Here is a 288,358-nt window from a genome sequence, read left to right on the forward strand (position 1 = left end):
TTTTATTTTACTTGTTTGGACAGAAAAGAAAATTCATCGGCTTTCATTAGAGTCTCCTTAAGTGTTGGAAACACATTAAACTCAGAAATAGTGGACCTTGTAGAAAAGCATCACAAATTAAAAATATATTTCTCCATGTGGTAAAAGTGCTTTCAATCCAATTAAAGGGCACGGCAAGGGTGTTTGGAAACACAATCTAAAATTTGGCCTGCAATCCGTGGCATCGAATTCCAACCACAGGGTGGGGGAGTCACCGTGATCTAGAGCACAGGAACCACGTGGGGCCCGGAGCATGCGGACAGCAACACTCGCAGTAACTGAGTGAGGACGAGGAACAGAGTCCCAAAGCCTGAGTAGAATAGATTCTGCATTTGTAAAAAATGAGGTGGTTACATAAACTGGGTTGAAAGGGGACCAGGTAATCCCAGAAATTCCTTGTTTCTGGTCTGTGGGGACGGTCAGATCCGCCCACCACTCTGGCACCGAGGCTTCCCCGGAGATGCATAAACCTGGGTTGGGAAAGAGCCCAGATCCGCCTGGGGACACACGAGCCTCGCTGCCAGCGTTGGGCATGCAGCCTCTCCAGGCCTGCGGTCAGCAACCGCCTCCGGCCCTCGTGTCAGATAACACCTGACCAGGGTTGTCACCACAGTCCCGTTTTGGGGATTTTCAAAGGCCAGCCCTGTTGTTCTGAGGGGCCACTCTGAGAAGGCAAACAGGGTCACTCACTACACACGGAGGAAAGACAATGAGCAAATGGCCATCGCAGAGAATTCGGTTGTGTGTTTCAGCAATGCTACATATTTTTCAAGACAAGTAATTCTGCCAATGATGACATCTGCGACAAAGCTTAGGGCCCGCAGGCTCCCCATGGGCCTCGTGGAGAGCAACCACGTCTGTTCGGAAGCCAGCGGCCCTTCCTGGCCCTGCCACAGGCCAGAACACAGAACTGTGATCATGCAAGGAGCCGTGACTGAGGCCGGGGTTGGCGAGGGGGGTGGAGAGGAGGGGACATCTGCCTTTTACATTAGATCTGAAGCAACAGTAAGAAAATAACCTGAAGATATATTTAAAAATAAAAAATAGCATCACCCTTCACTCCAATTTTTTGGCATTTCCCTTTCTCCCCTGCCCACCAGCTAAGCAGAGGGAATGAGCAGGAATGCCTCATTTTTCAGAATGGGCACCCACTCCCCATTTCACTACTGCACACCCAGGATGTGTGTCTTCTTCTAAGAGACCGGCTCAAAGGTGTTCACATGAGGCCAGTGCTGGAAAACTCCCCAGCCTCCCCCGACACCCAAGCCACTGTAACCAAGCAGGGCGTCTTTGCTTCCTTCAAGTCATGAACTTGAACCACGTCCCAGACTACTGTAGATCTTCAGGAAGCAGACACCTCTCTTAGAGCATGCTCCAGCTCATTCTACCACAGGGCCTTCCTTCGCAGTCACAGTCCACATTGCCTCCCAAGCTCCACGGATATCAGGAGAGAATCTGCCCTTGAGAACTTGGGTGTAGGTGCTCACCATGCTGGCGGCACTGTTTCCCGAGGGAGGACGTGCTCTTCTTGGAATGCAAATAAGGACAGCAACCGTCCTCTGACCAGGTCCGTCCTGTCCCTCCAGAGGCCCTGTGCATCCTTCCCAGGCAGCAAACCACACACCAGGCCATCTCCGGGTCTCTGATGGGCAAGTTGGAACGGCAGGCTCTCCTCCCCCTCTCACCCCTCCCCTGACCGAGTCCTGCGACCCCAGCATCAGTGGGTCGGAGAGGCGTCCTCCAAGCCCAGCAGCTCCCTGACGAGTCTCTCCCCAAACTGCGCCCGGCTGTACCTCTTCACGTGGTAGGCGTCTGACATTTTGTACAGGATGTAGGCATTGTTGATGGCGATGCTGATGGCGAACCAGAACACCTGCTGCCAGGTCTTGTTTGGTTTATGAGAAATGAAATACCTGAAGACAGAGGGGATAAGAACAGCTGACCTGATGGTTCATGGCCCCCGGAGATGCATCCCAAATGCCCCCCTCAGCATGGCCCGTGCGACACTGCAGGCTCACCCCCGACAGAAGCAGGAGGGCTGTGGGGGCAGGAGTCAGGCTTGGGATGTTAGGTGAGCTCTAGCTGGGGGCTTTGTCACAATAAACTTCATTTAAGACCAAGGAAGTGAAAACAACAAGGTTGCTGGAGGAGAACCCGAAAGCCGGGTACCAGGTGTGCTGGGGTGGTGCACAGCCCCGGAGTGGACAGGCACCTGGCAGCCCCTCCAGATTCCCTGCTTGCTGAATGCTCCTTGCAAGGCTGTGTTCTGTGTGTCCTGTGCAGCTGCCACTCCCTCGAGGCCAAGCTCTTCCTCAGCTCCAGGCCCCTGCAGGGTGTACCCTGTTCCCGAGTGTACCTTTGCCATCCCTGCAGATGAAAGTACAGAGGTCGCCCCTCCGGGAAGCCCACCTGGACCCTGAGGACACTGGCCTTCTTGGGAGCACCAGCCTCAGGCCTCACTCACTGCACTGTCTTCTCCATTTGTGAGTTTGCCTCAGCACCGTGCATAAAGTATGGGAGGATCAGTATCCTCAATATCTCACTATAACTGAAATGCCCAGCACACAGCAGGCACCACAGACATCTACTCCACAAATGCCAGCTGTTTTAGAACAACCTCATAGAACACAGGAAGCTGCTGGTACATAGTAGGTGCTCAGTGAACTAAATGCCAATGTCTTTGTAACAACCTCACGGAATTTAGCAAGGTGCCGAGCACATAGTAGGCATTCAACAAAGGTTTGTTTGATGAATCACTAAGGAGTGGGGCTACCTTTCACACACAGGCTGAGTTTTCCAGAGAGAACCAGGTCCTTGTTTTTCCCTCTTTATCATGAAAAAGGCCAGGAAGTATAGGTTACCCTCAAAGAGGGTTCAGTCAATATCCGATTTTGAGTTAGTCCAACCCTGTTCTAAGTGGTAAGGCTCAATCCCAGTGATTTAATACTTTTAATGTTCAACAGCTTTTTGAGTTCCCATCATGGTGGCTATAGCGGCACCAAGTCGGGGGTGACATCATGGGTGTCTGGACGTCTGCACATTGTAGATCTTGTCTATGCTGTGTGTACACTATACATACTATGTGTATACTGAACATGAGACCACATCTGGTGATCTAAACAGGCATTCATATTTGAGAAAATTAAGGCACCCATGCTAAAAGATATGTGACTTGGGGTAGAAGTGCCCGAGCTGATGCCCAGTGTGTTAGGGGTGTGGGGGAGGACAGCAATTCAGGACAGAGGACTGGGGCAAGCAATGCCAATGGCTGGGGTCTAAGCTCACTGCTGAGGGACAGCTCGGTTCAGGTAAGCAAAGGGAAGAGTGCCTCTGGGCACAGGGAATGTGAACCTGGCATTGGGAGAGCGGAGGACACACAGTACCTGGGCAGAGGACTTCCATGTAAGCCAAGGTGTGCACAGGTGAGGTCAGATGCCCAGACTGAGGGCAGGATCTTACCTCCCAGGGTCTTCGTCCTGCAGTTCTTACACTGCAGAAACTAGTGATCATCTGCCAAGACATCTATGCCGAGATGGCACAACTATGAGAGTCCTTCTGTGATGGAGGCACCTGGCCACTTACTTGCTGTATTTGTCATCGTATCTGCAGATGTAGCTCAGGTGAGCGGCAAACGCCTCCACGGCCAAGGGGCATGGGATCTCCCCACTCTTCCTTTTGATGATGACTCCTGAAGGCGAGAGACAAGATAAGCCCCTTCCTCAGCACCTCCTCCTAATGCCAATTTATAAATGTGCCTATCTTCATTCAGCTTAGCTGCCCCCGACTTAATAATGAGCAGAGGAGGAGGATGGCGAGGAGGAGAAGGGGAGGGAGAGTTGAAGAAGAACAATCAGCACCAACCATCAGGTGCTTCAGAGGGGTTGAGGAAAGCATCAGTCAGGTGAGTGCCATGGTATATGCCAGCCCAGACACAGCAGCCCAAGTCATGGGGGTTCACAGGCCTGCAGGACCCTGGCAGGCCTGAAGGGGCTCTAAGCAGCACGGGGAAGGGTGCTGCACCAGACTGGGCCTTGAAAGAGTGAAAGCGGCGACAGGACTCACTCTTCCCTCCCTCCCCCTTCTGTCAGGCCGGGTGAGGGGTGCTGGGAAGAAGAAGTGGTGGATGAGGTCAGAGAGCACCACGGAGCCCTTTCCACCTGCCTTCATCAAAGCCAAAGGGTGTCGGCAACTCATCGCTCCACATAGGTGACTGCAGAGTCACCCCACACAGAGCACTAGACCTCACTCCTCCTAAGTTGTGGTTCTGCATCCTTTGACAAATCTCCCAATAAGTGTGTGAGATGATGGATATGCCAATTACCCTGATCTGATCACCATACATTATATGTATCAAAACATCACTATGTGCCCCATGAAAATGTACAATTATTGTCAATTTAAAAAAGAAAAGGAGGCTGGGCACAGTGGCTCACGCCTGTAATCCCAGCACTTTGGGAGGCTGAAGCGGGCAGATCACCTGAGGCCAGAAGATTAGCCTGGCCAACATGGCAGAACCCCATCTCTACTAAAAATACAAAAATTAGCTGGGCATGGTGGCGGATGCCTGTAATTCCAGCTACTCAGGAGGCTGAGGCAGGAGAATCGCTTGAACCTGGGAGGCGGAAGTTGCCGTTTGCTGAGATTGCTGCCACTGTACTCCAGCCTGGGTGACAAGAGCGAAACTCTGTCTCAAAATGAAATAAAAAATAAAAAAGCAAAAGGGTGTAATTATTATCATTATTTTTTGAGATATGAGGTCTTGCTCTATCACTTAGGCTGAAGTGCAGTGTCATGATCACAGCTCACTGCAGCCTCAAATTCCTGGACTCAAGGGATACTCCCACCTCAGCCACCCGAAGAGCTGGGACCACAGGTATGTGCCACCAAGCCCAGCTAATTAAAACAATTTTTTAAATAGAGACTCACCATGTTGCCTAGGCTGGTCTCAAACTCCTGGCCTTACGTGATCCTCTGCCTGGGCCTCCCAAAATTCTGGGATTACATGTGCGAGCCTCCATGCCCAGCCAAAAGGAATTAGAGCCTCAGAAGCAGGAGGCGGCTGCCCTTTCCAACCCTCCCATCCCCCAGCTCCATCCTTTCATGCCTCTTCGAACTTTGGGGGCCCTACACCCTCAAACACCTTTTCCTCTACTAAGTACAGCTGGGAATGTATCCCAGGGGCACCGGGAAGGTCACGGCAAGATGAACAAATCCCATTGGCAGGGCCTGAGAAGCACACAGAGACCCAGGAGCCCTCCCTGCCCCGCTGCCAAGCCCACTACAGGCCATTCTGGCTTCCAAGGCCTGCCATATGCGCCACCCACCGCAGACAACATGGAAGATGGGAAGGACGCATTCTTCCACACAGCCACGGCCATGCAAAGGTGGCTGGAGTTGACCTACCGTTTCCTTGAGCTGGCCTTCCCTCACAGCAGCAAGGGACTATGGGCATAGTGCCATTTTTCTGTATTTCTTTTTTAAGGGATTAGCTCACAGGATTGTGAAATTTCAGCAATACTTAAATGGACACGGTCAAAGGAAAACAGGCATGTCCTTTGCAGGTCCACTGGAGCTTCGTCTGGGTCCAGCCTCCTCCCGCCCCCACAACTCTCACTGAGGGACTGTGGTTGAGGAGACCAGGGTCGCGCAGATCCGCTTATATACACTGAGCTGGGCTCTCTCCTTCTTTCCTCAGAAACAGCAGCATTTCACACGGAAGAAACACTGGCCAGCTTGTGGGAACCTGAGCTGTCCAAGCCTGCCCTGGAGATGCAGGACCGGGGAAGCGGCCCCGGCAACGCATTTCCTAAAGCTCTCCAAGGGCCAGAAAACCACGGCGGCCCCCACACTGGAGCTTTCTCCTGGCAGGAAGACGATGGCCTCCTTCGCTTGCTTATGGAGCCCCTCCTCCTGAGAGATGTTCTGCTGTCGGGGGCCCGCAGTGGGGGGTTCTCCAGGGCTCAGCGTGCCAGGCTTGAGGGAGGGCGTGTGAGCCTGCAGTGCCCGAGGACTGCCGTCTCTCTCTCCAATGCCCCTCCTGAGGGTTCCTGTCCCGGCCCCTTATTTCAGCTGCATCTACCTCCAAGACCAAGTGGGAGGAACCCCTTTTCACACACGAGGCCCCAGCACGTGGCCCGTGCAGGTCTCCCATCTCCAGCTACGTTTTGATTTGCCTGACCTCCAGTGACAACCTTCTCTGGGTCTCAGGAGCTCTGGCCCCTTTAGGGTTCCACGTGGATGTGAGCAGGTGACCATCCCTATAAAGAAACGGAAATCCCCTCAGTTCCTTTCCTGGGACTTCTGGATGCCCCGCTCTGAGTCATTAGTGTCTCTGGTGAGTCAGTCAGGGCTGCGCTCTGAAGATTCTCAGGGTTTCCCACAGACCCGTCCGCATAGCCACCGACCCTGCAGCTTTTCACCTCCTGATTTCAGCCCAATAAGAGCTGAGGCTCCTGGACTGCCACTGTCCCAATCTGCCTCACCACGGAACATGGGAGACCATCTTTAACTCTTCATTTCTTTCCCATCCTTTTTCATCATTTTAAATTTAACATGGGGGTTTCAGCTTGAAACTGAGCTATTTCCACACCAGATCTGCATCCTCTCCTTGAGCATTTCCCCAGTTTATAAACCAGATCACCCTCCTCTCCCCATGATATTTTGGATTCTCAGATAGTACCCCAGCTGAAAAAGGCAAGGCAGCTGTCCTGTGACACCTTCTGATTGCTAACATTGGCAACATTAGCAAGAGGGAATCTGATAGTGACTGTCTTGACTGAGTGAATCACTGAGAATGGCGTGTGCATCAGGCACGACTTCGTGGTGGACGCTGTTTTCAATGCTATATGGGTCTGCACACATGTCTGTCTTCTCCATGTCTGTCTCTGTGATGCTCAAGATCCACATGGCCCTGTCTTCCCATCTAACAGCTGTTCTGTCTTAACACCTTCCTCGGCTGTTAGTGGTTTGACTGACATTCCTGCTACCCTTCTGCAAATTTAAGTGAATGAATCAAGACCTGACTCATTCATATACAGACATTCTGCATTCTCATTAGTCTTAGTGAATCTGAATCCTAAATGGGCAGACTCCAGGAGGAAGATGACAGACCCAAGGTGGATTTCGGAAGAAAAGCAAAAGGGTTTGGCTCACAATGGGAATACCCCTTGACATGTGACAGCATTTAACATTTTTTATTTTATTGATATAGTCTCACTCCGTTGCTCAGACTGAAGTGCAGTGTCATGATCTCGGCTCACTGCAACCTCTACCTCCTGGGCTCAAGTGATCCTCCTGCCTCAGTGCCCCACCAACACGCTCCCCCGCTCACCGAGTAGCTAAGACTACTACAGCTATGCCATGCCCAGCTAATTTTTTTGGGGGGGGGGGTATTTTTTGTAGAGATGGGGTTCTGCCATGTTGTCCAGACTGGTCTCAAACTCCTGGACTCAAGTGATCCTCCCAACTTGGCCTCCAAAAATGCTGGGATTACAGGTGTGAGCCATTGTGCCCAGCCTGCATTTAACTTTTTAAAAAGCCTGTGCAGGCCGGGCATGGTGGCTCACGCGTGTAATCCCAGCACTTTGGGAAGCTGAGGCCGGCGGCTCATGAGGTCAGGAGATCGAGACCATCCTGGCTAACATCATGAAACCCCGTCTCTACTAAAAATAAAAAAAATTAGCCGCGCATGGTGGCGGGCGCCTGTAGTCCCAGCTACTTGGGAGGTTGAGGCAGGAGAATGGCTCGAACCTGGGGGGTGGAGCTTGCAGTGAGCCGAGATCACACCACTGCACTCCAGCTTGGGCAACAGAGGGAGACTCCATCTCAAAAACTAAAATAAAATAAAATAAAGGGATAAAAAGCCTGTGTATATGCTCACACTCTGTGATAAAAAGGTTCATGTTTCCTTAGAATCTGGAGTAAAAAATAATAAACCAATTCCTAAAATGTTCATACCTAGTTACATATTTCCTAAAATTGGAAATTCTGCTCAACTTCAACCAGAATATATATGGTCATAACAGAACAGAATATAACATAGAGCTGAGAAGCAGTCTTTAGAATATATGATGTTTCAGTTTATCATCTGAGATACATATATACATATTTGAGACAGAGTCTTGCTCTGTCGGCCAGGCTGGAGCGCAGTGGTGTAATCTTGGATCATTGCAACCCCCGTCTCCTGGGTTCAAGCGATTCTCCTGCCTCAGCCTCCCGAGTAGCTGGGATTATAAGCATGAGTCACTGCACCTGGCCCTGAGTGAGATTTAAAATAAATAGGAAAAGGATGAATTACTCAATAAACGGTTTAGGCACAGAGGTGCAGCTGCCGGGTCAATGCACCCTGGCCACTTAACAACAACAACGAAATAGTAGAGGCCCACTTGAGGTCATGCGTCAAAATCAATTTGAAGTGGATTATGGTAAAGAGCACAAAATTATACCATAAAACAGCCAGGTGAACTTATACTTATCTGGCCTTGGGACAGAGGAGAGACCTAAAGCATGAGAGCAGAGAAGAAATCAACAGATCCGCCTATGGAGAAATGAAAACTATTTTTATGTTAAATAATACTAATCATAAATAAAAACAACAGGAAATGAAATACAGAAAACAATGTCCAATAGGCAGAAAACTTCCTTTCAAGTGAATGAGAACATGACAAATATCTCAAAAGGAAAACTGTAAGGAACAAAGAAACCACTCGAAATTAGCCAATCAACACATGGAGAAATGTGTAACCTCTCCAGCAATAAGAGTGATTGATATTTAAAATCTGGGGGCATCTTCACCCATCAGAATGACAAATACAGAATAAAAAAGTAGTGCTGGTAAAGCTGGAGGTGCAACCTGTGCCCACTGCGATGGTACAGAAGTACAGCCTGTACTTCACCAAAAACCTTGAACACATCACCAGAAACCTTGACATCGGTCCCACCCTTCGACCCAGCACTTCCGCTTTTGGATTTACCCTGAGGAAGTGATCAAAGATGTGCCCAAATGTTTATGTATGAAGACATCACTGTATCATTATTAATACTGCGAAAAAGTGGATCACTGATAGGGACACTGGCTGAAGAAATTATGGCACACCCAAAGGGAAGGAATACTAGGTACAGAAGATGATCTCTCTTCATGAGAAAAAGAACTCTAAGATGTGAACCCCAAAACAGATTTCCTGGGGAGGAGCAGCTACGAACTTTACCTTCCCCCGGGCAATTTCCTGCTCATTTCAGCTACACCCAGGTCTGTGCCCACCTGAAGCACCTACCTGAAGTGCTCACTGAGCAAGTGTGAACTTCCCCGGAGTGCTTTCCAGAGGTACCAGGGGAGGGCACAAGGGTCCCCAGAGGTGGGGAGGCTACAGTGATGCTGTGGTCATACTCTTTGGGATTTTTAAGGGACGCTAGGATTCTGAACTTTATGATGTAAAATAGAATACTTTGGATCCAGAAATTGTAAGTACACTAAACACAACACTAAATTACAACAGATTTAAAAATCAATTCCCCCATCAATATCCTCCTTACATGTTCCTTTGGTGTCTGCTTTAAGAGCTCCAACCCTTAAAAATAGGCTTTTAACATTTGTCATCTTAAATCCTGGATAGGATTTTGAACGTCTCCAGCTACATTCTTTTCTCTTCATTATCTCCTTTCACTGAGCCCACATGAATGTGATGTCCTGCCCTGAGACACCTTTTCAGAGGCCATCACTTAAAATAATTTGGTGGGGCTGGACACGGTAGCTCATGCCTGTAAACCCAGCACTTTGGGAGGCTGAGGCTAGAGGATCGCTTGAGGCCAGGAGTTTGCAACCAGCCTGGGCAACATAGTGAGACCCCGTCTCTACAAAAAAATAAAAAAAATTAGCCGGGCACAGTGGTATGCACCTCTAGTCCAAGATACTCGGGAGGCTGAGGTGGGAGATTTGTTTGTGCTCAGGAATTCGAGGCAGAAATGCGCTATGATAGCATCACTGCACTCCAGCCTGGGTGACAGAGCAACACCCTGTCCCCAAAATAAATAAATAAACAAAATAATTTGGTGGGAAGCAGTTCCTGCCCCTGACTCTCAAACTTGTTCCCTGGAAACTCCCTTGCCCAGAACCAACACCCTAATGACTGGGGTCTGGAAGTTCAACCCAAACTCTAGCCTTCAGCTTGCAAGGCCAATTCCAAGCCTTTCTTTTTCTTCCTTATCTCTGTTCTTCTTCCTCTACTTCCTCTTCCTCTTTCTTCTTCTTTCTTCCTCCTCCTTTATTTGTTTTTTCTTGGTAGATGGGGGTCTTTCTATGTTGCCCAGGCAGGCTTTGAACTCCTTGGCTCAAGTAATGTCCTGCCACAGCCCCTTGAGTAGCTGGGACTCCAGGTGGGTGCCACCATGCCTGGCTCAAACCTTTCTTCAACTGATCCTATACACAGCACTCAAGAGCACAGCTCCCTGCAGCCCTCTACACCCAAATCGAGTACTGACACCCATCTGCTGGGGTTCCTCGATTGCAATCTCCACTGAGGCATGATGCAACTTAAGTTGGCGGGAGGTGAAGGATGGAAATAAACTAGCAACATATATTAAACATAGATGCACAAACTGCACTGCAGAAACATACACACCCCACACACACACACACACCATACCCATAACATAGACATGCACGTGTATATACACACCAAACATACAGACTACACATACCATGCCATGCAAACATATACACACCACACCACACATACAGACCACACACATACACCATACCCATAACACAGACATGCACATGTATACACACACCACACATATAGACTACACACACACCATGCAAACATATACACACCACACCATACAGACCACACACACCACATCATGCCCATAACATAGACAAACACGTGTATACACACACCAACATACAGACCACACACACCATGCAAACTTACACAGCGCACACCACACAAACAATACACACACTACACCCACCATACCACACATACCATACCACATACACACTCCACACCACAGTACACCACACCAATACATACACACACACCACACCCACCATACTACAAATACATATCACATACACACTCCACACCACACACACAAATATAAACACACAGGTCACAGAAACACACATATCACATACTCCACACTGCATACAACACACCAATATATACACACACCACACCCACCATACCACACATACCATACCACATACACACTCCACACCACAGTACACACCAATATATACACACACACCACACCCACATCACAAATGTGTATCACATACACACTCCACACCACAGTACACACCAATACATACACACACCACACCCACATCACAAATGTGTATCACATACACACTCCACACCACAGTACACACCAATATATACACACATATCACACCCACATCACAAATGTGTATCACATACACACTCCACACCACAGTACACACCAATATATACACACATATCACACCCACATCACAAACGTGTATCACATACACACTCCACACACAACATGCCAAGCAAGCTTACACTCCACACACACATACATGTGAGAGCACGAATCCGCACACAAACACCGGGCTCCTTGGCAGCGTCCCTTTAGTAGTGAAGGGGAAAGAGGCCTTTCTTTTCTACCTCATTTGCTGTCATTTGTCTTGAGGAAAGCCTCCGGGAAAGGCAGGGGAGGCTGCCCCCAAGCACTGCGCAGCCGAGAACATTTCTGTCAGGGCCCCTTTGTCCTTTCAGTCCTTTCAGTGTTCTTTGCAATGGTTTAGTGATGATTTCACTGTACGTTACTTTAAGCATAGGCTCCTCGCTAAGTAAGTCCCTTTGTTATGAATGGATTTTAAATCCCGAGTAAAAGCAATGAAGAAATCAGGGAACAGCAGACGGACCAGACAGCGCACATGCTTAACTTCTAAGGAAGACCTTGAAAGATAAGAATGGATTTTTTTCCTCCCATTAGAACAGATTTTTCACAGAATCCCCGATGATAAAGTGAATGCCATTCAAATGCAGCCCATTATCACACCCCGCGTACAACCTGCGGGCTTCCAGGGGCTGCTTGAGCCACCTGCAAACCCCGTCAGCCTGGCACCGCTCAACAGCTTACAACGAACGGGGAGCTCTTCCCTCGCTGCTTACCCGCTGCTTCCACGCAGCCGCCACGCTTAGGAGCGTGGCCCCAGACGCTGGTGAATAACCGAGGGTAGTCTGGTCCCAGAGCAGCACAGCCCACAGCGGACGCCACATCCACCGCAGCGCTGGGCTCGGCCAAGCTCAACCAAACCCAGCGCGCCCTGCGGTGCCAATGGCGGGCCGGCACTCACCCTGCTGCACCGGGGAGTAGGCGTTGGTCAGGAAGCGGAAATGTCCTTTGTTGTACCAGCAGATCAAGGACATGTTCCCCTTCATCTTGATTTGGTACTGGCCCCGGGCCGGGGGCGTGGCTGGGTTGGTCAGCATGGACAGTGGGAGGCCGGTGCAGTCACTCTTCCGCACGCTGAGCAAGCCGCAGCAGTAAATCCCTGGGGGGAGAGGGATGAAGAATCACACACTCACCATGGTTGGAGATGCCAGTGGCTCCTCTGCCCTGTGCACCCTCAAGGAAAGGACGGGACTGCCTGGTTCTGAGGCTGATGCTTGGGAGTCAGACCCTCTAGAGACCCCTCTAGAAGAGACTGCTGGAGTTTTGAGGTCTCGTATCCCTCTGTTGTCTCTCCCTGTGGCGATCTCCCCAGGTCCCTCCCTAAGAACATACAGTATGCTAAGACTGCGTGTAGGATCACAGCACAAGCAATACTGGCAGCAGCAGCAGGAGCTGTCACCTGGACCCTTATTCAGTGTCCAGCACAGCACTACGCATGTGCACTCATCATCCCATCTACTTCAAGAAACTTCTGCACTCCATAGGTTATGGCACACACATTAGAGAAGAACTGAGGCTCGACAAGGGCGAGGCCCCCAGACTCACAGCTGGGAGGGTAAAGACAGGCATGAAGCCCAGGACTGTCCAGCATCCTGGCCATGGTTACATCATCCTAATGGCGTCACCAAGACATGGCTGGCTGCAAGCCCAGTGCTGAGCCAGTCCACACCGCACCCCAGGAAGCTGTCAGATGGAGCCCTCATCTCCTTGGGGAGGTATATTCAATGTGAAGGAAAGAACGATCAAAGAATGTGAACTAAACCAAGTGACCTTCCATGAGTGGGTGGAGAGCTTCCTGAGAGAGCAGGAGCTTGTGCTTGGTCTCTAAGGCCTGGAAGATTGGCATGCGGTGGCTGGTGGGCAGTAGACACCGGTATGAACAAACGTCCACCGTGGACTTGCTCACTTCCATCCTGGACTCGAGGCCTTTCAGGTCCTTCCACATCATGGGCCAGAAGGCCACAGGGGCCACAGGCACTCAGTTGCTCCCCAGCAGCCTGAAGGTGACACAGAGACCCTAGGAGCCATCTCAGCCTTTACTCTCTGCTCAGCTCCTGGAGGACCGACAGTGCCATCAGTCATCTGAACACATCCCATATCCCATGCATCTGCTTTCCTCATCCCCGCATCCCACACTGCACCAGAAGAAGGACAGCTGAATGAATCTTTCCCTCTTCCGAACTCCTTTCCTGGTAGCAGGTGGGAAGGAAGATGCAACTGGAGGTGCTTTCGAGTCTCACTGCTGAAAAGAGGAGGGGTCTGCTGCTCGCAGCTCCATTCCTAGCAACCGCACATGACCACTCAAGCTACTCTCATCTTGAGATGTAAAAATGAGTATCTGTTCTTAGAAACAGGGAGGAGGATGACATGAACAAGGGCAAGGGTGTCCGAAACCACCCATCTGGGGCTCAGTCTACACCACCAGCCAAAGAGAAGCTGCATGTTCTTAAGAAGGAAAGAAGAATATCCCAGCAGCACCCAAGTTTCCATGACTCTATCCCTTTATAAACACAGGAATTATTCTAGGAATGTCCTTTCTGGCTTTTGTTTTACAACGGTCTGTGTGACCCTAGGAGGGACAACCAGACTCTCAGCTCCGATTCTTCTCCTCAACCTTGGCTGCCTGTGAGAGTCTCCCAGGGTGGGGGGATGCTGGCCCCAACCAATGCGATTTGTGTCCTGAGGAGGCAGGGTGCAGCCACTAGTGACCCTCCCTGCGGATACGCTGGAGGACACTGCCCTCAGTCATGGCGGAGGAGGTACATGATGATGCCCTGGTGAAGAGCTCAGTCAGTTTAGACGCTTCTAAAAATAGGCAAGGAGATCTTTTTTATCTCTTACCTAACCTTCTCTTGAAAAAAATCCAAATTCCATATCTAAATATTTTCTTCCAGCTAGAAGATTCTTTTCCCATCCTCCTCCTAATTCTCTGAGCCAAGACGCATCCCCTTCTCAGAACCACAGGAGCAGCACACCCAGCTCTTTGGGAATCATATTGATGGCCCGGGATAGTCCTCCAGCATCCCCACTCCACCTTGTCTGCAAGGCATCCACCCCACTCGACACAGACACACACACACAGGTACACACACACACACACACACAGGTACACACACAGACACACACGCAGACACAAAGATGCACACACATACACAGACACACACACACAGATACAGACACACACACATACGCACAGATACATATACACACACCCAGACACAAACACAGACACACAGACACAAACACAGACTCACACACACAGACACACAGATACAGACACACAGACACAGACACAGGTACACAGGCACACACAGACAAAAACACAGATGCACACACATACAGACTCAGACACACACAGACACAGGTACACAGACACACACATACACAGACACACACATACACACACAGATACAGACACACAGACACATACACACAAGTACACAGACACACACTGAGACACAAACACAGACACACACACAGATACAGACACAGGGACACAGACACAGGTACACACACACACACACAGATACACACAAATACACAGATGCACACAGACACACATACACACACAGACACAAACACAGATGCACACACGGACACACACAGACACACATAGGTACACACACAGATACAAATGCACACACAGACACAGCCACACAGACACAAACACACAGATGCACACATGGACACACACAGATGCACACACAGACACGCAGATGCACACAAAGACATAGACACACACATACACACCAACAGACATACACATACAGACACACACAGACACACACACAGATACACAGATGCATACACAGACACACACAGACATACACAAAGACAGACACAGACACACACACACAGACATACATACACACAAACACACATATATCCCCTCTACTTTCAGTCCAGGTTGATGGTGTGAGGCAGGGAACAGGCCCTGGAACACACATAAACATCACACTCGCAGTACCTGCACTCAGCCTTGCACAAGTCGGCAGGAGAGATGGCAGTCCCGGTTCTCACTCTGAGCTCGAACAGAGAACCCACCATTCTTCCAAAGCAGCTGGGTACTGTGCTTCAGGGCCAATTTTCTCTCGCTTTACTTTCAGAGCCCCACTTCACATCGTCTGATCTCTCTACCCTTGATTCTTCCAACAAATAACTATTGAGCCCTGGGCTTTGCAGATGAGTAAGATGCAGCTGAGGCCAGCAAAAAGTGAAGTCCAGCCTCACTGCAGTTGTCAGGGATCCAGGATGTCAGCTGTCTACATCTCATTATTTAAGAGGGTCTAGTTTTAAGGCCAGATGTCTGACTGCTGCTGAGCAAAAGGTCTGTAATTCTAGTCTAGTGGCTGCTGCAGGAGAGCTGGCACTTTTTGTGTTTCTCCTGAGTGGACCAGATCTAAATCCCCAAAGGCAGGACAAAGTGAAGGCCAAGGCAGCTTGCCACGGGGCTCCCTGAACTGGTCCAGATCTTCTTTTTCTATAGCCCCTATTTCCTCCAGAGTCATGGAAGGGTTGCCTAGTCTTTGCCACACATGCACCAAGCACCTGAGCACCCAGAGTACCTAAGACTTTTCTGAGGCTCACTATACTGTTCCCTGTCTTCACACAATTCTTGTCTGTCTCCTGGGAAGGGGTCACATTATAGAGATGGGTGAGTTCCAGAGACTTCCTAGAACCTTACTAGGAGCTGTGCCCAGGGGACACAGGCTTTTGATGGCTGCAGATTTCCAACAGGGGACATACAAAGAAATGCCCCAAAGACCGGGCAGAGCTTGGCACAAGGTCTAGACACGTCCTCTAGACCTTGAGCCCGTGGCTCACACACCTTGCAATCTCTAGTGCCCAGCGGGGTCCAGCACACAGGGTGGTTGAGATGCATCTGTTCCCTCAAGGAAGGGCCTCATCACCTAGGCATCCTGTGGTCTGTGCTGGCCACCACGCATCTGTACCCCCACCTGAACGTCTTCCACCACTTTCCTGGCGGAGGCAGGGCCACGTGCCCACTAGCTCCCCACTTGACTTACCTTGCTTCTCAAACTCCTCAAACAGCGTCAGGCTGGTGATGCTGGGCCCGGTGAAGATGATGTAGTTCTTGCCTGCCGCGTTCCGGCACAGGCTCCTGGCCACCATGCTGTGGAGCTGGGGCTTATTCTTCAGTGCGTCCAGGCCATCTGGGCCCCCGCCTTCCTTCAGGTGGACGTAAATCTTTAATAGAAACAGACAGAAGTTAGCGTGCTCACAGCAGTGTCAGGCTGGGAGCCTGAGTATTCAGCAAGCATGGGTCTCACGGGTCTCAGTCATCAGGCTGGGAGCCCGTGGAAAAGCCCCCATCATCTTTTCAGCTCACAGGGGCTCTAGGTCACCCCCAAGCACACCCCGTGGCCTTGGCGACTGGTGACTCAGCGCCAGATGCTTCAGTTTGGAAAGGTCAAGGCGGAGGAGGAAAAGAACAAGCAGCTGCGGGTAATGGGACTGTGCAAACACATTCCCCAGCTTTCAAACACAGGAATGATTTAAATTCACTATAAATAAAGTTAAAGGCAATCTCACCTGTTAGGAATACACGTATCTGTGTACTTTCCATTTGAATACAGCTTTTTAATTCACAAGGTATGTTCATAATGACTGTTTAATTTGTTCTTTACAGTGACCCCCATCAGGCAGGCAGAAGAGGTTGATTCCCCTCATGGTGCAAAGGAGACAGGACTGAGGGCTAAACATTTGCCCATGAGTCCAGGGCCAACAAAGAGGATGTGTGTGAGCAATTTTTAATCATTGTTTCATGCTGTTCCATGAACATCATCAAAGGGGTAGAGGCAGGAAAGTTAATGGACTGAAGAAGAGCATGTTCAAAAAATCCTCCAGTACTGGTGCATGAAACGTGACTTAGCGAGAATATCTTAAACAAACAAAGAAACAAACACAACACAACATAAAATGTGGTGTTGGATGACAGTAAGTCACTGCAAACCAGAACTGCTTGAGAAGTTTGATGGATCTGAGCCTGCCACGGATTATTTATACATTAACACACACAGCTACATGTTGCCTGTGGTTTCTATACAGATATCTACACTCAAAGTTTTAAATGCTGTGTATTGTTTTTTAATTGCTGCATCACAAATGACCACAAACTCAGTGGCTTCAACAGCGTCCATTTATGAGCTCATAGTTCTGTAGGCTGGAGGTCTGAGCAGGGCATGGCTGGCTTTTCTGCTCAGGCCAGCACAAGGCTGCAATCAAAATGTTGACTGGTGGGTTCTCATCTGGTGCTTGGGATCTGCATTCAGGTTGTTTCCTTATGGCTGCAGGACTCAGGTCCTGTGTCCCTGCTGGCTGTCAGCCAGGGACTGCTCTCAGCTCCTGGGGGCAACTGGTAGTCCTTGCCACATGACCTTTTCCATCGTCAAAGCCAGCAATGATTGGCCAGGCATGGTGGCTCTCACCTGTAATCCTAGCACTTTGGGAGGCTGAGGCGGGTGATCACCTGAGGTCAGGAGTTCAAAATCAGCCTGACCAACATGGTGAAACCCTGTCTCTATTAAAAATGCAAAAAATTAGCCAGGTGTGGTGGCAGGCACCTGTAATCCCAGTTACACGGAAGGCTGAGGCAGCAGAATCACTTGAACCCAGGAGGCGGAGGTTGCAGTGAGCCAAGATCATGCCATTGCACTCCAGCCTAGGCGACAAGAGTGAAACTCCGTCTCACAAAAAAAAAAAAAAAAAAAAAAAAAAAGCAAGCCAGCAATGGGGACTCTTCCTGAAGCTGCATCCCTCTTGTGCTTTCTGTTAGGAAGAGCCTGGTTCCTTTTCAGGGCTTACTTGGTTAGGTTGGGCCCATGCAGGATAATTTCTTGTTAACAGATTTAGGACCATAATACATTTGCAAAATCCAAATTCCTTCTCATCAACACCCACGTTAGTGTTTGAGCGAATAATGGGGAAGTGTGTGCACACCAGGGGCAGGAAGCCTGTATCTTAGAGTTCTAACACACACTGGGGCACACTGCTTCCACACCAGGCACTTCTGTGCATCTGAAGAACTACAACGTGATAGCTGAGAAATGGACTGCTTCCCCACCTTATTGAAACCAGCAGAGTGGAGATGACGTCAGTTTTACTTCCTGGGAAACAGACTGATTCAATGTACTTTCATGAAGACCAACAGCGAACGACATCTTCCCCGTCCAAACACTCAGCGTCAGTGAGGATGTGGGGGAAATGAGCACTGTGGTGACTTGGTATAAATACATGTAAACTTTCTGGAGGGAAATTTTGCCCATGAATCAAAGACCTTGAAGCATGGCTGTTATGGAAAACAGTATGGAAGTTCCTCAAAAAATTAAAAATAGAAAAACCATAGGATCCAGTAATCTTACTTCTGGGTACACACCCAAAGGAACTGAAATCAGGATCCTCTAAGAGATACCTGCACTCCCACGTTCACTGCTGTGTTATTCACAATTGCCAAGATATGGAAACACAAGTGTCCATCAGTGGATAAGTGGATAAAGGAAATGTGGCATATACACAAGATGAAATACTCTTTAGCCTTTAAAAAGGAGGAAATCTTGCCATTTGCAACGACATGGACCTGGAGGACATTAAGCTAAGTGAAATAAGCCAAGCACAGGAAGAGAAATACTGTATGATCCCACTTACATGTGAACTTCAAGTTGAACTAATAGGAGAGAGTAGAATGGTGGTTACCAGGGGCTGGGGGATGGAAGTGGGAGTGGGGAGGTATTGGTCAAAGAATTCAAAATCGGTTAGATAGAAGGAATAAGTTCAAGAGATCTATGGTATCACATAGTGACTACAGTTAATAACAATATATTCTTGGAAATTGCCAAGATGGTTGATTTTAAGTGTTCTCACCACAAAAAATGTTAACTATCTGATGTGACATATATGTTAATTGGCTCGATTTGGCCATTTCAGTGTCTACATATTTCAAAGTCTATTGTACACAATAAAGATATACCATTTTTATTTGTTAATTTAAAAATAAATCTTGTAAAAACCTTAAAAATATTCATGCTATTTTACTCATGAGTTTCACTTTCAGGAATTCAATCCAAGGTAACAATCAGAAATGTGTTAAAAGGATTTATATATAAAATACCGTGTCCATTTCAGGGTTTTTTATAATGGTAAAAAAATTAACAATGACCTAATTATCTTACATGAAGAGGAGACTGGTTAAAATTATATATGTAGGTATAATGGAATGTGGTACACTTTAAAAAAATGTCATGTACAAAAAATATTTAACATAGAAAATGTTCACAGTATCATTGCAAGTAAAGTAGCCAGATTATAAAACAGTGCAAGTGTGTGTGTATGTGTGTGTTTATACAGATATGTTGACTATACACTCAAACAGCTATTTCTGTATAAAAAGTATTTATTAGAATGACAGCTATGCTGGACTTTTAACATTTTTGATGTTAAATATGTAATACAAACCTAATCAGAAAAAGACCCACTAAAAAGAATTATAAAATAACTTCCTTATCAGGATTACTCAAGCATAGGAGTATTTGGAATTTGCAGTGTCTGTAGGGTCTCAGTGAATGGTTATTCATCATTTCCACACCTGGAGATGATGATGACTCTGAGAATCAGGGCAGCCTCTTGCTGTCTTGGAATTAACATATTTTCCCAAATGCCAGTGATGTGCAGCTGAGATTTTACAACTCCTGGGTAGGATACGGAAGGCAGCTCTGTTGTCAGGACTGTCTTGAAATTACTCAGCCTCGTGTCTACACATGCACCTCTGAAAACTGCCATTTTTCCAGACTCCAGCCAGTCTCTTCTGAACAAGTAGACACTCAACTGGGATGTCACAGGAGAAGGGGACAGGCACTGAGCCAAAGGCACTGAGGCAAAGGAGACAGGCGCTGAGCCAAAGGTCAAAGATTTCTTATTAGGAAATCTGGAAGAAGGATACAGCCAAAAAGTGGCACCAAGGAGAGTCCGAAGAGAGTCCCAAATGTGTGGCACTCATTGCTATAAAATAATGAGTTTCTAAAAGTGAACATAAAGTAGGACCTTCATTTAAATAAATACAAAAGATGGTAACCTTGAAAGTCTCAGCTGAGGGCATGATTTAGAAAAAAACTGTTGGCAAGGTAGTCAAAATCTGGCCAGGAAAAGGCTCAGTCCAAGAGGTCCTGCTGGGTCTGACAGTCAGGCAGGTCCGGTACCTGACTGGTCCTGGTTTGCTTTGACACAATAACGTCAGTGGTCAAAGGCAGTAACTTGTTTCCCTTAGTTGGATGAGCAACCTCCAACGAAGTCTTATCCCATCCATGCCCTGTTGCTACAAATGCTTAAGCTATACAAGCTATGCTAATGATTGCGTCCAGGTTTAAGAGACTATCCTAAGGAATCCTGCCAGTAATCTGAGACACAGCAGAATCACTGGAAACCCACACATGTATTCAGACACTGGGTTGGGTACTTTTTTACAAGAGTTCCCCAGACATGACACGGAAGGAAATACCATTCACTTAGATGTGTGACTACTTCCTGGTCTGCTTTTCAAAAAGTCAGATATCTCCCTAGACATTTCTAGAGAAAGCATTACCATACTAATATGGTTCCACCAAATGTGTAGACATAGGTGACTTCCTATCACTGGGCAAAATGCAGCCAGCCATAGACACTTCTGAGCTACAAGACTGTTTGACAAGTATCTCTAGGGCAGGAAAATGTACCATTTGGTGGTTGCCAAGCTTTTCACTTTTCCTAAAAAGCTTTGTTTTGCTCCTACGATTTATTAATTTTTAAATGCATATATTTAGGAAAGTAGGCATGAAAGTTTATTACTATATGGCATTATACTTTGCCCCAGACTAGTATTCCCAATGTTGCATACTTTATACTGACATTACAACAAAAAGGATCTTAGGAAATATGGATTATAGCAGTTAATACCCTGGGGGACACATACAGCACATGGCATTTATCTTAGCTCTCCTGAAATGCCCCCAGACCTCCAGAGGCAGGATCCAGTTCATCTTTTCCCTCAACTTCTCAAACGAACAGTAAGGCTAGTGGCAGTAGCTGCTGACTCCCCAGCTGATAGTTCCACTAAGCTGTTGCTGGGATCGGGGCACCCTCCTGCCTCTCCAACACAAAGAACTGGAGAAAGCCTAGTTCAGCTATACTAGTCTTGACCAATGAATGACCCTACTTCTCTTTCAGCACAGAAGCAAATCAGTGTCCTCAGTGAAGAGCATATCTGGGGGAAGGGTATCACATTGTAGGGACTGGTGATCCCTTCCTTGAGTCTTTTATCGCTAGTGTGCAAGGAGCCATGAAGGTGTAAGTAATTCAGCTGTGGGGAAACAGCACAGCAGTGCATGATCTGCACTCACTGAAGATGCAGAATGAGATCGGGGGTGTGTGCGGCTGTCACCTGGGACATCTGTACGGGACAGCCACTTGAGAGAGCTGTGAATTGTAAATGACAGTCACTTGTCATGAGAGGAACTGAGGCAGGGAGGGTGAGTGCTAGGATACATGGGCACAGGCTGTCATTCACTGGCTTGTGGTTTTGGGGCAAGTTACTTAATTGCTCTGAGCCTTGCTTTCCTTATCTGTAAGGACAACACCACCATATGCACCTTGCAAGGCCGTTGTCTTTAAGTGAAAACTGTGTACATAGAAGTGATTTTTTAATATAGCAAAGCTCTGTAACTGTGCTCCCAGTGTGGTTGCCTTCAGCCACATATGGCTGTTTTCATTTACATTTAAATTAACTAAAATGAAAAATTCAGTCCTGTGGCCACACTGGTCACAATGCAAATAGTCAACAGTCACATGAGGCTAGGAACTGCCGTCATGGAGAGCACAGATATGAAACATTTCCATCACTGCAGAGAGTCCTGCTGGACAATGCTGCCTGTGCCATCTTCGTGTATTAGCTGGGGCTTCCAGCAAAGTCTCTAAGTCATCACCATACTGATGACTTTCATCTCTCATTGTCCAGTTTCTCTCTCATGCCTCTCACCATGACCATGCCCAGGAAGAGCTCATATGCTGAGTCTGTTCATGGTTGTTCTCCTCTCTGGCTGTACCTTCAGCACCGCTGACCCCTGTGGGAGCCTTGCCTTCATCTCATCCCAAAGCTCAAAGCCTGAGGTGGTTCTTTCAAAATGACAGGTTGGAGGAGGGACATGTATCAGCATGTGGGCTCTCTGTACACACTCATGTCCGTGCAGTTGAAGATTCTAAGTTCTTTAAGGAGAGGGCTGAATCTGATCCACTCAGTACCTGGTGCACTTACGTGGGCACTTAATAAATACTTCATTGTCATCTTTGAAGTCCTATACAGTAAAGAGGTATAGGTGGATCAACTTCATTCAAAAGATGGAGAAAGAAGGTAGTTCTCAGCTACTTGCTCAAGGACACAAAGAGGTCCACAGTGATGTCTTCTACCTCAGCCAATCCCATCCTCAACTTACTGCATCCAACCTGGACAGGATCTCATGCCAGCATCCTCCTCACTGCACAATTAAACAAATGGACACAAGTCCTGCCCTGCCCAGCTTCTGAATCCACAAGCAAAATTCACTCTAACCAATTAATTCCACGGTGGCCCTCACTTTTAGAGCCAATTCAATTAGTTATCAGTCAAGAGCAAAATATTTCACTTAGTATGTACAAAGATTGAGTCAGATAAGCAAAAAAACACTTTAGTGCACCTTCCTTAAATTCTTTCAACATAAATAGTATGTCTCAAAACAAGGGAAATCAATGACATGGATGCTAGACCACTGTCCTACCAACAATCAAGCTGGACAAAAGATACTTTGCTTTTAGTCTAAATCAGGAAAAGTTCTCTCCTTGGGGGAGTCCACATAGCCTGTTGGTTAAGAAGGTGGGATCTAAGATCAGAATGGCTGGGTTTAATCCCAGGTCTACTGCTTTACAGATGTAATTTTAGGCAAGGTAGCAAATTTCTCTGTGCCTCAGTTTCCTTACCGAGAAACAGTGGCAGTGACATTACTTGCCTCATGAGGCCCTTGTGGAGAAAAAATGAATACTGCATGTGAAGTGTTTAAGCACAGGGCCTGGCCCACAACACACACTCTGTAGATGTTCGTTATTCTTTCCTGAATGCCAGAAGCAGCTGCCAGAATCCACAGATGAGACTGAGGAAGGAAAGGGGCTTCCAGGTCAGCTAGCTTAGCAGCACGGGGCGCACGGACCTCATTCAGAGTGTCCCTCACAGATGTCATGAAGGCTCTGCCTGGACAGATTCCATGATGTGTGCAGGGGGTAGGAAGCAGGGGTCCTTTCGCTTGGGGGTTCCATCTTGAATTCTGGCTTCTAAAGCCCATCTACTTCTGGAGTATGTCAATGCCCAGCGTGAACCTGAAGCCCTGCCTCCACTGAGCAGGGCTGTCATCCAGAATTGCCTCCTTGACATGACAGCCACCGAGCCCTCTGAAGACAGTCTGTCCTGTCTTCTTCAGATGACACCTCCCTATGTCCCTCCAAGCCCCACTCAGGACACCACTCAGGACACCTCCCAGGCATCTGCTCTTCAGCCCCTCCTCGGTGTTTGTCCATCTGTCAACATCCCAATAGGAACACTGGTCTCATGCTGCAGAGGCAGGTGCCTGGCCCAACATGTGCAAACAGGAGAAATCTGCTCTTTTAGATTATACCATTAAAAGAAAATAATGGACCATTTTTTTTCCCTGCTCCAAAGAATCTTGGGGCTGCATTAATCACTAAAGGTCGACAGAACATTAACCTGTTGGCCAATTTTTCCTGCTGGATCCTCGATCTTTTTGACATTGTGAAGCCTGAACAGCAGTCTCTGCAGAGAACTGCTGGAGGGTTTTCTTTCCATCCACAGACAGGGCACAGCCTTCCAGGATGAGCAGCCACAACATCTTGGATCGAGGAACTCCAATTGCCCAATTAGGTGGCTTTTCCCTACACTGGAAGATTCATCATCGTATAAACCTCTCCTTTTTCATCTCCTTGGCTCACAGGGGAGCCTGCAGATGAGGGGAGAGGAAGGGAACCTTGGCTAGCTCCCATGCTTGCACCCCCTCTGCAAACAGGGTAGGGCTGGAGGGTGTTTTGACGTCTAGGTCAGTCCTTAGGAGGCCTGTGACACAGAATAAATACAGACAGTCTCTAATTTACACCGGTTTGACTTAAGATTTTTTGACCTCATGATCATGTGAAAGCAATAGGCATTCAGTAGAAATTCCTTCAAATGTTGACCTTTTCCTCGGCTAGTGATATGCTGCGTGGCGGTGCTGGGTGGTGGCAGTAGCTGCAGCTCCCCGTCAGCCAGGTGATCATGAGGGTAAACTACCATGAAATATTCAACACTTTATTATAAAAGAGGCTTTTGTGTTAATTTTGTCCAGCTGCAGGATAATGTAAGTGTTCTGGACATGTTTAAGGTAGACGAGGCTAAACTACACAGTTTGGTAGGTTAGTTATATTAAATGCATTTTTTTTTTTTTTTTCAGAAGTGGAGTCTCATTATGTTGTCCAGGCTGGTCTCAAACTCCTGGCCTCCAGCAGTCTCCTCCCTCAGCCTCCCACATTACTGGTACTACAGGAACTCGCCACTGCACCCAGCTTTAAATGCATTTTTGACTTAAGACATTTTCTTTTTTTTTGAGATAGGGTTTTGCTGTGACACCCAGGCTGGAGTGCAGTGGTGCAATCATGGCTTATTGCAGCCTTCATCTCCCAGGCTCAAGGGATCCTTCCTCCTCAGCCACCCAAGTAGCTGGGTCTACGGGTGTGTGCCACCACACTCAGCTAATTTTTATATTTTTTGTGGAGACAAGGTTTTGCCATGTTGCCCAGGCTGGTCTTGAACTCCTGGGCTCAAGTGATCTGCCTACCTTGGCCTCCCAAAGTGCTGGGATTACAGGTGTGAGCCACTGTGCTTAACCTCACAAGATATTTTCAACTTACTAGGGGTTTATCACAGGGACGTAACCCCATTACAAGTCAAGGAGCTTCCGTATGCTGTCTTAAGCGCACCATGGTATCTAGCAGTGGGTAACTAGCAGTGGGAAAGCCAGCCTGGGTAAATAGCAGTGGGAAAGGCAAAAAAGAAGGCATTGGCTGTGGCCTCATATATACCCAGCATTCTGCACCCAAGGAGCAAGCATATCTCAAGATTTCCTGAGCTCTACGTTATAAATAATTCCCTGCCTGCTTATTCTTGTCTTAAGTGCTGCTATTAAACTGTTGGGTTCTTGGTGCTTGGCCTGTGGCAAGAGCTCATGGCTACTCTCTACTTCACACCACACACCCTGCCATATACGCCTCTGGGGGTGATTCTTACCCCTGCACGTGCCTTCCTGTAGCCCTGCGATGTACAGACATACCTCCAGTACTGCACTTGTCACTCTATGTCGATGAGTATTTTTAACGTGTCCATCTCTCCTACTGGAGAGGCAGTGAGGGCTCCCTCTATCTCTAGTTCTGAGGGGCCAAGCACGAAGCTCAGTCTATGGTGGTGTGGTTAACCAAACAGTCCAGGCCTAGATTTGCATTGGTACAAGTCTTATCTTCCCATCTCTTTATTGTAAAACTTCTTGAAAACAGGGACCTGTCCAACTCTTACCAATAAATAAATAATAAAAATAAATAGAGATTATTAGCTAAAGAAAGCAAGACTGAAGAAAGTATTGCCCTGGCCCTCTAGTTCAGACTCCCAGGTGGTCAACAGCAGTGAGAATCAGAGAAGCAAACAGGCCTGAATAAACCAGGTTGGCCAGAGGAAGCCCCCTGTAGTAGCCAGGATTCTCCCGAGACACAGAAGCAGTAGTGTGTATATAAACACAATTATGTATGGAAGTTGGGAGGGTGGGAGAGTGGGAGGAAGAGGCAGAGGTATTTATTTTAAGGAACTGGCTCATGCAAATCCAAAAATCAGGGAAGCCCAGCAGGCTGGGTACTCAGGGACAAGGTGCTGTGAAGCCCAAAGGCCCTCTGCTGGCAGAATTCCCTTTTTCTAGGGGTACAGCAATCATTTTCATTTTCTTTTCTTTTTTCTTTCTTTCTCTCTCTCTCTTTTTTTTTCTGAGATGGATTTTTCACTCTTGTTGCCCAGGCTGGAGTGCAGTGGTGTGAGCTCGGCTCACTGCAACCGCTGCCTCCCAGGTTCAAGCGATTCTACTGTCTCAGCCTCCCAAGTAGCTAGGATTGCAGGCATGCACCACCAAACACAGCTAATTTTTTTGTATTTTTAGTAGAGACTGAGTTTCACCATGTTGGTCAGGCTGGTCTTGAACTCTGACCTCAGGTGATCCACCCACCTTGGCCTCCCAAAGTACTGGGATTACAGGCGTGAGCCACCGCACCCGGCCAGCAATCACTTTCTTAAGGGCTTCAGCTGATTGGCTGAGGCCCACCCACATTATGGAGGCTAATGTGTTTTCCTCAAAAGCCACCCATTTAAATTTTAATCTCATCTAAACAGCATACCTTCCCAGCAACATCTAGACTACTATTTGACCAAATAGCTGGGTACCATGGTCCAGCCAAGTTGAGACATCAAAGTGACCATCACATCCCCAAGCCTGGCTGATATCAAGGGGTAAAGCTAGAAAGCCGGCTCAGGCAGGAAGTAAAGAACAGGCACTCCCAGGCATCCCTGCACCCCACAGAGACGCTGGACGACGGACTGGCTCAACAACGCTACAAGTCAGTGACCGCAAGTACTGACCCTGCATGGAATGCAGACAGACGGTGACAGGGCTGAGGGCCAGGAAGCACATGCGCTGTCCCAGCCATTCATCTGTCCCTCCCTGGGAGCCCCACGTGTAGCCCTGGGAGAGCTGGAGATCGTGGCCAGTCTGACCCAGGGAAGTGAGACGAGCTTCATGGGAGATAGAGTAGAGCTTGCAACTAGACCACGGCCCCTCCTCCAAGCTCCCAAAGCACTGACAGGGAATCTGGAAGGCACCTGGGCTCATGGGAGATCCACCACTTCTAGGTATCAGTGTGCTATGCAGCTAAGAGATGTGCCCTCATCTGCTGCAATGATGGAAAAGTTCTAGAGAGGATGATGGTGACAGCTGCACAACACTGAATGTACTTAGTGCCACTGAGTCACACACTTAACAACGGTGAAAATGGAAAATTTTATGTTATCTGCATTTTACCACCACAAAAAGCTATGCTTGTTGATAACAGAACCATGCCTCTCTTTTTATCCCTCACAACATATATTTCATTTCTTACCCTTCCTCATATTAAAGTTGACCAAATTACCAAAGACCCGAAGATCCACGTGCGGTAATCTACTTCTCACAGCAACGTGAATGGCCTCATTTGACAGTTTCCATTGGCCTGGAGCACTGCAGGTTAGCATCTTCGCCTGCTGACTCTTTTCCAAGTGCTGGGTGCTTGGTGAAACACCAAAACGCACATTTTGGATTCAAAGACTTTTGAGATAAGCAGTTCTGCAGGACAGCCCTACAAATGTCAAGTGGGAGATGAAGCCTGACCATCTGAACCAGTGCCTCTTTTCAGAGATTGCTGGAAGAAGACTAGGAAGAGGAATGTGAGGACAGATAAGCAAGACCAGGTTTCAGAGCGGGATGGCATTTGTGGGTGGGGTCACTCACACGCTGCAGTAAAGCTGTGTCTGTTTCTCATCTGATTACTTATTTCTCTTCAAAACTTCTTACTGTTTGCTTCCTGCATTCTCAGCAATGCAGGTTATTAGCACCTTAATTTTCAGAACTATAGTTAACTTAATCTCTTCCTCTCACTTCTATCCTACCACATGCCTCCCTATATTCTCTTAGTTAAATTATTTAAGATCTTTAACCACTTTCATCAAAGACTTCCCTTCAAATGAATTCAAGAGCATTACACCTATAAAAATATACTAATCTATTAGAGCTCTTCTAAACACCATCACCATTATTATTATTTTTGCCCAACTGTTAGTTTCTTCCTTCTCATCCAAATGCCCTTGTGGGGATCAACTGACCATGCCTGAGGCCCTGATGATCTGAGCTGGCTGTACTGAGTTCCCATTCAGCTTTCCCACAGACCTTTTCTGGGACCACTGGCCAATCTGGAACTCCTTTTTCTCACTCACCCCTTCATCTAGAATCTTTGAAGTGGAGCTCATCCCGCAGTCGCCCCGCCTGTCAGAAGAATGCAGTCGAGCCAGTCAAAGGCTCAGGGTCTTGGCAGGATGAAACTACAAAGCTGGGGCAACAATGTCTATGCATCATTTGGGCTCTCCTGGAACACACCTGGACACCCACCGCCCCTTCAACACTTCATCTCGGTCCACATTAGAGAGTGGCTGGAAGAAAGTTATCTGGTCAGCTGTGCAGACCTAACTGATAAGGCTCCTGGGTCAATTACAGTGGGCCTCAAACAACCACAAAATTGATATGCCATGTAATAAACATTTACTAAGCTCCCAGGTTTTCAGGACCCAGGTGATCCATCCTGGTCATTTTCTCATGGCCAGGGCAGAGAAGCCAAAAAAGGAGAGGTATGCACTTGCCCCTTCCAATCTTTTCACGTACCACAGCTGCCTGCATCCTACGGGCCAAAGCCAACCTCAGAAACAGGAGGGCGTGGGGCAGGTGCTGCACTAGCAGCACAGCACAGCACAGCACAGCACAGCACAGCACAGTGGGAGATGACCCTTAACACGGCCAGCTGCAACTGAGCTTCTCTGCCAAGTCATTCAGGAGAGCTCAATGCATCTGAGGAACTACAATGAAGAAAATGGCCTGTGTACAGAACCTCACATATGACATTTACAAAGAAGAGAATCATAGAATGGCAATAGAAGGGATCTCACTGGTTACCTAATTCCATCCCTTGAGTTTCTAGATGACAACTCCATATTCCAGAGCAATGACTGAGCAGCTAGTTCACGTGGGAGGTAAATGCAAGAGCAGGGGCTATGGATGCCTTGGGGATGGATGAGGGAAGAGGCAGGTCGAGGCCCAGGGGAGAAGCCAGCTCTGCGCTGACCAGCTGCCTGGCAGGTAAGGCCTGTGAGCCAAAGTCACCTCCTGTAAGAAATGGGATCAATACTGCCTGCTCTCTATGTCTTACAAGGCTGTGGGGAGGATCAGGGAACTGCGGGTGTGAAAGCTCTGACGTGTAAGGTATTATTCTGCCCCAGGGCTGTGCTTGCCCAGGCTGCTGACCTTCAAAAGCTGTCAAACCAAGATTAGCACCTGGAGAACCACGAAAAGGGGCAGGACACTATGAAAACAACTGTCCCCAGGCCATGTGGCTCCTCCTCTGCATCTCCTGGCTCCTCACGGGCAGAGATGTCCTTTCCCTGCTCTGTGCCCACCACAGGCACCTTCAGCTGGACCTAGGACCAAAGAGAGGGACTGCGGGGGCTGAGAAAGTTCTCATGCCAGTCCTGTCACAGCACAGCCTGAAACTGCCAGGTAATTAATTGCCTCCTTGGCTCTGCACTTCTGAGCACGTTCTGAGGGCTGCCGCTGGCAGTGGTGGAAGCGACACTGCTTTTGACTGGGAGTTGTCAGCTTCAATTCTGGCTTCTAAAAACAAACCTTCACATTGCTGCAAAACCTCCTAGAATCAAGAGTTTTAGAAATGAAAGGAAACTTCAAGGTACCAACCCAAACTTCTTACATTTTAGATGTGGGTTTGATAGATTTTATAAAATTGGGAACGAATCTGAACTGAGAGAGAGAGATCTGTGGCCTTTTCTGGTGACAGATGTGATTTCTAGCTCCTCACTAACTGTAGAGGGAGAAAGAAGTGGTGCCAAATGCACACAGGATCCGCATGTAAACATCTGTTCCAAAGCCACACAGGACCGATATGGGAGCTCTTGCCTGTAATCCCAGCATTGTGGGAGGCTGAGGCAGGATGACCACTTGAGCCCAGGAGTTTAAGATCAGCCTGGGCAACACAGTGAGACTCCATCTCTACCAAAATGAAAATAAAAATAAACCAGTCAGGAATGGTGTCACACGTCCATGGTCCCAGCTACCTGAGAGGCTGAGGTGACCGGATCACTTGAACCTGAGAGGTTGAGGGCGAAGTAAACTATGATCATGCTGCTTTACTTCAGTCTGGGTGACAGAGTGAGACCTGGTCTCAAACAAACAAACAAACAAACAAACAAAAACACCAAACAAAAAAGCTACCTAGGCAGACCTCAAGGATGGCAGGACCAGGTCTGCATATCCCAATGCCTGGCACAACGTGTGCAGGTAGCAGGTGCCCAATAAATATTTACTGAAAGAATGAATGAATGTCCCTTTGGAAAGTTCATATAAAATGAATCCGATGCACCTGTACCCTATGGGCGTATCATCACAAAAGGCGCTACAGAGATGGCAGAGGACTCTGGAGAATGTCAGGGGACAAGGAGCTGAGGCTGCACCTCCAGGAGTGAGGGAATTCTGCTCTGGGATAGGTCCAGTCTGGCGAGACCCCAAACAATGCCTATGCGCAAGCAGAGCCCCAGAGTCTGGCTTGAGATCCTGGCCCCAACTCAGACTGAAGGTCCCTCAGACCTGCAGACGGAGCCGAGATGGTGCTTTGGAGGGAAGACATTTTCCTGGAGCAAGTACACTTTCCCCACTGTGGTTCTGGAGTGGATGTGGCAGGGAGATGTTCGCTGGAATCTTCCTACGATCCTGCTCTAGTTCAGGGAAAGATGGAAGTGCAAAAACCCTGTGCCTTGGGGCCTGGAGATGCGGTCAAGCGAGGGCAGCGAGTGAGCGTGCGGTCAGCTGTCACCACAGGGCTGGTCTGCCTGTCTGATGAGAGAAAGTGTCACTGCGGCAGCAGGGATGAAAAACTAGGCACGGAGACGTCACCTAGGCACCACATTCTGGTGTTTATCTGTCCCCACCATCTCCCTTTGTGTACCCTACTGCTCCTGGCAGCTCAACCTCGGATGCTTTTCCTGGGAGTATCATCACAAAAAGCAGAGCTCAGGCACTTCTTATAAAACATGCACCCATGTTGGCCATGCTGGTTCCCAGAGCCGATGGCTCGGGCACATGCTCCTGGGGAAGGTTATTCACAGTTTCACCAGCAGGCTGTTGGTGGTGGTCTGTGAAGAAGGCATCCTGGCAAGAGGAAGGTTGGGTAGATACCTGGTGGGAGTGGGGAGGCCTCCTGGCACAGCCTTAAGTTTCAAAGCCACGAGTCCATAAGTCTTGAGGGACAGCCTCCAGGGAGATGGTAGTCACCTCATATGACCCACTGTTTGGGTGACACTTCTAGCCAACATTGCTAGGGACTGAGCCTTGATGAGTCATTTACCCAGATGGGCTTGAGTCTGCAGGAAGAATGTGCAGGGAACGGGGCCAGGTGTGGCAGCAGCCTCTCCAGGGCTGGCTACCCGCTGCCTCGGGGAGGAGGGAGCAGCCCAGCCCTGGCCTCTGCAGGAGCATCTGGATGGACTTGGACACACAGTGAAAAGGGTATGTGAGCAAGTTCTTGGGTACCAGATGAGCCCAAGTTCCCCCGATTTGCTTCCCCCACCCTCTTCGCCGACCCTCCTCGGACTCAGCCCAGGGCTCACCTGGATGATGAAGCCAGTGGAAGAACACTGTCTGACCCAGAGGCTGAATTTCCGCTTTTTCCTCTTCCGCAGCTCCCGCTCTGTGCACGTGGCAATGAATACAGGATCCTCATCGATCAGGGGTTCATGTAGCACCTGCCAGGAGGGAAAAAGCGGAGGCTCTCACAGAAGGCAGCATGAGCTTGAGGGCTCATCAGATTGGAGCTCAAAATCAGCCTCTGCCTTTGAGCAGCTCTGTGACCTTAACTAAGTTACTTTACCTCTCTGATCCTGACCCTTCTTATCTATAGGAGGGTAGTATTATTATCTACACTACTGTTTCCAGAAAGGATGTAGTAAGAAAGGATTCAGATTCATGCAAAATAGCACCAGCCCTGATACACAGAAAATATTTCATCAATGCAATTTATTATTATTGTTATTATTATTGGCCTAAGGTCCCTTGTCCCAACTCTCATTTGGTTGAGGGATCTCTGGCACAGGTCCTGTGTCCTCTGGCTGGACATGCCTGGTGATGGGCACCCACTTCTTTTCATGGAAGCGCCTTTCACTCATGGAAAGTTCCAACTGCTAAAAAAGTCTTTCACTGATCCACAATTTATCGATATTTAACTTAAACCTAAGGATGTGACTTCTGCCCAGTGAGAAACAAAGAAAAAAAAGTTTGTTTGTTTGGTTTTTTTTTTTAGATTTTCAAGACAGCCCTCGTGTCAGCCCACAACCTCCTTCTTCCAGGCGGAACCTCCTCTTTTAATAAATCATTCATCAAATGACCCAGTTACCTGTTGGCCTGTTGCAATGCACAGCCTCTGGCTCTCCTCTGGGTTGTCATGTCCTTTCTGACAAAATTCCCAAGGCAATTTTAAAACTTATTTCCTCTATTTCAACTTTTTGATAACATGATTATATGACTTTTCCCAATGATAAGACAATAAAGAAAAAAGAAATGGCATAATAAAAATAGGCTCTAAGGAGTGGCCATTTATCTTCAAAGTAAAGTTCTTTTGGGAGGCTTTAGGGTAAATTTCAGGGATGTGCTACACTTCCCTCCCTGATCCCAACTCAAGCTTAATTAAGAATTAGAGTGTGCATCTGTAGGGAACAGAAATGAAGAGTGCAGGCAATGATTCCCAGAACTCTACACGATGCCCTAGATCAGGGGTCAGCAAATTACTGCCTAGTCTGGCCCATGTCTGTTTTTGTAAATAAAGTTTTATTGGAACACTGCCATGCTCCTTTGTTTACATATTGTCTGTGGCTGCTTTGGGGCTATAATAGCACAACTGACAACACGCAACATCAGTCACACAACCCACACAAAGTCTAAAATACTTACTGTCTGGCTATTTACAGAAAAAGTTTCAACAAACTAGTCACCTGAGCATCCTGCTAAAATGTGGATTGTGATTCAGTGAGGCTGGGCCTGAGACTGTGTGTTCCCAACAAGTTCCCAGGTGATGGCAGAAAAAGGTCTTCCAAGGACGAAACGGAGGATATTTACCATGTGTGATGTGGACAATATCCTTCCATTCTTCTAGGAATGGAAGATGGGTGGAGGTTGAATGCAAATTGAAAGCACAGGTACCTTGCATTCAATTTTTGAAGTGACAGCCCTGCGTTGTTCAGTCTTAGCAGTGCATACCTGCCTCCTCAGTTTTTCTACTAATGGACATGTGGGGACATCACATGTGGTCTCCCCTGTGTTGTGAAGGGGAAGGCTGGGAGGCTGGCCTGGCTGCAACATCTCCCCTGGCCCTCACGCCTGGTTTCTTGCACTCGTTGGCTCTTTGTAGCTCATTAAACATTCAAAGCCCCATTTGGAACTATTCAAGTGCAATGGACAAGTCCTCCACACAGTGGGAGAATGGGAGCAGATGGAGAAGGGAGAAGATGGCATAAAAAAGCCCTCTGCCTGTCCTTTCCCTGCCCAATGATCCTTGCCGAAGACGTGCCTCCTACTCTGTCCTCTGAGGCCACAGAAAATGAAAATTGCCCTCTCTCATTCTCTTCAGAAAGAAAGTGCACCTCTGTTCCACTTGCATTGAACATATGATCAGTTGCAAATTTATATTTAATCACATGCCTCATCAAAGCAAAAGGGCCAGCAAGAACTGCTGACCCTCAATGATCTTTTTCCTTTTCTACCACCATTAAATGAATTCTGAACGTGTCATGACTAAATGCAGCACAGAACGGCATGCTCCCCAAAGCTCCAAAAACTTTGCCGGCCAGAAAAACCACTTGCTTCTCTTCCAGGCTACAGATTGGTCAGCATTTCTCTGTTACACAACCGTATCTCCTGAGCCTCCTCCTGTGCTTGACAAGCGTGGTTTGAGGTATGGAGGGTGGTTATGTACGGTAGGGGAAAGACAAAACATCCATTTATTGATTTGCATAATCCCTCCCCGAAAATACTTCTCTAATTAATCTGGCTCCAGTTTTGAGGAGATGCAGTGTCTCCCCATTTTTATTTGTGTAGAAACACACACACACACACACACACACACCAGCTGCTTTGGTTACTGCTAGATTCTGGGAATCCTCTGAAGACTCTAAGACCAAACTCATACCAAAGGGTCACAGCTGCTGGAATAAAAAGGCTCCCAAGACTGCAGGCTGGAGGGTGTGAGTGAGCTGAGTGTGTGAGGTGAGTGTGCTGTGTGTTTGGAGTGCAGCCCCAAGGGATGGTTTAAGGGACGGGTGCAGAATGATTCCTGGGATTCTGATCCATACACACCTGATGAGGGCAATGGGAAGAGAACTGCTCCGACTTGTGTCTGCGGGCAGAGAGGAAGACCCTCCCAGAAAGCCCTGAGGCTTACAAGCAAATCATTGCCTCTCTGTGAGCTGAATGTTCCAGGGTCCAACAGGGATTTTCACAGAGCAGGAAAGCTAGGAATCCAAGGCTCCCTTAGAGCCTCCAGCTTCTCCAATCAAGGATCAGGACAAGAACCCTCTTCCATCTTTAAGTGGCAGATGTGTCTCTGAGAAGAGCATAAATGCAGGAGCCGAGCAGGGCGGGCCAATGCTGGCAGCCTGGGGAATGACAAGGCCTGCAAGTCCCTGGGAGAGCCAGGCCCACCCAAACTGGAAAGCCCAGGGCATCCTCAGCAGATGGGGCAGGCTGCTGCTCCAGGGAACGGAGGGCACAGGTGATGTACAGGAAGCCCCAGGAAGCATGAGGTTCTGGTCATAGTAAATACCCAACCGTACTCTCGTTATGACTTCATCTCCTTTGACTTACCCTGCTCCACGCCTACTGACACGGAGCTGGTGCAACAGGCTGCGTGGCACCAGTCAACCCTTTGACTCTCCCAGAGCCTCGTGCCCCAGGCTGTACTGGGGTGTGCTGGGTGTTCTGTGTTTGCCCCCCAGGGTCACTTTCCATCCTGCGGACCCTGCGCTGAGGCCTGGAGGTCAGCCTCTTACAAACTATCCCACCCAGCTTCTTTGCCCCTAGTTTCTGGCTTGCTCAGCCAAGTGGGAGTCATCAGAAAGAGGCCGGAGAGCAAGGGAGTAAGGAGAGGGGCCTATGATCAGCCCCTTCAACTTATTTCAAACTTATTTCCTCTATTTCAACTTTTTGATAACATGATTATATAACTTTTCCCAATAAGACAATAAAGAAAAAAGAAATGGCATAATAAAAATAGGCTCCAAGGAGTGGCCATAGATCTGCTTCTTCAAGGTAAAGCTCTGCCCACCTGCCCTGAGGCCTCTCCCTGGGCTACAGCCTTCTCTACTCCCTTCGGGTCTCCCCTAATGCCGATTGCGCCCCTAGCAATAGTTCCTGTATCAGCATCTCTTCGGCTGGACTTCTAGATAGAGCTCAGAGTCCTGCTGGGATCGTCACTGCCACGGAGGAGTACCAAGTAGAAAACGTAGCAGGAAGAAAATGTAATTTCCCATATACAGTAAAATAAAAACAAAATACAAAGTAATAGAAGGAGAGCAGAATGAGCCTGAGGAGAGGCAGGAGGAAGAGGTGGAAATGTGAAAGCAAAAGTAAAGGGGAAAAAGCCCTAAACATGACCCGAGAGCCCTTCCCCAGATTAAGCCTCATCTCAGGCCCTGCTTCTGCAAGCCTCATCACCTGGAACCAAATACAAGCGGTGAGCAGCAGAATAACACGATCATCCTTCTAGGCTCTCCCTGTTCCTGTTAATCCAGCACTGCCCATCTGAGCCATGTGCTAAGGAGGGCAGAGTTGCTCACTTGGACACCTGCCTACCTGCCCACCTGCAGTCCAGCCACTGCCCACCCAGCCGGGCTCAGCAACGCTGCTGGGCCTCCCCTCAGGGTACCTATGCCTGGGAGCTGCAGAGAGGCGGGCCCACAAATCTCAGAATTCCTAGTGGCCACTGCAGTGTGTCACAGAGGCCGGGCACTCACCCTGGACTTCCATTACAGATACCTCTTGACAGATACTTAGGCACAGTGTGCACAGGGCCTTCTGCAGCACCTCTCCAAATGTTTGACCCCAGCATGGTCTGAATGTGTTATTTTTCTCTTACATCCAGGCAACTGTCTCTCATTTGCTTCATTTTCAACCAAGCAAGTATTTAGTGAAAGAAAAGATAATGTGCTCAGGCCCGTCCTTGGGCCTATCACAGGGCCTGTTATAGGGCAGGGCTCATGTCCTCGAAAGTTTCCACTTCTTGTTAGGAAGGTAAATGACACACTGGAGGATGAGGCACAGTGGCATCTGGCTGCTCCATCAATTACTGAGGGGAATTCAGATAGCAGGGAATCCACATGGGACTGTGGGCCTTACACTGGCCCTGGAGAGTGGCTGCATTTGCAAAGCAGAGAGAAGGCGGCAAGGCGTTCCAGGGGCCAGAAGGCATGCTGCAAACACTCGGAAATCGTAACGAGCCTAACACGTTCACCAGACAGTGGGGAGAAAGATCCAGAGAGAATGGAAGGCTCCAGCAGACATGAAATAGGGCACTACCTTCCCCACAAAACCCTGTGATTTTTAGCTGTGTGTGGGGAAGGCACACTACAGAGAGAGAGAGGACCTACAGGAGAATGTCAACAAGAATTGGAGGTTTATTTAGAAGAGCCTTAGAAGCAGCACAGGAGAGAGAGATGTGCGATGGGTCTTTAAACACATACATAAAATTGAACTGAACTTCTGCTGCCACACAGACCAAGTCAAAGGGAATGGGGCCCACATGGGCCAAGAACTTCCTGGTTCGGGTTACAGACATCTCTGGAAATTAGCCATCTCATTGGTTTGCTAGACCAGCAGGGCAATTTTTGAGGAAGATTCTGGAGTTCTGTCTCCCCAGGGCCAGGTGCTATTGTCCCAGGTGCAAGTGGATACCAGCGGAAGGCAGGGAGGGGCTCGGGAGCTGAGAGTAGGCAGAACCTTTTCTTCTGGAATTGGTTGGGGAAAGTATTAGGGAATCAGACCAGTGATGCCCGGAACTCTGCCAAACCCTCATCCAAAGACTCTGGCTCTGCTGTGTGTGGCCATAAGTAACCCCCGATAGTCTGAAGAATGGTTCTAATTCTAGGCTCACTCCCTCTGCCACCCAGGACGCTTCTAGCCTCCTTTCATCGCCAACAGGTGAAGTCATTCTCAGAGAATATGACAATAAAATTAATATTCACCTGAGCAAAACATCATTTGGAAAGTATAATTAAATGAAGGATAGGGAGAAAAGAGGAGGAAGATTGCCTCTCAGAGCAAAACACTGAATTCTGACTTCTCTGAGGGCTGGAGCTATTATTACTACTCCCCTTCGATCTCGTTTGGATTATGTGTATTAATGGAATGGAAGAATAGCAGAGGTGACCTTGAAGTGAACTCAGAGGGCAGGCAGGGCAGGAAGAACACCCCAAAGCCCTGCCGACAGACAAGGCTAGGCCGAGAGAGCGAGGACACCTGGCCGAGCCCTTACCTCCGCACGGGCCTCACCTGGGTTTGGGAAGGCCTGAAGGCAGCGTCGAAGCTGTTCTGCAGTGAGTCGAGGAAGGGCTGGACCTTGTAGAGCCCGTGCGTGGTCTGGCTGGAGCGGAAGGCCACGACGTGGAAGTACTTGAGGATCTTCTCGAAGCGGGCCTGGCTCATGACGAGGGCGAGGCTGCGGTTGCTGTAGAAGCCGCCGCTCCAGATGCTGAGGACGGACTCGCAGTGGGAGATGCTGGTGGAGATCATGTAGCCCAGGAACGCCTTCATCTCCGTCAGCGTCACCTCCACCCAGGCTCCGTCGCTCCCAAACCGCTCCTGGAACTTCTTGGCGTACATGTTTGTCTGCACCACCATGTTCTTGAGGACGTTGTCTGGGACAAAGAGCTGGAAGAAGTCCACGGCACTGGCGCTGGGGGGCATCTTTCGGGTGGGACCTGAAACTCAAAGCCAGGCGGAGCGTTCCTTAGGACGGCCGCCACACCCTGACTCAACACCAGAATGGCTGCATTTCCAATCCCTGTGTCCCTGCCCGAGTGCCCCCGCTGCCTCCAGTGCTACCGTCTTCCCCTCCAACCTTCCAGAAGCTGCTGCAACCACCCGACAGTGCTGGCTCCCGCAGCTTTTATATCCCCCTTTGCTCCAAAACAGCCGGCTCTCCTGCTCTCTGTGTGGGAGCGCAGCTCCTCCCAGACACCACGGAACGAACGGCCCCGACATCCGGTGTGCAAGGTGCAGCCTGCATCTCCACACCAGACCAGAGAACAGCCCTCGGGGGGCGCAGTCGCGTCCCTGCTCGCCAGAACCCGCGTAGCACAGAACCCGTGTCGGTCTGGGGAGTTTCACACACCCGGGGCACAAGCCGAGTCTTAACTAGATATGTACACACACACATAAATGTGTATGTTTAGAGATATATATCGTATAAATGTATATATCAACGTTTTAAAATTAAAATATGCATATTTATACATACAAATTAAAAGCACTGTCTGCCAGTCTGGGGTACTTCTCTGTACAAGGAAGCATGCATATACATACATATATGTACACATACATATACACATACATACATGTACACATATATACACATATACACACATACATATATACACAGGTGCACACACACACACATGCATTTAAAAATACAGATATTACAAATACATCGATGTATAAGTATGTTTATATATATAACAACTAAAAACAAAAGGCACTCCAGCACTCCCCCTAGACAGCAGAGAACAGCCCCTCCTGTTCCCGTCAGGCCATCACACGGGGCTCCTCCCTCCCCTGCAGACGCCATGCTTTCCCTGGGAATGGGGGGCAGAACGCAAGTTCTTACAAATCTGGCACATTCGGTAAATACTGATCTGAAGAGAAAGGGACACATAAGGGCAGGGAGGAGATGCAAAGACACGTGGAGTTTCTAACACAGGGGCGTGGCTATAGCTTTCTGGCTTTCATTTTCTGGTAAGTTGAAGCGGTTTTGTAAGTAAAACACTTTCACCACTTGGGGCCTGAAAAATTCCACCTAGGAAAAAGCAATTTTCATTAAGCATTCCCTATGCAGTAACTCTGTGGTGACTACAGACTAAATCTGAAGGGGCTTATTTAGATAATTTCACATATAGGATAAAACTTCACAATTTTTGACGAATGAAGCCCTTTGAATACATACACACACACACATACCAGGATGTTTCAGTCAACAATGAACTGCACATAGGATGGTGGTTCCATATAACGATAATACTGTATTTTTCCCATACCTTTTCTATGTTTAGATATGTTTGGATGCACAAATACTTACCATTATGTTACACTTGCCTATTGTACTGTATTCACTAGTCACATGCTGCACAGGTTTGTAGTCTAGGAGCCACAGGCTATGCCATATAGTGTAGGTATGTAGGAGGCTGTGCCATGTAGGTTTGTAAAATAAATTCCATGATGTCTGCACAACAAAATTACCTAATGATGCATTTCTCAGAATGTATCCGTGTCATTAAGCATGACTCTGTGTGTGTGTGTGTACACACATACATTTTTAAAGAGCTATGGCTTACAATTCTATGTAGTAACCTAAGGTACACTAACTATATGTAGAGATTTGTAGGAAACAAAATTTGCTTCTATTGCATCTGTATATCGATTTTTCTTTTCTTTTCTTTTTTTTTTTTTTTTTTTTGAGATGGAGTCTCTGTTGCCCAGGCTGGAGGGCAGTGGCACAATCTCAGCTCACTGAAACCTCCACCTCCCGGGTTCAAGCGATTCTCCTGCGTCAGCCTCCTGAGTAGTGGGATTACAGATGCCCACCACCACGCCCGGCTAACTGTTGTATTTTTAGTAGAGACAGGGTTTCGCCTATCTCTGGCCAGGCTGGTCTCAAACTTCTGACCTCAAGAGACTGGCCTGCCTCGGCCTCCCAAAGTGCTGGAATTACAGGTGAGAGCCATTGCACCTCACCTATATATCGATTTCTAACAAAAGTTGTTCTCATTCTTCAGATTTTAATCATCACTCTCTCCAACCTTCCTTTATTACTGATTTAGTTTCTGAAAAACAAGTTTCTGCAGAAAAATAAAGGAGACAATGTGCATGAGACAGCGTTTTAGAATCAGATTGATGGATTTGGCGCTCTGACACCCTAAATTTACTTCTAGCTAACTGCACAGTCTTAGAGGAATTGCTTAATCCCTCCTAGCTCTAGTTTTCTTGTAGAAATGCACACAGAAATACCTACTTCGAAAGGCTGTCATGAAACGTGAAATAAATGAGATCATGTGAATAATGCACCTCGCCTGGTGCCTGGCCGTAAGGGAGGTTCCCGAGGCTTGGTAACTTTTATCGAGATATCATCAACAGAAATTCACTGACAGCCAGGCCGAGGGCTTTCCAGGGAAGACTCCAACCGTCTGCATTTTACAGAAGCAACAGAGGCCTGGAGGATAAAATGGCACCACATACATCACTTTCACCAACTGTTTTTTGGGCACCAAACAGGTCTTGGAGGAAGAGGTCTTGGCTGGCATGATGAGGCCAGTAAGAATGAGGGCCGATTCCGCAGGTGTAGCCTGAAGCTCCACACCTACTCCTAATGAAAATCATTTTATTTCAGCAGAGCCTTGCAGCCTCTGGTGGGTGTAGCCGTCAATTATTCAAGGATAGTGCTCAAAGAGGAGGAAACCCGGCATTTTAATTGCTACATCATGCTGATGAAGCAGAATGGAACTTTCTCTGCTTAAAGTTATGTTGAAAGTAATTTTGCCTCCCAGGTCATTTCAAAATGAATTCACATGCAACCCCTGGCCTGGGCCAGCTGCTTCATGAAGATACTGGGAAGCGGCCGGCTCCCTCTTAACTGTTTGTTTTTGATTTACGAGCATTCTGTCCAGCCTCTTTGAGTTGCTATGATTACTGGGATTTGAAAAGTCCTGGCACAGGTGAATCATTGTGACCTGTGGAGGGAAGGAGGGAGGGAAGGCAGGAAAGAAATGCTAGTCAGGAGTCAGTGATATGGTCTGGTTCTGTGTCCCCACCCAAATCTCATCTTGAATTGTAATCCCCACGTGTTGGGAAGGAACCTCATGGGAGGTGACGGGATCATGGGGGCGGGTCCTGCATGCTGTTCTTGTGACAGTCTCACCAGATCTGATGGTTTTATAAACGTCTGGCATTTCTCCTGCTTGCACTTCTCCTTCCTGCTGCTCTGTGAAGAAGGTGCCTTTCTTCCCCTTCCGCCATGATTGTGAGTTTCCTGAGGTCTTCCCAGCCATGCGGAACTGTGAGTTAATTAAACCTCTTTTCTTTACAAATCATTCAGTCTCAGGTATTTCTTCATAGCAGCATGAGAATGGACTAATACAGCCACTCCTTATCAACAAGTTAATAACAAGCACCATTTAACAATATGGCCCTGGCATGGGCAGCACCCCCAGCCAAGATAAGACTTGGATCTGTTTATGGAGAGCTTTCCCAGATACTACCCATGTAATCCTCGTAACATCTACATGAGGCAGCATCCCATTTGGCAACTGAGGGAATGGGACCTCAGAATTGGAAGGATGCAGCCCAAGGGCATCCACTCTAAGTGACTCATGGTTGGGGAGGCCTTCCTCCCAGGCCAGCCTGAGCGCACCTGCTGCGGTTATTAGCAGCAGCCCTTCTGTCCCATCTACATGGCTCTCCTATACATGGTACCCACATACAACTGAAGTCATGGGATGGTCTTCCCATCCTCCTCCCTCTCCCAAACACAAAACTTCCCTCCACCTCCACAGTGCTCATGTGTTGCTGGGAATAACTCAGGATGAAAATGCACAGCTATAGTAACTCTGAAGCGGAATGGAGAACCCATGTGAGTTAAAAAAAAAATCAAAGGCAGAGTGGAATTGGGAAGGAGGAGGTTGGGGAGAACTAGAGGAGGAAGAGGAGGTGTTGCTTCAGTATACCTCGGTGTCTGGGCTAGGGTGAAGGGTTCTGCATGCTGATGGTGCATTGCCAGACAAAACTCATTCTGCCATGTCCTTTCCTTCCCCTGCCCCACCAGGCAATTCATGTCAAGGCACCCATCACACCACCTACCTGGGTTCCCCACTCCCTCAGATCCAGGGCAGCATGTATAGTGGCTTGGTAATGCCCAATCCCCCAAAGGGATCCCCTCTCTCCCTGTCCCCAAGAGAGGAAACAGATTCCCTCTCCTCAGCAGTGACTAGAAAAGGAGATGTTCCATTTATAAAGGGGATTGTAATGCAAGGGCAATTAGGGAAACCACTCATTCAATGGGCATTTGAGCACCATATGGATCCTGAAAGTAGAAAGGAGTTAAGACTCGCTATTCCCTTGCCAGGAGCTGACCAGGTAGTAAGAGGAGCAGGCAGCAGACAAGGATCCAGGCTTGGAGGAGAGCTGTGCCCACAAGAGGGGCCCCAAACCCAGGCCTCAGGGGAGGCAGGATCCTAAAGGCTTCCTGGAGGCACTCCCTGAGATGGGCTTAAAAGGGTGACTGGTGAAAAGCCATCAGCCCCAGTGGGGAGTTTCGGGGTATTTCCAGCAGTGAGAACATCTCATGCAGAGGTCCTGTGGCCAGTGAGAATGCCTTGAATTTAGTGCAACTGAGCAGGAAGGGGAGTGGGTGGGGCTGGAGGCATCAGTGGGGCGTGAGGGCCTGGTCGCTATCACAGGGCTCAGACTTGCCCAAGGGTGCGGGAAGCCAGTGAAGGGCTGTGAGCACCACGTGACCATGCTCTTGCAACTTCAGCAGGCTCGCGCTGTTGCACAAGGGGTCGGGGAGGATCTGGCGGCTGTTCCCGCAGTCAGGTGAGACCTGGCTGGGATTTAACTTCCTCTACCGGCTCCTTCACCTCCATGCTCTGAACTGAGTTTCCCTACAGGTGTGCAGGGCACGGGGAATGGATTACAGGGCGGCCAAGGCAGGCCTGTTGCCTCTATCCACAGCAGTCGCTGCCTCTGGCCTGGATGACAGACCTTTGTGGAGGCTTACCAGGGAAGTCTGTGTCAGACCTGGACGTGGCAAGCTCTTTCCCACCCCAGGGCCTGATCCTCCTGGAAGGAAGCCCTCTTGGGGCTCCAGCTTCAAGAAGCATCACCCTCTGGGAGACCCTCCTGACCCCCAGGCCGGCTTCTTCATCTCAGCCCTGACTCGGTGCCTCTCCTTGGGTTTAGCACAGTTCACAGCTGTTCCATCGGCCACTCATGCTCGTTTTTGGTCTGCTTGTGTGGCCCGTCCCCCGACCCCAGGTAAAGTGTGAAGGCAGAGGTCAAGGCTGGTGTGTTCTGTGTCCTTGGAGCCTCGTATACAGCATGTCTACCTCTTACACCTGTTGACCACTGGATGACAAAGGGGAGGGGAGAGGCCTTGGCCCACCCAAGGGGAGGAGCATCTTTTCTAAGTTCAGTGGGAAGCATCGGGTCTCTATGGCAACAGTCCCCGCGCTAATGCCTGGTGACAAGGTTACGTCAGCCAGGGACACCTTTGCGTCTGGGGAGGCCTGAGTGGGTGGGTGGGACGAGGAGTGAAAGATAACACGGTGGGCACACCTCTCGGTCACGTCCCTGAGGATGCCCACACCATCTAGGAAATCAAGTGGGGGTGGGCCTGCAGAGTCCCAGGTAAGAGATGGCCTGAGAATTCGGGACACACAACCTCTCTGCATTTCAGTTTCTTTATGATCAACTGGGAACCGCCCCACAGTGGGTAAGAGGGTCACGTGACGTCACACACACAGCCAAGATGGCAGCTCTGGGCCTTGGCAGTGCAGTTCCTGGGAGCCGCTCCTGCTGTCTCCCTTCATTCAGATCTGGAGGCCAGCTGAGCACCCCACAGGTGGGACTAATCCCCACCCCCACCCCATCGGGAAGAAAAGGGTAGCTCTGGCCAGGCATGGTGGCTTATGCCTGTAATACCAGCACTTTAGGAGGCCGAGGCAGGCGGATCACCTGAGGTCAGGAGTTCGCAACCAGCCTGGCCAACATGGTGAAACCCTGTCTTTACTAAAAATACAAAAACTAGCCTGGTGTGGTGGTGCATGCCTGTAGTCCCAGCTACTCGGGAGGCCCAGGGAGAACTGCTTGAACCTGGGAGGTGGAGGTTGCAGTGAGCCAAGATGGCACCACTGCACTCCAGCCTGGGCAACAGAGCAAGACTCCATCTCAAAAAAAAAAAAAAGGTGGCTTTATGTGCCTTCTAAACTGCAGCCCTTTAGAGCCTCAAGCACTGGTTTTGCGGGGGTTGGTGAAAAGGGCATTTTGCATACGCTGGTATTTTTTGGTTCAAACTGTCAGCCGTTTTGCGATACAGATAGAATCAATATTTTAAATGAAGGGCTTGAGGATGGAATCATTTATCTCCAGGCGAAATCAAACAGGTACAAAAATATAAGAGGAATGTTCTACAACACCACAAAAATATTCCTATCATTTCAGACACAAAGTTACACTCTATAAAAGGGCAATGTAGGAAACAGCCAATCTCATTGTTTGCTCAATGCCAGCTGCAGCTGGTCCTTATCTTCAGCTAAAGTAGTCACCATTTCTCTCACATCCCTTTTTCCTTCCCCCATGTGGCTGAGATGAAGGACAAGCCTATTGTCTACTTAGTAAACACCTGGGGTTCAAGTCGCAACTGTAGAATTCAGCCACTCAGTCACTGAGTGCTTCAAAGACTTTTTCCCTTGTTCAACCTCTTTGTTCACGACTAAGTGACCAAAATAAACAAACTTGATTCTCAGCTCTATCGGGGTATTCCCACAGTGGTAGGTGCCTTCGGGGTTGAGTCCTGGCTCACTTCCGGACACCACTGGGTTTGGCACCTTTCAATCTGGGTAGAAAGGTGAAATAACTTACATCTAATTCACTGGATGACTGTGAGGAGTGTGAAGGCTTCCCCTTTCTGCACAGGTCTGACCTACATGCCTATGGATATTCCAAAATTACGTTCAGATTAGTGTTAACCTCCTAAATGGTATCTTCCAACCAAGGACATTTGAAGTGGCTAACCATTCCATAGAGCCCTTAGAAAACATGCAGAAACTGCCAGAAAACTCAGGTACAGCTTCAGTTGCATAAATGTATCAAGCAGCAGGGCTTGCTTGTTACGAACAGAGAAGATAAACTGCATGCATGTGCACGCGTGTGTCTGTGCACTTGGAAGGCATTCCTCATGCTAACACAACACAGTGGTTGGCAAAGAAGTTAGCAATACAAAGAAAATAGCTTTAGAATCAGCATCTGAGCTGAAGTTGTTCACAGGACATATGAACCACAGAATAGTTGTATGGAGTCCCTAAAAGTTTAAATAAAAGCTGGTCAGGCATGGTGGCTCACACCTGTAATCTCAGCACTTTGGGAGGCCAAGGTGGGTGGATCACCTGAGGTCAGGAGTTCAAGACCAGTCTGGCCAACATGGTGAAACCCTGTAATAAAAATACAAAAATTAGCTGGACGTGGTGGTATGTACCTGTAGTCCCAGCTACTCAGGAGGCTGAGGCTGAAGAATTGCTTGCACCCAGGAGGCAGAAGTTGCAGTGAGCTGAGATCATGCCACTGTACTCCAGCCCGGGCGACAGAAAGAGACTCCATCTCAAAAAAAAAAAAAAAAAAGGGCCGGGTGCAGTGACTCATGCCTGTAATCCCAGCACTTTGGGAGGCCGAGGCGGGTAGATCACGAGGTCAGGAGATTGAGACCATCCTGGCTAACATGGTGAAACCCCATCTCTACTAAAAATACAAAAAATTAGCCGGGCATGGTGGCGGGCACCTGTAGTCCCAGCTACTCGGGAGGCTGAGGCAGGAGAATGGCGTGAACCCGGGAGGCGGAGCTTGCAGTGAGCCGAGATCAAGCCACTGCACTCCAGCCTGGGCGACAGAGTGAGACTCTGTCTCAAAAAAAAAAAAAAAAAAAAAAAGAGAATCAGTTGACTAATACAGATATTAAATCCATAACCTTGACTAGAGGTCATGTGACAAAGGGCTGGTGAACAGAAAATGGGTGACAATGCCCCCAAAACCCAATGTACCAACCATTTGAAGGCAGCTAACCTTCAAAACCAGTTATCATACAAGGCACCCGTACACATAAAAAAGCCATTCTCACACGACATGTAAGATTTCATTTCTGTGTGATTGGCCAACTCAAGTGCCTTCCACCTGCAGACGACCTACTTAAAGACATCTCTCGGGAGTGCTCTGCTAGGCAGAGGTGGGCTCGACCATCTCTGAGGGCACGAAGTTAACGATGGGGCAGCGGAAAATAAAGGCTGGCAGAGTCTTCTCCAAGGTGAGCACTATACTGCCACATGCTTGGCCTGAGGGCCCTCCAATCAAAATCCCCGTCACATGTATTTCTCCCATGGGGGCCCCACCTCTATGTGGAGTAGCAGCATTTGACATTCTATGTCATGTGGATGAATGACTGTTTGGATGTTGTCAGTGGGCAGAGATCAGGTCATGCATGTTTACACAGATGGAAAGGAGGATTTTTACCCCTTCAGCCAGATCTGGGGCTCAATGTAAACAGCAAGATTACACAGGAAGGGTTGCAAACATTGTACCTAGCACAGGGATGATGGCAGGGCAAATCCTCTAATGTCAAACGTCAGTCAAATGAATGAACACCTGCGAACAGAAAGCCCCACTGTGATCTGACTCCCTTAGCAGCAATAAACTAAAAGGCCAGGAGGGGACAGGGCTAATCCGTGGCAATTTGTGAGTCCTGCCATGCCTATGTGTGCTATGGTTCTCTTCAGTCCAGGCTGCTCATCACAAAGCTCATCTGCTCTCCTCTTGACCAAGCTCATCCAGTAAGATATTAATACTCTGCTACCCAAACCATAGATTTCACTCATCCTTAGTACAAAGCTAAAACGTAGTGCTGTCTGTAGGGATGAGAGATGGATTACCTGCAGATGGGCATGGTGGGTGGTGGGGCTGGATCCTGTTCTTGTTTTTTTCCACTATCTATCTGAACTTCTGAGAAGCTGCAGTGTCTCTAGGTTTCAGTTTTTTCACTGGTAACTTGCCTAGCTACCTAGCCTTATTTACAAACTTCTGAGACTAATTATAAGACAATCATAAGTACTTTGAGGAATGTAAATTATTATGCAAAAGCCTCCCATTATGATTCTGAACTAGTTGCTGTCCAGCAAAGCTGAGCTCCTGGACTAGGCTCCAGCTCCTGGATTCATGAGATGTGTGACCTCGGCCACGTTACCGCACCTCTTTCAGCCTTGGTCTCCTTGTTGGTAAAGTGAAGACAGCCACGGTGTGGAATTCACAGAGCTGGTGTGAGGATTAAGTGGGATGAGATGGCTTGCATGGTGCCTGATTTCTAGTAATGCCCCATAAATGGTATCTGATCACACCCACGACAGCATTGCTAATCCCTCATCTCAGGCTTCTGTCCCCTTCCCGGGAGCCGACGTACAGATGGCTGTTACGAAACAGCAGCCGTAGCCACCACAGTTTATATTTCATTTAGGCACTGTGTCTATTTCTCACGAGTTTGTATTTTTAAAGCCTCTGCTTGGGTACCAAAAGGATGGCAGAAGTGTTTTTCCCACTTCCGTGGAACCTGATGAGGAGGAAGGTGGGGGTGAGGAGAGGCCCCATTTCACGCATAGTGACCTGCTGCGATGGGAGGGACAACCCAGGTAACTTACTAACTTCTTCCACGACTTCACAGCTTTCTCCCTCCCCGCTTATTGCCCCAGTGACACCCTCTGCAGCTCTTCAATCGCAATCAAATCGGGTCCATTTCAGTTTTCCTTCACTTGGGCTGCTGTTTTTTCAGGCTCCTTCCCCAGGTCTGCCTCCTCTTGTTCACTGGGCCCCGGCTGAGGCCACCGATGCCCTCAACTTGCCAAACCATGTACCATGGCACACATTCTCCCGCCCTCCAAGGACCACCCTAGTCCTTCCTCCATGAAAGGCAATGGAGAAAGGGACCATGTCACCAGCCACGTAGGGAGCAATCTGAGCGATAAAAAGGATGCTGGCCGGGTACAGTGGTTCACACCTGTAATCCCAGCACTTTGAGAGTCCAAGGCAGGAGGGCTGCCTAAGCCCAGGAGTTTGAGACCAGCCTGGGCAAGATAGTGAGACCCCATCTCTACAAAAAATTAAAAAAAAATAGTGTGGTGTGGTGGCACGTGCCTATAGTCCCAGCTACTCGAGAGGCTGAGGTGGGAGGACTGCTCAAGCCCAGGAGGTTGAGGCTACAGTGAACCATGACTGCGTCACTGCACTCCAGCCTGCTCGACAGAGACCCTGTCTCTTAAAAAATAACAATAAAATTTAAAAAGGGTGCTCCATCGTCTAGGTTTCAAGAATTATACTCCAAGAATGTCCTTGACAGAAAAGCAGCACTCCGGCATACCCCATGGAGGCTCTTCATCATATCAACCACTACAGAGAGCATTCTCGGGTCCAGTTTCATTCTCACAACAGCCAAGCACAGGGCTACTGGACTCCTGCTCTGCAGGGGAATGCAGAGGCTCAGGGAAGAGAACTTCCTCAAGGTCAGGCAAGCTGGCACACCAAGGAGCTCAAGGTCCTGCAAACTGGACACCAAGGAGCTGGGGGTTCTCTTCCCCGTGCCACACCACACCCCACATAGGCAGGAATGAATACTCCCCAGAAGGCTGGGTCTTTTTAGCTCTGTGGTTGCTTCTGATTTTCCACGGATGTGCTCAAGTTCTGACCACGCAGATGGTGGTGGTGAGGAGGCGGCTGTGGAGGAGGAATAAGGTGGAGGACAGAGAAGGCTTGGGGAGATGGAAAAAGGCTGAAGCTGACCACTGAAATATATATGGACTTGGGACTTCTTCCATGCCTAAAATAAATTCTTAGAAATGTGTGTTGCTGAGGCCAAGTGGCCCCTCCCCAAAAAGCAACCAAGAAGAGTGTGGGGCCTGGCAGGGCAGGACCAAGGAGTCTGACTGCTAAAGTGCAAACATGAAAATCTGAGTATTTTTAGAGGAAGTCTGCAGGGATTCTGTCATTTGTGGTGAATCCCTAGGGAGGAGTTAAAAGAAAAAGTGTGTCTAAGGTCCACACTGTCTGCCCTGTTCCTTGCTGTATCTTCAGGGCTTAGCACAGTGTCTGGCCCCAGGGGCACTTCTTGCAGAGTGAGTGAGCAAGTGAATGAGTGGGGAAATGAAATGACACAGGGGCATGATGACTCTTCAGGGCTTGAAGATAGTCAACAGCATCCCGGCAGCACACAGAGAAAGTCAAAGTCTTGAAGGTGCTTGCTAGAAAATGATGAGGGAGAAAAAGAAAAGACAGAGGGACAGCGTCCGTAATGCCTGGGCCAGGTCTAGGGTGAGGAGCCCCTTCTGGCAGCCTGAGGTACAGGCAGGTCCTACACTGGTGAGGCTGGGGGAACGTGTGTGTATATGAGTGAGTGTATATGTGCCGAGGTAGGGTGTGCGCTTGGCCCAGACCTCTTGATCCCCAAGATCTTGGAATGTAGGCCTTTGTTCTTATAAAGTGACCCCAACTTGTATATAAACTCACTTATATACAAGTGAGCTTCAACACATGGTCTCAGGGATACACAGAATTGGTTGGACATAAAAATGTGCTACCATTTTTGTAACCCTATCTTAGTACTGTAAAAATTATTGGGAGCCCAAAGAAGCAAATGAACAAAAAGGAAGTGGCACAACCCCTGTCTTGACCTCTAGAAGGCCTTGACCACAGGCCAGAGAGAATGAGAATCTCAGGTGAAGCCAGAAGACTGCAAGGCCCCAAAGGGTCTGGCTGTTTCCAACCCAAATGAAAAGGTAAATGTCACATCACAAGGTGAACCCAGACCGTGGATGTGGGGGAGAGACCTGAAGACTTCCACCCCAGGACAGGAATCCCGCTTAAGCAGCAGCTCCTTGGCAGCAATGTCAAGGTTGTATGTTAGGAGGATGAAGACATCAACGAAATCCACGTGGAGCCATGCCTATAAGACAGGCTTAGGGGTCGGGGGACTGCTTGTCTTCTGCTCACCCCTCCACAACCAGGGGCATGGGCCGGGTCACAGGCTCCCCTCCCCATCCCAAGCAGCTTGCTCTGCCAGGCGGGTGCATCATCCTGAGAAACACACTGCACAGGGCTGGAATCACTGGTGCAATCCATTACCTGCTTTAACAGGCAGGCCAGTCACTTGCCAAAGTTGTGCAGCCCTGCTCTGCTTGACCCCACACCTGGCTCCTTCTCTTCCCCCATCAGGCCCTCTGTGCTTACTCCGAGTTTGTGTGTGCTGGGGACAGGGAGAGAGTGTGTCACAGTATATCTGGGGTCAGAGGCAGTAGGGAGGGTCCACCGGCGGGGTCCTGATCCCTTCCCACAACCCTGGGGTACTCACTGCATCCCATGGACAGACAGTGCTGGTCCTATCTCGCCACAACTGGTCCAAGAAAAAACCAAGGCAGGCTGGAGTTGCTTTCTCCCTGGCTACTAATTATATCCCTAGAATTCCCTGCATCCCCGCCCACACCGGGATGAGAGAGAGAAAGAATGAGAGAAAACGAAGAGATAAGGAAAAGGGTAGCTAGGATGGAGACACAGATACCAGGATGATGGGAAGGAGAGAAATAATGCAGCCCAGCCACTGTCTGCCCAGGGGCAAATAAGTGACAAGGGCACAGGGCTCAGCTTCCTCATCTCACAAGGAGAGTTGGGCTGATGACAGAGACAGGAACCTCTGCAGATGCAGAACGTAACACGGAAAAGGAGACCAGAGGGAAAGGACGGGGGTGGAGCTGCAGGGGAGCAGGAAAGATGCTCTGCATTCCCCTTCAGCTGCTGCAGTCAAGACAGGGCAGGGCGCTACCTGCCTTGCCCTGACACGGCTGGTCCCATCGTGGCCTCCAGGCAGTTGGTACCATTCTCTTCATTTTCCCCGTGGAAACAAGGAAAAGCTCAGCGCTGTAGTTCCTGAGCTGTGGGGACTCTGCCCTCCAGGTCCCACTGCCCCTCCCCTTTCTCAAGGTCACACTTCCAGAGCCCAGCTCCAGAAGTGTTACCAAGGTAAACATCCTATTTATTTATCAATAAACAGAAGCAAATCATGTATATTTATTTTGTAGAACCAACATGCATATGGCTCTACGTGTTTATGTCCAGGCTTGTGTTCTGTCTGCTTTACATAACTTGATTCACTTATTCTTTGATGACAAACCTATGAGATCTGCACTATTCTTAACCCCCATTTATCTGAAGAGGAAACTGAGTCACAGAGAGCTTAAGGGATGTGCCTTAACTCTTAGCCTCTAACGAGGTCACAGAACTTGTAACTGGTAGAACTAGAAATAGCCTAGATGGTCCACCTCTGGAGCCTCTGCCGCTGACCACCACACTGTGGTCTTACTGGGAGACTGTGCTGTTCAGTGCACTCATGGCCCCAACGCACGTGGCTAAGAACTGAAGGAGAACTCTATGGAAATGACACAGAAAGCCAAGAGCCCCGTTGGTGTTCACATATGCCTCTCGAAGCTGCCTATCCGGGATCCGGTCCCATGTATTAGATAGAACGAAAGCCCTCAGGCACAGACAGAGTAGGCAAGCAAAACATGGTTGGCCGAATCACATTTCCTGGCATGACCTCGGGGCCTCCTTTTTCTCTTCTGAGTCTGGACAGGACTGGGGTACTCATAGACCCTCTTCAGAGGCACAGTCCGGTCCCTGCTCACTTCAAAAGGGAGACTGATTGTTATTTGTCTAAACTCACCTCAGCTTGCCAAGACTTCTGTTTGCAAGAGAACAAGCTCCGACAATTGTCTGTGCATACTTAAAGAGTTTTAGCTTTCAAATACAAAAGCTATTCTAATTTTGCCCCATCTTACGGCAATTCTATTTTTTTTCCTAAGCTTGAAATTATGCAGTTTCAGGATGGGGTTTTCACAAAAAGGAACACAGCAATGGGACAAGGTGCCCTCAGATGAGACGCAGCTGCTGGGCAGGAGGACAGGCAGCTTTCTTGAGATAGTCTGGCCAGGCCATCGAGCCAGTTCCAGGAGCCAGCTTCTGGCCAGTGGAAGGCAACCAGCTGGGACTTGAGTTCTAATTCAATCAGGGATATTAAGAAACACCTATTCTTGGAAGAACTGAAGACACAAAGGTTACTGCCACTTGGCTCCTGGACACAAGCATTTCACTGCTTAAAAGAACAGATGAACAGAAACCCAGAGGCAGTTGTTTTGTTCCCAATAAAGTTGTTCAACTTGGACAAGAGTCAGATTATTGCTTCATGAAGGGAGCCTCCAAGGTGTATTCTTTAATTCTGCAAGGTACTAATTTTGAGATGTCCGGTATGTGAAGGGAACACTGACCTTAATTTGGAACTGCCACATCACTGGGGAGTTATGTAGGATAACATCATATTTCCAAGAGAAATTCTACATGCGAGGAAACAGGCACAGAGCTTGCAGAAATCATTCAACATCATCCACCGAGTGATAGAGCCTGGGTTTGAATCATGATTCCTTCCCGCATGATGCTGCCCTACCGTGGAAGCTCGCCACCTCAGTACAGTACCTTAAGTGCTAATAAAACCTGTGGGGAAGCTACCTGAGCCCAGAGGATGAAGAGGCTGGTTGGGAATGGAAGAGGAGGGGTTGGGAATATAAAAGGTTCCCGTGGACAGGAAGCTCTACCCAACCAACACTCAGTGGCCTGTATCATCTAAGCATTCCAATACAGCACAAGTGATAGCAAGCAGGTCTTCTAGGCAATGCCCAAGAGAACTGTCCGTGACACACAAAGCAAACGCATTTCTAATGTCATCAGCCTAGAAAAGAACAAGCTGAAGGCGTTTATGATTGAAAAAGCAGGGTACTCTGCAGCTCAGCTTTCACCTTCCAACAAATCAAATTACCCAAGTTAGATTGCACTGTGAGCCTGTTTACAGAGCAGTTTCGCTGCTGCTGAATTTTTCTGTATTCTCTTCCTGTTAAAGGGGATCCCACCTTAGACAGGTCAGTTGCAAAGCATAACACAACCGTTCTTGATCTTCATGCAAAAAGACAAACAATCTAGAGTGAAAAATCAAAAGTGAAAGCTGTTAGATGCAGAACACTATAAACCTTACCTAGCAACATGCAAGAAGAACGCCCCCCCCCCCCACCATCATCCCAGAGTGCTCTCCGATCTGATAAAGAGCTGCTCCTGGAGAGCACCCCTATGTAAATGTCAAGAACACAGAATACTCCTCTCCAGCGGAAACTCTCCAACTGATGTGGATACAGTGGGAAAGGCTGCCCCACTTCTATATAAATCCTAATTATTTCACAGCTTCCTTAGAGATGTTCTCTGCTAACAGACTCCATGATGGAAACAGTGATGGAAATGGAAGTTATTTACTCTACTCACCCTCGTCGTGCCATGGACTCATTTCCTGGACAGAAGATGATCAGAATAAGTGATGTGTGAGACCCTTCAGAGATCCTTGCCGTGGTCACCTGAGGCACTGGGCAATGACGTTTCAGGGCCCTGCAGGAGCCTTCTTCCTCCCACCTCTTCCCTGACCCAGCCTTCCTCTGTAGTGGGTCCCCCTCTCTACACATCGCCTCCTCCCAGTCTAACTATGCGGCTCTGCCGAGACCTTGATGGAGAACGAAACACCAGTGGATAAAGCCTTCAGGTCCCTTCCCAAAGGAGTTTTCGCTTTAATAAAGGCTTCATGAATATCAAAGGCTTTGACTTCCTAAATCACTCCGGTGGTGGGGTGAGAACAGAGTGGCTGCTAGGTATGGGCAATGCCAGTGAGTAGGGTTCCAATTCTGCATTTCAGCGTTTGCTCAGGTGCTCACAGGAGTATCACTCGTGGTGTTTCCAAAACCACTCTGTGCAGGTGCAACCCGTGTCACCTGCACCTCACACACTCACCTCTGCAGGAACGAGCGCAGCAGGACTTCGCACATCACTACAGAATAGGTGTCAATCCCCGATCCAGAGATGGCAAATAGGTTTTGGGTCCTGTGTTGGCCCCAGTAGTCAGTAGCTGCCCGGGGCCTGTGACTGCTGAGCAATGACTGCCATGGTGAGGGGGACCAGGGTGCCAAGGGCCACGGAGCAGCCATGCTCAGTGCGGGAGGACAAACCAGGAAGACAGTTTCTCCCCAAACATTTGAGCGTGCTTAAAAGACCAGCTCCCAGTGTTATTTAGAGCTTAAGAAACGTATTTTGTGTTTGTGGAAATATAAACAGGTACTAAATTTTTAAGGTGAAATATGACTTTGTAAAATGTTCCTATTTTTTGAAGTTATTCTGATGGAAATGATCAGTAATACATGTGAGGTTTTTTCTTTTTTGATTCAGTGTCTTGCTCTGTCACTCAGGCTGGAATACGGTGGCTCAATCACAGCTCGCTACAGCCTTAAACTCCTGGGCTCAAGCAATCCTCCCACCTCAGTCTCCTCAGTAGCCTGGACTACAGATGCACATCACCACACCCGGCTAATTTTTAGTTTAATTTTTCGTAGAGTTGGTGTCTCACTATGTTGCCCAGGCTGGTCTCTAATCCCAGACTCAAGCAATCTTTCTGCCTCAGCCTCACAGGTGTGAGCCATCACGCCTGGCCAGATGTGAGTTTTATAATACCAAAACCATGCAGATAAATGAAATGCCCACAAATCGAGAATGAATCAAAAAAAGCCTGGAACATCCATGATATGGAACTCTCTCTACATTAAAAGGAATGTTCTTGAGGAATATTTAAGAACATAAAAAAAACTCTCGGCCAGGCAGGGTGGCTCAGGCCTGTAATCCCAGCACTTTGGGAGGCCAAGATGGGCGGATCACGAGGTCAGGAGTTCGAGACCAGCCTGACCAACACGGTGAAACCCTGTCTCTACTAAAAATACAAAAATTAGCCGTGCGTGGTGGTGCGCACCTGTAATCCCAGCTACTCAGGAGGCTGAGGCAGGAGAACTGCTTGAACCCAGGCGGTGGAGGCTGCAGAGAGCAGAGTCGGCACCACAGCACTACAACCTGGGCAACACAGTAAGACTCTGTATCAAAAAAGAAAAAAAAATTTCATGAGAACACCTTTTATAGAGATTACAGAGCAATACGAATAGTATGATCCAAACTTACTTAAAACTTTTAAGAAGTGGGTATGCAATCAAAATGAAAGAATCTAAAGCTAAGCATCAGCCATGATCCCCTTGCTGTGGTAGGATTACAGGTGATCTCCAGTTTGTTCTTTATGCTTTTCTCAATACAATTTCTGGAAATAATTGATATCATGAAATATATGGCTTTTATGAGTAGAAAAAGAACAACAGCTGCTATTTTAAAGAAATGGGCATTAGGGGTCCCGACAGTCTTCTCACCTTTTTCCAGGTAAAGGGCCAGTTTCATTTGCGAAACCAGAGAGCAGGATCAGGAAGTTTCTCTCCCTGCCACGGCTGATATTCTGTGTATTCCACCTTGTCTGCCTCAGCGTCAACTTATACTCCTTAGACAACATTTAGTCCTTAAATAAGCTTTTTATTCCTTAAATAGGAGGCCACAGGAGCCCATGAGGAGACAGCAGGCCTGGGGTCCAGGCCTTGGCCCTCCTTGAGCCCACTGCCTGCTCAGGGAGTGAAATCTCCTCATACATTTCCAGAGGATGCCCGGCCCTTTCTTCTTTGGAACTTCCCACTTCCCTGATCTAAGTTTCCAAGGAGGAATAAGACAGCAGACAAGCAAAAGCATCCGCACTTGTGGAGACTGAAAGCAGTAGAGATCTCTAATTTCTAAAGATGAATTTCTAATCAGGCTGAAAAAACTAAAAGAATCCCTCAAATGTTAATATGACAGTCAAATACTTGTTTGTCCTTTCCATTGGTTGTAAATGCGTCTCTTCGTAACACATGGTATTGCCTGTCAAGTCTCCAGGAAGGAAAAGCAGTTGTTGGCAAAACACAAGCAAGGTCCCTGATTAGAGGGGAGTGTATACAGATGAGTTGCTGGTGGAGGGCGGTGGGGGGACAGCAGCTAAATGCCAGGAAGTCACCCCCTCCTGCACTACACTCTCGTCTTCCAATTAGTCGTGACTTGGTCCTAAACCCAGAAAGCAAGCTGAAATTTCTGCATTGTATGCTTCAGACGTACAAAGGAAAATAACTCAGCATCTTCCTAATCCCTTATATGCAAAATAAATAGATGGTCAGGTTAGATTTTGACTTTTTAAAGACACCAGATCATCTGAGCTTTCTATTTGACTTTTTTTTTTTTTTTTTTTTTAAATATATGGAAGAAGCTCACAAGGAAAGCAGAAAATATCCAGGAGGTCGTTGGCAGACAGAAGAAGAGAGCTTTTTTCTTCCCTCCCCCAGACACGTACCAGTGTCGGCAGCTGTTGGGAGCACTTCTACTGTTTTTTGTTTTGTTTTTTATTTTTAAATCCTTCCACCCTCCCACACCAGCTAGAGCGGCTGAGAGTGGATGCTGGCACCAACAGCCAGGGTGTCAATCTGCCCTTTGTTGGTTGTGTGCCCTGTGTGAGATGCCTCAGTCCGCCTACCTTGCAGAGCTGTAAGGATTAAGTGAGTGAGCGCACATCAGCACGGGCTCGGGAAATAGCAGCTATTCCTACTGTCGCGGCTGTTGTTATTTTCATGGTCATCCCACAGCCTCTTTGTTTGACAGGGAGCAAAAGAGAGAGCCGAGCGTGGGCAGAGTGTCACAGGGTGTCCAAGCTGGGATGCGTGGAGTCCTTCCTTTCCATGCAGGCACAGCTCCAAGAATACCTGAGAGAGCTGATGTGTTGTGTAATTTATTAGCACACTTCACTAAGGAGAGGACTCCAAGCTGGCAGGAGGCTGCTCCCCGCCTCCCATCAAACCTGGAGCTTCTCTCACCTGTCTCAGAGGAGTCCTGTCTTCCTGGACTGAGCTCACCTGACCTGCTCTATCCAAGCTCCAGATTTCCACACTTGGAAGCCCAGAATTCTGCAGAAAGTAGAATTATCATCCAACACCACCTCAGAATGATCCTCCCACACCAGCTAGAGTGGCTGAGCGGATTCTGGCACCAATAGCCTGGGTGTCAATCTGCCCTTTGCTGGCTGTGTATCCTGCATGAGATGCCTGAGGTCCTGGCCTCTGGCTTCTTGTTGGCTGGTTCCTGCCCTCTGCAGAGCTGCCCCCAGGGCAGTCACTGTCACTGAATGGTCAGCTCCTATCACCATTGTTCAGAATGTTCATTCTACCCCAAGGATCACTGCAAACACACAACTCCAGGGTCAGAGGCTGTATGCTGTGCCCGAGGCCTGGGGCTGAGCTGGGCAGCGGCGTTGTGTGCTCAGACAGCAGGTGGGCAGAGCAGAGCGGAGGCAAGCACCAGATGGAGACAGGAGGGCTCAGGTCCAGATTCACCTCCCATGAGCAGTGAGACACCAGGCAGCTGACTCAGTTTTCTCCTCTACAGAATAAAGGGGTTGGACTGAGGATGTCTAAGGTTCTTTCTGGCTCTTCAAAAAAACGAATTGCTTTATCCAGGCAATAAGCAGGCCCTAACTTCACTGCTACTCTTCCTATTCTAAGAAGGGGATAATCCTCCTTTGCTCATAAGACTGTCAGGAGGAGGCACGGGATGGCATTTATAAAGTGCTTAACACAGTGCCAGGCACTGGCTAAGTGCTTAATAAACAGCAGCTACAATTATGGTCAGCTAGCAAGTTAAGGGCCCACTCAGGAAAGAGCACTTCTCTGGGCATAGAGCTGCCTGCCTTTGGTGCAGAGCAGAGGCCAGTCTGACTGGGTGCAGAAAAAGGCCCTTCCTAACTGCAAGTGCATACGGCCCCTAGATCCATCAATGAGCGCCTAAGTGCACAGGTGTAAGGTGCTGAGTTCGACTCATTGAAGCAAATGCCTTGAGATAAGAGGGAATGGTGGTTTACCTCCAACAGCAGAAAGGGACAGATGTCCTGCAGACAACTTAATCCTGATTCCAACATTGTGTGCCACTGTGGTTTGCAGAATCAGAGAGGTGAGCAGTGACTGTCATAGGCACAAAGCAGCAATGGCCATCCAGGTGAAATGCTGACATCAACACATGATAAATCCTTCATAAAGGCAGAAGCTGTAATGATGATGATGATGATGCCAATAACACATGGATGAAAAACATCTGTTGCCCAGAGCTGGAAGGGCCTTACTAAGACAGCTGTACTGTGAATGAATTGCTCGGCTGCACATCCCGGCCGAGCGCTATGCTGAGCAACGGCACTCAGGTCCTGCAGAATCCCCAAGAGCACTTTGCACGGAGAGCTCGAGTTCTATAGTCAGGCATATCTGACCTACCGAACAGGTGCCCTAGTCAAGGTACATAACCCCACACAGCCTTCAGTTCCCCATCTGTAAAATGGCGAAGATTAGAGTATCCGTCTCAAAGAATCATTGTGAGAATAAAATGAAATACTGTGCATAAAGCACAGTGCAGCATCCGGCTCATAAGCGCTGGCCATCATTACAAATGCCGTCTGATGCAATGCTAACATTTTGGGCATGTGTCTCCCAATGCAGACATGGTAATCAGGCTCTTTCTTAAAGACCAGTAAGGCCAAATAAGAATGCACCTCTGGCTTGAGTTTGAGTCTGAGGAGGAGGAATGTGATATTTATACAGACTAAAAATAGAAAACATGCACTCCTCATTGAGAGCGCTTTCTGGCTACCCCCTTGAGTCCAAGTACAGAAAGCTCAGCAGGTGAGCATGTCACAGGTTAGCAGACAAATACCAAACACACTTTTACTTCTGGAATCAAGAGCAGCAGAAGTTATCTGGGGATGTTCATGTACCTCCTGGACTCTGATGAGGATTTTAAACTACCACATGAGAGCTAGTATTGGACTGCTTCTATGCCCACCTTCCCTGACCTCTCTGGTAGACAAAGGATCTAACATAGCACAAAGAAATCACATCACTGCCATTGCAGGGATTATAATGAAATGGTCATCAGGTGGTTCCTTCATAAACAGGATTTGCTGCCAAGTTGATGCTGAGTACAAAGATAAAATAACCTCCTCCCATCATCCATCCCCTAAGGTCATAACTCAATCCCTTTTCTCTCTGTATTCAGAAATCTCCCAGTTACCTGGAGCCACATAGCTAGTTCATATATGTTCACCTACAAGCACCTGAGCATGCCTTAGGGTCTGGGAAGAAATGACATCAGTGGGACAGCTTGGAGATGTGAGCTGGGATTTCTCCTGATTGTGTGTAGTTCTCTGAAGGAAGGTGCCACCTCTCTCTCCCCCTCTGTTTGAACCACTGCCTCCTTCTTGTCTGTTCTCTGCAAACCCTGCAAGGACAAATGCCCCCATAAAAGCTCTTCTCTGAGCTGCCGTACAGCCCTGAGCATGGAGGCTTCCCTTGCAGCCTGCAGTTCTCAGCATGGCCAACATTTCCTAAAATGGGCAAAGACCATAATGTCTGGATGAGATAAGAAACCCTTTCACAGGCCTTCAGTCCTTCTGTCTTCTCAATAACCCTGTGAATAGGTTCAATATTACTCTTTCATAGACACTGATGAGTCAACCCAAAGAAAGCAGCCATTGCCTGGGGTCCCAAGGTGATGTATGTACAAGGTGAAAGGAGCTGATGGCCAAGTCACGAGCCTGCAGGGCTGCAGTCACCTTGAGGGAACCTTTTTCTGCTCAACGAAGCCACCCCAAGGACTTGGGGGGAGCTAAGGGAACCCATCTGAGGCCTCACAACCAACCATGGCCTCACTCACATGACTTCCAATTCTTACTCCCAGTCTAGCTACTGTCCTGAGCCAACCCTTAGATGTCCAACTTTGGGGGAGGAAAGACTGCACCCAGCATGCCAAACCTCACCCACCTGCTGCCTGCCCAACCTGCTCTCCCACTGTGTGACCAGCACCCCATTCACTTAGTAATTCACGCCACAGCCCTGGAGACCTCCTTTCAACCCCTGCTCCTCACTTCCACTTTCACATCCCATCCATAAGCTCCACGTTCAAATTACTCTCTCCAAGTCCCATCTGCCCATTCCAGGATGCCAGCTCCCCACCAGGTCCCCTCAGCATCTCCTCAGGCTGACTGTAGTAGCCTGCTAATCAGACTCTGTTTCCATCATCATTATTAGAATTAACATTCAAAAACACAATTCTCATCATACCACACCCCTCACTGAAATGCCCCATTGGCTCTTCAATGCCTACCTCCACTTTCTGTACCTTTTCAGTTTCAGCTGTACTAAAATACTCATGTTTGCCAGCATGCAGTGCCCTTCAGGCCTCCTTGCTCTTGCATCGTTAACTGGTCATCGTCCACACACACATTCCTACTTCAATACCCAGCCCAACTAGCCTGTCAACACTCCAGAGGTAGTTCCTACCTCCTCTCCACCCTCATAGTGATTGATCCGCCTCTCTGATTTGATAAACAGAGCCAACAGTTACCAAGCATGTCCTCTACAGTGCCAGGTGCTTTTCTAGGCACTGACACGTTGGCTCATTTAATCTGCATCCTCCCCTCCGAAATCTTATCATCATCCCCATTTTACAGATGAAGAAAACTGAAGCCAGAGATTCAGGAACTTGTCCAAGTGGTGGGATTTGAACCCAGGAAGTCTGGCTCCTGCACCTTCATTATTACCCTCAGCACACTAGATTGTCATTACTGATTTCATGTTTACCTGTTGTGCAGAGCTGGACAGGGCTAGGCAATTCCACAGAGCAGGGGCCATGTGCTATTTACATGTGCAGACCCAGAGCTCAGCAAATGTCACACACCTGGTAGGAGTTTGTGAAGCATCTGTCCAAAGGCAGATAGGAGGCCAGCCCCAGATGAATGGGTCTGCTAGATACTTCCTAAGTTAATGAAGTCAAATGGACTTCCCTTATAATCACAGGATAGAAAACAAAACCCTGTGTGGAAGAAACAGGCAGTACTTTCCTGCTATTTTTCTTTACTTAATTACACACAGAAATTAATCCTATTGTGAGTTACTAATTCAGATGCCAGACCAGTGTCATTGGCAGCCACAGGGTGCTCTGCCTCCCTGTGCTGGGCCCTCTGGGCAGGGCATACCTAGGTGGGGCCCTGCAGGGTCCCTTCCAGGAGCCCACCCTAAAGGCTGGTCACTTGTGGAAGAAACTCGACACCCACCACTACCGTCTTGGGCAGAAACAGCACCTCCTTCTCCTCCCGGCTCTCCAAGTCAACATAAGCAACAGCCCCTCACTCTTGCTGCCAAGAATCTGTGCATCTGCAGGAAGGAGAAAGGAGATGCAAGGTACTATCCATGCCAAGCCCAGGTTATGGCTTTAGGGTTTCCAAGAAAACCCTGTAAGCAAATGCACGCCCGGTTTTGAAGAGGGAAGCTGTGCAGGTCAGCACCCACACCTCTACTCAAGAACCAGGTGCATCAATCTCTGCTTTCAAGACCCTGTGTCTTGGGTTCCATCACAGCTTGTGCCCAGCTCTGTCTGCCAAAGGGCTCGACAGTCAAGAGGAAGAGAAAGTTTAAGTGGAATAAAGACAGGAGCAGCTGAAGTGGCCCAGGAGACAGCAATGGGTGGAATCAACCCAGAAACGGGAAAGGGAAGAGTCAGAGTGCTAGATCCTGTGGACACAGATGGCTCTGGGAGGCCAGCTCAGGAGTGGGTGGCCGTCTGTGGCCGTGTTCTCCCTACAGAGGAGTGACAATGAGGCAAACACCATCCATGTGCACAGTGCTTACAGTTTATAAACCCACTGTCACACACACTCCTGCCTTTCTCCCAGTGAACCCTGAAATACCTATCATTTTGCCCACGTTATAGATAAGGAAACTGAAAGCCAAACAAGGTTGCGAAATTTACCTGGACTATAAAGTTAGAGCCAGCACTGAACCTGAGTTCTCTGTCTCCAAGCCCAGAGCACTTCCTTTCTCAGGATGTCCCGCTGCCAGGTTGTGAGCACACTCAGGTATAGCCTGGCACCAACAGACTGGCATCCCAGCCAGATGCCACCAGCCGACTCTCTGGGTGTCCCTGGGGAACATGCACAAGCTGCTGCTGCCTGCACTCTGGAGCAGCTCCAACTTCTGCAGCCTCCTTCCCTGGATGGCCTGCCGTGATGGAGTTGCTCTCAGTCTCAGCATCTTGGCCAGGGGCCGGCACTGGACGTCTCACGCTGCAGTGGACCAGCTGTACACCCCAACCCTGATCAGAGGCTGGACCCTCTGCCAGCCTAGGCTTCCCCCATCCCTGCCTGAGCAGACTCCCTGGCTGGCCCAGGCACTTAGCAGTGGGATGAGAAAACCACCCACTACTTTCTTCTGTCCTATCAGTGTCCTTACTGCTAACTTGGCTGAACTCCTTGTTCTGAGAGCAGGGGAGCCCTTCTGTGCCTAGTCCAAGTCCCAGCCACCCTCCACGCCCAGGGTTCCCAGAGCCGCCATCTACGTTCTCCTCCCTTGCAACTCTGCAGCTGGGCATCCGGGACAAAGTGTGAGCCGCCCCTCCCCTCTCATTTCCTTTCTTCCCTTCACCCAGCATGCTGAGGTCACGGCGTGCTGCGCCCTCGGGCTAGAGTACCCAATCCTGTCCCTCTCCCATCCCACATCCACTCTCACAGAGCTTGCAAAACCTAGCTCAGCTGCTGCCCTTGTCATGAAACTTTTGCCATCCACCGCTTTAAAAAAAAAAAAAAAATTGCTTCCTTCCTCTGGATTCTCAAAGATTTCACATCTTTCTCATGCAAAGTTTAACTTTCTACTGTGGACGACTGTTGGGCGTTAGTACTGTAAGCTTTGGTCCTGCCAGATTCTTCCCTGTCAGCCTGCGTGGTTACTTCCTACCGCAGTTCCCAGGCCAGCAGGAGCCCAGCATGTAACCACGGAGCCCGGACAAGCTCAGAGATAGCCGTGAGTGTCTTGCTGCAGAATCGCCTGTGGTTCTTGATGAACGTACTCACTAATGATTTGTTCCTCTACCTGGGCATTTTGAAGTATTTCAATTTTTAACAGGAAACAAAGGTCTTGTAAAGGAATGATATCCTAATGATGGAATTTCAGGAAAGTCCACTCATGTGCTTTTCCATGGTCATGTAAGGAGAAGAGTCACTGAGTGCCAGGCCTGTAGCTGGCCAACCGTGAGCACATGAACTGCACTGAGCAGGCCACACTGATGATGGGCAAGGAAACTCTGGCTTTTGTATTCTGGCCACCCCTGATCTCAGAGAACTGGCTCACTGATCCACTGGATACAGGGTGACCAGCTATTCACGTTTACACAGAACAAAGGGGTTTCCTTAGGCCCTGGATTTTCGGCTCTGAAACCAGGGCAATCCTAGGTAAACTTGGGTGGTTGGTCACCTGAGAGGAGGTGAGTCTGTTACGAAAACATGCGCAAGGTGTTCAGTCATCTTTAGATTTTATAGGAGAAAAAGAATACACATTTACTGAATGTATATACATGGGAGTCTTCAGAATGAAGACCCAACATTTCAATGAGTAACAGAAGCTTATATACTCTCTTCAGGTTACAGAAAGAATGGGGGCATGGGTCCTAGGAAAGGGGTTACGGGAGGGGGGAGAAGAGGAATGTTCAGGAAGGGATCTTTAAATGTCAGATGTTACTGCTTCACTGTAAGGATGCAGGCTCTGTATTTAAAACTTTCCCTGACTAGAGTTTGGTGGGGCAGCTGTCCGGGCAATGGTTCTCTGCCATCTCGCTGTTTCTATTTTATGTATGTATGTATGTATGTATGTATGTATGTATGTATGTATGTATTTGAGACAAGGTCTTGCTCTGTCACCCAGGCCGGAGTGCAGTGGAGCAACCATGGCTCACTGCAACCTCACAGGCTCGAGCAATCCTCCCACCTCAGCCTCCAGAGGAGCTGGGACCACAAGCATGCACCACCATGCCCAGCTAATTAAAAAAAATTTTTTTTGTAGAGACAGGGTCTCGCTATGGTGCCAAGGCTGGTCTCGAACTACTGAGCTCAAGCAATCCACCCACCTCAGCTGCCCAAAGTGCTGGGATTACAGGCCACCATGCCCAGCAATTTAAAAAAAAAAATTTGAGACAGTCTTACTCCGTCCCCCAGGCCGGAGTGCAGTGGTGCAAACATGCATCACTGCAACCTCAAACTCCTGGGCTCAGGCAATCCTTTTACCTCAGCCTCCTAAATAGCTGGGATTATAAGTGCACCACCAAGCCCGGCTTACGTAAAATTTTTTTGTATTTTTCGTAGAGACAGGGTCTCACTATGTTGCCCAGGCTGGTCTTGAACTCCTGGCTCAAGCGATCCTCCCACCCCACCCCACCCCATCCCCTCAGCTTTCCAATGTGCTCAGATTACAGGGGTGAGCCACCATGCTGACCCCACAGTCCCCTGAGAGACTCCCAATGCCTCAAAGTTGAAGAGCAGCAGAGACAGCATCGGGAACCAGTGGCTTCTGAAGGGGTCTGAGCCCCAAGAGCTTTGCCTGGCTTCTGCCTCTATTTCTGGCTTCCCAAACAAAACCTTTCCAGCGAAAGACACACTGTGCTGATGCCTTTGGACAAAGCTGTGTGGGCGGCAGGGTGAGGAGAGGAGGAGATGAAGCCAGTGGTGAGAGAAGCCCAGGTGAAGACAGCAGATCCGGCTCGGTCCTCCCGTGTGACTTCGGGGATAAGCAACAGTGGTGATGGAACCCGGAGAAACAGCATGCTTGTCCTGTCCGTCCAAGCACAGTTGAAAAGCCTTCCAATTTAAAACAAGCTGGTTTTCTGCACAGACAGAAAGATTCCCGATTTCTTTGGCGGAATATTTTTTGCAAAGAGGGTTGGAGCAACTGGGGAAGTATTGGATGCTATGTATTTCAACCATTTAGGTTAAATTTAAAAGTACTACTGACTGTCATGCTAACAAATCAACAAACCAGAGTAGTAAAAAGAGGGAACATTTGCCAATACTTTCAACGTTCTGACTCTGGATCACTGGGTGAACTGCACCACGTGGGAGATAGGGGAGGGAGAAGAGATCTGAGGGATATATGTGTGGAAACTTGGCCAGCAGGCACAGCAAAGTGCAGTGAGACTGTGTACAGGGACTCTGGGGAGAGACCAACCCAGGTTCAAATTCTGCCCCTGGCATGTGAGGCTGAACGAGGTATCCTTGGGCAAGATACGATCCCTCCTAACAGAGTTTCCTACCTGCTGAGCACCCATTGAGCACTGGGCACACGCTGGACAGCAGCGATAGGTGCCCTCAGTTCCCTGCGGGAGCAGGGGGTAGTTTTATTATCCACATTTTACAAATAAACAAAACTTAAAGGATAGAAGGAACTCATTCAAGGCCACACATGCAATAAGGAGCAGAACAAGAGTGCTTGGTGTGTTTGATGCTCACAACACCACGCTGCCTCTTCACCTCAGTCTTCTCGTCTATAAAATGGGTATTGTGTGTGTTAAATTCTCTGCACTCAGGTGCTTAATTAAATATTAGTTCCCTTCTCTACCTCCCTTCCTCCTTTTAGTAGTGCTTAACCCATTGCTCTAAAAAGCTGTTTCCAGAAATACTGGTGTTGGTGAAGGGCCTGCTGACTTCTTAGTCGCTGTTGTTTGTTCACTTTTCTTGAAGCTGTAGCAAGGACCCTGGTTATAGGAGTATTTCAGTAAATATGTTTTTAATCATCGAACTCAACTTTGCTTTCAGTGAAGGTGACAGTTAAAATTGCTGCCTTTCATTTTGCCAGTCAGCCCAGCATGCCACATGAAGAGGCGTTTTTTTTTTTTTTTTCCTCCTTCATATGATATATTTACACCCAACGTTGGGGCTGCAATTTCAGTCTCGCGCACGTGTTATTTTAGGATTTCAGTGTAGATCCCCCCGCAGAACTCACTTTGTCCTCTTGTTTGCTGAATCACAGTGTCTTCTGGCTGTGGGGCCTTGACTTTGAATTGAGAGACAGATGCTTGGTAATTACAAGGTTTCCTTCCTACAGCGGGGGATTGGCAAGTAATTGCCTTGCTTTTTAAGGGAGAATTTTAAGCAGTATTTTAAAGAGCCAGACCCACAGCTTTTACGTGACAGGAAAAATGAAATAAGTCCTTAAAGTATTTCCACCTCCCTTCCTAATGCAGAAAGGTTTTCAGAAAAGGACTCATGACTGAGATTCCACTGAAATGAAGGCAAGACAAGAACGGCCCGTGTGGATGGGCACCAGGCGTCGCAGCAGTGCTGAGCCAAGGCTGATTCCTGCCCCAACTCCTTTTAGAGCACACAAAGGTGATTCATTTATTATAGGGGAAATTAGAAAATACAAATAAGCAAAAGGAAAATACCATAAATCCCTACCACTCTGAGCTATATACTGTTTGCATGTTGGTAAATATCTGTCCAGATAAAATGAGGGAGAGTGTGTGTGTATATTTTACATTTAAAATATACAAAAGAGCAGGCCCTCTTCTTTATAACCTGATTTTGCCCCCATTTAACATCACATAGTACACAAGTGTTTTGTCAGTAAATGCACACCTCCTCTCCATCCTGACTACCCTAAGTGTGGTCCCTAAAGCAGCAGCATCACCTGGGAGCTTGTTGGACATGTAGATTCCCAGGCCCCACCCTAGCCCTGCTGAATCTGAATCAGCATTTTAACAGGTTCCCCAGCAACTTGTACACCCTTCAGAGTTTAAGGAGTATTGTACTACCTCATTTTAAGTGGCTCCCTCATATTCCATGTTACGAACGTGCTATGGCTATGCACGGTAGCTCATACCTACAGTCCCAGCACTTTGGGAGGCCAAGGCTGGAGGATCACTTGAGCTCAGGAGTTTCAGACTAGTCTGGGCAACACAGCGAGACCCCATCTCTACAAAAAATTTGGCAGGTGTGGTAGTGCATGCCTGTAGTCACAGCTACTCAGAAGGCTGAGGTGGGAAGACTGCTTGAGTCTAGGAGGTTGAGGCAGTAATGAGCTGTGATTGTGCCACCGCACTCCAGCCTGGGTGACAGAGCAAAACCCTATCTCAAAAAAAAAAAAAAAAGCGGTATAATTTAGGCAACCAACCTCTTATGATGTGAATATATGAGTTTCACTTTTCTAATTAGTACTGTGATGTGTATTCTTATACCAAATGTCTCTGTCTCCGTGTGGTAATCTGCCCAGGGCACAGTAGTAGAGGAAGATGCTTTTCTTAAGAGCATTGATGGAAGTTGCCAACTTTCACTCTTGTCAGCAGTGGGAGTGCCCGTTTTCCATGCAAATCCTAACAGTTGTCCTTATCAACCTTTGACAGTTTGATAGAAATAAATGGTACTTCATCACCATTGGCTAACTTCTCTGAATATTAGTGTGGTTAAACAGAAATTCATTTACTTATTGGCCTTTTGTTTGGATTAAACAAATTGTTTAGGTCCTTTGTTGGTTTTGCCTTGGAGGTGACTGTCATTTTTCTTCTCGATTTGGTAAGACCTCTCTATATATTTAGACATTATCTCTTTGAAATGTGTTATAAATATAGCCCCGATTTCAAACATGGTGTTCTGCCTAGCACTGGGCTACATTTCAATGGCAGGAAAGGATTTTGGAAAAGGAAGGCTGAATTAGGGGAATATGTATGGCATCACTATCTTCCTCCTTCTACCCACATAAATAGCACTGCTTGTAGAAGTGAGTTCAAGTTCCTAACCAAACATTTCCAAACTGAGACGGTGTGTCCCTGCTACCTTAGGGGCCCAGAAGAGCCTCACTGAGCTCTGAAAAGGAGCATTCCCCATTTCCTTCTATTTTTAGATGCTGGATTGTTTTAGAGCATGGAGCTGGAAGCACTTCTTTTCAATAAACCTTATAGTCTAGCAGATAGGAAGTGGTATACAGAGTGTCACTTACATAAAATTTTAACTTTCTAAATGGCAAGCAGGCAGAAACATAACAAGAGATGTACTTTAAAGCTTTTCATGTTTCTAAATGGTCTTCCTCATAACCTCATTTCCAGGATTCATTATTTCTGAGCCAACAATAAATTAGGCTTACTGATAGTACCTTTCTCTCTTGACCCTGATTCAATTACTTATTAAGGAGTCAGCATGATTTAGATTTAGAAGCAGAATAAAGAATAAAGGGGGCAGAATACAAGGTGGCCCCACCCTCACTGAGCTGTCTGTGCACACCCAGCATCTAGGAGGCCAGGCTGGGGGGAGGCTCGGCAGGCCGTTAGGTCAAGTGACTAATCCAGGCCTGGTGGGAAAAAAGAGACTCACCTTGTTTCTTGGCAGGTACCTGGCTGGGCTCTGCCCTATGCAATACTTTCCAGCTATTCAGAGACACAGAGAGGCCACAGCTTGCAGAAGGCAGATGATTCAGGTTAGGGAGATCCACAGCCCCCAGGGAAGAAGTGGAATAGCCATGGTCTCAGCAGCACCTTCATCATTACTTTCAAGCCTGAAGTGTCCAACAACCTCATTCTGAATGTTCCGACAAGCTCCTAGGCTTGGGCCTGCAACTGCGTTCCAAAAGGTAACGAGGTATCAGCCAAGCAGATCACATGGGGAAGAATATTTTCAGGAATTAGCCATAAGGTTACATAACTGGAGGGGAAGTTATGTGGAGGGATGTGGCAGCAAAGGAGGGGCTGTGTATTTTGACAGGCCAGTGAGAGCAAATGGGTGCCATCAAGGGGCTGCTCCCCGTGTCCCCCAGTGATGGATGTAACTCAGTGTGCAGCTCTCTCTGCTGCTCCCAGCAGCCCCTCCCCAACCAATTCATGTTGGCCCGAAAGCTGAAATGTGCATCTCTGCTCTACTGCAACGGAGAGCCACTGAAGGGCTGTGCATGAGGATGGCCAAGATGGCAACTGCAGTTTTAGAAGATCACAGACTTAGGGAGGCTCGACACAGAGGGTAGCTTGGAAAGGACAAGAGCGGACATGCTTTGCAGCTGGGGTGCATGGATTTCCCACAAGGCTGAGAGCAGGACCCTGGCCTCCTGCAAGCCAAGCATCGATGGGGTTGAGTGAGACAGGCACTGCCCCCCGACTCAGACGCGCACCAAATCGTCCACTGGATGCACAGGACAACTGCGGCCACTTCCCCTTGTTGGCCACTTTTTTTCTGTTTTGTTTTGTTTGTTTTGAGATGGAGTCTCGCTCTGTCGCCCAGGCTGGAGTGCAGTGGCACGATCTCGGCTCACTGCAACCTCCACCTCCCGAGTTCACGCCATTCTCCTGCCTCAGCCTCCCGAGTAGTTGGGACTACAGATGCCGCTACCACGCCCGGCTAATTTTTTGTATTTTTAGTAGAGAAGGGGTTTCACTATGTTAGCCAGGATGGTCTCTATCTCCTGACCTTGTGATCCACACGCCTCGGCCTCCCAAAGTGCTGGGATTACAGGTGTGAGCCACTGTGCCTGGCCTGTTGGCCACATTTTTAAATGCCTAAGAATGAACTGCACAGAAGGTGAGGCTGGGAGGCTGCTTTCTTTGCACGCCATGTGTTTTACCTCTCAGGGTGGCCGTGACGCCCTTGGATGGAAAAGCAGCAGAGGAGCTGCCAGCACCTTGGGCTCTGGTTGACTCAGGTCACAGAAATGGGGAAAGAAGGAGGGGCCTCCTGGGCTAGAGACAGGAAAGGGCAGGATCCGGGGGACCCTCAGACACGAGGTCTTGTCGAGTGGGCTTTCTCCTATGCCCATCTCTTGCCCCAATGCCCTGGAAAGACTGGGAGGAAGCTGCCCTGGGCTCAGACCGCTGCTGCAAGGAGACCAGGCGTGTGGGCCTAGCCCTCCAACTGACCATCTTCCCTCAAGTTCCACATTTCACAAGGCTTCGATGCAAATCTCTGCTATGATGCAAAACCCTTGGAGGTTCTATGCAGGTGATGACACTTTTCTTTTTCTTTCTTTTTTTTTTTTTTGAGATGGAGTTTCACTCTTGTCACCCAGGCTGGAGTGCAGTGGTGTGATCTCAGCTCAATGCAGCCTCTGCCTCTGGGTTCAAGCGATTCTCCTGCCTCAGCCTCCTGAGTAGCTGGGATTACAGGCGCGTGCCACCATGCCCAGCTAATTTCTGTATTTTTGGTAGAGACGGGGTTTCACCGGGTTGGCCAGTCGGGTCTCGGACTCCTGACCTCAGGTGATCTGCCCGCCTCGGCCTCCCAAAGTGCTGGGATTACAGGCGTGAACCACTGCACCCGGCCAACATTTTTCTTATAAACGTCAATGCGCATGTATATGTAAAACTTTCCATAAAATATGAAGGGCTCTGACGACACTCAAACCTTGTCGCTGGACTTGCAGGATCTCACAGCCTTCAGGATGTCTGCAGAAGAGAAGCAGGGCTTTTTCATTCCTTAGACACTGTGGGAACAGTACCCAGAAAATAAAGTTTAGAAGAGCTGTGGAAATGTTCAAGCCCGGAATAAGGTGGTATTAACTCCATAATATAAAAAGTAGGTTGAAAAATCCAATTAGTAAATGTTCATTAAAATAATAAAGTTTAGCCTTATGCCAACTGGTCAACAGCAGCTCAACTTATACACTATTGAGAATGTATAGGTGGTGTAGGATGTGGAAGAATGGAATCTGTTTGTAACGATTTGGGATGGGACCTGAGGACATTACCCTGTCCCAAAGTGACACTGCCTAGGGTAGAAAAGGTATCATCCTCATTCCTCTCCCTTTTATAAAGGAGGAAATGGAGGCCAAGAAGATGAGTGACTTGCCTGAATCACACAGTCAGAAGGTGGGAGGGTGAGAACATAGAACACAGCTCTGCAGTTAGAGGTTGACAGTCAGATTGCGATAGGTCCCACAACGTACCAATCATCAGGCGAGGCTGCTCTGTGACACGGTGGGACACAGCAGAGGGGGGGAGCCCTGCGACCAGAAGAACAACTCAATACCCTTCGCTCTGCCCACCATAAGTGGGTGACCACTGCTTCTTTACTGCTGCCAGTAAAGTTCTACGGTGAGCCTCTGTCTTCCAGGTGAAAGGGACTCAGATGCTCTCTCACCCACCCATGCCTTTGGGTCCACACAGCCTTCCGTCAGAGCTGGTTTCAGCTTCCTCACACCCTCCTTAGAATCACCAGCAGAAGCCCAAACCCCATTCGTGGCTCCTCCCAACCCCTCTCACCTCACCTGAACATCTCACCCCTCTCCTGGGGTGCATCCTCTCTGGCTGCAGCAAACTACATCAGCCTACGTTTGTTTGACAATAGGTGTATTACTGGTGGTCTTTCCCAGTGGGCTTTCAAAGGGTGAAGGCAAACTCAAGTCTAAGGTCAGGTATCTCACCCAGAGGGTGAGGCGGTATCAGAATCACCTGCAGCATCTCTAAGCCCTGCCCATCCCTACCTGCCCACTCCAGGGAGCCTGGGTTGCTCCTGCAGCTCAGAATCATGGGGCTGGGGAAGGCTGGCTGGGACATCTCGAGAAGCCCACTGGTTGGGTGTGTGTTTTAGAAGAGGCTCATTGCCAGTTTCGTTTTGTTTTGTTTTTGAGATGGAGTCTCAAAAAAAGGCTGGAGTGCAGTGGTCTGATCTTGGCTCACTGCAACCTCCGCCTTCCAGGTTCAAGTGATGCTCCTGTCTCAGCCTCCCGAGTAGCTGGGATTACAGGCGCCTGCCACCACAGCCAGCTAATTTTTATATTTTTAGTAGAGATGGGGTTTCGTCATGTCAGTCAGGTTGGTCTCAAACTCCTCACCTCAAGGGATCCGCCTGCCTTGGCCTCCCAATGTGCTGGGATTACAGGCATGAGCTACCCACGCCCAGCCTCAGTGCCAGATTTTATCCACCTCCATTTCATACCGACTGGTCATAGTGACTGAGTTCGGTTCATCAGGAAAGCACCAGGGCACGTTGCCAAGGTAGGACAGTTTGCCTGAGTGTTGGGGGTGGGGTGGGAGGGAGCTGCTACCAGCCTGTCACCGTCGCTGACATCTGCAACAACACAGATGGGAACTTAATGGTAACATCTCCGAGGGCCTGAGACATGGTCCCGACTCACCCTCCTTTTAGTCATCAAAACATTTAGGAAAGATTCAGAAATTGCACATGGGATGATAGTTTAGCAATTTTCCAATTTTGCCCCCTCATTTTCTCCCCTAGGAAAAAAGATGAGTTTGCTGTCTCCTTCCCTGCAGGGATGTAACAGAAGTTTTACAGATCGAGAATTTCTCAAATTGCATCATTACAAAATGGTATATGCTAAGGTGCACCTTACGTGTGAATTTCCTGGACTCAAGGAAAAGTATGACACAGAAAGCAAACGTCAAATCAGACCCTTTCTCCTCACCCCTCTCCCTCCTCCTCCTCTCCCTCCTCCTCACACCTTAAGACCTCAGTGAGGAGCTTTTGCTTCCTGTAGTAAAACAATTGCCAAGACCAAACTGTGAGGTACCAAGGAGAGAGCGCTGCATTTGGCCATCCATAAAACACAGCTCCTACTGTATTTTGGTGCACTTAGGCGGAAGTGCTATTTCCAGAAAAATAAACCTCTTCCTCACCATTTCTAGTAGCCAAAAAATGGCAGAAGCTTTATAATTATCAAGCAGCCCCAAACGCCTGGCACTGATCTTCGTGAAATTCAATAAGAAACGAGCCCCACGCTGCATGTCTTTCTTCCACGCTCAGCAGTGGCCCGAGCCTGCCCCAGAGAAGGGGGCCAAGCTGCCCTTCTCCCCTAAAGGGAGCCCGACACAGGAGTCCTGCTGGGCGTTTGCTCATTTTAATGATGCGGTTAGAAAGGAACAGAAGATGAAATGAACTTTTTATAGGAAAAGGCTGAACTGAGGCTTACGAGGACTGTGAAGCTTCACTACCAGATCTCCAAACGAAAATCCTACTTGCTTTGATTTTTTTTCTCTTAAGAGTGCCTTGGTCATGTGTCATGGGGCTGATCCCCAGTTGCCACCAGCTTCGGATAACCTCAGTGCTTCCTGGCCACATCCCCCCACACAGGGGCTGCCCTGAGAGGCGTGGGGAAAGTCGGGTCCATTGGGGATCAGCATTGACCCGCGGCCCTGGAGGGGCTTCCCTCCAGGATAAGAGGATGCCTGTGCCCCGCGTACCCCTGCATCTTCCCTCCTTCTTTCCCACTGGGTGACAGTCAAGCTGGGGAAGGCCAGAGCCCGAGGCCAGCTGATGAGCCCCAGGCTTTGATGATAGGCCTGCTTGACAGGAAGCCTTCAGATGTCAGTTAATTCTAGGCAGATCTTCTCCCCCGCCAAAGCTGAGTTACAAAGCACCCGAGCTTTGTTATCTCCGGCTCACAGGAGCCCTGGGAGGGCAGCTGCTTTGGAACTTTGAGGCTGTCAGCCCTTGCCTCCTCCTGCCTGTCCTTCCGGGGCTCCTTGCAAGCGTGTCCCTCACCAGAGGACTGTCTGGACTTCCCATTACCAAAACCTGTGCTCCACGCCCACTCCTCAGCAGCGGCCTGCTCTCACCGAAGGAGATGCTCCGTGAGGCCCTGAGGGTCCACCTCACCATGGAGACACACGCCCCACGGCGCTTGGCTCTCTGGCCCGGGAAGCAGGGGCCGAGCTAGAGAAGTTCAGCCCAGCGGCAGGAATGCAGGCCTGGCTGACAGCACACCAGACCCCATGGGGCTCAGCCCGAGCCTGGAGCAGCAGGCGGAGACAGCTCTCCAACTGCAGTTGCAAGAGAGGAGGAACTGGAGGGAGAGGTAGAGGAAGGGGAGGAGGAGGAAGAGGGAGGAAAGGGAGAGCGGGCAGGTGGGGGGGAATCAGGGAAAAGGAAAGGGGGAGAGGGAGAAAGGAAGGAAAAGAGGAGGGGGATAGGAAGGGGAAGGTGGAGGAAGAGGAGGAAGGAGGAAAGGGGAAAAAGAAGGGGAAGGGGAAGAAAAGAAGAGAGGTTAGGGGATGAGGAAGGGGAGGAAGGAAAAAGGGAAGAGAAGGGGAAGGGATGGGGGAGGAGGGAGGAGACACGGAAGCCAAGGGAAAGGAGGAGAGGAGGAGGAAGGAAGGGGGAAGAGCAGGGAAAAGGGGAATGGGGAGGAGGAGAAGGAGGGAGGAAAAAGGGAAGAGAAGGGAAAGGGGAGGGGGAGGGTAGTGCTGTGCTCAGGGGCCAGTGCAACCACTCAACACAGGAGACCACTGGCGGGGATGGGAGGATGAGGCAAGGAGGCAGACTCTAGGAGGCTCACCCTAGGACACTTCACCATCCCACTTTTAAGGAAGTGGCTCACAGATTCTCACAGGACACAGGAGGGTCTCTGCTGCCAGAGGCTTCCACCCAATCGTAGTGTCCACTTTAGGAGACTCACAAGGAGCTCAGAAAAGGAAATAATAGGCCCGGGGCCCGCCAGTCCACAGCCTGCTTAGAAACAGAGGTGGCTTCACAAGGCTCTCTCCCTCACTGGCTCCCCGCCGGAGAGTCTGCCACACCCGCCCCAGGCTGGTGTTCTCTGCAGGCTTCCAGCTCTCCTGCTCTTCTGGCTCATTCCGCCTCTGATTGGGCTACAGATCTTATAGAAACATGGACTTCTTTTATACAAATTCTACCTATGGCTCCTCAGAGAACGTCGCCCCACATCCCATACCCATATTCAACAAAAAAATGCCTATTTTATCTCCCTGGAGATCAGCCACTCCTGGATGGGGATCATCCCACAGGGCCAGTGAGGGTGCTCCCTCCTGTCTCAGGCCTGAGGACTAGGGCGAAGCATGCTAGGTAAACGTGCCCAGTACCCTCAAGAACCTGTGTTTCGTTTCCCCTAAAAGCCTCCACAGGGACCAACTCTGACTCTGCCCTTCTATTGTGCTACAGGAGTGGCGGTTTTCGAATGTGAGGTGGGGGAGCCTACTCCTAGGATTTGCTCATTGTGGAGCACTGCTAATGGTGCTTCTCTCCCGCTGCCCACACCCCACCTCTGCTCCCCAAGCCCCTCCCTGTGCTGCTCCTCCCCCAGCTGGCCAGGGTCCTCCAAGTTCTTCCCGCTGTGCTTCTCACACTCCTTCCCATCCCTGAGCTCCTTTCACTCCCTGCCCTCCTCTCCTAACCCCAAGTTCCTTTCATTGCCCACTCCCCTCCCCTCGTCTCATGCTCCTCCCCATCCCTGAGCTCCTCTCTCACTCCCTCCCTCCTTCCCTCCACTCACACTCCTCCCTATCCCCAAGCTCCTCTCCCTCCCTCCTCCCCTCCTCTCCTCACACTCCTCCCCATCCCCAAGCCGTCTCACTCCCTCCCTCCTCGCCTCCTCTCCTCACACTCCTCCCCATCCCCAAGCTCCTCTCTCACTCCCACCCTCCTCTCCTCATGCTTCTCCCCATCCCTGAGCTCCTCCCTTTTTACTTCCCACCGTCCTCCCCAACCTCAAGCTCCTCTTTCACTCTCCATCCTCCCTTTGCTTCCCTCTTTCTGCTCTTCCTACTGCTCTACCCCCCTCTCCTCCCTTTTACCCCCACACTCCTCCCTTTTACCCACCACATTCCTTTTTACCCCCACACTCTTCCCTTTTACTCCCGCACTCCTCCCTTTTACCCCCACACTCCTTCTCCTCTACGCCCTATTTTTAAGTTACTCTCTTCATCTTCCTCCCCTTTTGCTCCCCAAGCTCCTCCCTTTCACTCTCCACCCTCCTCCACCATCCCCACCATCATCCCTTTCACTCTATCCTCCTCCCCCTCAACATCCCCATACTTCTGCAGCCAGGGTCCTCCTCCACTCACCCATACTCCTGTCAAGTTCTCCTTCCGGCCCCCTTGGCAGCTAAAGTACATTTTGGTGCCCCCCATTCATCTTGCATGGACCACAAGCTACTGAAGATGAGACCACACTTAACCCAGAGACACACCTATGCTGAGGCACCTGAGGACGGCACACATGGGGGCATCACAGGAAGGGCCTGGGCCTTGGAGTTACAAAACCGTGGTGTCCACCTGAAACACTGTGTACTGACATGAGACCCCGGAAGGCCACTCTGCTCTCAGAGCCTCCATTTCCTTGCATTTAAAACCAGGAGCATACACTGGTAGGGAGGCACCCTCCCCATGGGATTCTGCGTGGATCAGACTGCAGAGCCTGTAAGCAAGGTGCTATGTACAGTGGCCACTCACATTTAAAATCATGCTGGAAATCAGGAAATCAGAGCACTCCTGGAAATGTCCCACATCTATGGCCCTTTCTAGGGTTTTGGAGTCACACCCCGTGGGTCCTTTCTAAGGACAGCTGGGAGGCATACTGTTGCCACTGGAGAGGGAGGGAGATCATCTTGGTTTATGCCAAATCCTCTGCTCTCTGTGACCCGATTCCAAGAGCTGGGAATCAAGACGCCACTGAGGCCTCCCATCACCCACCCGCACACACGCCTGTATGCTCACACCATGCCTTCACCCCCACCACGTGGAGGAATTCCTTCCCACTGTTCCCGATCAGAAATCTGGAGCCCACCTTGCAAGCCGTACCGATTTACCATGTGGAACTACTACCCTGGCTTTGCTAACCTCACAGGTTACATTTTCTAATTGTCTCCCTAACGATGGAATTCAAAGCAAAAATACCACCACAGCATTCAAGTAGCAAAGGTAAAACTTTCATCATTTGAAGTTCTAAAGCACAACAAAACCAATACAGAATCAAGCTTTGCTCATTTCCTTAAATCTACCCAGTCTTCTAATTCCTAGTTTTTGACATATAAAGTGACATTTTTATAAAGATGAATCTTTAAATGGCAAATTAATCCAAGCAACAGAGAAGATTTAAGAATATTTATCAAGTTCATGCCTAAGAACAATGACATAAAAATAATTTTAATTACCCAAAGATGTCACTGCCATAAAAATAGCTCTGGGATATTTTCCCCCAAATCTCCTCAAGGAATATCTGGGCATACACAGATGCAAAAACCGTGGGCCTGTGATTTAAGATGGTGGTCTCTTCCATAGGCATGTTACAGCTCAAACCCACAGCGAAGCCAGACCTCCTCAAGGAAGATCAGCAGGCTCAGAGCTTCTGAGCCGGATGACATTTTCCTTATGTGCTTTGCCTTCTCTAAAGCTTAACCTCAGGATGCCGCCAGGAAGAATCCAGCTCTAGGCCGGGCGCGGTGGCTCATGCCTGTAATCCCAGCACTTTGGGAGGCCGAGGCGGGTGGATCACGAGGTCAGGAGATGGAGACTATCCTGGCTAACATGGTCAAACCCCGTCTCTACCAAAAATACAAAAAATTAGCCTGGCGTGGTGGCGGGCGCCTGTAGCCCCAGCTACCTGGGAGGCTGAGGCAGGAGAATGGCGTGAACCCGGGAGGCGGAGCTTGCAGTGAGCTGAGATCCTGCCACTGCACTCCAGCCTGGGCGACAGAGTGAGACTTCGTCTCAAAAACAAAAAAAAAAAAACAGAAAAAGATTCCAGCTCTATGTGAGAGCACAGAGCTGGCTTTGGGGGAAGCGTCCCCTACATGGGCACACAGACTCCTCTTGCTCAGAAGCCATCGCCACGTCTGCCCTGGAGGAGTCATTCCCCTCTCACAGGTCTGCAAGGCCAGCTTTAATGGGTTCCCTTCCAGTCTGAAATGGCACATCTGGCACCCAGGCACACCCACAGGACCCTGAAACAGTCCCAGTTGGCAAAACACTGAGTGGCACAGAGCTGAGACCGCTCCATCTGAATCCCCAGAATTCAGCATCCCTGCCTTGCTTTCCTCTCTAGCCTTGCACATCTCATCTTATAGGATGGTACATTCATTTGCTAAGCAGCCATAACAAAGTACCACAGAACGGTGACTTACACAACAGAACTTTATTATCTCGCAGTGCTGGAGGCGGGAAGTGCGAGACCAAGGTGTTGGCAGGTTTGTTTTCTGCTGAGGCCTCTCTCCTGGCTCACAGAGGGCGGTCTCTGCGTCTCCGCATGGGCTCCCCCATGTGTGTCTGTGTCCTCATCTCTTCTTATTGACACACCAATCAGATTGGATTAGGGCCCACCCATATGATTTCATTTTACCTTAATTACCTCTTTAAAGACCTTATATCCAAAGAAGGTCACATTTTGAAGTACTAGGGCTTAGGACTTCAACATACGAATTTGGGGTGGACACAACTCAGCCTGTGACAGATGGGAGGCGCTGTTCAGCAGAACTAGACAGAACTAGGCAGTGTGAGGACAGAACTAGAGACAGGGGTCTTGGGCAAGGTCCTCTCCCCAGCAGGCCAGACCATAAGCCCTCAGTAGGCAGAGCCCATCCAAGACCTATGCGCTCCTGGCAGTGACCCCACCCCACAGCTCCCAGAACTGCGTTTTCAGCGGGTGAAGATCTCGAGCGTCTGCGCATTGCTCGCAGTCCTCAGCACAACCTCCCTCAGGGCCCGCACTGTCACATTCGATAAGATTCAAAACCCAGCCATGGGCCGGCATGGAGTCCCCCAGAGCAGCTGGTCTGAAAGAGAAGCGGAAGAGCTGGATGCAGAGTGCTCCGATGAGCTCAGGGCCAGGCTCCGAAAACTGGGAAAGACAGACCCAGGAGCCCAGCAGAACCTTTTCCCCACAAAATTCAATGGCTCTTTCAAAGTCTTGTTTCTTGGCAACTCTCACAGGTTACTAAGGGAGCCGGCTAAGTCTCAGGTGCAGCTCATCAGCAAGCAAGAACACACCAAGACAGTAGCCTGAGTTGGCAAATTAAAATACAGGATATCTAGCGCTATTTGGAGTTCAAATAAACAACAAGTAATTTTTTTTCACATGTAAATACAGCCCATCTGATACGACCGGCAAGTTTAAGCTGAACGATTATTCTCCATCTGAAATCTAAATTTTACTGTGTCCTGTATTCTGTCTGGCAACCCTGCTCCATGAGAACAGCCCCCAACTTTGCTGATACACACTTGGCGTTTTCTCAGGGAGTCTGTTCTGCCACAGAGCTGACTGCTCTGAGCAGGAGGTCCAGCCCAGGGATGCCCTGGGGAGCTGATTCCCGCGGGAGGTGGCTACCTGCAGACCTAACCCCTCACTATGGCCCCACCCTCTTCCAAAGCCCTCCCATGGGTCTGGTTACCTATATGTTTACAGGAGAAGGCAGGTACATGCCATCTCCTCGACACCCCTGAACTCAGCCATCACAGACCATGTAGAGCCTGCCTTCTGGTCTGGTCCTCTCTCAGACATCTGCTACCAGTGCTACTCCCACCGTCACCAGTCACGACCACAGGAATGTGCAGTGGGGGTAGGGTCAAGTGACTGAAGGATCCCCGCAGACCGCAGGACGCTGCTGAGGGCACATGATACTCAGTCCAAACTCACAAAATGACGCCTATTTCTCCTGCCCACATTGCCGGAGATCCTTCCAACACTCAGTTCCCACGGTCGAAACATGCAATCCATCGGGGCAGCCAGCTGGTCCTAACTTCAAAACATGTCGGGAATCTGAAGGCGTCTCATCGTCTCCACCATCTCTTGCCAGGTTATCGTGGGAGCCAGATCCCACGCTTGTCCTCTTAGGGTCTGTTCTCAACCTGGCACTCACAGCATCTCTTTAAAACTTACACAGGGCTATGTTATCCCTTTGCTAAAAATCCACCAAAGGCTCCCCATCTCATTCAAAGTGCAAGCCAAGTTCTTCCCATAGCCTGCAAGGCCCTCTATGCCCTGCCTCCACCCTGCAGCTCTCTGACCACCTTCCTCCTTCCTCTGCGCCTCGCCCACCAGGTATACTCCCGCCTCAGGCCTCACACTGCCAGGTGCCTCACCTGGATGGCGAGGATCTCACCTTCCCAGAAATGCACTGGGCCAACTCCTTCACTGCCTGGGAGGTTTGCTCAAATCTTACCTTCTGAATCAGGTCTGCCCACCCTATTTAATTCTGCAACTGATGCCTTACACCCCTCCCCCACCACTCTCAAGCCCCCTAAACCCGCCTACTGTTTCCTTCTCCTGCAACATTTCCTTTCTAACATGCCATCTGCTTATTGGTTTACTGCTCATCGTCTGTTACCCACTCTAGATCATGCAGGCCAGAATCTATTTGGTTCACTGATGTATTCTAAAAGCCCAAAACGGTGCTTGAGACATAATGGGTGCTCAGTAAAGACTTAAAACCTGGGTGCTTCACTATCCACTGTGTGGTCCCAAAAGAACAGTAGCAGGAGAAGTGCCAATACTTACTGAGTACTTGTCATGTGTCAGACACTAAGAAAGAGGTTTTATAAATGTTGCACAATTTAAGCTGGACACGGTGGCACGTGCCAGCAGTCCCAGCTACTTGAGAGGCTGAGGTGGGTGGATCACTCACCAGAAGTTCTAGGCTGTAGTGTGCTGACTGCACTTGTGAATAGCCACTGCACTTTAGCCTGGGCAACATAGCAAGATCCCATCTCCAACAAAAAGGCTGCACAATTCAATGTTCACGACCACCTTGTAGTAAATCAGGTTGAAGTTTCTCTACTTTATAAACGAGAAACCGAACTCAGAGAACACATAACTACAAACTAACAAGTCAGAATTCTGACCTAGATACTAAAGCCCACGAGATTCTATCAACACCCTGAGAAGCACGCACATTATCTACAGTTACCTGGAGAGTGTCCTTGTCCCCTTCCTCATTCACTGTCCCTCCCACCTGATACCTAACATTTACCAGAAGGAATGGCCCTATGCAGATGGTCAGGACAGGGGACTGGGCTGCATTCACCGTTAGGGGAGCTGCGTGGTGGGAGTTAAGGACGCTGGCCTTGGCACCTGGGTCACGGGCTCCCTTGGGTCACAGGAACACATCCTGGCTCCACCCCTCACCTGCTATGGGGCACAGACAATGCACACTGGACACAGGAGGCGCTCATGGCAGGTCAGCATATGCGCACATGTATAACACGGCCTCCAGCCGGCACTACGTGCTCAGGGACAGCTCATCCCCGTTGAGGTGGCTCTTCTCATGGGGAACTCCCGACCTGTCCCATGAAGGCCTCATCTGGCCTGTTGCTTGGGGCCAGGGAGGAGCATGAACAGCAAACAGCACTAAGGAAAGATTCAAGAAAGAACCCTCGAGCAGACCCTTGTCCTATGCCAAGATCAAAAGGCAGCAAGACCCAGAAGGAATAAAGAATTCTTTTACGAAATTTTCACTCACCTCTGACTTCCTGTGGGTTAAAGAAACACTGAAAACACACTGGCCTCAGCAAGTAATCAGGTTTTACCCTTCATAACCTTCTAGGGTTTCTGCTGCCCGGGCTTTCCCCACATCAGAGCCCTCAGGCCTCCGGCCACATCTGCTGACTTCTAATCACGGGGCTTTCTTTCCTGGGGTCGGTTTTCTCCTGCACATGGGTTTGGAGGCGCCCTGGCAACACAGGCAGTTGTGCTACTCACTTCCCCACACGACACACCTCCTGGCACACCGAGAGCCAACAGGGCTGACATCCACTGCTCCCAGGCCAGGAGAGGCAGGGCTGCTGGCCTTTGAGAGCTGGATGGACTCTGATGAGCTGTGGAGAGGGAGAGGGCAAGGGCTCCTGAAGTGCCTCCCACTGTAAGACAGAAGCAGCCCCAGATGCCAAAGCTACTGCCAGGAAGTGGTGGGTGACGGGGAGGGGGAGAGAAGGGAGTTTTGATTTGAGTCCAGATGAAGCCTTTCAGGCTCAGATTTTTCCAGTCTTTCCTTAAAAACAAGAAATGATCATGCCAAGCATTACTAAGCAAATTCTGTAACCACATTTCTTGTGAGCTACAGAGTCCGTGTGAGTTGATTCTAAATGAAACTGACATGCATGTCCACACACAAGTCATCACCCTAGAGGGAGTGGGCCTGGGAGTTGACTGCCTAAGCAGGCCTACAGAAGTCCACATGGCCTAACGCCTCTCCTCACTACCCTTGGGGAAGGTCCAGGAACAGTTCTTCAGGTAGAGAGTGAGAAGTTATCTCTAAAGACCAAAGCAAAAAGCTTTTAATGATAGCAACAGCAACATTTTAACTTTTTTCTTTTATAGCAGGGTCTTGATCTGTCACCAAAGTTGGAGCGCAGTGGTGTGAAGAGAGTTCACTGTTGCAGGAAGGGGCTTTGCCTTTGAGTTTAGCCTCAAACTCCTGGGCTCAAGCAATCCTGCTGCCTTAGCCTCCCAAGTAGGTAGGACTACAGGTACATGCCACCACTCCTGGCTAATTTTTAAAAGTTTTTGTAGAGATGGGGTCTCGCTATGTTGCCCAGGCTGGTCTCAAACTCCTTGGCTCAAGCCGTCCTTCTGCCTTGGCCTTCCAAAGCACTGGGATTATAGGCATGAGCCCCAGTGCCCAGCCAGCAACATTTTAATATGTCTCAATGATTATATAGTCTGCTAGAACATATGTGACTCTCTGCCAATGATATGGCAGGTTTGAGCAACTGCTTATATGGCCATTGAACTTGATGTTCCAGAATGAGGTTTGTTAGGGAGACTTCTGCTTTTAATGGATCCTTGTCTTCATCCAAGCAACTACAAGATCAAGTCTTTGTAAACCACACATCACTCTATCATTTTCTTCCCAGCTGCCCATCGGTATGTCATTGTGAGGTCGTTAGAGTCCTACCAGACAAGAACAGCGAACACCAAGTGCTTACTGTATGACAGGCATGCCTCCAGGCCTCTTCTCTAACAGAAACATGGGTGGCTGCAAAAGCACCTGAGAGTTTGACCAAAGCACACCCAGTTCGATTCCTGACTCCACCACTACTACTTCCTGTCAAAGTTTCTTAATCTCCCAACATCTGTTTCATTTGTGTAATGGGGATAACAATACTTACACCTAAGTGTGAAATAAAATAATTTAAGTAGAGTGCTGCCCTATCAATGCTTACTCTTTTCCTTGAGATCAAGCCTTTCAGGTATCTGAGTGAAGACGGTTGAGCCCAGTATCACCCCCCACCCTCCACTTGTCCCCCTTCTGTCTCTACAGCACTGAGAAGAAGTGGCTGGGTGCACACAGTGTGCTTCCTGCTGGAGAGGTCGAGTGTAGGGCTTCCTCCCTCTCAAGCTGGAGGGGCCAGCCCAAGAGCCTCAGGATGAGGATCTTAGAGTCAAAGGCCTCAGGTGAGGCTGGCCTGGGGAGACCTGTGGGCCCTGGAGGAAAACCAGCCCCATCCCGAGTGCTCTGTCTGGATTCCCAGGCTCCAGGGGCAAAGCAGCAGCTGCGCAGGAGGTGGAGCTGCCAGTCCCAGAGCCCACAAGCAAAGGGAAGGTCATGCAGGGTCCGCTCTGGACACAGGAAGAGCCGCCTTCTCTCCCACCATGGCAGGCCCGCCAACCCTACCAGTGCTCCACCAGACCCAGGCCCCCTGAGCCTACAAAGAGTGATAACCCCTTCCAAGAGTCTCAGCAACATACAAGGAGGACAGCCCAGAAGAAACACACACCCCCAGAAAGAGGGAACTACTGGAGGATACAGACAACTTGAATTTCAATTAAAATAATTATAGTGCTCAAGAGGATTCTACCGCAACATACACAGGAGGGGAAAAAAGGATTTCCTGTAACTAGAAAACATGATTTCCCAACTAAACAACTATTCAAGAAGAAGAAGGTGGGCACATAGGATTCTTGAATTACTCACTCAAAAGATCAAGACCAGGAAATAACAGAGTGGAAGATGCAGGGTGGAAGGCGTCAAGCTATGAGACTGTGAGGGTGCATCCTGAGACCTGGGAGGAAAAGGGATGGATGAACAGGGGCAGTGAAGACACCAAGCTCTAGATACATGCCATGAGAAAACATGCATACCAGCTACTCAGGGGCTGAGACAGGAGAACTGCTGGAGCCTAGGAGCTCAAGACCAGCTTGGGCAACATAGGGAGACCGCATCTCTACAAATAATTTAAAAAATTAGCCAGGTGTGGTGGCAGATGCCTGTGGTCTGAGATACTTGGGAGGCTGAGGTGGGAGGGGAGGATCGCTTGAGTATAGGAGGCTGAGGCTGCAGTGAGCTGCAACTGTGCTGCCGTACTCTAGCCTGTGTGAGACAGAGCAAGACCGTATCTCAAAAAAAAAAAAAAAAAAAAAAAAAAAAAAAAAAAAAAAAATGCCAGGCACGGTGGCTCATGCCTGTAATCCCAGCATTTTAGGAGGCCGAGGCGGGCAGATCACCTGAGGTCGGGAGTTCGATACCAGCCTGACTAACATGCAGAAACCCCATCTCTACCAAAAAATACAAAAAATACAAAATTGGGCATGGTGGTGCATGTCTGTAATCCCAGCTACTCAGGAGGCTGAGGCGGGAGAATCGCTTGAACCAGGGAGGTGGAGGTTGTGGCGAGCCAAGATCGCACCATTGTACTCCAGCCTGGGCAACAAAAGTGAAACTCTGTCTCAAAAAAAAAAAAAAAAGATTGGCTTCCCGAGGCAAGGTATCACTCAGCTATCATGATTTTTTTAAAAAAAGATATATGAAGAGGTGAAACCCTGTCTCTGCTAAAAATATCAAAAAAATTAGCCAGGTGTGGTGGCGGGCGCCTGTAGTCCCAGCTATTTGGGTGGCTGAGGCAGGAGAATGGCATGAACCTGGGAGGTGGAGCTTGCAGTGAGCTGAGATTGCATCACTGCACTCCAGCCTAGGCAACAGAGAAAGAGACTCCGTCTCAAAAAAAAAAAAAAAAAAAAAAAGATATATGAAGAAAAAAATTCAGACTGCAGGTGACCCTTGAACAACAGGGGTTTGACTTGTGTGGTCCACTTATACCCAGATTTCCTTCCTCCTCTGCCACCCCTGAGACAGCAAGACCAACCCCTCCTCATCCTTCTCTCCTCAGCCTTCTCAACCTGAAGAAGGCATAGATGATCCACTTCCACTAAAAGAACAGAAAATATATTTTCTCTTTCTGATTTTTCTTCATAACATTTTTTCTCTAGCTTACTTTAAGAATACAGTATATAATACATATAACATACAAAATATTTGTTAATTAACCATTTATATTATTGGTAAAGCTTCCAGTCAACAGTAGTCTGTTATTAGTTAAGATTTTAGGGAGATAAAATTATACACAGATTTTTGACTGTGTGGGAGGTCAGTTCCCCTAAGCCTTGTGTTGTTCAAGCACCAGCTGTATATACTAACAGCCCCCATGGCTGAGGATAACAGTAAAAAATGGTCTCTAAAAATATATGGACCAGAACCAAGACCTTATGGTGAGAAAAGAGAAGGAAGAACTGATGACCAACGAGCCAAACGGTCTTGGGCCTTCTCAGGGGTGAATGGTTGATGCCTATTTCAATGTTGTTTCTGACACCCTTGATTTGATGGGTGATTAGTGTCATTTAATCGTGTAGATTCTCATCATGCCTAAGCAGAACGCATTTCAGTGACATGCACAAGACATGCAATTCAGTTTTTAAATTAATGCCACAGTATTTATTTTTACAGATAATTCTAAGATGCAACTCCGACTAAAAATATGCTAAGGTGCTTTACAGTTTGAAATTCTGTTAGTTAAAGTTGAAATGTTTAGTTATTATTGTAAGAGTGAAGTGTTGCAATAATTAAAGACTGTAAAGCTGCTAATTTTATAGGCAAAAATATTAAGAAATTAAGACTTCAAGTATATAAATTGAGAAACAGAATGACAGTTAACAGAAATATTATGAGTATATTGCCCAGATAACTTTAGAAAGAATATTTATCCTTTTAGAAATGATAGTGATAAAATTTAAGTAATAATACAAGACAGAACAATAGAGTTTAGATTGTATCATAATTATAATCTTTGGAGAATTATTTCATATATTAGCTTTCATAATACTAAATAGCCCTTAAGTACTTAGGGTAATTTTATAGTCATTTAATTTTATTCAGGCTATAACTATTTCAAGAAACATTCCTATTTGGGAATTATTCATCTGGTGATGATGAGTTAAAAGCAAAAACTCAACTACACTACTTTAAAAATTCAGAGATAAAAATTTCACAATCAAGTTTGAAAATATCACTTTTTTTGAGACAGAGTTTCACTCTTGTTGCCCAGGCTGGAGTGCAATGGTGCAATCTTGGCTCACTGCAACCTCCACCTCCCACATTCAAAAACAATTTTCCTGCCTCAGCCTCCCGAGTAGCTGGAATTAGAGGCGTGCACCACCACACCTAGCTAGTTTTTGTATTTTTAGTAGAGACGGGGTTTCACCACGTTGGTCAAGCTGGTCTTGAAACCCTGACCTCAGGTGATCCGCCTGCCCTGGCCTCCCAAAGTGCTGGGATTACAGGCATGAACCACCATGCCCCAGCCCAAAATACATCATTTTCAATCTGGGACTAAAAAATAATATTCAGGGTTTGAAGAAAAGAGTTACAGAAAAATGTTTGTTTTCAATAATAGACCTCTTAATGTCTTAAGACAATTCCTTATAGTTTTAAGTTTATGGAGACTAAAGCGACACTCAAAATGGCTGTTAAAATGATTATCGTGAACAAATTATCATTTTCAGTAGTTAAAGATGAAGAATTGCTGAGATTTGCCCAAGCTATGAATCCTGATTATTAAGTTCCTCCTGGAAACCATGTTACAGAAAAAAAAAAAAAATACTCTTCCTTGAATTAATGTGCTCCTTCTGTGTCTGTACAGCAGACATTTGGCTGTGCAAACACATCCAGGCCTTTAAGTCTCACAGCCTGCTTGCTGGATTAATGAGGAAATCAGCCATGTTTCTCCCTCCCTTTCTGGTTGGCTGGCCCAGGGAATTCTGGGTAACCAAACTGATATGTGATGAGAGCATAAGTGTTTCTTACATGATATCTATTGTCTCTTTACGGAAGACACCAAAACTAATGTTCACAGAAAAAAAAAATCTGAGATGCAGACAGAAGTTCAAAAATGATTTTATCTTGAAAGACAGACATATTGTTCCATTGCCACATTCCTAGTTTTTCCTCAAGCGACTGTGAGAGGAAACAATTGCATGCAGAAATATCACAAGTAAAAATTATAGTGGGGGCAACACCTGAAATTTACTCCTAAAAATATTCAAAGAATACCTTAAAGCAGTGAATCAAGGATTTGTTCATGGGTTTGTGTCCATGAAACTGCATCATCCTGTGGATTGGTCAAATCCTCAAGTCTAGGAGATGAAAAGAAGGTAAATCTTTACCTCAGAGAGCTACTGCTGGAGAGGATGGTGGAGACGTCACTGGCAGAAGTACCCTGTGTTCACAGTTGTAGCCCAAATTGCCTTGCCCAGTCCCCAGTCCCAACTGAATTTCCCTTAATTTTCACAAATACGTGGCAGAGTGACTAAAGGTACAATCAAGCCACTGACAGCATGAGAGGTTACTATACCTATACTACCTTGTCAACCTTTATAATTTTGGATCTAATACAGTGTAAATTTTTTAAACAAAAGTTCAGGCAGTACTCCTGTATCCTAGAAATTCCTTCCATAATTGGCTTCGTCTTGACTTAAGCAAACATTTACTCACTTGGACAAAATGTATATTTGATGTATCTTGTGTGTATGTATGCATGTAATGTAAAAGAACAGCAGTCAATCTCTGGGACTGAGTATGATAAAAGTTAAATAAGAATTCATGACATAGAAGGTCTTGTTCAGGGGAAAGTAGTCTTACCTGGGGAAATAGCATACTGTTTTCAAATGACTCTAGAGCAATACACATTTTATTGTGAAGTAGTCAAGAAGAAAGGGACAGTTATTAAAATGGAAAATAAATTACAATCGATTGATTTTTGACACAGGTGTCAAAATAATTCAATGGGGGAAAAGCAGTTTTTTCAATTAATGGTGCTGAAGCAACTGAACATCCACATGCAAAAGAAAAAGTGGAAACCTTACATCATATACCAAAAAAACTCAAAATATACCAAAGATGTACATGTAAGTGTAAAATGATAAAGCTCTTAGAAGAAAACACAGGGTTACATCTTAGTGATCTGAAACTCGTCAATGGTTTCTTAGCTAGGACACCAAAAACACACACAAAGAAAAAGAGATACATGGGATGTCACAAAATGTACAACTTTTGTACTTCCAAGGACATCATCAAGAAAGTGAAAAGACAACCCACTAAACGGAAGAAAATATTTGGAAGTCATATATATGAAAAGACTATATAAGGAATATTCAGAACATATAAAGAACTCAATTTAAAAATGGGATAAATGACTCAATTTAAAAATGGGCAAAAGACTTTGATAGACAGTTCTCCAAATGGGATACGCAAATAGGCAGTTAGCATATGAGAAGATGCTCAACATCACGAGTCATTCAGGAAACACAAGTCAAAACCTCAATGAGCTTCCACTTCACACCCACGAGGAAGGCCGGAATCAAAACAACAGGCACTAACAAGTGCCGGCAAGAATATGAAGAAGCTGGAACCTTCATACACTGCCACTGGGATTGTAAAATGGTGCAGTCACTTTGGACAACAGTCTGGTAGTTTCTCAAAATGTTGAACACAGAGTTATCATATGACCCAGCAATTCCACTCCTGGGTATATGCCCAAGAAAAATGAAAACTATGTCCACACAAAAACTTGTACATAAAGGTTTTGCCATTATTCATAATAGCCAATATATGAAAACAACCCAAATGTTCAAGTGATGAATAAATACAATGTGGTATATATATTCAATGGAATATTATTCAACAAGAAAAAGAAATGAAATACTGAGACATGTGACAACATGGATGAAGCTTGAAAACATTACACTAACTGAAAGAAGCCAGTCACAAAAGTCCATGTATGATATGATTCCACTGATATGAATTGTCTAGAATAGGCAAAGCTAAAGACACAGAAAGGAGACTGATGGTAATTTAGATGGCTAAAGTTTCTTTATTGGGTGATGAAAATGTTCTAAAACTGATTGTGGTGATAGTTTCACAAACTGTGAATATACTAAAAGCTACTGAATTGTACACACTAAAAGGCTGAATTATTTTATAATAAAGCTGTTACTAAAAAAATGGAAAGTGAAGAACTTCCATATTATCAAGTAAAAAAAAGGATAACTTGATCAAAACATCAAAAATGGGGAAATGAGAATAAAAGCTGAATCAATAAAAATAAGATGCAAGAAATAAAATCAAGCCTATTTCTTATTACTTTAAATGTGTACAGATTGATTTATTCAACTAAAGAGCCTATAAGGTTATGTTAAAAATATATATATAAATCTATGCTGTTCAAGAGACATACCTATAAGGACAAATAGGGTTGAAAATAATACACAAAACAAGAAGATACCAGGCAAATGCAAAGAAGAAGACAGGGATGGCAAAATTAACAGTAGACAAGTTGGACTTGAGCTTAAAGGCACTGATGGATAGAGTGATATTACTAAACTTATGGTTTGGGAAGAAACGTAAAAGGTAGACGTATGTATGCACCAAATAATACAGCAACTAAAAATTCTTAAAATTCAAGAACATGACAAAAAGTTATTTCTCAAATGAGAATATTTCCCAGAGAGAAAACAATAAAGACCTGAAGAAGAGAAACAGATCAACAGATACCCTTACTTCCCTCAAATAAGAATATACATTTTTTCTTATGCCTATGCCACATTTTTAAAGATTAACTGCATATTTGGCAACAAAGAAAACCTTTGCAAACCTTTAAAATTAAAAATTTAAAGGATACTTCGTTGATCACAGTCCAATACAATTAGGATTAAATAATCAGGTAACCAAAAAATCTTAACTACTTAGAAATTAAGAAACATACTCTTAGTCAAAGAAGAAATCAAAAGGGGAACTGGAGGATATCTTGAAAGCAATGGAAAAAAGAACACTTCATATCAAAATTTATAGAACGCTCCAGAAGATTTTCTCTGAGGAGACTTTAGTGTCAAATGCCTTCAATATTAATGAAGGTATTTTACAAATAAAAAGGAACTTTGCACTAATCTTAAGCAATTAGAAAAGGACAGCTTCTACTTCAAAAGGAAGATTTTATAAAAAAGATAAAAGTTCAAACTAATAAAAAATAAAAAAGGACACATAAGCCCAAAGCTGGCTCTCTGAAGCGACCAATAAAACAGAAAAACCCCTCAAATGCCCAATTAAGGATAAGATAAAGAAAAGGTGAGTGTGGTGGGGGTGGTGAGGGGAAAGGCAGGGGAAAGAGTAAAGGAAAAGGGGGAGAGGCCAGATACAGTGGCTCACACTACCTGTAATCCCAGCACTTTGGGAGGCTGAAGTGGGAAGACTATTTGCACCCAGGAGCTCAAGACCAGCCTAGGCAATATAGCAAGACTGTCTCTACAAAAAAATAAGGAAAAAAAGCTAGTCAGGTATGGTGGCACATGCCTGTAGTCCCAGCTACTCAGGAGGCTGAGGTGGGAGGATTGCTTGGGCCTGGGAAGTAGAGGCTGCAGTGAGCCGTGATCACGCCATTGCACTCCAGCCTGGGCAACAGAGAACAGACCCCCATCTCAAAAAAGGGCGGGGAGGGGAAGAGAGGGAGGATGTGCAAAAACAGACAAGATTACGACTGGGAGCAGGTATAAAAAAGCAAATACAGTAGATATTTTTTAAACCATTAAAAATATATACTGCATGGAACTTCATGTCAACAAATTTGAAAGCCTTAGAAGAAACAGATGATTTCCTAAGAAAACATAAATCATCAAACGGATTCAATAAGTGGAAAAAATCAGAAAAAGGCACTACGACCAGACAGGTTCACAGCTGAGTTTTATCTAACCCGTAATTCTATTATTAAATGGCAAAAGGCAATTAAGAAATAATAAACCAATTTATGAAACCAAGCATAATTTTAATTCCCAAACTTGAGAGATGAGAAACTATTAACAAACCTGGCTTATGATTGATTTGTTACAGAAACTCCGAACTAATATTACCAAATAACAGAATTCAGCTGTATATCAAAGAGATCTACATACTGAGACCAACCTGGGTTTATCCAAGGAACATAAGGGTACCTCAGTACCAGAAAATCAGTAAAATTCACTTCCTCAACAAATTAAATATGCAAAAAACTATAGAATCATAGCAATAACAGCAATAAATGCTAAAAAGGCATTTAATGAGTTTTTAAAAATGAAGTAAAATAGAAATAGAAGATAGTTATTCATGAGAAGAGCTTGACAAAAGGTATACAAAACGAACCTGTATTTGTTAAACAATGAACTCCCCCCCAAAAGGAAAACCCTACACACGTACATGTATGCAAAAATGTGTCATGTATGAGTACCAAGTTTTCTACATGGGTTATGTAGACAGAGATAGAGAAGGAGAAGGGAGGGAAATTCCAAACAAAAAAGGGAAAAGGGTCAGAAAAAGGACTCCAGTCAAGAACCATGTATAATATTATATTAATGCTTATCAATAAAATTACAGTTGGCCCTTGAACAATGCAGGGGTTGAGGGGTTGACCCCCAGCACAGTTGAAAATCTATGTATAATTTCTAACTTCCCCCAAACTCAACTACTAATAGCCTACTGTTGAATGCTATCAAGAAAATCATAAGGCAGAAAAAAATGTATTTACTATTCATTAAGGGGAAATGGGTCATCCTAAAGTCTTTATCCTCCTCATCTTCATTGAGTGGGCCGAGGAAAAGGAGGAGGACACAAGAGGAGGAGGACACAAGAGGAGGAGGACACAAGAGGAGGCTGAAGTAGGAGGATTGCTTGGGCCTGGGAAGTAAAAGCTGCAGTGAGCCGTGATCACACCATTGTATTCCAGCCTGGGCAACAGAGCACAGACCCCCATCTCAAAAAAGGGTGGGGAGGGGAAGAGAGGGAGGATGTGCAAAAACAGACAAGATTATGACTGAGAGCAGATCTTGCTGTCTCAGGGTTGGCCGAGGTGGAAGAAAATCTGTGTATAAGTAGACCCACACAGTGCAAACCTGTGTTGCTCAAGAATCAACTGTATATATTTTCTCATGCATAATTTTTAACAGATCGCATGCAATATTACAACTACTAATAAAAAGCCCTCCTTTTGTTTTGAACTGCACAACCACCACCTGCCTTCCCAGTCCAAGTTTCAGGGTAACATACAGTAAGGCATTAACAGGTTCTTGGAAATTGTGACTTCAAGCAAAATAATGTAAGAAAACCAGTATTTTTTCTCATCAACATTATAACAAAAAGACATTATTCAAGGGCCTGCTGTACATTGTTTTGCTTAAAGTTGCAGAACCACCTACTGATGATGTTAAGTGAGGACTTACTGTACTTTGTGGTACATATTACCTTTAGTTGCACTCCCTAATGGAACTATGAATCAGACTACTGGTGGCAGATCAGAACTCAGGCACAGCCATCCACACTCCCATCCGGAGCCAGACTCCTGGCTTGCCAACCTCCCTATTCTGTCTCAGAGGGAGATATTCTCGAGCTGTTAAGGAGCAGAATTTCGATCAAAAAATTAGGTATGGTGGTACATGCCTATAGTCCCAGCTACTCAGGAGGCTGAGGTAGGAGGATTGCTTGGGCCTGGGAAGTAGAGGCTGCAGTGAGCTGTGATCACGCCATTGTATTCCAGCCTGGGCAACAGAGCAGAGACCCCCATCTCAGAAAAGGGCGGGGAGGGGAAGAGAGGGAGGATGTGCAAAAACAGGCAAGATTATGATTGAGAGCAGGTATGAAAAAGCAAATGCAGTAGAAATTTTTTAAATCTTTAAAAAAACATATACTGCATGAAACTTCATGTCATCTTTTGGTTTCCCTTGGTACCATCTGCATCCATCATGTATTCTGTGGCTCTAAAGATGCCTTCACGCTGTCTCCTCCTGGGTATTCCCTTAGGACCTAGGACAACCTGCTCATGTCAGCAACTCTTACACTGCATCACAATTACTTGTGGATCAGGTGTTTGTCTTCACCACCAGGAGTTATGCTGTTTGAGGGCTAGAACCTCTTCCTCTTATCAATCCCCAGTTTTTAACATAGTGCCTTGGTGCAGAGTAGGCACTCTATAAATATCTGCCAAATGTATGAAATGTATTTGAAAGAAGATATGAAGCCTACACTGAAAAACTTTTCTTTTCAGGGCTGTTCTACTTTAGTTTCATGTTAAAATTTCTACCTCTGCAGCTGATCAACTGATGGGGTGAAGGAACGTTGGCACACCCCAAGGTGCATGTGACTTAGGTTAGTCCTTTGGGATCACAAACATTGGATCACTCTTAGGAGCCCAAAAGAGATGTGCAAAGGATACTTGGCTGAGTGTCTCCTGTGTAGGACCCTATATAATCCCATCCGGTGCCTGGAGTCACCCCTCTGGGAGATGACAATCTAGAGGCAGAGCTGGGGCCAGTGTCTGTGTGTCTCCAAAGCTCTGTGCACATCACAATGCCTTCTGAGAGGCAGAACCAAAGACAGCTGCAGATCTTCCCTCCTTCCCACCAAAGCATCCCACACACCACCTTCAGAAATGGGGGCTGCACTCTTTCAACTATTCCAATTTCCCCAATGTAATTTGCCTTCTTCCTAAATTTACATAATCTGTTTCAAAATGTTTGTATTTCTTCTCTGCTACACTTCTAGAAGAGACTGAGTCTATACATTTACAATACAGGGTGTGAGTTTACCCTTGCTATTATCTACCTATAATTTACCTCTTTCGATCTTAAAGAAAAACAACTGTTGTCTCAATTTCCAGTGAGGTTCTGTTCCAGGTCTCCACTGGCATTCTGAATGCACATCCCCTTAAGATGCCACAGACTGTGCTCCAACACCCCAGCTCGCCTAAGAAAATGCAGCCAAGGAAAACACACAGGCAATTCAGCTGAAATACCAGCACTACAGAGCAAACCAAATAGGACATTTGTATTTACCTTCGATGCTGGGACCTGAAGAAAGCAAGGGTCATTACATCAGATAAGGAAAGAGATGGAGACTGCTTTCCACGTGTGTTCTGAAATGAATGTCTACTCACAGAACCTAACGTCTTCACGTGATCCACCCCCACAAACTCAGCAGTGGAATTCCTGGGAACACTTATTTAAGATGGCACTGGTGGAAGATGTCACCTTCCCCAAATGCATAAAGTGCTCAAATAAGCCAGGTGCAGTGGCTCATGCAAGCAATCCTAGCACTCTGGGAGGCAGAGGTGGAAGGATGGCTTGAGCCAGGAGTTTTAGACCAGCTTAGGCAACACAGTGAGACCCTGTCCTTACAAAAAATAAAAAAAATTAGGTGGGCATGGTGGCACCTATCTGTAGACTCCGCTGAGACTGCAGTCTTAGACTGAGGTGGGAGGACGGCTTGAGCTCTGGAGTTCAAGGCTGCAGTGAGCTATGATCACACCAGTACACTCCAGCCTGGGTGACAGAACGAGACCCTGTCTCCAGAAAAAAAAAAAAAAAAAAAAAGGGCTCAAATAAGAAAGATGCCCACTAACCACTCTCTGGGTGATTCCACTTGTTGACAGTCTTTCCTCCCAGAAAATCTCCCTGTATCCTGTTCCTTTATATTCTCTTTGTAACCCTGTTTCTCAAACTTGAGAAAATAGGTCTCTCCTTCTTCCCCCTCTGGTTACTTGCAGTTGCTTTTGCCAGGGAAGCTTGCTGGAGACTTTGAATCATGAAAATTGAATTTATCTACTGGCTTCCTGTCTGCTGCCTGGCAGAGATGAGTGCAGTGACCACTTCCCACTGAGGCCTGTTATCTGCCCGTGGGGGTCTCTCTTCTCCCATGGGCAGGCAGATGACAGACCTCGGTGAGAACTTCTGCTTACACTGCACTGTTCAGAAAGCAGGCAGCAGTCCCATCTCACCATAAGAGGTGCAGCCACTGCCCAGGATACGAGGCAATGGGGGAAGACAGGTGTGCTATGCAGTGATCATCTTTGGTTCAGAGCCCTTTGCAAGGGACTTGTTATAAATTAGTTGATCTGACCCACATATACCATGTTCCACACTCATTGCTCTGATATGATTCTTCCTAGCCCCTAATCAAAGGGACCAGTTTACTCTTGAGCACTCTGTAGCTTCACTTCCTCATTTTCAAAATAGGGATAACGACAGTATTCACTTGACAGGATGGTTGTGAGGATTACATAAGTTAGAAAGTGCTTAGAAAAGCATCTGGCATATAATAAGTGACATACAAGCATTTGCTAAATGAATAAAGGGGTGCAAGCAGCTGGCTTCCCTGTAAATTCCTAATAGATTCCTGCCTATCTTGGGTGTCTCTGGGCCACTAGGAAGTGAGCAGGTTGTAGAAGCCCAAGATTGTATTAAATTCCTCAGTAGCCATCAAGTTTGGTTTTCCATCCAGGATAGAAATCCTTGTATTTGGTGGCATTGGTGCCTCCAGGGTAAGAAACTCACTCCTTCATGGAGCTGCCTGATCAACTGTTCCACTATTTTGGATGTTGGAAATGCTCAGCTTGTGAACATTTTTTACTGGCACCGAATCCCGTACCCATTTAAAAATCTACTTCTGCGTCCATCTATTCCTTTGTTCATTCAATCATTCAAAAATAACTGAGCACCTGCCACATTTTTACCAAATACTGTGACCAGAATGTCCAAGGTCTCCACCCACATGATAAATAAATTAGTTTATGCAGGTGACAATGAGTGCTAGGAGAGACCAGAGGGAAGGTGGTGATTTTAGACGGGTAGAGACAGTGACATTGGAACCAAGACCAAGTCAGCAGGCAAGGGCTGCCGTTCGAGAGTCAGGAAGAACATTCCACGTAAGGGCCCGGCAGACAGAAGATCATGTGGCCAGAGATAATGGTAGACACGTGCCACAAGGTGACAATGGTAGGACGCGTGCCACAAGGTGACAATGGAGAGGAAGACGAGGGCGGACCTACAGACCCGGAGGTCACGCTAAGGAATCTGGATTTCCCTTCGGTTTGGATGGGAAATTACTGGAGGAGTTTAAGCAGAGGAGTATATTAACTCATGTTTGTAAAACATCACTTTTCCAGCACAGCCTGGGGAAAGTGAAACTGGGGCAGGGACAATCAACACAGGTGGAGGCTAAGATTCCAAGTGGATGAAAGCCTCACCAGCCTGGCCAAGGGGTGATACTGTCTTGGCTAAAGTTGGCAGCAATGGCAATGATATAAGAAGTGGAAGGATCTGTAGTTCTAAACTTTTTCATGAAAGTAACTTCTTAAATATATACCTAAATGTGGCCAGTTTTTCATTCTTTTGTAATAATTCTTCCTGCAACTCACAAATGAGGGGAAGGAAAGCTCTTTCTACCCTGTGGGAGGATAGGCAAGCATTCCTTCTCCACAGTCTGATATTTTAGGTATTCCAGTATTCTCCCACCCCCAAGATCATGTTGTAGTTCCTGTCACCAATAAAGGTTTTATCCCATTCCCTTCTGCTGTCATTTTCCCTCCTCCTTCCTTAAAGGAAGGACCCCAGCACTTCTCCATGGACTCTGCCCTAAGTACTCATTTCTCAATATGCTTGGCAAATCCCCCTCCTTGTGGGATCCAGGTTTGCTAAGTAAATCTACATCCATGCCTGAACCTGGAGTTTGGATTCTAGCTACAGTTACTTGCAATAGTAACAATCACAGGTGTTAAATGTTAAGATATTTTCACTACGAAAGTCTCAAGTAAGGAAGCTCAGTTTAGGGGCCAGTGCAACTGCCCATGAGCAAAATGCATGCCTTCTCTCCCCTTTGCTCAAATGGCTCTCTTGTTTGAGATACTTTTCCTCCCTCTTCACCTGACTAGTTATTTGTTCTTCAAGGTGCAGCTCAGGGGCCACCTCCTCCAGAAACGCCGCCTCTTCTCCAGCCCAGCTGGAGGAAGTAAGGCACCTCTGGAATCCGGCAGAAATCCATGTTTACCCTGATCACAGCATTCACCAGAGACGCTTATCTCTTTTCCTTCACTCTGTCTCTCCTATTGGACCCCAGGGGACATGTCTAACTTATCGTTTTATCCCAGCAGGGCTCAATGTGCTGGCTGAATTAATATGAGGCACATCTCATCCATTGCTGGTGGGAGTGTAAATTGGAAAACTGCTTGGCAGCACTTCCTAAAGCAGTGGTTCTCAATACCTGGTGCTTTCGCCCCCCAGGTGACATTTGGCAATGTCTGGAGACATGTCTGTTTGCTACAACTGGCGAGGAGGGGTGCTAATAACATTCAGTGGGTAGAGGTCTGGGATGCTGCTAAACATCCTGCAATGGTCAGGACAGCCCCCCACCAACAAAGAATTATCTGGCCCAAGTTGAAAGACCTTGTACTAAGGGTAAATATACACTGAATCTATGGCCTAGCAATCCCACTCCTAGGTATATATGTCCAAGGAAGTGATGTATACAAACATCAAGAAAACACGTACAAGAACATTTGTAGCAGCTTTCAGGTTTGGAAACAAACCAAAAGTCTACTGATAGGACACCAGGTAAATAAACTCTAGTATATTTGTACAGTGGCATACTACACAGCAATATAAAGATAGTACTGCTCTATGTGATATGGATGAATCTTACAGATAGAACAACGTAATGGGCAAAATTAAGTAATGGTGATGAACTCAGAATCATGGCTACCTCTGGGGACAGGGAGGTACTGAAGGGGAAGGGGTAGGTAGGAATCTTCAGGATGCTAAGAATGTTTCTTTTCTTTTTCTTTTTTCTTTTTTCTTTTTTTTTTTTTTTTTGAGATGGGGTCTCTCTCTGTCAGCTTGTACCACAGTCTGGAGTGCAGTGGTACAAACACAGCTCACTGCAGCCTCACACACCTCAGCCTTTAGAGTAGCTGGGACTACAGGCATGCACCACCATGCTTGGCTAATGTTTCAGAATATTTTTTAGGGAAGGCGGGCTCTCTCTGTGTTTCCCAAGCTGGTCTCAAACTCTTAGTCTCAAACAATTCTCCCACATCAGCTCCCAACTGGTTGAGATTACAGGCTAGGCATGAGCTACTGCATCTGGAACTAGGAACACTCTTTACCTTGATCTGGGTGGTAGTGACATAGGTATACCCATTAAAAATGCACTGTGCTGTGCACGAATGTCTCATGCAATCTATGTGTGCTATGACACACACAAGCTTCATTATATAAAGTAATTCCCTAGAACACTTAATCATTCCACTGTTGGTGGGAATGCAAATTAGTGCAACTCTGGAGATTTCTCAAAGAACTGATAGTTGAACAATTTGACCCAGCCATCCCATTACTGGGTATATACTCAAAGGAAAATAAATTGTTCTACCAAAGAGACACATGCACCCGTATGTTCATTACAGTTCATTACAGTATGTTCATTGCTATTGACAATAGCAAAGACGTAGAATCAACCCAGGTGACCACTGATGGTGGCCTGGATAAATATGGTGCACATACACCATGGAATACCACGCAGTTATAAAAAGGAAGGAAATTATGTCCTCTGCAGTGACATGGGTGCAGCTGGAGGCCATTATCCTCAGTGAACTAATGCAGGAATAGAAAACCAAACACTGCATGTTGTCACTTAGAAATGGGAGTTAAACATTGGGTACACATGGACATAAAGATGGCAAACATAGATACTGGGGACTCCTAAAGGAGAGAGGGAGGGGAGCAAGGTGTGAAAAACTACCCATTAGGTACTCTGCTCACCACAGGGGTGACAGGCTCAATCAGTCTCCAAACCTCAGCATCACACAATATACCTTTATAACAAACCTGGACATGTATCCCCTGAGTCTAAAATAAAAGGTGAAAAGTAAATACAAATTAAAATAAAACAAAATACTCCTCTAAGAGCCATCTTACTGGTGGGCATCACATATTGGTTTGCTGCCTTATAAACAGGATGTTCTAATGGACTCTCTGGGGTACTGCTGGCAGGGGCATAAAAAGGTACATTTCTGGAAGACTCGTTCACAAAAGATATCAAAAGCCTTTAAAATGTGCAAAATCCTTACCTCAATATTGCTTTATCATTTGATGCTAAGGAGTAAATTGAGGATGGGTATATAAGCTTAAGCATCAGGCCAGGCATGGTTGATCACACCAGTAATCCCAGCACTTTGGGAGGCCAAGGTAGGTGGATCACCTGAGGTCAGGAGTTCGAGACCAGCCTGGCCAACATGGTGAGACCCCATCTCTACTAAAAATACAAAAATTAGCCAGGCATGGTGGTGTGTGCCTGTAATCCCAGCTATTTGGGAGGCTGAGGCAGGAGAATCACTTGAATCCAGGAGGCAAAGGTTGCAGTGCACCAAGATTGTGCCATTGCATTCCAGCCTGGGCAAAACAAGCAAAACTCCATCTCAAAAACAAACAAACAAAAAAACAAACTTAAGTCTTAACAATGTTCACCACAGCACTAATTTAACAGCAAAAAAAGAGGAATGAGAAGTAGGGTAATAAGCTCAATCCTAACAAAAGCAAACCCTAGAGTATTACAGAGTCAATGAAAATATTGTTCTAAAATTTAAATGGGAAATGTTCACAATATATTAATTACAATGAAAAATTCGGTCCCTCAACAACATGTAAGATATATGAAGCACATATTCAGTATGTCAACTACGATTATCTCCGGGAAAAGGAAGATAATTTGATTTTCACAATTTTTGATATGGTTTGGCTCTCTGTCCCCACCCAAATCTCACCTTGAATTGTAATAAAACCCACATGTCAAGGGCGGGACCAGGTGGAGATAATTGAATCATGGGGGCAGTTCCCCCCATACTGTTCTCATGATAGTGAGTGAATGCTCACGAGATCTGATGGTTTTATAAGCATCTGGCATTTCTCCTGCTGGTAAATTCTCTCTTTGCCTGCCGCCATCCATGTAAGATGTGACTTGCTCCTTCTTACCTTCCACCATGATTGTGAGGCCTCCCCAGCCATGTGGAATAAGTCCCATAAACCTCTTTCTTTTGTAAATTACCCAATCTTGGGTATGTCTTCATCAGCAGCATGAAAATGGAGTAATACAATTTTTATCCTTTTTCTTATTCATTTTCTAAAATGAATATATGTAACTTGTTAATAAGAAAATAATGTACAATCACAGTCCTTAAAAACAAAGGTGTAACAAGGTATGCAACTTCAGTCCCAGCTAATCAGGAAGCTGAAGCGGGAGGATCACTTGGACCCAGGAGTCTGAGTCCAGCCTGGGCAACATAGTGAGACCGTGCCTCTAAAAAGAAGTCTAAAAAGTGAGTTTTAGAGTCTAAAACTGGGTTAGACCTCACCACCTGTTCCAGAGTATTCAAAGGGGTTTGTGACCTCAGAGACCTGGAACCCTTTCTATGGGGTTAAGTATAAGAAGCTGCTCCTACCTTTAGCTCTGCACAGGATTCTGTGGCTCCAGGAGGAACTTTGAATCTTGGTGAGCTGCAAGATAATCTTGGGCAAAGCTACATAGTAATCAAGTGCAAGACTGTGTGTCATCTTGCAGTAGCTGCACAGAATTCAGAGAAGGGAGCTTCCTGGGAGAGCTGTTTTGCTCTTTTCCCAGGAGTCTGTTCATGTAGGGGGTGAAACTGGAGCTGCTACTGCAGTCTTCAAAGCCCCACCTCCTGAAAAACAGCTCTGAGTACTCACTAGGACAACTCAGGGCAGCAAGGATTAAACAAGGAGCTAGAGAAGAATCCAGATTCTCCTCTTCTGGAAGGTAGCTATGCCAACCACTATACCAGCAACACCCTGGCAAGGTTCTGGTCTTCTGTATCCTGGTTGTGGTATGGATTACACAAATCATGAGTTAAAACTCATAGAACTGTATCCCCTTCCCCCCAAAACTAAAAGCAATTCATGTATAACTATAAAAATATTTTTTACTGAAAAAAGTTCTAGTAAAAGAAAAAAAAAGGCACTACATTTCCTGAATTATTGAGTCTGACTAGTTAGATGGTGATCACTTAACCCAGTAATCTCATCAACCCCAGGAAAGTGGAGGCAGCAACTTCCTTTCCCAGTCACATGGCAGTGGCAACTTCTCGGCCACAGAGTCCTTGTGAAGATAGTCTGATGATAATGCATGAAAACACAAGTGACAAATGAGAACTGAGGGTTAGCAGTAGCAGCTCCAGTTTCACCCCCTACATGAACAGACTCCTGGGAAAAGAGCAAAACAGCTCTCCCAGGAAGCTCCCTTCTCTGAATTCTGTGCAGCTACTGCAAGATGACACACAGTCTTGCACTTGATTACTATGTAGCTTTGCCCAAGATTATCTTGCAGCTCACCAAGACTCAAAGTTCCTCCTGGAGCCACAGAATCCTGTGCAGAGCTAAAGGTAGGAGCAGCTTCTTATACTTAACCCCATAGAAAGGGTTCCAGGTCTCTGAGTTCACAAACCCCTTTGGAGCCAAGGGTCTCAGTTTAATTCTGGTTTTGAGAAAAAGATTTTTCTTTTCTTGTTTGTTAAAAAGGCTCTAAACCAACAACGAACTGTAAAGATAAAACATTCAACAATGTTAATTTCCAATGCCTTATGTTTCTCTCCAGCTGCTCAAGGTCATACCTCCCCACTGAATGATTAGAGGGTTGCTGATATGGTAAATGGGGGGAGAACACACACACACACTCTCTCTCTCTCTCTCTCTCTCTCTCTCTCTCTCTCTCTCTCTCTCCCCCCCCCCCACCCCACTCCCTCTCTCTCTCCCTCTCTCCCCCACCCCCCTTCTATGAAGTCCAACCTCTAATAGAAAGAGCGAGCAGCTCAGATCCCGGCCAGCCTGGACAAAGGACTGACAAACCAGACGGAAGCCCTGGAGCATCTGTGAAATCTTGTCTGTTCCTCTGCCTCCTCCGAGAAACGAATCACAAGACTGCTCAGAATAAGAAACCAAAAGGGCAGAGGCTCAAAAAGCAGCCGGGCCTGAATTTCATTCTGTTTCCAAAGAGTGAGCTCACATGCTGTGTTGGTTATTTGCACAGTGGGCAAGCAGGCTGACGGCTTGAGGGGGCTATTTTGGGGGGATATATGCTGCAAGTCTGGTTAAGAGAAGGTCCTAGGCTCTGCACTCCCAGTAGGCATTTCAGCTCCCAGGCAGATCATGCATCTCCACAGGGGTTAAGAGCCCAACAGCTAGCCTGGCAAGCACAGCGTGTGCATTTAAGTCATCCCGAGAGGATCCACACCTCAATGCACAACCAGAACCTAAGTGAGGTGAGAGAGGAGACAAGAGGAGTGAGCAAGGGCCCTCTCCACCCATAACTCCTGGCTGCACTTCTGGAGAGGCTGATCCAGGAAGCTAAATACACTGAAAAATAGAAGGAAAGGGCTGGGAAGACAAGAACAGCCTGAAGAATGGCTAGGATTTCCGACCTGAACTACAGAAATGGTGCTCTATGGGCTGGCACAGGAACTAGCACGGCTCCCTTCCTTCCCCTCCTCCTCTCAGCTGGCCACCAAGCATCTCCTACCCTGTGCACTCCCCTTATGGTGGGTGTGGGGAGATGTGGCGGCTCCCACTACAACTCATAATGGTCCCCAGTGTCTACCTCCCTCATGCACAGCGACTCTGCAAAGGTTTCTAGGTCATCCTTCTGATTAAAAAAAAACCCAAAAACCTAGCACAAGCAATACACATTTGCATACAATACCCAGTTACATGCACACATTTACATACCTGCACATTTCCATAAAATACACATTTATGTACATACACATATACCTGTTTTTACAGTAGGAGCAAGGCAAGAAGCCTCTATCAGATCTCGAATTTTGTTTTTTCCTCATCTGATTCCAGCAGCAAGAGCAATTTGGATTAAAAATTTTCCATTATAAAGCCTGATTAGAGATAGAAATGCCACCTGCTTGCTTTCCTCCCCACCCCACTCTACCCATCCAGTGAGATTTGTTAATAAACGGGGGAACAAAGACGGAAGAGAGATCCAGGCTGCATTCTTTGCAAGTGAGGAGCGCACGCTTGTCCGAGCGTTTTAGATACTGTGCTCTGGCAAACCCCAGCAGGCTGATCCTCTTTGCTCTCAGAGTGGCTGGGGTGCAGCTCTCAGCCTCTTAATAAACACATCCATCTTCCTCCACACTGGTAGGCGCAAGGATTTTCTCTGACCAAACCCACGCTTCTGCATCTATTTTCAGCCCCCATAAATCATATTCCATTGTTTTGGGGAAATCCAAATTCAAGTTTTAACAGGCCATCGACCTCATCCCTCCATTCCTCACCACTCCAAATTTCCCTCAGGATGAAATCTGCAAAGAGGAAATTCTAAATCAGATGTGGACTTAAAAGGCAAGCTCCCACACAGGGCAGGAAAACAAAACTGGGTAAAAATACCGGCAATAACCACTAATGTCTTTGGTTAAAGGGCCTCACTGATTCTTCGGTACAGGTGTGAACTCAGTGGGCATCTGCAGGAAGCAGAATTTGAACCTAATGCTAAATGACACACGATCCTGCTCTTCATGACCATAAGTGCTGCGGTGGCTGGATTAAATGGCTCTGCTGCAGAATTTCTCCCATTTCAAGGTTACTAAGAAATATAAGATGGATTTACAATTTATTTCAGTGTGCCCACCCTTCTCAAATCAGCACATTCAGGATTCTTATTCATAACTAGGCTTGACCTAGTACAAGTTCTCTATTTTGCCCTGAGACACGGAGAGACTTGCTGTGCAGTCCCAGGTGGACCTGTATCTCAAATGTTTCCAGGATCGAAATTAGATCACAGATGCTCACGGAATAAAGTCTGCCAAACCAGGTCTGTGGACTGGTACAATTCTTAAAGAGCCAATACAGAAAACAGCTGTCTAGGGCCGGGAGGCCTTAATGACATCCTGGAAAATATAGGACAGTATAAAAGGACTATACAGAGTCAATGATTTTGAAAATTCCCAAGCTCTTAACTACAGCCCAAATGCATATGCTTTAAAATGTACCCACCCTCAAAGCAATGCACAGCTAACTGTGACTTTGCAAGCCCAGCTTTAGCTCCACACATCCACACCGCAGCCTGCCAGAGGTCTGCAGACCACTCCCTACTGAGAGAGTCCAGCTAACCCTACCGGCCTCCCAGCAGGCTGCAGCATGATGTCCAGATCCAAGTCCAGGCACCAGCTGGAGGTCCCTTGGGCCTGCCTTCCCATGTGCCGTATTCCTGACCGGTTGGACAATCATCAGAGAAGGCCACAGGAAAAGCCGCATCATGCCCACCGCGGCCACTCCCTGGCCCTCATCAACACCGGTTGCGCGCACTTCTACGGAAGAACACAGCATGCAGGAGCACGGGCCTGCTACAGAAGGCCGTGGAACAAGAAACACCAGCATGAGAGGGCGGCTGGTCTGCAGCTTTCAAAGAAGGCAGAGGCTGCGGAGCTTCTGCAGAGGAAGTGGTGATATTTCAACAGCCAACTCCCACAAAAACAGGCAGTGAAGAGGAGTGGGGCAGCCGCAGCAGCTTCCAGCACCCCAGCCACCTTCTCCAGGTATTCGGAGCTTGTCTGTGACCACAGTGGTAAGCAGGACACACCTGAAAGTACCTTCTGGCGGAAAAGCAAACACCTTAACGCTGCCCAATCGGTCCCTTCACTCCTCCCCATTCTTAACAAGAGATCTGGAATAGCGCGGACAGGGAAAGTTTCTCCGATTAAGGAGAAAACTACACTGCGGGTGGCCTCTCCCTCAACTCTCACTGGGCCATCTGCAACCTGTCTCGCCCCCGTCACCTGCCATAAGGCTCGCTCTTCGGCTGTTAGTGAAAAAATGACTCCACCTGCCTCCACCAGCCACGCTGGGCTTTCAGTAAAGCCCCCTCAACTAGGAAAGCCTAACTTCAATCCACCCCTAAAGTCCGACCCACAGGTGTGACAGGCTTCCCGTGCAGGGGCTGGGGTGCTCCCAGGAAGTGAAGGAAAAGGTACCCGACGACCCTGTCACTGGAAAAGAGCTGACCACTGCCTCCGCCTCACCCTCTCCACCCAAGGGTTCGGAGCCCCCAGGCGCAGTCAGACCGATCCCCACTCCTGCAGACTCATTTGTTTCCGGAGAGACACCCACAACCCAGCCCACGGAGCGTCTGGACTCGCCCGCCCCAGCACCCACGCCTCCCCCGCGCCGGGTTCCAGCACCGCCCCCGACACCCACCCGCGGACCGCCCCTTACCGCCGGTGTCCTCGAAGCGCGGGGGCGGACAGTCCCGCAGCGCGGCGCTCCAGCCCGCGCCGGCCTCGTCCTCCTCCGGCTCCTGCGCGTCCGGGGCGCGGGGAGGCGGCGGGGCGGCCCCTGCGGGTCCAGGGGGCTCCCGCTCCTCGTCCGAGGAGGCGGCCGAGGAGGAGCGCGAGGCGGCCGAGGTGCTGTAGAAGGGGTTCCCGCCGCTGTCCGGACCGGACTCGCCGAACACGTCGTCCGAGATGTGCAGGCTCTCGTAGCGCGCGCGGGCAGCCTCGAGCAGCGCCGGCGCCCTCCTCCGCGCGCCCCCGCCGCCCTCGGCCATGGCCCCGGCCGCCGCCCGCGCGCCCGACCCCCACAGTGCCTCCCAGCCGCACGCGCCGGGCCCCGGGCCCGCGCCGCGGCCCGCCGCCCCCCACCAGCGCAGCCCGCAGCAGAGCGCCCGCCGCCCCGTGCCCGGCCGGCCCGCCGTCTTGGCCGCCTCGGGCCCAGCGCCCGGGAAAGCGCCCTCGGAGCTCGGGCGCCGCAGGCTGCGGGCCGCGGCGGGAGGCGAGCCGCGCGAGGGGGGTGGCAGGGGCGACCCAGCGAGGGCGGGACGCAAAGGCTGCGGCCGAGACCAGGCGCCGCCGCTACAGCCACCGCCGCGGCTGCGTCTCCTCGGCGCCTGCCGCGTCCCTGCGCGCCCTCCCCACGGCCTCCGGCGCTGGGCTGCCGACCTTCCCGGGCGCGAGCCGCCGGAGGCGGGCCCCGCCCCCTCGCACCTCCCGCCCGCCGGCCAATGGGGAGCCGAGCCCGAACGGCCGCGGGGGAGCTGGGCGGGCCCGGCGCGGGGAACGCCCCCACCCTCCTCGGCGGGGCGGGGCGGGGCGGGGCGCGCAGCTGGGGCTCGCGGGAAGGGGGAGGGCCGCCGGCTGCAGGGCCGGTCTCCTCCTGCAAGGACGCGCAGCCCGGGACCGCCACGCGCAGCGCGGGGTGGGAAGGGCGGGACCGGGGGACAGGAGGGGAGGGCGCCCCGGGTGCTTCCAGCGGTCCGGGTCCGCTGACAGAGCGCTGACCCACCCCGCTCACGGTCGGCTTCAGCAGTCCGCGTGCGGCTCCAGGGAGCTGTCCGCCCCGGTGGTTCTGAACCAGGCGCCGCCGAAACGCTCCAGGTAGGCGGCGGGCCCGAGGTCACTACTCCCGCGGCGGCTGCTCGAGGCTTCCTGGGGGTCACCGCCAGCTGCACCGCATGCTCCCATAAATACAGGGGCTGTCCAGCTTCTGGGAATCTAGCTTTAATTAGGAGCCCGCCTCGCCGGTCCACTGCTGGTCGCCGGTCAGATGCTAACTCCGTCTCGCTTCAGTATCCCTGTAATTTAAGGGTGCCAGCACTGGAGTTAAGTAGCTAGTCATTCCTCATCATCGTTGACGTGTGGCATCTTTTGAACTCAAAATATCCATTACTTCCAAATATTGATTACTCTCACACCTCTATTTTAACATCTCCTTCACACACACACTTGAAACACTCATCTGGTAAAATATTGCATGATCACCCAGGCTTCAGTGCTCTCATAAACAATAGCACAGAAAGGTTGCATCCGCCCCTCTTCCTTGGGCAGGCATGTGTGGTGGTCATCCTGTTGATGGCGATACACGTAAGGGAGACTGCCTTGTCTTCTTGCTCCCCTCCACCCTCTTCAAATAATGCAATAAGTCACACTAAAGGTAAATGGGCCATAAAGTCACTTTCACTCTGAAATAAAATAAATCCTCAGAGATGTGAAGGGCTTACAAATCCTACTGGGCATTAACTAAATTGTAGTTACATGAAACCGGAAGTCATGTTGCAATTTCTAAGAATGCATAAAGGGTGAAGGACCATTTTGCCAAGTGGGGTCAGTTCTAGGGTCGAGCAGGAACCTTCACTCATGCGCTCCCCTCCCCAGCCCCCGTGGTTCCTCCTTCCAAATCAGGGGCTCTGCACAGCCGTGGATTCATGATCATGACTAATAGACAATATATAAAAAGGAGAAGATTCATGGAACATTCCTTACTATGTGGATTGGCTGAAAAATGAGGAAGTGCTTGCAAAGCATTTCTACTCCCTTGGAAGAATTAAGCCACAGAAAATATCTGGTTTCCAACATACCTATATACTGTGCTAACCAGCTGAAAGATGTTGAAGAGGGTACAGGTAATCTGACTTATCAAAAAGGGTGATAGTAAAGCATAGATTGGAGATGCAAGGAGAAGAATAAGACTCCATAGCTCAAGTTCAAATTCTACAATTAGGGATCGTGTGAGGCTCCTGCAAGATTTCATGTTATCTATTTAAAATAGTTGAATGGAAAAAATAATTGAATGGGATTCAGAGAGTTAAAATCTGTAGGAAAGAGTTCCTTCTTTTCTTCTCCAATTAGCCAATGAAAAAGTCAACAGCTAAGGTATGTGTTTTAAAAACAATGAATTGCTTTGCTACCCATAAGGAACCAGGGAACAAAACAACAGCAGTGACAAGGATGGACAGAGTCTTCCAGTGTCCCTAATTTGCATTTGTATAGTACTAATCCCCAGGAAACCTTGAGACCTTGTGCTTCCTAGGCTCACAAATGCTTGTAGCTCACACTGCATGCAACACTGAGGAGAGGATTATATGGTCACAAAAGAAACACTGAGAAATCAAATTGTTACTTCAAAACTTGTCTAATAAAAATTAGATGAATATTTCAACTTATAGTGAAGTATTTTATAGGACGTACATGTGTTTAAGCCAGTGTTTCCAAACAAGAAAAGTAAATACATTCCAACCTTTGAAAACAGATGACTGCTTCTCACTGTGGTAAGAGAAGGAGTGAGGGGACAAAACAATTGGAAAACAAAAAACTTTCTCCTCTGGCTGGCATCCTCCTATTTGATAATTACCATTTTGATTCTACATCATTAACTTTTATTAGTAGCATCATTTCTGAGAGTAATTATAGAATCGATATCACACTGAGATCTTTTAACTTTGAGTCATTTGAAAACGTCTTCCAAATAATTTAATTATAAAATATAATTAAATAATTTTAGATTAATATTGAGCTTTTGGTTTTATGGTTTTCCCAAACAGCTCAAGGTAGTAAAAAGCCATTCATTTGTGTAGTAGATTCCTTAGGTTTTGTTAAACCAATGGTTCATGCTTTTATGTAACTAGGGCTAATCACCATATTTCATTAAGTCTAAACCTCCTTTCATGGTACAGTGAACCACTGCTTTATGTATCACCAAAAAGGAAAAAGTGCTGCCATAGGAAACTATGATACAATGGTTTCTTTTCTGTTCTAATTATAATTTAAACTTATTGAAAAAAGCTATTTGATAATAATTTTTGGACAGATTTTTATTATGTATCACTTTATTGCATGCATACAGATAAAATATAAGTTAATTGGTTAAAGTTTTCTGAATTTCACATTCAGAATCTCACTACCCTTGTTTACTTTCTAACTCAGAGCTGTCAATGCCCAGGTTTTCTCCACAATGTGCTCCTCCAAGTCACTCAGAGCATTTGGTATGCTGCATTTCTTATGCAAGTGCTCCTAACTTATTCAAGCTACTGGCCTCCCATTCTGTGTGTCCCCCAAGCAAGAGCATGCTAGCTGTGGTCAGTCAGCACTGAGGAGGCAGATGACAGAGCTGAGAGAGAAGTGGTAGCAAATGAAATCAAAGAGGAAGTTGGGTGGGTGTTAAATCTTGCAAGACTTTGGATTTTATTTGGAGTGATATGGGGAGCCACTGGAGAGTATAGAGCAGAGAAATAAGATCTTGATGCTGGTGTTTTGTTTGTTTTGTTTTGTTTTACCTAATCCAAGGTTTACATACAATAACTAGATTCAATTTCCTTCCTCCAGTGGTTCTCAGAAGGCCTGTGGCCTGGCACACCAAGGGGTATATGAGGTCAGGCATGCCCTAGGAATAGAAGTGAAGTTGGCATAGACTCAGACTCTGTTAACTGCACAGGGATTTTCACTTGCCCAGCACCAATTATAAGACATTCCTGATGTTAGAGATGTGAAATGTGAAAAAAAGGAAGAGGGCATCTTAGAAGCCATAGAATACAGTATATATTTTTCCTTGGTAGTTTTACAAGTCTTAATTTTGCAAATAGTCAAGCTGTGGCAAGACACAGAAAAGAACATGAATGCTAATGTGGCAGAGAGTGCCCTGGCCAGCTCCAGACTGCACAGGCCAGATGAGGCTTGGGAAGTCTACATGTTGCCGGTCACTATGGATGGAGAAGGCAGAGATGGAGTCAGTGGAACTGCTGCTTCTCCCCCACGTTGCCTTCATCACCCAAAAGGAGGGGGCTACAGCTAAGGAGAAGCTCCTGGGAGAGGGTAGGGGGAGAAAGAGTGCAGCTGCTGGACGGTGGCCCACATGTTGGGGAGGAGGTCAGAGGAGAATATGCATGGCACAGTGTGACATTTGGGGTCATATCTTACTCAGGGACCTAAGGGTCCAACCTCTCTCACAATGCTTTTATGTAGTAAATTTATCTAGGAGCCAACACAGAGAGGCAGAAAGAAGGAAACAGGACAATTCTCTGGGAAACTCTAGAGAAAATTCCCTTGTGTTCAGATTGAGATGATCTGACTTTTTCATTGATTGATTGATTGATTCATTCATTCACTCACTAATTCAACAAATATGTATTGAGTTCTATTATGTGCCAGGCTCCCTTCTAGGCACTGGAAATAAATCAGAGAAAGAGAACAAAGACCCTGTTTTTATAGCACTTACATTCAAATTGTCGGTGGGGAGAGAAGAGACAAAAAATAAACAACCCAGGAAGTATGTATATACCTGTTGTTGACAAGAGATAAAAAGCAGAGGGACAGAGACTGATGGTGGTTGTGATTGTAGTGGAGTGTGTGTATGTGTGCACAAGCTTGTATAAATTGGTTGGGAGAAGTTGCTCTGATAAGGTGACATTTGAGCAGAACCTTGAATGGATTAAAGAAGCAAGCCATGTTCATTCAAGGATGAGAAACAAGTGCAAAGCACCCAAAGCAGGAGCGCACTAGCTGTGGTCAGTCAGCAATGAGAAGACAGATGTGGTTGAGACAGAGATGAGAGGAAGTGGTAGCAGATGAAATCGAAGAGTTGGATGTTAAATCTTGCAATATTTTGTACTTTATTTTGCGTAAAATGGGAAGCCACTGGAGAGCATCGAACAGAGAAATAAGATCTGACTTGTATTTTAAGGGCCTCACTTTAACTGCTTAGAGGCAAATACACTGGAGCAGATGAAAAGTGGAATCAGGAAGACCAGTTCAGATACTATTGCGATAGTCCAGGCCATAAAAGAGGGTATTTGGGACCAGACTGGTAGTGATGGAAGTGATGAGAATTAGTCAGATCAGAATATGTCTTGAAGGTAGAACCCACAACTTTTATGAAAGAATTAAATGTGGACGGTGAGAGAAAGAGATGAGTTGAGAAGGACTCCATGGTTTTGGCTTTGCTGTTGTTGTTTGCATGGGCTACTGCAAGAGCAGCAGGATTAAAGAGGAGGAACAATAGCTTGGTTTTCAACATGTAGAGTTTAACACATCTGAGTGGGTCTGGAAAGCAGGTAGTTGAAAACAGGAATCTGGAGTTCATCCAGGTCTAGGCTGGACATAAAATTGTGAGTGCCATCAGCAGATAGACGGTAGATACATCTTGTTTGCTTTGTTGTTGTTGTTGTTGTTGTTTTGAGACAGTCTCATTCTGTAACCCAGGCTGGAGTGCAGTGGCTTGATCTGGGCTCACTGCAACTTCTGCCTCCTGGGTTCAAGCAGTTCTCCTGCCTCAGCCTCCCAAGTAGCTGGGATTACAGGCCCCTGCCACCACACCGGACTAAGTTTTGTGTTTTTAGTAAGACAGTGTTTCACCATATTGGCCAGGCTGATCTCAAACTCCTGACCTCAAATGATCCACCCACCTTGGCCTCCCAAAGTGCTGGGATTACAGGCATGAGCCACCGGACCCAGATACATCTTGGATGAAACCACCAGGGACGGAGCATAAATACGGAGGAAATGGGTCTGAGGGGGATTCCCAGAGCACATGGTGTCTAAACATGAGGCAGATGAATCCCTCAAGGAGACTGAGAAGGCTGGAGAATTGAGACAAAGTAAAGTCCTGGTGGCTAAGAAAGTACTTCAAGGAGGAATACTTTCAAATAACTGTCAAATGTTGCTAGGAGATATAGGAAGAGGACTGAGAATTAACTGCCGGGTTTGTCAGTGAGCAGACAAAACTATGATTGGAGTGGATCTGAGAATGGGAGAAGAAATGGGGGTATTGAGTCAATATAAAGTTTGAGGAGTTTTGCTGAAAAGGAAGGAAGAAAGGGGAGGTGCCAAACAGGGCTAATGAGTAGAGGGAGGGATTTAAAAAAAAAAATCAAATGTTTGAACGATTGTGGGAACGATTCAATAGAAAGGATATAGGAGAGATGCTGGAGAGAAAGGGAACAGTTGCCAAAGCAAAATCCTTGATTGCTTGAATGGTGGCGAGTTGGAATGCACAAGTAGAAGGTTTGTCTTCTTGTAGAAGGCAGTGGAGTAAAGACTCCATGCAGGCACATTCCTTGATTTAGTGGAAGTCTGCTGTGGTGTTCTTTACTTACCGATTTGATTTTCTAGTGAAGTGGGAAGCCAGGTCATGAGATCTACCTGATGAAGGGAGGGCGAGGAGTTTAGCTTCCATTCTTGGCTGTATGTTAGGATCACCTGGGGAGTTTCAAAAACACACTTATATCCAGGGTCTGGTCCATGCCAAGTAAATTATTATTATTACTATTATTTTTGAGACAGAGTTTCACTCTGTCACCCAGGCTGGAATACAAAGGCACAATCTCAGTTCACTGCAAACACCACCTCCTGGGTTCAAGCGATTCTCCTGCCTCAGCCTCCCAAGTAGCTGGGATTACAGGAGCCCACCACCACACCTGGTTCATTTTTGTATTTGTAGTAGAGACAGGGTTTCACCATGTTGGCCAGGCTGGTCTCAAACTCCTGACCTCAGGTGATCTACCTGCCTCAGCCTTCCAGAGTGATGGGATTATAGACATGAGCCACTGCACCTGGACACACCAAGGAAATTAGATTCTCTGGTGGTGGGACCTGGGCACTGGTGTGTTATAAGGTTTCTGGGTGACTTAACAGTGCAGTCAGAACTGAGGATCCCTGGGCTAGGAGTTTGAGGAAAGGTGTGGAATAGTCAAAATAGTTATCTAGGAGAGTTCAAGGATCAATGGACTGGAGAGAAACATATCTTGGTTTGTGGTTGAGAATTTAACGTTAAATGGGCCACCATTGTTATGTTTCTCTCCAACTACATTCAGTTGTCAGGCTCAGAAATAGGGTTGACAATGGATTGGGTTTTGCCAAAGTGGGGTTTTGACACATATGTATGACGGAGCAGGAGTGTTTGAGAGATTGATCCTAATGATGGGCATGGAATCTGTGCCAGCAAAGGAAGGAAGTGAGGACTTGGGGAAGAATTAAAGTACATTAAAATGGAGGTAGGTACAGTGGTTCATGCCTGAAGTCCTAGCACTTTGGGAGGCTGAGATGGGCAGATTGCTTGAGCCCAGGAGTTCGAGACCAGCCTGGGCAACATGGTGAAACCTCATCTCTACCAAAAAACAAACAAACAGACAAACAAAAAACAAAAATAAGCCAGGCGTGGTGATGCATACCTGTAGTCCCATCTACTCAACAGTCTGAGGTGGGAGGATGGCTCGAACCCAAGAAACAAAGATTGCAGTGAGCCATGATTTCACCACTGCACTCCAGCCTTCTAGCATGGGTGACAGACCCAGTCCTTGTCTCAATAAAAAAAAAAAAAAAAAAAAAAGAAACTGTTGGGAGGTGGATAAATGGCTTTTTATCATGGGATTTTTTTTTTTTCTATTTTAAGTTGTTTAGATAATTAACATTTTCACAAAGTAATTTAAGGCAACTAGACACCTGCAAAGCAGCACAAATAACTCTGATTAATGTTTCAACCTACCTTTTTTTCCCCAGGGTTTGAAATTAATTTTTTTTTCAACAAGCAAACATCATGAGACATTTAGAGTGAAGAAAAAAAAAACATTTCGGAAGTTATTATAGATCTTCCTATTCTTAGAAAATGGGATAATTTAGTGAGCCAGTGATGATTCCAAAGCCCCTTTCCCAGTTTTGTAAGTTTGTCTTGTGTCTATTCCCTGTCCCCAAGGCTATATCTTCCTACTTTAAACTCACCAACCCCACTCTACTTGTTCTCCAACGAAATAAAGGGATCTGATACAGGTACCATCCCTAAAGTGCATTTGCCTGTAAAGGAGAAATTGCAGGTTGGTGCTTAACACGAATGAACAAAGTGCTTAGCAGTAGGATCCCAGGTATTCTAAGAAGCAGAGAGGGATCTTCTAGCTGGGAGCCTTTCATAGCACTCGTGAATTCACAACCCCATGGATGACACAAATGCAACTTAAGGTCAACACTGGGTTGTTTTTGTTTGTTTGTTTGGTTGGTTGGTTGGTTGTTTTTTGTTTTGTTTCGTTTCTGAGACAGATTCTAGCTCTGTTACCCAGGCTGGAGTGCAGTGGCGTGATCTCTGCTCACTGCAAACTCCGCCTCCCAGGTTCAAGCTATTCTGCTGCCTCAGCCTCCCGAGTAGCTGGGATTACAGGCGTGAGCCACCACGCCCAGCTAATGTGTATGTGTGTGTGTGTGTGCGTGTGTGTGTGTTTAATAGAGACAGGGTTTCACCAAGTTTGCCAGGCTGGTCTCAAACTCCTGACCTCAAGTGATCTGCTCACCTCAGCTTCCCAAAGTGCTGTGATGACAGGTGTGAGCGACCGCGCCTGACCAGCACTAGGGTTTGAACTGACATATTGTTGTGGACTTAGTATAAAGTCACATCTATCCCTCAGGTTTCTTACTGTGAGAATACTGAAGAATGGCTCCTACAAAATCATCATCAAAAGGCTAGACATCTACAAAATGCATGTAGCAAACCTGAGCCATCACTTAGGTGGAACACAACTGCACTCATGGTGGGAGAAAGAGAATAGAACCACAAGAAGAAACACTCGTATTAGGGATTTCATCAAATTTAGTGTAACCTCCAATCATTTCTCTATTACTGATAAACCATTCGGTAATTGTTTTTATAGGCATTAATGTTGGGATTAATAATGCCCCTGATTACAATGAGCAACACAATTATCAGAAAAACATTGCTCTCTAATGTTTGTTCTAATTACTAAAGCAGCACACTAATTAACAGAGGTTAGGACATTTTCATCAAGGTTTAAACAAAAAGGATGTCTCACTTTATTCTAAAAAGGTCAACACAGATACCTCTTTCTCATAACATTCTAAGTAGTGTGGTTTTTTTCTTTCTTTCTTTCTTTTTTTTTTTTTTTTTTGACAGAGTCTTACTCTGTTGCCCAGGCTGGAGTGCAGTGGCTTGATCTGGGCTCGCTGCAACTTCCGCCTCTTGGATTCAACCAATTCGCCTGCCTCAGCCTCCCGAGTAGCTGGGATTTCAGGCACCCACCAACATGCTCGGCTAATTTTTGTATTTTTGTAGAGATGGGGTTTCCACCACGTTGGCCAGGCTAGTCTTGAACTCCTGACCTCAGGGGATCCACCTGCCTCTGCCCCACCAAAGTGCTGGGATTACAGGCATGAGCCACCGCGCCCGGCCAGTAGTGGGTATTTTTTAGAAACAACATTTGGTTCTTTACTGAAGGCTAAAAAATGGAGGTCCATAAACATAATAATCATCTTTAGTCAGAGGCAGTGGCTTGTGCCTGTAATCCCAGGGCTTTGGGAGACCAATGCAGGAAGATCCCTAAGGCCAGGAGTTCAAAACCAGCCCAGACAACATAGTGGGATGTTGCTTTAAAAAAAAAAAAAGTAAAGTTTTATGTATGCTTTATGTGTACCAGAAACTGTGCTCAATGATTTACATGGAGTATCTGGTTTAACCCTCACAACAAACCCTATAAGATCAATATGCTCATGACCCTCATTTTGTAGATGACAACACTTACACTTAAGAGAGGTGAAGTCAATTTTCCAATGTTGTTCAACTAGTAGACAATGGAGTCAGAATTAGAACTCAGATCAGGCAAAGTGGCTCAAGCCTGTAATCCCAGTGCTTTGGAAGACCAAGGTAGGAGGATCGCTTGAGTCCAGGAGGTCGGGGCTGCAGTGAGCAATGATTGCGCCATTGCTCTCCAGAATGGGCAACCGAAGAGACCCTGTCACAAAAAAGGAAGAGAAAAGAAAAGAGCATAGGCAGTCCAGTTCCAAACTGAGCTCTTAATGGAGGCTACCTATGGTTTTTTGACTGTCACCTGCTCCCTATCCCACTCCTACTTAGGGACTATCAGTGATCTCTAAATCACAGTGGCTGCACATGAGGGGTAACTGCTGGCTTTAATAATTTATACCCAGGGTAGAAGGGCTGATTCATATGTTCCATTTCAGCTTTTTCCTCTGCCCAAGAAAATATCCATCCTTCAAACCATTAGTATTAATTGTTGTTCAGGATGAATTAAGCGCAGGGGCCACCCACGGTTTACTGTCAACCATGTTTCCTTCAGGAAACCTAAACATCATAGCATTCACTTGCAGATGAGAAGGAAGAATGAAGGGGGGATGTTAAGAGCAACTCCCAGAAGTATTTCTGGTCCAATAATGATAGCCAGCCCTTACATTACTCTTGGAGTCATTTTGCTGGTGCTCAAAATGTATTAATTTCTCTTAAGGTTACTTGTGCCCTCATAATAATCAAAAGCTCTGGGCATAGGTCAATGCGGCATGCCATTTGCAGAATTTCTGCTGTTTGGATGCACGTGTCAGGCCTTTTCCTGAGAACCCTGTTTAAGGGGAAGAATGACAAGTGGGCAGAAAGCTATCAGGTGGGAGGGAGCCTACAACATTTGCAGAATGGAGAAGGCAGTGCTCCCTACTGGCCAAGCATTTCCCAGGAGGCCCACCCCCAATCCACAATTTGGAGAGTTCTGCTCTTAGATTCCTGCCCACTCTGGACCAGTGGGATGCCTCCTCCTCTGGGTGATAGGACTCTTTCTAAGGAACCTTCGTTTAGCCCAAGAAGACCAATTCAGACTCCCCCCAGCAACTCCACTCCAGTGTGTCTGCCTCTGCCTTCATCCTCCGGCTTTGTCTTCCTGGTCAAAGAGAACCAGCCAAATCCCCCAGTGCCACTGGGGCTGCTTAACCAAAGCTGGAGGCCACATACTGGGTGTATGACCTTAGGCAAGTGACTGGACCTCACTGAACCTTAATTGTAACATCTAAAGGGTAGGGGTGTTGTGAGGGTTAATTAAGAGAATGTGGCTGGATGTAGTGGCTCGCACCAGCACTTTGGAAGGCCAAGACAGGAGAAATGCTTGGACCTGGGAGTTTGAGACCCTTCCTCTACAAAAAGAAGAGAAAACAAAGCCAGGTAGGGTGGCACCTGCAGTCCCAGGTACTTGGAAAATTGAGGCAGGAGGATCACTTGAGCCCGGAGGGTCAAGGTTGCACTAAGCTACGATGGCACCACTCCAGCCTGAATAACAGAACAACACTCTGTCTCAGAAAAGAAAAAAAAAACGAGAATGTTACATTGACGTCATGAAGTTGGGAACAATGTTATCTTGACAAAATAGAGGGCGAATCAGTATTCCAAATAATATTCATTTTTATATTTATATATGTAGATATAGATATAAAGATACATACATACATAAAGAAATCTAATATACTTATTTACGTTTATCTCAAGATGCAGCACTGCCCTCTGGAGCTGTTGAAGAGGAGCAGGTGTTTGCAGAGACTCACAAAATGGCCCAGCCCCTGTTGAAAGACCAACCTTACACTACTGTATAAGATTCTGCCAATGCAGAATTGTTCATGAAGCATACAGAGCTTTTCTACCTCAGCACAAATAGCATTCACCTTTCAGGTCACTCATCCAGGCCTGCAAGAGATGGTGAAGCAGGTTTATTCTCCAGGCCACTTAAGTCATCTAAAGTATCCCCTTTTTGGGCAGAGACAGGTGACATTAAGAGAAACTTGAAAAAATGTAGACTGTGGGATCTTCGAAAGATTGGATAGCTCTGGCCTCCTCCTTTTCCAGCCACCCCCTACTCCTAGGCCCAAGTCTCTGCTCCACCAACATAAATCAGTGTTGAAATATAAAGATTGAGCCAGGCGCGGTGGCTCATGCCTATAATCCCAGCACTCTGGGAGGCTGAGGTGGGTGGATCACTTGAGGTCAGGAGTTTGAGACCAGCCTAGCCAATATGGGGAAACCCCATCTCTACTAAACATACAAAAAAGTAGCTGGGCGTGGTGGCATGTACGTATAATCCCAGCTTCTCGGGAGGCTGAGGCAGGAGAATCAGTGGAACCTGGGAGGCAGAGGTTGCAGGGAGCTGAGATTGTGCCACTGCACTCCAGTCCAGTTGACAGAGTGAGACTCTGTCTCAAAAAAAAAAAAAAAAAAAAGGAAGAAAGAAATATAAAGATATATGCACTCCTAAATCTGTTTGTTCCAGAGACTTCCCAAGGATCAAAGCAAGAGTGAACTAAAGGTAAACCTGAGAATGGAGAACAAAGCTACTCTGTTTCATCATTGTCACCTCGCTTACAGTTCTGGAGGTCAGCAGTCCCAGATCAGGTTCCCTACACTAACATCAAGGTGTCTGCAGGGCTGGTTCCATCTGGAGACTCTAGGGGAGAATCCATTTCCTTGCTGTTTCCAGCTCCTGGTGGCCACCTGCATTCCTTGGCTTGTGGCCCCTTCCTCCATCTTTAAAGAGCATCACTCAATATCTGCTCCCTCACCACATCATTGACTCCCCTTCTGTAGTCAAATGTTCCTCTGTCTCCTTTTTACAAGGATTCTATTATCATATTTATCGCCCATGAGGATAATCCAGGATAATCCCCCATCTCAAGATTCTTAATCATGTCCACAAAGTTCCTTTTGCCATGTAAGGTCATATTCACAGGTTCCAGGGATTAGGATGTAGACACTCTAGAGGGTAATTATTAACTGACCATACAAGTATTCAAGAATTTTCTCTCTATTCTGGCTTTATCATTTGTTATGATTAAATATATCATTTGATATATTTAAAATATGCTTTTATCTTAAATATAATTTCTATCTTTCACAGTTATAACTGTTCTCATACAACTGTGGTTTTGTGGTATATATAAAATGATCTTTGACTAATCTCATTAATTCCCAAGGCTCAGCACTGGGATTTAGGGATTTGATTAAGGCCTACTTCCAGGGAAACCTCTGATGGCTGCCTTCTCTGGATTTCCCGCCAAATCTCCATGCTCCCTCTGCCTGGGAATTGTTTTCCAATCTTGACTGATTATATTTTTTTTTATATAGAGAAGGGGGATCTTGCTCTGTGTCCAGACTGGACTTGAACTCCTGGCTCAAGCAATTATCCTAACTCAACCTCCAGAGTAGCAGGGACTAAAGTCATGACTTACCGCACCCAGCAAGACAATTTCTTTTTATCACCATGCTTTCTTCCAAATCTCTTGTCTATGCCACAACCCTTTCCGTTTACTGAAGAGTCTTTGGAAACTTAAAAATTGAGAATAGACTAAGGTTTCTCTGGTCTCTCCCCTAACCTCTATTCCCTCATTCCTTGAGCACAAAATGTTATATCTTGTGCAGTTAAATAAAGTAAAAAAAGGTAAAACCTGGGGATTGGGAGGGGGTTGAAACATGCTGAGAACAACCAGTCAATTGGTATTGAAAACATGCCATCCACTGTAGTTGTAGAACAACTGGACACATTCCTTTAGTTTTGACTCTAGTCTCCAAGCCTGAAGGTGGCTGAGGAGAGGAAGTAGAGGGACAGGCGGGGCTGACTTCAGACTGGAAATCCATAGACACAGAGACCTGCCTTCAGGAGGGCCTAGAGCTGGGTCTTGTGCTCTGTGGTGGATGGGTTGAGATTTTCAGTGATTTTATCTTTGAACTTGTGTTTTGTGAGTAAAGTTAGTGGGACAGAGGAGCATGTTTCTGAGCATAGGAGGTAGAATGACGGCTGTGTCCTGAACTTCTAGCCTCCTCATCTGCACGGAGCATTCAGGGTGCCCATGAGCCCAGCGTTACCCAGGACAATGTGAGGGAGGCAGTGAATACAAGCAAAGTGAGTGACATCTGCCACTCAGTAAAGAAGGGCATGGGCCACCCTCAGAGGCCACATGCTCCCCACACACCAGAACTTGCACCAAATGCAGAAAGAAGGCAATGGTGTTCTCAGAAATATGAACAACCAGGAACCTCAGAATATCCTTCCACGCTCCTGTTACTTCCCAGGCTCAGCCAATCACTTACGCTGAGAATGGTGACATAGAAGGAAAGGAACAGATAGGGCAACCCATAGTTCCTTGTCTTTGCAGCCCTTCCTTATTCATCAGTTAGCCAGGGGTAGGAGTGTTGGTAGAATGTGTGTGCATCAAGAAGCGAAATAAAAGCAGTTGAGTTCATTTTGTGCAGGATTTCCACCCTTCTGTGAAGAACAAAATCCATATGCCTATACTAGTTGTGAGATTGAGTTGTGTCATTCTGGTGGGTCCACATATGAGTGATTCAAAGCTAGCACTGCAGTCTCTAAAGATAAATGGTAAAATTCATGCTGATGATTAAAGTTTCAAATTTTTCTTTACTTAGGGCAGCATTAAATAGGAAATAAAAACACCATGGCAAGCCAAGAGAGAGACCCCAGAAGAAAGAAAAATGCTTTCTATTTTAGTGTCTTTAACAGTGCTTTCTTCATGCTTTTTGATCAAAGGGTCCTATATTTTCCTTTTGCACTGAGGTTGCAAATTCTATAGCCAGACCTAGGAACAACTGTGCCATAACTGGATGACCCTGTGGGGCAAATGCCCATGATCTCCTTCCCTGCCTCCTGCCCTGACACAGTAGCGCCACACCAACCCCCCAAATGAAATAAAACCTTAGGGCAAAGGGAAGGACCCTCAATGTGAAAGAGACCATTTCTGAAACATAGGTGTATTAGTATACCAGGGCTGCCATAGCAGAGTCTTACAGACTGTGTTGCTCAGAGTTCTGGAATCTGGAAGTCCAAAATCAAGGTATTGGCTGGGTTGATTTCTCCCTCCCTTCCTCCCTTTCTCCCTTCCTCCCTTTCTCTCTTCCTTTCTCTCTTCCTTTTCTCTCTTTCCTTCCTTCCTTCCTTCCTTCCTTCCTTCCTTCCTTCCTTCCTTCCTTCCTTCCTTCCTTCCTTCCTTCCTTCCTTCCTTCCTTCCTTCCTTGTTTTTGATGGAGTCTGGCTCTGTTGCCCAGGCTGGAGTGCAGTGGCACAATCTCAGCTCACTGTAACCTCTGCCTCCCAAATTCAAATGATTCTCCTGCCTCAGCTCCCGAGTAGCTGGGATTACAGGTGCCCACCTCCATGCCTGGCTAATCTTTGTATTTTTAGTAGAGACAGGGTTTCGCCATGTTGGCCAGATTGGTCTCAAACTCCTGACCTCAGGTGATCCGCCCGCCTCGGCCTCCCAAAGTGCTAGGATTACAGGTGCGAACCACCATACCCAGCCTCCGGGTTGATTTCTTCTGAGGCCTCTCTTGACCTGCAGAGCACTGTCTTCTCCCTGTGTCTTCACATGGTCATAGTTCTGTGTGTATCTGCGTCTTAACTACCTCTTCTTATAAAGACAGGCCATACTGGATTAGTGCCCACCCTAATAACCCTGTTTTAATTGCCTTGCTTCCTTAATGATTCTATCTCCCAATACAGTCAGATTCTGAGGTCTTAGGGGTTAGGACTTCAACATATAATTTTTTGGGGGACACAATGCACCCCATAATAATAGGCAAAATTGCATTTGAAACAGAAATTTAAACACATTTCAGAAAACTAAAATTATATTTCTTGTGCACCTTAGTAGATGGACTGAGATATATTTGCAAACATATGGTGAGCCATCCTTTGCGCTTCCATATAACTCCACATACCCACAATCAAAACAACTCTCAAGGCTCCCTAGTGTGGGATTTGGCCCCCTTATGTTCAGTAGCAACATAAACCTCCCTGGGGCTTTTGTTTTGTTCTAGCAGAAAATTAACAGGAAGAGAAACTGAGCATTTGGGCACGTCGTTGGTGTTTGTTCTTAATCATATTCTACTCAATCGTTCAAATCTAATTAAGCTCTTGGCTTCATAGAGCAGGGATAAGGTTAACTACATGTCATTGGCCACCAGTGTACCTTTCTTATTTTTGTTACTATTTATGTTACTTTTAGATATAAGAGATAGGCTTCATTCAAAATCCATGATTTATCAAATAAATGATACTTGTTGAGCACCTTCTATGCCCAACACACTATTAATTGGCAAAATTAACCATTTTGCCATTTCCTTTGAAGAGAAAGTATAACTTCATTTTGTCTTCCTTGAGAAAGTTTCTCCAGGGAGAATCCCAAACGTTCAGAAAGGGTTCCAAAGAAATCCACTGGCAGCTGGCTGAATCATTCTTCACAGCAGAGCGGAATCATTTTAAAGCAGGTTAATCTTGAGTATCCAGGCAAAGAGACTGCTTTAAAGTCATCTGGAGTCATGGGTTCCATTATTATGAGGAATAATAGCTGTAATCTCAATCGCTACTGTTAAGAACAACTCTGCTTATTGAAAGCTGCTGAGCTCCCACTGGCATTATCTCATCATCCTTAGGACAGCTCACTGGGGATGCATTATTTTCATCTTCGTGTTATGGACGAGCACTAAGCCTTGGTGAGAAGTCACACAACTCTCCCAAGGGCCTGGAGCTATTAAGAGGGCAGCTGGAATCTCTGCCCATTCCGATTCCAGTGCCTGTGTTTGCAAACACTGGGTGACACTGGCCTTTCAATATGTGGAACTGCTGATGGAGGCAGAGGTGAGATAGCAAAGTCACCTGGTCCACCCCTTTCCTCAAGGTAATCTCAGCACAGCCTGCAGTGACTGCCTCGGATGGGAATGATAGCCAAATGCTGTAGAGGGCATATTTTAGGGAGCGGATATAGTGGTAAAGGCATGCTAACAACTCACATTGTGGATGGAGGGAAACGAGACTTGGGGTCCATATTGTAGTGATCTCCAAACATTTTTTATTATGTAACTCTCTTTACAAAAAGCAATTTTTATTGAGAACATACCACCAATGTAAGTATATATATATATATAAAAATGTATATTTAATATTTATTTATAAATTGTTTGCTTACACGATTGTACTAAATTATTGTGTGCATTATAAATGGTATGTAAAAGATAAACATTTAAAAGGGTGACATGAAAATTAAATAAACTTCTATATAACTTCTAAATTAATTCGAAACTTCTAATATTTTCTTCCCACACCTCACTGAGCTATCTTTCAAGCCTTGCTTTGCAGGACACTTTCTGAAAGAGAAATATGGCTCTTTGATTTTTACCGCTAAACCCCAGGATTTATTTCTAAAGTGAGAAAATAGAGATTTTTTTTAAAAAAGAAATTTCTTCATGATGATTAGAGGAGACAGAGAGCAGTTGTTCGTGGTCCCCTGATCTAGAATTCAGTTCCATCAGTGTCTGGAAGCTACGACTCTAGGGCCCAAACCTCTCATCCCAGACTCAACGAACCAAAACTTCAAAAATGTATGTCACTTAAAATCAGTCTAATCACATAATTCTTGTAGTCATTAGTGCTCCACAAATCAAAGTAAATGTTTGAGGGCTCCTTCCAGGTTAACAAACAAAACTGCGAAACCAACCTTTAGGGGAAACACATAACTTGACTGTTTGGGGAGGAGAAAGTGGAATCATAGCACATGCTAGCAGGATGAGTGTTAGAGAACTCTTTACCATCCAGAGGGCTTAAGGTAGGGAGAAAAACAAAGAGTTATAGTGATCAAAAGCAGCAGAGTTTTAGAATTCGACATAATCTACTTCCTGATGGAGAGAAGAAGAATGTTGTATGGGACTTTTTCTGTGGGAAAGAAAGAGAAAATGGATTTAGATTTCTGCAGGATTTTCTGATTATAAAAAAATTTAAGCGTGCTATATAACACAGTACCTGAGACTGAATAAATTATAAAGAACAGAAATTTATTTCTCACAGTTCTGGCAGCTGGGAAATTTGAGATCAAGGTACTGGGAGGTTCAGTGTTTGGTGAGGACTTGGTACCTCCTCCCAAAATGGTGTCTTGACAGCTGAATCCTCCAGAGGAGAGGAACACTGGGTCTTGCATGGCAGAAGTGCACAAGAGGAGCACAAAGGCTCTGCCTTTATGTTGTAAACACCCCCCAAAAGGCCACACTTCTGAACACTATTAAATTGGGAATTACATCTCCATCACACGAATTTTGGGGACACATTCAGACTATAGCACATGCCAATGAATTATTGAAGTGGACTAGGAAGATGCCTGAAATAGGGAAGTGGGCTTTGAAGTCACCATCCTGCCAGACTGTCAGCATCTTATTGAGCAGCTACCGTGTGCAAGGCTGTCTTTGAATGGAATGCCAAGAATCGATGTACGAATCTGATCACTGGCTGCCATGTAAAATTGTTCATATTGTGCACTGCACAAGGCTCCGCAACTAAGAAGATAAACTTAATATTACAGATATCTTTGTTATTTTGAAAATTTTTAAAAAATTACTAATTTGTTGACTCCAATGATGGGCAATTTATTGCTTATTATGGCATTTTTCTTGGGTGGGTAGCATAAAACTGCCTTCTTTTTAAAAATTCAGTCAGTGTGTTATAAAAATTTTCTGAAAGGCAGAGATAAAGTGCTTCTTTCCACAGTAGTATGGGGTTCATAGTAGACTGTTGTATTTTTTTAAGCCCAACTTTTATAGAATGTACATATTTCTCAATACAAAAATTTTAGCTGATGTTTATATGAAAATTAATTCCCAGTCCTGGCCCAGATTGCAGATGAAACCTCCACTATCATTGAGAAGCCATAGCGAAGAGTCTTTCTACAAACAACATGGGATTATGAAAAAAATTAGCCCTGCAATTTGTGGCTGATTTCAAAGACCCTGAAGAGCCGGTGGATGCCCAGGAAAGCTGTGATGCCTGCAAAAGCAGATACCTTGGAAGAGGTAGTGAGAAGATGTCAAAGAGTTCTTTAAAAAATATATAGTGAGGGATTATTGATCACTGAGTTTGAAGAAGATTAAAGTGAAGACCTGGAAGAGCATCACATCGTCCCCTGAACATCACTGGTTTAAGATAGTATAAGCAATGCTATCCCTATTCTTAATATGAAGCCATAGGATGGAACGTCTTGCCTTTAAGAATGGCCTCATGCCTTGATAATACCCTACAATGAAATGTCTGCCCATAAGCTCTCAGTGTAAACGAGATCCCCTGGGGAATTTTTTCATCCTGATGTGTCACCAACTCCTTTGAAGATTTACCAGGATCCAGGGACATCTGCAGCAGTAGCTTCTCAAGTTTTGTCAGTTCCAGGTGTCTACCTTACTTGGCAGGTAACATTACAGGTAATATTCTTAATTTATTGTAATCTTCATTTGCATTTTCCCTAGGAAAACCATTTATTGCTATATGTTATTTGCTGTGCTGTAATGCTAATATAACGATGCATGCAAACTTCACCTGCTGTTGAATATAGAGCAAATGTTGTTTAACAGTGTATTAATTGTTTTGTGATCGAGAAGCAATGTTTTAAACATTTTATATTCCTTTAGAGTTTGTCACTAACGTATAGGCATTTCGTTGTTTTTGTTTGTCTTATAAGTTGGTTAGATATTGACATATACATTTCTGTTGACATATTCTGTGTGATAAATTTGCCCTTTTAAAATAATGGAGGAAAGACTATTATGTTGTTGCTTTTGACTTTCAAGAATGCATTAACTAATGCTAGGTGGGAGGTGCCTGTGTGGTGTTTTGCTTTGTGTAATAAAAGTCAAGTTGGATAAATGAAAGACCTTTTTGCTCAAACAATTTCTAAAATAAGCTGCTTCTAGACAAAGAACTGCTTTTCTGATTCATGTACTGATGATATCTTAAAATTAAAAATAAAACACCATTGTGGTATATCACATTAATAGAATGAAAGATAAAAACCACATACTCATCTCAACTGATGCAGAAAAAAACATTTGACAAAGTTCAGGGTTCTTCCTTGATTAAAAACACTGAACAATTTAGGTATAAAAGGAAAGTTTCTCAATATGGTAAGAACTGTTTATGAAAAACCCTCAGCCAACATCATAATCAAGGGGAAACAACCAAAATTTTTCCACTAAGATCTGGAAAGAGGCAGGGATGCCCACTCCCACCACTTCTATTCAATATGGTACTTGAAGTGCTGGTGAGAGCAATCAGACAAGCAAAATAAATGAAAGCCATTCTAAGTTTAAAAGGAAGTAGAATTACCTCCACTTGAAGATGGCATGATTCTATATGTAGAAAAAACCAAAGACTCTACAGAAAACCTGTTAGAACTAATAAATGAGTTTAGTGAAGTTGTAGAATACAAAATCAATATACTAAAATCAGTATCATTTCTATATACAAAGAACAACCTAGCTGAAAAAGAAATCAATAAAAAATTCAAATTTAAAATAGCATAAAAAACCTAGGAATAAATTTAACCAAGAAGGTGAAAGCTTTGTACACTAACAACTATAAAAATTGATGAAAAAAATTAAAGGAGACACAAATAAATGGAAATATATCTCATCTTCATGGATGGAAAGAATTAACATTGCTGAAGTGCCCATTTACCCAAATCTATATACAGATTTCATGCAATCTCTATCAAAATTCCAATTGCATTATTCACAGAAATAAAACACAGAATCCTAAAATCCATATAAAACCACAAAAAACCCTGAATAGCCAAAGCAATACTGAGAAAGAAAGACAAAGTTAGAGGCATCACACTTTCTGATTTAAAATTACAGTATATTGTAAAGCTATAGTAATCAGAACAGTATGGTACTGGCATAAACAGAAACATAGACCAATGGAACAGAATAGAAAGCCCGGAAATAAATCCAAACATACATGGTCCACTAATTTTTGACAAAGACACCAAAGGACACAATAGGGAACAGATAGTCACTTCAATAAATGGTACTGGGAAAACTGGATTTCCACATGCAAAAGAATGAAATTGGAACCTTATTTTACACCATACACAAATATCAACTCTAAATGGAAAAAAGTCCTAAATGTAAGACCTAAAATCATGAAACTTATACAGGGAAATAGAGGGAAAAAACTTCTTGACATTGGCCTTGGCAATAATTTTTGGGGTATCACACCAAAAGCTTAGGCTACAAAAGCTAATATAAATAAATGGACTACATCAAACTAAAAAGCTTCTGCACAAAAAAGGAAATAATCAACAAAATGAAAAGGCAAACGATAGACTGGGAAAACATAATTGCAAACCACATATCTAATAAAGGGTTAATAACCAAAATTTATTAAAACAACTCTTACAACTCAGTAGTAGGAAAACAAAAAAGCCCAATTAAAAAATGGGCAAAGGATCTAAACAGACATTTCTCTAAAAGAGACACAAAAATAGCCAACAGGTATATGAAAATGTACACTACATCACTAATCATAATGGAAATGTAAATTAAAACCGTATGAGATATCATCTCACACCTGCAAGGATGGCTATTATCAAAAAGACAAGAGATAATACATGCTGGTAAGGGCGTGGAGAAAAGAGAACCCCAGTACACTGTTGGTGGAAATGTAGATTGGTACAATCATTATGGAAAACAGTATGGAGGTTCCTAAAGAAATTAAAGATAGAACCACCATATGACCCAGCAATCCCTCTTCTGTGTATAAACCCCAAAAAGATGAAATCACCACCTCGTAAAGATGACTGCACTCCTATGTTCATTACAGCATTATTCACAATAGTCAAGACATGGATACAACCTAAATGCCCATCTATGGACAAATGGGTAAAGAAAATGTGATATACATATTGCATATATGTGTATGTGTGTATATATATGTGTGTGTGTGTATGTATGTATATATATACACAGAGACATACACACACAGTGGAATATTATTCAGCCTTAAAAAAAGAAGGAAATCCTGCCATTTGCCACAACATGGATGGACCTGGAGGACATTATGCTAAGTGAAATAAACCAGATACAGAAAGAAAAATATTTCATGATCTAACTTATATGTGGAATAAAAAAGAGCTCAAATACAGTTTTAATAGCTAATATTCATTTATCATTAATAAGCCACAAAGTATTACACAGACCTGTGAGAAATTACTACAAAATGGTCTGCTAATTATATTATGGCAATTACTTTCAATGATATGGAAATTTTATTGCTATATAAATTACATACTTATTACATATGTATTACTTTAAAATTTTACATTCTAAGTTGAAATACTACAAAACACCTATGAAGACTGACTCTAGTAAAAAATGATTTGAGCCAGGAATACAGCTAAGCTACAAATATGCATGGAAAACACAGTAGATTAAATGAAGGTACTTAAAAATATTTTGGGACAGTCTATACTCCTTCCCTTGTACATTATTATTATTATTATTATTATTATTATTATTATTATTTCAAGACAAAGTCTCACTTTGTCACCCATGCTGGAGTGCAGTGGTGCGATCTTGGCTCACTGCAACCTCTGCCTCCTGGGTTCAAGCGATTCTCATGCCTCAGCCTCCCAAGTAGCTTGGATTACAGGCACGAGCCACCACGCCCAGCTAATTTTTGTATTTTTAGTGAAGACAGGGTTTCACCATGTTGGCCCGGCTGGCCTCGAACTCCTGCCCTCAAGTGAGCCTCCCGCCTCTGCCTTCCAAAGTGCTTGGATTACAGGTGTGAGCCACCTTGTCCAGCAGCTTTTTTATTTTTAAACAGTCAAAACTCAGACAATGAAGATTCTTATTGTCCCTGAACCATTTGAGAGTTCATTGATAACTTGGATGCTCCATCACCCCTGAAGACTTTTGTGTGTATTTCCTACAAATGGGGATATTCTCCCACAGAATCACAGCACAAACATCGAAACCTGGATGTTTACATGGATGGGTTACTAGTGTTTAATCCACAGCCCCACACATATTCTGTTGATTGCTTGATAACTGGTCATGTGTGGCATGTGGTTGTTGATCTCTTAGTCTCCTTCAGTCTGGAACACTTCCTCGGTTGTTTCCTGACCCTCATAACCTTGGCACTTATGAAGAGCACAGGACACTTATGTTCTAGAATGTTCTTGCTTTGGATTTATCTGCCGTTTCCTCATGATTAGACCCAGGTTCTTCGTCTTTGGGAGGAATAGCACAGAACTGATGCCGTGTTCTCAGTGCCTTGTCAGAGGTGACATAGGATTTGAATTTGTCCCAGTACTGATGATGTAATTTGTTTTCTGTGACATTTCTTTTCCACCTTAAAAATGTGTTATTTTTAAATTTCTTTGAAGACAAGGTCTTGCTCTGTTGCCCAGTGCAGTGGCTGGTCACAGGTGCGGTCATACCACAATACAATCTCAAACTCCTGGCTCAAGCGATTCTCCTGCCTCAGCCCCCAAGTAGCTGTGACTACAGGTGTGCACCACCATGCCCTGTTGGTGTAATTTGATCATTTGATTAAGGTAGCATGAGCAGGTCTTCTCTACTGCAGTTACAGTTATTTTCCCTTTGAAAATTCAGAAATATTTTGTGGGGTGGTACTTTAACACTACGTAAATATCCAATTCCTAACCCAACTTCCCATTTATTAATTTCTCTTTATATGGACTTATGTTTTCCTGTTTTTTTATGGGTTATAATCTGTTAAAATTTTGTTTGTTTGTTTGTTTTTTGAGATGGAATTTCGCTGTTGTCACCCAGGCAGGAGTGCAATGGCGTGATCTCAACTCACCGCAACCTCCATCTTTCAGGTTCAAGCGATTCTCCTGCCTCAGCCTCCTGAGTAACTGGGATTACAGGCATGCACCACCATGCCTGGTTAATTTTTTGTATTTTTAGTAGAGATGGGGTTTCTCCATGTTGGTCAGGCTGGTCTTGAACTCCCAACCTCAGGTGATCCACCCAACTTGGCCTCCCAAAGTGCTGGGATTACAGGTGTGAGCCACCACACCCGGCCCTACCATCTTTATTTCGATACTTGTGTTATCCCCAGTTCGACCTTCGGGAGTCCCATTTATGTTGATTTTGGTGTTCTTTTGACAAGCCCTCATCATTCTTTGAGCACTTTGGCACTACAAGGTGTTCCGAGTTTATCTTGTATTTTCCTATCCAGCCCGGGAATCAGTTATTCCCCTGGTTCCCTTTAATGGAAAATGGAACTTAGAAGCCAATACCTGGGCCCTAGAAATACTCATTGCTATTGGGATGCCACTGATCTCAGGCAATTTAATGCATATTGCTAAATATATACATGCATGTATTTACATATGTATACATGTATGTGTTTGAGCATACATACATCCATATTTATTTTTATATCTATCGATATATATATTTTGAACTTGAGTTTGTGCTATTACTTTCTATGTCAATCCAATATACAGGTTAATTCTAATTTATTCCCTCTTTCCATATTTGTAATGACCTTCTCCAAACCTGATTAACCTGGTTCCCATTCTCTCTAGATGCTTACATAATTTGACCAGTTCGCCTGTATGTACCCAGTCTTGCATCTACCCTGCCGATGCCTTCTTTACCCTCACAGGCTCAGGTTCTCTGCCCTGCATTGCCTCTATCCGTGTTGGTACCTTCCTCACCCTGCTATGCCTCCGACACCCTGCCAAGCTTCCCCTCAGCAGGCACTCTGACTCCTGGCACTGGGCTGCTGCTCCCAACTCCACCCCGTGGGGACAACCATCTCAGAGGCCCCATACCAGGCTGCCCTGACAGAGGGACACCCTCTTCACTCATTTCGAACCCTGACACCTCGCATCAGGTTCTGTGCCTTCTTTAAACTTTGTAGGAAACAGTGCAGGAAAACAAATATTTTGATACCACTGACACTTTTTGTGCTATCCCAAAATTATACCACTGTTTTCAACCTCACTGAAAAATGTGTTGAAAACACATTTACCAAACATAAATTAAAAATATTATTGAATACACATTGGGAAAGTCAAATTAGTGCCTTCATCTCATGGAAATTCCATTGCTGTCAGCAATTTTGTTTTAGAGGTTCTTAATATTCAATAAAGATATAAGTTCTAGATTTTAGCCAAAGTTATACCTCTTATTTATGCTCAAACATGCATACATATACATACATAACTAAAATTTATTTGCTGAGCAAATACATTTTGAAGGTATACTTTTGGCTAAAATCTACAACTTACATCTTTATTGAATATTAAGAATAATATGAGTGAATACATTTGTTATAGTATATTAAGTAAAATTAATATTATTAACAAAGAGTTACAGGAACCAAGATTCAATGTACACAATGCTCTTGAAAACATCAATGGGATTCAAAAGTGTTTTGAAGAAAAATGAAGAGACAATATTTATAAGATATATTTTAGGGACACAAAGCAAATTGCAAAGCCTCTTACATTGAAGCTAACTTCTCCAATGTAAAAAATACTTTTAAAAGACAAGGAAAACTCATTTAATCTTCAAATCCCATGATCAGCCCAACTATGATCCCAAATTAGTTTGAAAGTAAATTTCTTTTTATTTTGTTACAACAGTGTCGCCTTCCGAAGACAGGTTTATGATCCTGAGCATGGTGACCTACCAGTGATCTAGATGCCAAGTGCTTGAGAATCATAATGCACATGTGGCACTCTACTATGTGCAAATTTACAAAACAAGTATGTTGTATATAAGCAATGTGAAACTGATGGGATATTAACATACAAGGAGCTAAAAGCCTCAAGTTACTTTCTAAAGTCTAGTATGTCCTCTGTGGAGGTATTTTAATACATTTGCAGCAATGGCTTTATCAGACACTTCTCTACATACTTCTGTACTTCTCAGGACTTATTTAAGTTTGCCAATATAGTTTCTCAGAATTCAAATGTATTGAAAAAGACTGAAGGCCTATAATGGCATAAGAAAGGCAGTCAAGTCTAACAATGACGTTTGTAGAAAACGGGGTATTGGGGCAAGTAAGCAATGAAACTATCTTCACCTTGTTGTCATGAAAGCAAAATATGTAAGTATTTTATAGTCTGGTGACTTTGAGTTTCTAATTATTGTGATTAAAATGTCCATTTTGTGTCATTTTACCTTCAATAACTTAATTTGCAAAATCTATACAGATTAGTTTCATTTTGATTATTATTATTGAAAAACAAACAATTTAGTAATGCCAGTTTTTCCCTTTTGGAAAGGGCATTCTTTTCTAATTCTCTGCAAGGTGTCATAGGGGTCTAATCAGGTCCTGCATGCTGGATAACCTCTTCCAGCTTCTGACTGTGCAACCTTCACAGAAAAGAAGGGAATCCCTGGGGGCGGGCAGGGGGTAGGGTGGAGATGACAAATGGATACAAAAATATAGTTAGAGAGAATGAATAACATCTAGTATTTGATAGCACAACAGGGTGATTACAATGAACAATAATGTATCATACATTTAAAAATAAAAGAGGCTGGGCACAGTGGCTCGTGCCTGTAATCCCAGCACTTTGGGAGGCCGAGGCAGGTGGATCACGAGGTCAGGAGCTCGAGACCAGCCTGGCCAAGCTGGTGAAACTCTGTCTCTACTACAAATACAAAAATTAGCTGGGCGTGGTGGTGGGTGCCTGTAATCCCAGCTACTCGGGAGGCTAAGACAGGAGAATTGCTTGAACCTGGGAGGCGGAGGTTGCAGTGAGCTGAGATTGTGCCACTGCACCCTAGCCTAGGCGACAGAGCAAGACTCTGCCTCAAAAAATAAAATAAAATAAATAACTAAAAGAATATAATTGGATTGTTTGTAACACAAAGAAATGATAAATGCTTGAGGTGATGGATATGTTTGCCCTGATGTAATTATTACACGTTGTATGCCTGTATCAAAATATTTCACGTACCTCTTAAATACACCTACTATGTACTCACAAAAATTAAAAATTTAATTTAAATTCAGGCTATGCACAGTGGCTCATGCCTGTAATCCCAACACTTTGGGAGGCTGAGGAGGGAAGATTGCTTGAGCTCAGGAGTTCCAGATCAGCCTGGGCAACACAGTGTGACCTTGACTCTATAAAAAATTAACTGAATGTGGTGGCACATACTTGTAGTCCCAGCTACTCAGGAGGCTGAGGTGGGAGGATCACCTGAGCCTGGGAAGTTGAGGCTATAGTGAGCTCTGATTGCATTATTGCACTTTCCAGCCTGGGTGACACTGTGAGACTCTGTCTCAAAAAAAAATTTGTTTTATTTTAAATTTAAATTTTTAAAAAAGTGCAGTGGCTCACGCCTGTAATCCCAGTATTTTGGTAGGCTGGGGCCGTTGGATCACCTTGAGGTCAGGAGTTCAAGACCAGCCTGGCCAACATGGCAAAACTCCATCTCTACTAAAAATACAAAAATTAGCTGGTGTCATGGCTCACGTCTGTAATCCCAGCTACGTGGGAGGCTGAGGCAGGAGAATCACCCGAACCCAGAAGGTGGAGGTTGCAGTGAGCTGAGATCGCGCCATTGCACTCCAGCCTGGGTGACAAGAGTGAGACTCCATCTCAAAAATAAAAAATAAAAATAAATAAAAACAAAAATAAAATAAAATAAATAAATGAAAAAACAAAGATGTAAGCCAAGATGAGGCAAAAATATAAAAATAAATAAATAAATAAATAAATAAATAAAAAGGGAATCCCACAGTCCCTCTTACTGCCTTTAGGAGGTACAGTATTTTAACCCCCAAGTTTCACGTTAGACATTTCCCTCACTCCTTTTACCTAGAAAATAACTACTTAATCCATGGGTCATAGATTTAAGTGCTTCCCTTAGGGGCCTCCCTGACTCTTAGGCCAGCTTGGAGCTCTGGGTCTCTGCTCCCAGAAGACCCAACCTTTAATGAGCAATTACACAAAAACAGTACTTACATGTGCTACAGGTCAGGCCTACCATCTGTCTGTCCTTGTTATCTCCAGAGAGTACTGCCTGGTGGTTCTGCAGTGAGCAGGTCTAGGCAAACATACTCCTAAATGCTGAGGAAGCAGAGAGACCAAAGAAAGAGGCTGACAATTCCAGTTTCTCCTAAAGAAGCATTTCATAGGGACATAGGGACTTATGAACAGAATTCTCTGCAGCAAGATGAGATGGTGGGTCCCCACGCCGTACTGTTACACCCCCAGTTCCAAGGCTTGCATACTATAGGGAAAGGGTACACATGCTTAAGAAGAAATTATTATTTGCTGTTTGTTATTATTATTTGTTGTTTAAAATTGACTAGGCATCATTGTTTGGGATTTTTTTTGTCTTTTGTTATTGGTTGTCTTGTTTTTTGCTAAATCTGGCAACCCTTTCTCCATGGCAGAGTGTAGTGTATAGGTAGTAGGAAGGTTTTGGAAATTCTAGGTAAACCCACTAGATTCTGGGAGAGCCTGCCTGAAGATGGGCTGAAAAGATGCAGGACAGCAAGGAAGCAGTTGTCCCACGACTCCTATTAACAAACAGTAGATCTCTTTCTATGTAACCACATTTAAATTAGTTTGGAAAAGCCACGCTTTTTCTCTTCAGGCTGTCAAGAGACAAAATTACAGCAAATTTAAAGATCTTAATTGGTTTTACTTATGAGTCTAGAATTGGGCAACACCTGATTCTATAACAGAATGAATACTCCAACAAGCTGAGCAAAGAAGGTTGGTTTTTCAGACAGGAAAGGGCTGAGAAAGCAGAAACAAAACAAAAAGTGGATTGATTGTTTCAAAGATACTTTCCTTGTAAAGACTAAAGCAGAGGGGATGCCCTTATCATGCCAGCTAAAACTGGCTTGTTTGGAGATTTGGCTAATTCTCTCTCACCCTCCTGATTTTTCAGAAGGTCATGTAAACAACTTAGTTTTGGGTTGGTGACATGGAACTGTAGCATGAGTGACTCCACTTTGGTTTGGTCTCTTGGGCTTAGTGCAGGAGCTCAATCTAAACCAACAGCTGCCTATAAATTTTATTTAATAAGGCCTTGATGTCTTCATGTCTAAAATAAGAGGATTGAGTCACTCAATCTTTGAGAATCTATGAAAGCTGTAGACCTCTCTCTAAAAACATGCTTATATGTTAAAAAGCAAAAAAAAAAAAAAACCAACGAACTAGGTCCTGTTTCAGTTTCATAACCCCAACTTGAGTGCCTTCCTAGGATTTGGGTCAGGGTGGTGTAAGGGCAAACAGAAACTAAAAATTAGAGGCTTAATTTCCTGTTGAAATTAAAAGAAGAGACTTCTTCATTCTCTCTTTTCTTTCAATTTTTTTTTCTGTCTTTTTCAAATGTAAGTCATTCTTTATAATGGCTTAATAAGCCTCTGGTCTGTCTCACAGTTCAGAAATATTTCCTCAAAGACCTGGGAGCTATCTCTGAAATGCAATATCAAGGGAGATAGCATCCCTATCTCCCAGTTCCTATGAGAGAGTAAGAACCTACTTGGGAGGGTAAAAGCCTCACTCTGCTGGGCTACTTGTTCCAATTTGCAAAACTACCTTCCGTTTTTTTTTTTTTTTTTTTCCTTAAGACATAGTCTTGCTCTGTTGCCCAGGCTGGAGTGCAGTGGCACAATCACGGCTCATTGCAGCCTCAACCTCCTGGGCTCAAGCGATCCTTCTACCTCAGCCTCTTGAGTAGCTGGGACAACAGATGTAAGCCACCACATCCAACTAATTTTTGTATTTTTTATAGAAATTGGGTCTCACTGTGGTGCCCAGGTTAGTCTTGAACTCCTGGGCTCAAGCCATCCAGCTGCCTCGGCCTCCCAAAGTGCTGGGATTACAGGTGTGAGCCATTGCACCTGGTCTTACTTTCTGTTATAAAGATATGAGAAGTTTGTTTCTCCGGATAAAGTTAACGCAGGTGGACTCCCCATTACCGTAATAAAGTTAGAAGGTACTGTGTGATGAAAAATGCTGCCAAGCCCTCTTACTTGAAGACTAGTTATAGTTTACCTTGAAAGCTTATATGTGTGAGCCAGACCTGCTTGGCTGTATAATGGGGTGAGATTTCTTTGTCTTTGCACTCTTGTCGCACATTGTGATGTGTGTCACATTCTGGTTTAATGCTTATTCAATAATGAAACTGTTTTCTGTTTCTACTACCTTTGTAGAGAGGATTTCTGAGTTGGGAGATTTTGTTTCTTTTAATTATATTTCCTCAACACTTTGCAGACTAGATGTTCTCCATGGACCCTTCCAGCTCTGTGAGATTGTCATTCTATGTCTCTCATGCTGCTTAAGGAATAATTCACTCATTTGCAGAAGTAGGAAACCATGAAACGCCTTGCACGTACCATCTTGGAACTTTTTTGTCAGGTGACTTCAAATGATTTTACTAATATTAACCTATTAGTTCCTGAATCTCTGCCCACCAGATAGGTCATAATTGGTTCTGCATTTGCTATTTATATGAGGAAATTGAGTCATAGGAAGAAAGGAGGATGTTTTAGGCTTTCGGAAGTGTTCTCTATGTACTGTACATTATTAGATCCCCTTTTTCCATCTCCTTTGAAAGGGGATGAGCTCTAAGAAAGGGTAGGATTCTGTGGGAGGGGAGCTTGGGAGTGGCTAGGGACAACCTCCTGGGAACCAACATGACTGAGACATCCTACATAATAGCAAAGCTTGGAGAGGATATTAACAGGGGACTATCACTAAGAGGGAGCAAGTTATTGTAAAACATGTGACATGTTATTGTAAAAATAATTACGACACAACAATAGCTACCATTTGTTGAGCAGTCACTCTGAAGGCAATGTGCTAAGAACTAGATTTGTTTCTTCATTTAATTCTTAGGACAACCCTATGAGGTAAGTAAAATCACCCCCATTTTATAGAAAAGGAAATTAAGACCTAGAAAGAAAAACTCACCCAAGGCCAGAGAAGCTCCGTAATATTCACCTTAATCCATAAACAGAGCACATGGCATTTCTGAGATGGAGGGGAAGGAAGGTCTCATGTTTCTACTTATTAATTCCGATAGCATTGCATGTGCCAGGTCACAAAGAAAACATGTAGGTAGAAGGCAAATCTTGGGAATTTGGTTGGCAGAGTTTCCTGGGAATGTAACTGGAAGAGGCCACCAGTAGTTAGAACTAGGGAAGGGGTGGAGGCTAGCATTAGCTGCTTCTTCCTGGTGCCATAATCTGTTCCAAACCTGGCTACCCTGTGATCAAGCCTAATCATGGTGGAAAGACCGTGAAGGAGGTATTGTGCTGTCCAGATACTATTCTCCACATTAAGGCAGTGCCTTCCTGGACAGAGACTTGGAGGATGGAGACGTGTCGGTCTGGGACTCTTCTCTCTCTCTCTTTTTTCTTTTTTTTGAGATGGAGTCACATTCTATCACCAGGCTGGAGTGCAGTGGCAGGATCTCAGCTCATTGCAACCTCCGCCTCCTGGGTTCAAGTGATTCTCCTGCCTCAGCCTCCCAAGTAGCTGGGACTACAGGCGCACACCACCAGTTCCCAGCTAATTTTTATATTTTTAGGAGAGATGGGGTTTCACCATGTTGGCCAGGATGGTCTCGATCTCTTGACCTCCAAAAGTGCTGGGATTACAGGCATGGGCCACCGCGCCTGGCCTGGGACTCTTCTTATATGCCCTCCAAAGCCAGAGAATTAGGACACCTCTGGTTGGCCTGGGGATGATCAGATTGCAAGTCAACCCAGGTCCTTTGACCTCATGCTACCTCTGGAGTCCTAATTAGGGAAGAAGAGGCAGGCTGCTGAGACCAGGGGAAAGCAAAGAGATAAAACAGATTAGCTATAGGTCCGCCTTTTTTTCTGGCCCAGAGCATATAGCCCTCTTGCATAGATAATGTATATAACTCACACACTTTCTGCTTCTCATCAAGTGCTTCAATTTATCAAACACCTTGGCTGACAGAAGAATGCAAGTTAGCTCCGGATACCTTGGCATTATCAAGCAACTCAAGTTCCATTCTGTAATAACCCAAGCAGGGCTTTGCTTCCTTGCAGTCCGCTCCTCTTATGCTGATTCTTCCCATTGCAACTTGCAACGTATTTTTCTACTTTCTCTAATAAATCTACCTTTCTTTACCTACAACTGTCTTGGTAAATTCTTTTACCCCTGCACCACTGGCCCAGATGGTCACTGCTCACTGCGACACTATCCTCAGGCTCTCAGATGAGGACTTTGAAGTCCTCAGACCTGGCTGCCAGCCACACACAGCTCCAGGCATAGAGGACGCCCGGAGTCCTCCTCTAACCTCGTGGTTCCTGCAGGAGAGAAGAACTTGTTCTCATGGCCTGACTTAGAGCTGGCATCTGCTAACCTGGCTGTGTTATGCTGTCCCTTGGGGAAATGAATTGAGGGAGCTGCAACAAAGATCTAACACAACCATGCAGAATCCCTGGAACAAACTCAGCTGTGACGACAGAGCGACAGAATTCATTATACAGGTCAATAATGCAAAATCAACCAATAATGATGCTTGTTCTGTACAATAATGAAATGACAGCACCCAACAAATTCATAACCTTTACTAGGCATTTACTTTGAGAATCAAAATGACAGTTTTTAAAAGGTTTTGTCAATGAGTAACTCCTATAATTCACTGCTTTAAAAATAAAAGGGTAGATCTGAAGTTTAGGGAACAGATTTCAGAACTGACTTTTAACTTTGCCATTATCTAAATTGATTCCATTTGACCTAGTTTTGCTTTGCTTCAAGGTCAAAAGCACTTGTGGTCTTATAGACTGAATTTTTCAATATTTAAAGAACACGTTCAGAAAATTGCCAGTGGGCATAAAAGATGGCCAAAACCTTGAATTAGTTGGAGCAGAGCAATCAGTCTGGTGCCTTGTCTTTTATTTTTAATACCAAGACAGATGATTAACATTTATGGGGCACTTATTTTGTGCTAGATACTAAGAAGCTGAGCATATTATATACCTTACCTTACTTAATCCTGACAAAAATTCCATTTGGTAAGCATGATATTCCTCATATGACATATGAGGAGACAGAGGCTATGACGTCTCCTAGCTAGAAAATAGGATTCTACGCCAGGCGCGGTGGCTCATGCCTGTAATCCCAGCACTTTGGGAGGCCAAGGCATGTCGAGGTCAGGAGTTCAAGACCAGCCTGGCCAAGATGGTGAAACCCTGTCTCTACTAAAAATACAAAAATTCGCTGGGTGCAGCAGCAGGCATCTGTAATCCCAGCTACTCAGCAGGTTGAGGCAGGAGAATCGCTTGAACCCGGGCAGCGGAGGTTGCAGTGAGCCGAGATTACACCCCTGGCTGACAGAGTGAGACTCTGTCTCAAAAAAAAAAAAAAAAAAAAAAAGAAAAGAAAAGAAAATAGGATCTATTTTATTAGAGCTACCCAAGAGAAAAGAAATACTTCTCCAACTCTATCTGGCTAATATTTAGAAAACAGATTTTTTTTAAAATGAGCTATAATTGATACATAATAAGATGCACATGTCTTGAGTGGCCCATTTGATAAGTTTCAGCATTGTTTACACTTCTGTAACTGCTTCCCCAAAACAAGATTAAAGAGCACCTCCCTAACCCCAGGAAGCTCCCCACAGCCCTGCCAGTCAATGTCCAAGCACCCTGTGTGACCACTGCTCTGGTTTCTGTCGCCATAGGTTAGCTTTTGCTGTTCTTTGAAGTCACATAAAATGTAATAATATAGTACGTACATCTTTGTCTGGCTTACTTCACACAACATAAGCTTTTGAGATTCATACATACTGCTTTTTGTATCAGTAGTTTGTTCTTTTATTGCTGAGTTCTATTCCATTTAAGGAATATACTGGCATTATTTACCCATTCTCCTGTTAATAGACATTTGAGTTTTCCCAGTTTTTGGCTATGTGAAGGAAAAATAGAAACTATGCCAAAGGGAAAGTTAAGCTTGGGAACTGAGTCACCAATACTGTCTTCCCTTTGTTCCCAAACAGATAGCTGTAATTCACAACCCGTGTCATACTCTCATTTCCTCTAGTCCCTCTCTTCACTTGTTTACTTTATCTTACAAAAAAACGTAGATTTACTGAGTGTGGAGGATGCATAATTGACTTTTCCCTCTACTTCCTCTTTTCACATGTAAAATGTAGATTTACTGAGGCTCATCATAGCGTCACAAGAATGTAACCATCTGCCTCATTGCCTACCTCACTCCTTTTTTCCTTCTCTTGCTTGCTCGTTCCCCTTTAAATACCAAATATCCAAAACCCCCTTTGGGAAAAAGCATGTCACAGATGCTGTGTCCCCAGGCATGTCTTCAACTTTGGCTAAATAAACCTCTAATCAGCTTTAGCTAAATAAACCTCTAATCAGCCGAGCCCTGACTCAGTCACATTTTGGTTAACAGCTACTAGGTGTAAGGATAATATGAAACTTTCACAGGACTTTTATTGGACACATTTTCATTTCTTTTAGGTAAAGACTTAGGAGTGGAATTGCTGGGTCATAGGACAGATGCTGGTTTAACTTCTTAAAGAGCCCCTAACACACCTCCAAATTACTGTACTGTTTTTGTTAAATATTAAGGCTCATTCAACAAATCTTTATCAGGCAGCTATCATTTCCCAGACACTGCTACAAGTGTAAGCAGTAAGTAAAACAGAACAAAAATCTCTGCTGTAGGGAACAGCTACTTGGGGAAGATGCAATAGACAAATAAGCAAGTTAAATATAGAATGTCAAGTGGCGATAAGTGCTAAAGAGAAAAATGAAGTCCAAAGAGGGGAAGAAGCATCTGGCATGTGCTTTTTGCATGATTAATATTAACTATTATCTTTAAAAAAAAGAAGAAGAAGAAGAAGAAACTGGATCCTGCTTCTTTTGTTACCCTGAAGTCAGCCCATTGGATTTCATAATGGGAAAATGGTTGGTGACCTCAGCAAGAATTTTAGAGTTTTCGTGAATCACCTGACCTCTTAATTGGTTTCATTTCATTCTTGGCAGCTGACGCAAAAAACAGGCTGTAAATGATCACAGGTGAGTGTGGAGCTTTGGAGTCAGACAGCCTGGGCTCAAACTGTGGCTTGGTCACTTACAGAGTACCCTTGGGCAAGTTATTACCTGCTCTCAGTCTCAATTTTGTTATTTTCAAATCAAGATAATGATAAGAATCCCAACCTCCTACAGTTATAAAGTCAAAGGAAGATAATTTTTGTAAATTGCTTGACACAAAGCCTAATAAATACTCATTTTACATAAGTTGTCATTATTTTTAAAAAGAGAGACTTGGGTTTGGTTTCCTAGGTGACCTAGTTGAGTACTTGATCCTCATAGCCTGCGTTTTACCCAAGATGTCTGAGTCTTCTCTGAAATATATATTCTCATGGTCACACCTGGCTTTGAGTTGCTGCAAGACCCTTTTGAGATCAATCATGTTTTATTTCCTGTGAGTTCTTTCTTTCTTTCCTCTGTGCTGACCCAGATGTAGAATTCACCTCTCTTTCCTTGATTTCCACCCAAAATCTTTATTTCACACCAAGCCACTGGGCAACTGATGAGGAAGATGAAGAAAGGTTCAGTGTATGTGACAGCACCCAAAAGACCTTGAAATGGTCGCAAACATCATGAAATCGGGCATTTCCCACCATAGCTCACTCCTTCTGGTACCATGACATACTGCTCAACCATCCTGTTTTTTCTTCCTCTTTCTCTCCTCCCCTCTATTCTCAGCATGCCCCCATGCCAAAATCTATCTTTATTTCTCCAAAGAGCAGTTTAACTGTCTCATGTGTTTGCTAGTTTTCTGAAACTTCTGGTCTTAGAGGCCAACCTCTACCACCAAGCATCTTGTTAACAAAGACAATTTCTTCTCCTAGATAAGTTTGCATACAAGTTGTAACTGGGTCAACAGCATATGGCCCATGATAGCTCTTTCATCTTGGTCGTCCTCGTGTGTGAGATGAGATGCATAATTTTGGTCAGAAATTGGCATTTCCTTATTATCTGTCTGAGATTCTAAGCTTTCCCAGAACAGGTCGTGTCTCAGATCGTCAACATGGTTTTCTGACCCATTCCAAAGAGACCTGGAGGTTTGTTGGACCCTGCTTGTACCTTTCCGTTCCCTCCCTCCCCTGGACTTGCCTGGGACCATTCTGGGATGTGGTACCAGGTGTGTGAAATGGGCTCCTACAGCCTGGCACGCTCTGCTCTCTAGAACGTCAATTCTATTCCTGAACTGTGTCCTTGGGCTCTACTTCTGAATCTCAAGCTTGTTTTCCACATGTTTGTTTCACTAAGGAAGCCTTTGGGGGTTTTCTTTATGCCTATTTAGCAAACTGTATTCTGTTCTTTTGCTGTTTTGCATTTGGAATTATGCCTTGAATTATGCAGCTTAATTGTTCTTCTTTTACTTTACATCTCTGTAATTGCTAAGCTTTCTAATTTTATTTTCTTATAAAAATCCTCTTCCCTGAGCACCAAAAAAAGAGAGGAATACTTAGGTATAAATCTAACAAAATATGCAAAGACTTAAATGAGGTTAACTACAAAGATCTGATGAAGGAAATCAAATAATTAAGCAAATGAAGAGAGATTTCATGTACATGTGTAGGGAGACTCAGTGTTGTCAAGATGTCAGTTCTTCCTAACTTGATCTATAGATTCAATGTAATCCCAGTGAAAATCTCCGCAATTTAGTTGGTGGATGTAGACAAACTGATTCTAAAGTTTATACGGAAGGGCAAAAGATCCATGTCAGCTAACACGATATTGAGGGAGAAGAACAAAGTCAGAGGATATATACTCCCTGGCTTCCAGACTATAAAGCTACAGCAATCAAGACAGTGTGGTATTGGCAAAAGAATAGACAAACAGATCAATGGAACAGATCTAGCAGTGGAACAGACTAGAGAGCTCAGAAATAGACCCACACACATATAGTCAGCTGAACTTCGACAAACGAGAAAAGGCAGTACTGTGGAGAATGGCTAGTCTTTTCATCTAATGGTGCTGGAACAACTGGACCTCTACTTGCAAATCAATGAATCTAGACATAGGCCTCACATGCTTCATAAAAATTAACAAAAAATGGATCCTAGATTCAAATGTAAAGCACAAAATTATAAAGCTTCTAGAAGATAGCATAGGAGAAAAGGTATTTGGTTTTGGGTTTGGCAATGGCTTTTTAGGACAAAAAGCACAATCAATAAAAGGAAAACAATGATAAGTTGTGCTTCATTAAATTAAAAACTCTGTGCTGCAAAAGACACTATCAAGCAAATGAAGACATGCTACAGACTAAAAATTTCAAAACACATCTGTGGCTCATTCCTGTAATCCCAGCACTTTGGGAGGCTGAGGAAGGCAGATCACTTGAGGCCAGGACCTCGAGGCCAGCCTGGCAAACATGGCAAAACCCCGTCTCTACTAAAAATACAAAAATTAGCCAGGTATCATGGTACATGCCTGTAATCATAGCTACTTGGGAGACTGAGGTATAAGAATCACTTGAACCCAGGAGGCAGAGGTTGCAGTAAGCTGAGATCGCACCACTGTACTCAGGCCTGGGTGACAGGGTGAGACTCTGAAAAAACAAACAAACAACAAAAAAGCCTGACTTATCTCCAAAAAAAAAGAAGTAATATCCAGAATATACAAACTCAACTATAAGAAAACAATCAACTCAATTTTAAAAATAAGTGAAAGATCTGCACAGAAACTTCATCAAAGAAGATATATTGATGGCAAACATGCACATCAAAGATTATCAACATCATATGTCATTGGAGATTTTAAATTAGAGCAACCAAGAGATCCTATTATTGTGGTATAACAAGAAATAAATTTGGTCTTTGTCTCCAGTTCTTGGCACAGAGCTTCTAAAACCCTTGAAATTCTTGAGTGATAAGAATGTCATTTGTTATTTATAAAAATCCCCTTTTGATCATGCCTGGGTTTATAATGAGGTAACTAAGGGTAGGGCCCCTGGATAGCCTCAGGATGGGTCTGGTCACCAGAAAGACCAAGTGATTAGAAGGTTAGAACTTTCAACCCTGTACGCTGACCTCTGGGAAGTTGCAAGGGGAGTAGGGGAGGGACTGGAGATTAGGCTCTATACAAACTCTTGATAATGAGATTTGATCAACTGCCAGGTTGGTGCACGTATCAAGGTGCTTGGGAGGCTTCCATGCCTGGAGAGGGCATGGAAGCTCTGTACACCTTCCCCGCCATCCCCCATAACTTGCGCTATGGCTATTTCTGTGTTGTATCCTTTATAATAAACCAGTAAACATAAGCCAAGTGTTTCTCTAAATTAGAATGACTAAAGAAGCCATTCTAGCAGGTTATTGAACCTGAGGAGGGGATTGTGGGAACCCTATGAATTTATAGCTAGTCAGTCAGAAAGCCAAGTGGTTTGGGGACTTGGAGTTGGCTTCTGAAGTGGGGGCAGCCTTGTGGGACTGAGCCCTTAACTGGTGGGTCTGATGTTAACTCCAGGTAGATAGTGTCAAGATTTAATTGAATTTTTGTGTGGGAAAAAACCCACCTCTGGGGTCAGAAGTGAATGTTGTGTGAGTATAGAGAAACAGTTTTTGTTCTCAGAATTACACACCTATTAGAATGGCTAAAATCCAAAACACTGACAGCATCAAATGCTGGCAAGGATGTGGTGCAATAGGAATGCTCATTCATTGCTGGGGGAAATGCAAAATGATACAGCCACTTTGAAAAACATACTCTTGCTATACAATCCAGGGATCACACTCCTTGGTATTTACCCAAATGAGTTGAAAACATGTCCGCACAAGAACAACAGAATATGCAACACAAGGAGCCACCTTATTGTAAACCTTGAGCTTTAGTTAATAGTAATGTATCCATATTGGCTCACCAATTGTAACAATTGGTGTGATGCAATTGTAAATGCAAGATGTAAATAATAGGGGAAAGTCTGTGTCAGTGTGCACAAGGCATTATACAGGAATTGTTTAACTTTCTGCTCGATTTTTCTGCTAACCTAAAACTGCTCTGTAATAGTTTTCTAGGGCTGCCGCAGCCATGTACCCGGGTTGCTTCAAACAAACATTTACTGCCTCACAGTTCTGGAGGCTAGAATCCAAAATCAAGGTGTTGGCAGGGCCAGGGTCCCTCATGGACTGAGTCCTTTCCTGCCTCTTCCCAGCTTGTGGAGGTGGCTGGCAGTCCTTGACGTTCCTTGGCTGACAGCTACATCAGTCCTCTTAGGCTCTGTCATTACAGAATTATCGTCCCATTGTCTTCCTTCTGCGCATGTCTGTGTCTGTGTCCAAATTTACCCTTTTTAAAGAATGCCAGTCATTATTGGATTATGGCTTACCCTAATGCCCTTATCTTAACTTGATCATGTACAAAGACCCCATTTTCAAATGTGGTCACATTCATGGGTACCAGGATGTTCTACATATCTTTGGGTGAAGGGACACAGTTCAACATATAACATGTTTTAAAAAATAAAGCATATTAATTTTTTAAAAATCCTCTTTTCTCCTATGATAGAAGGAAGATAGGGAGAGATACAAAGACAAGGATTTCTAGACTTCAGCTTAATTCTCTAGGGTAGATAGAAGACTAGTAATAACTATAAATTCTAAGACTTGATGGTATTAATAATATGATTTTATTTCATTCTCAGTACTCTGTTGAAGTAGGAGAAACATTTAAATTGAAATAAAAAGGATGTCATTCTATTTTTATATGACATATCTAAAAAGGGAAGAACACCTCCAAATAGACGTTATAATGGGTATCAATGTCTAGAAAGCAGCAAATTAAACTTGTAGAGTTGATGACAATTCTTTATGTTTAATGGCATTAGGGTAAGGATGTCAGAATTTAGGGAAGAGAGGAAGACAGTTTATGACTGTGGACGTTATTACATGAAGACTGTAGCTGGTTAGCTCCTTTGGTTCAAATACTAATGCAAAAGCAATCTCAGCTTTCCTTCAAAGTCAGAAATGTCCCTCTGTTCCAAGCCATAAGCTGTGATCTGGACTCCAGCCATGTCTCTATCTCATCCACTGAAGCAGTGGCACCGGGACAAAACAAATTTATCCCTGCCAGAGACCATGGAAGCCTGCTGCTCAATATCCATTCTCCCCTTCGCCTTAAACAATCGAACACTAATGTTTTTCAAGAGACAATGTGCCAAGTTAAAAAAACATTCATCTCCATTGATTCTCTTGTAGCTGGGGGTTCCAGGAAACCTAATACCACTCGAGTCAGGATTAGAAGTCCCTGAAAAGAGCTTCAAAACAGACAAAGCTTCTCAAGAATTGGGCCCTTTCCTCCTTCCTTCCTAGACGTGGGCTACACATGGATACAGTATCTGGAGATGGAGCAGCCGGCTCTTGACCGTAATGGTGGGAGTCTCAATGTAAGGATGATGGAGGAACAGAAAGATAGAAGAAGTTTGGGGCACTGATGAAATTGTGGGGCTGCTGCCCCTCCCCCCAGACTCCACTTTTTTTTTTCTTGCAGTTTTATTTGTTGAAGAAACTGCGCCATTTGGCCTTTATTATGTACCTTGGTTTGGATTTAGCTAATTGCATCTCTGTGACATTGGTTAATATGTTCTTCTGTCTCTGTTTTTCCTGTCAATTGATAGCTAGCTCTTAAGTCCTGTTCAGATTCAAGTTTGCCATTTTGTTGGTGGGGTGGGAGGAATAACTTGACAGGCAGTCATAGAATACTTCCATCACAAGGCACGTAATATCTGGTTGTGTGTTTTTGTGATGTTAACAGTCACTGATGCTCATTAGGGTTTCCAAAAATAAGATACTCTAATTTTTCATTCCTTCATGTATAAATAGTACTAAAGGGAAACTTTTTCTCATCAACTATTTGGTTGTTTTGAGGAAGAGGTTATACATCACCTTTCAAATTAATGAATTCCTAGTATCCTTAAAGGTGACCATAGGTTTTCCTATGTTCATTTGTGTGTTTTTTTTCCGATCACTAACAGCTCATGAATTTAATATATGCGCTGTTTTAAAATCCCTAGTTTCCCTAGTTGTTATTATATTTGGTAATGCTAAAATTGTTCCTTTGTTTGGCCCCTGGAGGTTTGTGCAGTTTGCTCCTGAGTCCCTTTTATGCAACCCCAGCTGTCTTTGACAGCTTCCTTGCTGTTGGCTGCCAACTTGTATATTTCCTGGCCCAGACCTAGAATCACCCATCACCAAGGAGCCCTGGTTCTTGCGGGTCAGAAATGATGTTTAAAGATGTCATTCTGGTGTTAGAAGCACTGCTTGCTAATGGTTGGTCATTGGCTCAAGACCTTTTCAATGGACGAAGCTAAGATTTTAAATGATTAAATATTAAGTTTGTTGTGAGTTAATTAACTTTGATTTTACATTTGACAGTGAAATCTTAGTTCCTAACCACATCTATATAGTTGCTTATTTGTTCATCTCACTCTCTCTCTCTCCTCTCTCTCTCTCTCTCAACTACCTATATTTGTTTCGAAGTGCCAATAGCAGTATTTTTATTAGCAATGTGATTACATATTTTAGAGTTATTTTTGTTCTTAGGATACATTTCTTTAGAAATGTATCATCAAATTATGTTTCAAAGTCAATTAGGATAATTTTTTTTGTATCTGGTTATGCCAACAACTCAATATACAGTTAAATTTGTTTTATTTTGCTTTTGATTTCTAGGAATTATTTGTTTCATAATTATGTAAAACATTTCCATATTTTCAAAATCAAATCTACAAAACAAGTTGTATTCAGATAGGTCTAGTTTTCATTTTTCTTTTCCTCCTGTTCCTTTCCTTAAACTCTCTGTTTTCAGTTTTAAATTTATCTTTCTTGTTTTACTTGAATGTAAGCTAACATATCTATATAGTTATATCCACACAATGGTAGCATAATATACACACGTTTTTCCACCTTGTTTTTAGAAGGGTATGAAGATATATTTCATAGCAGGGTATAAACGCATATCTCTTTTTTTTTTTTTTTGAGATGGAGTCTCACTCTGTCACCCAGGCTAGAGTGCAGTGGCACAATCTTGGCTCACTGCAACCTTGGCCTCCAGGGCTCAAGCAATCCTTCCATCTCAGCCTCCTGAGTAGCTGAGATTACAGGCATGTGCCACTACGCCCAGCTAATTTTTTTGTATTTTTAGTAGAGACAGGATTTCACCATGTTGGCCAGGCTGGTATCAAACTCCTGACCTCAAGTGATCCTCCCACCTGGGCCTCCCAAAGTGCTGGGATTACAGATGTGCACCACCACACCCAGCCCTCATTCCTGTGTGTGTGTGTGTGCGTGTGTGTGTGTGTGTGTGTGTGTGTGAGATGAAGTCTCGCTCTGTCACCCAGGCTGGAGTGCAGTGGCCCGATCTTGGCTCACTGCAACCTCTATCTCTCAGGTTAAAGCAATTCTCTTGCCTCAGCTTCCCAAGTAGTTGGGATTACAGGGGCGTGCTAATACTTTGTATTTTTAGTAGAGACAGGATCCTCACCTTGTGATCCGCCCGCCTTGGCCTCCCAAAGCGCTGGGTATTACAGGCATGAGCCACCGCGCCTAGCCCTTCATTCCTGTTTTAACTGCAAGTACTCAATCGTGCGGATATGCCATATGCAACCAGTTTATTCAACCAGCTTCTTGCTGATGGACTATTGTGTTATTTCCATTCTTTGCTACTGCAAATAATGCTGTAATGACCAGTCTTGTGCGTTCTTTTCATTTTGCTAGGTTATCATTGACATATGGGTTCTGATAAAAACAGGATTTCTGGTTGAAAGGGTAAATGCATGTGTAATTTTGCTAGATATTACAAAACCCCTCACCACTGGGAAATTTTGCATACTAATTTTATTCAGCAACCCTTTAACTCTCTTATTAGTTAAAATAATTTATCTGTGGTTTCTTTTACATTTCCTACTTGTACAATCATAGTATAGCAAATAATGACAGTTTTGTTTCCCCTTTTACATATTTATATATTTCCTTTTGCTTACCTTATTGCTTGTTCTAGCATATCCAGTAAAATATTGAATGGAAGTGGGCCATTTAAATTTACCTTTCATGTTTTATTTGAATGTAAGCATTCATTCATATGTAAGCATGACATATCTATGTAGTCATATCCACACAATGGTAGCATAATATACACACGTTTTTCCACCTTGTTTTTAGAAGGATATGAAGACATACTTCACAGCCAAACGTTGAATGGAAAGCTAACTACTTTTGTCTTGCTCCTAATCTTAAAGGGAATGTTTTCAACATTTTGTCATTAGATATGATGTTTGTTATTTATTGGGTTGTGACAGTTGCCTTCTCTTCATAGTGGGCTAAGAGATTTTACCATGATTAGATATGGAACTTCCTCAAATGCTTTTCCGTATCTATTGAGATAATGATATGATTTTTAATCTTTTGATCTGCTACTGTGAATTTCATAAATCACTTTTATAATATTAAACTAATCTTTTTTTCTGAGAATTAACCATTAACTGGTCATGATGTGTTCATCTTTTTATATATTGCTGAATTTCATTTGTTTTGTTGAGGATTTTTGCATCTATGCTCACAGGTGAGATTGACCTACAATTTTACTTTCTCATATTGTTCTTTATTGGATTTTTGGTATCAAAGTCAGGCCCACCTCACAAAGTGAATGGAGATTTTTTCCTCTTTTTTAATGATTTGGCAGAGTTGTAGTAAGATTTAAATTCTTTTTTTCTGTATTTTTGCTGAAACTGCTGGTGAAACCAACTGGGACTAGTGTTTTCTTTGAGGGAAGACTTTTCAATGACTGATTCAATCTCCTCAATCATTTTAAGACTCTTCCTATTTTCTATTTCTTCTTGATAAACTGTATTTTAAAAAATATTTGCCCAATTCATTAATTTTAAAAGTGCACTGGCATAGAGGTGTTAAGAATATTCTTATTGGCTGGGCGTGGGTGGCTCACGCCTGTAATCCCAAAGCTTTGGGAGGCTGAGGCAGGCAGATCACGAGGTCAGAAGATCGAGACCATCCTGGCCAACATGGTGAAACTCCATCTCTACTAAAATACAAAAAAATTAGCCAGGCGTGGTGGCACATGCCTGTAGTCCCAGCTACTCGGGAGGCTGAGGCAGGGAGGCGGAGGTTGTAGTGAGCCGAGAAAACGCCATAGTACTTCAGCCTGGCGACAGAGCAAGATTCTGTCTCAGAAAAAAAAATAATAATAATAATTATATTGTCTCAGAAGTGTCTGTAGTTGTGTCTTCCTTTTCTTTTCTAACTTACTTCACTAGAGCCTTTCTTGCCTGCTTTCCTTCCCTTTCTTTCTTTCTCTCTCTCTCGTTCGTTCTTTCTTTCTTTCTTTCTTTCTTTCTTTCTTTCTTTCTTTCTTTCTTTCTTTCTTTCTTTCTTTCTCTTTCCTTTCTTTCCTTTCTCTCTCTTTCCTTCCTTCCTTCCTTCCTTCCTTCCTTCCTTCCTTCCTTCCTTCCTTCCGATTCTTCCTTCTGATTCTCTCTTTCTCTTTCTTTCTTTCCTTCTCTGTTTCTTTGTTTCTTTCCTACTTTGTTTGTTTGTTTCTTTCTCTCTCTCTCCTTCCTTCCTTCCTTCCTTCCTTCCTTCCTTCCTTCCTTCCTTCCTTCCTTCCTTCCTTCCTTCCCTTAGTAAATATCAACAGATATTTTCTATTCATTAAACATTTTCAAACAACTAACCTTTGGTTTTATGGTTACTCTCTAAGGCATGTTTGTTTTCTTTATCATTACTGTCTGCTTTATCATTCTCCCCTTCTACTTTCTTTTAAAAAATTGTGTAAATTTTTGGGGTACAAGAATAATTTTGTCACATGGATTTATTGCATAGTGATAAGTCAGGGCTTTTATGGTATCCATCACTCAAACAATGCGCATTGTACCTATTGAATAATATCTCATTATCCACCCCACCCATTCTGAGTCTTTACTGTTTGTCATTCCACACTCACATCCATGTATACACATTATGTAGCTCCCACTTACAAAGGCGAACATGTAATATTTGTCTTTGTATTCAACTTGTTTCACTTAAAAAGTAATGGCCTCCAGTTCCATCCATGATGCTGCAAAAGACATGATCTCATTCTTTTTTATGGCTAAATAGTATTCCATTGTATATATATATAAATATATATATATATATCTCACATTTTCTTTATCTAATCACCCGTTGATGGACACTGAAGTCAATGCCATATCTTTGCTATTGTGAATAGTGCTATGATAACTTTTCTTCTACTTTCTATGGACGTATTCTGCTGTGCTCTTTCTCTTAAAGTTAAGTTGGATGCTTGTCTCCTTATTTTAGACATTCTTTTTTCTAGTTAATGCTTAAGAGAGTACTGTTTTGGCTGTCCCACAAGTTTGATATGTATTATTTTTATCGTTATTTATGTCTAAATATTTATCATTTCTTTTTTTTTAATTGGACAAGGGAGTGACTCAAAAGTCTATTTTGGACACCAAAATATCATGTTTTATACATAAATATACACAATTTCTTTTTTTTTAAAGAAGCCTATTTTTAAAGTCTACATGTATAGTTTTCTCTGGGTGCTTCTTATTGTTGTTGATGTTCTCTAACATAATTGCGTGTGCTCAAAGAAAGTGTTACCATAAAATGCAATCCTCAAAAGTTGATAGGAATACCATTATAACCTAGGAGAAGGTCAATTTTCACAGGCATTCTGTATGTCTATTTTTTAAAAAAACTTTTTAAAATGTTTGTTTTACTTCTTTTAAAATTTTTTTTATTACACTTTAAGTTCTGGGACACACGTGCAGAACATGCAGGTGTGTTACATAGGTATACACATGTCATGTGGTTTGCTGGACCCATCAACCTGTCATCTATATTAGATATTTCTCCTAATGCTACCCCTTCCCTAGTCCCTCACTTCCCGACAGGCCCCAGTATGTGATGTTCCCCTCCCTGTGTCCATGTGTTATCATTGTCCAACTCCCACTTATGAGTGACAACATGTGGTGTTTGGTTTTCTGTTCCTGTGTTAGTTTGCTGAGAATGTTGGTTTCCAGCTTCATCCATGTTCCTGCAAAGGACATGAACTCATCCTTTTTTATGGCTGCATACTATTCCATGGTGTATATATGCCACATTTTCTGTATCCAGTCTATCACTGATGGACATTGGGTTGGTTCCAAGTCTTTGCTATTGTGAATAGTGCTGCAATAAACATACCTGTGCATGTGTCTTTATAGTAGAATGGTTTATAATCCTTTGGGTATATACCCATTAATGGAATTACTGGGTCAAATGGTATTTCTGGTTCTAGATCTTTGAGGAATCACCACACCGTTTTCCACAATGGTTGAACTAATTTACACTCGCACCAACAGTGTAAAAGCATTCCTATTTCTCCACATCCTCTTCCACATCTGTTGTTTCCAGACATTTTAATGATCACCATTCTAACAGGCGTGAGATGGTATCTCATTGTGGTTTTGATTTGCATTTCTCTAATGACCAGTGATGATGAACTTTTTTTCAGATGTTTGTTGGTCACTTAAATGTCTTCTTTTGAGAAATGTCAGTTCATATTCGTCACCCACTTTTTGAGGGGTTGTTTGAATTTTTCTTGTAAATTTGTTTAGGTTCCCTGTAGATTCTGAATATTAGCCCTCTGTCAGATGGATAGATTGCAAAAATTGTCTCCCATTCTGTAGGTTGCCTGTTCACTCTGATGATGGTTTCTTTTGCTGTGAAGAAGCTCTTTAGTTTAAATAGATTCCATTTGTCAATTTTGGCTTTTGTTGCCATTGTTTTTAGTGTTTTAGTCATGAAGTCTTTGCCCATGCCTATGTCCTGAATGGTATTGCCTAGGCTTTCTTCTAGGATTTTTATGGTTTAGGTCTTATATTTAAGTCTTTAATCCACCTTGAGTCAATTTTTGTATAAGGTGTAAGGAAGGGGGTTCAGTCTCAGTTTTCTGCATATGGCTAGCCAATTTTCCCAACACCATTTATTAAATAGGGAATCCTTTCCTCGTCGTCTGTTTTTGACAGATTTGTCAAAGATCAGATGGTTGATCTTTGACAGATGTGTGGCGTTATTTCTGAGGCCTGTGTTGTGTTCCATTAGTCTATATATCTGTTTTGGTACCAGTACCATGCTGTTTTGGTTACTGTAGCCTTGTAGTATAGTTTGAAGTCAGGTAGCATGATGCTTCCTGCTTTGTTATTTTTGCTTAGGATATTTTGTCTTGGATATGCAGGTTCTTTCTTGGTTCCATATGAAATTTAAAGTAGTTTTTTCTAATTCTGTGAAGAAAGTCAACGGTAGCTTGATGGGGATAGCATTGAATCTATAAAATACTTTGGGCAGTGTGGCCATTTTCAAGATATTGATTCTTCCTATCCATGAGCATGGAATGTTTTTCCACTTGTTTGTGTCTTCTCTTATTTCCTTGAGCAGTGGTTTGTAGTTCTCCTTGAAAAGGTCTTTCACATTCTTTGTAAGTTGTATTCCAAGGTATTTTATTCTCTTTGTAGCAATCATGAATGGGAGTTCACTCATGATTTGACTCTCTGTTTATCTGTTGCTGGTGTATGGGAATGGTTGTGATTTTTCCACATTGATTTTCTATCCTGAGACTTTGCTGAAGTTGCTTATCAGCTTAAGGAGATTTTGGGCTGAGACAATGGGGTTTTCTAAATATACAATGATGTCATCTGAAAACAGAGACAATTTTACTTTACTTTCTCTCTTCCTATTTGAATTCCCTATATTGCTTTCTCCTGCCTGATTGCCCTGGCCTGAACTACCAATACTGTGTTGAATAGGAGTGGCGAGAGAGGGCATCCTTATCTTGTGCCGATTTTCAAAGGGAATGCTTCCAGCTTTTGCACATTCAGTATGATATTGGCTGTGGGTTTGTCATAAATAGTTCTTATTATTTTGAGATACGTTCTGTTAATACCTAGTTTATGGAGTGTTTTTAGCATGAGGGGATGTTGAATTTTATAGAAGGCCTTTTCTGCATCTATTGAGATAATCATGTGGTTTATGTGATGGATTAGGTTTATTGATTTGTATATGTTGAACCAGCCTTGCATCTCAGGGATGAAGCCAACTCGATCATGGTAGGTAAGCTTTTTGATGTGCTGCTGGATTTGGTTTGCCAGTATTTTATTGAGGATTTTTGCATTGATGTTCATCAGAGATATTGGCCTGAAATTTTCTTTTTTTGTAGTGTCTCTGCCAGGTTTTCGTATCAGGATGATGCTGGCTTTATAAAATGAGTTAGTGTGGAATCCCTCTTTTTCTATTGCTTGAAATAGTTTCAGAAGGAATGGTACCAGCTCCTCTTTGTACCTCTGATAGAATTTGGCTGTGAATCTGTCTGGTCCTGAACATTTTTTGATTGGTAGGCTATTAATTATTGTCTCAACTTCAGAACTTATTATTGGTCTATTCAGAGATTCAATTTCTTCCTGGTTTAGTCTTCGGAGGGTGTGTGTGTCCAGGAATTTATCAATTTCTAGATTTTCTAGTTTATTTGCATAGAGGTGTTTATAGTATTCTCTGATGATAGTTTGTATTTCTGTGGGAACGGTGGTGATATCCCTTTATCATTTTTTATTGTGTCTGTTTGATTTTTCTCTCTGTTCTTCTTTATGAGTCTGGCTAGCAGTCTATTTTGTTAATCTTTTCAAAAAACCAGCTCCTGGATTCACCGATTTTTTTGAAGGTTTTTGCGTGTCTCTATCTCCTTCAGTTCTGCTCTGATTTTATTTATTTCTTGTCTTCTGCTAGCTTTTGAATTCATTTGCTCTTGCTTCTCTAGTTCTTTGAGTTGTGATGTTAGGGTGTCGATTTTAGATCTTTCCTGCTTTCTCCTTTGGGCATTTAGTGGTGTAAATTTCCCTATAAACACTGCTTTAACTGTGTCTCAGAGATTCTGGTATGTTGTGTCTTTGTTCTCATTGCTTTCACAGAACTTATTTATTTCTGCCTTAATTTTGTTATTTACCCTGGAGCAGGATGTGCAGTTTCCCTGTAGTTGTGTGGTCTTGAGTGAGTTTCTTAATCCTGAGTTCTAATTTGATTGCACTGTGGTCTGAGACTGTTGTGATTTCTGTTCTTTTGCATTTGCTGAGGAGTGTTTTACTTCCAATCATGTGGTCAATTTTAGAATAAGTGTGATGTGGTGTTGAGAAGAATGTATATTCTAGTGATTTGGGATGGAGAGTTCTGTAGAGGTCTATCAGGTCTGCGTGGTCCAGAGCTGAGTCCAGAGTTGAGTTCAAATCCTGAATATCTTCGCTAATTTTCTGCCTTGCTGATCTGCCTAATATTGACAGTGGGGTATTTAAGTCTCCCATAATTATTGTGTGGGAGTTTAAGTCTCTTCGTAGGTCTCTAAGAACTTGATTTATGAATCTGGGTGCTCCTGTGTTGGGTGCATATATATTGAGGATAGTTAGCTCTTCTTGTTGCATTGATCCCTTTACCATGATGTAATGCCTTTATTTGTCTTTTTGATCATTGTTGGTTTAAAGTTGTTTTATCAGAGACTAGGATTGCAAGCCCTGCCTTTTTTTTTTTAATTTCTATTTGCTTGGTAAATATTCCTCCATCCCTTTATTTTGAGCCTATGTGTGTCTTTGCATGTGAGATGGGTCTCCTAAATACAGCACACTGATGGGTCTTGATTCTTTATCCAATTTGCCAGTCTGTGTCTTTTAATTGGGGGCATTTAGCCCATTTACACTTATGGTTAATATTATTATGTGTGAATTTAATTCTGTCATGATGATGCTAGTTGGTTGTTTTGCCCATTAGTTGATGCAATTTCTTCATAGTGTCGATGGTCTTTATAATTTGGTATGTTTTTCCAGTGACTGGTACCAGTTTTTCCTTTCCATATTTAGTGCTTCCTTCAGGAGTTCTTGTAAGGCAGGCCTGGTGGTGACAAAAGCTCTCGGCATTTGCTTCTCTGTAAAGGGTTTTTTTTCTCTTTCACTTATGAAGTTTAGTTTGGCTGGATATGAAATTCTGGGTTGAAAATTCTTTTCTTTAAGAACGTTGAATATTGGCCCCCAGTCTCTTCTGACTTGTAGGGTTTCTGCAGAGAGATCTGCTCTTAGTCTGATAGGCTTCCCTTTCTGGGTAGCCTGACCTTTCTCTCTGGCTGTCCTTAACATTTTTTCCTTCATTTCAACCTTGGTGAATCTGACGATTATGTGTCTTTGGGTTGCTGTTCTCGAGGAGTATCTTTGTGGTGTTCTCCATATTTCCAGAATTTGAATGTTGGCCTGTTTTGCTAGGTTGGGGAATTTCTCCTGGATAATATCCTGAAGAGTGTTTTCCAACTTGGTTCCTTTCACGCCATCACTTTCGGGTACACTGATCAAATGTAGGTTTGGTTGGTTCACATAGTCCCATATTTCTTGGAGGCTTTGTTCATTCCTTTTCATTCTTTTTTCTCTAATCTTGTTTTCACACTTTATTTCATTAAGTTGATATTCAGTCTCTGAATCAGCTGTTGATACTTGTGTATGCTTCATTAAGTTCTCATGCTGTGTTTTTCAGTTCCATCAGGTTATTTATGTTCTTCTCTAAACTGGTTATTCTAGTTAGCAATTCCTCTTACCTTTTTCAAGGTTCTTAACTTCCTTGCATTGGGTTAGAACATGCTCTTCTAGCTCAGAGGAGTTTGTTACCAATCTTCTGAAGCCTACTTCTGTCAATTCGTCAAACTCATTCTCCATCCAGTTTTATTCCCTTGCTGGCAAGGAGTTGTGATCCTTCAGAGGAGAAGAAGTGTTCTGGTTTTTGGAATTTTCAACCTTTTTGTGCTGGTTTTTCCTCATCTTCGTGGATTTATCTACCTTTGGCCTTTGATGTTGGTGACCTTCAGATGGGGTTTCTGTGTGGACGTCCTTTTTGTTGATGTTGATGCTATTCCTTTATGTTTGTTAGTTTTCCTTCTAAAAGTCAGGTCCTTCTGCTACAGGTCTGCTGGAGTTTGCTGGAGGTCCACCCCAGACCTTGTTTGCCTGGGTATCACCACCAGAGGCTGCAGAACAGCAAAGGTTGCTGCCTGTTCCTTCCTCTGGAAGCTTTGTCCCAGAGGGGCACCAGCCAGATGCCAGCTGGAGCTCTCCTGTATGAGGTGTCTGTTGGTCCCTACTGGGAGGTGTCTCCCAGTCAGGATGCACAGGGGTCAGGGACCCACTTGAGGAGGCAGTCTGTCCCTTAGCAGAGCTTGAGCACTGTGCTGGGAGATCCACTGCTCTCTTCAGAGCCAGCAGGCAGAAACATTTAAGTCTGCTGAAGCTGTGCCCACAGTTGCCCCTTCCTCCAGGTGCTCTGTCCCAGGGAGCTGGGAGTTATCTGTAAGCCCCTGACTGGGGCTGCTGCCTTTCTTTCAGAGATGCCCTGCCCAGAGGGGAGGAATCTAAAAAGGCAGTCTGGCTACAGCGGCTTTGCCAAGCTAAGGTGGGCTTTGTCTAGTTTGAACTTCCCGGCGCCTTTGTTTACACTGTGAGGGGAAAACCACCTACTCAAGCCTCAGTAATGACAGATGCCTCTCCCCCTACCAAGTTCAAGCGTGCCTGGTCGACTTCATACAGCTGTGATGGCAATGAGAATTTCAAGTTAGTGGATCTTAGCTTGCTGGGCTCTGTGGGGTGGGACCCACTGAGCTAGACCACTTGGCTCCCTGGCTTCAGCCCCCTTTCCAGGGGAGTGAATGGTTTTCTCTCGCTGCTGTTCCAAGCACACTGTAGCTAGCTAGGTGTCTGCCCAAATGGTTGCCCAGTTTTGTGCTTGAAACCCAGGGCCCTGGGCACCCAAGGGAATCTCCTAGTCTGCGGGTTGTGAAGACCATGGGAAAAGCATAGTATCTGGGCTGGAGTGCACAGCTTCTCATGGCACAGTCCCTCATGGCTTCCCTTGGCTACCGGAGTGAGTTCCCCAACTCCTCACACTTCCTGGGTGAGGCGATGCCACACTCTGCTTCAGCTCGCCGTCTAACCAGTCCCAATGAAATGAGCCTGGTTCCTCAGTTGGAAATGCAGAAATCACCTACCTTCTGCATGGATCTTGCTGGGAACTGTAGACCAGGGCTGTCCCTATTTGGCCATCTTGCCAGTCACCTACCTGTCTGTCTTTTAAAATGATGTTTTCTCTAGTTTTGAGGTATAATGTTTCTCTCTCTCTCTCTCAACAAGGTTATTAAACCTTGTGAAATGTGCTGTTCAAATATTCTATATACTTATTAACATCTGAGTTACTTGATTTGTCAATTACAATAATCTACACAGATTTTTAAATATCCCATTTTTGAGACAAATTTTCATATTTTTTTCTACCAGATATATCAATTTTTGCTTTATGTATTTTGAAGTTAAACATTAAGGTCCTACAAGTTCATTTTTATGTATTGTACCTTTTATCATTATCGCTAGTAAAATATCTAGCAAAACTTATTTTCTTTAATGCCTATTTGTCAGCTTTAGGGGGATAATATTCACCTTGTATATGTATTTCCACTCATTGGCTTTCAATAGTTTGAGATCTTTATGTTTTAGGTATACCTCTTATAATAAGCATATGCATAGAATATGCTTTTAACCCAGTTCAATAACCTGCTTCCAACTATATAATTTAGTTCATTTACATTAATATAGTTGCCAATGTACCAGATTTGGATTCTTTTCTATAATCTTATCATATGCTTCTCTTCACCCACTTTTTTATATTTGTGTTTTCTTTGTCCTTTTCTTGCCATCTTTTGGATTGATTGAGGGTTTTCTCCTCCACATACCATCCCATTTTTTCTTTCTACTTTGTTTGGAAATCATATTTTCATTATTGTAAAGGAACTCTGTTGTGTGGATGTTTCATAGTGTATTCAACGAGTCATCTACTTACTACCGAACATATGGGCTGTTTTCAACCTTTTGCTGTTATTCGTACTATTGCAATAAAGATGCATTTGCTGTTTCTATTCTTTTTAGAGCAGTTTCTAGCCTCATAATAGCTGCACTAGATCTTCCAGTATATACTTTTAGCTTATAAAGACTAAAGCAGCATCTTTAACCTCCTCTTGAACAGTAGGAGGACGACCTTAGAAAACTTTAATAATAATTAACATCCCTTCAAATTATATTCTATGTTGTCCAGAATTTTAATAATAGACTATTTTTTACCTATAAATTAGATATTATTGGCATTGCTTTGTATTATAGATGTACATATTCACCAATTTCTTTGCTTATCTTTCTTTCTTACACAGCAAGCCTTTCATATGCTATCAATTTTGGAATTCATTGAGTTCCCCGGACCTGAAAACTGGTGTCCTTCCACAATTCTAAAAACATTCTTATAGTCTTTTAAAATATGACCCATTCTGCCTATCTCCTGTTGGTACTTTTTGTTGAGACATATGCTATAGCCTATCATTTTAGCCTTTGTTTCTATCTCCTCTTTCATGTTTTGTTTTCCTTTATCTTTCTAAACTGCATTCTGAAAAATATTTTTGGCCTATCTTCAAGTTCCTTAAATTTCTCTCTAGCCTTATCTAATCTACTGGTTAATCCCTCCATTGAGTTTTCATTTTTTTTATTGCTTTCTGAATCTTAGCAGTTCTATTTGGTTTTTAAATATCTTCATGGTCATTATGTGAAATCCATTTCCTAGCCCATATTTTCAAGTTATTTTTGAGGATTTGTTTCAGCTGTCTGGAGCTGCTAATTCTCACACACAGTACCTTATTTCCTTACAGGTTTTCGTATTGGTGCTGTGAGTGGCTAATTTCCTTGCATCCAGAAGGTGGATTTCCTTGACTTCTTAGAAGCTGGCTTGAGACTGAAGTCTATCAAAGAGAATTTGCATCTGCTTTTTACAGCATCCTAGAAGTGTTACCAACCTGGGACCACTTTGAGTATATTTATATATTTGTGATTTTTGGTGGTTGCAGACATTATGTGAATTTGGACTAAAAACCCTTATAATATCTTAATTATGTATTCTCAGAGGAATTTTGTTATTGTTGTTGTTGTTTAGCACCAAGTCTAGATAGGTAAGTTTCCTGGCTTTACTTTCTGCACTCTAGGGTTTATATTTAGTTCACCCTAACATTTAAATTATAGCCCTTTGGGGTCTCAGGGTTATGCAGGTATTTTGCATAAAGTTCTTCACTGGGTTGGGCCCTAGGATTTTAATCTTGCCTTTCATGCCTATGTTGTCCTCAAAGCAGAAGTTCAAGTATTCCAGTTTTCAGCAGATACCTTCAAGGTGAAAGCTAATTTTGCATTTGTCTGAGTCCCAAGGGTCCTGGTTATGCTTTGTTTTGTATCTCTGTGGATATCTTACCTCGGTGCCATCCAGCAATGCATTCTAAAGGAAAAATGTAGTGTTTATTCAACAATGTAGTTATTTCAATCAGAAGGGTTGTTCAGGACACCTAAATTGCCTACTGACAGAAACAAGAATTTAGCCTTTGATTTTGATGGAAGGTCTTTGTGTCTCAATGACTAAACCCAAGCAACTCTACAATGGCCCTTGGAACACTAATCATGCTTCACCTCCCTCCATGACAGGTGCCTTACATGAAAACCAAAACAATAAGCTGACAATTTTTTGTAAATTACTAATGTTGGCATTTCAGGTATGTTGCCTGTCACAAGTGAAGGATATGTTTTTCTAAGTGATTCTCTTGAGGAAAGAGTGGATTACTGTTGTGTGAAGGTTAAGATAACCAGATAAAACTGCTCCAGCTTAAAGATGAACTCTTCAGGACCATTTCAAAATGTTGCAAAGAGAATAATATCCAGGCTTATAATGAGCCCTCAAAGCAGTACTGCGGCTGCCAGGAATAGTTCAGAGCATGTTGAACCCTACAGTTTCCCTCTCTCCTGAGGCTCCGTATTGCAGCCATTCACAACTGGAAGAGCACTATTTATTCAGCCCTCAAAATTATGAGAACCAAAATGGATTGAACTCATTTGAAATGCAGATGTGACTGCACTCTAATTACAATTGCTCCTGTGATTTTTGCTGTGAAGCAAAAAGCCATCAAACAGAGATGAGAAAGATCTGGGCACAACAGCAGGGAAATATTTTGGTCCTGGATTGAGGTAAATTTTAAAGTACACACAAAGAAAAGGGAGGAATATCCTCAGGTCAAACTTGGCTGACATCACTTTTTTTTTTCTCTTATTTGATAAATATCTTGCTTTGGACCCCATGAAGGTATGTTCCTCACTAAACATAGAGGAAAAAGAAGGGGGAATGTTAATTATTCTGTAGACAGTGTCTCATTTAAAAAAACCTAATATTTCTGAAGGATTCTTAGAGGCCTTTGCTTAAGTGACAAAGCCATGTCTCCTTTTTAGGAAACATGGTCTACTTAAATGAGGTGCCAAAGATATAATGTCACACCATCTTATTCTAAAAATACCCACACACGTACTGCATCTCATCTTGCATACTCACTGGAGGTCATTTCTGAGATGCACACACAATATTACTGTTAGAGATGTCTTCAGGAGGCAATGATAGCGTCACTTTTCCTGAGCCTTTTCATAGCATAGTGGAAAGACTGAGTTCAAATTATTGGGGTTGAAATTTTGAGTTCACCTACCAGTTGTGACATCTAGGATAAATTACCACTTAACTTTTCTCCTTGTCAGTTCAGTTCATTTCTCTACATAGTGGCCATAATGATGCCTATATCATGAGATGTTGTAAGGTTGCATGCATGTAAAAATAAGACATATACAAATGTTCATTGAGATTATCATTAGGCATAAAGCACTATCTATTGATTTATCTATCATCTCTCATGGCTAAGTGAGTTTTAGAAATGGAATGTAGCATGTCCAATAGGAGAAATCCTGTGTCTAGAGTGGATAGACCCAAAATGCACTCTCCTCCTCTTTACTTTTTGTTTTGTTTTATTTTATTTTAGAGACAGTATCTAGCTATGACACCCAAGCTGGAGTGCATTAATGTGATCATGACTCACCGCAGCCTCAAACTCCTGGGCTCAAGTGATCCTCCTCCCTCAGCCTTCTGAGTATCTGGGATTACAGGTGTATGCTACCATACCCAGATTCTTTTTAAATTTTTAAAATTTCTGTAGAGACAGGTTCTCACTATGTTACCCAGGCTGATCTTGAACTCTTGACCTTAAGCCATCCTCCTGCTTTGGTCTCTCAAAGTGCTGAGATTATGGGCATGAGCCTCTGTACCTGGTCCTCTTTTAATCTTTATTCTACTAATACGTCCTGCAAGTTACAATGCCCATGCTCTGACATGATAAAAGTGAGAAGACAATAGCATTAAGGTCTCTACTCAGTTGGAGTAAAGAATTCTGGGAGGTACTATGGCATTTGAGGCACTAGGGCATTTGAGGCAGAAATAGGCCCTCAAGCCAGAAACTCATTTAGATTCAATGACCTTGTACTTTAGGGGTTCCTCTATTTAAATGTTAGAGTATTCTTGGGAAGATATTTATTAGTAACGATGACGATGGGGGAGGATCACTAATGGGAGAAACCTTATGACCCACTTTGCCCAAGAAAAACCTGAACTAACCTGTACAAGCACTGTGCCCCCTCTGAGAGTCGGGGAGCACACCTTAAAGGTAAGGGCCCTACCCTTTGGACTCCGTGCCTGACACATGCGACCCCCACCACCTGCTCACAGGTAATTGGACCATGGTTGGATGCCTTTTCCAGAACTAGCTAATTTATAGGCTGGCCTGTCATCTATAAGGTCAAGAGTCTCAGGCAACTCAATGCAACTTGGATGATGGGACTAACGGAATCACTTATATCCTTGCTCAAGGCGTTTGAATGTGAAACAGACACAAGAAAAGTGTATTTACAGGCAGCAGCAGGAGCAATAGGACAATGAAAGAGAGGAGCTGATCCACAACATGAAGAAACCGGAGGGGAACAATGGAAGGCTGTGATGTCCCCAAGGCTGCTAGTAAGCTGCAAAAACTATTGCTGATCCTGAATGGTGTATCTGCCTTGAACATTTTAAATTCCTTCTATTCCCATGTTGTTTTTAGGAGAATTGTGTTTTAAAGAAAACTGGTCCCTGATCTTGGTTCTCATTATCAGAATATGTGCTTTTGGTTGTAGCATTCCACTTTTCATAATAACTTAGTTATTAATAATTTGCTGTGAAAGCTTGAAAATTTGGGTATATGATGTAGGACATCAGTATGTGAATTACTGAGACAATGTAACAGCTTATCAACCTTTGAAGATATTGGTACTCAACATCTTTTTTGACTGTAAATTTTCTAGATATAACTTTTTCAGGATTAATTTCTTGGAAAGTCACCAAATTAATTGTTTAGGAAAGAATTTAAAACTACATGGCTTCTTAAATGTTTGGTATGTGCAGTAAGAATTGTGTACAAATTGCTCATAATGTCTGCATACTAACCTTCAACAAGACCCAAATCAGCTGAATTATGAAAGAAAAAGGTTGGGCATGGTGGCTCATGCCTGTAATCCCAGCATTTTGGGAGACCGAGGTGGGAGGATTGCCTGAGTTCAGGAGCTCGAGACTAGCCTGGGCAATGGGGTGAAACCCCATCTCTACCAAAAATACAAAGAATTACCTGGGCATGGTGACACGTGCCTGTGGTCCCAGCTACTCAGGAGGCTGAGGTGGGAGGATCACTTGAGCCCAGGAGGCAGAGGTTGCAGTGAGCTGAGATTGTGCCACTGCACTCCAGTTTGAGCAACAGAGTGAGACCCAGTCTAATACATAAATAAATATAAATACGACTTGAACAGACACCTCACCAAAGATGTACAAATGACAAAAAAAAAAAAAAAAAGCACACAAAAAAGATGCTCAACATCCTTTGTCATTAGGGAAATGCAAATTAAAACAACAATGAGATAACACCACACACCTATTAGAATGACCCAAATCCAGAACACTGACAGCACCAAATTCTGGTGAGGATGTGGCGCAATAGCAACTCCCATTCACTGCTAGTGGGCATGAAAATTATATAGTCCGTTTGGAAGATTATATCATTTTCTTTGGCAGTTTCTTACAAAGCTAAACCGTTTTACCACACAACTCAGAAGTCTCACTCCTAGGTAACTGACTCGAAAACTTATGTCCACACAGAATCCTGTACATGAATGTTTATAGTAACTTTTTTCACAATTCCACTAAAAACTGGAAGCAACCAAAACTAAGATATCCTTCAAAACGGATGTACAAACTGTCATACATCCAAACAATGGAATTATTCAACAATAAAAAAGAAATAAATATCAAAAATATAATGACTAAATGAATGTGGTATCCTAGATAGGCTCTTGAAAGAGAAAAAAGACATTAGAGAAAAAACTAAGAAAATCTGTATAAACTATGGACTTCAGTTAATAATAATACATCAGGATTGGTTCATCAATTCCAAGAAATTTATCAAACTAATGTATAATGTTAATAACAGGATGATGGGGTTCAGGACACACTACTCCAAAGTACGGCATCTTGGCATTTGAGAAAACAGCAGAAACTAGAAGGTCACACTCACCTTCCCTCTGCCCTTCCCCCTGGAGCAAGCCATAAAATCTAGGGTCAGTGGGAAAAACTCAAATTGTTTTTTGCTCTGTTTTCACACCATAAGAATGAACGTAGGAGACTTTTGTGAACCCAGAATATGTGGGGATTTCTCCCAACCAGCAAGAAAGCGATTTTGCAGCAGATACCAGCAGGGTGTCCTCCAATTTAGTTTCAAAACTATCTACCTGAAGATAGCAGCAGATGTAGCAGACTGAGGGCTCATTCCCAGAAGATTGTCTCCCACTTTCGATGCCGATGGCAAGCCCAAGGCTGTTTCGCCTTTGCTTCTCAACTACTGGCTGCAAATCAGGGTTCCCACGACTCCCTCCATGAGTTTGACTAATTTGCTAGGCTCGCAGAACTCACGAAACACTTACTTACATTTACTGGTTTATTATAAGTGGTATTACAAAGATGTAGAGATGCATAGGGCGAGGTATGGGGGAAGGAGTACAGAGCTTCCGTGCCCTCCCTGAGCGTGCAACCCTCCAGGAACCTCCATAGGTTCAGCTATCTGGAAACTCTCCATACCCTGTTCCATGGGCTTTTTATGGAGGCTTCATAGGATAGGATTTACTGAAGTATAAACACCCATGTGGAAATGTGACTGGGGCTGGGCGCAGTGGCTCACGCCTGTAATCCTGCACTTTGGAAGGCCGAGGCAGGTGGATCACCTGAGGTCAGGAGTTTGAGACCAGCCTGGCCAACATGGTGAAACCTCGTCTCTACAAAAAATACAAAAATTAGCCAGGTGTGGTGGCGGGCTCCTGTAATCCCAGCTACTCGGAAAGCTGAAGCAGGAGAATCTGTTGAACCTGGAGGCAGAGGTTGCAGTGAGCCGAGATCACGCTACTGCACTCCATCCTGGGTGACAGAGTAAGACTCTGTCTCAAAAAATAAAAGTAAAAAAAAAGAAATGTGATTGGCCAAAAAAGGTATGATCTAATAGTAATAGATGGGGTGGGCAAACCCAGCAAGGCCTGTCTGTTCTGACTCCTCTTGGCTTCTCTGTGCAGTGTTCCTTCCTCCAGAGCATGGGGCAAGGTCCCTTTTGAAACTGGGGTCGCATGGCCTGCAATCAGACAAGGTAGGTCTGAGAATTTCCTTATGGCCAACTCTAAGACAGACAGGTGGGGGAAGATTAGAGTTCATTTTTAGTTTCTGTGACCTGCCTTGGGGAGAAATTACAAGGGCTATGGGAATTCTGAGTCAGGAATCATGGATAAAAATCAACATAAATATGTATTTAAAGTAATGTCACATCTAGGAAGGATTTTCTGACTTTCCCATAAAGCAGATCATAAGGCTCTTACTAAAGAGGTGCCCTCCCTGTACTGGAGAAAAGGAATATCCCTAGCTGTCAAGACACAGGGACATGGAGAAGAATCTGAACAAACAGGCCTTGCTAAGTTCCCCCAGTTTATGACCATTAGATCATGCAAATTTTCATCCAATCATCCTTCTCCACAACTATCCACTTCTTCATCAAACCTAGCATTAAAAATACACAGGTTTACCCACTTATTGGGTTCTTTATTTTCTTATAAAGGCTCATTATCATGTAAAACATACACTGAATATCTGTCTGTCTTTTGTTATAGGGGCCTCAACCGTGAACCTAGCAATGCCTAAGGAAAATATATTTTCCCTCCCTTACAAGGAGAGGCTGTGAAGAGGGAGTGGTACATGGAAACTCTGTATGGTCTGCTCAATTTCTTCGTCAACTTAAAAGTGTTTTAAGAAATAAAGTGTTTTGCTTAAAAAAAAAAAAAGAATAAAGTTCTTTTGGTGAGTTTAAGAAAAGAATGAGAAACATTTTAACTCAATTTTCAAAACTCATTGCTTTCTAATTCACTTCAGTTATTTATTAATTTATAAAATTATTTAATTTATTAATTTATTTCATTTATTCTTAAATAAAGTTAACTTACTTCATTGATGTCTGATTCTCTCTGATATCCTTTCCCCCTAGAGATCAGAAATTTTATTGAGTCTCCTTACTCCCCGTAACACTATAGGTTCAATAAGAAACTGTTTTCCCTTTTTCCTTCTCTTTTTTCATTTTCTTAAGCAAGACACAGTTGGGAAAGTTGATTGTGTGATTAGGGTCTCATCTGGAGTTGTCATGTTGGAGAAGGATTCTTATTGAATCCAGCGTGACCAGCCACTTTAGGTAACACAAGTTGACTTTGCTTTGTGTCCCAATCAATGCCTAGAAAGCTCTCCCAGGACAACTGGCTGGTACCTGGTTTACAGGTGTGAGGTGGGCCAACAGCCTCAGCAAACTTGACAAGACTGCAGGGGAAACCTGGAGAAAGAGTTTCCAAAGCTTAGTTTCCCAGCCTCAGAATGGCAAGTAGCAGAAGATTTTTAAAAATCTGAGATCACTTAAGAAAACTTTAAGGCAGACATTAATTTGTGGCCTCAGTAGTTATTCAATAATACAAAGTTCTAAATGTGCAAAAGCAAACTCAAGAAAGCATCTATGGTTAAGTAACAATTTTGCTGCCCCATGGTAATAATTAGGCCAACCCTAAGGAGACCAGTCTTTTTTCGGTGATCAAAAATACACTTTTTTGAGATTATTATGATTACAGGTTGAGGAGAGGAAATAGACAACCAGGAAAAATTGTGAATGACTTTGACATGTAGGAAAAATTAGTGCCCTATCCAGTATACTCTTCTCTAACTTTCATCATGTTAAGCTAGTTCACACACTATAAGCAGTTTAGCAGATTCATGTTTTTTTTAGATGGGATCTTGCTATGTTGCCCAGGCTGGACTTGTACTCCTGGGCTCAAGCAATCTTCCCTTCTTAGCCTTCTGAGTAGCTGAGACTACAGGCGTGTACCACCTGGCCTAGTTATCAATACAAATGACTCTTGACCACAGACATGAAAATTAATTTTGTCCAATGGAAGTATAATTAATTTCTCTTCCTCACCATGAAAGAACCCAGGTTTGTGCCTATTGAGCAAATTCATGTTAACATTGCTGATTGCCTCTGCATGTGTCTGTTCTTGAAGTTTTCCTTTTAATTGGTTGTAACATGTTTCTGTTTCTCAGATTAAATAGTGAGCAAAATAAACTGTTTGATTCGTGCTCATTTTATATTGGCTTGAGAGTCATGATTTTACCCTTTAAAACAATGTGGCCTTTCATAATGTTATTAAATAGTATAATCTACTAAACAATTGATTTAATATAATCATAATCTAAGATTTATTCATGAAAGTCTTTATATGCTAAATTACAGGACTTAGATTGTATTGTGTAGCAGTCAGAGCTAGATTCCAATGTAGGAGATGAGGGGTTGACACCAAAAGCATGGGTGCAATTGCTCAGGGAAAAGGAAGACGGTGGGCTAAGCCATTTCTCTCTACACACCAATGTTTGAGAGGCTGGTGGAGGAAGAGAAAGCTATGAAAGAAACTAAGAAGGAATAGTTGGAGAAGTAGGGGGAGAGAAGGAGAGGATTTCCATAAAACAGCAGAGGTCAGTGGAGTCAAATGCTGCAGAGACAAGGCATTGCAAAGAAAAACGCACCTTCGAGAGTCTGAGGTGGGTGGATCACCTGAAGTCAGGAGTTTGAGACCAGCCTGGCCAACATGGCGAAACCCCGTTGCTACTAAAAATACCAAAAAAATTAGCTGCGCCTGGTGGCACATGCCTGTAATCCCAGCTACTTGGGAGGCTGAGGCAGGAGAATCGCTTGAATCCAGGAGGTGGAGATTGCAGTAAACCGAGATTGTGCCACTGCACTCCAGCCTGAGTGATTGAGGGAGATTCCATCTCAAAAAAAAAAAAAAAAAAAAGAATAAACACCCCTAAGCACGCCTACTGGATTGGACCATGTGTGACTCCAGCCAGCACAGTTCTTGTCAAGTGATGGAGGCAGCCAAGGAATCAGAGATGAGAACGGGCAGTGAGAATTTGAAGGATCAAGTGGGTACATCTTTGAAGAAGGCTTTGATTTGAGAGGAAGGACTTAGTTAAGAGGTGGTTGAAGATGGAGAAAGGGGATCATTTATGGATGGAGAATCCAGTGGTGGTTGGAAAAGGGATTTGGAACTCGAGCAGCCCACTAGTTTGAGGCAGGAGGAAGGACCCTACAGCTCTGACCTGGGGGGAGGAGTGGAGGTTGGCAGGGACGGACACGAGCTTGTCGGTCAGGAGATGGGTGGCGTAGAATAAATTTAGAACCACTGACCTCAACTTTCTGGATGAAGTCAGTGACAAATGGTAAGGTGAGAACTCCCCAGGGAACTTAAGGTGAGGGGGACATTCAGAGCTGTCTCTGAGAGGGAACCAAGAAAGAATGACTAAGAGCAACTAAAGAGATCGGGGAGTAGCCCTGCGGGCCTCCCTGAGGATGCACTTTGCAATGGATCTGGTGTGAGTGGTCCTGAGATATTTTCTAGCAGAGGCCAACCACTTAGGAGAGGGACACAGATGACGCACAATGGAATTGATTTTCCAGGGCTGAGGTTTACTCAGGCAAGGGCAGAATAAAACTTTCATGGCTAGAACGAATTGGAATTTAGAAAGAGGCTGGAACGGAAAGGTAAACTGTGTCAGCTGCAGGTGTTCTGGAATGATTTGTGGTATCTGTCCTCTGTGACAAAGGTTTCGGGGTGATGAGGCCCCCTCAGAATGTAGGCTATTTTGTAAAAGAGTAGAAAGGGCACTCGTTAGAGAGTCAGGAGGTCATGGATCATCTTCTGATCTGTGTGGCCTTAGGAAAATCATTTAACCCCTCTGATCTCAGTTGCCTCATCTGTCTAATGAGAGCACTCAGTCAGATCATTCCCAGGGTTTCTTCTAGCAAATACCATAGTGTTTATGTCCAGTGGAGTATTTAGGGATGGGCTGTCAATATCTGAGGTCCTGTCTACCATCTTTCTTAGTGGAAAACTACCATACTTCCTCAATAGTCCTTGGTCTTTCCAGCAACTTTTATCTTCCAGGCATCCATCCAGTCATCCAGTTTTATCTCTGGCCTGGCTTTCATAAACAAGTTGTGAATCCCGTAGGCTCCATCTACACTTCCAAGACCAGATTGTCCAGGTGGGTGGCAGTGGGGCCAATGGTCAGAGCAGAGGTTCCCACCAGGATCAGCCAATTAGATGACCTCCTAGAGTGCAATCAACTTTGTTTTCAATGAGCAAACATATTAATGCCTATTGGTCTCATCGGCTATGTCTTTCCCTTATAATTTTTTTAACTTAAAAAATTATAGTAAAACATAACATAAAATTGACCATATTAAATATTTTAGTTATACAGTTCAGTGGCATTAAGTACATTCAGTTGTGCAACCATCACCACCACCTATCTTCAGACCTTTTTAATTATCCTGAACTGAAACTCTACTAATTAAACAATAACTCCCAGTCCCCACCTCCCATACCCCTTGGCAACCACTATTTTACTTTCCATCTCTATGAATTTGAGGCTACTTGTCTTCTCTATGAATTTGAATTCTACTTGTCTCAGATAAATAGAACCATACAATGTTTGTCCTTTTGTGTCTGGCTTATTTCATTTAGCGTAACATCCTCAATAAATCTATATTGTAACATGTGCCAAAATTTCCTTTTTTTAAAGCTGAATATTTCATAATTTGGAAAAACTACAGTTTATTCACTCATCTGTAGATAGACACTTGGATTGGTTCTATCTTTTGGGTATTATGAGTAATTCTGGTGATACGGTTTGGCTCTGTGTCCCTATCCAAGTCTCATGTCAAATTGTAATCCCCATGTGTTGGAGGTGGGGCTTGCTGGGAAGTGTTTGGATCACGGGGGTGGTTTCTAGTGGTTTAGCACCAGCCCCTAGTGCTGTCTCGTGATAGAGATCTGATGAGATCTAGTTGTTTAAAAGGGTGTGGCACTTCCCTCCCCTCCTTTCTCTCTCTCCTGCTCCACCACGGTAAGATGTGCTTGTTTCCCCTTCGCCTTCTGCCATGATTGTAAGTTTCCTGAGGCCTCCCAGTCACGCTTCTTGTTAAGCCTGTGGAACTGTGAGTCAGTTAAACCTCCTTTCTTCATAAATTACCCAGTCTCAGGTAGCTCTTTATAGCAGTGTGAAAAGGGACTAACACAGCTGCTGTGACCCTTAAACATTTTTAAATGTATACATGTGAGATAAAAATGAGAGGAATGTAGAATCATGAGATTTGGATATTAGAGAGACAGTAACTGCTTGCATCTATGAGTCAGTAGAAAGAGGGTGTCCAGGTCAGACTACATCAATGATTTGACTGGAAGAGAGCTTGCTCCCTAGCTGCTTGGCTTAAGCAGAGTTTGTTACTTCACCTTGGTCTTTCAGGGTTGTGGGAGAGTGAGCAGCAAGCCTGCCCAGCTGGCAGTTATTCTGAACATGCAAGAATGGATTTCTCTCTGCATTCAAGGAGGCTATGCAGAAATAGGGACCTCTCAATCCTTATGCTTTGAGGGACTATATCTTCTTCCTTCCTCTGGAAACTCTATGTCCACATAGGCAGCATTGTATACTGTGGGGGCTTAGAAAAATCAGTCAACTGATTGACTGGGTGACTGATGTGTTCACTGATTGATCAGGACTGATACCCCTGGGGTCCCAAAGCACAGAGGTGCAAGGCAAGTTTCGTACTGGAGAAGCCCTTAGCTGATACCCAGGAGAAGAAAAAGAAGGATCTGAGAGACAATTCACCACTCAGATGATGGCTTCTCTAATTATTGATGTTTTCTATTTGCTACATACATTCATTGCAATTGACTTTTGAGGAGACATCATACATATTTGGGTTCTTCATGTCTGAAGATGATCATGAAATGCCTTCCATGAGAAGTGAGGTTGAGGCATCACATGACGAGGAGTGAGGGTCTCTTCTTTGGGGCATTAAGAGGTGCCAGCATGCACAGGATGACTGCTAGGCCGAGGCACTGGCTTGGCTCATGGTGTGGGCTTTTTCTTTGAGTGCAGATGTTTTGGGGGTGTGGGTAAGCTCCTCTTGAGGAGAAACTGAGAACATGAGGTCATACACCAAATATGGAACTGGGCTTTGTTTGAGAGGTCAGCATAGCTCTGTCTCAGAACAGTTGTGGCAGGACAGGCTGGGATAGTTGTGGGAGGTGTGGTGCTGGATAGAATTGGGGTGTCCCCCGGCCTGATCCTGTAGGTGACTGCCTGATTGCAGAGTGTATGCTCTCTCCTGCTGGCAGGCAAGGGTGTAGTCTGGACTGGTGTGATCAGAAAAGTTATGGAGATCAGGAGGCAGATATTATGGTGCTGTGGGGCCTGTTAGCAGCAACAGACTCCAAGGCTAGTTGATGAATGTCATGAATTTGTACATTAATAAGGCCAGTACCAGCACCAACTAGGTTGAAAGTCATTTGGACTAAGATAGTTATAGACCCCATTTCCCTCCAATTGTCAAGTGGTAAGATAGTATCAGGAAACGTGGGAGAAGGAGACTTTAAGTCCTGTTGGTTCAAGGATTTCATCTCATAATGAGCTTTGAGCATCTTATGATCCATTAGACCCTCCCATGAGCACCAAAATTATTCCAGGAAGATTCAGACTTTTCTTGACATCTAAGAGCCAGCCATGTTGAATGGATCCGCCCCATGTTCTATATCAGTAGTGAGATAGTCATGATTCTAGCCACCATTTACCATCCAGCCACTTCTCTCTCCAACACCAGCCTAGTGCAAGCTTCAGTGAGCTCTCGCCTGTGCTATGGCAGTGTCCTCTCAACTAGATTCACCATCTACTCTGGGCTCCTCCAATTGGCTCCAGATTGATGCCTGAACAATTGTCTAAAAATCCATATCTGATTCTGTCTCTCTGCTCTTAAAGCCCTTCACCCATTTTTCATTGCAGGGAAAATGAAGACATTTTCTTGGCATGGTTGACGAGGCCTTGAGTGTTATGACCTCACCTCCCTTTCTAGCCTCCTGACTGACTGGGGCCTCTCATTCTGTGAGCCCCAGCTCACTGGCCTTCTTTCAGGCTCTTGTATTTACCAAGCACTTATCTGGCACAGGGATTTTGCACATGCTATTCTTCCTGTCTAAATAATCCTCCTCTGTTCACCTAGTTGATCCTTACTCATCTTAGTTCAGTCGTCACTTCCTTGGGAAGCTTTTTCTGATCTCTCTGACCAGTTCAAATCATCCCATTAATAGACTCTCATAGAACCAGGAGCACTTGTACTTGACACAGTTGCAATCTTATATTTGTTTAATATTTTTTATTAGTGATTGTCTCCCTTCCAAACTATTACCTCTGTAAAGGCAGAAATAATATCGCTTTTGCTCATCATTGAATCTCAGTGCCTGTCATTCACGCTACAAATATTTATTGAGCATCTACAATACACCAGGCACTGTTGCAGTGTTCAAGATATTGGGATAAACAAGTTAGACAAGGTCCCTTTCTACATGGAGTTGTGCTTTTTGGCACATATTAGTAGTCTACTAATATCACTTCAATAAAATTATTCAGTGTTTATTATGTGCTAGGCACTTGCTAAGTGCTTTTAATGGATTATCTCACTTCATCGTCTCAAAAACTTGTTTTTACCTTTTCTATTTTCTTTTTTGAATGTTAACAACAGTAGCTTGAGTTTCTCCAACTCCTTGTTTTCCAGTATGTTGTCATCAGTGGCCTGCTAAGACCCTTCCTTTGTTAATTGATTTCCTTTTATCCCTGATTTCCCACTCCTATAACACACCCTTCCTCCCCTACAATGATTCTAATGTATACTTTCATTTGAATGTGTTCTTGAAAAATAGGGTTTGTTGTTTTGATGCATTTTTTCAATGTTAGGTGAATTTTTAATGTACACAAATGCTTTTATGTTACATATTTCTTACTTTCCGCCCAATTGTACTATTCTCATGATCCAGTCATGTTGCTATATATGCATGGAATTCACTATTTCCAATTGTTGATGGTACTCTATGAAATGCATTGAACACATTTTACCTTTCCAGGTTCCTGGAGATGAGTAACCAGGCTTTCCTCATTACAAATGTGTAATTTGTACAAGAAACATGGTTGTACACATCATCTTCTTACTTATGAAGAGACAAAATTACATACCTAATGAGTGGCAGAACAAAAAGTTTCATGCAGCTACAATTTATCACTGTAAAATGCTGCCTAGAATTGACATGAATACCAAAAATCGTGTAAATGTTACATATTTATTAGACAAATATAAAGATAAAGCATTCTAAAACATGAAATGGGACCAACCAGACCCACACAGACCTTGATCACACTGTAGAGACCTGATTACTAACAGCCTAGAAGGACAGCGAGAAGGTGGCGTTTGGAAGGAAGAGTAGCAGGCTGGTACACAGACAAGAAGAAAAGCAGTCCGTGCGTCTGGAACTACATGTGCAAAAGTATACGGGTGAAGTAACAAGTGATAATATTTGATTAGAAATAAAACATTATTTACAACAGCACTTGAGGAGTCAAACAAGGGCTTTTGATTTTTAATCAAATCTATGAGTAAATCTAATGAAAGACGTGTAATACTTTTATGCTGAAAACTACGAACATTATTGAGAGGGGTTAATGAAGACACAAATAAGTGGAGAGATATACCATGTTTATGAATTAGAAGGCTCAATATTTTAAAATGTTTGTTCATTGTAAATTGATCTACAGTTTCAACTATCAATTCCAGCACCTTTGTTTTGAAACAGAAAAGTTAATTCTAAAATGTTAATGAAAATTCAGAGGCTCTAGAAATGCCAAAGCTATCTCGACAAAGAAAAGTGTCAAAGAACTTACACTGCACAATTTCAAGGTTTGCTCTAAAGCACAGTAACCAAGACAGCATGGTATTGTTTAAGGATAAACACCCAGGTCAATGACAGAGTCTAGAAATAGAGTCTAGAAAACCAAGTCTAGAAATAGACCTATACTCTTAGAGTCAACTGATTTTTCACAACGGCACCAAAGAAATTCAATGGTGAAAGGAAACTGCAACTACCTCAACCCCTGTCTGTAGCACTACACACACACACACACACACACACACACCACACACACACACACACACACACACACACAATTTGACTGACCCAAAACCTGTATGAAAAAGCCAGAACTAAAAAGCTTCTAGAATAACATATGAGAGATTCTTTGCAAATTTGGGTTAATCAGAGATGTGTGAGACAAGACACAGAAAAGACTAACCATAAAAGAAAAATAACCGGTAAATTGGACTTCACTACAATTAAAACTTTCTGCCTATTCAAATATGCCATTAAGAAAATGAATAGACAAACCACAAACAGGGAAAACTATTTGTAGAGCACATATCTGAAAAAAATGTTTATATTCAGGATATGTTATTAATAAAATAACTAATAAGAAGATAATTCAATTTTAAAATGAACAAAAGACTTGAGCAGGTACTTTACAAAAGAACATGTACAAATGGACAACAAACACATGAAAATATAATCACATTATTAGTTATCAGGAAAATGCAAATTAAAGCCACAATGAGATTCTACTATTCACATACTAGAAAGGCTAAAATAAATAAAATAAAAAAATAACAGACAATACTAAATTTTAGTAAGGATGTGGAACAAGTGGAATTCTCATAGATGATGATGAAAAAGTCAAAAGGCATAACCACTTTGGAGAACTGTGTGATGGTTTCTAGTAAATTTAACCACACATCTACCTTGTGACCTAGCAATTCCACTCTTAGGTATTTTCCCAAGAGATATAAAAACAAGTGTCCACAAAAAATCTAGCACAAAAACATTCATAAGAGCCTTACTGATGATAATCCCAAATTGGAAACAGACCAAATGTTCATCAACAGAAGAAGAGATTTTTAAATTGTAGCATAGCCACACAATGAAATAAACAAAATAATACATTCTGTTTGATTCCATTTATGAAGTTTAAAAACAGACAAAACTAATCTATGGCAATTGATGTCAGAAAATGGTTGTCTTGGGGTTGAAGGGTGGTAGACTGACTGAAAAGGTGCATGAGAGAACTTTCTAGAGTGGTGGAAATGTTCTGTGTTTTTGCCTTGCATACACAATTGTCAAAACTCATTGAACTGATCACTTAAGCTCTTTTTATGTTTTTGTATGCTAATCATACTGAAAAGAAGAAAGGGAGGAAGGAAAGGAAAGGAAGGAGGGAAAAAGGGAAGGAGGAAGGAAAGAAGGAGGGAAGGAAAGAAGGGAAAAAAGGAGAGAGGGAGGGAGGAAGAAAGGAAAGAAGGAAGGAAGGAAAGAAGAAAAAAGAAAAAGAAGAGAAGAGAAAGAATGAAAGAAGGCAGGCAGGCATATGGTCTGGTCAGAGAATTTTGAGGAAAGGCTTATGCCTAGAACATGGGTGCTATGTGGGAAAGAGGCAGGAAAGGAGGGCAGCCCCTGCTTATGCAGACCAAGCTGACTATGACTTTTTTTTCTGTAGGCAGAGAGGAGACTTGAGTAATTCTATGAAGGTGAATTGCATTCGTGCCTTGGAAAGGCTATGTTGATGATAGATGAGATTTGGGGAGTTGGGCATCTGCTGTGACCAGGGGGCTGTTACAGAAGGGAATTTGGAGATTCCAGTTGGTTGCAGTGGCACATGCAATGTTATTTTTAACCTCCCTAACAGGAGGGACTGGCATTTCTCTGGTTGCTAGGGAAATTGTGTTCTGAGCGGTTACATATTGGTTCCTAATTTTAAAAGTCTTAGGGAAAACTAGAAAACTTTATGAGCCAGTACCAGTATGTTGTGTTAGGACTGTGCACCTGCTAAAACGTGGCTATTTTTCCCTCCATGTACTCATGGGTAACTGTCACCATAGAAACAACAAGGCAGGGCCCTGCTGGATCATAGTGGAGGATTCCTGTTGGTTTAGTGATGGAGGCCAGTCCAGAAGCTTGTTCAGGATTGCAGCAAGATGTTGGATTAGGTGGGATACAGTGGTAGCCTCTGGATGTGCAAGGCACAGGGTGAGGAATGTGTAGGCAGAGAGTAATCCGCAGGAGGAACATAGTTTCCCAGTGGGCATCATTACTATTGGGCAAATTCCCACATTCCCTCAGCATTAGGCTAAAGGTTAATGTGATATCCTATGGGTGGCACTAAGAGAAGAATTCCGAATTGCCCTCTGACTTTGGAGTCAGACCTTGGTCCAGTTAACAGAGCACCAAGGTGTAGCCTGGGAGCTCTGGCTTCCCCATCACCTCCATCAGCACCGTTATCCAGCAAAAGGGGCTCGCTCGCCAATGTGCTGGAAGCCAGTACTGTAACACCAGGGTTTTTAAAAAAGAAAAGCTTTATGTCGAAAGTCAACTCACAAGGAGACAAGAGTCAAGCTCAAATCTATTTCCCCAGGCTGGCTTCAAGGCAGTATTTTATTAGAAAATGTTCAGGGGGTGGATTCTGGGATCAGAAGGTGATTGGTGGAAGGAAAGGGGAGGGCTTCGAAGTCTTGGGCATGCGCAATTATGTCCCCATGCTACCTCATGGGTCCCATATGCAAATTCAGAGGGAGTTAGAATGAAACCTGCAGTGGAAATTCAGGCTCTGACGTCAGCAACCTCGGTTTGCAAAAGCTCCAGTTGGCCACTTTGGTTCCGACTTATTTCAGCCGGCTTTTCTTGATCTCACAAGCAGAGGGAGTTTCAGTGTTTCAGCAAGTTGGTTTTTTTCTTATCTGTTATCCTGCAAACACAAAAATTTATGTTAGCTACTAGTTTCTTATTCTTTGGGGCGCAGTTTCAGTTTTAGCTTTTCACCAAGTTGTTTGTTATCCACTACCCTGTAAGCCCAAGAATTCAGTCATTGGTTTCTTCAACGGTTGCAGTCAGGGTGTCAGCACCCATCTGCACCCAGTAGTGTGGACAATTGACCTTAATCTTATGTGAAGTGTGAATAAGATGCAGCTTAGCCCCCTCACTCCATAGACAATGCACTGGACTGTCTCTGCTACAGCCGGGACTGCGTCTTGGCATCCCTGACCATTTCAACCCCCATTTTAGTGTTCTTTCCTCCTCACTGCCAGAAAGCCATTTTAGGCAGCTTGTGGGTGTTTTTTAAAGGCAGTGTGTGTGTGAGATGAAGGAGGCTTCCTTTGTTTTGGCTTTAAACCCATCTGTGTAAGTGAGAGTGAGTGGAAAGCCACGGCTCCGCTCTCCAACACTCCCCAAGGCAGGCAGCCCCGACCTCCTCAATTGTAGATCAGAAGGGGGCCTTTGGAAATTATCTGAACCAGTGAATCTCACCATTTTTCTCCCCTGCCACATCATACATGATGGATGAAGTTCACATGCTTGACAGGAGTCCGTGCATGCACTTATTTTGATGGAACAGCCAAAAACATTCTGTGAGGAAATAATTGTCCTCAGGAAAGGAAATAATGGTTGCCTTGGCATGGGGTGGAGGCCCCTGAGTGTACTCTGCCATGAGATTCCTTCCTTCCCACTCAGGATGTATTTTGAATGCGGGTAAGTTAGTGTGAATTTATCTTGTGGTAATCTCCAATCAACTCAAATTCATTTTGCAACGTGAAATCACCCACAGATCTTCCCGATGATGGATAAATCAGGGCGTCCCCAGCAGCTCCTCTTCACTCCCCGCTGACACCTGCTGCCAGCCCTGCAATTCTTTGGAGCCCCCTAAGTTAACCATTCTGTCCTCAGCCTTCCTATCACAACTTACCGCTGTGAAAGAGATGGAGGAGGGGCTCCCAGTAATCTCTAGATTTGTGTGGCCTTGATTTGTAGGAATAAAAGGTTTTTGTTTTTACGCTCCACTCCTTCCTTTAGAATGTTGACTTTTGGCGCCTGCCTTAATATTTGTATCAGAAGAATCGAGAGGTTTCCTACACATTTCCCCCAGCATGTTCTAGAGAGCATGAGGGAGAAGGGCAGAGACACGCCCCTCAGCACAGGCACTCACATCCCCTACAAAGGCATCCACCATCTCTCAACACACCCGAAGGACAGGAGCTCTCCCTGAAACTACCCCCACATGGTCATTCTCTCAGGACATGGGAGGGGAGGGAGCTCTCCCCAGGGAGAAGGATCAGAATCTTCTTCTAGCAAGAAAGTGGGGGTAGATCTTTGCGTGTAATAGAGACAGCACAGTCCACTCCCTCCTGCCCCATAATTATCAGAGTTCTGCTCTAGGGACTAACAGGGGTCAGCTCCAGAGTGACATTTTTTTCCCCCTGTGCCCCCGTCTGGAAAACCGTGAAGTCCAGGACTATGCACATAATGTCAGCCAGGATAGTGCCCAGTGTAGAGTGGTTCTTTATAGAAGTTCAAGACTGCCAGGCTGGGCACAGGGGCTCACACCTGAAATCCCAGCACTTTGGGAGGCTGAGGCAGGCAAATCACATAAGACCAGGAGTTGGAGAACAGGCTAGCCAACATGGTGAAACCCCACCTCTACTAAAAATTAAAAAAAAAAAATTTAGCTGTGCATGGTGGCAGTACCTGTAGTCCCAGCTACTGGGGTGACTGAGGCAGGAGAATTGCTTGAACCCAGGAGGTGGAGGTTGCAGTGAGCCAAGATGGCGCCACTGCACTCCAGCCTGGGTGGCAGAGCGAGACTCCGTCTTACATAAAAAAAAGAAAGAAAGAAAGAAAGACTGTTAGCCATCTAGGGGGGAAGTGGAAAAGAACACCACATTCTGGCCAAGATGACCCTGTGTTAGCTGTGACCCTGGAGGGATAATGTCATCAATATGAATAGGACTAGTATATATCCATCACCACCACCACCACCACCACCACCATCATCATCATCCCCATTTTTCCTGGGAAGATCATCCCTATGATCCCACAAGCCTGTCAGTGAAGGTTCCCAGCAGTGGGGTTGGCCCAGAGCAGAACTGAACTTGAATTTGATGGATTTAAGCCAATGTCCCTCAAGTCCCATGCAGAAAGCATGCCTTCATTTATTCTTTTGTGTTTTGCTTTGTTGTCCTCATCTTCCCAGAGTTGAAATATTATGGGGCCCTCTTCCCAGGGAAAGAAAGGGGGAAGTTTGACCACTGGAAAGAGTGAGAGAGGTGAGATCCCCTCCAGACTTTCCACTCCTGAAGACTGCGTGGGCCTGGTGAGACAGGCGCGTTTCGTTTGGATGCTAAATTAAGTGGAGAGGAGACTTTATGATGTGAGTTTGGCAGAGGAATAAATCAAATAAAACAATAAGGCAAGCAGTTATCCAAACAAAATGTGTTTACAACCCTGGATATTAATGAGGCTTTTACTTTAAACGGATATGTTTAATCGAGCAACGTGAATCCATATTGGGAGCTGGAGGAATTATGGTGATTGCTTTGGAATCCTGCCCAAAAGAGGTTTGACTGTGTTATCTTGTGCTAACAGGAGTACCCAGGGAGCAAGAGAAGCCCTGAGACAGCAGCAAGGGACACTGTGGGGCTGCAGGGTAAGTAACCCTCGTGCTCCCTTACTCTTCAAATGAGAGCCGGGGTCCTGGAATTGGATCCCAGACATCAGCATCCTGAGATCCATGAGATATGGTGAGGTGGGGCTGGAAAGGCCTCGAGGGAGGAGAGGAGGCTGGAGATGAGTGATAGGGATGCAGGCTCCAGGAGGAGGGAGATGCTTCAGCATCATCCAGCACATAGCTGTCTATGCCCTTCTCGAAACAAGATGCTGATGGCAGGGTGAGACGTTCGCTGAGAGAGGAAAAAGGAGAGCACAGCTGTATAAGCCATAATGCCTAGCCCTCCCCAGACCTATTCTCAGAGGACAACACTTAGGATTCTCAGTGACAACACTTAGGATGCAGGGCAGATCTTTGTGCTTGTCACATGAGTGATGTAGACAGTAAGTGCTTACAGGCAGTGCTGTTTCAGGGGGCAAAATGCCTGAACAACTTCCTGGAATTTCCTTCTCAGAATAAGAACGCCAGATTGGCATTATAGAATCTTGTTTTTGACAGTATGACACAAACAGATAAAACACAATGATGGAATCAAACAATAAAATATGCTATGAATACGTATTTTCCCTCACTTATGTAGTAATAGAAACTGTAATGTCTCGGGTGCTTTTTAAGAACTCTGCTAAATTGCATTCCATTTTTCCTGGGTGTGGCACCTGGTGGTGAGCTCCGGGAGGAACACCAGGAGAGTGGGCAGAGGTGGGAGCAGAGTCTAACACCTATAGTTCTGACACCTGTCACTCACTTGCTCTGGGGGTGAGAGGGTTGGGAGAGTGGGCTTTACCACCAGAGAAGCTTTTTAAAAAATGTATCACCCATTGACTTTTAGTATATTCACAGAGTCGAACAATTGTCACCAAAACCAATTTTAGAATATTTTAATCATCTTCCAGTGAAACCCAATATTCTAGAGCAACAGCTCCCCGTTTTCCCTCAACACTGCCTTCTCCACTCCAGCCTAGCCCTAGGCAACGACTAATTGACTTTTTTTTTTGTCTCTATAGACTTCTGGTCATTTTGTATAAATGGAATCATAAAATAAGTGCCCTTTCATGTAATTGGCTTCTTTTACTTAGCATAATGTTTCCAAGCTTCCTATAATAAATTTTTGTTTCGATGCATCTAGGAGGGATGGTCAGGACAGACCTGAGAGACCTGAACACAGAGGGTCTTTGAGGGAAGCCGAGGTGAGCCTGGCAGTTGGATGCAGAGCCTCAGGGAGACTCAATTCTGATGGAATTGAGAGAGGGTGACATGGGAGTTGGTGTAAGGAAAGCCTCTGTAGAAGAAGGCACTGCAACAGGTGCTCTCAAGAGGACCTTCAGCCTGAGAAGTGTAAGAGTTTTAAAGAAAGAGGAAGTAAACACAAAATGTAGCTTGACAGTTAAAGACAGATTTATTTTAGAGAAAATAAACCTGAGAGGGGCTTCTGGCCAATTTCAGTCAGGAGCGCTCTCTCTTACAGACTAAGAGTATATATTGGTTTTAGGGTGAGAGGGCTTATTACAAGCTTGGAATATTTCTGTGTGAGGAAGAAGTTTTATGGTAGGGTTGGAATGTCTCCAGGAGGAGGGGAGGTTACCTTGGGGATGACATCTTTCTGGCTGGAGGGGAGTTATCTCGGGGATGGCATCTTCCCAGCTGGAGCAGGATTATCTCAGGACTAGCATGTCTCTGGGTGGGGAGGAGTTTGAAATGTTTCTAGTTGGAGATGTTATTTGTGATTTAAGGTCATGCTGACCTTAACCATTAGGCTGATGATCTTTGGATTTAGCCGGTTTTTGATTAAGGTGAACTTTAGAACGAGGGGCTTGACCAAGATGGTGAACCTCCTGCTCTGTCAAGAAGCAGCCCGGGAGGCAGGTGGGAGCAGTGTGGCTCCAGCTCAGGTGGTCTTTAAGAACAATACACTAGGTTTTTCATCTGCCAAATCACAGGGGTGGGGACTCGGTGGAACCTTAGATTTAAAAAGTCAACATAGACTTTAAAAGACCGTTCATTCCAACTCCTTCATTTTAGATGGGGAAACTGAGGCCCAGAATGACAAGGGCTCCTGTCTATGTTTGGAAGGACTGAAATAATGCATTTAGTTCCCACACAGGGCAAAAATTGTTAACATCTGTGTGTTCTCCTTCCCCGCTCTCTAAGACAGAGAAGGTGGCAGCTCAGCCCTCACTGTGTCCTGGTCCATGACCCCCTTATTTACCAAAGGGGCTTGTGGTGGTTTATTAAAATGGCTGCAAGTCCTCTGGCACTTTCTTCATGGAGAAGTGGGGTCTATGTGCCTTCTCTTGGAGTTGGATGGGCCTGTGCTGGTTTTCACCCACGGTCAGAACATGTTGTGGAAGCCCAGGCTCCCTAGGAAGTCCCTGTCTAGGTGCCCCTGTCAACAGCCTCTGCTGAGCTGAGCTTTGCAGTCTACCCAGCCTGGGTACCAGATGTGGGGAAGTTTCCAGCAGGGAAGCCCTCAGCCCCAGCCAATGAATTCTTCCCAGCTGAAGGCCCAGACACTGGGGAGCAGAGACAAGTCATCCTCATGCCCTGTGTCAACCTGAAATAAGTGAAAAGATTGGAATCAGCTTTAAAGAGTTTATTCAAGTAAAAAGCTGGGAATGATCATTCAGAAAACAAGAATTCCACAGAAATGGAGTTAGTGCTCTGAAGTGAAAAGTTAAGGTCTGGCTTATATAGGAGGAAAATAAAGAAATTTAACAGGATTACATTTTCTAAACAAGCCTGGTTTATGAGTTCTAACAATTTGATAGTTTGTTTTCTTTTCTGTATGGCTTGCTTTCATTTGCTTTCCAATTTAAAAGAGTATATTTAACATAATCACAAAGTCTTTGTGTGGAAAAGGTAAGAGGGAAGTTAATCTATAATAAAGACCAACACTAAGAGGGAAGGGGTCTTCCCTGACACCCTTTAATCATTTGCAATATTTCACAAAACAGTGTAGGTAAGGAAGAAGGCTAATCTATAATCAGAGAGACCAAGTTTACAGCTGCCTGTCATGTGACTCAGGTTTCATAAGCACTTTCCTTTGAGGCTCAAAGCAATTTAAAGTTCCAACAGCTTAGATTTTGAATTATTTATTTTCACACCTATTTACATTCCAAACTCACAGCATCAGTGAACATTAGGAACTGGTGTTTGGCAACACTATATTTTGGGGTGATCTGCTACACAGCAATAATAACTGGGATAGGCCTTAAGATGCAGCTGCTTTGGCAATAATAGCGTAAGTTGGTTCAATGTTTTTGGAGGTAGAGGGAATTTTGGTGGTACTTTGAAGAGTCACAGATACATTCTACATACAAAGATGTTAATGAACAAGAGAAGAAAGGAGTCACTTTAAGCCCTTGCCCTAAGAACTTTGCAAATATTATATAATGTGGTTATTCTCACGGTCTCATAATATAGGATGATTCTACAGAAGAGGAAACTGACTCTCAGGAAGATTAAGTCCCAGCCTCCCAAGTTTGCACAGTAACAGCTGGCTGAGCCCAGACACAAGCTTGGGCCTGACAATGGCAAGGCTCTCACTGTCTGCCCTGCCAAGCTGCCTGCCTGTTTGATTGACTGTTTCTGTTTTCTCTTGTATTTACATTTGAGGAACTGGGAACAACCTAAATGCCTAAGAATATGTGATGGTATACCACTTTGTTTTTAAATTTTAACTTTTATTTTAGATACAGGAGGTACATATGCAGATTTGTTACATGGGAATATTGCGTGATGCTGAGGTTTGGAGTATAGATCCCGTCACCCCGGTAGTGAGCACAGTACCTGATAGGTAGTTTTCTTTAACCCATCCCCCCCTTTCTAATAGTCCACAGTGTCTATTTTTCCCATATTGTCCATGGTATACCACTTCTATGATACAAGGCAGTCATGTTGTGAAAGATGAATATGAAGGCCGTGATAAAAAAAAATGGAATGCAGAAGAGTGTTGATGAGAAAAGCATAACACAGAATTCTTCATAGGCCTATGTGTGTAAAGAAAGAGAAATACGTAAACCATTGCTTTGGTGTGAAGAGTAGCTCTTGGTTGGTGTTTTGGGCTCAACTGTGTTCCCCAAAAATATATATGCTGAGGCCCTGACCCTTAGTTCCTCAGAGTATTTGGAGATAGGGTCTTTAAAGAGAAAATTAAGTGAAAAATGAGGTCACTAGAGTGGGCCCTAATCCAATATGACTGGTGTTGTCCTTACAAGAAGAAAAGATTAGGACACAGACACACACAGAGGGAAGCCCACGTGAAGACACAGGGAGAAAATGGCCATCTACAAGCCCAGAAGAGAGGCCTCAGAGGAAACCAACCCTGCCACCGCCTTGATCTTGGACTTCCAGCCTCCAGGGCTGTGAGAAAATAAATGTCTGTCATATAAGCCACCAGTCCATGGTACTTGGTTATGACAGCCCTAGCAATACAATACAGTTGGATTATCTAATTAGCCTGGGTGCAGTGGCTCACATCTGTAATCCCGGCATGTTGGGAGGCCAAGAGAGGAGGATCACTTGAGGCCAGGAGTTCAAGAATTATATCATAGAATTGTTTTAATCATTTAGATTTAAATTGAGCCAGAAATTGTTAAGGCCTCAACCTCAGTGATGAGTATTTTTCATGACCTTACTGCAAAGAATGGTGAATGGCCTCTTAAGGCATTAGAATAATATTATTGTTTATGAACTCACTTGGGCAGCCTAGAAGCCACAGGGGGTTAAATCCAGCAGTCTTTGAAAAATAATACAAGAAAGGCTACTTGCTATCACAAGTACTTTATTATTTCATCTTCTGAAAATCTGCAGAGCATATGTGTGAAATTTTCTCTCTATTTAGGGTGTTGTTGCTTCCAAAGGCTCAGCTGCTCTCCTTTAGCTGGTGGGGAGGCAGGGAGGAGAAGGGAATCTACACAGCCCTAACCGTGCTGTGATTTATTTCTCTTCTAATCACCTTCCCCCATGGCCTCAGGCTATGTGTGTTGCATGAAATCAGCCTTATAAGAGGTCCCAATTTTAGGTTCCCTTCACCCAGGAGGGATGTAAATGCTTGATTAATTTTACTCTCCCATTCAATCTAGGCTTAATTCTTCTAAGCACCCGTTTCCTGTGTGGCCATAGGCAGAGAGGGGACTGGAGTTGCCCTATGGTGTGGAGAGCACAAATAGTATTACACAAATGCCTTAAGGCCCATCTGCCTATTGAAATGATCTCAACTGGTAAGTTGACATAAGACAAAACACAAACTCTTCACAAAAAAATGAACTTAGAGGAATTCTGGGAAGGGAAAGGCTGTTGGGCATCTGGGAAGTCACTGTAGCCCTGACCCTTCGCTTTGATCCCTGTTCTGGAGGGTCACTTCCTTTCAGGGTGTAAAAAGCATGGTTTTCCTTCCCAGGGGTCACTGTAGATGTCTGCCACCCTATTCACTGTCACCCAGTGAGTGGAGGGCTGTGATGTCATTTTGTATCTTCAGCATGCTGCTGGCAACACAGCATTCATTGAATGAGTGAATGCGTTTTTGAACTGAGCTGGGGCCCACTTGCCCAGCACAGCAAAGCCGAACACTGACAATGAGATTGGAGCAAGAGAAGGGGAGGTATTTATTGTAGGGTGCCAAGCAAGGAGAATCAGTCAGCTCGCACTTAAAACCCAAACTTCCAGATGGCTTACAGGTAAGGGCTTTTAATGGGAGGAGGCAGAGGTTATAGGCAAAGTCATAAATCTATACATGGAGACTATACATCAGTCTGACCTAAAAAAGCAGGACATCTTGAAGTGGGGGCCCACAGATCAAAAGGTGGATTGAAAGATGTTTAGATTTATAATTGGTTAAGGAAGCAAAGCTTTGTCTAAAAATTTGGGATTAGCCTGGGTGCCATGGCTCACACCTGTAATCCCAGCACATTGGGAAGCCAAGGTGGGAGTATCACTTAAGGCCAGGAGTTCAAGATCAGCCTGGGCAATACAGTGAGACACCGTTTCTATAAAAAATTTTTTTAAAAATTAGCTAGGCATGGTGGTACATGCCTGCAGTTCTAACTACTTGGGAGGTTGAAGCAGGAAGATTGCTTGAGCCCAGGAGTTCGAGGCTGCGGTGAGCTGTGATTACATCACTGCATTCCAGCCTGGGCATCAGAGCGAGACTCTGTCTTTTAAAAAAAAACCCTTTTTGGCCGGGTGCCGTGGCTCACGCCTGTAATCCCAGCACTTTGGGAGGCTGAGGCGGGCAGATTACGAGGTCAGGAGATCGAGACGATCCTGGCGAACACGGTGAAACCCTGTCTCTACTGAAAATACAAAAAAATTATCCGGGCGTGGTGGCAGGCGCCTGTAGTCCCAGCTTCTAGGGAGGCTGAGGCAGGAGAATGGCGTGAACCCAGGAGGCGGCGGAGTTTGCAGAGAGCAGAGATCGCGCCCCTGCACTCCAGCCTGGGGGACAGAGCTAGACTCCGTCTCAAAATAAAAAAAACTTTTTTTTTTTTTTTTAAGATCAGCAGAAAAGAATGTTAGCTCTGGCTTGTGGGTGTGACCTCCTCCAGGGCCCCCAGGAATAAATTTAGAAAAAAGAAGAGCTGTCAGAGTTCAATCCTTTATTCCCTCTTATTTGAGGTCTACATGCCAGCAGATCCATTTATTTGGGGTCTGGGTTTCTAAAAAGCAACTCAGGGACATATGGTCCCTAAGAGGAATCCCCGCTCTGTCTCAAATGAATGAATGAATAAATGATTTACTCTACAGGCCCTCACCCAGAGAAATAACGGATACACTCTAAGAATACCCGCAAGGAATGGGACAAGAACTATTTTCTCACCAACTTGACTGCTAAGCTTAAGTTTGCCTTGTGCATTCACTGCATGGTCTTCCCCAAAGATCTGCGCTTCAGTGAGTGAACACTTTGTAAACAACACCCCTGCTACCTGAGGCCACATCTCCATCCTTCGACCCCCAATCAGTATTTCTCTGTGCTCCACTTCTTTCCTACCCCCCACCCACCTGGGTCATGCCTCCATCCTCTCAGAGCACCACAAGATAGTGCATGATCCACTGTGGTGTGGTGTGGAAGTGGGTCTAGGAACAGAATTTACCAGAGTCAGAGAAGTAACGCAAGGAAAAAGGACAGAAAGGCAGAACTAGAACTTTGTGATGAAATCATAAATGAGCTTGTTTTCATTTCAACATGTTACTATGGCTACTTTAATTCATCTGATATCGAATGCTCAACTTAGAATGCTTTCTAACTTTAATTTTCTGAGCCTGGATTTCCTCATTAATAAAATAGGGATAAAGCATCAATCTTGAATTAGCTATGTAGTAATAATTAAATAAGAGAATGGACTCAGAAGTATTTTGTAAGTTATAACCATTATGTGGCCAGGCACGGTGGCTCACGCCTGTAATCCCAGCACTTTGGGAGGCTGACGCGGAGCGGGGGCACTTGAGTCCAGGAGTTTGAGACCAGCCTGGCTAACATGGTGAAACCCGCGTCTCCACTAAAAAATACAAAAGTTAGCTGGGCGTGGTGGCAGGTGCCTGTAGTCCCAGCTACTTGGGAGGCTGAGGCAGGAGAATCACTTGAATCCGGGAGATGGAGGCTCCAATGAGCTGAGATCACTCCACTGAAATCCAACCTGGATGACACAGTAAGACTCCTGTTTCAAAAACAAAACAAAACAACAAACTACAACTCATTATGTAAGTATAAATAACAATTATTATTCCATAAAGACCTCATTACTCCTGATCTTGAGAAAAACTTGGGGTGAGTAAGAGAAAAACCAACTTCATACTATGAATTAACTGGTTATTTAAAATGAATTGAACTCTTTTCTCCTCCTTCTCTTCCTCATTCTTCCCCCTCCTCAATTCATCCAGAAAAGTAAACTTTATAATTGTGTTATCTATCATTGCTTTGTGTTACTGCTAAGTTGTTTTCCACCTGTTTCACATGGATGAAATAAGACAGTATATAGGAGAAGCCTGCAAACTGTAAAAGGCTATACACCTTAAGGTGGAATCTTAGAGGCTCTGTGCATTGACTCCCAGGAACTAGGAAAAAGCCATTTCAACTGCAGTGTGGCATCACCCAGGTGTGAGCTAGAGCTTGACCTAGGACTCAAGGTTAGTGTCGAGTTTTTTGGCCATGGAAATGGAGAGCAAGCCCTGAAATTGTTGGGGGCAGAGTAATCCAGCACCTGTGTTTGGTGCTCCGAGTTTCTGGGAGGGGCATTTATTCACCAGTGGCCTAACAGATTGAGTCTATAGTCCTGCTGGCAACTTGAAGGTCTTGAGATGGCTGGGGACTGACCTCACCTGTGGGACCTTTCCACTTTACCACTCTGGGTGCCAGACACTGTCTTCCAGGCCATGGAGCAGATGGTAAGGGCTGTGAGAAAACAGGATGTGGGCCTGTTACAGGGGTGAGTATGGAGATTTTGCAGCTCATGTCGGAAGTCCAGACCTGCAAATTCAAGAGGCCAAGTGCAGAGGTAAGGAGGGTGGAGTAGTCGCCTCATCCCTTCAAGATCCGAGAAGCAAAATTCTACCCAAGAATCAAAAAGGAGCTTTGAACTTTCTGCAAGAGCAGAAATGGCGAAATTCAATTCCAGGAAGAGATGAGTACGTGGGTGGATGGCCACTGCCACTCAGGATGGTAGTTGCAAAGTCGTAGCCAGTCTGAGTTCACTGCTTCAGCAGCCCCTGCAGACGTGATGAGAAGTGTAGTGGTCAGAGCCAGAAGAGATGTGGAGATGAAGCAAACCATTGGTATTCATCTGTCATAGGCCGATCTGGGAACAGAAAGGAAGTGGCATGCAAAGGCAGTCCATGGTGCCATGATAGGTGGCCCAAAGGGTTTAGGGCCAAAGGTGGGGATAGTATTCAGGGAATTAATGCACCATGGGTTTTTTAATATGGGTATTATTATTATTATTTAGATATAGTAAGGCCAACAGATCAGGAGATATCTGCTATGGAAAAAAGTTTGTCTCTCGTAGATCCAAGAAGAGAGAGCATTCCATGCTGTACAGGACCATGTGGGGAAGCACCGGGCTTGATCAGGAGGCAGAGGGATGGGAGGGTCTGTGGGCAGGAGCCTTTATTGTGATTTCAATAGGAAGGAACTGGCAAGGCAGGGCAAACAAGCTTAGGCTTGGTTGGTTTGAATAATTTCAGTGTGCTCTGGGGCATGGAGAGGCAGGTGGATAGTGGCCAGACCATGACAGCTCATAGGGGAGATAGGGGCAGTGAGAGCTCTGGATGGGTTGGTTTGCATTTAAAAGGCACTGGCAGTTGGTCCTTTACTCTCTCAAGGAATTGGTTAACCTGGAAGGAGCAGTCCCTCCAGGGTCCACAAGATCCTAAGATGTCAAAGAATCAGAATAAACAAAATAAAAGATGTGGTTTCTACAATGAGACTGCAGAATTCTGTTTAGGGGCAGTAAGGAGAAATCCTGGAGAAAGTTGAAAGAGAGGAAACAACAGAAGAAGTGTGTCCAGAGTGAAGTCATGGCTCAGCCACTCACTGTGTCGGCCTCCCTTGCCACGAAGCTGGCCCCTTCCATGAGGCCTGCATGCCCTCTCAGCGAGCCACGTTCAGCGCAGCCAGCTGTTATTGTCCAGAACTGCTGTTTAGATGCAGAATGGGTGGAGGCAGGACATTTTCATGCAGCCATTTGATTAAATGACCAATACAGAATACAAACACATTTTTTGTTGTTGTTAGTAAGATTTCAAACTCATGTAAAGGCATATGTTGTGTGGGTTTTGTCATTTTGTGTATAAGTGAATCATCAGTGGCTGCAATAGTTTCTTAATTTTTTAAAACTAGAATCAAAATATAATTTATGGAATTTTATAGTTAAAAGTACCCTAAACCTTACATCATCTAAGCCTGTCTTTTTATATATGAGGAAGCTAAGGCTCAGAGAGATCATGTGTAGCGCTGTTAACAGAAAAACCAAACTCTATAAAATGTTTTATTCTGAGTCAACATGAGTGACCATGGTCCAGTGAAACCACAATCCCAAGAAGCCTTGAGTAAGTGGTCCTGTGGTGGTCAGATTACAGTTTGATTTTATACATTTTAGGGAGGCAGAAGTTACAGGCAGTCATAAATCAATACATGGAGTTTGGCCGGGCACGGTGACTCGCACCTGTAATCCCAGTACTTTGGGAGGCTGAGGTGGGTGGATCACTTGTGGTCAGGAGTTCAAGACCAGCCTGGCCAACATGGTGAAATCCCATCTCTACTAAAAATACAAAAATTAGCCGGGCATGGTGGAGGGTGCCTGTAATCCCAGCTACTCACTTGGAAGGCTGAGGCACTAGAATTGCTTGAACTCAGGAGGGAGAGGTTGCAAGTGACCCCAGATCATGTAACTGCACTTCAGCCTGGGTGACAGAGACTTCATCTAAAAAAATATTTAGGAAAAGACACTATATTGATAAAAGATAGATCGGACCATCTGAAATTGGGAGCTGTCATTTTTTTGGCTGCCGAGGAGCCAACACCTCTTCTTATTTGGGAGCATCCCTTGTTATGGATGCCTCAGTAGGAAGCAGAGCTCTGGTTTCACACCGTGAAACCTCTTCTGACATCAATTCTGGGGCATCAGCTGGGAGTCCAGCACTTCAGTTCAGTTCTGATGCTCACCACCCAGGGTTCCTGCACACCCCAAAAGTTTAAGGGCTCAGTTCTCTATAAGATTGTCCTTGTTACCAAACACCAGCTGTTCAGTCTAGTCCCTTTGCTCACTGCTCAGAAAGCCAATCCCCGAGACAAGTTTTGTTGAGGAAGAAGGCTTTATTCGGGTGAGGTCAGCTGCCTCCTCTGCCTCCAACTAAAGTTAGGGGTTAATATAGCTGGGAAGGAAAACAGTAAGGGTAAGGAAGAGGAGTTTTTCAGCAGGAAGCAGATGGTGGGTTAGGCAGTCATGAGGGGTCTGGTGTCTTCCTGTCTGGATGTGGTGATTTGGTAAGTTTCACTTCCCTGATACCATCTGGGAGGCCTGAAGGAACTCAGATATACAAATGTAACTTTCAGGCTGAAGCTAGGAAGGTCAATTTCTATGTTTACTAAAAAAAAAAAAACAAAAAAAACAAAACAAAGCAAAACAAAAAAAAAACCCATAAATATCTGTTCTATGGGGAAATTGGGTTGGTTTCATCCTCACTTCAGATGCCAGCCACAAATCTCAGGGGCTGCCTGCATTTCTGACCCACTGGCTACAAATTTGGGCCACAACCCCTGAGGTTCAAGAGCTGACTAAAATGACTCACAGAACTCACTGACAGTGCTGTATTTAGGATTACAGTTTTATTATAAAGGATAGAAACAGATAGATGAGGAGACACACAGGACAAGGTCCAGGAGGGTCATGAGCATAGAAGCTTCTGTCCTGTGTTCACCCACCTAGTGTAATGGAGAGACAGGATGGGGTAAATCACCAGCCACGTGACAGAACTCAACCTCCAGCCACCCTCACCTCCCTGGAGATCAGAGGGTCTGGCTGAACTTCCAACCCTTTAACCACAGGCTTGGTCTTTCTGGCATGGCCAGTCCCTTGAAGCTGTTTAAAGGCCCATAGAGTCACCTCCTTAGCATAAACTCAGGTAGGGTTGAAAGGGGTTTGTAATAGTAGCAAAACATGCTCCTATCCCTTGGGGAGTCCCAAAGGTTTTAGAGTTACCTCCCAGGAATGACGGACTAAGACCAGACAAATTCTTTACTACACTTCAGAAGCCAAAGAAGCCCCATATTTCTCTCCAGGCATGGACACATCCCAGGCTTTGTCCTGATGCTTCCACTGGCGGGGGGCGGGGTGTGTGTGTGTGTGTGTATGTTGTTGTCCAAAAGCCCAGGGATGGTTAAACGGTAGAAAGGAGAGCTTTACTGGCAATATCAGTTTGCAAATCAGCAAGAGATAGTGTCTGGCATGGACCAGAGTTACTCTCTCTTCTAAGAGGGAAAGGGCAGGATGGGTCTTCTGCCTCACAGGGTCTATATTACACAATGGAGCCATACATATTCAGCAGGTTTGAGGCAATAGCTATGCATATTTATGAAGGAGCTGAGCACATGCACAATAAGTGAACATATATGTAACATACATCCCATGTTCACTTTGTGGCAGGGTTTTAGCATTAAAATGAGGTGGAATTTGACTCTTTGCATCAAAAGGTGAACTATAGGACCCAAAGACAATTTGTGTGCAGGCTCTATAGGCTGCTGAAACTGGCTTAAGATCCACAGTTGCTTATCAGAAAATAACATTTGTAAGTCTGGTCCTCTGTCCAACAGAGTTGCAGTGGTCTGAGTTGTCAGTCAGAGTTAGGAAGGCTCTGACAATCTGCCGGCTAGCTCCTATTGTTAGGGAGTTTAGCAAAGGTGTGGTTTTCCTGGTTGCTGTAGGGATTCAGGGAGTTGCTGTGCCAGCTGGCCCTGAATCCTTGTCCCATAGGTAACTTTTGTTTCCTTAACCTTAGGGTTCCCCTTAGTTGATAAAGGAGTGTCTGTTTTGGTCTCTCAACAGTACACATAGACACATACACATGTATTTATATTTAGAAAAATAGAAAAATGTCTGGAAAAATATACCAAATTGTATCTTTTAAAGAAGCTATCTCTTTGGGGCAGGATTGTAGTTGGTTTACACCTTCTTTATACCTTTTTGCTTTCATTTAGTCTCAAGATGTACAATTGATAGATAGCACTTTTATAATCCAATCCCTGTAAATCTATTTTCTTCAGTTTTTAAAAAAACACTTTATTGGGGAATGAGTGACACACAAAGTTGTAGATATTTAAGGTATGCAACTTAGTGAGTTTTGAGACAAGTATAAACCCATGGCAAACATCACCATAGTTTATGCCATAAACCTATCCATCAACTCCAAAAGTTTCTTCCTGTTCTCTCTAATTATTATTATTATTATTAGCATTTTGTGATAAGAACACATAAGATACACCCTTTTAGCAATTTTTCTTTGAGTATAAAATACAGTATTGTTAACCATAGACATGGTGCTGCACAGTAGATATCTGGGGTTTATCCATCTTGTATAACCAAAACTCTGTGCCCTTTAGCTAATACTCTGTGTTTCTTCTTGCCCCAGCCCCTGGCAACCACCATTCCACTCTTCCCTTCCATGAGTTTGACTATTTTAGATTCATCATAAAGTGGGATCATGTAGTATTTGTCCCACTGTGACTGGTTTATTTTACTTGGCATGATGTCCTCCAAGTTCATCTTTATGGTCACCAATGGCAGGATTTTCTTATTTTTCTAAGACTGAATAATATTCTGTATTATATATACAGTAGCACATTTTCTTTATCTGTTCACTCATGGGTGGACATTTAGGTTGTTTCTGTGGGTTGGCTATTGTGAATAATGTGCAATGAACATGGGAATGTGGTTGTCCTTTGAGATACTAAAAAAAAAATTTTTTTTTTTTAGACGGAGTTTCGTTCTTGTTGCCCAGGCTGGAGTGCAACGGCATGATCTTGGCTCACTGCAACCTCCACCTCCTGGGTTCAAGTGATTCTCCTGCCTTAGCCTCCTGATAGCTGGGATTGCAGGCACCCACCACCACGCCTAGCTAATTTTTTGTATTTTTAGTAGAGGCGAGGTTTCACCATGCTGGCCAGGATGGTCTCAAACACATGACCTCAGGTGATCCTCCCACCTCAGCCTCCCAAAGTTCTGGGATTAGAGGCGTGAGCCATTGTTCCTGGCCATGAAATTCTAATTTCATTTCCTTTGGATATATACCCAGATGTGGGATTGCTGCATCGTATTATAGTTCTAGTTTTGATTTTTTTAAAAACAAACCTCCATATTGTTTTCCATAGCAGTTGCGCCAATTCACATTTCCACCAACAGTGTACAGGATTCCCTTTCCTCCACATCCTTGCCAAAATTTCTCGTCTTTTGTGTTTTTTAAATGTTATTTTAGATTCGGGGGTGTATGTGCATGTTTGTTATGTGGGTATACCGGTGGGGAGTGGGTTTCTAGTGTACCCATTACTCCTCAAATAGTGGATACTGTACCAGATAGATGATCTTTTAACCCTCATCCCCTTCCCACCCTCCCCTCTTTGAGACCCCAGTGTCTATTGTTTCCATCTTTATGCCATGTGTATCCATTGTTTAGCTCCCACTTATAAGTGAGAACATGCAGCATTTGCTTTTCTGTTTCTGAGTTAATTCACTAAGGATAATGACCTCCAGCTCCATCTACGTTGCCTGCAAAGGAAAGGATTTCATTCTTTTTTATGGCTGATGTAGGTCTATTTTCATCTGGATACAACACTAAAGCTCACTCTTTGCTGGTTAAACTGCATCTGAGTTTCCTTACACTACAACAGCAGCATCAGGGCGTGCTGCATCCAGTCCTGCCAGTGTGGGATTCCCAGCTCTTTGCTGTCCTCAGAAGGAAGAGGTGTCACTGAGCCACAGGAAGGAGTCTGGGGACTGCTCTCCATTTATGCATCCAGCTGACCCTCTCTGTGCCCATTTTCTTACGGGGTTAAGGTGCTTGAACACAGGTTACATGAAAGGCAGTAAAACCTTGAACAGAAAATCAGGCACAAGTACAGTGACTGCCGGCGTGGATTTAGAAACAAGGCTCCTGAAGAAAATGCTCCTAGCCACAGGCACTAGCACTGGCCTTACACGCACTGTATTGGTCCGTTCTCACATTGCTATAAAGAATTACCTAAGACTGGGTAATTTATAAAAAAAAAAAAAAAAAAAAGAGGTTTAGGCTGGGTGCGGTGGCTCACTCCTGTAATCTCCACACTTTTGAAGGCTGAGGCAGGTGGATCACTTAAGGCCAAGAGTTCGAGACCAGCCTGGCCAACATAGTGAAACCCCAGCTCTATTAAAAATACAAAAATTAGCTGGGCATGGTGGTGCACACCTGTAGTCCCAGCTACTCGGGAGGCTGAGGGATGAGAATTGTTTGAACGCAGGAGGTGGAGGTTGCAGTGAGCCGAGATCACACCACTGCACTCCAGTCTGGGTGAGAAAGTGAGACTGTCTCAAAAAAAAAAAAAAAAAAAAAAAGAAAAAGAAAAAGAAAAAGAAAAGAGGTTTAACTGACTCACAGTTTCACATGGCTGGGAAGCCTCAGGAAACTCACAGTCATGGTGCAAGGCGAAGGTGAAGCAAGGCATGTCTTACATGGTGGCAGGAGAGAGGGAGAGAGAGCAAGTAAAGGGGGAGGTACCACACACTTTTAAACAACCGGATCATGTGAGAACTCACTCACTATCACGAGAACAGCATGGGGGAAATCTGCCCCATGATCTAATCACCTCCCACCAGGTTCTTCCCCTGACATATGGGGATTACAATTCAATATGAGATTTGGGTGGGGACACAGAGCCAAACCATATCATGCACCCAAGACAAAACCAGTGTAGTAGAAGACAGCAACGGCTCAGAGACCAGCCAGTGTGGGTTCCAGCGTAGGCCACGCAGTTTAGCGATTTGAGCAACCTTACTTCTACCTCTATGAAAATGAGTATGACTTCATAGGATTGCTGCAAAATTAAATGAGACAATGCATGTGAATGCTTAGCTCCTAACACGTAGTAAGTGATCATTAAAAATGAGCTCTCTTTGGCTGAATTGAGAGAGACGGAAAATAAGAAGCATTGGCAAGGGTGTGGAACACCAGATGCTCATACACTGCTGGGTGGGGGTGTCCCTTGGTACCACCACTTTGGAACACTGGTGCTATGGTTTGAATGTCTCTTCCAAAACTTATGTTGAAACTTGATCCCCAGTGTGGCAATGTGGGGAGGTGGGGTCTTTAAGAGATGATGGGATCATGAGGGCTTTCCTGAGTTAATGGGTTAGTGGATTAATGGGTTATCATAGGAGTGGCTTTATAAGAAGAGGAAAAGAAACCTGAGTTAGCATGCTCAGCCCCCTTGCCGTGTGATGCCCTCTGCTACCCCAGGACTCTGCACAGTCTCCACCAGCAAGAAAGCCCTCCCCAAATACAGCCCCTTGATGCTGAGCTTCTTAGCCTCCACAACTGCCAGAAATAAATTCCTTCTCTTTATACATTATCCAGTTTCATGTATTCTTAGATAAGCCACAAAATACGGACTAATACGACAGTTTACTAAAGCTGAATTTATGCATCCCTCTGACCCAGAAGTTCCATTTGTAAGTACAGACCCAACAGAAATGCATATAAATGTACACCAAAATGCAAGTGTAAGAATGTTCAAAGCAACATCATTCATAATGGGCAGACCTGAAAACTACTTAAATGTGCATCGACAATAGAATAGACAAGCGGTCTGTGGTGCAGTCCCACAACGCACTACCCAGCATCAAGGACAACACACTGCATCCACAGACAACAGGGCTGACCCTCACAAACATAATATTGAGCCAAGAAGCCACACACAAGAGTCATATAAAGAACAATGAGACCAACTCAGGAGGTTAGAAGGCAGGATCAGGAGAGGCCACCCTGGCTGAGAAAGGTGCTGGTGACTGGGGTCTGGGGGGCACCCATGTGAACTTCTCCTTCTTGATGTACGTGCTGGTCACACAGGCAACTCTGTTGATAACATGTATCAAGCTGTATACTTATGCTCTATGCAAATTTCTGTATGTATATTATAATTCAATAAATGTTTTCAAAAAGAAGACATAGTTTAAAAAACTGGATAGAGGATGTTCTGATGCTGCTGCTGAGGCATAAGGAGATTCTGATGCATTTTAATAAGCAAAGAGTGAACTTTTGCATTTTAGGTGGATGAAAATTTACAAAAGATAGTGGGGCGTGGTGGTGTACCTGTAGTCCCAGCTACTTGGAAGGCTAAAGCAGGAGGATGGTTTGAGCCCTGGAGTTTGAAGCTGTAGTGCACTATGATCACTCCAGCCTGAGAAACACAGTGAGACTCTATTTCTAAAAACAAAACAATTCTTTAGCTATTTTTAGTATCTCTCTCAGTATCACCCTGCTCAGGGGAGGACAGCAGGTTTGTATGTGTGGATGCATCCTCTTTGCAAATTCATTCAGCTCAGTTACACAGAACGAATGACGTTTTCTCAAGATGACTAGCTGCTATGGGTGATGCGTTCAGGTTATTTGGGGGACACAGAAATCTGTCACTTTGACCATCTCACCCCTGTGGCCAAAATAATCCAGAATCCCAGCTTGGTCCGGGCTGCACTCTCTGGGGGCAGAACTTAGAAAGGAAGGAGCTGTGTGCTCAGGTGACACCTCCCTGGACTCTGTCCTGCCACAGCACCTGCTGCCTTCAGCAGACTAAGCAAGTTGTTCCCACTGAACGCACCCTTACACCTGTGCTCCGCAAGGCGCCTGCAAAATGCAGGATCTCACTAAGCTTAAAGAAAACCAGGAATTTCAGAGACTAACAAGAAAAAGGAGTGCTTCTCTGAAGTGAATCAGTCCCTGAAATCCAGCACATATTCGACGAGATATGTATGCAAGCGTGCTTTGTTTGAAGAGCCCTACTTTAAGAAGGGAAATGTGTATGAGGACAGAGGAATCTTCCACTTTACAGAACAATTCCCTTCTCCCTTCCCCCTTCCTTCCCTCTCACAGCTGGTTAAATGAAAGGGCAGAAGACTTTCAAAGTGTGTTAAAAGCCAATGTTCTAAATAAGCTACTTTTTTTTCCTTTTAAAATGTTCTTTTTTGGTATTTGTTTGGCATGCCATGGTCCTTGGTAAAATTCTTTTGGAAAATTTCAGGAGATTTCAATTTACTAGAGGGAAAGAGAAACTGTTTCCCCATAGCTTCATAATAGTAGAATTCAAAGTAAGAGAAACGGTGGCTTGGAAAATCTAAGGGAAAATGCTGGGGACATTTTCCTATATACACCTTTAAAGTTGAGAATAACATGCTCAGAAAACTGCAGAGGTCAAAAGTATATGGTTTGAGAAATATTCATATAACTGCCATCCAAATAGATGATTACCCTCCTCCCAGTCATGTCCATACCCTCCCAGCATTACAGATTAATTGTGCCTTGTTTTGAAATATCAGCTAAAAGTGGAATCACACCAAATGTATTAGTGTGTGGTGGCTTCTTTTGCTCAATGTTATGCTGGTGAATTCACCACATTGTTAAGTATGGCAGCATTTCACTCACTTTTATTGCTGTCAAAAGAATGCATTTTTTTCTTTTGAAGTGTTAATACTGGCTATCTCTAGGTGATGGAAGTTTCTTTCATCAATACAATATTTTGGGGGTACATGTGACTATTTGGATACCTGCATACAATGTGTAATGATCAAATCAGGGCTACTGAGATATTCATCACCGCAAACACTTCTCTTCATATTGGCAACATTCACAAGAATGCATTTTTGGCACGCATCCGTGGTGATCCTGAGGCAGGCAGCCCGGGCCTCTCTGAGAGACACTGCACCAGATCCAGGAGGCACAGCTCACAGCCGCCCTGCCCTGTTCTTCGGGACGTTAGAATCATAACGGCAGAAAACATAAAAATAGCCCCTCAAGAACCAGAGCCAGGTCCTGAGTTTAACTGAGGTCAGGAGCAATTTTGCAACCCCCTGGGTGTAATCTAAAGTAATGCTGCGGAGAAGCTGGAGGTTGGAAATTGCTTTTTTCCCCATGGGGTCAGCAGTATCAAAATCCTGGAGAAAAGAAGGTGTGTGTGTGTGTGTGTGTGTGTGTGTGTGTGTGGAAGTGAATGTGTATGTGTGTGTGTGTGTGAGTGCATGTGAGCGTGTGTTTGTGTGTGTGTGGTGGGCTGAATAAAATTAAGATGTTGAAGTCCTAACTCCTAGTACCGGAGAATGTGACTATATTCACAGATAAGGTCCTTCAAGTGGTAATAAAATTAAAACGAGGTCATTAGGATAGGCCCTCATCCAATATGACTGGTATTCTTATAAGATGAACTGTGGACACAGATACACACAGAGGCAAGACTGTGTGAGGACATGGAGAAGCTGACCATCTACCAGACAAGCACAGAGGCCTCAGAAGAAGCCGATCCTGCCGACACCTGGACCTCAGACTTCCAGCCTCCAGAACGGTGAGAGTCAGTTCTCACAGTTTAAGCCACCCAGCCAGCCAGGCTTCGTTATGGTCACCCTGGCACATTATACAGTGTGTGTGCATGCATATGTTTCATCTCTCTTACCAGACCTAAAATGTGCTTTGCAGGGAGCAGGGGCTTGGCACACCTGCGGAATGTAAGTGCTGCGTGTAATTGGCGACTCAGGCGGGAACAGGTGTTCACAACTGACATTCACAGGCCCTCCTCTCCCACCTTGGTTTGGAGGCCTGCCCCAACCTGCACCTCAGCCCCTCCTCTCTCAGCTGACTGCCAGCTGCCTGGACTAAGCTGGCTGAGCTGTGCCAAATTGAGTGGCAGCTCTGAACAGACGCGGGCCCGGCAGGCTCCCTGGGGGCATCTGGAGGGGAGAGAGAACCATCATGGAATGGCAGGAAAAACACTTCTCCCTGACAGCGCAGAGCAGATGGGGGTGGGGCAATTACCAAACAGGCTTGAGGGAAACAAAAGATGCTTCATGCAATATGACTCAATTCAAAAAAAAGGAGACAAAACAGATTCATTTTCTTCACCATCAAAACTCTTTTGAAAAATTGAGTCAACTAATAGAATCTTTTCTCTCTTTTTTTTGCCCGTGCTGGCCTCAAACATCTGGGCTCAAGAGATCCTCCTACTGAAGCCTCCCATGTAGCTGGGGCTGTAGGTACAAGCCACGGCACAGGGCTTTGACGAATAGAATCTTTATCCTAATTTCAGGGCCCTTTAAGAACAGCCAGTGAGAAGGGTAAGCAGGAGACTCACACTAGATGTGGCTGACATTTTGAATCAGTAAGGAGGGAGTAGCCAGAAGCTAGGGGGAAAGCTATCCTTCCTCCATTTGATGGCTTAGTTCTAATATGTATTGTCACAAACAACCTCAGGCGTTTGAGTGAATTTGTGGCTCTGTGGGAGGTTTTGTGTAAGAGTTCAGGCTCTCAGCCGACAGGTGCCCCTGAGGTCACTCTATCAGCACGTTGTTGTCTCAATTAGTAGCAGTGGCTTCTGTGTGAAGAAAAGCCCCACCCCGGGCTCTGCTACTTGAGTTTTAGAAATGCATAATCACTGCCTTTGTTTTCTACAAGAGGGCTGGCTTTAGGTTAGGTCAAAATTCCTGCGAAGTTAGGAATTTCTCCGTCCAAGTTAATCCTTACAAAGTGTGTTACTCTCCTCTGTACCCCAACAACCTCAGGATAACCTATGCCTCTGAGATAGGAGTTCAGCAGGTCTGGTTTCACAAGATACAGGTCACAAAGACCCCGCTGATAAAACAGAATGCTGTAAAGAAGCTGCCAAGGTCGGATGCGGTGGCTCACGCCTGTAATCCCAGCACTTTGGGAGACTGAGGCGGGCGGATCACGAGGTCAAGAGATCAAGACCATCCTGGCTAAAATGGTGAAACCCTGTCTCTACCAAAAATACAAAAATTATCCGGGCGTGGTGGTGGGCACCTGTAGTCACAGCTACTCGGGAGGTTGAGGCAGGAGAATCACTTGAACCCGGGAAGCAGAGGTTGCAGTGAGCTGAGATCGCGCCCCTGCACTCCAGCCTGGCAACAGAGCGAGATTCCATCTCAAAAAAAAAAAAAAGCTGCTAAAACTGCTGAATCCAAGATGGCAACGAAAGCAACCGCTGGTCATCCTCACTGCTCATTACATGCTAATTATAATACACTAGCACAGTAAAACTTCCACCTGCTCAGCTCATGACAGTTTACAAATGGCATGGCAACATGGGAAGTTACTCTATATGGTCTGAAAATGGGAGGACCCCTCAGTTCTGAGGAATTTCCCACCCCTTTGCTGGAAAACTCATGAATAATGTACCTCTTATTTAGCATATGATAGCGAAATAACCATAAAAATAGCCAACCAGCAGCCTGCGAGGCTGCTCTGCCTGTGGGGTGATCACTCTTTTATTCCTTTACTTTCTTAATAAACTTTTTTTTTTACTTTACTCCGTTGGCTCACTCTTGAATTCCTTCCTGTGTGAAGCCAAGAAAACCCAGATGGCCTCTCAGGCTGAACCCCAATGTTGGGGTTTGCCCTATGACACCTCCACATCAAATGCACAAGACATTTTTTGACGTGTCTGTACGTGTTTCTAAGTGTAGCAGGACAAGCCATGGACAAAACCCCTCAGACACCGAGACAGTGAAGGGAGTGGCTTTAATCAGAGCATCGGCACGCTAGCATCTTAAAATCCGAGCTCATCAGGTGCTAACTTCTATACCTTTTAAGGGCTCACAACTCTAAGGGGATCCTCGTGAGAGGGTTGTGGTCGATTGAGCAAGCCAGGGGGTATATGACAGGGGCTGCGAGCACTGGTGGTCAGAGTGAAACAGAACAGAAGGGGAGGTTTCACAATGTCCTTCCATACAATGTCTGGAATCTATAGATAACGTCAATTGCTAGGTCAGGGGCTGAATTTTAACTACCAGGCTTAGGTCAGGCAGGCCCAGGCCTGGTTTCAGGTCTGGTTCCTTGGTTTTGGGTCTGGTTCCTAGGCACCGGGCTACCTGCCTTTAGTTTTGCTTTTCTTTCCTTTTCTGAGTATAAAACAATATGAGAGGGCCTCTCTCTTCCCTTATAAGAGTTCAAAAAAATGGGAAGACTTTCTAAAAGGAGTTACATGTTTTGAGTTGGTGCCCAATCCAAAACGCTGACAATACCAAATGCTGGTGAGGACTGAAACTGCCCTTGCAAAACTACGACAGTGAAAGAAATCTAACATAATTGACTCCATCTTCCTTCTAACCTTCAAGCTATCCTTGCTCATTCCTGAGTGTGGGCCAAACTAACCTTGGGAGAAATTTTGTTTATACTTTAAATGGTAATAGCCCTTCCCCAAAACTAAACTGCCCTTGTAAAACTAATGAAAGACCACTAGGTTAGGAGGATGAGAAGGGCCTGAATTCTACTAAGATGTAGGCATAGGTTAAAAATTACTAGCTATTATTCTGGAGATCACAAGATTTGCGAGTTCCCCAGTTACTCCTATACATAACATCACTATTGTAGAACCTAAGATTGACCTTTTGAGATGTCTTTGCAGACATTTGCATTTCTGATGACTGGATGACCCCACCGAGACCAGTGACTCCTCTGTGGGCCTTACCCAAAAGTTGACTCAATACTTGAGGACAATTTTTCACAACCCTATGATTGTATCCCCAACAAATCAGCAGCACCCATACCCTAGTTCCCTACCCATCAAGTTATCTTTGAAAAACCTCAGGCTCCAAATTTTTGAGGAGATTGATTTGAACAATAACTCTGTCTCTTGCATTGTATGGCCAGCCTCACATCAATTAAACTCTTTACAGCAACAGCATGGTCTCAGTGAATTGATTTTTGTCTGTGCAGAAGGCAGGAATAACTTGTTGGGTTATTACAGGATGTGGAGCAATGGGAACTCTACAAAATTCAGTGTGTTCTTACCATAGGATCCAGCAGTTGGCTTCTTGGTGTTTACTTATCTGAGTGGAAAACTTATGTCCACACAGAAACCTGCACACAGATGTGTTGATGAAAAAAGCCAAGCTTTGTAAAATATTTGAAAAGGCTTATTCTGAGTCAAACATGAGGACCATGACCCATGACACAGCCTCAGGAGATTCTGAGAATATGTGCCTAAGGTGGTTGAGTTACAGTTTGGTTTTATACATTTTAGGGAGACAGAAGTTACAGGCAATTACATAATATATTATGTACATGTAAGATATATTGGTCTATATATCTGTTCTGGTACCAGTACCATGCTGTTTTGTTTACTTTAGCCTTGTAGTATAGTTTGAAGTCAGGTAGTGTGATGCCTCCTGTTTTGTTCTTTTTGCTTAGGATTGTCTTAGCTATATGGGCTCTTTTTTGGTTCCATATGAACTTTAAAGTAGTTTTTTCCAGTTCTGTGAAGAAAGTCAATGGTAGCTTGATGGGGATAGCATTGAATCTATAAATTACTTTGGGCAGTATAGCCATTTTCACAATATTGATTCTTCATATCTATGAGCATGGAATGTTTTTCCATTTGTTTGTGTCCTCTCTTATTTTCTTGAGCAGTGGTTTGTAGTTCTCCTTGAAGAGGTCCTTCACATCCCTTGTAAGTTGGATTCCTAGGTATTTTATTGTCTTTGTAGCAATTGTGAGTGGGAGTTCATTCATTATTTGGCTCTCTGTCTGTTATAGGGATGCTTGTTAGTTTTGCATATTGATTTTACATCTTGAGATTTTGCTGAAGTTGCTTATCAGCTTAAGGAGATTTTGGGCTGAGACTATGGGGTTTTCTAAATATACAATCATGTCATCTGGAAACAGAGACAATTTGACTTCCTCTTTTCCGAATTGAATACCCTTTATTTCTTTCTCCTGTCTGATTGCCCTGGCCAGAACTTCCAACACTTTGTTGAATAGCAGTTGTGAGAGAGGGCATCCTTGTCTTATGCCAGTTTTCAAAGGGAGTGCTTCCAGGTTTTGCCCATTCAGTATGATATTGGCTGTGGGTTTGTCATAAACAGTTCTTATTATTTTGAGATGCGTTCCATCAATACGTAGTTTATTGAGAGTTTTTGCATGAAGGACTGTTGAATTTTGTCAAAGGCCTTTTCTGCATCTATTGAGATAATCATGTGGTTTTTGTCATTGGTTCTGTTTATGTGATGGATTACATTTATTGATTTGCATATGTTGAACTGTCTTGCATCCCAGGGATGAAGCCAACTTGATCATGGTGGATAAGCTTTTTGATATGCTGCTGAATTTGGTTAGCCAGTATTTTATTGAAGATTTTCTCATCGATGTTCATTAGGGATATTGGCCTCTTTTTTGTTGTGTCTCTGTCAGGTTTTGGTATCAGGATGATGCTGGCCTCATAAAATGAGTTAGGGAGGATTCCCTATTTTTCTATTTTTTGGAGTCATTTCAGAAGGAATGGTACCAGCTCCTTGTCAGGCCTCTGAGCCCAAGCTAAGCCGTCATATTCCCTATGACCTGCATGTATACATGCAGATGGCCTGAAGCAATGGAAGATCCACAAAAGAAGTGAAAATAACCTTAACTGATGACATTCCACCATTGTGATTTATTCCTGCGCCACCCTAACTGATACAATATAGTCTTCCCCACCCTTAAGAAGGTACTTTGCAATGTTCTCCCTCGCCCTTAAGAAGGTACTCTGTAATATTCTCCCCATCCTTAAGAATGTACTTTGTATACCTATCCTAAACCTGTAAAAACTAATGATAATCCCACCACCCTTTGCTGACTCCTTTCTCAAACTCAGCCCGCCTGCACCCAGGTGAAATAAACAGCCTTGTTGCTCACACAAAGCCTGTTTGGTAGACTCTCTCCACACGAACGTGTGTGATATTAGGTGCTGAAGAGCCAGGACAGGAGGACTCCTTCGGGAGACCAGTCCCCTGTCCTCACCCTCACTCTGTGAGGAGATCCACCTATGACCTCGAGTCCTCAGACCAACCAACCCAAGGAGCATCTCACCAATTTCAAATCTGGCAAGTGGTCTTTTCACTGTTCTCCAGCTTCTCTCGCTACCCTTCAATCTTCCTCTCTCGCTACCCTTCAATCTCCCTGTCCTTCCAATTCCAGTTCTTTTTCATCCCTAGTAGAGACAAGGAGACACATTTTATCCATGTACCCAAAACTCTGGCGCTGGGCATGGACTTGGGAAGACAGTCTTTCCCTGGTGTTTAATCATTGCAGGGATGCCTGCCTGATTATTCACCTACACTCCATTCGTGTCTGATCACTGCGGGGACTCCTGCCTTGGTCATTCACTCACATTCCCTTGGTGGCAAGTCAATTGCGGGGACGCCTGCTTTGGCTGCTCACCCACATTGCAGCCCAGGACTGCTCACCCACTCCCCCTCCCCCTCTCCATGTCTCTACCCTCTCTTTTCTCTGGGCTTGCCTCCTTCACTATGGGCAACCTTCCACCCTCCATTCTCCCGTTTTCTCCTTTGCCTGTGTTCCCAAAAACGTAAAACCTCTTCAATTCACACCTGACCTGAAACCTAAGCATATTATTTTCTTCCGAAACACTGCTTGGCCCCAATACAAACTCGACAATTATTCCAAATAGCCAGAAAATGGCATTTTTGATTTATCCATCCTACAAGATCTAGATAATTCTTGTCATAAAATGGGCAAATGATCTGAGGTGCCTGACATCCAGGCATTCTTTTACGCATCACTCCCTTCCCAATCTCTGCTCCCAATGAGACTCATCCCAAATCTTTCCTCTTTCTCTCCTGTCTGTTCCTTCAGTCTCTATCCCAAGCTCTGAGTCCTGTGAATCCTCATTTTCTACAGACCCATCTGACCTCTCCCCCCCTCCCCAAGCTGCTCCTCTCTAGGCTGAGCCAGGTCCCAATTCTTCCTTAGCTTCTGCTCCCCAACCCTATAATCCTTCTATCACCTCGCCTCCTCACACCCAGTCGGGCTTACAGTTTCATTCTGCAACTAGGCCTCCCCCACCTGCCCAATAATTTCCTCTTAGATAGGTGGCTGGAGCTTAAGGCATAGCCAAGGTTAATGCTCTTTTTTCTTTATCTGACCTCTCCCAAGTCAGTTAGCGTTTAGGCTCTTTTTCGTCAAATATGAAAACCCAGCCTAGTGCATGGCCCATTTGGCAACAACCCTTAGATGCTTTACCGCTGTAGACCCAGAGGGGCCAGAAGGCTGTCTTATTCTCAATATGCATTTTATTACCCAATCCACTCCTGACATTAGAAAAAGCTCCAAAAATTAGATTCTGGCCCTCAATCCCACAACAGGACTTAATTGACCTTGCCTTCAAGGTGTACAATAATAGAGAACAGTTGCAATTACTTGCCTCCTCTGTGAGAGAAACCCCAGCCACATCTCCAGCACACAAGAACTTCAAAATGCCTAAACCGCAGGGGCCAGGCGTTCCTCCAGGACCGCCTCCCCCAGGATCTTGCTTCAAGTGCCAGAAATCTGGCCACTGGGCCAAGGAATGCCTGCAGCCCTGGATTCCTCCTAAGCCATGTTCCATCTGTGTGGGACCCCACTTGAAATCAGACTGTCCAACTTGTCAGGCAGCCACTCCCAGAGCCCCTGGAACTCTGGCCCAAGGCTCTCTGACTGACTTCTTCCCAGATCTTCTCGGCTTAGTGGCTGAAGACTGACAGTGCCCAATCGCCTCGGAAGACTCCTGGACCATCACAGATGCTTTGGGTAACTCTTACAGTGGAGGGTAAGTCCGTCCCCTTCTTAATCAATACGGAGGCTACCCATGCCACATTAACTTCTTTTCAATGGCATGTTTCCCTTGCCTCCATAATAGTTGTGGGTATTGACGGCCAGGCTTCTAAACCTCTTAAAACTCCCTAACTCTGGTGCCAACTTGGACAACGTTCTTTTATGCACTCCTTTTTAGTTATCCCCACCTGCCCAGCTCCCTTATTAGGTCAAGACATTTTAACTACATTATCTGCTTCCCTGACTATTCATAGGCTACAGCCACACCTCATTGCCACCTTTTCCCCCAGTTCAAAGCCTCCTTCACATCCTCCCCTTGTGTCTCCCCACCTTAATCCACAAGTATGAGATACCTCTACTCCCTCCTTGGCATCTGATCATGCACCCCTTACCATCCCATTAAAATCTAATCACCCTTACCCTGCTCAACCAATATCCCATCCCACAGCATGCTTTAAGAGGATTAAAGCCTGTTATCACTCACCTGTTACAGCATGACTTTTTAAAGCCTATAAGCTCTCCTTACAATTCCCCATTTTGCCTGTTCAAAAACTGGGCAAGTCTTACAGGTTAGTTCAGGATCTGTACCTTATCAACCAAATTGTCTTGCCTATCCACCCTGTGGTACCAAACCCATGTACTCTTCTGTCCTCAATACCTCCCTCCACAACCCATTATTCTGTTCTAGATAAACCTAGCTGACCCCATAAATCCTAAATCCTTTCCCCACTCCCCTTTCCATTCCTTAAAAAACAGCCCTAAAATCTGCTCCCACACTAGCTCTCCCTAACTCATCCCAACCCTCTTCATTACACACAGCCGAAGTACAGGGCTGTGTGGTCACAATTCTTACACAAGAGGCAGGACTGCACCCTGTAGCCTTACTGTCCGAACAAATTGACCTTACTGTTTTAGCCTAGCCCTCACGTCTGCATGCGTTGGCTGCCGCTGCTTTAATACTTTTAGAGGCCCTCAAAATCACAAGCTATGCTCCACTTACTCTCTACAGTTCCCATAACTTTCAAAATCTGTTTTCCTCCTCACACTTGGTGCATGCACTTTCTGCCCCCCAGCTCCTTCGGCTATACTCACTCTTTGTTGAGTCTCCCACAATTACCATTGTTCCTGGCCCGGGCTTGAATCCATCCTCCCACATTATTCCAGATTCCACACCTGACCCCCATGACTGTATCTCTTGGATCCACCTGACATTCACTCCATTTCCCCATACTTCCTTCTATCCTGTTCCTCACCCTGATCACACTTGGTTTATTGATGGCAGTTCCACCAGGCCTAATCACCACTCACCAGCAAAGGCAGGCTATCTTCTGTATCTTCCACATCTATCATTGAGGCTACTGCTCTGCCCCCCTCCACTACCTCTCAGCAAGCTGAACTCATTGCCTTAACTCGGGCCCTAACTCTTGCAAAGGGACTATGCATCAATATTTATACTGACTCTAAATATGCCTTCCATATCCTGCACACTGTGCTGTTATATGGGCAGAAAGAAATGTCCTCACTACACAAGAGTCCTCCATCATTAATGCTTCCTTAATAAAAACTCTTCTTAAAGCTGCTTTACTTCCAAAGGAAGCTGGAGTCATTCACTGCAAGGGCCATCAAAAGGCATCAGAGCCCAGGCTCTACTAAAATACAAAAAGAGCAATAATTGCTCTTCCTCAGCCTCTGCTGGTGATACCCAAGCAAACAGGGTCTGGAGTGGACCTCCAGCAAACTCCAACAGACCTGCAGCTGAGGGTCCTAACTGTTAGAAGGAAAACTAACAAACGGAAAGGACATCCACACCAAAACCCTATCTGTACTGTACGTCACCATCATCAAAGACCAAAGGTAGATAAAACCACAAAGATGGGGAGAAACCAGAGCAGAAAAGCTGAAAATTCTAAAAAGTCAGAGCACCTCCAAAGGAACGCAGCTCCTCACCAGCAACAGAACATAGCTGGATGGAGAATGACTTTGACAAGTTGAGAGAACTAGGCTTCAGACGATTGGTAATAACAAACTTCTCCTAGCTAAAGGAGGATGTTCAAACCCATCACAAAGAAGCTAAAAACCTTGAAAAAAGATTAGATGAATGGCTAACTAGAATAAATAGCATAGAGAAGACCTTAAATGACCTGATGGAGCTGAAAACTATGGCACAAGAACTATGTGACACATGCACAAGCTTCAGTAGCTGATTCAATTAAGTGGAAGAAAGGGTATCAGTGATTGAAGATCAAATGAATGAAATGAAGTGAGAAGAGAAGTTTAGAGAAAAAAGAGTAAAAAAAAAATGAACTAAGCCTCCAACAAATATGGCACTATGTGAAAAGACCAAATCTACGTCTGTCTGATTGGTGCACCTGAAAGTGATGGGGAGAATGGAACCAAGCTGGAAAACACTCTTCAGGGTATTATCCAGGATAACTTCCCCAACCTAGAAAGGCAGACCAACATTTAAATTCAAGAAATACTAAGAATGCCACAAAGATACTCCTCGAGAAGAGCAACTCCAAGACACATAATTGTCAGATTCAACAAAACTGAAATGAAGCAAAAAATGTTAAGGGCAGCCAGAGAGAAAGGTCAGGTTACCCACAAAGGGAAGCCCATCAGACTAACAGCAGATCTCTTGGCAGAAACTCTACAAGCCAGAAGAGAGTGGGGGCCAATATTCACCATTCTTAAAGAAAAGAATTTTCAACCCAGAATTTCACATCCAGCCAAACTAAGCTTCATAAGTGAAGGAGAAGTAAAATCCTTTACAGACAAGGAAATGCTGAGAGATTTGTGTCACCACCAGGCCTGCCTTACAAGAGCTCCTGAAGGAAGCACTAAATGTGGAAAGGAGCAACTGGTACCAACCACTGCAAAAACATGCCAAATTATAAAGACCATCCATGCTAGGAAGAAACTGCATCAACTAATGAGCAAAATGACCAGTTAACATCATAATGACAGGATCAAATTCACACATAACAATATTAACCTTAAATGTAAATGGGCTAAATGCTCCTATTAAAAGACACAGCCTGGCAAATTGGATAAAGAGTCAAGAGCCATCAGTGTGCTGTATTCAGGAGACCCCTCTCATGTGCAGAGACACACATAGGCTCAAAATAAAGGGATGGAGGAAGATCTACCAAGCAAATGGAAAACAAAAAATAATAATAATAAAAGCAGGGGTTGCAATCCTAGTCTCTGATAAAACAGACTTTAAACCAACAAAAATCAAGACAAAGAAAGCCATTACATAATGGTAAAGGGATCAATTCAACAAGAAGAACTAACTGTCCTAAATGCATATGCATCCAATACAGGAGCACCCAGATTCATAAAGCAAGTCCTCAGAGACCTACAAAGAGACTTAGACTCCCACACAATAATAATGGGAGACTTTAACACCCCACTGTCAACATTAGACAGATCAATGAGACAGAAAGTTAACAAGGATATCCAGGAATTGAACTCAGCTCTGCACCAAGAGGATCTAATAGACATCTACAGAACTCTCCACCTCAAATCAACGGAATATACATTCTTCTCTGCACAACATTGCACTTATTCCAAAATTGACCACATAGTTGGAAGGGACACACCTCAAGGTAATATAAGATAAATGGTAATAAGTGATAAACCCACAGCCAACATTACACTGAATGGGGAAAAGTTGAAAGCATTCTCCCTGAGAACTGGAACAAGACATTTTCACCACTTCTATTAAACATAGTACTGGAAGTCCTAGCCAGAGCAATCAGACAAGAGAAAAAAGCAAAAGGCATCTAAATTGGTAAAGAGGAAGCCAAACTGTTGCTGTTTGCCAATGAAATGATTGTGTACCTAGAAAACCTAAAGACTCATCCAAAAAGCTCCTAGATTTGATAAATGAATTCGGTGAAGTTTCAGGATACAAAATCAATGTACACAAATCAGTAGCACTGCATTACACCAACAATGACTGAGCTGAGAACCAAATAAAAAACTCAACCTCATTCACAATACCTGGAAAAACAAAAACAAAAACAAAAACAAAAACTTAGCAATATACCTAACCAAGGAGGTGAAAGATTGCTACAAGGAAAACTACAAAACACTACTGAAAGAAATCATCAACAACACAAACAAATGGAAACACATCCCATCAACAACACAAACAAATGGAAACACATCATGAATGTGTAGAATCAATATTGTGAAAATGACCATACTGCCAAAAGCAATCTACAAATGCAACACAATTCCCATCAAAATACCATCACCATTTGTCACAGAAGTGGAAAAATAAATCCTATAATTAACATGGAACCAAAAAGAGCCCACATAGCAAAAGCAATACTAAGCAAAAGGAACAAATTTAGAGGCATCACATTACGTGACTTCAAACTATACTACAACACTATAATTACCAACACAGCATAGTACTACTATAAAAATAGGCATGTAGACCAATGGAACAGAATAGAGAACCCAGATTAAAGCCAAACACAGCCAACTGATCTTCAACAAAGCAAATAAAAACATGAAGTGGGGAAAGGACACCCTAGTCAACAAATGGTGTGGGGATAATTGGCAAGCCAAATGTACAAGAATGAAGCTGGATCCTCATCTCTCACCTCATACAAAAATCAATTCAAGATGGATCAAAGACTTAAATCTAAGACCCAAGACCATAAAAATTCTAGAAGATAACATTGGAAAAACTCTTCTAGACCTTGCCTTAGACAAAGAGTTAATGACCAAGAACCCAAAAGCAAATGCAACAAAAACAAAGATAAATAGATGGGACTTAATTAAACTAAAAAGCTTCTGCGCAGCAAAAGCAATAATCAACTGAGTAAACAGGCAACCCACAGACTGGGAGAAAATATTTGCAAACTATGCATCTGACAAAGGACTAATAACCAGAATCTACAAGGAACTCAAATGAATCAGCAATAAAAAACAAACAATCCCATCCAAAAAGTAGGCAAAGCACATGAATGGACAATTCTCAAAAGAAGATATATAAATGGCCAAGAAACACGAAAAAATGCTCAACATCACTAATGATCAGGGAAATGCAAATTAAAACCACAATGAGATACCACCTTACTCCTGCAAGAATGGCCATAATTAAAAAATCAAAAATAACAGATGTTGGCATGAATGTGAGGAAAAGGGAACACTTTTACACTGCTGTAGAAGTGTAAACTTGTACAACCACTGTGGAAATCAGTATGGAGATTCCTTAAAGAACTAAAAGTAGAACCTCTATTTGATCCAGCAATCCCACTACTGGGTATCTACCCAGAGGAAAATAAGTCATCATATGAAAAAGACACTTGCACACACATGTTTATAGCAGCACAATTAGCAACTGCACATATATAGAACCAGTCTAAATGCCCATTAATCAATGAGTGGATAAGAAAAATGTGGTATATATAGACCATGGGCCACTCAGCCACAAAAAGAAATGAAATAGTGGCATTCACAGCAACCTGGATGGAGTTGGATACCATTATTCTAAGTGAAGTAACTCAGGAATGAAAAAACAAACATCGTTATGTTCTCACTTATAAATGCAAGCTAAACTACAAGGACATGAAGGCATAAGAATGATATAATGGACTTTGGAGACCTGGAGGAAGGGTGGGATGGCAGTGAGGGATAAAACACTACACATTGGGTACAGTGTACACTGCTTGGGTGATGGGTATATCAAAATCTCAGAAATCACCATTAAATAACTTTTCCAAGCAACCAGACACCAACTGTTCCCCCAAAGCTATTGAAATAGGAAAAATAAAGAAAGAAGGGACACTGATCCTTGAATAAAAAAAAGAAAAGGGAAATAAATATGGGAATTGAGCCATGAAAACAAAGAAGGAGCTGGAATCTGCTGGCCCCTCTGCATCTACCTTTCACTGCATCTGACCACAAGGGCCATCTGAGGGTAATCACCACATTTCATTTCCACATTTTTTTTTTTTTTTTTTGAGATGGAGTCTCCCTCTGTCACCCAGGCTGGAGTGCAGTGGTGCAATCTCGGCTCACTGCAAGCGACGCCTCCCAGGTTCACGCCATTCTCCTGCCTCAGTCTCCTGAGTAGCTGGGACTACAGGCGCCCACCACCACGCCCAGCTAATTTTTTATATTTTTAATAGAGATGGGTTTCACCATGTTGACCAAGATGGTCTCAGTCTCCTGGCCTCGTGATCCACCCACCTTGGCCTCCAAAAGTGCTGGGATTACAGGCGTGAGCCACCATGCCTGGCCCCATTTCCACCTTTTAAATGTCATAGAGGTACTTGTTTGGTCAGTTCTAACCTGAAACCTCATAGGGTTCAAGATTCTGAAAAAAATTATTTCACCTTAAGTTAGTACAGTCAATTTGTGGCAAACACTGATATCAAATTTACATTCTACTGCCATTTTCTGAGCCTTAAACTTTTAGTTTAATGCTAAAGTGTAGTGTAATCTTTTTGGAGGTATTTTAAGTGGCAACTAATTTTAATATGAGTAGTACCAACAATGTACATACTCAACTGAAGTGATGACAATATAAACAGCTATGACCAAGTTTGCATGTGCACAGGCCGTGACCACTGTGTCACAACTGGCTGGCAGTGTTTATAAGATGCCATCACCTGTAAGACACATCCCAACTACAAAGACATCAACATGTGGGAAATGTACTTCCTTATTAATATGGTTTGCATATTTGTTCCCTCCAAATCTCACGTTAAAATACAAACCCCAGTGTTGGAGGTGGGTCCTGGTGGGAGGTGATTGGATCATGGGAGCAGATCTTCATGAACAGTTTAGCACCATCCTTTTGGTGATGAATGAGTTTTTGTTCAATGAGTTCATGTGCTATATGGTTGTTTAAAAGGGTGTAGCACCTCCCCCTTTGTTGTCATGCTCCTGCTCTCACCATGTGAGATGCCTGCTCCCTCTTCACCTTCCACTATGATTGGATGCCTCTGAGGTCCTTCCCAGAAGTGATGCTAGCACCACACTTCTTGTACAGCCGGCAGAACCATGAGCCAATCAAACTTCTTTCCTTTATAAATTACCCAGGCTCAAGTGTTTCTTTATAGCAATGCAAATAGCGTAATACACTTATGAACTTTTATTATTTCCACAGCTTCTATGTACAGGTAAGGAAAATGAGAAACAGAGAACCTAAGCAAGTTTTAAATTGGAGAAGTTGACAGAAAAAAGATGCAAGAACATTATAAAATATTTTATCAAAATTTTTCAATTTGCAGATAAACTGAGGTCAAAGAGCATAAGTGTCTTGATTATTTTAACATAGCTCAGTAAAGACAGTGTGAGGGTGTAAATCTATGTCTTTTGAGTTGAGGAGCCAGTGCTTTTTCTTGTGTATTATGCTGAATTTAAAGCACAGAGCCTACACTTTGGAATGTTTTAAAGGAGTTTATTTCAAACGTTTTTGGATCGTGATCCATATTAACCATCATATTTTACATCTGTACCCATACACAACACAAAAATATATAAATATATAACCAAAGCAAAAAGTTTTAGGAAGCAATACTTACATGACGCATTCTAATATTTCGATTTGTTTTATATTCTGTTTAGTTTTAAAATATGCTGGGCACATCTATTTCTGGCAAAGGTAGAGTAGCTTGTTTTGATCAACCTCCCACTGAGAAAGAACAAATAAATGGAAAAAATATTTTTAAGAAATTTATTTGCCAGCATTAGAGATACCAAAGCAGCAAAAGCTTAGTGGCCAAAATCCCGGAGAGAAGGGAACCCCCCAAAAACGAGCCCTATGTTTGCTGCTCCCTTTGAGGCAGTATTATAATTATTCTAAAAGTGAAAACAGCAACTAAGAGCCTGAGAAGCTGTGCATAACTTTTGGCATCTCTACGAGGCAGGGGCAAAAACTGATATTCAGTAATAACCAAGGAAATATGGCCCCAGAAAACATCCCAGACTTTCATGTGAGATCCTCAAATACTGTACCCTAGAATACAAGTGAATCAGAAATAGACCAGCTCTCACAAGTGCTAAAGATCAATTTCAAATCAACTCGGTCTCAAATTGTTTGAAAGTAATCCGTCTCTACCCTGACTGCTTGCCTTAAGCATAAGTAAACTGAAGATAACATATTGAATCTCAAAACATGTTTTATACAAAATGCAGACGTTCAATTAAAAATGATCTGGCATACAAAAACATAAGAATAGACCAGAAACCAAGAAGATAAAAAATTACACAATAGAAACATTCCCAAAGGAGATCCAGATATTGAAATGATCAGAATTGGATTTTAAACTATGATTTGAACATTCAAGAAGTTTAGAAACAGGATGAAAAATAGGCCAGAGAAATGCAAACTACAAAGGACAAAATGGAAACTTTATAACAAAAAGTTATAATAATTAAAATTAAAGACTCTATGAACCCAATCAATGAATAGGTTCAACAGCAGATTAGACACAATAGAAGAGAGAAATAGTGAACTGGAATACAAACCATAAGAAATAATCAGATAAAAGTATGATAAGCAGATTTTTAAAACGCAGAAAAGAACACAAAAGTCATATGATGTATGGTACATATCATGGGCATATCTAGTCAGTAGAGAATATGAAATGGACCTGTAAAAGATATTTGAGTAACTAATGACCAAATATATATATATTTTTTTCAGATGGGGTCTTGCCCTGTCACTCAGGCTGAAGTGCAGCGGTGGGATCTCAGCTCACTGCAAGCTCTGCCTCCCAGGTTCATGCCATTCTCCTGCCTCAGCCTCCCGAGTAGCTGGGACTACAGGTGCCCGCCACCATGCCCAGCATTTTTAGTAGGGACAGGGTTTCACCATGCTAGCCAGGATGGTCTCGATCTCCTGACCTAGAGATCAACCTGCCTCAGCCTCCCAAAGTGTTAGGATTACAGGCATGAGCCGCCGTGCCCCACCCCAAAAATTTTTCAAACTGATGAATAACATCAAATCACAGAGTCAAGAAGTTATATGTATTCTAAGCAGGATAAATACAAATAAAGCCACACATAGGCACAACAAACTCCAACTTCTGAAAACAGGAGACAAACATTTTAAAGCACGTAGAAAAAAATAAGACATCATTCCTTCAAAGAGGCAATTGTAAATTAACTGACAGCTGATTTATCACAAAAATAATGGAAGCAAAAGACAATGTCTGTCTTCAAACTGCTAAAAGAAAATACTGCCAAGCTGGAATTCTACGCCTAGTAAAAGTAATCTTTAAAAAGGAAGGTGAAATAAATATATTTTCAGACACACATTCATAATTCAAATATATGGAGATAATTTGTCACCCACTAACCTACACTAAAAGACATAGTCAAGGCAGTCTTTGGGCAGAAGTCAAATTATCCCAGGTAGAAGTTTCCAATAGAAGAATTAGATTTCCATATAATAATGATAATAATGTCTAGTTGGATTTAAGCATATATATGTGTACATACAGATATATGCATATGTGTATATATATGCTCAATAACAGTATGAAAGCCACAAAAGGAATAAATATAGCTAAAATATTCTAAGGTCTTTGCATTGTCCAGGGAGTACCAAAATTATTAACTTATAAGATATTTTAATAAGTTCAGGGTGCATAGTGTAATTTATCAATAAAAAACAGTCAAATAATGCATGACTGAATTATAAAAATATTTAATCACAAAGAAACCAAGAGAGTAGAAAAAACATTAAAAAGTGAAACAAAAATTAAACTATAATAAATTTTATCACAAACATACTAGCAATTACGTTAAATATGAAGATACTAGATACTTCAATAAAAATGAGAAGGATGGTCAGATTGGATTGCCAGATTGGATTGGCCTTGAACTTCTGGGCTCAAGAAGTCCTCCAACTATAGCCTCCCAAGTAGCTGGAACTATCGGTGCTTGCGACATTGCCCAGCTGAGAATGCCTTTCTTCCCGGCCATTTTCCAAGCCTTGCCTCTGACTTCATATGGATTCTGTGTTCCTCTATTATATTTTCAATCTATCCCCTTCTTGGTTAAGGTAACCAGATTTGAGTTCTGTTGGTTGCAATAAAGAATTTATTAATGCATTTCCAGAACTCTGGCCTTGGAGTCCTAGGCCAATAGATATACTTGCACCCCTATCCAGAGAGAAGAGAACATGCTAATTTCCCATTCTTCTCATTCTGAGAATCAGAAAATTGAAGGAGTGGTGATTACATTCCCTTTATAGGAGGAACCTTATTAATCATTGTTGAGACATCTCAGATTTGAGGGTTAGGTTTTAAAAAGTAAAAGTGTCTTCATCATTTTATTACCAAGAGGTTTTGCTTTGCTTTAATACACTCAGCAAAATGCCTGCCACTCCTTTTACTTATTACCAGAGAAGAGCATTTCACTAATTCTGAGGCACTCAGCTCTCTCTGTCTCTGCTATGAATACTTTGTTCTGCAGCATCTTTATCTTATTTTATTTTTCCCTGACTTCTTTGATTTTGATCTGAAGAAAAAACTTCAACGCCACTTCCAAACCAACAAGACTGTCCTGCTGAGCAGCATCGCAGACTCTGAGACGTCTTGTGAGCGTGGTCCCCGACTGCTGCCCCCAGGGGCTTACTATTTAATTGACAAGTTGCAAAAGGGCTGCAGATAGAAAACAACAGACAGCTGGTATGTGTTCTTAGGATGGAACCATGTTTTTTAAAAAATAAAAGTAAAAACGAAGCCACAAAGAACAGGATATTTCACATTAAAAATTCAGATTTTTTTTACAACATGAGAAAACTATAGAATGTAGCAGCAAGAAGCCCGCATTCCACTGGGCACAACAAAGCATGTCGCTGCCAGTTTGTCTCAGTCCCCAGCTCTCCCTGTTATCATTCTGGCACTGAGGCTGAAAGTCTGCTGTTATTTTCCTGCTGCTTCTTCTGTGAATGAAAGGTAGAAAAGACCATCTGTTTGAAGAAAAATGGAACAGAACATATTTGCAAGATTGCTTGATGGTTGTGTAAGTTGTGTCCTGCACAAACAGCACAAGTCAGGGCTGGTATACAGTGCACACTTACCCCTGGCTTGGGGCGGAATCAGTCCAGAGGGGACATCACTTTCTAATTTGCTCAGAGCCTTCATGTAGACTAGCAGGGGCTGGGCATATTTTATATGTGATATGTGTTTGTGTGGAAAGAGTAAAATTCAGCCTGCTTTACTTGTTTATGTTGCCTGGTCAGCACTGTACACATTTGAATTTGCAATCTTTGGTATATTCCTACTTGTCTTAATCCGTTCAAGCTATGTAGCGAATTCCTATAATTTTACGTTGCTTTAGCATCTATTTTGAATACAAGTTGAACCTTCCTATACCAGAAGCAAAGAATAGTCACCATTGACACAGTTTCCAGTTACCCACCTCTTCCCAATTTCTCAAGGTGGTTGACCCAGATATCCGCCTTTAAAAACTACCTCCTGGTGAACGCTTTGCTATGGGACAGCTAGATGCAGCCTACGTGGCACCTTACGCCATTGACCCCCACACCCGATGAGGGCTGCACAGACATGCTGCAATGACCATCTTTCAGTAAGCCTAACTCCATGGAACTCATGCCTGCTTGCTCCATAACCATCAGTTAGAACTCCCAGCAGGAAACCTGCGTGGGTAACACCCGGGACCCCAGTAAAGGCCCCAGTCCCTAGGTCCTTCCCTCTCTGGTACTCCCCCTGCTGGTTGAGTGCCCTGCCCCTGCAGTCTTCCTGTTGACTTTATTGGTACTCCCCTTCTCTTGTGGATCTGTAAGTAATCCACTGCTTCTGATATTTCCTGTGTTTTGTTGCATCGTCTCCTCTGTGTCTCATCTGACCAACACACCTGAAGCGAACTTCTCTCCAGGTCAGTGTTCCCTGAGACAGTGGCTATCTCACTTGGAAGAAACTGGACATAGGTCAGACGAGAGCCACAAAGGCATTTACCAAGGGAAACAGATTTCCTGTGATAGGGACCCCTGGTCACAGGCCAGACAGTTAGGCATTCTTTATTAGGATAAAGAAGTATCCTATGAAAGACACACAGTAAACGTTCATGACCACCTCCCCTGGAGCCCCATCAGGGCAGGCCTAGAGTTTACAGCCTCCCTCAGGAGAGAACCTTAAGACCAAATTAGGAAAAAATATAACAGGCTGCTTTAACAAAAATACCACAGACCAAATAGCTTATAAGGAAAAAAATTTTGCTTCTCACAGTTCTGGAGGCTGGCAAGTCCAAGATCAAGGTACTGGCAGAGCTGGTGTCTGATGAGGGCCCATTTCTTGGTTTATGGACCTGCCTGCTGGCTGTGTTCTCACATAGTAGAAGGGGTGGGTGAGCTCTCTGGGGTCTTTTTCCTAAGGGACTCATTCATAAGGGCTCCACCTGCCTGACCTAATCACTTCTCAAAGGCCACATCTTCAAATACCATCACATTAGGGATTAAAATTTTAACATATGGATGTGGGGAGACATAAACATTTAATCTATAGCACTACTGTTTCATAAGCTATAATTTCACAGGATTTCCAGAACAATCCAGATATAAAAAATTTTTTTCCCAACTAGGCACGGACAAGTTGAGACCTTTTCTGTTATTGCAAATATCCAAAACAGACTTGATTTTCACCTCCCTCCCTTTTGCCCAGTGGGTGACCTACACATTAGAATAGTCCCTGTTCACTCCCATGTTGAAGCCTTTACCCCTGCTCTCTCCCCCATCCACTACACCTATCCAGATCTTATCTATTCTTTTTTCTTCTTCTTCTTCTTTTTTGAGACAGAATCTCACTCTGTTGCTCAGGCTGGAGTATAGTGGCGTGAGCATAGCTCATTGCAGCCTCAACCTCCTGGGCTCAAGTAATCCCTCCACCTCCCAAGTAGCTGAGGCTATGGGGCATGAACCACCATGCCTGGCTATTTTTAAAATTTTTTTTTGCAGAGATGGGGTCTCGCTATGTTGCATAGGCTGGTCTTGAACTCCTGGGCTCAAGCGATTCTCCTGCCTCAGCCTCCCAAGATGCTGGGCTATCCATTCTTTAAGGTTAAAGTGGACATCTATTTGTTTTGTCTGCCAAGTACCCTTTCATAGTAGAGCTATATGTGGGATACTGGTTTTCATCCCGGATCCCAACTTCAAGGCCTATGTAACTGTCTATTCCCCAGAGGCCAAGAATGTTAGCAGGTGACAGTTCACATCTGCATCCCTCCCAGCCACAGGAAACAGCTTCACCCAGGGTTACATCCCCTCCTGGGGTATTCTGTGGCCAACAATCAGCCAATGCAGAACTCCATAAAGGATCACCTGAGGTTTTAGTTGCAACTGCAGGGAAGGGTGGCTTCTCCCTCTGCCCAGTCCTGCCATCTTCACTCCCCTAGGTATATCTGTTGAGCATACCTGCAGAAAGTCTTCAGCATAAAGTCTGGCTCAGAGTCTTTTTCCAGAGAACCCAATCTAGGGCCATTTACTAGTACCAGAAGTGGCCCTAGGCAGTAGCCTCTAATTTAGAGTCATTTGAAGGGGATGTTGGAGCAGGATCACTTGCTGGCCAGTTGGCCTAAGGATCCCATCACCAGTGGTAGGAGGTGATGCTGTAGGGGTGCAGCTGCCATAATGTTCCATCAGTGATGGGTTGGGTTGACTTTCCAGTAGAAGGGATAGCATGACTGATGCAATATCTCTGAGGCTTGAGAGAATGAAGACAATCATAGCAATGAGGACTATGGAAGTGGGTGGTTGATGCAGAGTGTTCTTGATTTATTGATGAGACATAAGGACAGTCAGAGCAATTAACCACCAATTCAAGGCAATACTGAAAGTCAAAGGTTTTTTTTGCAGCTTTTAAGGAAAACTTAATCTCTTACATCTGGAGAGCAGAGAGAAGACCAGGCTCAGGACTTAATCCTAAGAGTAGAGGAGTTTCTGGGATGGTTGAATTCCCCACCCCACTAGGTCTCCTATGTATGCCATGGTCAAGACCTTCATGAGGAAGGAATAGAACCCTGCAATTTGAGACAGCAGTGTCTGGATATGGGTGTTTGAGAATATTGAATCCCCAGATTCCCCTGAACCAGCTGGTCCTTTAGAATTGACTCATTTCCCCTTGTTAGAAGATGGCTCTTTCCCTTGCTCAAAGATGGTGCAGGAGCCTCAAGTAAGGCTGACATTTTATGAGACACAGTTTGCTTCCCTCATAGTCTACCCCACCTCCCATCCTGGCAAATTATAAAAGTCAAATCTCTGTGGAGGTCTATTGATGGGGTATTGGGCTTACTAAGGAAATAGAGGGACCAAGGAGCTGCAGAATCTGGCTAACATATACCTGCAGGAGCTGGGAGAGCATGCCTGGAATGGAATCTTGAAGGTGCTAAATCGAGGGGAAACAGGAGATAAAGTTGGATGAAAGGTGGTTTATTATTATAGGAGCTTCTTCCATGATAAAGGATTTAGCATCCTGGCAAGGGCTAATATGCTGGGAAACAGGGTTAATAGCACCCTGGGAAACAGGGCTAATAAGATCTTAGGCTTTCAAGATCTTGCAAAAAGTGATGGCTCACATTAAGTGAAATAGAAATATCATAACTTCCTTGGCAGATGGAAGAGAAAAGCCTCAAAGACTCAGAGAAGTGGGCATCCTAAAATGGATCAAGGCCAAGAATGCGAGCCAAGAAATCCACCAGCTGACTCTGTGAGAGGGCCCAGAGGATGTCTGTTTACCAAAGTCATAAGGAACACGCTGGTGAAGATCCCAGCCTTGCCAAGAAGCTCAGTGGAGGATGTCCTCTGTCAGCCAGGGATGATGACTGCAATAGGAGTGATAGGATCCTGAAATAATAGAGGTCAGAGGGTGATAATTAAACATCAGAAATCAGCTGGGCACAATTATCACAATGAGGAGCAAGCCTGTGTGACAGCATAGGGAAGCTGGTCTGCCGAGAGCTAGAGATGGTTCATAAAACATGCTGTCCCTAGAGGCAAGACAAATGGGCACCCGACAAGAATGTTGCTTAATGTATAAAGTACAAGTATAATATAAGTATAATATAATGTATAAAGAAATTAAGGAACGTTGATCAGAAGACTGAGGGCAGTCCTCCCAATATAAAGTTAAAGTTCCTTGCCTAGTTTTTCAACCTCAGCCACTTCTTAGAAATGGAGCCCAGTGACTCAAGAAGAGATCAAGTTCCTATGAGGAAGGACCATGCAGTAATGCAGCAAGTGTACTAAATAGTAAATTCCTGGATATATTAGTCAGCATTCTTCAGAGAAACAGAACCAATAATATACTATATATATGATGTCATATACATATCATCTATATACTATATACTTTGTATCACATATAGTATTTTATTGGTTCTGTATATATTATTATTCACTCTGTTTCTCTGAGGAAGCCTGAGTAATACATCTGGGAATTTACTACTTATCTAGGAAACTTCTAGCTCACTAGCTAAAGAGAGAGGGCAGCTGGCAAGTCTGAAATCAATAGGGTGGGCCAGCAGCCTGAAAATTCAGGATAGTTGGCATTGCAGTCTTGAATCTCAATTCCACAGGGCAGCAGGCTGAAAACTTGGCAGAGTTTCTATGTTCACAATCTGGAGGAAAATGTCTTCTTGGGAAACCTTCATCTTTGTTCTTAAGGACTGCTACTGATTGGATAAGGCCAACCCACAAATGGAAAGTAATCTGCTTCACTCAAGTCTACTAATTTAAATGTTGATTACATCTGGAAAATACTCTCACAGTAACATCTAGGCTGGTGTTTAAAGAAACATCTAGGCACCGTAGCCAACCTAGCTATGTTGACATATGGAATTAACCAGCATACTTGACCTTCCCACAATGGGATCTATTGCCATTTATTCAGGTAACCATGGTAACCATGCATTGGGAGCAGGGGGAATACCTAGTCCTTTAAAAAATGTTGGGTACAAAATTGGGATTAATATTGATATCTGGGGCCCTGATCCACATACAGCTTATGGGGAGTTCACTGGGAAGTCATTTTCCGGGCCCCTAAATGAATAATTGGAGTGGCCATGCTTGACAGTTGGCAGAACCTTCACATTGGCTCTTTGACCTGCAGGGCAAAAAGTATTAAAGTAAGAAAGGCTCAGAAGAAGGTTTAAAACCACTCCCTAACCATGCCAAGACAGTAAGTAAAAAACAATCCCATATTCTATGGAGAATGCAAAAACAATGACAGCAGGAGTGATGGTTCTGTGAAATCCTACATAACTCATCAGTCTGGTCTCTGCAAACACCAGTGATTCACAGCTGATGACAGCGGACAACCACAAACCTAATCCAATAACAACCCCAAGTGCAGCTACTGTGTTAAATGTGTTAACTTTGCTAGAGCAGATTAACCTCTGGCACGTAGGATGTGGCCATTGATTCACTGAGTGCTTGTCCAACCCTATCAGGGAGAATAATCACGAACGGTTTGTGTTCATATAGGACAGACAATAGTATACATTTGTGGTATTGCCCTAGGGCTATGTTAACTTTTAGTCCAAAGAGACCTAGACTGTATGGATAGTCCACAGAATATCATACTAGTCCAACACATCAATAATGTAATGTTAATTAGACCAGATGAACAAATTATTGCATCTCATACCTAAAATTAAGAAAGTACAGGCAGGGCATGGTGGCTCATGCCCAACACTTTCGGAGGCTGCAGCAGGAGGATCGTGTGAGGCCAGGAGTTAGAAACCAGCTTGGTCAACATAGCAAGACCCCATCTCTACAAAATAAAAACTAAGAAAAAAATTAGCCAGGCATGGTGGTGCATGCCTATAGTCCCAGTTACTCAGGAGGATGAGGTGAGAATTGCTTGAGCCCAGGACTTCGGCTACAGTGAGCCATGATTGCACCACTGCATTCCAGCCTGGCCTGCACTCCAGTGAGACCCTGTCTCAAACAAAACAAAACAAAACAAAACAAAATGCAATGTGTGGTAGGCCTCTTTGTGTTCTGGAAGCAGCATACTGCACCATTGGGAAGGTGCTCTGATGCATTCACTGAGTGATATGGAAGGCTCCAAGATCTGAATGGGACCCAGAGTGGAGAAGGGCTCTGCAGCAGATCCAGGTGGCAAGGCGTGCAGCTGTGCTGCTTGGGCCACTTGATTCAGTGACTAATGTTATCTGTGGTGGGGAGACATGCTTTGTGACGTTTATGGCAAGCCTCAATAGGAGAATCACAAAGTAGACAGCTAGAATTCTGGAGCAAGTCCATGCCACCTGTAGCAGAGAACACCACATCATCTTATAGTTCGCCAGTGGGTTCTTTTTGCCCACTGACCAGAAAGCCAATGCACTGAGAATAGCAAAGAAGAGTTTAATTATCACAGAGCTGGCCAGGCACAGTGGCTCACACCTGTAATCCCAGTATTTTGGGAAACCGAGGTGGGTGGATCACTTGAGGTCAGGAGTTCTAGACCAGCCTGGCCAACAGGTGAACCCTGTCTCTCAAAAAATTCAAAAATTAGCTGGGTGTGATGGCACACACCTGTAATCCCAGCTACTTGGGAAACTGAGGCATGAGAATTGCTTGAACCAGTGAGGTGGTCGCAGTGAGCTAAGATTGCACCCCTGCATTCCAGCCTGGGCAACAGAATGAGACTTTGTCTCAAACAAACAAATTACCGCAGGGCCACCTAAGCAGAAAGATGGGAGATAATTCTTAAATTCACCTCCCTGAGAATTGAGGGCTAGAGTTTTTCAAAGAAAGTTTGGTGGGCAAGGAGATAGGGAATGGGAAATATTGATTGTTTGGGTCAGAGATGAAATCATAGGGGGTTGAAGCTGTCTTCTTGCACTAAGTCAGTTCCTGGGTGGGGTTACTGGTCAGGATGGTGCCAGTTGGTTCATACAGAATGCCAGGTCTGAAAAACATCTTAAACATCAGTCTTATATTTTACAATAGTGATGTTATCCATAAAAGCAACTGGGGAAGTTACGAATCTCGTGACCCTGGCTATATTACTCCTGAGTAGTAAGTAAAGAAAGGCAAGTTACAAAACAATGACTGGTTAGAGTTTAACTATGTCTACATCTTTGCAGAATCCAGGCCCTCATCACAATCCCAATATTGTTATATTTTATTAGTTTTACAAAGGCGGTTTTGGTCCTCAAGCATGAAGGGGGTTAGTTTCAGGAAGGGGCTGTTATCATCTTTGTTCTAAAGTTAAATTATGAATTCTATTCCTCTCCAAGCAGCTTGGAATGAGCAAAGATAGCTTGTGGGGTTAGAAGCAAGATGGAGTCTGTTATGTCAGATGTTTCTCACTATAAATTTTGCAAAGATGGTTTCAATTTGAAAAAAAAACACAACTTCAGGTACACTATTGGGTCTTGGTAAATGGACCATATGACCTTGAATGTCAAGTGACCACATGGCCAGAAATGCCCATCCTGAATTGGATTCTGTCAGACCCACCAAATCATAAGGTCAGATGGCCCAACAGAAATCCATCATAAGATGGAAACTGTACATCGAGGATCAAGCACAAGTGGGGCCAGAAGGCACAAGCAAGTTGTGTGAACAGGTAGCCCAAACTTTATGTCACCCATCACTCTTGCACTGGCCTCTTCTCCAGCTCACAGTGGTGGCTGTAGGGGAGTTTCCTTTGTGACCAGTGGAAAGAAAAGGGCTGCGCTTGATTCATGGATTGGTCAGCTTGTGTCAGTGCATACCGAAAACAGATGGCAGCTGCAATGTTCAGGACTGACCTTGAAAGAGCAGTGAAGGAAAATTCTTCCAATGGGTAGATCCAGGCAGCATACCTGGTCACCCAACTATGGAAACAGAAGAGGCCCAAGATAAGAGTATACTAAAACTCATGGCCTAGCTGGTTGGTCAGAGACTGGTAGGAGAAGGATTAGAAAGTCAGAGACAAGGAGGTGTGGATGGAACCATGGGAATGTATTCCATGTTAATGGTCACCAAAGAGCACCCATTACAAAAGAGGCTCTAGACAACAAGAGAGACGTGATGACTCAGCAAGTTCATGTCAACCATTCCAGTGCTGGTACAAGGGGTGGGTGAGCAGAGTGGCCAGCATGGCAGAGATGGAGGCTACACATGGGCCCAGCAGCAACAGTTTCCACCCACCCAGTCTCACCTAGCTACTTCTGCTGCCAAATGTCCAACCTGACATTGAGCCTCTGACATAGCACCATTCCTCAAGAAGATCAACTTACACATTCCTCAAGGAGACCCCTTGGTACAATTGATTTAACTGAGAAGATGCACATTCTCAGTACGGTCTGCCTTTCCTGTCCACAGGGCCTTAGCCATTATGAACACTTACAAAGTATTTATTTCATTCCATCTATAAAGGATCCTGTAAACATTACTGCAGACCAAGGGGCACTTTACAGAAAAAAAAGGGTGGCCATAGGCACAGAGATTCTACCAGCACACAGTCCAATTACATACTGTATCATGCAGAAGCTGCCAGCCTGACAGAGAGGTAGACTTCCCTTAAGATGCTGCTTCTGGAGGATTCCCTGTGAAGATGGGTTGTCACCCTCCAGAAAGCAAATACAACTGAAAGCAATAACTATTATACACTGATGTGTCCCCATGGGCTGAGGAGGAATGTACTATTTATCAGTACTGTAATGACCCTCTCTGGGAGCATGGGCTGCCCATCTCCCTTACTTCAAGCTCTGTGGGTGAGAAAAGCAGCCACCATCCTGATAGGGATTATAGATCCTGATCATCAGGAAGAAGCAGGATTGATGTTGCATGAGAAAGAAGGAAAAAATACATTCACCATTCAGGTGATCTACTGGGACATGGCTTAGTGCTTCTCATGCCCAGTTTTGGTGATAATGGATAAGTACAGCCATGATGGCCCAAGAAGGACATGGTAACAGGGTCTCAGACTCCTCAAGGATAAAGGTCTGAGTCACCCCAACAGGCTCTAGCCAAGGGCGAGTTGAATCTAGAATGGGTTGAGGGGGAGGGGATGATGACTGTTAGATATAACCTCAAGAGCAATATGCAACCTTCTCTTGTAAATTTCCCTTGAAATAAGACCAACCAAAGTCTTGGAGCAGTTGTTCTCATAGGGACAAACTTATTATAAGAAATAAGATGTGAACAGGGTGAAGTGTGGACAGTCCTGTGTGCTGTGGTACTTCCCCCAACGCCCTCTTTAAAACAGTAAACACCTTCTTTGGTGTCTGGGAATATCAGCTGCTGATGGTTTGTAGCTGTGTCCTTCCTTGGGAATCACCCAAGGTTATACCTTCTCATAGGGAAATGATATGTATAAATGACACATAACAACGACCGGTCAATGGGACACAGTGGTCCAGCTTCCTTGTCTCAGTTGGGGACAACTGGCAGCTCCAGAGCTCCCTGTAGCTAAGGCTCCAGGTGTAACCACATTATGGGTGAGCTTCTTCCGCTGTCCAATCCTGCCTGCCTTTCTTCCTTATGCGTGTGTCCCAAGAGCACTCTCCAGTAATCCTGCACACACGTCCTATCTCAGGAGCTGTTTCTAGGGAACCTCACCTTCTTTGAGGGAACATCTCTCCCAACTCCAGTCGTGTAGCTCTAGCAGGAGCAAATGGTCACAGTATCTTGTCCTCCTGGCCACCGTTGGCCCAGGGTAAGGTTTTAATTTTTTTAAGATAGGGTCTCACTCTGTCACCCAGGTTGGGGTGCAATTGTGTGATCATGGTTCACTGCAGCCTTGACTCCTGGGCTCAAATGATCCTCCCACCTCAGCCTCCTGAGTAGATGGGCATGAAACACCACACCCAGCTACTTTTTATTTATTTTTCATTTTTGTAGAGATGAAGTTTTGCTTTGCTACCCAGGCTGGTCTCAAACTCCTGATTTCAAGTGATCCACCTGCCTTACCCTCCCAAGGTGCTGGGGTTACAGGCTTGAGTCACTGCAACTGGCTGGGATAAATTTTTAAATCTTCCACTCTTGGGGAAAGCCAGTCTACAATAAATGAGAATGAAGGCAATACCCAGAGAGAGGCAAAAATTAAAGAGAACAAGATTTTAAGGCCCTGTTTAGGATGGCCTAGATGCCCTTCTTTCTCCTTTTGACTTTAGTTGTTCAGCTTTGAGTCTATGGGCTACTACTCAGTCCTTACAAAAAGCAACCCTTTGGTGTTTAAGTTAATTTGAGTGGAGTCTTTTATAGTTACAACCAGGAGGTCCTATCTAACACAAAATTCTAACTGAAATCCTATTGTCTTTATGAAACTGTCATTGGTTTCTTCAGTGTAAAATGATTTATGCCCTCCCTGGCTGCAGAGACCCCTGAGGTCTGTACCACACTCTTTGGTCTGCAGTTCTGTTTTGTATAATTCTATCTATCTATCATCTATTATTTATTGTGATAAATTACCCATAACATGAAATCTACATCTTAACCATTTTTACATGTTCAGTCCAGTGGCATTCACTACATTCACATTCTTGTGCAACCGTCACCACCATCCATTGCCAGAACTCTCATCTTTCCAAAATGAAACTCTATCTCCATTAAACACCAACTCCTCTTCCTCCCCAGCCCCTGGCAACCACGCTTCTACTGCCTGTTACTGTGAGTTTGACTCCCCTAGGTATCTCAAACAAGTGGAATCATACAGCGTTTGTCCCTTTGTCTGCATTATTCTTTGTTTTCTGTTTAGTCTTGCCTGTGCTCTCTAGCTTGTTAGCTCTTGCCTGATGTCCCATGTTTGCCAGCCTCTTTACCTCCCTATGCCTGAAACAGCCTAGAAGCAGTGGCACCTTCCTTCCCCTGCAGTTTGGGGTGTCCCCTTTTTCTGTCCTGCAGGCCTCAGGTTAGCCAACTTGTGGACTGGCTTTCAACACAGTAGGAAAATGTGAGGGCTCCCCAGCTGAAGCAAAATATTCCCTGAGTTGTGAAGGTTCTTCTTGGTTCTTGCTCCTTCATGTGGTTTATTTTTAGTTTTAGTTTTTACAACCTGGGAGCACAGATTCAAGTTTTCCTGAGTATATACTCCTCTTTCTATAATTTTTTCTTCATGCTTCAGTTCCTGAGTCTTCAGTTCCTGAGTGATGCCTGAAACTCTTGACCACTTGTCTTGTTTAACTCTCTTATAAGAGGTAACACAACAAGGATACAGACACTTGGGTTAGGGAACATGTCACTTATCTGAGATCACACATAGTGGTGAAGTCGGGATGAGAGCTCGCATCGTCTGCCCCTGAACCCTATGCTTAGCTCTGTTGCCCCAGGCTCTCCAACCGTACCCTCTCGGTTGCTCCTCATCTCCAAAGGTCTGTAACTGTTTCTGCCCAGCCAGCATGCACCTGCCCAGCTTCGGACTTTTCTGTGCTCCCTGGCTCTTAGCTAAGAGCCACACATTTTTCTGATGCTCCACCAGAATGCCTCGAGTCCAAAGAGCATTTGGGACTTTGAGCAAATCATTGAGCCTGGGCTTCCTTCCATAAGTCTTAAAGCACGAAAGAGGTTGTATTTAAGATGGGTTTTGGTGCTCCCATGGAGAACAGAGTGGCAGAGTATCCAGAATCATTGACTCCTTGCGCCAGAGGGAATGTTGAGTTGCGATTTAGTTATTTCCCTTGACTCCATCTGTTTCAATTAGATGGGTATCTACCCAGGGAAGAATATTGGGATTTTCTGGGTTTGGAGGAGGGTTGGAGAATTAGAACTGACCATTTGGGAACAGTAGCAGGTAGCTTTCTCACTCTGAGCCTGGCAGGTGGCAGGTACACAGAAGAGAGAGCTGGTGGCACTGAGGAGCTGTCCGGGAGGCCTATTTTTGGAAGACACATCAGGATAGCAACCTCAGGAGTCCATGAGAGCATTTTTTTTCTTTTGAAAATACTCTTTAATGTCTCAATGTTCCACTTTCCTGGGAATGGAGCGGCTGCTGCCTTTCAGGGGAGCTATAAATAGTCCTAGCCAGTTTGATTAAATAATGCCACAGAACGAGGGTGAGGAGGGCCAGGTGTTCTGGGAAACCTGTACAGTTGCCAATAATTGGACTAAAAAATGCAGAGGCTCCAGCTTGGCTGGCAGCATGAACACAGTGTAGGGAGAGAGAAGGGCTTCCCAGGCCTAGCTCCCTAAAAGTCAATAGATATGGGGGAGAGGGCTCTGTTGATGCCCCGGGAGGAACTTCCAATGGAGCCAAGGACTCTGGAGCTTGAGTGGACTCTCTGCCCAAGTGAACAGTGCCAGGCTCAGAAGAGGACCCTGATGGAGTGCACAGAGCCTGGCGGGGAGATGCTCAGAGCAGGGGCATTCATAGCTGCTATCGGGATGCCCTGCTCTGAGCAGGGAAAGGGCAGTGGGTACATAAGCTCCACACTTTCCCCACAGGGCTGGCGTGTTCTCATGGGCCTCGATCAGCAGGTGCCCTTAGCCCTCCAAGTGGCTCATCCAAAACCATGTTTCTGGGCATTTTAAGGCATGGGGGAGGAGTGCTTTCTTGGCAAAGATAAGCAGAATGCAAGAAATAAATAGCTTCTCATGTGCACATAATTATACTGAGGCTCAGTGATTACTTGGGATCCTGACTTGGAATAAAGTCAACAATTCAGCAGTCTCCTAAAGACTTTGTCCAGCCCCACCTCCCTCATGTTTTTGAATCTGTGATCCTATTACCATCAGGGCATCACATGTTTCACCTTTTTCTCTTTCATGATGTGGAGGAGACTCGCTTTGGAAAGCTGGTCTTCCGATCTGAGATGGCCTCAGCCTAGGAGATGTGCCAGGAGCGTAAGGGGGGTCGTGTCCCTCACTTCATGCTGGATCTGCTTCTACTGCTCTCTTGAAGGGTAAATCCAGGAATGGTCTTTCCTGTGGTCAGAGACGAGGCACAGGGTAATCCAATTCCTTAGCCCTGAAAGAGAAATGCTGTAGATACTGTGCTGCTGGCAGCATTTTCCTGGACATATGTGTATTTTTGTCTTCTGTTTCCACAGAACGCTCATCCTGGACTTTTGGCCACCTGTGGAGAAAAGAGGTGTTTGATTTTCTGCAGACATCAACTCTTGTAAAAGCCTCTGTTCCTCATCCTTCAACAGAGCAGCCACATGCGTCACTCCAGGCCTCATTTAAAATCAGAAAACCTAAGTGGGCACAGGAACAAGCTCAGGCTTTAAACTGCTTGTTGCTCGTGTAATGTGTTAATAGTGCCTCTTTGGTGTAGATTCTAAAACAAAACTTGGGGAGCAACCCTGGTGACAGTGGTCACAGGCAGAGTCAGCTGTATCTGTCCCCTAAACTTATGCCTTCCTCCACACAGAGCCAGCACCAGCAAAGGGTGCTTGTGAATCAGGATGTTGTTAAACAAGCTGGGAGAAGAGAAACCACAGTGTCTTTGTGTTTGAATGAATCATCCTATTTCACGTGTCATCCTGTTTATTGTCAACGTCTGCCTTGTGCCATTTTCCAACAGGATCCGGGAAAATGGCGCATTCTAATCAGTGGGTCTGGGATTTCTTTTCTTTCTCTAGTTTTTTTGTTATTATACTTTAAGTTCTGGGATACATGTGCAGAACATACAGGTTTCTTACACAGGTATACATGTGCCATGAGGTTTGCTGCACCCATCAACCCATCATCTACATTAGGTATTTCTCCTAATGCTATCCTTCCCCTAGCCCCCCATCCCCCAACAGGCCCAAGTGTGTGATTCCCCTCCCTGTGCCCATGTATTCTCATTGTTCAACTCCCACTTATGAGTGAGAACATTTGATGTTTGGTTTTCTGTTTCTGTGTTAGTTTGCTGAGAATGATGGTTTCCAGTTTCATCCATGTCTCTGCAAAGGACATGAACTCACCCTTTTTTATGGTTGCATAGTATTCCATGGTGTATATGTGCCGCATTTTCTTTATCCAGTCTATCATTAATTGGAATTTGGGTTCGTTCCAAGTCTTTGCTATTGTGAATAGTGCTGCAATCAGGATGAGCATCTTTCAGGAGGATTGCTGAGGGTGAAGATACCTCTAGAGAAATAACAGAGGGACTCACTGGCTAAGTTCATACTAAGATGTGATACCAGATCCTTCCAGCAGAATTTGATGGGTCAGATAAAAATAATATGAGATTATGATATAATACATAATAAGAAATATAAATATGAATCTCTGCACTTTGGGAGGCCAGGAGGAGGATTGCTTGAGGACAGGAGTAGTTCAAGGCCACAAGACTCCATCTCTCTCTCTATATATATACACATACAAGGAGAAATAAATATATATTCGGCTTTTGCCCCATTTCTGGTACAGAGCGTCTAAACCCTTGTAATTTCCAAGTGATTGAAGTTCTGGAGCATCAGGAACATCCAAGCAGTGCCAATGGTAACAATGTCTCTTGGTCCTGAGCAGGGCAATATTGACTTTCACCCAGTCCCCAGACAACAGCAGAGCAGCACATGGTGGACTCCAAGGAGACACACATCCCTTGCCCTTATCTTGTTGACCTCTGTGTCTGAGTCCATCCTTCCCTCCAGTCCTTTTTCTGCCACTGTTCCTCTTGAAGGAGAACTCTACTACTCTAGCCAAATCTATGCAGAGTTTTCAGTAATTGCTCACATCCCACTGTACTGTGGCTTCCTCTTTGTTCACACTCATTCTGGTTGGAATCTCTTTTCTTTGTACCTCTACCTATTAGAATGTTGCTTTCCTTCCAAGACCCAACTCCAGCATCATTTGACTTACTCATTATGTTGACTTACATCTCTTCTGTCTTCATTGAGTTCTTAATTTCTGCCAAGAGCTTTGCATATATTCATTCTAGTCCTTTCAACAATCCCATAAGACAGAGATTATTATTTTCACTTTATGAATGAGAAAACTGAGTTCAGAGAAGTAAAATAACTTGTCCAAGACCACACATAATTGACACAGCTGGGACTCAAATACACGAATTAATTAATAGATTAATAAGAGCTTGCATTACCAAGAAGCAAATAAAAAGATACTCAACATATTCCTCAGGGAAATAAATGCAAATCAAAACCACAATGAGAAACCACTCACACCCACTAAAATGGCTCAAATTCAAAACAGAGACAATAACAATTGTTGGCGAGGAAGTGAACAAATTGGAACTATTACACACTGCTGGTGGGAGGGCAATAGTACAGTTGTTTGGAAAACAGTTTGACTATTCCTAAAAAAAGGTTAACGATAGAATTGCCATATAACCCAGCAATTTCACTTCTAGGTATATACTCAAGGATTGAAGACATGTGTTCACAGAAAACTTGTACTTGAATGGTCATGGCAGTGTTATTCATAATTGCCAAAAAGTAGAAAAGAGCCAGATGTCCATCATCAGCTGATGACTAGCTAAACAAAATGAGTCATAGCTACATAATGGAATAATCTTCAGCCATAAAAATGAATGAACTACTGGCATATGCTACACATTGAAGAACCCTGGAAACCTTAGCTCAATGAAAAGACAGGCAAAGACAGCTGCATATTGTGTTGTTAGAATTTAAACAACAGAGAGAGAGAGAGAGAGAGACTCTCTAAAATTAAATGATATTTATTTCAGAGTAAGCATTGCAATAAAAATACAGTAAGCATATTTGGGAAGGTAAAGGAAGACAAGGGCTTTAAAAGAAAAAAGTGAAGAGGATTATATAAGTTATTTGGAAACAATTATCCTTGGCTACAAGGATCAAAACAAGGGTAGCACAAGTCCAAGGCTGGACAGGCAGTAGCTGGACAGATGCCATTGCAGCAGCACTTTTTTGTGTGTAAGATTGTGGTGGCCTGTTTGCAGCGTTGTGGTTTTTGCAGAGTCTTTTGTGATAGTTCTTGTTACCAGATAGACGTGTGTGAGATCTTTTCCTTTATGGCTTTCCGTGGCTCTATTTGTCAGGATTTTCACACAAGTGACTTCATTTTGATTTTCAGAACTTTTACATTTTCTCCTTTTGATTGAGATATTTCTCTGAACATGTTGCTCATCAATAATCCTGTAGTTAGGTTTTGGTTATATTTTGGTGCCAGAATGGACCTGACCTGGGTTGGCCTGGTCCCACAATGGAGGGAGTGATTGACAACTAGGAGTCCGTGTCAAAACTCTTTTAGCCACATTTGAGCCACAGGGAATTTCTGAAAGGGTGGCTTTCAAGTCTACCTGCAGTCCATTGTTAAGTTTAATCTTATCTGTTCCATAAACATTGATTATCATCTCAAAGTGCTGGGCTAGCATCCTTTTCTTAGGATTTGTGTTGTAGAAATTTGACAAGCAATAGGTACAAAGTTAAAAAAAAAAAAGGAAAAGAAAAGAAAATACAAAGTAAAAATAATAGTAATATGATAATCTCAGTTTATATAACAAATGTGAGCCATGAATCTAGGTTTAAAGGCAACCAATTGAGTAAATCAAATGACTATGGTGAATTACATGAGACCTGTTGTAATGATGTGGCCTGTTTTATTATTTTGCGTATTTGAGTCTCAGTGTTCCCAGAGAAATTTATCCAGGTGCAGCATGTAATATTAGCAATAGCACAGATATTTTCTTATTTAACCAATAGATACTACAGAGTATTTCTATCATCTAGTATCTCATGACTGGATTGAATTAAAACAGAATGAGCAATAGGTGTATTGAGGATAGTGTTAAAGTCACTCGTTAGGTGGACTAAAATATATATGTATATATATATTTTGAGACGGAGTCTCACTCTGTCGCCCAGGCTGGAGTGCAGTGGCACGATCGGCTCACTGCAACCACCACCTTCCAGGTTCAAGCAATTCTCCCACCTCAGCCTGCCAATAGGTGGACAAAAATATTTTTAGGTCAGATTCTGTCAAGGTACCCCCAGTAGTATCTGTAAAACTTTAATTACATGATTATCCTGCCAAGCGAAAGAGATAGGCATAAACGAGAAAAAAACTAAGAGGAGCCGGAGTCTCATTACGATGAGGGCTCTTGTTTTGTCACCTTGGGAAAAGCTGTCCACAGCATGAAGCCAGCAACGTTATATCCTGGATTGCAGCTGGAGTGTCTTTGATTATGGCATCAGGTGGTCTGATGAACTTGCCATGTAGCTCCTCCATCAGACATGCAACTTGTCCCTTAAAATTTAATTTCAGTTTATAGGGCTGCAGAAGCAGAGGGATTCCCATTTTTAGTAATTCCATGGAAAAAAAAAAGTGGATTGGAGGGACCTAGAAGAATTCAAGATCTAGCCCAGTCTATAGGTAGGGAATAAAAACTTGAAAACAATGCACAGGACTAACAGGTATAACATATATGTTTCTGGAAACATAATTTTTTGCTTTATAGGTTTTCTCTTTTTCATTTTTACCAAAGATAACCAGAGTGAGACAAATTTGTTTGTAAAATAAGTTTAGTTTCATTGATTTTTGTCTGATCATTTATATAAGCGCAACAAGGATAGTGATGCATTGCACAGGAATCTCAGATTTAAAAACCTCTCAAGGCAGACTTCAGATTTCACCTGTAGTACTTATAAACAATCTAACTATGACATCCCAGTCAAAACCTTGGTACTATAACTGATGTTTTCACTTGTGTCCTGTTATAAACACAGCACATCCTTATTGAATTTATGCAAAAAATTATGCTGTCATAAAAAATAAAATATTCATGAATAGTTTCCAAATTTTGGAGAGATCGAGTAGGGAGAAAAAGTAAATGCTTACACTTTTGTTTACAAAAGTACACTTGACCAAATTACTGTAAACTGTAGATACCTTAAGAGAAAAAGTTTCCTTAAATTTGGAAAACAAAACATTTAAGCAGAGAACCAACAATGTTCCACCTAACAGTCATAGGAACATTTTGTTTATTACTTACTCAATTTTATGCAATTAGGTTTTGCTTTCTTTGATCTTGATGAGGCGTTTTATGAACCTATTAGTTTTGTTAGAGTTCGGAAATATTTATTTAGTCCATTGGTATAGAAGTTATCAGGAAGCTGTATTTAAGAGTACTTGTGGGCCGGGCGCGGTGGCTCAAGCCTGTAATCCCAGCACTTTGGGAGGCCAAGGCAGGCTGATCACAAGATGAAGGGATTGAGACCATCCTAGCCAACATGGTGAAACCCCGTCTCTACTAAAAATACAAAAATTGGCCGGGCGTGGTGGCGGGTGCCTGTAATCCCAGCTACTCGGGAGGCTGAGGCAGGAGAATGGCCTGAACCTGGGAGGCGGAGCTTGCAGTGAGCCAAGATCAAGCCACTGCACACTCCAGCCTGGTGACAGAGGGAGACTCCCTCTCAAAAAAAAAAAAAAAAAACAACTGCTTGTTAGAGCTTTTTCCATGAAAAGCAATTTTGGATTACAACTGATTATAAATGCTTTTAGAGAAAAAAGCAATAACTGTGGATGACAAAAGTTTAAGTTAGTCACGGTTAAAAATTTAATGTGAGTTCACACTTGACAAGGAAATTAGTTATTTTTATTGCATTCAGGATAACCAGAATCATGACTGACAGCATCACATGAGGACCATCACATCTTTGTAAATTTCATGTAGTCTTTGGAATAGTCACATCAGCTTTTCATTGGCTACTCTGCACCCACTATTCTGAATGCTTTGCTCCCAGAAGATTTTCACAAGTTAACAGAGAGAAAAAAATGTAAAAAAAAAGCCAAATTATTTACAGACAAGCATAACCAAATCAAAATGAAATCAAAATAAGAGTGCTCACAAAACTTTTAAGCCAGGCACACAGATCAAAGAAAATGTTAAACCAGGTCAGCAGAAAAAAAAAAAAAAAAAAAAAAAAGTAAATTTACAAGAAAAGACATGACTCACAGAATGCAAATTTTATAGAAACCAAAGTACTCAAACTAGAAAGACACTCATCTTTATAGCAGAAAGGGCTTGCCAGAAAAGACTTTTATAGTCCCAAGAGAAATGTACGATTTTTAAATTTAAATTGAAGGTAGTCTTATAACCAAAATAGATCCCAAATAAAGTCAAAAGAACTCACCAAAAAGAGGGAGTCCAGGAATGTGAGAGGAGATTCACCGGGGCAGAAAAGGTGAGCCATGGAGGTGGAGAGCTCCAAAGGGCTCAGGGCATGCAATTCACTCAATTTCAGTGGTTGTCCATCTGTCCAAGGTGAGCCAGCTTCAGTCTCACTTCTGACACTAAATTATGTCAAAACCTAAATAACAGACAGACAGAGAGAGAGAGAGACTCTGAAAAATAGAAGATATTTGTTTGAGAATAAGCATTGCAATGGGAATATGGCAGATATATTTGGGGAGATAAAAGAAGACAAAGGTTTTTAAAGGAAAAATGCAGAAGATCATATAATTTAATTTGAAATAATTATATTAGGCTACAAGGATCAATAACAAGGGTGGTGCCAGTTCAAGGTTGGACAGGCTGTTGCTGGGAAGATGTCCCTGAAGAAACGCTTTTTATGTGCAAGGCTGTGGTGGCCTTTGTGCAAGACTGGTTTTTGCAGTGTCTTTTGTGATAGTTTTTATTATCAGGTATGTGCGTGAGAACCTGCTCTTCCTGGACTTCCCTGGCTCTAATTCTGAGGGTTTTGACACAAATGATTCCATTTTGATTCTGACAACCTTCACAATATGATTCCATTTATATGAAATGCCCAGAGTAAGTACCCCTCTATATAGAGACAGTAGACTTATGGTTCCCAGGAGCTGGGGAGAGGAACAAATGGGGAGTGAGTTGGATTGGGTATGGGATTTCTCCTGGGGGTGAAGAAAATGTTCTGAAATTAGATAGCAGTGATGGTTGTACAACTTTGTAAATATATTAAAAACCGCTAAATTGGTCACTTTAAAATGATTGATTTTATGATATATGAATTATATCTCAGTGAAAAATAGAGTCTATGTTACTTGGATTCACTGAACTATTCACCCAGCATTTATTAAACAACTATTATGTATCTGGAATAGTTTTGCCAAGACCAAGCACCTAGCAGGCACTCTAAAATATTTGTTGATTTCTTGATTGGATGACCATGCTTAGCCCTGGGTATAAAGAGATGATTGAGGTGCAATTTATTATGAAGCCAGACCAACAAAACAGAGTACATATTATATTATTCCCATATTATTCCATTTACATCAAATTCTATAAAATGAAAACTATAGTGACACAAAGCATATCAGCAGTTGTCTGGGGATGGGAGGGAGGTCAGGGTGGGTCGCAAGGGAGAGATTACAAAGAGATGCAGGAAACTTTTAGGAATATAGATTCGTTCATTTATCTTGATTGTGATGGCTCCATGGGTATATATGTGTGTGTGTGTGTGTGTCTGTGTGTGTGTTTATGTCAAAACTTATCGAAATGTACATTTAAAATACAGTTATTCTTCAGTACCATGGGGTTTGGTGCTAGGACCTCCTGTGAATATTAAAATCTGCAGATGCTTAAGCCTTCGAAATAAAATGGCATAGTATTTGCTCATAACTTATGCACATCCTTTGGTATACTTTGAATCATCTCTAGATTACTCATAACACTGAACGTAATGTTAATACAATGTAAATAATTGTTACACTGTATTGTTTTTAAATCTGTATTTTATTTATTTATTTAAAAATATTTTTGATCCCTGGTTGATTGAATCCAGGGACGCAAAGCCCAGATGCCAAGGGCCAACCATACATGCAGTTCACTGTATGTCAATTATACCTCAATAAAGCTGTAAAAAAAAAAAAAAGTGACTTCTCCAGGAGTTTACAATATGGTGCAAGTGACAGCTGTGCACTCTCCCCTTGCAACTCCCAAATTCCTACCAGACCTTGAATTGCCTCTACTCTAATGTCCTAAATGCCATCATCTCCCCCTGTGTTAGTTTGCAAGGACTGCCATAACAAGGTACCACAAACTGGTTGGCTTAAAGAACAGAAATGTATTTTCTCTAAGTTCTGGGGACTGGAAGTCTAAGATCAAGGTGTCAGCAGGCTTGGTTTCTCCTGAGGCCTCTCTCCTTGGCTTGCCGACAGCTGTCTTCTCCCTGTATCCTCACATGGTCTTCCCTCTGAGTGTGTCTCTGTCTTCATCTCTTCTTCTTGTAAGAAGTTGTGTTGGGTTAGGATCCACCCATACTGTCTTATTTTAACATAACTATTTTAACATAACTACTTCTTTAAAGACGCTGTCTCCAAATACAGTCACTTGCTGAGGTCCAGAGGTTAGGATTTCAATATGTGAATTTCAGAGGGCCTTCTCACACTGTAATCTTCATGTCCTTACAACTCTTTCACAAGCCTTCTTTCTAGAAAGCCTGTCTTTTGTCCTCAACAATCTTTACTTCCCTTCCTACACACCTCGTTTCAGGGTAGGTAAATGCTTCAGTCACTCCTCTTGGGTAAATAGGCTCTCCAGGCCTGTTGTCCCTCCACCTTGCCTGTTACCTCCATCACTCAACTCCAGGCAGCACTCCCCATGGTCTCTCTGAATTCAACTGGGGAAAATGGAACCACTCTGTAAGTTACAGCTTAACAAACTTTTCACGTATGACTCTCATGCACAATGTCGAAACTTCCCCAAACAACCCCCATGCTGTCCCAGCCTCTGCTCACCTATCTACCCCTACTTCAGTGGCTGACCTCCTTTATGGAGGACAAAGGTCATCAGGGCTGGAAACCCCTATATGTCCATCCTCCTTCAGTCTATAATGGGTCAGAAGACACCATTAGTTCATGATTTTCTTCCTCATGTTCTGATAGTCCTGAACATCTGCTAAGTGTCAGCCCAGGATAGAGTCTTCACCAAGGTAGCCTTTTCAATCCTACCAACTACCCTGCAAGAGAAGTGTGGCTACCTCCATTTCACAGATTAGAAAACAAGCGAGGGCCAGTCACGGAATGTGTCCAAGGTTACATGGCTAATAACCCATGGAGACAGGATGAGGACACGGCCGTTTCTTCCACCATTCATTCATTCATTCATTCATTCATTGTGGAATGGCTTCTTTGAATAAACCAGGCATTTTGAAGAAGCTGGTGGCCAAAAATGAATAAAACACAGTCCCCTCTCGCTTAGTTCTAGTTGGGGACAGCCACACATCAGATAATGGTACTGCCGTGTAGTCAGGACCACCAATGAGAAACAGAATCCTGTGGTAGGGACTCACAGTGCATTAAGGCACTGAACTGGGTGCCAGTTTTAGCTATTTGCCTCTGAGCACTTGGAGGGTAATGACCGTCTATTTTTCTTTTTTTTTTTTTAGTCTCTAGAATTGAGTGTGGTTTTAGGCATTCAATCAATGCTTATTGAATATTTGTTGGAGCAAGTGAATAACCTGGAGCTCACCTCTCTGCCTTACTGTCTTACACTCATTTTCATTTCCCCAGCATATGAGGGAGAAAATGAAAGATTATTCATTTTCTAATTAAGGTTTGTACAGGTGTCCCAAGATGTAACACAACATTGACTTCCCAATAAAGAAAATACAAAAATAAAAACTTAAAATAAAAAAATGTTTAAAATTTTACAAAGACAGGCCTCCATTTTTGCTTCACAGTTGACAGAGGACTACTGGAACAAATTCACTATAAAGTAAGTCTCTTGTTGCCACAGGTGGGTGCTCACATACGAGTTGATTCCTGTGATTGTGTCAGAGCAATGAATGTGCCCGTGAAGTCACTTCTAATAGGTCCTCTGTATCCTTCCTGCTTTGGGGACCATGACAAAGAGGGATAAAACTATTGTTTCAGATCTACTGCTTCAGTTGGGTGCAGTGGCAAGCACCTGTAATTCCAGCTACTTGGGAGATTGAAGTGGGAGGATCACTTGAGCCCTGAAATTCGAGGCCAGCCGGAGCAACATAGAAAGACCTCAAAACAAACAAACAAAACCAGGAAAAATCCAACTGCTTCATGCAACAATATGGCTGAATCTTGAAGCATGTTAAGCAATAGAGGCTAGACACAGGATTACCTAGAATATTATGATTCACTTTCTAAGAAGTTTAAGAACAGAGAAAACTTCTCTATGGTGATAGAAGTTAGGGAAGGGACGGAAGTCAGGGGTAGAAGTCAGGGAAGTCAGGGAAGGGCATAGAAGCATTGACTGGAAGGGACATGAGGAAGTTTTCTGAAAAGATGGGAATGCTCTGTATCTTGATCCGGCTGGTGGTATAGAGATGTTACACCTAGGAGTAAAATCCATCCAGTTGTACATTTTATAGCACATACATTATGCAAATAACAACATTATATATCACATAGTGTATATACTTATGCAAATAATAGTAATAATATGCAAGACTAGGAGCTGGACATTGTGAGACACACACACACACATGCTCTGTTCTTGGGCCAGATATATCAGAAACTTTACATACTATGACTCCCTGGCATATTTGCAATCTGTATGAGTACACTGAAGACTCTGTAAAGCCCTGAAATAAGGAAGACTGCTCGACCCACTATATCCCAAAGGCTTTTGAGCCTGAGTTCTCTTTTCAGTGTACCTACCCCATTCTGCAGAGCATGAGTTGAAGAAGTGCTGGTGTAGGGAATTCTTCACTTCACAGTTGGAGAGCTCCCCGTAGCCTTTCGTCCTTTACGACTTAAAGCCCTGATTAGGAACATGCCTTTGAGGAGACTTGCGTCCTTATCACACAGCAAGCAACTAAATCCGGACCGTAACACATGCTGGGGCTGTGGATATACACATATCTGCAAGTGGTGAGCAAAGTCTCTAAAACAAAACTCTACAAGAGGTAGGTCACCGTAAACACTAAGAGTGATTTCAAGAAGTGCTCTGGAATTGTGAACTCTTCCGGAGCCTGCGCAGGGCACCTAGAGTGAAGCTTTTTGTTCTGCTGATGTTGAATGAGGAAGATCTTGTTATTTTAGAATTGATGTACTGAGCAGGGTGTAACTCAGGGCCTCCTAGGCTCACACTTTCTAGAAAGAGTGCAATGTGACAGTCAAAGTCCTTAATAACTGGTAGGCACTGGCAGTAACTAAACAGAGGGATAGTGACCAGCCCACCATACCAGTGTGCAGAACATCACCTGTGTGTAATGCTAACCTGCAGCCCTACTGAGAGGCTGAACATGTGAAACAATTTCAGATACCAAAAAGTCTTAACGCAGAGACACACCTACAACTGAAGTAGTTTGTGTGATTGACATTGTATCTCTGCAAGACCTTACCTGAAAGAGAAGATACAGTAAATGCAAACTCAAAGGCACTTTTATTTGTAACTGAAAATTATCTCACTGCCAAGTGAGACAACAATAACACGCATGACAGGAATATATGGTGAAGTGGGGAGTGGGGAAGAAGAACTGGTAAAAATGGCTTTTAATTCTGTTTCAAACCCATTTTGTTTTGTTAAAGTGTATTTAAAACATTCACAGGGAAAAGAGTTGTCCTCTTTGCTCAGTTGCCTTTAAGGAGTTGCAAGTGGAAGCAGGTTGGTAAAATGCTGAGGCCGGTAATTAATAAAGAACATTTCTCAATGCTAAGATAAGCATTATTTGGTGGTGGTGGGGGGGGGCGTTGGAGGGTATTCTGCAAGTGGAGGGGAGACAGTGGGTAGCCTAGTTTCACAGCAACTGCAAAGGTGGGGGATAAAATATCTTGCAAACACCATCTGCGAGCTGTGTACAGCAAGTGCTGGAATGAACCCTGGGAGCAACCCACAGATTTCTGTATGCTTCGTTGCAGAGCCAGCCCAGTCTCATAGTGACTACAAAGTGGGGGATAACGTATCTGATCAGGGCTGATTTGATTTCTCCTTCTCTTCCCCAGTGCAGCCCAATTCAGGCGAGGTGACAGGCATGGATGGTGAGGGGATCTGGCCACAGTAACATGGAAGCTGGGGTTGGCCTTTCATAAGCAGTGGGGAACTAAGGTTCAAGGGAAAGGCAAACCAGAATTTTGCAAAGGATGATAATTATCAAAGGCACATTTTCTCTTTTTGTGATACTTTTTCCTCTCAAACATCTTGCACTGACCATAAGTCAGCCTTCATGTTTGTGCAGTAAAGGGTCAGTACAGCAGGTTTGGGTTGTCCTAACCCTGCAGATTCCAAAGAAACTGGCTCTTGACTGCAGTCTGGGAGACAAATTCCAAGCCCTGGAATATCCTGCCTGATAACAGTATCTTTGAGTACCTGCGGCCTTGGCCCATGCTGGACAGTATATGTTAACAATCCAATTTTTGGTAGGGGCCTGGGGCTACGCTATATCAGTGTGACCTCTGGAAGGACTGGAGACTGAATAACTGAGATCAGCCACATGAACATTCCATGCCTATGTGGCCAATTGTCAATAAAAACCCTGAACCCCAAGGCTTGAGGGAGCCTCCCTGATTGGCAATGCTTCCTATAGGTTGTGTTACATCATTGCTGGGAGAAGTAAGTCCTGTCATGCAGCTCCAGTGGGAGAGGACACCTGGAAGCATATGCCTGGTCTCTCTGGGACTTTGCCCCCATGCCTTTTCTCTTTGCTGATTTTAATATTTATTCTTCCACTGTAATGAGCTGTAACCATGAGTATAACCTGAGTTTTGGGAGTCCTTCCAGTGACTCATTGGGAAACTTTCTATCTGAGGGTGGTCTTTCTATGTACCTTGATGATGGCCTTGGGGCCTTCTGGCCACAATGCTGTTCTAGCCCCAACCCAGACTGTCTCCTCCAGAAAGCCCTCAGCTACGAATGCATTGCCCTAAGCACCAGCTGATGGTTAAAGCCCAGACTGTGATTTTAGTTCTTGGCTCCTATCTTTCCCCAAAGCTGGACCCTCTCTCCCATGTTCCCAGGGGCCACCTGGCCAGTTGTATACCATACCGATCCAGGCTCTGACCTCGCCTACCACCTCAACTCCAGGTCACTGACATGGTTAAGACCAGTTCAGTGTCCTGCCTCTGAAGCATATTGTCCCAGGGAAGGAACATACCAAACCCAAAAATAAAGGTATTTTCCAGCTCAGTGTTATCCCTACCTTGGCCTCTACCTGCCAAAAGGCAAGGTACATTGTCCTCTGTTCCCAGAGGAAACACAGGGAGTTTCTGGATCATTCTAGGAAGCAGACGAATGTCTTATCTGCTCTGACACCATGCTGAACACTTCCTCAGCTACACTGAGCTGCCTCTGTCTCTTCCCAAACTCCTCACTCAAATCTCACTCATTTTTCAGGTCTCAGTTCATGTGTTATTTCTTTGGGGACACCTTTCCTATGTTGTAGTCTAGGCTGGGGCCTTTGGACTATGCTTTATAAAAACCTGGTCTTTTTTCCAAGCAGTTGAGCTGTGTTTGTGATTATTTGGATCAATGTCTGTCCCCCTGGAGCCTGCAGGTTCAATGTACGCTACATCTGTTTTTGCTCCCCATTGTATCCCACGCCTAGCACAGTGCCTGGTTGGGTGCTCAAAGATACTTCTTAAATTAAGTATGAAATGTACAAAACACATCAGAATCATTTTGTATTTTGTAAAATCATTACAATGTCCCCTTCCATACATGTATGCTCAACCTTTGCCATCTTTTGCCCTTGTAATTTGGTCATCAGTTCACAACCTTAAAAAGAATTAGAAAAGCGATTAGTTGCCAAGGTAACCCTCATAATTGGGAAAAAAGCCTGCTCAGAGGGACACAGATGTGAAGGCCTGGGTGGATCAGTCATGCTCCTTCCATCTGCCTCTTCCTGACAGTGAAAGGGAACAAAGGACTAACGGCGCAAAGCAGCATGAACAACCGCAGTGGAGAACAAGCTTCTCTTTGCAAAAATGGATGCAGAAAATTCTGACACGTGCTGCAACACAGATGAGCCTTGAAGACGTTATGCTAAGCGAAATACATCAGACACAAAAGGACAAATATAATTCCACTTATCTGAGGGACCTATAGGAGTCAAACACACAGAGATGAAAAATAGAATGGTTGTTGCCAAGGGCTGAGTGAGCGGGGAATGGAGAGCGAGTGTTTGATGGGAACAGTTCCAGTTTGGGAAGATGAAAAAGATCAGGAGATGAATGGTGGTGAGGGTCACACAACAATGAGAATGCCACCGAACTTAATGCCGCTGAACTACATAGATACTTAACATGGTTAAAATGGAAAATTTTATGTTATGTTGATATGGTTTGGCTGTGCCCCCACCCATATCTCATCTTGAATTGTAGTTCCCATGATCCCCACGTGTTGCGGGAGGTGATTAGTTCATGGGGGTGGTTCCCCCATGCTGCTTTCATGATAGTGAGTGAGTTATCCTGAAGTCTGTGGTTTTATAAGGGGCTTTTCCCCCTTCGCTCTGCATTTTTCTCCCCTGCTGCCCTATGAGTAGGCGTCTTCTGCCATGATTGTAAGTTTCCTGAGGCCACCCCAGTTGTGCAGAACTGTGAGTCAATTAAACCTCTTTCCTTTATAAATTACCCAGTCTCCGGTATTTCTTCAGAGCAGCATGAGAGCAGACTAATGCATACGTATATTTACCACATAAAACAAAATTTTAAAAAGGAAATGGAGAGATCATTCCAGTTAATCAGAAATTCAAGGGAAGCAAATTGATGTTTTCCCTTTTAAACACTATAATTGAAGAATGTGAAACTTTATATAAAGGCACCATATGGCACATGGGAAATAGGGTACATGGAAAACGGGGCACCATAGCCACAGTTGGGGAGTCTCCTTGTGACAAGGGGGAGGCCACCTTGGCCAGATTCAGCCACAGCTGGAGACTGAATATGTTTCTATTTATTCAATCTTATCTCATGAGAGTGTGAGGAAAAATTCTCTTCTTCTTTGGGAGTTTACGTGTCAGTTTTATGTATGCCTACAGGCCTTATAGTGGACAAGCATAATCAACAATTTGAAAAGTGACTTTCCAGATGGCAAGAGTAGGGGGCTGAATCTCTGCTAGGGTGCTGAGTACCTGCCATGCACCAGCAGGCACCTGGCTCTCCATTAATCCTCAAACACTCTGGAAGTGCCCCCACAGCGTGTCTCAGGAAGAAACCAAGATTAGGAGAGACAAAAAAGCCATCTGGAGGTTATACGACTTCTAAGAGGCAGAGAAGAAAGAGAAATGTGTCCAGTGTCATGGAGGGTGGCTCCTTCAGAAACAGAGGTGGTGTACCCTAGCATATCTTTCCTCTTGGGCAGCAGAAGCCTGGCGTTATAGCTGTTCCAGACTTAATATGAGTTACCACCATGTCAACTCCAATTCCTCCCACTGGAACGGAGACCAGACACAGGCACTCCCTCTGCATAGGATGCTGGGCATTCCCCTGGTTGGTAATGTGGGATCTGTGTGACTTTGAAGATATCCTGCGAGAGGGACTCAAATGCCAAGATGTCAAGCAGAATATCCCCAGAAATCCAGAGCTCACTGGGAGAAGCTGGGAGAAAATCTCCCAAAACATTTTCATGTGAAATGACAGGTCTCAGTCTCAGATCAACTCCTCCTACCCTGTTACACTCTCACCGTGCTCTGTCAAGCAATGTAGGTTGTTACGGTGTTTGAAGTGAGCTGATATTTACAGAGGAAAATAAGACATGGAAAATGGGAGAATAAGACATGGAAAATGGGAGAAGAGGATTTCGTCTTTCACATATAACCTACTTTAGACTGCCTCTTGTGTCATCCAAACCCTCCATCTGATGACGCCCATCCCAACAAGTGGCACCCTATAATCCCTCATACTTAGAGCCAGGCTGGCCATTGCTTCTGTAAGTTACTCCAATACCTCAAAGGGCCACAACTTCTGATTAGAGGGCTCCTAGTATCAAAGCTCTGAAGGCTGTATGTTTTCCACGATTGCTGTCCGGAAATGCCTCAGCTAATGATGTTTTCTCCCAAGCAGGAAAAAGGTGCTGTTAACCAACTTGACCAGACCCAGGGAAAGAGGTTGTCAAAAGAAGTCAAGCAGACAACCGTATGCAGAAGAATGAAACTAGACCCCCTATCTCTTACCATACACAAAAATCAAATCAAAATGGCATAAAGACATTAATCTAAGACCATAAACTAGGAAATTACTAAAAGAAAACGTTGGAGAAATGTTCCAGAGCATTGGTATGGGTGAAGATTTTTTCGTGTAAAACCTCAAAGGCACAATTAAAACAAAAATAGACAAATGGGATTACATCAAGCTAAAAAGCTTCTGCACAGCAAAAGAAACAATCAACAAAGTGAAGAGAAAACCCACAGAATGGAAGAAAATATTTGCAAACTATTCATATGACAAGGAATTAAAAACCAGAATATATAAGGAGCTCTAACAACTTAATAGCAATATATATGTATATATACTTGTGTATGTATGTATATATGTATATATACATGTATGTACACGTATGCATAAGTATATACATACGTATACATACGTATACATGTATATACATACATGTATATATACATATATACACGTATGTGTATATATACATATATATGTATGTGTATATATGTATATATATGATTTAAAAATGGGCTAAAGATCTGAATGGACATTTCCCTAAAGAAGATCTACAAATGGCCAACAGGAATATGAAAAATGCCTACCAACACTGATCATCAGAGAAATGTAAATTAAAACCACAATGAGATATCCTCTTACACCAGTTAAAATGTCTTTTAACCAAGAGACAGGCAATAACAGATGCTGGTAAGGATGCAGAGAAAGGGGAACGCTCATTCACTGTTGGTGGGAATGTAAATTAGTACAGCCAATATGGAGAATGGTGAGTAAGTTCCGCACAAAACTAAAAATAGAACTACCCTTTTGTTCCCAGACCAAACTGAGGGTCGGGCTGCTATTTCTTATGGCCTAGTAATGAGATGTAGATGAACTGGGGAGGAAGAGAGTTTTTATTTCTATAATCAGTTACAGGGAGAAGGCCTGGAAATTATTGCCAGACCGACTCAAAATTATAGAGGTTCCCAGAGCTAATATACCTTCTAAGCTATATGTCTACGTGTAAGTGTGCATTCATCTAAAGGCATAAGTGATTAACTTCTTTTCATCTACAACTAAGGTCTGAGTCTTGAAGACCTTTCTCTGGAGCCTCAGTAAGCTTACTTAATCTAAATGGGTCCAAGTGCTGCGGTGATTACTCTTATCTCATCTCCTGCTAAATCATGGAGGTTTGGGAAGTTTCTTCAGACCCCCAATAAACTTGTTTGTGGAGGGCTGGGGAGTTTCTTCAGATTCCCAGTCAAACTTGTTTAATCATGTTTTAAGGTTCAGGAAAGGCCTAGGCAAAACTCTTGGTGGGCTTTTGTTACATTCCAGCCTTTGCATAAAGGCACTGGCTTTTTTTAGCTTTTAATATTTAACTTAATCATTCAGTCAGTCCTGAAACAGTTGTTACGGAGGCCTGTGTTAGTGAGACCTGGCCTGCCACCATATGATCCAGCAATTCCACTACTGGATATACAGCCAAAAGAAAGAAAATCAGTGTATCAAAGAGATAGCTGCGTTCTCAGGCTTATTGCAGCACTGTTCACAATAGGCAAAATATGAAATCAGTCTAAGTGCCTGTCAAGGGACAAATGGATAAAGAATATGTGGTACATACACCCGATGGAATACTCTTCAGTCATAAAGTAATGAAATCCTGGCACTTGCAGCAACGTAGATGGAACTGGAGGCCTTCATGTTAAATGAAATGAGCCAAGCACAGACAGACAAATACTGCATGTTCTCACTTGTATGTGGGAGCTAAAAAAGTGGATCTCCTAAAGATAGAAAGTACTTTGGTGGTTACCAGAGGCCTGGAAGGGGAGGGAGGGCGATGAAGAGAAGTTGATTAATACGTATAAAAATACAGCTAGATAGAAGGAATAAGATCTAGTGTTTGATAGATCAGCAGGGTGACTATAGTTAACATTAATCTATTGTACATTTCAAAATACCTAGAATAGAAAAATAAGTGTTCCTAGCATGAAGAAAAGAAATATTTAAGGCAATGAATATCTCAATTACCCCAGTTTAATCTTTACACATTATACGAACGTATCAAATTATCATAAATACCCTGAAAAGATGTGCATCTATTATGTATCAATTTTAAACAGTCAGGCAATTTTCTGTAATGCAGAGCCGGGCCTGACCACCAGAGGCTGAAGAGGTGTGGTGGTGGCAGCTGCTGCAGCTCCTGCTGCCTGTGGCAGGAGCAAGCACAGGAAGAAGCTGGGAGAAGGGCCAGAGACCCACAGAGACACGTGGCTGTGCTGCTTCAGCCTGTGTGGGTGCTCCAGTGAAGTGAGTCGCCAGTGAAGGACTGAGATGAACCAGTAGCTGGGGTGCAAATCTAGGGACCAAGGAGCCTGAGCATGGAGGCATGAGGGTCTGTAGGACCTGGTAGCATGGCTGTGGTGAGATGGGGTGATGTCGACTCATGCACAATTAGAAAGGTCTTGTGAGCTAATAAAATCACAAAAGTAATTGATGTTCAGGGTCAAAAATTCAAACAAAACAGAGGCATAAGAGTGAAACTAAAGGTTTCTGCCCTTCCCTGAAAGCAATTTCTCTTCTCCCAGTGATAAACTGTGAGCAATCTGCTGTCTACCCTTTTATTCTAGGAAATCTGTAGACTTTATTCCCCCTAGTCAGTTGTCACATGAAATGTTACATTCCTTTTTTTCCTGTGTCTTCTTTTTTATTTGGTAGTGATAAAAATATATAACTTAAAATGTATCGTTTTTACCTTAAGCACACAGTTCAGTGGTGGTAAGTACAGATGCTCCTTGACTTACTATGGGGCTATGTCCTGATAAACCCATAGTAAGTTGAAAATATCATAAGGTAAAAATGCATTTAATATACCTAGGCCAGGCATGTTGACTCACATCTGTAATCCCAGCACTTTCGGAGGCCAAGGAGGGAGGACCTCTTGAGCCCAGAAATTCCAGACCAGCCTGGGCAACATAGCGAGACCCATATCTCTACAAAGAAATTAAAAATTTGCCAGGCCTGGTGGCTACTTGGAAGGCTAAAGCAGGAGGATCACTTGAGCCTAGGAGATTGAGGCTGCAGTGAACTATTATTGCACCACTGCACTCCAGCCTGGGCAAGAGAGAAACCTTGTGTCTCTCTCATATATATATATATAAATATGTGTATACATATATGTTAGATGTGTGTATCTATATATGTAGACAACACATACACACACCCCTAACATACTGAACATCACAGCTTCGCCTCACCTACCTTAAACGTGCTCAGAACACTTACATTAGCCTATAGATTGGCAAAATCATATCCCAAAAATACTGGCAACATAGTGCGCCGCAGAGTATTGGTTGTTTACCCTCGTGATTGTGTCCCTGACTGGAGCTGTGGCTTGCTGTCGCTGTCCATCATCATGAGTGAGTATACCACTGCACATGCTAGCCCAGGATAAGATCAAAATTCAAAATCTGAAGTACGGTTTCTACTGAGTATCACTTTCGCACCATCATAAAGTTGAAAAATCGTGAAGTCAGCCCATTGTAAATTGGAGACTGTACATTCACAGTGTCTTGCAGTCACCACCATACATCTCCATAACTTGTTCATCTTCCCAAAGTGAAACTTTGCTAAACAAAAACTGCCCATTTCCCGCCTCTTCCAGTTCCTGGAAGGAAACCACCAGTATACCTTGTCTCTATGAATTTGACTACTCCTAAATCTCACATAAGTTGAATCACATAATATTTGTCCTTTTGTGACTGGTTTATTTCACTCAGCTTATGTCCTCAAGGTTCATCCATCTTGTAGCACGCTTCAGAATTTCCTTCCTTCTAGAGACAGAATAACATTCCATTGTATGGTTTATTTCGGACACATGGGTTGCTTCTACCTTTAGGCTACTGTGAATAATCTTGCTTTGTGATCATGAGTGTACAAATATCTGTCCGAGTCCCTGCTTTCCGTTCTTTTGGGTGTAGCCTTGTGTCCGGAATTGGTAGGTTCTTGGTCTCACTGACTTCAAGAATGAAGCCGGAGACCCTCGCGGTGCTTTACAATTCTTAAAGATGGTGTGCCCGGAGTTTGTTCCTTCAGACATTCAGATGTGTCTGGAGCTGCTTCTTTCTGGTGGGTTCGTACTCTCGCTGTCAGGAGTGAAGCCGCATACTTTCTGGTGAGTGTTACAGCTCTTAAAGGCAGCGTGTCTAGACTTGTTCATTCTTCCCTGCTGGGCTGGCGGTCCCGCTGGCTTCAGGAATGAAGCTGCAGACCTTCACGGTGAATGATACAGTATGGCAGTTGCTCAAAAAATTAAACATAGAATTACTATATGATCCAGCAGTTCCACTGAGGCTGAGAGGTGACAATGTGCTGGCAGCCCTTACTCTCAGCGCCTACTCGGCCTGGGCGTCCACTCTGGCAGCGCCTCAGGAGCCCTTCAGCCCGCCGCAGCACCGTGAGAGCCCCTCTCTGGGCTGGCTGAGGCCTAAGCTGCCTCCCTCTGCTTGTGGGGAGGTGTGGAGGGAGAGGCGTCGGCGGGAACATGGCGCCCGCGGGCCAGTGCGAGTTCTGGCGGGCACGGGTGCGGGCACAGGCTCGGCGGGCCCTGCACACGGAGCGGCCGGCTGGCACCCCCGGCCCAGGGCAGTGAGGGGCTTAGCACCCGGGCCAGCAGCTGCACAGATTGCGCTGGGTCCCTCAGCAGTGCCGGCCCGCGGGCGCTGCACTCAAATTCTAGCCGGGCCGTAGCTGCCTCCCCGTGGGGCAGGGCTCGGGACCTGCAGACCGCCATGTCTGATCTCCTCCCCCTGTGGTGGGCTCCTGCGCGGCCTGAGCCTCTCCGACCGGCGCCGCCCCTTGCTCCGTGGCCCCGGCCGCATCCACAGCCCCAGGGCTGAGGAATGCAGGTGCAGCTAGGGACTGGTGGGCGGCTCTGCCTGCAGCCCCTGTGTAGTATCCACTGGGTGAAGCCAGCTGGGGTCCTGCACTGTATGGGGACTTGGAGAACTTTTATATCTAGCGGGAGGATTGTATGTACAACCAATCAGCACTCTGCATCTAGCTCAGGGTTTGTAAATACACCAATCAGCACTCTGTGTCTAGGTCAGGGTTTGTGAATACACTAATTGCTACACTGTATCTTCCTAACCTAGTGGAGACTTGGAGGACTAGCACTCTGTGACTCTGTGTCTAGCTCAAGGATTGTAAATACACCAATCAGCACTCTGTGTCTAGCTCAGGGTTTGTGAATACACCAATCAGCACTCTGTGTCTAGCTCAAGGTTTGTAAATACACCAATTGGTACTCTGTATCTAGCTAACTAGCACTCTGTGACTCTGTGTCTAGCTCAAGGATTGTAAACGCACCAATCAGCACTCTGTCAAAATGGACCAATCAGCTCTCTGTAAAATAGACCAATCAACTCTCTGTAAAATGGACCAATCAGCAGGATGTGGGTGGGGTCAGATAAGGGAATAAAAGCAGGCTGCCCAAACTAGCCAGCAGTAACGCGGGTCTTGTCCCAGGCAGTGAAAGCTATGTTCTTTTGCTCTTCGTGGGCCTTTTGGCTGTTTTTTTGTTTTGTTTTGTTTTGTTTTGTTTTTTGAGGCGGAGTCTCGCTCTGTCGTCCAGGCTGGAGTGCAGTGACCAGATCTCGGCTCACTGCAAGCTCCGCCTCCCGGGTTTACGCCATTCTCCTGCCTCAGCCTCGCGAGTAGCTGGGACTACAGGCGCCCGCCACCGCGCCCAGCTAGTTTTTTGTATTTTTTAGTAGAGACGGGGTTTCACTGTGTTAGCCAGGATGGTCTGGATCTCCTGACCTCGTGATCCGCCCGTCTCGGCCTCCCAAAGTGCTGGGATTACAGGCTTGAGCCACCGCGCCCGGCCCCTTTTGGCTGTTTTCATATCTTCTTTGGAGATGTTATGTGTATTCAAGTCCTTTGCCCATTTTTTAATTGGGTTAGTTTTTTTGTTGTTGAGTTGTAGGAGTTCTTTATATATCCTAGATATCAATCCCTTATCAGATATATGATTTGCAAATTTTTTTCCCAATCCATGGGTTGCCATTTCACTCTGCTGCTATTGTCTTGTGATATTGTATTGTAATGCACAAAAGTCTTACGTTTTGATGGAGTCCAGTTTATCTACATTTTCTTTTGTTCCCTCTGCTATTGGGGCCATACTCAAGAAAGTATTGCCAAATCCAGTGTCATGAAGGTTTTCCCGTGTGTTCTCTTCTAAGAGTTTTACAGTTTTTTGTCTTATGTTTCAATCTTTGATCCATCAAGTTTATTTTTATATGTGGTATGAGGTAAGGATCCAACTTATTTCTCTTGCATGTGGATATTCAGTTTTCCTAGCACCGCTGTTGAAAAGATTATCCTTTCCCCATTGCACGGTCTTAACTCCTATTACTTGTACAAAAAATCTAAGTCTGGATCCAAGCCCCCATTCCCATCATTAGGGCTTCCCCAGTCCCCAAGTGGCACAAAGATTCCTGGATATATACCAGCCAAGGAGGTCTTCTTCTGTTGTGTGAGCCCACAAGGTCCCTTCAGGTCAAGTGGCTTTTCTGATGCTGTGCCAAGTCTGAGGCAGGGGCACTGGTGGCTTTGACAAGCACAGGTACCTTCTCCTAGGGCACATCAGGTTTCACCCTCATCGAGGTTTGCTACTTCCTCAAGCAATATGAAGTTTCCCTCTTATCTTGTCTAAGCCCCTGCCTCCTGCTCCATTTTAGTCATAGGGAAATCTCTTGCTCTTTCTTGCTACTTGTTACCATAAGGCATTCTCTCCCTTCTCTGACTCTCAAAGGCACACCGTAGTGTAATCTCTTCAGTGATACGGAATTTTACACAACACAGGAAGACCTATTGACTTCTAACAGCTTCTGTTTTCTGACCTGTAAGACTCGTGAAGCAAGAAATTACTGAAGATCTTGAGGTGGGGGTAAACAGAGAACAATGCACAAAATAGTATAAAACACACACACAAATATAACAGGATTATAAAGTTGATTCTACCATAGATAATATTCTCCAGCTTGCTTTCTTAACTGAACATATCAGACAAAGCTTTTCTTCTCAATTAAAATTACACCAATGTTATCTTTTAAAAAAAGAATATAACAGACGTATTTCTTTGCCAGATGTAGATCCTAAGATCTACATCTTTTTCAAACAACTAGGCAGTATTGCATTCCATAGTTTGTTTAGCTGTCTCTCTTTTAATGGAGATGCTGATTTTTTCCATTAAAAAAAGATGCTGCCCTCATACATGTGTTTTTGTGCACATAAGCATGTATTTCTGCAGGCGAGAAACTTAGAAGTTGAATTACTGCATTATTGGCTTGTTGGACATATGCTTTTCATATTTAAGTAAATATTGCCAACTCCTTAAAAATGCTGAACTAATTTCTACTTCCAGAATATCTGAGCACGTCAATTTTCGCACATCCTTATCAATCCTGGTCATTATCAGTCATTTTATTTACCCATCTTGTGGGTGAAAAATAACATTTTATTATTATTTTGTTCAGCATTTCCCTAATTACTGGAGAGGTTGAGCATCTTTTGGAGTTTATCAACAGCATCTACTTCGTCTTCACGATTATCTTCTCCTAGTTTTAAATTTTTTTTCTCTCATCGAATGTAAAGAGAATGCAATTTTCTATTTCATGGATGTTAAACTGTTGTCTTATATAAGTTACAACATTAGATTCCAGTCTGTAACTTATGTGTCAACTTTATTTATGGTTGAGATTCAGACTTAATTAGCAAAAGATGGAACCACAGCAGCAGTAAATTTTCCAGAGCTCCCCCAGGTAACTAACCAGCCAGGGTTGAGATTCACTAATGTAAAGGATAGAATACCCAGGGACCAAAAGCAGGAAATGCTTCAGATGTAACTGATTTACAGAGCAGTCTTAAGTCATTGAGATATAAACAGAAGACCATCGTTATACTAGCCCTATGATTGCCCTAGTTTTCTCTTGCTTTCAATTTCATGAAGCCCAAACGTTTCTTTCCAGCCCAACTTGCCCCCATGGCTTCCCGTTGCCTTTACAATTAAATCTAAGCTTCTTATATGACTCCGAAGGTCCTGTGTGATCTAGCCCTGTGGATTCAACTTCATTTTAAGCCCCTCCAACCCTTGCTCACTTGCATCCCTCACATCCTTCTGCTCTTTGACTGCACCGAGGCCTTTGAAATTCAGGGGCTTTGCTCTTGCCTCTGCCTTCCACCTTCCATCTCCACCGCTCCCTTTTGCGCAATGAGCTCCTCATTCACTCTCCTTCAGAGATGCCTAAGAAGATGCCACCACCCCACCACTCACTCTACACCTTTGTACCCTTGTTATTAACATTTCCTTCATAACACCTACCATGATTTGTCATTATGTAGTGTATTTCTTTATGTTGCTTTTGGAAACAAGCATTCCCACTGATATGTCACCCCTGTGGTGTGGCTCATTGTGTTCACCATGACACCTGGATATCCCACTGGCTGGCACACTTCTTGGCACATACAGGGCTTTAATCACTCTTTGTTAAATGGGCAAATCACAGCCTGGCCCCACTGTTGTTTCTTCCAACTCTGTTCCCTTCCTCCCACATAGAATACTGGCGGAGGGGAGGAGGAAGACGTGGCCCTAAGATGTAACATGAAAGGATGCTGTTCTTCTCTGGCCTCCCAGGTCACAGAGGTGTTGACCAAGCTTAGTGATCAGTGGGTGCCCAGGGACTCTGCCACTGCTTAGAGTGCCTGGCCCCCCATCTGTGGTACAGGACTGCTAATCGCCAATCCCAGGAGAGGACTCTGACTGCATGGTAAAAAGCAAAGATCATTATTATGCCAACTAGGAGACACAGGAGTCCATATACACTTGCCCATGTTGCTGCCTAGGATCATGAAGCACTGATCACCAGTGTGTCTGAGTCCATTGAGGCAGAACACACGTACACAAGAGGTATGTGAAGAAGTCTCATCCATTATAAGCCGGGTCCCCAAGGCTCAAGAAAGCTGCTCAGGGTAGATGGAGTCTTGTCTGCACATGTGCCACTTTGTGTCACAGCTGGTGGACCCCAAAAGGCAGCCTGCCCCGGGTTATATCCCTTAGGGACTATGTGATTCAGGTGGCAAAGCATCGAAGGGTGCCCTGCTTTAGTGGGGAGAGGAACAAAGCCTGCACTGGCCTGGACAGTGCCTCTCCAACTCAATACACTACATTCCTTAGGAGGGACAGGAACAGGTCCGGGCCGTCCTGCTCCCTGTCTCAGGATATGTCATTCCCAGCACATCCTATGGTTATTCCTGTGGACTACAGGCAAGAAAAGGGGGAGAACTGGGTCGGTCCGAGGCCACCCAGAGAACTGTCCTGCACTGCCCACAATTCTCGGCTGGGTCAGTACTGTTCCTAGCTGTTGCTCTTGATCTCTGCTCTGCAGCACTGGGACTTTTCTGTCTAGGACCCTTGTTTCAGCTCAAGATGTTTTGAACTAAACTGGGGTCCACTTGCCCAGCACAGCAAAGCCAAACACTGATATTGGGATAGCACTGAGAGAACGTGAGGCATTTATTGCCAGGTGCCAAACAAGGAAAATCAGGCAGCTCATGCTTAAGACCCGAACTCCCAGATGGCTTACAGGTAAGAGTTTTTAAAGGTGAGGAGGCAGAGGTTGCAGGCAATGTCATCAATCTATACATGGAGGTTATAGATTGGTGTGATCTAAAACGGTGGGACATCTCAGGAGACGGGGATGCCCACAGGTCATAGATGGACTGAAAGATTTTCTGGTTTGTGAGTAGGGGATGATACTTTGTCTAAACATTTAGGATCAGCAGAAAAGAATGTTAACTCTAACTCATGGGCATAACCTCTTCCAGGCCCCTCTAAGAAATTTAGAGCAAAGAATGGTGGCCAGCATTCATCCCTCCGTTTCCCCTTATCTAACATCTGTGTGCCAGCAGGTCTATTTCGTGGGGGTCTGAGTTCCTGAAAAACGACTCAGGGACATATGTTAGGCTGTTATCTGTAGTTTCTATGGGGAACAGGACGTTTCCTGACCTCTAGCTTCCTTGGCTATTGCTTTAAATTATGATTACCTTCTTGCTTATCAAGTTGCTCATTTAATTTTCAGGGCTAACTTTGTGCCTGGAATTTCCCTTGAAGGAACTCAAGAGCTTCCTTTATTTCCATGCATGGGAGGGCCCCTCAGCTCCTAAGAGGAGTCCTTACTTCATCTCAGAGGTAGCCTTTCACCTTCCGCCATTTTGAAATTTGAGGAGAGAAGGGAGGGTGAGAAAGTCCCTTAGAGGCATTTTGTCCCTTTTCTGAAATAGACCTAAAGCTCCCAAACAAGCCATGCATGAGCCCCCTCAACTTTTCCATTTCCATCATCACCTACATGAGTGAACGTTAGACTGACTCAGAGGACCCTGATGACAAGCCTTCACTCTGGTCTTTCCGGAAACCTGTAGCAACCAGCAAGGGGCTGCCCACCGGGAGCATATTCAGAGGGATGCCCTGCAGTGCTCCGTGATGGGCATGATGCCTGCCCAGCATCAGGGTGCAGTCACTCTGTCACTTCCACTGTTTAACATGCCAGTCTTGGCTGCAGCAAGCTGTCACAGCTCTTCACAGTGACAGCATGCAACGCAGCAGACTGGAAAACAGGAATTTTACATCCAGTAGAATGCTGAGTCCATTGACCACCAAATACTGCTGGTCCCACCCAGCCCAAAGGGTATTCCTGACAGCAAGATGGTGTCCGTCAGTAAATCTACATGCTTTTTCACGGTGACCTGGAACACAGTTGTGGATATGAAGAGAGGCAATTTGGCCCTCAAGCCAAGGCAATTTTTGCAGTACATCTTGAATCCTTGGAGAAAGGTGGCCATGAGAGAAAATAACTTTGTTCCTGAACCGAACCGTGGTCCCCCGACCCCTTGCAGCAAAGCCAAACACTGACATAGGATTGCAGCGAGAGAAAGTGAAGCATTTACTGCGAGGCGCCAAGCAAGGAGAATTGGCAGCTTACGCTTCAGATCTGATGTCCCCAGTGGCTTGCACATAAGGGTTTCTAAAGGTAGGGGTAAGTTTCAGGAAAGCAGAAGCCACAGGGAAAACTGTACATCGATATGTGGCAGTTACATATTGGTTTGGCCTAAAAAGGGTGGGATATCTTAAAATGGGGGCTTACAGGTCATAGGCAGATTCAAAGATTTTTCTGGTTTGCAATTGGTTAAGAAAGAGAAACTGTTTATTCCTTTGGGGTCAGCAGAAAAGAATGTTAGCTCTAGTTCATGGGCATGACTTCCTCCAGGAACCTCGAGATAGAACCAAGAACTGTGGTCAGAGCTCTGTCTTCAGTTTCCCCCCAGCTGAGATCTGTGTGCCAGTGGATCCACTTGGTGGGGGGCTGGGTTCCTGAAAAGCAACTCGGATATATGTTCGGATATCTTTAGACCCTACAGGGAACCAAACATCTCATGATTCTTTCCTGGCTATTGTTTTAGCTACTATTATCTTTTTGTTTAGTAAGATACTCTTCTATTTCTTAGGGCTAGGGAGTTGCCTGAACTTCTCTCAAAGGAACTCAAAATTTGTCTTTATTTTCAAGCTTCTGGGTAGGAGTGCCCAGCAGGCTCCTAAGTGAGGTCGCTGTTCTGTGTCACTCTGAAACATGAGTCATTCTCCTTGCACTGAAGCCCAGTACATTACCCCACATAAGGAAGCTCCAACAGTTCCCTCAGGGAAAGATGTCAATGACCTAGAGAGGTCCTTGGGAATGGAGGATATGTCTAGCAAAGATGAGCATCAGCCAGTTCAGTTCATACCCATTTCTAGACAGCATCAAATGGTCTTAGAGGAGCACAAAAGAAGCATCACCAACACAACCTGTCCCTCCCTCACTCCTGTTTTAAATCTACCTAGGCTAGTTCCCCACAGCCCTCCTTTAGGTGTCCGGAGGGGATGCTGGCATGATCTCAGCTTTCTCTGTACCCTGTTGCCCTGCCACTAGGTCCTGGGCCCCATGGATAATTGAAGTTTGCTCCTTCAGCGTAGATTCGGTACTCTGGCTTAAGATCAAAATATTTTTTCACTCAAAATAAAAATATATTTATTGAGTTTCATTTAAAAAATGTATTTTTTTATTGGATTACCTACTTTATTGACTAAAGGGATTCAAGGAGAAGTCTTGAGTGTGTGTGTGTGTGTGCACGCGCATGCATGCATGTGTGTGCCCTTGTCTGGTTTTAGTTTCAGGCTAATGCTGGCCTCATAGAGTGAGTTTGAAAGAATTCCCTCCTCTTCAAGTTTTTGGAATAGCTTGAGAAGAATTGGTTCTAGTTCTTCTTTAAAGGTTTGGTAGAATTCAGCAGTGAGAACATCTGTCCTGGGCTGTTCTCTGTTGGGAGACTTTATTACTAATTCAATTTCATGACTTGTTACTGGTCTGTTCAGATTTTCTGTTTCTTTTTGGTTCAATCTTGGTAGGTTAGATGTGTCCAGGAATTTATCCAGGAAGCACCCAATGTTTGTTGTCCACTGGCATGTCAAAATTCTGCTTTATGTGAGAGGTGAAAACGCAGAAGCAGCTTTCTAGGGCTTCATGCTAAAATTAGATCAGGACTCTACCCACGCTAGGAACCGGTGGTTGCTTTTCACTGTCTCCCCTACTCTCTCAGGGTAGTTTCATCCACTTCTGTGGTGTCAGCTCTTGTCCCAGGATAATCACTAAGAATCACTAAGATGCTCCTTACCTTCAGCCAGTCTTCAACTTCCTGGATACCTCTACATGGATGTGCTGCAGAAGCTTCAGACTCACCATGTCCAAACTGGCCTAACCAACCCTCCCACAGTCCTCCCTGAATTTCAGACCCTGGGGTACAGTCCTTCCAGCCACGCAGGGGCCCCATGTTGAACTAAGCTCTGAGTGCTTCTGGTGATGCTGCAGGCGTGCCTTTAAAATCCTCCGTCTTTGCTTTCTGTAACTACTACCTTGGTTCAGACCCTGCCAGCCTGGGCTAGTTTTTCTTTCTCCATTATCTCCTGAAATCTTGCAATACCCATCTCATGTACCCACCACATAGCCTTAACACTTTGATTCTGCAGTGTTAATGGCAAAACCAAACTCTGTAAAATATTTTAAAGAGGTTTATTCTGAGCCAATATGAGTGACCCTAGCCTGGAGAAACACAGTCCTGAGAAAGTACACCCAAGGCGGTTGGATTACAGTTTCGTTTTACACATTTTAGGAAGGCAAGAGTTATAAACAAAGACATAAATCAGTACATGGAAGGTATACATTGGGTCAGCCTGAAAATGTGAGATATCCTGAAGTGGGGGCATACTGGCCATAGGTGGGTTCAGACATTCTTTACTTTGTAATTGATTAAAGAAGTAAAGCTCTGTCTAAAAATTTGGAGTCAACACTAGGAATGTTTAAGTTAAGGAAGTCAGTTAATCTTTCTGTGATGTCATGCAAGAGATGGGCTGCAAAAGCAAGCAACACTGCTCTGGTCAGAGTGACCTGTGGGGCACACGATTTAACCCTTGCCTGGCCTGGCTTAGGTCCTGTTTATAATTTGGTATCTTGTTGCCACAAAGAGTCTGCCCTGTCAGTCTTGTAATCTCTGTTTTGACATTAATCCTTGTCAGTTGTTGTATCTAAACTGTGAAGGGGTGGGGGGAGTGTAATGAGGTGTGTCTGACCTCCCATTCTGTCATGGCAGGAAACTCCATTTTTAAGGTTTCTTTGGGGTCCTCTTGGCCAAGAGGGGTCCATTCAGTTGGTTAGGGGGCTTAGGATTTCATTTTCAGTTTACATCCTGTGCAAAGCACAGCATTTGATGCACAGACAATGCTCAAGAAAGCTTCTGAAATCAATGAATCAACGCACTGGTGGTGGTAGCATGGCATCTGGTTTGAGGCCACGTGCATGCAGGCAGGGAGACTAGATAGAAGGGCACTGTGCTTGTCTTAAAGAGACCACGAGGCCAGGCATGGTGGCTTATGCCTGTAATCCCAGCACTTTGGGAGGCCGAGGCAGGCAGATCACCTGAGGTCAGGAGTTCAAGACCAGCCTGGCCAACATGGTGAAACCCCATCTCTACTAAAAATACAAAAATTAGCCAGGTGTGGTGGTGGTCACCTGTAATCCCAGCTACTTGGGAGGCTGAGGCCAGAGAATCGCTTGAACCTGGGAGGGGGAGGTTGCAGTAAGCCGAGATCGCACCATTGCACTCCAGTCTGGGCGACAAGAGCAGAACTCTGTCTCAAAAAAAAAAAAAAAAAAAAAAAAAAGAGAGAGAGAGACTGCAAGCCTGACTTAAAGTAGTGGGACTCGAGATACAAAAGACTGGTGGATGGGAGTGGTAGCCGATGGTAGAATCAATTTACCTCAATGATTCAGTAAGTGTGTAAAAGAGAAGAATCAAGGACTCATTCAACAAGTACTTTGACTTCTGTCCGGCTTTGTCAACTGGTAAGTGGTGACGCCCTTCACTACACAGAAGATACAGGAAGGAAATACATTTCTTCTCTGTTGTTCACTCAAGGTCCTGTGTTCCTCTTCTTGGGCCCAGGGAAGTTTCCAATACTTTCCCACGTTCCACCAGGAACAGAGCTGCAACCATCCTCATAACAAACATCTACGAATACCTGCTCTGTTTAGTACATGAGTAGCTGTTTTTGGATTCCTGTCACTTAAAAATTTTTAAAAAACCCACAAATTCCAAAATAGAAACATTCTGACATGAATATGGGTTTCTTACTTAGCTACAATTTTACTGGGAAATGATGACTTCAATTTGCAACTTCAAAATTGTATCAAATGGCTAAAGATAAATATGATAGATTTCCTGCACTTAAGATGCAGATTCTGCGTCTGTGAGAGATGAGACTAGAAATGAGGCTGCCAGCAGGTTCAGGGTCTGTCTCCTGTGTGACTCTGAGGGCAGCCCATCGTTCTCCTGCCTTTAGAGACTGTGAGTCTCTCTGGATGTGTTATCTATCTTTATTTCTATCTGTTACTCTGCTTTATTGGTCAGGGAGCTCTTTATCTACATTGAAAAACATCCATGGGCTGGAAGGAAATGAAGACTGTGTTAAGGTGAGGTGTGCTTGGGGGTGGTGTGGGGTGTGCATGTGTGTGTGTGTGATATGTATTGCATTGTGCTGTGTGTGGTGTGTGTGTGGTGTGTATGTGTGTTATGTGTGGTGTGTTTGTGTGGAATGTGTGCATTGTGTTTTGTGTATGTGTGGTGTATGTATGTGTGTGGTGTGTGTGTGTTGTGTCTGTTGTGTATTTTGTGTGGGGTGTGTATGGTGTGTATGTACGTGTGTGTGGAGTATGTATGTATGTTGTGGGTGTGTTACATATGCACAGGGTGTGTGTGTTGTGTTTTGTTTATGTAGGGTATGTGTGTGGCAGGGATGTGCAGCTGGTTTGGTGGATTCAGCGTGGATTCTTTCTACCACCACCTCACCTTTTTGGATGGAAGTTAAAGTTGGTTTCTTAACTTACTGAGATGTTTAATCAATGCAGTCTTTTAAACTTTCATGTGTGTCCAGGGATAAATGTAGATTTCAAATAGATAGTCCCAGTGTCCTAAGCCAAGACCCTAAAATATTTTGGTTTGCAAAAATCTACAGCTCAAACCCATCACTCCATAATTTTCTGAAAGAATGAATTCATTTAGTATTGGCTATTTTAACAGCGATTCTCAACCATAACTGTGTCTCATAATCACCCTGGGATATACTTTTTAATATAGATTAAGAGCTCCCAGACCATCAATCAGAATCGCCAGGGTGGTAACCAACTTCTTCTTCTAAGCTGCCAAGGTGATTCTGATGAGCAGCCACTGATAGAACTGATAACGGACTGGCACCAGCCCTCTTGGGGTGCAAGTTTGTCGTGTGTTCCTGAGGACCTTTGGTGTCGATTTCTGTAGGCAGAACTATACACCCTTTGGGCCTGGCTATGTGAAGTGTGGTCCACTGACCAGCAGCATCCACGTCACCTGGAAGCTCGCTGGAAAAGCCTCATCCCAGAGCTACTGAATCAAAACTGGCCTTTTCTCAAGACTTCTAGATGCATCACAGGCACATTGAAGCTTGAAGAGTGCCACTGAGTGTCAGCAGTCTCAGTACTGGCTGCACACTAAAATACTGATGCTTGGGACCCAACTCCAGAGATCCAGATGCGATCCTCCTGGGTATTGGGAATTTTTACCATTTCCCCAGGTGAATTCTAGTGGAGAGGCAAGGTGGAGAACCACTGATATAAATGACTTTCAGTGATTTGCAATCTGCCTTTCATCCTAGCAGGTTTTGTTGGGATATGCCTCATGGTGGGAGTTCAAATCCTACAAAAATAATCCCAACCTCTTCTTCACCAGAACAGAAACCAAGTCAACTTTAAGCCTGGGGTTTCCCTTCCTTTTTTGGTATTTGGAATAAAAAGACTTACACTTACATAGGGTTATTTATATTTGAGGCAGTTTCCTCCCAGCAGATCAACATTTAAAGTTTGAATGTTTTGTATATTTCAGATCTTCACACAGAGAAGCAGTCAACCACGATAGAGCTACTAATAGCTGAAGGGGGTTAAGAATTTGCAAGTCCCAAATATGCAGCTTTAGTATATTGACTATTTTGAGTTAAAGGCACTTAAAAAAAACAGCAGGTGCAAGAAGATCACTCTGAGCTTCATTCTATTTCTAAAGAGGAGAGGAAATTCTCATATGAAAAGATATCATCCTATGCCAAAAGAAGCATTATTCTTATCATCAGGGACTAGAAGTTGAAGCCAAGGGAAGTTTGTACAAACAAACCTTGTTAAACTAGCCCTTATCTTCCTAGTCACTTCTCTACCCAATTAACTGCCCAGTCCAAGCCTTATCACATTTTCACAGTTTACTACTCTTTGTCCAACTCAGCATGTAAGTATTTGACTCTAGTTATATCTTTGGGTCTTTGTTTCCTTATGAAGGCTCCAATGCCGCAAAAAAAAAAAAAGTTGTATGAAATGAACGCGTATGCTTCTTTCCTATTGATGTGTCTTATGTCAGTTTAATTCTCAGGCCCAGAAAAACAACAACAGCAACAACAACAACAACACTTTCAAACTCCCCTACATGGTAATTCTCAGAGTGGAACATACACAGACATGCTCACAGTAGGAAGAAAAGAAAAAGAAAAGGAAGACAACTCCACAACACACAATGCTAGGCCAGAGGATTGCCCCAAAGGTAAATCAACACCTGGGCCCCTGCAGCAAGATCCTGTGATCTTTAACTTCTTGCCAAAAAGAAAATGCCTCAAACTACAGCATTATGAGAAGTCCGACCACTTCAAAGTAATCCAATGTGACTTTTAGAGTGGACAGAGCCACCAGGAGTGGTGACTTGCACCTGTAATCCCAAATACTCGGGAGGCCGAGGCAGGAGGATCCCTTGAGGCCAGGAGTTTGAGGCCACAGTGAGCTATGGTCTTACCACTGCATTTCAGCCTGGGCAACAGATTGAGATCCTGTCTCTCTAATTAATTCATTAAAATAAAGTAGACAAATCCTTTGAAAAGGATTTTCTGCTGGATTTGCAGCTTTTCACTTTTTCATCTGAGCTTCTCAAGAGAGTTGAAGAGATGTTGCAGAGAAAGTGAAGTTGAATTGTGTGTGACAGACATGGAGGAAAATACCTGTCTGAAAATCTTGTGATGATGGATGAAGATAACTGTTTTCCAAACATTTTCTAGAAAGCTGGAGGAGTATATAACTAAAAGCATAGGTTCTGCCTCTGCCTGAGTTTGAATTCTTAGTCTCCCTTTTGTATCTATAATGGAGAAAGTTAACTTCCTGAACTATAGTCTCTTCATCTGAAAATAGGGATAATAACAATATATTATCTCCTAGGTAAATGTAACACATGTCTGAGGCATTAAGCATGACACCTGGTATCTCATAAACCCTCAGGAAATGTTAGCTATTATTAAAAATCTTACTAATATACCTATTTTGTGGATAAGGCAACAAAGGGCTAGAGAGGTGAAGTATAACAAGCCCAAGGTAGAGGCAAGATTTGAACGTAGGCATTCTGACTCCAGCACCTCATATGTAAGTACCTAATTACTAAGCACTGGTGCCTCCTGACAGCCCCTTCCCCTTCCCTGGCAGCCCTTCCCCCCTCCACCTCCCTCCTCCCCGCTCCGCCTCCTCTCCCTCCCCCTCCTCCTTCTTCTTCTTCTTCTTCTTTCTTCTCCTTCTTCTTCTTCTTTCTTCTTTCTTCTTTCTTCTTCTTCTCCTCCTTCTTCTTCCTCCTCTTATTCTTCAGAGAGGGTCTTGTTCTGTTGCCCAGAGTACAGTGGTGGTCAGAGCAACGAGGCGGGAAAAGCAAAGCACAGCCACTGCAGCTAAAAGGACGTTCCCTAAATGCCCCTCCACTGCCCTCTACTGACGAAGCTTAACATCGTGTTCGCTGTAAAAGAGGAAAGCCTGAAAGCTCAGTTCATTATTACACAGCAGGTACTGAAGGGTGAATTTAGAGCTGACAGGCCATAAATGGACCCCTGACACAGACTACCCCTTCGAATACTCAGCTTTCATATGCACTCTTCTACACACATTTGACTGTCATACAAAAACCAAAGATCTCAGTATTTCTACCTAACAAGATATGGTTCTCCTTACAAGGAAGGAACTCTCACCTTTTCCCCAAGAAAAAAAGAAGCAAAATTCCCAAAAGATGCAAAATCCCAAAAGATGCAAACCCCCAATTACAGTATCCATCACTGCCTCGATTACTCTTCAAATTTAGTCATGGGCCCATGGAATATTCTATTACCTAAAGACTAAATTGTGAAGTTGACCTCCAACAACTTGGATAAAAATTTAAAATAGGAAGGAGATTTTTAAGAACAGTTAGTACATGTCAGTAAACATATGCATACAGAAAGCAAAGAGAAAACATGCCAGGCTTCTACAGTCCTCACTTCTGTAGCTTGTCATGAGCTTGTGGTTGGTGTCTGTGGCTTCTTTCTTCCACAGTCCGCTCTATAACTTTCTTGTCCTCCTGGCCCAAATCTCAGCAGCTCAGGGATTTCTACCTGGTAGAATGACTCAAACTTTCATTCCCCAAGGGTCTGAGTCCCCAGCTGTGCTGCTTTTTCTTTTGTTGCTACATAGTCCATTAATCTCTTAATTTCTTTTGTTGCTACATTGTCCATTAATGCACAAAAAATTTCTTTTGTTGCTACATTGTCAATTGATTAATGGAAAGGTTGCTACATTGTCCATCAATTAATGGAAATGTTGCTACATTATCCATTAATTAAAAAGAAAATTAATTTCCCTTGTTACTACATTGTCCATTAATGTCTACTGCTGGACAGGGGAGTATTAAGAGATGACTCGATGACTTCCCTTGGGTTCCAGACACGGTCCTCCTTGCCTCCATTGCATAGCAGCAGCCCAATCGACCCAGGTAATTGGGATCAATCACTTCAGCCAATTGGCACAATGTCATCGGTGTGATGGACCCAGTGGGATGTTTTGTGGAACATCAAAATGATCAAGATCTCTGTGGACTGCATGACGGCAGAGAGCTGGGGAGTTGATGTCGCTCTGACGCAACACTGTGAAGATATACCATTGGACCAGACAGGTAAAAGCAAACTTCTCTGGTAGCCCTTGAACACTGGCATGGAGAAAGGGCATCAGCCAGGTCAGTAGTGTCATACCCAGTGCCAGAAACTGTGTTGATTTGCTCCAGTAAAGACACTGCCTGGGGACAGCAGCTTCAAGTGGAGTCTCACGACTCGATTTAGTTGAAGATGGTTCACAGTTATCCTCCAGGATCCATCTGGCTCTGCACAGGCCAGACAGGTAAGTCAAATGGGGGTGTGATTGACAGTGCCCTCCTATTTCTTTCAAGTCTTTGATGGTGGCATTAATCTCTGCAATTCCCCTGGGAGTGCAGTATTGTTTCTGTTTTACTATTTTGGTAGGAAAAAGACATTACGAGGACTTTGACTCAACATTTCCTATGAGCATGTCCCTTGTTGCCAAGTCCTCAGGAACTGGAGAAATAGCCACAGGGTGGGCCTGCTGTGGCATCGATCACCTGACCACCATAAGCCTTTGCGTTGACTGGTGGGCCACAGTGTCTTTTTTCTTTTGAGACAGAGTCTCCCTCTGTCACCAGGCTGGAGTGCAGCAGCACAATCTCGGCTCACTGCAACCTCCCCTTCCCGGGTTCAAGTGATTCTCATGCCTCAGCCTCCTGAGTAGCTAGGATTATAGGTGTTCACCACAACACCCAGCTAATTTCTGTATTTTTAGTAGAGACAGGGTTTTGCCATGTTGGCCAGGTTGGTCTCGAACTCCAGACCTCAAGTGATCTGCCTGCCTCGGTCTCCCAAAGTGCTGGGATTACAGGTGTGAGCCACCATGTCTGGCCAACAGTGTCTTTTGAGTAGGCTGACATTTGGCACTGCTTTTCCTCTGGAGTCATTTGCTGATTCTAAAGCTGTACCTAAGAGGCTGAGAAGCTGAAAGAAAATGCAGCTGAAAGTCTGAGAAGCTGAGTAGAACTATCAGCACTCCTATGGGACAGGGAGAAAATATTAAAATCCACTGAGGAGAGGCCCCAGTAAATCCCAAGGCTTGCAGTTGGGACCCCCAAAATGGCATACCATTGAAGGAAGGACAAACTGTAAATAATCCTTCCTTCTAGCATCCAATCAGCTCAATCTATGACTGCTGACGTCTGCCCCAAACTGTCTGCAGAAACAAAAGCTAATCCTTTCTGGGAGAAGATAACAATATTCAATGCCTCAAATTATTGCTTCATTCTTTGTTTTACTCAATTAGGTGTAAAGATGTTCAGTAATGCAAGTATTAGGGGAAGGGATTTTTTTTTCAACATGGTATTGGGCTGGTTGGGCTGGTTGCAATCCACATGGGAAAAAAAAAAGTAAATTACACCACATAAAAAAATCAATTTCATATAGACTATAGATGTAATGTGGAAAGGAAAACAATAAGCCTACTACAGGATAACATAGAAAGCAATTTCAAGACACTGATTTGGCAAAGATTTCTTAGAACATCGTAAACATGAACCATAAAGAAAAAGATTGACAAACCATATCACATTAAAATTAGAACTTCTGTTCATCAAGAAATGATGATAAACAGAATGGAAAATGTATTTACAGAGTGGAGAAAATATTTGCTACACAACTGATAAAAAGATTGTATTCAGAATATATATATATTAATGTTTTGGTATGCCAAAAAGAGAAGCTCAAACAGCCTAAAATAAAAATGAATAAAAGGCCTAAATAGGAACGTCACAATAGAGGACATTCAAAGAGTTAATAGGCCTATCAAAATGTGCATAGTAATCAGAAAAATGCAAATTAAAATCACAGTGAGTTCCTACAGCAAACCCACCAAAATGGCTCAAATTAAGAGGACTAACCCTATCAAGTGAAAATGTGGAGTAACCAAAATACTCATGTGTTGCTTGTGGGACACTAAGTTGGTCCAACTTGGAAAAAATATTGGGCAATATTTTTTAAAGCTGAACACATGAATGCCCATGACCCAGCAATTCCATTTTAAAGTATATATCTGTGGTAGGCAGACAATCAGCTCGCAATGATTTTAACATCTTAACTCTGGCACTTGTGAATATGTCACCTTACATGGCAAAATGGACTTTGCAGATGTGATTAGGTTGAGGATCATGAGATAGAGAGATTATCCTGGATGATCCTCCTGGACTCTAAACGTGATCACGAAGGTCCTTACAAAGGAAAGAAGGAGGCAGGAGAGTCAGTGTGAGAGAAGGCCGTGTGACCATGGAAGCAGGGTTTGGAGTGATGCCATTGCTTTCTGGAATGGGCCACGAGTCAAGGAAAGTAACCTCTAGAAGCGGGAAAAAGCATGGGAACAAATCCTCCCCAGACTCTCCAGAGGGGATGCAGCCCTGCCAACACCTTGATTTTAGCTCAATGAGACCCATTTTTGGACTTCTGACCTCCAGAATTGTATTAAATTTGTATTGTTCTCAGTCACTAAATTTGTGGTGATTTGTTACAGCAACAATAGGTAACTAATACAATATCTAGCTGAAATAAGTACATATGTGTATGGAAATACATCCAAAGAGTGTTTCAAGAGCATTATTTGTTAAATACAAAACTGTAAATTATCCAAGCTTCATTCACAGTAGAATAGATACATTGTAGTATAATCATTCAATAGAATACCATATAGTAATGCACATGAATAACTACTATTGCACACAACAGTATACAATGTGGATGAATCCAGTGGTGTACCTAAATTTTTAATGACTATCTCTGGATGGAGGGTGATATACATACATATATGTTTGTGTGCACACGTGTGCATATATATATGCTTATTATAAATGTTACTAATATAAAGGATGTATAAGACACAATTTACAAAAAATAAAATATATAATACTTCTTATTGTAAATTCCATATTGCCAATTGATTCTCAATCGATTTTGTTGATTTTTGCCAAACTTTCGAACCTGTAGTTCTGTCATGATTGTTAGTTGATAGTTTTATTTATGTTAAATACTAAGACAAAAGACAATAAAGATTTATGTCAAAACTCCTTTTATTTATTAGCTGGGCTTGGTGGCTCATGCCTGTAACCCTAGCACTTTGGGAGGTCGAGGCGGGTGGATCACCTGAGGTCAGGAGTCAAGACCAGCCTGGCCAACATGGCAAAACCCTGTCTCTACTAAAAATACAAAAATTAGCCAGGCATGGTGGCAGGCTCCTGTAATCCCAGCTACTCAGGAGGCTGAGGTGGGGGAATTGCTTGAACCTGGGAGTTGTGGAGGTTGCAGTGAACGAGACTGTGCCACTACACTCCAGCCTGGGTAAAAGAGCAATACTCTGTCTCAAAAAAATAAAAAGAAAAAAAAAGAAAAAAAAGCTTCTGTCATTTTTCAATGACTTCAGCAAAAAGAGAGAAAAACTTCTCTCATTTGTCAAACTATCATCCTGAACTGGATAATGGTTTTGAATACCGGAAGAATAATTCCTCAATTTTTTTGTGTACTTCAGTGTAATGGCCACAGACACAACACACTTAAGTTTAATCTGCAATATTAACATTTTTTCACCACTTTCTTAAGTCTAGACAATCAAAAAAACAATAAATCCATCCCTTTTTATTTATAGCATTTTCTGATTTCTGTGACGCAAAGGTTCCTGCTGTGGCCAATTTTAAGCTATTTATTCCTAACATGTGACAATTGTAAACAAGATGAGGAAGAAACACACCATAGCCTGTCGTCATAGAGTATTCCACGGAATTACAACAGGTAGAAACAACCCCAAAGCAGAGGCCATACTAAAATGGAGTTAGACAGATAGGATGTAATCAGTTTGAGTATTTATTACCTGTGTTTTTAATTGTAATTTAATTATGTTTTTATAATTTAATTTTTCTAATAATTATGTTTAACAGATAAATTTCAAAATTTCTGAAAATGTAACCATCAGCTCTTGTGAGTTGGTACAAAACATACTCCTGAACACACATTGGACAAAACTTTAAAAATAGCACTGACTGAAATTAGCTGGATATAAAAAAAATACTGTATGAGTCCATTTATATAAAATCCTAACAGAAGCAAAACTTAACTCTTATGTTAGATGTCAGGATAGTGACCCAGCTAAGCTCCGTCTACATCAGCTGACCCCCAGGCACACAGGTGAACCCAGGGTAGCAGAGCCAATGCGCTGAGCCCAGCCTGGATCACTGACTCTTGCTAACTCACACATCCATGACAATAAGTGACTGCTCATCCATGATTATAAGTGATTGCTGTTTTAAGCCATTGAATTTCGGGATGGTTTGTCATGCGGCATTTTTCTGGCAATAGGTAGCTAATAGAGAAATTGTATGAAGGTACAATTCCTCCCTTTGGGGAAGAAGGTGAGGAGGGTGGCCAGAAGGGGATGCAAAGGAGACTCCTAGGTGCTGGTAATGTCCTACTTTTTGACCTGTGTCTGTTACATGCATTATTCCCTTTGTGACAATTCACTGAGCTATACTTATGATTTGTACTCTTTACTTGTGTTTTGCCTCAATAAAAAGATTTTAAAAATACAATTGGCTGATTAATTCATGAAAAAGTACTCCATGTCTCTAGTAATCAAATATACTGAAACTGAAATATTTAAATATCATTTTCCACTTAACTGGTTGGCAAAGATTTTTAACTTTGTTACTCAGTGTTGAGTGATTGCAGGAAAATGAGCGTTTTAGCATATTGGTAGTGTGATAAGATGTTGGAGGGGTGATTACATATTAGTACAAACTTTTTGGAGCATTAATTGGCAAGTTTATAAAATAATTAGCAAGATGTCTTTTGACTTGCAGTCTTACAGTTGGAAGTTCATACTAAGGAAATAATTATAATTATTTGCATAGATCTAGTTAGTAGTATGTTCATTATAGCATTGCTTTTGATAGTGAAAAATACAAAAATATGAAATGTTATAAAATTGGGTTTGGTTACATAAATAAGGTATATTCCCATAAAAGCAGTCATTTTATATGATGAAAAAAATGTGTAGTAAATTTCATAAAAAGCTGTTTGTGATCTGTCACTTAATGAAAAAGAAAGCAGTTCATTAAACAATGTGCTGTATACAATGGTATACTCTGGCCTTTGTAAAAATAGCTACATATTGTATAGATAGATTTACATGTCTAGGAATTATAGATAGGTGGATGGTAGCCATGGTAAGCAAGTAAGTATGCAGGTAAGTAGGTAGGTAGGTGTGCAGGTAAGTAGGTAGGTGTGTGGATAAGTAGGTAGGTGGGCAGGTAAGTAGGTAGGTAGGTGTGCAGGTAAGTAGGTAGGTGTGTGGATAAGTAGGTAGGTGGGCAGGTAAGTAGGTAGGTGTGTAGGTAAGTAGGCAGGTGTACAGGTAAGTAAGTAGGTGTGTAGGTAAATAGGTAGGTGGGCAGGTAAGTAGGCAGGTGTTTGGATAAGTAGGTAGGTGTGCAGGTAAGTAGGTAGGTGTGTAGGTAAGTAGGTAGGTGGGCAGGTAAGTAGGCAGGTGTGTGGATAAGTAGGTAGGTGTGCAGGTAAGTAGGGAGGTGTGTGGGTAAGTAGGTAGGTGGGCAGGTAAGTAGGCAGGTGTGTGGATAGGTAGGTGTGCAGGTAAATAGGTAGGTGTATAGGTAAGTAGGTAGGTGGGCAGGTAAGTAGGTAGGTGGAAAGCTATGAAAGTCTGGCAGGAGACACAACAAAGCATGAATCATTTTTATAACTGCATAGTGGAACCATACATGATTTTCATTTTCTACTGGAATCTATATTTCCTAATGTCTTCTCCCATGTGGGTGCACTTTGTTTAATTAAAAGTTACAGAAACAAGCACTCCCAACAACAAAAAAGACTCTAAACAGTTTCATATCAGGTCAAACTTTGCTGCCAAATAATTCATGCCAAAAACCTTTTAGAGCTTTCTGGATACTGTAGTTTCAGCTTAAGGACGGTGAGCGAAAATATTTGCACTGGAACTTTATTACTTATTCCCTCTAACAGATCAAGTGGCCTATAGCATATGTCCATAGGGTATTGTTTTTATCATTTTTTCTTCAATCCTTACCCCTATGCTCCACCAAGATTTCTGCTGGCAGGTTTGTGGATATCCAGATGTACTATAGAACCCAACCTTGCTACTTAACTGTCTGCTTCTTTTGTGTAGAACAAGCTTCTCCATCTCTGGATTCCACTTTAAGCAATATCTTCCAAATCTCTGTGATAATTAGATTTTCCACTCCAGCTTATAACTCAGATTCACTTGATTTACTCTGCATATTCCACACGATGGAGTATAAACGTCCAAGGTCATGTCTTATGCCTCGCTCCCTTCCTCACCGCACGCTCATGTGAGTCACCAGATACCCTTTTCCTTGCCAGAGCCGCTGTCTTCAGTAATAACTGCGTCCACCTAGGTTTCCCCTTTCTTGCTCATATTTGCTTTAAATCGCTCTTAATCAGATTCACTAGACTTTAGGGAAATAACAATACAACTGTTATCAAAAGGGATATCAAATATTGATATCACACCATGGAGTTTGTTTTGTTTTGTTTTCAGAAAGACAGAGTCTCACTATGTTGCCCAGGTTGGACTCGAACCCATGGGCTCAAAGGATCCTCCCATATCAGCCTCCCAAGCAGCTGGGACTACTGGTGTGAGCCACTGTGCCCAGCTACGACCACTTGTTTTCTTAAATAAAAGAGCTCCCTCAGTACTGTCATGGATCATAATTATTAATAAATTCATAAATTCAGATAATTTGGATTTCAAATATCTGTTTAAATAAAGGGAGGATGTTGTGACAATTCCTAAATGTTAGAACTGGTGCAAGAAAATAAAGCAACAGTTTCATTGTCCACATCAAGGCACTGAGGGTGCCAGGATGGAAAAGGAGGTTCGCGGATGAGTGCTCATTCATTCTCCTTCAGACCACAGCAATGTTGCTGCAGTTACCTTCCCCAGGCACATTCTGTATAATGGTGCTTTCCATTACAGAGTCACTCACTTGAATCATTTAAATATTGCAAAAAGTATACAATTTACCTATGTAACGATGTTATTTACAGCATGCCTTTCATCCACGGATATGCCAGAGTTTTAAAAGCTGCTCTTAATACAGACTTACAGGTGCTTCCAATCTGACCCATGCAAGCAGGCTAATATTGCTGATGTCATTGAGCCTATAGATGAAAAGATGTGAGAGTATCTTCATATATTAATATATTCCATGTCTTCATATTCTTAATATATGCCAACCTGTCCTAAGTTCTTTCCCAAGATCACACAGCTCATTCTTTAAATACATTTTAACCCACTTTTGATCTATTTGACACTCAAACCTTTGGAAGCAATGCCAGAATATGGCATTTTGAACGATTTTATGTGAGGATTTTTTTTTCTTCTTTTTTTTTAGGTGGAGTTTCGCTCTTGTTGCCCAGTCTGGAGTGCAATGGCGCGATGTCGGCTTACTGCAACCTCCGCCTCCTGGGTTCAAGCGATTCTCCTGCCGCAGCCTCCCAAGTAGCAGGGATTACGGGCATGCACCACAACGCCCGGCTAATTTTGTATTTTTATTAGAGACGGGTTTCTCCATGTTGGTCAGGTTGGTCTCAAACTCCCAACCTCAGGTGATCTGCCCGCCACGGCCTCCCAAAGTGCTGGGGTTACAGGCGTGAGCTGCCACACCCGGCCATAAGGACTCTTTTTGTGAGCTAAAGATATGTGGATTCAGGAAAAAAAAAAAAAAAACTAAAATATTTAGGTGCATACTTAACATTTCTATGATTAAAAAGTCAGCCTTCAGATGAGAGGATCACTGGAGCCCAGGAGTTTAAGGCTGCAGTGAGCTGCAGGAGTTTAAGGCTGCATGATTGCATCACTGCACTCTGTACTGGGCCACAGAACAAGACCCTGTTTCTAAAAATAAAATACAAATTTAAAAAGTCAGTCTTGTATTAATGGGTATTCTTTTTTAGTTTTAACTTGCAAATCTTTCTAAGAAATTAACAACTTTTAGGCATGTTTGGTAGGCTTCACAAGTTTCAGATGCAACAGCATAATCTTCATAATCTTCAAATGCTTTGAAGATATAATAGTTACTCCATGTTACAGTTTGGAGGAAGATAGGTAGAGGTAACGAGTAGGGTGGACAGAGCCTAAGTGACTTGCTCAGGATTACCAACATGATCAGGGGCTGCCAGGGTTTTAAAGTTTATAATTTCACATGGACGACATATTCTATCCTACAATGTAGAGGACAAAGAATGGGAAGGTAACTATACAAACAAACAGCTTAGCTACTAAAAGTGAATTCTAGATAAATTAAAACAAGTAGTTTTAAAGATAATATCTATAGGTCAAATGAGAATTTAGGACAGTGTGGAGGAACTCCCCACCGTGATAATCATGATCCTCTCTCCATCTCCACCGGGATGGAGCTTCAGTTTTACTGTGTTCTCCAGCATTCATTCCAGAAATTTGTAGGAAGTTGTCATAGAAATGGGATGGAAGCCAGCTATGTTATCTCTCCAAGCTTCACCAATGTGACCCTGATTTTATCCTGGAGCCAATTTTATACATTCCTTTCTTTCCCCACTCCATCTGCCCATCATAAGCTGCCCCTGATCTGCTCTCTGGTTATCATCATGGGTGGCTAAACATTGCTGCATAATCGGTCCTGGCCATAAAACTAGAAGTATAGCCACATCTTCAGGATCATAGCAATGCCGAAGTGAACATTCCTGTGCAAATACCCCGTTGAACATGTGCAAGTGTGTGTAGAATGGGTTTCTTCAGCTCTACTTTCAACCAAGGGGTGATGGTAAGTGCTACCGAGAGGGTTATAATGGAGGATGGAAGATCTGGGTCCAAGTTTCTGCTCTATTGCAGCAGCACTGAGCTGGCAGAAAGCAGCAGGCAAACACCTCCTTCGCGCTCTTATTAGGGGATGTGGAGAGGCACTGCACAGGGAAGCGAGGCAAAGCAAGAAAAAGTGAGCAGCTTCCCTCACAGCAGCAATCAAGTCACACTGCAGATGGTTAGACAGGCAGGGCTGCATTCAAGATCCAGTTAACATTGAGCAGAGGCTGCCTTCCACCTGCAAACCAGGGAAAGGAAAGTAAATGGGCTTTATTATCATTGGCCTCACTGACCAGTGGCTCTCCCTTTTTTGTCTCCAGAACTCATTTGTTGTCCAGACACCCTCTATCTGCCTCTAATTGAAGCCAAAGGTAGAAGGTTAGAAGACCGGCAGCTTAGGGACATAAGCAGCAGGGCTCTTGCCTGGATACAGTGCCAGAGACTTGATGTCTGCTCTTTCCTTCTACCATCCTACCCCACTCCCCAAGGGCTCTACAACAATAGGCTCTTAATGGGCTAAAGAAGCCTTAGGACCTTCCAACTCCATTCTAAACTATAGGTGTAACAGTCAGGGTTCTACAGAGAAGGACCACCAGTGGAAGACATACAAAAAGAGATTTTTGTAACATACTGACTCATGCAATTATGGAGACTGAGAAGTCCCATGATCTGCTGTCTGCAAGCTGGAGGCCCAGGAAAGCCAGTCAAATGGTTTGAAGGCCTGAACGCCAGAGACCTGGTTGTGTAGATTCCATTCCAATTCTAAAAGTCTGAGAACCAGGAGAGCTGAGAGCAGGAGAAAATGGATGTTCCAGCTCAAGCAGTCAGGGAGAATTATTTCAACGTGCTTCTACCTTTTTGTTCTATTGAGACCCTCAATGGATTAGATGATACCATCTGCTTTTCTCAGTTCACCAAATCAAATGCTAACCTCTTCCAGAAATAATGTTTAAACAGTTATCTGGGCATCCTGTGGCCCAGTCAAGTGGATGGATAAAATTAACCATCCCAGTTGGTAAAACAAATACAACTCCCAAAAGGGAGACAGGGACAATCTTTAAGGACAGTGCTTTCTCTGGAGGAAACTCTGTACTAAGTTTGTTCTATACAGGGAGGTTCCTGACTTGGCTGGATTCACAAGAAGCAAACCTTGAGTCAAGGATTCATACGCAAGTGATGAGTTATGGGAGTGCTGATGAATGAGTGGGGCAACCAGAAAGGGGAGAGAAGTCAAGGAAGAGTGTACTTTTAGGCAAAATCCCAGCTTTAATTTGATGGTGCAGAGGAGCTTTGAAATGCACATTACACCTCCAAGTATGTCCCAACTCAAGGGAAAGAGCTGGGTTTTCATAACCTGTCCCACCTGTCATCTGCTAAGGCCTACCCCAAAGGAACCTAATTTCCCAGGCAATTCTGGCTGTCTGCTGGTGTAAGCAAAGTGGCTCAGGACTGTAGTCCCAAGAAAGCTACAGGTGTGGCCATCAGGAAAAAAGCATATAGAAGTCAGAGGATGGCCACAGACACAGCCAGAATCCAAGGGAATGTGGGCAGGAGGAGGGAGGGAGCACCACCTTAAAAAAGAATATGATGGAAAGTAGGAACAACGGAATCTATTCCACACACATATTTGCACATGTTCAAAAGAGCACATGCCCAAGAATGTTCATTTCAGCACTGTTTTTAGATAGCAAAAAATAAAAATAAAAAGTTGGAAACCACCTAAATATCCACTAATGGTGGGCTAAATAAATCAATTACAACATGTTCAGATTATATTATTCAGTGAATACAAAAAATATATGAGATTGTTATGCTTTTCAAGCTATATTGTTAAATGAAAAAACTCAAATTGCAGATTAATAATGTTACCATGCAACATATTTTTTAAAATTTAAAATTAGATGTATAAATAAATTTACACATATCCAGGTGCAAAAACGTCTAGAAAAAGGTCTAGAAAAGTATATGCCAAAGTGAGGAGAGAGTAGGGTTGCTGTGTGTGTCAAAGGGGACTCATAAAATTTTATTCAATAGGCTTGATTATTAGAATATTTTCCAGTAACTGTGTGTTTATGTATTATTCATGTAGTTACAAACAAAATTGCCTTTGTAAAAGCAGGTCTGACATTTTGAAATGTGGAGCTGTAACTGATCTATGAACCACAGGAAAAAATCAAAATTTCTTCTTCCCATCCTTATGTTTTTGTTGTACAATGCCCTTGACAGAAAGTGGAGGTAATTTCCAAAGATACCCTGATCCCCAGGAATCAAGATGGTCAAAGGGCATAATAATTTTCTGTGTTCATTTGACATTTTGTTACGCAACTAAATGGACTCTTATCTTTCCATTTTTTAAGGTTTAAATGTCTTCCATAAACCTGTTTTAGCAGGAAACATCAAGCCTTGCAAGATGGATATTACATGACCCTCAAGGATGGAGCCCAGGACACTGTTTCACATTTGGGGTCTTCTCACAGCCTCTGGTCCATGTTTTCCTCATGGTAGAAGCTGAACCAGTGTTGGCTGGCAGGCTCCCAAAGATTCTTCAGGCACATTGGCACTTTGCTTCCTTAAGGGTGCTAGAATACTTACATAAATAAAGAGCTTACTTCTCAAATATATGTAAATCTTAGGGTACTTTGATTTGGATGTAGCTTGACTTGGTGTAATGTATTCATGGGTTTTAGGTCTTAAGACTTATATTGAGAAGACAATGGCAAAGCATAGCACATATAATAATCTTCAAACTGGTAACAAGGAAGGGTAATGAAATGAAATAATAGAGCCAAGTAAGAGAAACGGCAAGATCAAAAAGAAGGAATGGGGCCAGGCACGGTGGCTTACGCCTATAATCCCAGCACTTTGGGAGACTGAGGCGGGTGAATCACCTGAGGTCAGAGGTTCGAGACCAGCCTGGTCAACATGGTGAAACCCCATCTCTACTAAATATACAAAAATTAGCCGGGCATGGTGGCGGGCACCTGTAACCCCAGCTACTCAGGAGGCTGAGGCAGGGGAATCGTTTGAACCCGGGAGGCGTAGGTTGCAGTGAGCTGAGATTGTGCCATTGCACTCCAGCCTGGTTGACAAGAGCAAAACTTGGTCTCAAAATAAATAAATAAATAAATAAGGGATGAAGAGTAGATAAGTAATTTTGTAGAAACTGAGAGACAATTCTCCCAGAGATGAAGTTACTGTATTTTTTTTATTCCTTTCTACTGTCTCCTTTGCTAAAATGCTCCCACCTCCCAACTTAAGAAATCCATAACCCTGTCTCATTCATAAGTAGCTATGACCCATCTCTCTCCTTTCATTCCCAATCAGTAGTTGTGAATGGTTTCCCACGATCATCACCTTTACAGCTATTCAGCTCTCCCACTTGGCTCCACTCCACCTCGCTTGCGAAGGTCATCAGTATCTTTACAGTTTCAGAATCAGATGGATATTTTTTTTTCTATTCTCACTTGAGAGGCAGTCTGGTGTCATGAAATAAACCTCAGCGTGCTCCTTTTTCGAGATTTGACTTAAATGTCACCTGTTTCAGCAAGGCACATGCTGACATGTCTTCAAAGAGTTGGGTACAGTTTTCTCTCTGTGTTGTTAGTACCAACACATACATTCCATTTAGAATTTCTGTCATTGTCTTATTATGACTTACAGATCTGTCCCCTGCAGTGGCATACGAGGTTCTTGAGGGCAAAGACCATATCTACGTTAATCCTGTCCCAGTGTCCGGCCAATAGAAGGTATTCGGTAATAGCTATTGAGTGAATGAGTTAATGAATGACTGAATGAATTAGTAAATGAATGCTCATACATAAGTCTGGAAAACAGACGCACGAAAGATAATAATTCTTCAGCTAGCTAAGAAAGACATGGCCATAATTTGAATTGAGAGGAAGTAAAGGAGAATACAGAAAAAAAGGGGGGGCTGAAGAACCCCAAGTTTGGGTCTAAAAACATAAACCTAAAATATAAAATACAGAAAAGCAATTGGTCTGGGTAATGATTAATGAGGTCAAACCTTTTGAACTAAGTTCAATAATAAAAAAAAGATTTTCCTTCAGACTCTTTTCTTGTACAAAGTACATGACTCAAGGCATCATTACCTTGTAGTAAAATAGTTCAACTCCACTTAACAGACAGTCTGTGTTGATGACTACTAGACAGTAGGACAGGCAAAGGTTTTGGTTCCAGTGACTCAATATGTAAAGGAAAAATTCTGCTAGATTCCTTGAGTGCCAGGCAAGAGGCTGTTAGGCAATAATGTCGGGGAATCAATGGTTTAGGGCTAATTTCATCAGAAACAACAAAATAAGTATTCGAAGGTGTCAGAACATATCAAACTTGTATTTCACACAGATATGTATCTTGGTTGTAAGGTCTTAGAAAGAGGCCCACATCTCTCCCTGGTTCTCACATGCCTCCCCTAAAGACAGTGATTAAAAAGCCATTCTTGGAACAACACCTGACCATCCAGTGCCAATGAGGTCAGTATCTTGGCAAGAGATTAGACCCAAGTTAGGTCTGTGTCTGGCCTTGGTGTTGATGTGCCTATCACAGGTCTGCTCAAGTGAAAGAACCTAAGAACTTCACCAACTGTTTCTGGATAGGCCTGTCCCAAAATAGGCAGAGAGTACCAAAGCATGAGGAAATGGTGCTGGTATAATAGTAGGCATTATATTATATCAATATTAGATATCAATGACTAGGTATGTGGCATTCTTCCCCACTTGCACCAGCAGATAAAGCCATGAAGAAACAGGTAAAAAGGTTTATCACCTCTTGGCCAAGTATGGTGGCTCACACCTCTAATCCTAGCTACTTTAGGAGGCTGAAATGGGAGGATCGCTTGAGGCCAGGAGTTTGAGATCAGCCTGGGCAACATAATGAATCCCTGTCTCTTACAAAAAAAAAAAAAAAAAAAAAGGCAGGGGGTGGGGGCGGTTATCACCTCCTGCTCCTATGAAAAGGCTCACTGGAGTCAGTCAAGTCCTATTGCCTACATTCTCGATCTGCTCAGCCCCATGACTGTCTTACACACATTCTGGGCAGGCAGTATGGACCTGGACATCAGACAGTCTGGGCATGCATTAACCCCTGTTTTGTGTGATAATGATCTAACTCAACCAAACCTTAGTGTCCTAATCAGTGAAATGGAGATAGTATTAGGAAATCTCTCACAGGGTAATTTAGGAGATCGGTCATGATAATGGATGTAAAGGGCTTAGTACTCTGCCTCTGCCTTAGTGTTAGTTATTACTATTGGTTGTGGGGATCACAAGATAGTCTTCCAATCCATGCTTCCAGTGGATTGGGAGAGAGGGTTTGTTTGTGAGCAGTTTGATTCACTGTACACCCATCTAAGTCAAACTGACTCTTATGCATTTTGCAATTTTCTAACAGGTTTTCATCTGCTATATTCAAGGTGGAAACTATGCCCCAGGCCCACACAGGCTGCCCGTGCCTCGATATGTTAAACTCCCATACATAACCTCATTCACCCGCAGTTGTATTCCTCAATATTCTAGAGCCCAATGTAGGGGCTGAAATAAAAAGGCTGGCCTAGCCACTATACCAGTCAGAGTCTATGAGGGAGGCAGAACAACTAGGATATGTGTGCACACATATGTGTGCATTTATGTGTGTGAATATGGATTTGTTACATAGATTGCTCCTTGCACAATTGTGGGATGGGTTATGTATTCTCTATAAAGCCTAAAAAACATTGCTGTTATAAAGCAATAGTTTTATGGGGCCATTAATATATATTTACCTGTATAATTTCACTTTCTTTCTTCTTTATTCCTTGCATCTCTAAATTCCTGTCTAATATCATCTTCCTTCTACTTAAAGAACATCCTTTAGAATTTCTCTTAATTCTCTAAAGTGGCATCAAATTTTGTAGTCTAAAAATGTCTTTATTTAGCCTTCACCTCTTGAATATAGGAAAAATAAACTCTTTTCCTCTAAACTCATACCCAATACTTCTGTGACCAGGTATGTGGGTTTTTGTTTTTGTTTTTGTTTTTTCCACATCAACCAATTCTCTGGATACCAAGTGAGTGTCCTAAATTCAACTGCATTCTGACACTATCTACCTGGAATTAGTGTCAGACCCCACAAGTTAAAAGTCCTACAAGACTACCCCCACTTCAGATGCTACTCAAAAGTCCAGGTGGTTGTCATCCATTCATCCATGCTCCTGACGAACTGGCTATAAATTGGAGGTTCCCATGATCCCCTCCTTGCAGTCAATTATTTGTTAAATTGGCTCACAGAACTTAGGAAACACCTGTGTTTACCAGTTTATTATAAGGGATACAGATGAACAGCCAGATGATGGAGTACATATGGCAGGGTCTGAAAGAATTGGGGTGTGCCACCCCACTGACACACGCATGTAGTCATCAACCCAGAAGCTCTGTATTACCTATAGTTCATGGATTTTTATGAAGACTTCATCACATAGGAATGATTGCTTACAAACTTAAGCTCCAGATCCTCTTCCCATCCCAAAGGATGAGGTGGTGGGGGCGGGACTGACAATTCCAAGCTTCTAATCACAGCTTGGCCTTCTGGTGACCAGCCCCCAACCAGGAGCCCACTGGGAGTCACCTCACCAGAACAAAAGATGCTTTTATCTCCCAAGAAATTCCAAGGGATTAGGAGTTCTGTGTCAGAAATTGGGGTCAAAGACCAAGTATTAGAACAAAAGATGTTACTAGCACCCCAATAGCTGAGGAAATTACAAGGGCTTTAGGAGCTCTGTGCCAGGAAATAGGGAAAAAGACTAAAATATGCATTTTTTATTATGAATCACAATATGTTCTTAAAACATAATTTAGCTGGAGGGATGTGTGTGTATGTGTGTGTGTATGTGCACTTTTCTCTTAGTACACTTGAAAACACAACTTTGCTGTCATCCCACTTCTATTGTTGCTGTTGAGACCTATTGAATGTATTGCTGCTCCTTTGAAGGCACTCTCTCTTTTCTCTGATTCCTTTCCAGATCTCTTTGTGATTGTTATTCTGCAGTTCCACTATGCTAAGTACTTTTCAGACTTACTGTATATGGATTTCTATCTTTTGAAAGCTTGTGAAAATGTTCAGCCATTATCTTATCAAATATTATGTCTGTCTTATTATTTCTTTTCTTCACTTCTGAAAGATTCATTACACCCATATTAAACTTTATTATTCTATATTTCTTGCTTCATAACTTTGCTTTCAAATGTTCCACGGTTTTCTCTTTCTATGAGGTATTTTGTGTAAATCAAGAGCTATACTCCTATTCAGCGATTCTCTCTTTAGTCATGTCTAACATGGGTGGTGTCGAATTCATTGATGCAGATTTTTATTTCAATTATTACATTTATTTCCAGACATTCTACTTCATTCTCTTTCAAATCTTTTTAGACATTAAGGTTTGTCTATTTTTTTAACATTAAAAGAATTTTAATTCTGTGTCTGATAATTCCAGTATCTAAGGTCTTTGCAGGTCAGTTTCTATTGTTTGTTGTTTATGCTTATTCACCTCACAGTACCTTGTTTCCTTAAATGTTTATTATATTTTTCTGTGAGCTACTTGTTTTCCTTGGAAATTTATTTGAGGAAATTATTTGAGTCTGAAATCAGGGCAGATTCTTTCCTAAAGGATTTATACTTACTTTTGTCAGATGCCTGGAAAACCACTAGTCCAGTGTCCCTTGAAGCTAAATTTTTACCCTGAGTGTGTTGTTGTTATTGTTGTTGTTTTAACTAGATAGTTTGAATCTGTGCCGCAAGTGAGACAGGAATTAAGCAGGACTTGTTTTACAGGACCCTGCTTATAAGACAAGGTGCAAAAAAGAAGCCAACCAAAACCCATCAAAACCAAGATAGTGACAAATGTGACCTCATTGCTCATGATACATTAATTGTAATATATTAGCATGCTAAAAGACACTCCCACCAATGCCATGACAGTTTACAAACACCAAAGCAAAGAAATTACCTTATATGTTCTAAAAGGGAAAAAGAACCCTCAGTTCTGCGAAATCCTCACCCTTTCCCTGGAAAACTCATGAATTATCCACCGCAGCTTTATTAAATCATCAAGAAATAACCAAAAAAATAGCCAATCAACAGCCTATGTGGGTTGCTCTGCCTACAATGTAGCCACGCTTTCATTCCTTTGCTTTCTTTATAAACTTGCTTTCACTTCGTCAGCTTGCTTTTGAATTCCGTCCTGCGTGGAGTCAAGGACCCATGTGGCTTCCTGAGCTGAGCCCCACTTTTGGGGTTTGCCCTGCCCCATAAGTGTATGTGGTACAACTTGGCAGAGGTGGGTTTTCCCAGCTCTGTTCTGCACCAGGAAACTGAGCAATTTTCCTTGCAACGCCACAGTGTGGTAATGGGGGACGTGCGCATTGCTGATGGAATGAAAGCCAAACTCTGTACAATATTTAAAGAGGTTTATTCTGAGTCAAATATGAGTCACCATGGCCTACAGCACAGCCTCCAAAAGTTCTGAGAACACATGCTCAAGGTGGTTCGGTTACAGCTTGGTTTTATACATTTTAGGGAGACAGAAGTTATAGACAAAGACAAAAATTAATACATCCAAGGTATACATTGGTTTGGCCCAGAAAGGTGGGACATCTCAAAGTGGGAACTCACAGGTCATAGATGGATTCAAAGATTCTCTGATTGGCAATTGGTTGAAAGAGCTAAGCTCTGCCTAAAGAGTTGAAGTCAGCAGAAAGAAATGCTTGAGTTAAGATAAGGAGCATGGTATAGGCCAAGGTTCTTGTTACGTAGATAAAGCCTCCAGGTGGCAGGTTTCAGAAAGAATAGATGGTAAATGTCTCCTTTTGCATCTTAAAAGGTGTCAGATTCTCAGTTAAATCTCTTTTTGATCAGGAAAAGACCTAGAAAGGGAAGGAGCTTCTCTACAAAATGCAGATTTCCCCCACAAAAGAAGGCCTGGCAGGACCATTTCAAAATATGTCAAAGAAATATACTTTGGGGAAAAATATTTTCATTTCCTTTAGGGCCTGTTGTCATGTGTTGCTATACCAGAGTCAGATCAGAATTCGGTATCTTATTGCCACAAAAAGTCTGTTTTGTCCGTCTTATGATCTCTATTTTAATGATAATTCTGGTCAGTTGTGCCTAAACTCCAAAGGGAAGGGTATAACACATTTGACCTCTCTTCCCATCATAGCCTGAACTAGTTTTTCAGGTTTCTTTGGGATTCCCTTGTCCAAGGGTGGAAGGTTCATTCAGTCAGTTGGGGGACTTAGAATTTTCTTTTGGTTTACAATGTGTTTCCACGCCAGGCCTGCACTAAGGGGTTCTTCAGGGTACCATATTTGAGGGCAGAGGGTCTCCCAGGATGTCCCACTTTGGCTGTCCCATGCTTTGCCTCCTGCCTCTGGTGCTCCCAGAGGCAATGAAAACTGAAGCTCAGAATTAAGCTTGGCAAATGTCCCCAGGCTAAAAGCTGACTCTGTTCACTTCTCTCAGTTCCCACTTCCCCTCAGATTTTGCCCTGTGTATTTCTTGGTTTCTTGCCAGCTCATCAGTGCTTTTAAGAAAGCTCTGATTTTCAAACTTTTTAGTTATTTTCAGCAGAAAGGATGATTCGGCTAACTAGATTGCAACATTGCCAAAAGACATCCCTGTAGAGCTTGTTTTTGTGAAACATAAAGAGAAGAAGATGATGTTTAATAAGAGGCACAGGTTGGTAAATAATGCTCTGCTATTAATCTTGTGAACAGGTATTTCAGTCATCTTACGTGAGTCAAGCACAAAGTGACTTTTCCTTTCTTCTCAGGTAGTATGAAGTGTTACAAGTCAAGCGTGTGACTTTCTGAAAAAAAGAGATAAAAAAACATGTGAAGAAGGAAATGGATTACAGAAATGAAAGAAGGGTTCTTTCCCTTGGGTTAGAATTATAAAATTTCCAAGTGAAGGTGAATAAGTCTATACTAGTGTCGAACAAGTATAGGAATAAAAACAAATAATCCTGAATAAATAACATGAATCCTTTGACATTCTTAAATTGGCCTTATTTTTAAAAAATAGGTAGAGTTTATCTGCTAACTTTTCCCTAAGTGCAGACACAAAAAGGAAACTAAGCAGGAATCCTTTTCTCTTTCACCCAGATGTAAACATGATTTTTGCCTAGTGAAAGTGGTAGGTACCAGAACGAAGTTCTCTTAACTTACCAAAAAATAAGCAAAAACACCCGAGTGAGCATCTCCTTTCCAAAGAACCCTATGCTAAGTCACTCCCCCGTGTGTGGATGGCTCCCCTCAGAGACAGGTAGACACTGAGCTTCCTTCGAGGAGAACAAGAGGTAAACAGCAAGTGCCACCAGACTGGCCTGGAAGGCAAGAGACCACTAGGTGGGCTCAAGGCCTTATTTTCAAAATTATGAATTGAATTTGAGGACCATTAGGGTCTCTCTCAGCTTATTAGATGAATAAACAATAGGGAGCTTTTCTTTCTTTTGTTTTTGCAGGTCCGAGGATCCCATCTAAACATCAGCTGTTGTGAACCTCCTTGCACACACTGGGGAAATAAGACCTGTCTGTCCTTCCTCTTCAAGGTCTCTGCACACACCTTAGCCTCTCCCACAGTCCAGCACCCCTTTGGCCCTGTTCTCAGTGAGGGAGAAAGGAAGGAAAATCATTTGGGAAAAATTCAGACCACAGAAGTGGCCTGCCTGAAAAGTCACAGTAACAGGCAAAAATAAAATAACCTGGGAAAAAAACTCAGGCTGCACCTGCAAACAGATAAGCAAACGGGGTCCAGCACAAAGGCTCTCTGTTCTTTGTACAATTAGTGAGCTCCTAGGAAAAACTTTCCTCCCCTTTACAGGCACATACACGGTGGGAACTTGCACAGGGAGGAAAGGGGCTTACCTAAAACAAACCCATAGTTACACAAACAAGAGAAGCAGCGCTTTGTGCTTGCCTAGAGACATACCCACAGCTGCATAAGAGAAGAATTGCACAGACAGCTTTACTGGTAAGAAAAGTTACTCAAACAGTTACAGGGAAGAGAGCAGTTTCTTACAAAAGGCTTTTAAATTCAGCTGTAACCCAGCAATCCACTTGGACTCCCCTCTCTGCTGCAGAACGCTTTCTTTTTTCGCTTATTCAACTTTGACTCCAACCCCACCCTTACGTCTGCATTCCTTAATTTTCTTGGATGTAGGACAAAGAACCCCAGGGAAACCGCTACATTAAGGTACGTTGGTGAGACTGCAGCATCAGCATGACGGCTCAGTATTAGCTCAGATAGACTCTATCCTGTAGGATATTTCTACAGAAGAACTTTCGTGAGAGAGTGAGTGGCTATGGGAAGAGGGTTTTCTAAATGTGGTGGGGTTTGAGAATGGAGATGTCAGGCTCACCTTTGACCCTGAGCTAGGCAAGTGGTCAGAGGGATGAGAAAGGTTGGATTCTCTAAGTCTAAACTATTAATAATATCCTCACATTGGAAACTGGCCATGGCTTTCATAGCTTCTCTCACTCGAAGTCATATTACATGACATGGCCAGTTTAATCTTCCAAACGTTGTTATTAGTACCTAATTCTCCTGTCTCAAATCAGTTGTGGCTGCCTTCTGCTTGTATAATAAAGTCAAAATACCTTAGCTTGGCTGGCAGGGTCCTCTGGGAGTGAGCACTAATTTATATCTTCCCAAAGTCCTGGTGTTCTATAAATGCCTGAATCCACACCTACCCTTGAGCTTCCCACTTTGTACAAGTATTTCCGCTTAATTCTTTCTGTAAAATATAGTGGGGTTTTGTTCTGAAGTTGGCTCCTTAAGGAGAGGAAGTGTTTCAGGACAAAGGCAGACAGCTGTCTCTGCTATTAAGGCTCTTTGATTTGGCTCAGTACGTTCCAGTCTTGCTTCCGTAAACCATCCTCATTTGCAATTATGTCATCCACCACCTGAGTCCCACTGTGATTACCTATTTCTAATCTCTACACCTGATTCTGGGGCATTTCAAGGTCTAAGTGCAAGCAGTGGGATGCCTTTCTTTCACTTGAAAGTTTTTAGTTTATTAATCCACACGGTGTCTGCAGATAACATCATGGCAGCATCTTTACTCCTTTGGCTTTTTGCCAGCACCAACATTGGCCTTTGCCAACCCCCTGAGTTTCTTCATTCTATTCTTGCATTCTTCTCACTGCTTTCTTGAGGTCTTTTTCTTCTCATGGAGGCAGGCTATGTCTTGCAAGTCTATGTTTGGGTTCATGATTCTTTACATAATCCAAAAAAATCATAAATCACACCAAAGTCAGCTATCTTGCCACCACCAAAATAAGTTCTGAATCCAAATACAAAGATGACATCCAGTGTGGTCTTGTATATTTTGACTAATTTTTCCAGAATTTCTGTCTTAGGTACTGTTGCCTTCCCAGTGTTAAGGATATCTATGACCATTTGTTTCCTTTGAAGTATTTGGTTGGTCATGAGTTTCCTGGTCCAGATAGTTACCGTGTCATTCGTGGTGGCAGGTGATCTGCAGACAGCCAGGGAGAAAAAATCAGGAGGATGCTTTAAATCAGATGAGTCTATCTGTTTCTGAGCCCCAGATTGACACTTACCTAGTATGTATGTATGTGTGTATATATATATATACACACACACACACACATATTATATGTGGTATTCATTAATTCTATCTATGGCTATGTAACAAATTACCCCCAAACTAGCAGCTCAAAACAAGAAATATTTCAGTAATTATTATTATTACACACAGTTTCTGAGGGTCAGAGATTTATAGGCAGCTTAGTTAAGTGGGTCCCTCTTAGGGTCTCTCATGAGGTTGCTATCAAACTCCCAGCTGGGACTGAAGTCATCTGAAGGCTGGACAATTCACTTTCAGGTTCATTTGTGTGATTATTGGCAAGTCTCCATTCTTTGCCGGGCCTCAGTTCCTCATCACATGAGCCTCTCTCTACAGGTTGCCTAGGTATCCTCAAAAGCCAATGATGAGAGAGAGAGAGAGAGAACAAAACAGGAGCTGCAGTGTCTTTGGACCTTAATCTTGGAATTCATACATCCGCATTTCTACCATATCCTATTGGTCACATAGATCTGGGAGGGTACTATGGGAGCGTGTTCACACAAGGACAGAGGGATGTTTGTGGTCATTTTGGTGGCTTGCTGCCACACCCAGCCATGTTTTTATGCCTCCCCATACACATTCTAACATCTTTGAAATTGGGGTGCTTCTTATAATCAAAGGTATGTCATAGTTTAATTGGCAAAAATCTCTAGTTAGTGGTATATAAAGTAATCACGTGTCTTATAATTGTGATATCTTATTCAGGGAACTATCCCATAGGGATAGGAGGCTTCCTGACTCCTGGCTACCTGTCTCGACCATGTTGCTCATGGTCCCATCGAAAGCCTAGTTGCTGTCCCACCATGTGATGTTCAGCTCCTTTTCTATGCCCTTGCCCACACTGATCCTTCTGAGATGACTTCTTCATAACTTAAATGACTGCATCAGGCCTATATCCTCCAGAAGCTTTCCCTGACCACCCTAGAACACCATAGTCTCAGTATCCTCTGTAGTCCCATAGCACTTGTTAATGATTCTATCCATTTGGTGCTTAATTTTGTACTTTATAGTAATTGTTGAGGTTTCATGGGTACCTACTTCACATGAACATGCTGTGTATATGCCCCATGTGAAGAATAAATGTTGCTGTATGCATTTGGAGTCCTGTTTTTTTTAAAGCAGAATTTTGAGACTCTTCATAAAAGAACAACAACAAACCTCTGCTCCTTGTGTGAAATTTTGTAGCTAATCTGATAGACAAAATTATAATAATCAGAAATATACAACTGTACAAACATGCATAAAGTCAAAGACGCAAAGGCTAAGTCAGAGCACCTCAGTTTCCAACAATTCATCTACTTCATGATGATTTTGTTCTCTGTAACATCTAAGTTATAAGATTTATTTGAACATGACTTCTGTGCACTCCATTGCACTATGGGGTGGGGAAAAGGTGTCTGGTCTATTTTTGCCCACAAAAATAGGAATTTTTTCTGGGAACAGGGTTAGGAACAAAAGATCAGTACCTAACAAAACTCT

The 288,358-nt window shown here is 44.1% G+C and overlaps 1 protein-coding gene, 2 long non-coding RNA genes and 1 pseudogene across 3 annotated transcripts; 1 reads left to right on the forward strand and 3 right to left on the reverse strand.

The window, feature by feature from the left end:
* Positions 1-900: 900 nt before the first annotated feature.
* On the reverse strand, positions 901-105,697 carry PGBD5 (piggyBac transposable element derived 5). The gene is made up of 7 exons (XM_007989764.3): positions 105,355-105,697; positions 37,959-38,386; positions 32,033-32,167; positions 16,494-16,674; positions 12,368-12,565; positions 3,622-3,727; positions 901-1,952 (listed from the first exon to the last, which is right to left on the reverse strand). Exons 1-7 carry the CDS (start codon positions 105,683-105,685, stop codon positions 1,757-1,759), a joined length of 1,575 nt encoding a protein of 524 aa, XP_007987955.2. The 5' UTR covers positions 105,686-105,697; the 3' UTR covers positions 901-1,756.
* A 649-nt stretch (positions 105,698-106,346) lies between these two features.
* LOC103230732 (uncharacterized) lies at positions 106,347-125,364 on the forward strand. Its single transcript, XR_005236192.2, has 2 exons — positions 106,347-106,511; positions 124,328-125,364. It is a non-coding gene; the product is annotated as an uncharacterized lncRNA (long non-coding RNA).
* A 149,486-nt stretch (positions 125,365-274,850) lies between these two features.
* Positions 274,851-277,950, reverse strand: LOC103230734 (uncharacterized). Its single transcript, XR_005236247.2, has 2 exons — positions 277,597-277,950; positions 274,851-275,028 (listed from the first exon to the last, which is right to left on the reverse strand). It is a non-coding gene; the product is annotated as an uncharacterized lncRNA (long non-coding RNA).
* An 8,398-nt stretch (positions 277,951-286,348) lies between these two features.
* LOC119619747 (small ribosomal subunit protein eS24-like) lies at positions 286,349-287,747 on the reverse strand (annotated as a pseudogene).
* Between the last annotated feature and the right edge of the window lie 611 nt (positions 287,748-288,358).

Source organism: Chlorocebus sabaeus, chromosome 25 (genome assembly GCF_047675955.1).
Source record: "Chlorocebus sabaeus isolate Y175 chromosome 25, mChlSab1.0.hap1, whole genome shotgun sequence".
Classification (NCBI taxonomy): domain Eukaryota; kingdom Metazoa; phylum Chordata; class Mammalia; order Primates; family Cercopithecidae; genus Chlorocebus; species Chlorocebus sabaeus.

Bases quoted from the DNA above. Each gene is read 5' to 3' on its own strand.
- PGBD5 (XM_007989764.3), bottom strand. From the start codon at position 105,685: ATGGCCGAGGGCGGCGGGGGCGCGCGGAGGAGGGCGCCGGCGCTGCTC. The intron at 38,387-105,354 runs GTAAGGGGCGGT...TTTGAGTTTCAG, and splicing joins GCGCTTCGAGGACACCGGCG to GTCCCACCCGAAAGATGCCC. The intron at 3,728-12,367 runs GTGAGTGCCGGC...TCTCGCCTTCAG, and splicing joins CTACTCCCCGGTGCAGCAGG to GAGTCATCATCAAAAGGAAG.